Source organism: Anomaloglossus baeobatrachus, chromosome 5 (genome assembly GCF_048569485.1).
Source record: "Anomaloglossus baeobatrachus isolate aAnoBae1 chromosome 5, aAnoBae1.hap1, whole genome shotgun sequence".
In the NCBI taxonomy this organism is placed as follows: domain Eukaryota; kingdom Metazoa; phylum Chordata; class Amphibia; order Anura; family Aromobatidae; genus Anomaloglossus; species Anomaloglossus baeobatrachus.
The window spans coordinates 109,334,364-109,622,721 of record NC_134357.1 but is presented as its reverse complement, the minus strand read 5'-3'; the positions used below and the strand labels follow the sequence as shown (position 1 = coordinate 109,622,721).

General features: G+C 45.6%; 1 protein-coding gene across 1 annotated transcript; it reads right to left on the bottom strand.

The window, feature by feature from the left end:
- Positions 1 to 102,176: 102,176 nt before the first annotated feature.
- Positions 102,177 to 259,033, bottom strand: HECTD2 (HECT domain E3 ubiquitin protein ligase 2). Its single transcript, XM_075348757.1, has 21 exons — positions 258,681 to 259,033; positions 228,740 to 228,869; positions 202,446 to 202,584; positions 175,868 to 175,970; positions 164,668 to 164,757; positions 163,877 to 163,941; positions 163,053 to 163,098; positions 162,856 to 162,965; positions 162,221 to 162,369; positions 153,019 to 153,142; positions 140,593 to 140,689; positions 133,549 to 133,656; positions 130,039 to 130,171; positions 124,061 to 124,149; positions 122,430 to 122,588; positions 115,766 to 115,840; positions 113,554 to 113,641; positions 113,362 to 113,468; positions 110,333 to 110,448; positions 106,641 to 106,784; positions 102,177 to 105,409 (listed from the first exon to the last, which is right to left on the bottom strand). Exons 1-21 carry the CDS (start codon positions 258,819 to 258,821, stop codon positions 105,289 to 105,291), a joined length of 2,334 nt encoding a protein of 777 aa, XP_075204872.1. The 5' UTR covers positions 258,822 to 259,033; the 3' UTR covers positions 102,177 to 105,288.
- Between the last annotated feature and the right edge of the window lie 29,325 nt (positions 259,034 to 288,358).

Here is a 288,358-nt window from a genome sequence, read left to right as displayed (position 1 = left end):
TGTCTGTTTGGCTGCTTATGAGAAGAAAGAGGAAGAGGAAAGGAAGGAACTACATCCTGAACATTTTGACCTCTGTTTTGAAGGTAGTGATCTGAAGAAGGAGGAAAAGCAGTCAGTGATAAATGGTATGATGAAGCGTGCCGGAACCTTCTCATTGGGTGATTGGGACCTGGGCCTTGCAAGAGGAGTGGAGCATCACATCCGGCTGACTGATGAGAAGCCATTTCGAGAAAGATCCCGACGATTGGCTCCCGCCGATGTGGAGGATATTCGAAAGCATTTACGGGGTTTACTGGACACTGGAGTCATAATAGAGTCCAACAGCCCATACGCATCTCCGATAGTGATCGCTCGGAAGAAGAATGGAGCTATTAGGATGTGTGTGGATTATCGCACCCTGAACAAACGCACTGTGCCTGATCAGTATACTGTGCCCAAGATTGACGAAGCTTTAGATTGCCTGCAGGGAAGCCAGTGGTTTTCTGTGTTAGATCTTCGGAGTGGATATTACCAGATACCCATGAGCAAGGAGGATCAGGAGAAGACTGCTTTCATTTGCCCTATCGGTTTCTATGAGTTTCAACGGATGCCGCAAGGAGTGACCGGTGCCCCTGCTACTTTCCAGAGATGTATGGACAAGGTGATGGGAGACATGAACTTTCGTGAGGTCCTGGTTTACCTGGATGATCTGATTGTATTTGGCCGCACCTTGGAAGAGGACAACCTGAGGTTATTTAAGGTGTTGGACCGGCTAGAGGAAGCTGAGTTAAAACTAGCCCTCGACAAGTGCCTGTTCTGCCAGAAATCTGTGAAGTATGTAGGACACATTGTCAGCCGAGAAGGAATCTCCACGGATCCAGCCAAAATAGAAGCTGTGATGGAGTGGCCCAAACCCACCAAATTGGGGGAGCTTAGATCTTTTCTAGGTTTCAGCGGGTACTACAGAAGATTTGTGCCACAATATTCCAAGATCGCAAAGCCATTGACAGCCCTCACTCAAGGGTATCCCCCACCTCAAGGGACAGCTCGCTCCAAGAAACCTGCAACAAAAACCTACTTCAAGGTGAATGAGCCTTTCGGAGAGAGATGGACATCAGAGTGTGATGAAGCCTTTGAGAAACTCAAGTCCTGCTTGACCCAGGCACCTGTACTGGCCTATGCAGACCCCAACAAGCCATACGTACTTCATGTGGATGCTTCTTTTGATGGACTTGGAGCAGTCTTATACCAGGAGCACTATGGCGTCCTGCGGCCAGTCTACTACATCAGTCGTGGATTGTCTCCGAGTGAGCGCAATTACCCAGCACATAAACTGGAGTTCTTGGCCTTGAAATGGGCTGTGGTGGACAAGCTGCATGACCACCTCTATGGAGTGCATTTCCAAGTTCATACTGACAACAATCCACTGACCTATGTGAGGACTACAGCAAAGCTGGATGCTACTGGCCATAGATGGCTCGCCGCGCTAGCTATATATGATTTCAGCCTGAAGTACCGACCTGGTGCCACCAACATCGATGCAGATGCTCTGTCCCGCCTGCCCAGGCAGATGGTGAATGAAGAAGAAGAAGCCTGGATTGAGGTTCCAGCCCCAGAGGTGAAAGCTATGTGTCATCGACATCAAGGAAGGATTGCTCAATCAGGGGGCTGTGCTACCTTCTTAGGGGCTCCAGAGGAAGCTCTTCCACTATTGTTCTGTCAACTGACCAACGTTGATGCCGGCTCCCTGCCTCAACTGACTCAAAACCAGATTGAAAAGGCTCAACAGGAAGATCCTTCTGTGGGAGTTGTTCGATGGTGGGTGAAAAGGGGCCAAAAGCCTGAGAGGAATGCTCTAAAGACACAAGAGTCTGTTCTCTTGACCCGACAGTTAGACTTTCTGGTGGTGAAAAATGGATTGCTGCACCGCGAGGTCAAACGCCAAAATCGAGAAGTTCGTGTCCAGTTGGTGCTTCCTGCTCAGTTCCATGAGATGGTCATAAGGGTACTGCATGATGATCATGGACACCTTGGGGTGGAAAAGACCACCAGCCTCATAGCAGATCGGTTCTATTGGCCAAAGATGGAAGCTGACATTGAACAATACTGTAAATCTTGTAAGCGGTGTATCCTAAGGAAAACCTTACCTTCTTGGTCCGCCCCCCTTGTCAACATAACCAGTGATGGCCCCCTTGATTTAGTGTGTATCGACTTCCTTTCCATTGAGCCTGATGAAGGAAACGTCAGCAACGTTCTAGTGGTCACTGATCATTTCACAAGATATGCTCAAGCTTACACCACTAGAGATCAGAAGGCAACCACTGTGGCTAAAACCTTGTGGGAGAAATTCTTTGTGCATTATGGGCTGCCAGCACGCATCCATTCTGACCAAGGGAGAGATTTTGAGAGTCGGCTAATTAAGGAGTTGTGTGAGGTTTGTGGGATCAAGAAGTCCAGGACCACACCATTTCATCCGCAAGGAGACCCTCAGCCTGAAAGATTCAACCGTACCCTTCTTAACATGCTGGGCACATTGGATTCAAAACAGAAAGGAAGGTGGAGTCGACACATAAGTCAATTAGTTCACGCCTACAACTGCACCAAAAATGAGTCAACAGGGTACTCGCCCTACTTCCTCATGTTTGGAAGGGAACCCAGACTACCAGTGGATATTAGTTTTGGAGTGTCCCCTGGCAATTCATCTGGGAAGAACTACCTGAAGTATGTGTCACAGCTGAAGGAACAATTAAAGGAGGCCTACAAGTTGGCTGATGAGGCCTCTGGTCGATCCGGGAGGCGAAACAAAATGTACTACGACCGCAGAGTCCGGGACCAAGTCCTGCAACCTGGAGATAGGGTCCTCATCCGTCAGTTGGGTCTCCATGGAAAACACAAGCTTTCTGATCGATGGCGTTCAGAACCTTATGTGGTGGTAGAGAAGTTGCATGGCATCCCAGTCTACAGAGTGAAGCCTGAGAAAGGCGGGGGGGGTGTTAAGACCTATTATCGTCAGCATTTGCTACCTATAGGACAGAATGTCCGATTCCAGTCGCCACAATGCATCGAAGCCCATGCAACCACCCGATCTCACCAAAGGAGTCTTCGGCCGCCGCAAGCGACCCATCCTGTGGTCCCTCCTGAAGGTAGTGAGAGTGATTCCAGTGATGAATGTGGACCATGCTTCAGATGGACAAGTGACCCAGGCTCTGTAATTCCAGATCATACAGACCAACCAGCTGAAGAAGTGTCCCAAGACGAGTGTGGTCCGGCACCAAACCCATGTTGCAATCAGTCGGGGGAGAGTTTAGAAAATGCAGAGCTACCAAGTGAAGAGGTTGCTGTCATAGAGCCTGAAAGTCAAGAGCTAGGGGTCGATGAGGGGGTCCCTGTCCCTGCCGTGCACACTCGTCCAAAACGGGACATTAGACCCCCCATGATGCTGACATATGACCAGATGGGGCAAGTCACTGAGGTTCCTAGAGTAGTACACCCCTATTCCAACTATGCGTGGCCCTATTTCCCTCTACAGCTATGTGGCCTGTTAGTGATTTGGGTGTAACTAGTTGTGGTGTTAGTCAGGATGCTTTAACACAAAATTTCCTTCCAGGTGGTGAGTCTTCATTTTGTGCTTGGGAGCCTATAGCGACTCACCAGGGGGAGAGTGTGACACCTGCTTTGGGAGCGATCTATAGTGTTCCACCCACATTCACCTCTACAGATGCTGCTTCTTTGGTTGAATTGGAGAATACTACAATTCCCAAGGTGCCTTGCAAATCTGGGGGAGGAGGAAACAGGACGGAGGGGTGGAAGGGAGCTGAGTCATCTTGGAGGCGGGAAGCTGCAACTCTGGGTGAGGAGAGACTGTCTAAGAAAGTGACAGGAGGCACCATTAGTAGGAGCTGCGGCCTTCCAGGTTTACCACACCGAAGAAGGATTTTGCCTGCTGTACCAACTCTCTCCCAGACATTGAATCCAGACGCCCCAGTGTGGAATAGTCTGAGAGAACAGACCTGCTGCAGACAGAAGTGAGTAGGACATTGCTGTGACTTGTAGTTCTACAGTTTGAGAAGTGTGCTGGAGCAAATTACAAGGCCTTGCTAGAGAGGACTTTTGACTGCACTAACTGGGAGTTTGTATAGGACCAGCCCTGGGGAAATACTGCCTTCATTACTTTGAGTGCACCAACGTACTGCAAGCGCGCCAACGTACTGCAAGCACGCCGACATCCGCGGCAACTGGGGCCCCAATTTGGGACTGTGTCAATTGTGAGGCTGCAGCTGTTAGTTGGTAGATTGTAAGTAGTCAGCAGAGTGTGTGGTGTAGGTTAAAGAGGAAGCATTACCCCTAAACTTCAGGTCTATTACAAAGAGCCCCTCCTGCATTTTTGTAGAATACTGCATAACACTGCCTGTCGTTTCACTGTTATTTGCTTTTTCCCTGCAATTACCATTGTCATCCTCCTGCAAATAAACCTGTTAAGATTTCTAACCTCAGTTATTGTGAGTGTGTATGGAGCGTGGGTAGGGGTTTCCCGAGTCGACCCCTAGCAGAAGACAAAGACCCTTCTGCATTCCACTAGAGCTCCTAGCAAGATTCGGGTGGAGGCACTGCGTCATATCAAGGTGAGAACTACCGAACACCCTGCCCCAGCGGCAAATTAAAGGGGTGTTACATACAACAGCTGGCCGCCACCGCAGCGGGAGGTCGACAGAGGGCGGTGCAGCAAGAGATTCAGGCCTTGATGTACCGGCAGCAAGTGAACTCTGTGGGAGGAGAGATTGGGGGAGTGAGAGTGATGGATGTGGCGGAGCGAAATGATGATCTGGTGTAGGGCAGCGGTAGGTCCCCAGGGACGTGATTACCCAGCCATGGTAGAGCCCATGCCCTCCGAACACTGGCCCACCGTAATGGCCGCCAGGGGAGTGGTAGACGATAAGAAGGGGAGGGTGCCCATGAGAGTGTTAAATTGTGGGGAGGAGGAGGTTAGGCTTCCACGGTACGCCACCCTCACCAAGCTACTAACCCTGGACCCCCACACCATCCAAGAGGCAGTCTCCCCGGCCTCCTCGCCCTCCGCCAGTCGCCACGCGCCCCCTGCACAGTTAGGTGAGTGGTGTCGAGAGCTGCATGTAGGCACTGACGATACCCCCACACATCACAGGGACGGGGTATACCAGGTAGTACAGGAATACGAGCAAGTTTTCAGCAAACATAGACCTATCCCGCCCGCACATTATCAATACGCCAAAGACATGTTGAAAAACATGAAAGAGGCGGGGGTTATTCGGGATAGCTGCAGTCCATGGGCGGCTCCGCTGGTGCTGGTCAAGAAAAAGGATGGCACATTGAGGATGTGTGTGGATTACCGGAAGATCAACCAGATAACGCATAAAGATGCCTATCCTCTGCCCCGTATTGAAGAATCTCTAACCGTGCTGAGGACCGCTAACTACTTCTCTACCCTTGACCTCACCAGCGGATACTGGCAGGTGGCCGTGGCACCCGAAGACCGTGAAAAGACCGCCTTTGCTACCCCCATGGGGCTCTGTGAGTTTAACAGCATGCCGTTTGGGCTGTGCAACGCCCCTGGAACCTTCCAACGGCTAACGGAATGCTGTCTGGGACACCTGAATTTTGAGACTGTCTTGCTGTACCTGGACGATGTAATCGTGTACTCACAGACGTATGAAGCTCACCTGGAGCACCTAGCTGAGGTGTTCGCATCCCTTGCCAAGTATGGGATGAAACTGAAACCCTCCAAGTGTCACCTGTTGAAGCCCAGGGTACAGTACCTCGGACATGTGGTGGGCGTGGAAGGCATCGCCCCAGACCCGGAAAAGATCACTGGCATACAGAACTGGCCGAGGCAGACTACGGTGAGGGAGGTGAGACAGTTCCTGGGCCTGGTGGGCTACTACCGCCGCTTCATAAAAGGGTACACAAAAATGGCTGCCCCCATGCAAGACCTCCTCGTGGGACAGACCAAGGGTGGTAGGCCTACTGGGACTCCGTTAGTGTGGGAGGAAAAGCACAACGAGTCCTTCCGCCAACTGAAGGCGGCGTTGACCGGGGAAGAAATCCTAGCGTACCCCGACTACAGCCTCCCATTCATCCTTTATACCGATGCCAGCAATGTGGGCTTGGGAGCGGTATTGGCCCAGAATCAAGATGGCAGGGAAAGGGTGATCGCTTATGCCAGCCAAAAACTCCGACCTACAGAAAGGAATCCTGAGAATTACAGCTCCTTCAAGCTCGAGCTTCTAGCACTGGTGTGGGCTATCACCGAGCGGTTCCGCCATTACCTAGCATCGGCCAAGTTCACCGCTTACACGGACAATAACCCACTAACCCATCTGGATACAGCCAAGCTGGGTAAATTGGAGCAGCGGTGGGTGGCCAGGCTGGCCAATTACGACTTCACCATCAAATACCGGGCCGGCCGTACAAATGCTAATGCCGATGCCCTCTCCCGGATGCCCCACCTGTCGGAAGAGGGGCTGGATGATGATGACCCCGAAGAGATCGAGTTGCCTGCGTTTCACCGGCCGCCAGTCGAGAAGTTGCGTGTCCATCAACAACAGGTGAACCTGGACCCGCTGCCTAGTAAGGGGTGGCAAGAAGCCCAGGATCAGGCACCCGCTGTCCGTTTGGTCAAAACCTTGATGGAACAGGGCTCGGCTGGAATGGACCCTACTGCCCCTGCCGAGGCCCAACGCTTGTGGCGGGAACGAACCCGGCTATGCCTGCATCAAGGGAAGCTGTATCGGGAGTTAATCAATCCGAAGACCCACGAGAAGATTCGCCAGCTGGTGATTCCTCAAGCTAACGTGCCCACTGTCCTACAGGCATACCATGACGGTGTCGGACACTTCGGGTGGAAAAAGCTGGAAATACTGTTAAGGGAGTGGTTCTATTGGAGTGGGATGCGGGAATCTGTGGAGGCCTGGTGCAGAGAATGCGGCCCCTGCACACTGAGAAGAAGGGATGAGGCCAGCCAGAAGGCCCCGCTACGCCCAATCGTTACGCATCAACCGCTGGAGCTGGTGGTCCAAGACTATATGAAGCTCACCCCTAGCCGAAGTGGGTATACCTTTGCCCTGACCATTGTGGACCACTATTCAAGATTTATGGTGGTTGTCCGAGTCAAGGACCTGACCGGCCGTACCGCCGCTAGAGCATTCCAGGCCTATTTCTGTCAGCCGCATGGATACCCAGAGAAGGTGCTTACCGACCAAGGCCAGGCCTTTGAAGCGGAGGTGTTCCAAGAATTCTGCCAGCTGTACGGTTGCAAGAAAATTCGGACCACGCCTTACCACGCCCAAACCAATGGCATGTGCGAAAAGATGAACCACTTGGTCCTGAACCTCCTCAAGACGTTGCCGCTAGAGGAGCGGAACCCATGGCCAGAGAAACTACCTGACCTGGTCGATATGTACAACAACATTCCTTCCAGCTCTACGAAGTGCACACCGGCGTACCTGATGAGAGCTCGGCCCGGTCGACTGCCAGTGGACCTAGAGATGGGGTTGGAGGCCCCGGAAGCGCTCCCTTCGACAGCGGGGTGGGACATTCAACGAAGAGCACAGTACCAACAGGTTCAGGACTATGTAGAAAAGAATTTGTGCCGGAGTCGGAAGCAGCAGGAGCAGTGCTTCAACAAAAAGGCGGCTGCAGGTCCCTTTCTGCCCGGAGATGTCGTCTTGAAGCGAAAGCGAAGGACCCATAAGCTAGACGACCAATGGGAGGAGGCCCCGTATGTAATACAACCCACCAATTGGGAGAATGGAAAGGCCTACCAGATCAGCCGTGACTAGGGGAAGACTTTGGCCACGGTTTCCCGAGATCACCTGAAGAGGTGTCCCCCACCATTGAGGATGGCAACTGAAGCCCCGGCCACTGAACCGGCTGAGGAGAAGGAGAAAGGGGTAATCCACACCATGATGGGCGATTTCCCGGCCGATTGGCCAACACAGAACGGCGCAGTGATCCTTCCCGTAATACTGTTCCCACAACCCGTGGAGGAAAAAGAGATGGAAGTGGCCGTTAATGCCCCAGCACCCAGGGATGTGCCTGTACCCAGCTCCCCTATGCCTCTGCCTGCCCCACATGATAGCCGGGGGGAGAAACTAGCTGTGTCCTCTGCTCCACTGCCTACCACCACCAACCTTGGCCCCCGTAGGTCCACACGTCCCAACCTAGGTCGACCCCCGCATAGGTACAGGGAGACTAACATTTAGGAGTGTGATGTTCTTGATGTTGTTTAATGTAACCGAATGATAAGAAGAAGTAATCAACCGAACTGTGACCAGATTAGCACCGAGATTGAACCGGCCGTTGCCGGCAACTAGTCCCCGTTGGGACCTCTTGCACCGTGCGTAAGGAACTGCTTACGGACAAGCCCGAGAACTTGCAGGGCAACCACAAACTGGTGGCATGTAAATAAAAATGTTGGCTTGTTACCGTGACTGCCTCCGGAGAGGCTGATTTGGGAGGATGGGCCTGGAGGAAATGGATGGCCCAGGCCCGCCACTACCGTAACCGGTGGCGATCCTCCGGGGGTTCAGGGATCCCCATGGACGCGGGTCCCCTGAAAGAGACCGTACCCGCTCGGGCAATTTGGTTCTGGGCTGGGGCAAGGGGTGCTGCCCACTTCTTAGGGGCAGCATCAGGGCCAGGTTGTTTGGGCCGGGGGAGAGCGGAAGCCGTACCGTTAATAAAAATGTTGGTAACGTTAAAGCACCGTGCCTCCCGTTATGGGAAGTTTATAAAATGTTTGTGTTTTTACATGTTTTCTACTTTTCTACTTTTTCAGTTGTGAAAATAAAAACCGGTGATGTACGAGCAGCCCGCGGATGGTCTGCGTTTAACCAAGGGGAAATGTGGCGCCCTGGACAAGCCAGGATGTCACAGGTATTGCAACAACACACCCCACACCCCGGTTAGGAACATCAAAGTCAGACACAAATCCTTGTTGCCTCCCTCCAGGGGCTGATGTCCAGACCAGGTGGGGCGGAGCCAGGCAGTTGGCTCCTCCCACCGAGGAGTTCACAGTCCTGGAGGCGGGAAAAGGAAGGCAGTTGAGTGTAGAGTGTGAGTTAGGGAAGCGGTAGTCGAGGAACTGACTGGCCGTGTCCGGGTACGTGGCCCGGGCACAGAAACAGCAAGGTTGGCAGACGGTGGTGACCGTCTGCAGAAGAGGCCGATTGACGCACAACCGTAAGGACCGGGGACGGGCGGTGGCCCGCCAGTACCGGATCGGGGAGCGAAGAGAATCCAGCACCATCCGGCAGGGCCTACGGACCCCGACCAGGCTAGGAGTCGCCGTTAAACTGGAACGACTGGAACCTCCGGGGTTTCCCAGCAATAAAGACCCGACTGAAGGCAACCGCTCAACCGTGAAGGGAAATACAGCTACCGCCACAGCTAGAGTTCCCAGGGCCAGCGCCTGCGGGCAAAAGGGGCTCCTCTGGCAAATATACCGCTGGGGAGCGGGTTACCGGTGGAAAGCCATCGGGGCCGAGAACATAACACCGGTGCAGGGAGAGACAGTTACCGCCAACCTACCGGGAGTGACCGTCACAGCCGTCTGTGGTTCTTGTCCATCCAGCCATTTGTTTTACCAGAGACTCCGTGTGCGTTACTGGCTGAGTAAGTACCACCGTGCCTTCTGGCACTGCGCTGCCCCACGACCCTGCACCTGGCCAAGCCCCGCAATCCACCAAACAGACAACAACTCCAGGCCCCGGGACTACCAAAATCCCCCTACCCACGGAGGGGAGAGAAACATCCCAGCTGCTCCCCATCATCGCTCCCGGGATCCCGTACAGAGCAGCGGTGGAGCCCCAACCTCACCACACACTGTGGGTGGCGTCACAAACCGACATCCCAAACACCAACAAAACACCCCTTTCACTCACGGGTGAGGAGCGCCGCTCGAGTCCCCAGATCCGGCCCACCGCTCGAGCCACCGAGCAGCAGCAGCGCCGGATCCGAGCGTGGTGAGCGCAGCGCCCCGCGGCCCACGACATATGCCCAACCCCTCCTGTGATATATACGTCACACACTGGGGTATATACATCACATTGGAGATGCTGGGGCTGTACATATGACAGGAGAGGCTGTGCGCATATACCTCACAGGAGGGGCTGGGCGCATATACATCAAAGGAGAGGCTGAAAGCATATACATCACAGGAGGGGGCAGGGGGCATATACATGTCCCAGCCCCTCGTGTGATGTATGTGCCCCAGTGTCTTCTGTGATGTATGTGTCTCCTGTGATTTATATACACCAGTCCCTGTGTCTGTTGTGTGATGTATATAGTCTACTAATCTTATTATCACAAAGAGTTGCCTGCGCTTCAGACCGTGACAAACCTGGAAAAGAGAGAAGCAACATAAGTATCGCCGAACATCACAGCCGCACAAAAGAGAAGCCGCTCCGGCCACCACAATAGGGGTGAGTTAACTAACTGTTTGACCAAATATAGTTGGTTCATTTTCACATTGATAATATTGTGCGGCCCCCGAAGGTTGGCAGAAATTTCCAAATGGCCCCCGGCAGCAAAAAGGTTCCCCACCCCCGCTGTATACACTAGCACACATAAACAGATCTTCAGAAAAAGTATTTCTAAAGATCCTTTATGATATGCTAATGAGCGCAGGGACTAGTCACAGAGGCATTAGTTCCCTGGTTAGTCCGCCCTCCTAGCATGTTAGTGCGCCCCTGTGGGCGTGTTAACATGCTATGAGAATATCTTCAGATCATGGGTGTCTTTGAACCCAGGGTGCATACATCCAGCATTAGAGGAGCTCAATGCCAACGGGCTTGTATCGCATTGCCATAATGCTGGGCATTGTAAAGCATGTTAGCACGCCCACGTGGGCTAAATTTGCTGACTAGTCACAGCCCTCATTAGCATATCATAAACGATCTTTAGAAATACATTTTCTAAAGATCTCTTATTCTATGCTGCTAGATACAGGGACGGTTAGGCAGGGTTTAGCACCCAGAACTGCTCGTGGTTCTGGATGTACAGAAGACCTGACAGACTTCCTTAAAAAAAAGCCCCTATGAAAATTACAATAAATACTAATTTTGTTTTTTCTAGTAAAGATATATTTTTTTTAAATATAGGTAACACAAAAAACCCGATTTAACCAATAAGTTGTTTTTTTTTTATTATAACATCTTATCTTTAAATAATACTGATCACAACACTTTACAGTACCTCACTGGTTTTTCATACAGCACTGCAGTGGCTCATGGACATAGTGGACTACAGGAAAGCACAAGAACAATGCTGCTTAGGGTTCAATAGGGAACTTGCCCTCTTTTATTATAATATTAATATTTCTTATTTCTATAGCGCCAACATATTCAGCAACGCTTTACAATTTAGAGGGGGCATGTACAGACAATATGAGACATTACATAGTAACACAATTCAAAAGATACCAAGAGGAGTGAGGGCCCTGCTAGCCAGCTTACAATCTATGAGGAAATATTATGCTTAAAACTATTTTCAAGAAAACATATCAAATTAAAGTGTGTGGTCAATTGCACCTTGTGCCTAACTTGTTTCGCATGAACAGGCTTCATCAGGAGCTCCTTTATGAAACCTGTTCAGTCACAAGAAGGAATTGACTACAGATCTTAATTTTATATGCTTTTTTATTGAAATAAATTGGAAGAACACAAAGACTTTATTTAGCTTTTCGTACAGTATATGAAAGTCATCTCGAACTAGTAAAATTACGGGGGGTTTGTAAGTTGCTTATTTCTTACTCTCCATTGAAAACTAAGCCAAGCTAGCTATGTATGTATCTGGGGGAGTAAGTTAGAAAAGCTTTGAAGCAGCAGTTGAACAGGTTTCATAAAGGAGTTCCTGAAGCAGCAGTTGTTTGGTTGTGAGAAAACAAAAATGGGTGGACATATTTATTTAGTCATCTCAAATGTGATGGGGATGGACTGGGGTAAGCGATGACTATCATGCTACAGATCTCTGAAAGATCTACTCAGCAGGGAAAGGTGTGCTTTGGAACATAGAAGAGACTGGGAAGTGTTCCTCTGACACAGTAGATCTACTATAATAGTCATTTGGCACTGGTAAGTGCTGAGCAAGGCTTGGTCTGGCACACAATCAAGGATTATTACTGCGTGCCAGTAAGGTTGCAGGGTGTATGAAAGGAGGGATCCATGATAGTAACACAAGATATGTGTGCGCTGCGTATGAAGATGCCAGAAGTTGGGCGTTAGGTCTATCTTTATATCTAACCTAATATTCACTATTCAGATGGGAGCCAACTTCTCGAAGCTGGAGTCAACTTTTTACTTATAACGTCTAGATTTTATGGTCACTTTTCAACTATTCTTTTTCAATATTAGGTTATTAATATTATAATTAACTTTACACATGCTTTTTCTACATATAATTTGATCAGTATTTCAGTATATGATATCCACAGAGTGGGCGAGCTCGTGATACAGCGTTTAATGATTCCAGCTTCTGCAGGGTTGAATTTCAAATCACTCCCAACTGCACAAATCCATCATGGCCTAAGGGCAAAATTTACAGCTGTTCAAATGAGCTACTCGGCTGAGTGATTATGAGACTCTGCCAGTATACACACTGAAGAACAGCCTCGCTGTGTGCAGTACAAGGTACAGATATCAAGGGAAAGGAGCATATCTTTTCCAATTGAGCTTTTGCCAAAGTCAGTATCATGACAAGTTTGCACAGAGCTGACTTATAACAACTTTTAGAAGCACACTCAGAAAGTAGAAACCAGAACAGAACCTTGTATTTAACATACAAAAGTCTCTATGGGTCATCATGCATTGCTGGCTGCTACTGTGCTGTTACCTGCATAGGAGGTTTCAATATTTCTTAGGACTGATGAGCGAGCACTACCATGCTCAGGTGCTCAGTACACATAACGAGCATTTGGACGCTCGGATGATCACGACTCACATATCCAAGTATAATGGAAGTCCATGGGGAACTTGAGAATTTTTTCAGAAGAGTTCCCGGAAAAATGCTTGAGTTTCTCACTGACTTCAATTATAGTTGGCTACTTTAGTCAGGCTGTCCAAGCATTAACTGCTCATTATGAGTACCAAGCACTTGAGCATGGTAGTGCTCACTCACCACTAGAAATGAGCGAACCTTTCAAAGTTCGGTTTACTGAACCTTGGCGAACATCCTTATGGTCTCCAAAGGTTCAATGACCTGTTCGACGAACCTTTTCAAACCTCATTGGATTCAATGGGAGGACAAACCTAAGGAAGATAAAACACCTTTAGGGAGGTTGAAAGCTTCCAAAAACAGCAAAAAAACAATTAACAGTGCAGACCCACTGTTTTGACATAGCCATTAGGTTCCCAGACAATTGACATAAGAAATATTGAGGTGGATGACAGACCGGTATAGGGCTGGAGCTCCCATACCCCAGCCAGTACAGACAAAACACAACCTGGATACTCATCTTAGAGTCTTGATTTTAAAAATATTTCATTCAGGCAGCAGGACAGTGGCATCAGTTGCCTCCCCCCTTTCCCCATAGTGTCTTTACACAGCAGTGAGGAATGGTCCATGCAACACACAGGATGTGGCCTGGTCTTATAATTTTAAAAATCAAAAAAACAAGAGCCAGATGAGTGACAGGATTAGGCCTCTTGCTCCTACACCCCTGCCAGTACAGACAAGATACAACTTGGAGACCCATCTTGGAGTCTTGATATTGAAAACCATTTCAGGCAGACAACAGGACAGTGGCATCAATTGCTCCCCCCTCTACATTTTCCCATAGTCTCTTTGCAAATCAGTGAAGTATCTCATGGAAAGACATTTTTATGGACACATTAAAAAAACCATATTAAATAAATAGGCTTATAAGTTATACATGTCTACAGCCCATAGTTTTTATATTAAGACATTTGCTGTATTCATTGTAAACTGTAAATTGATTATTATTACACTCAAAACAATCTGTATAAGTTTCTACAGCTTCTACGGAAATTTTTCTTGCATACAGGGCAAAAAAAGTGCCCTATTTTTACAGACTGTCCTGGAATTTCTGATTAGTTAGCAACCATGCTGGGGAAATTTAGCCTCCTGTCTGCACAGCAGAGCTGATGGGGTTCCCAGGAACTCAGCAGCTTCTGCTCCCTCTTTATATACTTGACTGTTGGATCCAGAGGAGAAAGTACTGTTAATGCTTCTTATATGCTTGTTTGATGCTGTGCATACAGTGATTAAGAAGGCAGAGACAGTAATAAACCATCTCTGCCTTTTTTATGGGGAGTCTGGCTGTGTTTTATAGCCTGTCTTACAGCCAGCTCCTCACTCTTGCAGCTACCATATTACCAATTGGAGAATGGCAGTGGTGTCCCAATGGGAGAACACCACTGTTCTTAATCATTAATGGAACCTATGTAAGAAACAAATTAAATCAGAACATTCTAGAAAAATTAAATAAATTCTATATAGACAATACTTATAAATTTAAAGTTCTGGATATCTCAATATTTTGTGCAAATTGTGAGAACTCATCTGGCAACGAAGACCTATTCAGGGTGGAATCTACATTTACAGACTTCCATAATCATTTTCTTACTGTAAAATGACACACATTAGGGGTGAGGTTATCCCTAGCAATACTCAAGAGGCTGCCCATTATTAGAAAGAAGTGTCAAAATAAAGGAGGGCCAAGAAAAGTCACTATGAAACCGAATACAATCGTATGGTGATGGAGGATTTGTTTGAAGAGTTGACAATATCCTTTGGAATAAAACAATATTTTTGCATATATTTCAGTGAGACACTAAGGCCCCCATTCATCAGGACAGGTGTTTTGTATGCTAGGTCTTGATGACGTGGACACTGGAGTAAGATGTTCCAAATTCATTAAGAGGTGTGTACCTCTTAATGAATTTGGCACATTTTTCAGCAATTTTGTGCCACAGGAAGAAACGTACAGCAAATATATTGGGTGTGCTTGGCCACTTTTTAGATGAGTTCTGGCCATTTTTTAAAAAAATGGCAAAGACATCCAAGACTAGTGTAAAAATAGCAAAGTGACCACAGTGATGTAAAGCTAAAACACAAGGCTTTTTCTAAATACCTTCTGTTGTCAACTATGTCTGTGAGCAGTGGGATCGCAGTTCTGCTCATCCCTATCATGTGACCCGGGCTACAGTGACCTCTGATGTCCAGTGATGTCACATCAACTTCCGGAATTGGAAGTTGACCGGGCATCACCAAGGTGGGACCCAGTCTCCGTGAGTGACTGGACTGCAGGTGAAGTTTCACAGCACAGTGATGGCGGGTCAAGTTCCAATTCCAGAAATTGACGTGACATCACTGGATATCAGAGGTCACTGCAGCCCGGGGTCACATGATGGGGATGAGCAGACAGAGATAGCGCCACATACAGGCACAATTGTTCTATGCCTGAACATTATACTATTTCTTTAGTTCTGCTTTCAGCTTTATATTGGGGATGTATTAGACACTGCCAGACATGAGCACATTTCTTTCACCGTCTTCTCTCTGCCTCGGTTTAGATGTTTTCTCAGTTGCACCATTTAGTAAATGACTACAAAACTGCTTGGGAACCAGCCAGTATAAAGTGTTATGTAACAGAAGTTGAAGTGCCCTTTTAGCTCGTCCAGAGATTTATGGCAACTGATGCGGATTTAACATAACTCTGAAATGTTTCATAACATCATCTGCTATAAATAAAAATTTACATTTTCTGAAAGCCGAGCTTTTCTCTGCTGATACTGGCCGTATGTCCTCAAAAACTGTTAACTTTTTATTTCATTCTGCTTCCAGAACAACATTGAAGGTAATCAACGCCTTTATGTTTATTATCCCTATTCATAGGACAGAAGCCAACTTTACAATCGCTAGAACACTGCAAGTAAGAAGGTGCTCTGAGCCACTTTTTGTGCTAAATGCAAAACACTATGTGTTGCAGAAGACTAAAGGTCGCTTTACACGCAACGACATCGCTAATGAGATGTCGTTGGAGTCACGGTATTCGTGACGCACATCCGTTCTCGTTAGTGATGTTGTTGCGTGTGACACGTAAGAGCTACCGCTAACGATCAAAAATACTCACCTTATCGTTGATCGTTGACACGCTGTCCATTTCTCAAATATCGTTGCTGTTGCAGGACGCAGGTTGTTCATCGTTCCTGCGGCAGCACACATCGCTATGTGTGACACCGCAGGAACGAGGAACCTCACCTTACCTGCGGCCGCCCGCAATGAGGAAGGAAGGAGGTGGGCGGGATGTTCGTCCCGCTCATCTCCGCCCCTCCGCTTCTATTGGGTGGCCGCTTAGTGACGTCGCTGTGATGCCGAAGGAACCGCCCCCTTAGAAAGGAGGCAGATAGCTGGTCACAGTGTGTGACGGGTCCGAGCGATGTTGGGCGCCACGGGCAGCGATTTGCCCGTGACGCACAACTGATGGGGGCCGGTACGCTCGCTAGCGATCCCGCTAGCGAGATCGCAGCGTGTAAAGTGGCCTTACGGCCGGGGCCACACGGGGGACTACTGCGATCCTCGCATGACATTTGTCTCACGCTGGCAGCACAGCAGGAGCCGAGTGTCATGCGAGTGTCACTGAGACTGAGGTCCGATCATGCGATCGGACCACAGCTGCGAGATACGGGCCGGCTTTGTAGAGGGGAGGGCCGGTGCTGCAGAGGGGAGGGAGGGATTTATCTCCCTATCTATTCCGTTGCCGGGTATTGCCATTCTCGCTCTGCACTCGCAGTACACTGGTGTACTGTGAGTGCAGTGCGATTTTTTTTCTCTCATCCCATAGACTTGAATGGGTGCGAGAGAAACAAGGATCACATTACACCCCCAGCATGCTGCGATTGTTTTTTTGGTCCGATTAGGGCTGAGAAAATAATTGCTCATGGGTGCTGGCACATAGGCTAATATTGGTCCGAGTGGAATGCGATGTTTTATCGCATTCCACTCGCTCCGATTTTCATGCCGTGTGTCTCAGGCCTAAAGCCTGCTTTACATGTTACGCTTCTGCATACGATATGGTATGCGATCGTAACCGCCCCCATCGTATGTGTGGCACGTTCAATTTTGTTGAATGTGCCGCACAAACGATTAACCCCCGTCACACGTACTTACCCGTCCATACGACTTCGCTGTGGGCGGCGAACGTCCACTTCCTGGAGTGGGAGAGACGTTCGGTGTCACATCGACGTCACGCGGCAGCTTGCCAATAGAAGCGGAGGGGCGGAGCTGAGCGGGACGATTTTTCACGTTTTTGTGCTCGCTGATCGTCGCTCATTGGTGTCACACGCTGCGATGTCGCTAACAGCACCGGATGTGCGTCACTAATGACGTGACGCCGACGATATATTGTTAGCAATGTCACAGCGTGTAAAGCACCCTTAACATGAAAGGAAAAGGTTGTGCATTTGTGGCGCCCTGGAAAAGCCAGGTCGTCACAGGTACTACACCAACACACCCTACACCCCGGCTAGGCACACCGAAGTCAAACACAAATCCTTATTGCCTTCCTCCAGGGGCTGATGTCCACACCAGGGGGTGGGCCAGGCGGTTGGTCCCGCCCACTGAGGAGTTCACAGTCCTGGAGGCGGGAAAAGGGATCAGTTTCGAGTGGAGTTTTAGAGAGTGAAGTGGTAGGAGAGGAGACTTACCGTGTCCGGGTGTGTGGCCCGGGCACCCAGCAAGGTTGGCAGACGGTGGTGACCGTCTGCAGGAGAGGCTGATTGGAGTGAACTGTACGGACCGGGGACGGGCGGTGGCCCACCGTTACCGGATCGGGGAGTGAAGAGAAGCCAGCACCATTCGGCAGGGCCTACGGACCCCGACCAGGCTAGGAGTCGCCGTAAAACTCGTCAAATCCGTCAGCGAAGGGAACCTCCGGGATTTCCCAGCAGCCAAGACCCGATTGAAGGCAACAGCTCACACCGTAGAGGGAAACAGAGTCACCGCCAAGGCTACAGTTCCCAGGGCCAAAGCCTGCGGGCAAAAGGGGCTCCCTCAGCATCAATCCAAGCTGGGGAGCGGGTTACCAGTGGGACGCCATTGGAACTATAAACACAACACAGGTGCAGGGAAAGGCAGTCACCATCAACCTTCCGGGAGGAGAACAACCGCAGCCACCTGTGGGACCCGTCCATCCAGCCGTTTGTTTGACCAGAGACTCTGTGTGGATTACTGGCTGAGTGAGTACCACCGTGCCATGCGGCACAGTGCTGCCCCCGCGACCCTGCACCTCACCAGGCCCCGTAACCCGCCTGTCATCCCTAACCCTCAACCGGGCCCCGGGACAACCAACCCCCCTACCCACGGAGGGGAGAAACAACATCCAAGCTGCTCCCTGTCATCGCTCCCGGGATCCATGTCCAGAGCAGCGGTGGTGTCACAACTTCACCACAACTGTGGGTGGCGTCACAGACAATATCTCCCCAAACCACACAACAACCCCCCCCCCTTTTCACTCATGGGCGAGGAACGCCGCTCGAGTCCCCGGGATCCGGCCCACCGCTTGAGCCACCACCGAGCAGCAGCAGCAGCAGCAGCCGGACCCGAGCAGTGGGTGAGCGCAGCGTCCCCTCCTCCGCCGGCGACACATTTGCGAGGCTTCCATAGAGATGGCAGTGATGCCAGTTCTTGAACATCATGTTATGTAATAACACGGTGAGTGGGATGACTTGTCAGGGGAAACAAACGTCCTAGTGATGTGTCTGTAAATAATTAGCATATTGCAAATGATTTTTATAAATTATTTTTTGCCATAAATTTTAGTCAGATATACACTGACAAACTACTGTTGCAACTTGCAAGGGCTTCAAAGGTGACAGTGACCTACAGAGATATTCAACTTCCCATCATTGTTAATCATTGGAACATTTGGTGTCCCGACCTGTCATCAGATCATTCAGCAGCTAATCTCTGGCAGTTAGCATAACATTCAGGAGCGAGTTCACATTGGACAGAATTGCAATAGATTTGAAAAGTGATGACTTTACACATACCATCCACATGTGGTACTGATTTTGAAATATGTGGAATACCATTATTGCTATGGATTTTCAATGCTCAATTTTTCAGATGCGGATTTTACTGTGGATTTTCTCAAATTTGGGGCAAAAAAAGCATCACATGTGGACATGGACTATACCGTACCTACTTAAAATGTCACATAGGCATTTCTCAAACTCTTTGTCTAGCCCTTAATTATTTTGTGCACCGTGCATGTGTTAATATGTTTACTAATATATGTATATTAATAATAATGTGTGTATATATATATATATATATATATATATATATATGTATGTATTAATAATAATGCATTAATAGTAATGTATATTTACTAATCTATGTCTCTAATCTATCTATTTCTCAAAGTAGTCCTGTGAGAGCCTTGAAGTAAAGGGGGCTTTACACGCTACGATATCGTTAATGTTTTATCGTCGGGGTCACGTTGTTAGTGACACACATCCAGCGTCATTAACGATATCGCAGCGTGTGACACTGACCAGCGACCTTAAGCGACCTCAAAAATGGTGAAAATCGTTCACCATGGAGAGGTCGTCCCAAACTCAAAAATCGGTAAGGGTTGATTATCCATGTTGTTCATTGCTCATTCGGCAGCACACATCGCTATGTGTGACACCGCAGGAGCAAGGAACGTCTCCTTACCTGCCGCCGGCCACAATGCGGAAGGAAGGAGGTGGACGGGATGTTACGTCCCGCTCATCTCCGCCCCTCTGCTTTGATTGGCCGGCCACTAAGTGACGTCGCGGTGACGCTGAACGTCTCTCCCCCTTGAGGGAGGGATTGTTCGACAGTCACAGCAACGACGCCAACCAGGTAAGTGCGTGTGACGCTGCCGTAGCGATAACGTTCGCTGCGGCAGCGATCACACGATATAGCATGTGCGACGGGGGCGGGTACTTACACGCTCAATATCATTAGAAATTGCTAGCGATATCGTAGCGTGTAAAGCCCGCTTAAGTCTCATAGGCTTACAATAAGAGAGTGACTTCTGGTCCATACAGGAGACTTTGGGTCCAATTCATCAAGATCGGCATTGTTCACTCTGGTCTTCATGAGGAGATGTGCTGGAGTCAGATGCCTCTTCATGAATCAGGAGTGTCGGATGACTGGCGTACAGCTCTGTGTGTGCCTTGCCACAAATCATACTTCTGTCCCTGCTGGAGTAAGATTTGTGGCATAGCAAATGCTGCCACTCATCATGAATGTGACGAGCACTGGTTGTCATACATTGTCCCACCCCAGTTCCACCCACTTTATTGGAGCTGGGCAAAAATTGTAAAATTGTGTAGAATATCAAAAGTTAGAAAATTTTATTGCAGTCTTTATTTGCACCAAAATGATGTGCCATAATCACTGTAAAACTACGATGTTTTTAAAAATGCAGCAAATTGTGCATTTTTAGGTTACGATTGAGACAGAAACCTTACAGGTTTAAAGTTACCGTGGCAAAAAAAAAAAAATGCATTGTGGCCACAACATGTGAACACAGACTAATATATCCTCCATGGATATTAGTCTTGCTAAAAAAACTTGTTGAAAAAAAAACTATACTGCAAATTCACAGGACAAGATCTCTTTTGAAAGATGTGATAGATGTGCAATCTGTATATTAAATTATTTAAAAATTATTTTGTTTTGTCTATGAAAAATCATTACATAGTCCCAGCTACTAAGTGGTTCCCTTCTGTCTAAGGGCGGCTTTGCACGTTGCGACATTGCACGTGCGATGTCGATGGGGTCAAATCGAAAGTGACGCACATCCGGCGTCGCAGTCGATATCGCAACGTGCAAATCCTTTTTGATACGATGAACGAGCGCAAAAGCGTCGTTATCGTATTATCGCTGCAGCCTCCGACATTTCCATAATGCCGGTGCAGCGACAGGTGCGATGTTGTTCCTCGCTCCTGCGGCAGCACACATCGCTGTGTGTGAAGCCGCAGGAGCGAGGAACTTCACCTTACCTGCCGCCGGCTGCAATGAGAAGGACGGAGGTGGGCGGGATGTTTACATCCTGCTCATCTCCGCCCCTCCACTTCAATTGGCCGCCTGCCGTGTGACGTCGCTGTGACGCCGCACGACCCGCCCCCTTAGGAAGGAGGCGGGTTGCCGGCCAGAGGGACGTCGCACGGCAGGTATGTGCGTGTGAAACTGCCGTAGCGATAATAATCGCTACGGCAGCTTTCACTAGATATTGCACGTGCGACGGGGGCGGGACTATCGCTGCAGCATCGGTAACACATTGTTACCGATGTCGCAGCGTGCAAAGCCCGCCTATGACCTTTTGCCAAGTGCAATCAGTCTTTAATAGCAGAGATACCAAGACACATTAAAGGAAATAGGGAAGGGTCTTTGTCTTTCTGTCCCTTTTGTTAAACTGAACACTGGCATAACACAGAGGTTAGGAGCAAGAAAGCCATTGGACAATAACATGAGCAATGAAGACTGGAAAGTCAGGATAAAAGGAAGTTCCAGTTTCTATAGTGTGTCTGTGCCTGTACCGGCATCCCTGCACTGTCCTGCCCACCTCTCCCAGCAGGGACAGCTCTCCTTCCCGGCCACCCAGTGGCCACTGCTCCGTCCCAGGTCCCTGCTACTGTTCGCCGAGGCCTGCACATACCGCACAGGCTTCCCGGGAGTGTCTTTAGGGTGCGCGCTTGAACACGTTCCTTTTCTTAAAGGGTCAGTGTGCCCTGACCTAGAAGTGCTTCTCAGCCAATGGCTGAGAGGAATCAGGTATTTAAGGCACCTTCCCCTCAAGGGAGGTGCTTGGGCAACCAGTTCTATATGTTGCTAGTTCTCAGGTCCTTTGTGCTGCCACTGCTGTTACTGTGCTGTTGCTCATTCCTGTCTCTATTTCAGTGCATATCAAGTCTGCTACTGCAACTACCCACACCGGCTGCTCCTACAATATCCATTGCTGCTGCCGGAACTATCCACACCGCCCGCACCTACAATATTCACTTTTTCCGCATCTATCCACACCGGCCGTTCCTATGAGATCCACTACTGGTTCTACAACTAGAGACTGTTTGTGTCCATGGCGCCAGCTGCCGAGGTGTTGTTGATCCCCTGTGGCTGCCCTCTCTCGTTTATCTGCTAACGTGTGTTTATTGCCACCTCCGGTGGCTTTAGTGAAGTCTTGGCAGCTGTTCTAGTTCGCTCCTCGACCCCAGTGATCGGTACCTTTGGTCCAGTGGATCCACTAACTCCTTGCTCACGCTGTGAGCATTACATAGTGTTGGTAGTATGCTGTTGATTTACAGAGTATGAGAATCGGTATCATATTAGATTCATATGTGCATCACAACTAGTTTTCCTTTTTTTTATCAATATTATCATATTCCGCCTGAACTTTTGTTTCATTGTCACAAATGGAAACATCATATTATTTATTGGAATAAAGCTGTCATAGAGGAAACGACCTGTCGGATATGTATATAGAGCTTCTTCGTGAACTTCAAATATCTCATTGTCTACAGGTTGCTAAGTTACTAATACACTGAAGCACCTGAAAAGCCATTAGTTCTGCTCAGCTAAGGAGTAAATTGAACATCACAGTCATTATATTGTATAGGACAAATTGGCGAAACATAAACTGCTTGGATAATGCACCCATAATGGGTCTGGTAAATGTAGTGTCTGACTTCCCGACCAATGACACCTCTGTACTTTGTAATGTCAGTACTACTCTAGAAATAGTAAGTGAAGGTCGTCTAACACATCTCTGGAGTCTGGTGAGCCAACAGGGATGACTCCGGTAGAGCAGTAAATGGACCATGGATTGGAGGTTACCTTTATGCTTCCATGCTCCTCACAGTCATGGACCAATGATGCTAGAAATATATCAAATATTAAACAAGGTAATAAGTCATAAGTCCGACAGACTGTTCCTGGAACTATCTATTCGACTGGTGGCCAAGGTCACTAATGTTTGCTCCTGTCAATCTACACAACACAAAAGGCAGCTTGTATGACAGTGTTACCAGCCTTCACTTCATTTTTGGCTTTGCAATATTGTATGTATTGAAACATTTAATACAGTATTCATGCAGCTCAGATTTAAAACATATTTTATTAGTGATTGTCGCATTTACGTTCCAGCCCAATGATTCTGAATGCGAAATTGAATAAAAGCGGAACGCGTTATACACTTAGTACTGATGAGTACTTTTACCTTTAAATTTTTGACTCCCAATACTTTATGGTCTACTACCATGTTTCCAAATTTGCCCTAGGCATCAATTTGTAGACATGTAAAGTTCATCAACAATTAGCTCATGCAAAGAAGGAAGCGGTGCCTGGGAGAAATGCAATTAGTATATGCTACTGTTAAGTCTGGGTCAGTGAGCTGGAGGCTGGAGAGGTTCTTTCACTAAGGAGTGTTGGTGGGCTGAATGCCAGTATGGCTTGCAAAGAGAGCAAAGAGAGGAGTCAGGCTGGAGACTGATGGAAACCTGAGAAGCTTCAGACAGTGTTGGAAGGCTGGAAGATGGCGTGGCTTGCTCATGGGGTGTCTTGCTAAATTCTACTAAAAAGGGGGCTGAAAGCCCGTACTTACGAAGCGCTCACTGATATCCTAATCAGGCACGAATACTAAGATTCTTTATAGCAAGATACTTATTTATTTTAATAGCACATGAATATATAGTCAATGGTACATAGGCATAAGAACTATTTTTTTAGTCATAGAATCTTATACAATAACAGAAATATGCATCAACATTACCGTTTGTTGTAGCAATCCTTTCACATCGGAGGGAACTCGATTTAATGATAAGGAAACATCAACTCGGCCTCTTGCATCACAGGAACAGTGCGTACGTACACTTCAATGTCCTGGAAGGTTTCCCCTAACATTAAGCGAGTCCGGTGTAATTTTATAGGAAAACTTTGTAGGTTGTGTTTAAATGGTCACCAGCATGTGACAGCTGAGTCATGTTCATGTAACTTAACCACAAGCTGCTGTGGGCACCAGCAGCTTCCTGCACATTTACTTGTACATCCTGCCAGTTGACCATAGTGTTAGTGAAATATTGCAATGAGCCGTAAATTTCATATGCAAGCTTCCTTAAACCTGTCTTTAAGCCAACCACAAGTTTCCGGTAAGTGGAACTGTAAATGTGACTTCCTCATTATCTGTTTGACATGTATTCCTTGGTCATCATATTGGCTACTCAGAGGACATCTCTTTGATACTGAATTATTGATATGTCAAATAATATCTGGGATCACTCCTATCTTTTGATTATGATCTAATCACACATTCTTCAGTCATATCACATTGGTATCACATGGGGAGAGAGAAGAGTAAGGCTAGAAACTTAGGGAAGCATGAGAGGCTTTATCATTAAGGAGTATTGGTGGACTGGTTGCAGTATGGCTTGCTCATGGGGAGAGAGAAGAATTAGGATAGAGACTGATGGAAACCTGAGAGGCTCTATCGTCAAGGAGTGTTGGTGGGCTGGATGACAATATGGCTTGCTCATGGGGGAGAGAGAAGAGTAAGGCTAGAGACTGATGGAAACCTGAGAGGCTTTATCATCAGAAAGTTTTGGTGAGCTGGAGGCTGATATGGCTTGGTCATGGAAAGAGAGAAGAGGTAGGCTGGAGGCTGACAACAGCAAGTGGAAGACAGTATGAAGAGATGCAAACAATAACAAAGAGGAAACCCTGTCTCATTCATTCCAAAGACTGAAAGTGGTGGCTACAGGACGATATAAATTCATTTCAGTAAGGTGACCAGGCAGTATTTAAATTCAAATTATCCTTTAAGTTGTAAGAGTGGTGGACTATTGCTGTCACGTTCCTGCCCCTTTAAAACGCCAATCACGTTATGGTGTAATGTGAACAATGTTTTACGTCTTTTGTATACAATGTTATGTGAACTGTGATGTATTGTAATTTGTTCATGTGTAATGTGCAGTGTAACCTATGATATATAGTGTTAATAATGTGTAATGTAAAGTATGGCATAGCACTTGTGTAGGAAGTTACTAGACCATAGGATAAACAACAGTTAAGCGTTGGGACTAGCCCACAATGGGAGGGATTAGTTGATAATGTACAAGACAGTTCATGTTAGAAATTTCAGTTCAAGATCTAGTGAGCGACAGTTACTGACAGTCTGTAGGTTGTGAAGGTTGTGTACAATGGGTGGCTTGTGGCATTCAAGAAGAGGAAAGGAGACTAGAGATGAGATAGCTTGGATCTTGAGAGTTGACTGAAACATGGAGTGTCTAAAACAAGAGGCCGATCCTTGAATAGAACAGCCCCAGACAATAGGACATTTAGGACAGGACTCTACTGTCTATGCCCATTACCTGTCAAAGTAACAGGTTTATCCTAACTGGCGCGTGACTGATGTCATCTTATCCCAGTAGATTCACTCCAAGTGTCTGAGAGCGCAAGGCTCTACTCTGACCATGGCGATGAGACCCCTGAACCTCACCCTGTAAAGAGATTAGACATGGAGCCACTGTAAGGAAAAGTGACCATCATGAGTTGTACTGTACGCTGAGCTGGGTTGTGCTGGAAGTCACAGGACCAGTAAGATCTGAAGAAACTCAGTGGCAACTAGGACTGTGTTTGAATATGTATGCCTTGACGAATTGTAACATGCTGGAAGTTAGGTGTCCACTAGCTCATGTATAAAGTGGTTGCAGAGTTTGAACCGTTCGATAAAGAGTTGTTGGTCTCCTTGTGAGTATGAGACATCAGGTCCTGGTCAGCTGCAGTTTGTGGCCTACACGGGTTCACAGCCGACATGATACAATCCACACACCCAGTCGGGATCCTGTATTCCATGTAGCATGCTGGGGTGCTCCAAATCAATCCCTCACTTACGTCTACTTCATGACGCAGTACAAAGTCTCGCATCGTAACCCACATTATGACTATATATTTCAAGGAGGTGGTTAATCACTGGTAAAAAATATGTAATTCACTCATTCACACGTGTGGCATAGCTATTTTCTAGCTGATTATCCATCTTTCAAGTAGCTTAGAGTTTATGTAAAGAGCCATGTACTGTAATTCCATTATACCCTTTGGAATAATAGTTTTTGAAGGAGGATTGAAGCTAATTTGGATTATCATTTTCACACATTAGCAAAATCTTCTTACTGGTCTAATGAATAAATGTTAATAGGAAACTTAATGCAATGAGATGAGAGCCACATAAGCTATTTTATATTGAGAAAAAAACTAAATGAAAGACTTACCGCTATTATATCACTGATCGAGGTAATCCCTGCCTCCTAACATCCTCACTAAAGTTGCTCTAGTAATTTGGTCTGAAAGCATTGAAGAATATGTTCTGTTCCATCTACAGTTCTACATATATTATATCACAATAATGAGTACACCACTCAAATTTTTGTAAATATTTTATTTTATCTTTTCATGGGACAACACTGGAGATATGACACTATGAAAAAAGTTAAAGTAGTCAGTGTACAGCTTGTATCACAGTGCAAATTTCATGTGCCCTCTAAATAACTCAACACACAACTATTAATGTCAAAACTGCTGGCAGCAGTTCCAGAAGGAAGCATCTTCCAAACATGATGCACAAGAAAGCCAGCAAACAGTTTGCTGAAGACAAGCAGACTAAGGACATGGACTACTGAAACCACGTCTGATGAGACCAAGATTAACTTATTTGGTGCAGATGGTGTCAAGCTTGTGTGGTGGCAACAAGGAGAGCTGTACAAAGACAAATGTGTCTTGCCTACAGTCAAGCATGGTGGTGAGATTGTCATGGTGTGGGGCTGCATGAGTTCTGCCGGCTGTGAGGAGCTACAGTTCATTGAGGGAACCAAGAATGCAAACGTACTGTGACATACTAAGGCAAAGAATTATACCCTCCCTTCATATTCCAACATTATAACGACCTCAAACACACTACCATCTCCTTGCGGAGGGTAAAAGTGCTACAAGTAAAGGTGCTATGGGTAAAAGTGCTGGACTAGCCAAGCATGTCTCCGTACCTAAACCTTATTGAGCATCTGTGGGACATTCTCAAATGGAGGGTGAAGGAGCGCTAGGTCTCTAACATCCACCAGCTTCATGATTGAAGTGTAATTGGATTCAAGTGGCTCCTGTAAAGCTCTAGTGAACTCCATGCCCAAGAGAGTTAATGCAGTGCTTAAAAAAAATTGTGGCTACACAAAATATTGACATTTTGGGCTCGACTTGGCCATTTTCCCTTAGGGGCATACTCACTTTTGTTGCCAGCGGTTTTGACATTAATGGCTGTGTGTTCAGTTACATAGAGGACACAACAAATTTACATTGTTATACAAGCTTCACACTGACTACTTTACATTGTATGAAAGTGGTATATAATAAATGTTGTCCCATGGAAAGATATAATAAAATATTTGAAAAAAATTTGAGGGATGTTCTCACATCACAGTACAGTGTTATACTGTATGTGAAATAGCAACTGAAGAGATGAACAAATTATTTCAATAGAAATCATATTAGTGTTGCATTTTTAGGAATTCACTAAACTGGACAAATTCAAGTAAATTGATTTACGTAAGTTACATAAAATGTTAGTCGCCTTTTTACAGAAAACTTAATCAACCAGAGAAGGATCAATAACCTCAGGAGATCTTTCTCATAATGCCTTCCACCTATCACATCACATGGTGTAGAGCAGGCAATTAGGAGAAACCATCATAGCCTGTATAAAAGCTAGGGCAGGGAATGCAGCAGCCAAATTATGGTGAATCTGGATTAGGAGAGGATGTCCCAGCCCAAAGCTTAGCCATATACACAAGGAGAAAAAGTCATACAACATAGAAGAAACTATATAGTTTGGGTCCTATAGTTAAAAAGATTAATGTATGAGGAAAAGAGAATAGCGTCATACATGTTTTTCAGCAACTTGTAGGTGTTGAATTATTTTTTATTCACACAAATCAAATTGCCTTGGGAAAATTTGGCAAATATAGTGAATTTAAATGTAAAAAGATTAAAAAGATTGACTCGTCTCTACAATCCATGTGTCTATTATATGATTTTACCAGCAGTGTACAACCTCACAAATGGAAATCTTTAAGATGTAAAATCATTATATAAGTTTGGAGACAAACACTGCTAACCAAAATTATGCAGATTATGACATACATTATACTATACCAATAGTCCTCTATTATAATCTAATAGTTATTACAACAGATTACTAGCATGTTTCCCTGAAAATTCGACCTACCCCGAAAATAAGCCCCAGCAGGGTTTTTCGGCTTTTTTGGAGCATGCTTATAATATACCGTACTGTATACGATCCCGTATAATGTATGGGATCGTGGCTCGAGGTGGTCGTCCGGACCCGGCTTGGCAGACACTTTGATCCGTAAAAGGGGGGATTTACAGGGGAGAAGTTCGTGACGCCACCTGTGGGTTGTGGTAATGAGAGTATCGCCGCTTCTGTAAGGCGTACCGGGGCAGATGGAGTTAAGCAGCCTGATGTTAGTCCCTCCACAGGAAGGGAAGGCCCCAGGCTCAGGGGGTTGGTGGTTATTTGGGAGCACAGAGTGCAGGGGACCAGGGTACTCACTGTGGGTAGTCGTGGTGCTGGATGAGGATTATAAAGGAGACACAAACGCTGCAGGTAAACCAAATTCTCTGTGTGCCGCTGTGGGAAGCCCGGCCAAGTACCCGCTCCCACCGGTGTCACTTGGTAATCCGGAGCCTGCCTCCGTGCACAATTTAGTTGTCTGTTTGTGGCCCCGTGGCTTGAAGATGTTAGGTCCCCACTCACTATGTGTAGTGTAGCTGTGCTCTTGCGGGCTGGCACTTGGGACTTCAGTGGGCTAATTTTTTGGCTGGAAAACCCTGTCCCCCGCGTTGTGCTGATGCCTTCAATCTCTGCGCTCTGTGGTAAGGTCCCTGAAGGTCCCCTTCCTCTGCAGGTTAATTGCCAGGACGTTGAATTGGCTCCTGACCTGGGGTCCTGTACCCCGTCGTGCTCGGTACCAGTCAGTTCTTTTGGGCTTGCTGGTGCCGACAGTCCTCCTACACTATGTCCGTCGCACCCTTATTCAATGTCACTGCCATCGGTCCCCGACTCCTCTGGTCTCGTCTACGACCCAACCTCGGTCTGGCTCCCTGGGAGCTAACACTCAGCTCCTCACTATTTGAGGGCTCTCACTACTCTCTGCTCTTCCTCCCTCCCACCAGTCTGCCTGACCCCTAGGTGGGTGGGCCCTTTTCCAGCTGGACCAAGCCACTGGTGTGTCTGACAGGTCATGATGTGAGGTGTTGATTGGGATTTGTGGTGCTGATGGAGGTGACACCGGTTTCTGGGAACTTGGAATCATGAGGGGTAGGCCCTGCACCCTGGGTAAGGTTGCAGTACCCTGTGGCACCCTGATGTGCTCAGGGGCGCTACAATAAAACTAGCCCAACTCCAAAAATAATCCCTAATTTTGTACTATAATATAATAGTATTTTTGAAATATTTGTGCAGCACTTTCAGAATATGTAACTTTTATTGGCGTACATTGCCCCATCGTGTTGCTAACTGTAAGCCCCGGAAGTTTAAAGCCACATGCTGGCTAGTTAATGGAAAATGAATATGTAGCACCCCTGAACCCATCAGGGCACTACAAGGTACTGCATTCTGTCAAAGATGCAGGGCCTACCCCCAGGAACCTGTAAGACCAGTGCCCGTAACAGCAAAACACATTAAAATCCCAGTTTTTCCCCATCCCCAAGGACTGGTGACAGACTAGAGTTGGACCTAATGGATGGCCACCCAGGGGTGGAGCCGATCCAGTCCACTAGACGACAATCAGGTGGGAGGTGGCGGGCAGTGAGACAGTTAGTAAGTGAGAGGAAATGGACGTAACCGCACTGACAGGAGAGTGTAGCAGTGACCTGAGGGCCCAGGTGTGTGGTTGCCAGTGGAGTACAGTGAAGTACTCTCGGAACCATAGCACTAACGGGGTACAGAGCCTGAGATCAGGCAAACGCTCCAGGCAGACCTGATAAAATCTGCACAGTGAGGGGACCATCCAGGACCTCACTGGCTTTAGAAGTCCGGGGGCACCAGCAGTAACGGGAGAACCAGGGAACGGAACGGAACACCTTCCCTACAGGGTTCACACTGCCCGCCGTACGGACCAGAGACTGAGAGACTACTAGGAGGGGACACCCAGACGCTCCAAGTCATGGGGACGCACCAACCTGATAATGGTGCAGGGGAAAGAAGCCACCAGGTCACCAACCTGGCACTGGGACTAAGGGAACCAGTGGTGAACACCAGCCTTCCTCCGGGTACCAGTTACCAACCTGCTGTGAGTAAAGAACCCAGTTACACTGCAATCTCTTGTGTGGCCTACTTTCTTTCCATGCCTAACTCCATCACCTACCCCCTGGGGCCCCGGCCCTACTTGTGGAGGGCACAGCATCCAGGCTGCCATCAACATTAGCCCCAGCGGAGAGACTATGCAGCGGCGGTTCTATCTTTATAACTGCAACTCACAAGTGGCGTCACGACATAAACTTTCTTAAATATTCCCCTGTACCTAACCCCTTTTAAAGTGACCCCCAGGGTCACGGAACCGGGCAAAGGCCACCCAATGATTTGTCCCGGTAGTACACCGCCCAGGACAGAGTACCCAATAGCCCTGGGGCAGTTGTGTTGGGAATTAGGTTCGTGACACCACCCACGGGTTGTGGTGAATGGATGGACACCACCGCTGCCGTTGACTAGGCTCCCGGGAATAGTGTTGCGCAGCTTGGTGTTGACCCCTCCGTGGGTAGGGGGAATGATGATCCCGTATAGAATTGTAGAAAATGGCACTCACCGATCTCTACCTGTGTGTTTTGGACTGTAAAACAGGTGAATAATTGTGTGAAGCAGTGCCCTGGATCCTCTTCTCATTACTTGAATGATGATCCCGGGGGCCCGAGGGTGCTGAGGAGGGGGATGATGGATGCGTGTTGGCATGTCGGTATGGTGCGCGGCCCGAGGGCACTGTTGTATACACTATTACAGAAACACTGGAGTCTCTGGTAAACCAAACAAGATGGTGGACGGTGCCCACAGGCGGTTGCGCTTCTCCCCTTTCTAGGTTGGTGGTTTCCGCCTTTCTCCTGCACCTCACTTTTGGTAGAATTGTGACTCCTATGCTTGAGCAACGGTAGTCCGCTCCCCAGCTTTGTGTGTGCCGGTAGAGCCCGTTTGCTCGCAGACGCTGGCCCGTGGGATCTCGATGCCTGGGCGGTGGCTTTCTATCCCTATGGTTGGGCTGTTGTCTTCAGTCGTGTCTTGGGTGGGAAAGGACCTAAAGTCCAGACCCCAATGAGTGAATTCGACTCAGTCCAGTGGTTTCTGAGCCTCGTACTGGGTCTGAGTACCCCTCCTGGTGCTCCGGTTTACAATCGGTTCCCCGGTTTGGTACCGGCGGGCCACTACCCAGTCCCGGTCCCTTAGGGTTCCACCGGCTGTAATCCCAGCTCCTGCAAGCGGCCACCACCGTCTGCCTCCTGGCCACAGGGTATCCGGGCTCCGACCCAGATCCCTGACAGATGTCTTCTCCTAACTCTCTCCCTACTCCTCTCCTTCCTCTCCCTTTCACCTCCAAAACAGAACTCTCTGTGTTTAACCGCCTCAGGCCATCCAAACTCCTCAGTGGGCGTGGCCAACCACCTGGATCCGCCCCCCGGGTATGAACGTCAGAACCTGAGAGGGGTGACTTAGGGTTTTAGGGTTGGCTGCTGGTACCTTTTTTAGGGGCAGGTGTTTGTGCAAGGGATTACCTGTGACTACCTGGCTAGTCCAGGGCGTCACACTAGATTATGGAGACATAGATTTCTATGGGTACACAAAACTTTTATGAAATGATATGGCTTGTGCATGAGGCCTAACTCTAGAATGCCGGCGTCAAATAATTTTATGCTTCCAAAAAACTGGCAACTGCTTGGTGTGTTGATTTTATTATTTTATTTTAGATTTTAAAGGCTCTTGTCTATAAAGAAAAAAAGAAAAATCCATACTCTGAAAATAATTAAAAAGATTGTCTGGAACTTTAACATTGATGACCTATCATTGGGATAGGTCTGGCCGCCGGTACGTGAATAGCTAATCGGTGGGGGTGTCGAGTGCTGCACCCCCACCGATCGGGCTTTGATGACATCCTAAAGATAGATCTTCAGTATTAAGGCCCCAGACAACTCCTTTATGGATCCTGATTGGGGGTGAAGGATGTAAAAATAGAATGCTGGGCAAAAAAAATTAAGCCAATAGGGTTGGAAAATCAAGGATAGATCAATTAATTTGCAAATAACAGAGATTTATGAATATACATTTAAAATTTAAATTTAAAAATAGGAAATAATGTAAAGGCAGACGGGATGGACAATGTAGTATTTTTTGTTGAAGCCAGACCAATACTCTAGATTTTGATGCACAAGAACAATAGAGGTGCATGTATTTTCGGTCAAAGTACGGTTTTAATCATGGATACTTCACAGAGGTCAAGATAATGACTGTACCTCAGAAAATTAAACATATGGAGGAATTAAAAAGGATTTTGTAGTGAAAGTCCTTTGGGATCTGCTTTGCGGCTATGTAATGTATTGCTCAGTAATCTCACTAAGCCATACATTGAGGTTGAAATGCTTAAAGGGAACAGTCCAAGTAGGATTTTTGTACTAATTTAAAAGGTAATAAAATGTATTCTGTCTAGTTTTCTTATTGTTCTGTATATCAAAAATCACGATCTACTATGAATGATGGCTCACAGCCGGCGTTCAAAGGAGGAACGTGAGGATAGGCACAGGGATCTTCAGCTGACCTCCAGCTGTCATGATAACCCATGGGCACCCCCCACAATCACGTGATGGAGGCGCCGATGTGCTGGATTAGTGGCACACTTCCTGCCAGTGCATATTAAATGCCATTGTCAGATTGTCAATGGTTTTTAGCGGGTTGACAGCCGCGGGTGGATCAACAATCCACTCATGGCTGTTAAGGTACCGTCACACTAAACAACTTACCAGTGATCTCAACAACTATACAACCTGATAGGGATCGCTGGTAAGTTGCTAGGAGGTTGCTGGTGAGAGGTCACACAGTCAGATGCTCCAGCGATCCCACCAGCAACCTGACCTGGCAGGGATCGCTGGAGCTTCGCTACACGGGTTGCTGGTGAGCTGTCACACAGGCAGATCTCACCAGCAACCAGTGACCAGCCCCCAGCCAGCAGCGACGCACTGAAGCGATGCTGCGCTTGGTAACTAAGGTAAATATCGGGTAACCAACCCGATATTTACCTTGGTTACCAGCGCACGCAGCTACACGTGCATAGAGCAGGGAGCAGCGCACACTGCTTAGCGCTGGCTCCCTGCTCTCCTAGTTACAGCACACATCGGGTTAATTACCCGATGTGTGCTGTAGCTACACGTGCAGAGAGCAGGGAGCAGTGCACATGACTCGCCCACCCCAGGGCTGTGGGACACCCGGTGCCGGCCCGGACTAGTCCGGTGGTAGTCAGTGGTGGCTGGGCCCGGCTCCGTGGCCCTGGTGGGTGTCAGTAAAATATGTGGCTTGGTGAATAAAGTTGGTGTTCGTGACGCCACCTGTGGTCTGCGGCTATTAAGCCGCCGCTGCTGTGTGAGGCCTCCGGGGTGATGTTATAGCAGCAATGGTGGTACTGCTCCCCACAGGTGGAGCGGAGCCCCGGGGACACTGTTAGTGCTCGTAGAAGTCTTTGAGGTTGTGTGGCTAACACGGTGCAGGGCCGACAGGCAATGAAAGAACCAGGCACAAACAACAGTCTCTTTACCTTTTCCTCTTTACTTTGGAAACAGTCCAGTCCTGGGAGACCGTTACAGGTGGTGATGGGGATCCGGTCGGCCTGGAAGTACTTGGGGTGATCTTTCTGGCCAGCTGAGTATGAGGCCTACTCCTGTGCTGTTCTTTGTTATGCTAGGACCCTGCTTCTCTGAATCCAGCAATGGCCCTCTTGCTGCTGGGACTGATGGTACGTCCCTTTCCCTCTGTAGCAGGCTGCGTAGGCCCTCTCTGGTGCTTCTCTGCTGAAGTCCACACCGGGCCTTGATGCTGCAGCTGTGCTTTTGGGATGTTTTTGGGCCAGGTGCTTGCAGCTCTCCTGCCCTTCGGATTCGGCTACCAGGGAGTATGTTTAAGCCCTGGTGGCCACAGACTCTGATGTCCGAGTCTCTCCGCTGCCTCTCAGCTACTCCTGCTTCTCTGGGCCAAGCTACTCTAGCTCTAGGCCCCAGATTCACAGGACAGCTCACTCTGCGTCTGTTCACTTCTACTGCTCTCTACAGACTGACCACTACTTCCTCCCTCAGATCAGACTTAAGGGATGCTCCCTGGAATCCCAGGTTCAGAGCTCCCCCTGCTGGCCGGAGGGAGAACTGTGTTGGATGTTAAACTTGCTGGCCAATGGACCTCCCAATTACCTCCAGGCACAGCATTAACCCTTTGGGAGGGAAATGCTGTTGTGGCGACCAGGTCCTGGGGCGCCACACACACTGCTTAGCGCTGGCTCCCTGCTCTCCTAGTTACAGCACACATGGGGTTAATTACCCGATGTGTACTCTGCTACACATGCAAGGAGCAGGAGCCGGCACTGACAGTGAGAGCGGCAGAGGCTGGTAACGAAGGTAAATATCGGGTAATCAAGGACAGGGCTTCTTGGTTACCCGATGTTTACCGTGGTTACCAGTGTCCGCAGAAGCCGGCTCCCTGCTTACTGCACATTTAAGTCCCCTTTACACACAGACTTTCTAGCGATCATGCTGCACAGCGGGAAACAAAGGACCAAAGAATGGTCCTGAACGATTTGTAGCGATCAGCAACTTCACAGCAGGGGCCAGGTCGCTGATGTGTTTCACACACTGCAATGTCGCTGGGGAGGTCGCTATTACGTCACAAAACCGGTGACGTTACAGCGATGTCGTTTGCGATGTTGCAGTGTGTAAAGCCACCTTTAGAGGCACTTGATGACTGATTAAAGGCTAATTAAATCAGCTGTCAAGTGCTAGGAAAGAAGGAGGCTGAGCGTGTGAGCCCACATCAAAGGCAGGGACACTGCAGATCATGTACATGTACGTCAGCTGTCGTGAAGGGGTTAAAATGCTCCAGATTTATCACAGTGGTTTATGCTGTTTGATAAATTTGTATAATTTTCAAACTCTGTAGTATAAGTTTACATCACTTGTTAGTTGGCTTACTTTGTGCCAGAAATGTGCAATGCAATTTTGGCGCATTGTGTCAATGTTACACCATGCTCTTTTCCTATGTAATCCATGACTATTTTCAGAGGTCACATTTCCTTGTTGAACAAGGTGCAGAAAGTGTTTAAAAGGCATAATAAGAATAGTGCAGGTCGTGAAGGACAGTTTTTTTTTTGGCATATTTAACCTAAATATATTCCCCATTAAAGTTGACCTATTGCATCAAGTGTCACATAGCATCAGGGCTATAGAAAATATTGGTTTATTTGGGAGAACAACATGATCACCTCCTATAGGATCTTACAGATGTGTTGGGTCTAATTCCTTATGTTGCAATATGATTCCATCAAATTGCAAAAGCTTGAAATCCAATATTACTGGTGAAATTTTCCCTACTAATCAATTTCTTAACTTCCAATGCTCTTTTGTGATTTACCTTCTGGAATGTAGTTGTGGACTTCAGTATGTCTGTCGCACTATTCAAGAGACCCACAATAGAATGAATAAACAGAGTACCAGGAATGGGATAGTCAATCATAGTTTGTCCAAACATTTTGTGTTAGGCTATGTACCCACGGTACTTTTTTTTTGTGCTTTTTTTTTCTGCACATAAAGTATGTTTTGGAAGGAAAAACACATTTTTTTATTGAGTTTGCATGTTTTTTTCATATGCGTTTTCTCCTGCTTCATTTTGTGATTTTTTTTTTTCTCACTGCCCAGGGCAGTGCCCGCTTCCGGCAGTTTAACCCCCTAAATGCTGCAATCAGTGCGATGGCAGCATTCAGAAGGCAGGGAGAAGAATCGCTTACCTCTCCCTGGTGATCGGGTCCCTGTACTGCGAACACAGGGACCCGTTCACTGACATGGTAAACCTGGGTCATCACCATGACGACCCTGAGTTACTGAGCTACGGAGAGCCTCACACACCATGCTGCATGTATGGTGTGTGAGACAAAGTGCTGCAATATAATCCACTGTAGTGAAAAAGCAATCTGAGCTGTGCCGCAGTTGTCGAACCGCTCGGATCTGGGGGTTGCTGCTATGGCTCGAGGGTCTCCGGGCCTGGGGGTTCGTGGCCACTTCAAATGAAAAGGGGGTATTTACAGGGGATAAGAGTTCATGATGCCACCCGTGATTCGCGGTAAGAGGAGTACTGCTGCTGCCGATGGGAGTGCCTGGGGGAGATGGAGAGGGGCAGCCAGATGTCGTTCCCTTCACGGGTAGGGGAGGCCCCAGGACTCTGGATGGTGAGGCAGGTTTGAGAGGTTGGGAGGAAGGGAGCAAGGTACTCACTGCTGGTAGCCAAGGTGCCGGATGATGTTTTGTAAAGTCATTACACACACACGCTGCAGGTGAACCAAAAGTCCCAGTGCACCACTGCTGCTTGGCAAGGGGGAGCACGTCCAGGTATCCGCTCCCAATAGTATTGCTTTGCTGTGTCCCAATCTTGTCCGACCTCTCGGGAGCTTAAACTGCCCAGCTCCTCACACTATGAGGGCTACTACCTCACTTTTCCTGGGAGCTCCAACCCCCGGTTCCCTCTCCCTTTGAGAGTTTCTACTCCACTTCCTCTCCCTTTGCTCCCCTGGAGCCGACTGCTCTGCCACCTCCCACCAGTCTGCCTGACCCCTATGTGGGCGGCCCTTTCTCAGCTAGACTTACCCACTGGTTTGTCTGTCCAGTCCTCTTGTGAGTGTGGATTGGGATTTGAATGCGGTTGCTAGCAATACCATAGGGTGGAACCTAGAACCAAGGGAGGGTAGGCCCTGCATCCCTTGGACGGGGTGCAGTTCCCTGTGGCACCCTGACATGCTCAGGGGCGCCACATAGGGGATTATAGAAACGTAGGGAAAAAAAAAGCAGAAACAATTGACAGGCTGCTTCTTTTTTCAGCAACAAAGTCTGCAAGGAAAAAATAAACAGCGTGTGCACAGCAAGTCAAGATTCTCATAGACATTGCTGGGATGCTTTTTCTTTGCTTTTATTGATTAAAATAAGCAAGGAAAAACACATGAAAAAATGCAAAGAAAATGCCACATGTGCACATAGCCTCATACCATTTAAAAAAAAACAACTAATTTTTTAAATTTAAAATCATTGAACAAATATCAGACTATTGGCAGGACTGTTTCCAAAAACTAATTAACAGAGAATCGTATTGGATTTTCAAATTAGCAACCCTAACTCCGGAGGGCCTGAACGAAACTATTGAACGTACAGCCTAGCAGTGCATTAATTGCAGTCTAAAATGAATGATAACTGCATTAAAGACAAATTAATTGTATGGGGATTTAGGGAAATAAAAGAAATATACTGTAATAAAAGGTAAAACGGAAAAAAAAAAAAAAACAACAAAGTACTAATAAACAACATAGAATAATAAGTAATTATAATAAGTAGTAGTAGTAATAACAGTAATAAACAACATAGAATAATAGTCAAAATGTTCTGAATAAGCCTGAGTAAAAAAAAGTAGAAAAATAAAACCAGACTACAGTAACTGAAGTGTAAATAGAATTTATGGATAGATGTAATAACTGAAAATCACCAATTATATATATAGTTTCAGGAGTAATTTTTCTAATTTGTAATATGCTAATTTTTAATGGGAATGTGAGTGTGATTGATTTTATCTCCCAATCATTGTTTTTAATGTGTTTTGATGTTTTTAATGTGCTTGGTCTGTTTTTATCAATTGTGTTTTACTAACATCCTTTCCACCAATCATGACTGGATATGATGTCACAAATGGTCTATAAAACGTCATGTGATTGTATATGTGCCTGATGAGGAGGATGTACTAAACTCGTAGCAAAATGACAAGTTCACCGAACCATGTGCCGGTCCTCCCCCTCCTGTGTAGTGTCTGGACAAGACTGCTAATTTCCACCGATCACTCCTGCACACAGAATGGGGGCACACTTGCTACCTGATTTCTCCACTAATTAGAGATGGTCTTGGGGGATATCCCCATGGTCAGCTTATCCTTTGGTGGCCTTTTTAATAAAATAATGGTCTATATCCATTTTGATGACATGTCAATCAGATATGTTATAAAAGATCCAGAAACTAAAATACTAAGATAACACTCAAATTAACACATTTTTATGACACTTCCTGACTGTAATTGATAGAAATTAGGCAAACGTACAAAGACAATTTGCTGATACTGGTTTTGGCCTTTAACATTCATGCTTTGATATTGGGATATGCTTCCTGTGATTAAATACTCCCGTATGCCTCTTCAACATTTTTTTTTTTTTTTTTTTAATCTTCCTTCTACCTCATACAGATCATAGACAAGATCTTCCTTACTATCAGATTATCTTGTTATTGACCAAGTTATACTTTGTGCTGCGCACCTATCCTGGCTGAGGCAGGCTCCACTTGATTCCCTTATGGTAGCTGCCCTTTGATGTCCTCCACATCAGGTTTTACAAGTTGCCCCATGTGCCTCAATAACATAATTTTTCTAGGTCTTTTAAAGGGAATCTGTCAGCAGGTTTTTAGTACCACATCTGTAATCAGCATAATGTAGGCAAAGAGGCCCTGAAATCAACGATGGTCATTTAGATGACTGGGTGCAGCTGTTCTGACACAAGCAAAGATTTTTTGTTTAGCATGCAGCACAACTGAGTTAGCTGCCCCTGCTCACACCAGGTTCTGTGTATAGACAGTGTGAAGCTACATATCACAGCAGAGTAAATGCAGAACAAGTGCTCCTGTACCTGCTACTCACACAAATCATAGGAGGTAAACAACAACACACTTTGTGATAAGATACACATGGCTGAATTCTCTATATTAACCCCTACAGCATGCTGTCTTCAGATTACATAACAAAAACCTGCTGACAAATTCCCTTCAAGGCCCATTTAGACACACCTAGATCTTAGTATTGAGGTTGCGGCAAGCATCACAAACTGTTGTTGGACTCATTGCTTCATAATGTGCATTCATCCTTGCAAAACTCCTGTGGTTCTTCTGACTTCCTCTGTGTGATGCTTCAGACTTGCCATCGCCCTTTTTGTCTGCCCTCCCAACTCTGTGGTTTTAGGTTTATTCTGTCCTCATTGTTCCCACATTCTCTCCAGCCTGTAGAACCAATGCCCTAGTTCCATGCGTACAGTCTGACCTGCATATTTGTGAATCCACCTCACTAGGTGAGCAACTCTTTAGAAACATTGTAGAAACATATAAAGTACATTAGTTTTTCTAAATTAGCTACTTGTAATACCTAACTTTTGGATTTATTTTTTTGGTCCTAACATTTCCATTTTTAAGCATTGTGTAGTAAGTGTTAAGGGTATGTGCAAACGATCCGAACATGCTGCGTCCTGGACACAGCATACCCCCTCCTGTGGGGCCGTGAGTGCTCTCAGCAGGAGAACGCAGCGGCCTGTGCCCACGATCATGATTAGGACCACTGCAGACTATTTCTCTGTTCTCCCTGGCTAGAACACTCACGCTCCACAGCAATAAATTTACATGCTGTGGGGCTTGGGGAGCCGCACCTCCGGTCAGTTTACGCTGCGGGAAAAACAATCACAGTGGGCATGGGATTTGTAGAAATCCCATCCACTGTGCTTGTACTGTACAATGCAATATTTTGGTTGCAGTGAAAACATGCTGCATCCAAAACGCTGTGAACCCTGATGGAAGAAACATACCCTAACTGTTTACTGCCAACACCCAATGTGTGGAATTTAGCAGCTGCAGGAAAAATGCAAGTTGATTTTCTCCCTGGAGCTACACTTCAAAGTACACTGCTGCAAATGTTATTTGCCTGCAGATTACCTCTATGGCTGATAGCAGGTATTTGCAGCATAAATTAAACACATGTATGTTAGGTCACTGTAAAGGGTGCTTTACACGCTGCAATATCGCTAGCGATAGCTAGCGATGTCGTGCGCGATAGCACCCGCCCCAGTCGTTCGTGCGACATTTGGTGATTGCTGCCGTAGCAAACATTATCGCTATGGCAGCATCACACGCACATACCTTTTCAGCGACATCACTGTGACCGCCGAACAATCCCTCCTTCAAGGGGGGTGCGTTCGGCGTCACACCGACGTCACTGCGGCGTCACTAATAGCAGAGGAGGGGAGGAGATGAGCTGCCAGAACATGCCGCCCACCTCCTTCCTTCCTCATTGCCGGTGGACGCAGGTAAGGAGATGTTCGTCGTTCCTGCGGTGTCACACGTAGTGATGTGTGGTGCCGCAGGAACGACAAACAACCTCGCTACTGACCAGACAACGATTTTTGGTAAATGAACGACGTGTTATAGACCAACGATCTTTAACTCTTTTTAACTCGTTTAAGGTCGCTCCTAGGTGTCACACGCTGCGATGTCGCTAAAGATGCCGGATGTGCGTCACAAACACCTTGACCCCGACGATATATCGTTATCGATGTCGCAGCGTGTAAAGCACCCTTAATACAGATTCAATTTAAACTTTCTTTTTTATAATCTTTGCTTCCATTTCAAAGTAATCGTTTATCCAATTTTTATGTAAATGAGGTGCATGCGCAGGGGGCTTGGCCCTGGACTTAGACCAAGTGCACACATTGAGTATTTGGTGAATTTTTTACTCCAGTATTTATAAGCCAAAACTAGAAGTGGAACAATCAGATAAAAGTATAATAGAAATAGCACTACTTCTGCATCTTTTACCCACTCTTGGTTTTGTCTTACAAATACTGAGGTAATATACTCACCAAATACTCAACGTGTGCACATGGTCTTACATTTCTCCATTCTCTTTCCATCTTTCCCTGCCCGCCGCCGTCCAAAGCTTCCTGACTGACAGGTCACTCTTCTCTGAGCGGTCTGCCTGTTCTGTCCGAAATCTCGCACAGGCGGAGGTGTATGCTCAATTACACCCTGATGACACAACGAGATCAGGAATATGGATCCGCACATGTGCCGTCCTCTCTATGAAGTGAACCGGCATGAGGCGTAACATTTATTACTAGAATGAAGCCCCATTCTGTGCTTTACTGCAGAACATATTGACATTGTAGCTGTAAATTTTGTACCAGTCAGTGATTGTCACTAAGCACTTGATTATTGCAAGAGATCCTCATAATTTCTGTAATCCAGGCATATCCTCCAAACTCTTTCATCATGTATCCAATTAGAGAGAGGAACTACAGTATATTCACAAGTACATAAAAGATGCCCCATACACTAGTAATACAGACAACAACACAATCCATAAAACCCCCATGAGAGAGAGGAGCATCTTCTCTATGTGATCTGTCAACTAAATTTAGCTAAGCTTGATCTGGTCTGCAGATGTCCCTTTTGTCCTTTGTCCCTCGTCAGGATTAAACACGCTTTCTATGTGTAGCAGGCTGCCTGACCTACTTTATATTCTTGGATTTATTTTTAGTTATACAGTAGATATAAAATCACCGTTATCTTGTTTGTTTGAATTTGCAGTAAATAAAACCGAAACACAAAGATATTTCTAATTTGTTGTTCAGAAATGTGATGAGATTTTAAAGAAAAGGACATTTTTTTAGTTGGTTGGTTCTAATTATATCATTATTCCAAGGACGACATCTGCAAGGAGTTTGTATGTTCTCCCAATGTTTGCGTGGGTTTCCTCCGGGTTCTCCGGTTTCCTCCCACACTCCAAAGACCTACAGATAGAGACTTTAGATTGTGAATGTGACGCCCTGGACTAGCCAGGTAGTCACATACATAACAACATGCACACACACCCCCACCCTAGACAGTAACAACGGTCAGACAAAAATCCTTGTTGCCTCCCTCCAGGGCCTGATGTCCACACCAGGTGGGGCGGAGCCAGGCGGTTGGCCCCACCCACTGAGGAGTTCACAGGCCTGGAGACGGGAAAAGGAGACAGATCAGTTTAGGAGGTGAAAGTGAGAGGAGTAAGACGTCTGCGTGTGCCTGGGTAGAGTCCCAGGCACAGACAGCAAGGTTGGCAGACGGTGGTGGCCGCCTGCAGGAGTTGGTGGAACTCTGCAAATCCGTAAGGACCAGGGCTGGGCGGTGGCCCACCGGTACCGAACCGGGGAGCGGAGTGAAGCTAAGCACACACAGGCAGGGCCATCGGACCCCGTCCAGGCTTGGAGCCGCCGTCAACAGTCAAATCCAAGTGTGACAGGAACCCCAGGGGTTCCCCAACAACCAAGTCCCGACAGAAGGCAACCGCTCACACCGTGAGGATATACAGCCACTGCCACAGGCTAGAGATCCAAGGGCCAGCGCCTGCGGGCAAAACGGGCTCCTACGGCACCTATACGCCGGGGAGTGGACTACCGGTGGGCAACCACAGGAGTCAGAAGATTTCTAAAAGGTGCAGGGAAAGACAGCCACCATCAGCCGTCCGGGGAGAGCACAACAACAACACTGCAGCCGGCTGCGGGACCCGTCCATCCGGCCGTTTTGGTTTACCAGAGACTCTGTCAGTGATTGTCTGAGTGAGTACACCAGTGCCATCCGGCACCGCGCCGCGCTGTCCCTGCAACCCTGCACCCCAGCCATCCAGTCTCCCCGTTACACCACCGGGCCCCGGGATCACCAACCCCCTACCCATGGAGGGGACAACATCCTAGCTGCTCCCTACCATCTCTCCCGGGATCCCCGTCATCAGCAGCGGTGGTGTCATCATCACCACGTCCCGTGGGTGGCGTCACGAACACTCTCCCTAACCAAACCATCCCTTTTCACTCACGGGTGAGGAGCACTGCTCGAGTCCCCGGGTCCGGCCCACCACTCGAGCCACCGAGCAGCAGCAGCAGAAGCCCCGGACCCGAGCGTGGCGAGTGCGTCCCCTCCGCCCGCGACATGAGCCCCAATGGGGACAGTGTGACTAATGTATGTAAAGCACTGTGGAATTAATAGCGCTATATAAATATTATTATTATTATAATTATTTCAAGAAGATAAGCACAAATCTATAGGTGCAGCTATTTTTTTTCCTCCACCCCCCTGAACAGGATAACTCTAAAGCCCCCAGACAGAAAGCTGTCGGCTAAATGATAACTTGCCCATACACAAGAGCATTATTTCACTGTTCAAAGGTTGAAGTTTAGCCTAAAATATAACCTTTATTAATTTCTGTTAAAATTATTTCCAGCCCAATCAAGATATTTAGGACATTGATCCAAAACAGTGTCTAACTTGGCTGACCTGCTGCTAAAAAAACGTGCATTTTGTTTACACAATAGGGTACGCACGGCACAACTTTATTGCCAGTGGTGCTCTTTATTGGGCACTATAGGAAATAATAAACAGAAATTAATAAAAGTTATATTTTAGGCTAAACTTCAGCCTTTGAACAGTGAAATAATTATCTATTTTTTCAGTTGGAGATTATTGATAATCACAGACTCTGTGAAACGTCCATACACAAGATCACTTGTTCTGCCCAGTGCTCCTGTGTTCTCTATGAGAAAGACACTGCCAGATACTGTATATCTGGTAGCGCCTTATCTTTTAGAGAACTAGGATCTGCAGTCTGAAATTAGACATGCTGGTTCTTTCTACCCACTGACATCTGATTGCGGCTATATTCGGAGTCTGGAAAGACTTGTTCCCCTAAAATGGAGTAACTACTACCGTATTTTACTATAAAATAAGAGAAACTGTCTTGTATTATTTTTGCCTAGAAAAAAAGCACTAGGGCTTACTTTTGGAGTTGGGCTTTTTTTGGGGACAGGATAGGGGTAAGTTTACCCCCCCAAAAAACAAGGCAAACACCCCCAGGAGAATTGTATGTACTAGACTCTCTCTCAGGTCCTCCTATGATCCATATTGGGTGATCCCAGCAGGTCCTTGTTTGATCTACTTCTACAATGATCCTCCCCTGCTTCCAACCAGCATAGGGAACCTGGAACGCCATGGAACGCATCCCTCCAATCTCATTCACACACACACATCCAATCGCAGTAACACACATCCAGTGATATCGTACTGTTTCCGGCTGTTGTGGAACGTGAGGACCTGTGGTACAATGCATTGATGTGTTCCACCACAGGTCCTCAATGCATTCCACAGCAGGTCCTCAAAGCGTTCCATCGCAGGTCCTCATGTTTCACAGCATCTCAGGTCCCTGGAGCAGTATGGTATTACCAGGTATGTGTGTATGTCCCAGCACCTGCAAGCTGTCGTTGGTCGGGGTCTGATAAGTATGATTGCAAGGTCTGCATTGTCTCTTTTAGGTCTGTTTTCTCTCTTTTGGGGCTGTATTCTCTCATTTGGGGGTATTTGTTTTCTTTAATGAAATGTCCTGCAGTATTCTTGAACTTTTTAACTGCATGGACACCATTATTTAGCCGCAACTAGGGCTTATTTTTGGGGTAGGACTTACATTTAACGTTTACTCCAAAAAGACCGAAAATTCCTGCTAGGGCTTATTTTCGGGGTAGGGCTAATTTTCAGGGAAACATGGTATCTGCCTCATAGGTTTGTAAGGTCTAAAGGGCACAGTTGAGAGGCCACCATCCAAACTTATTTCATGTATATGGAGGCCAGAACTAACCAAAAAGAAGATACAGTCATATGAAAAAGTTTGGGCACCCCTATTAATGTTAACCTTTTTTCTTTATAACAATTTGGGTTTTTGCAACAGCTATTTCAGTTTCATATATCTAATAACTGATGGGCTGAGTAATATTTCTGAATTGAAATGAGGTTTATTGTACTAACTGAAAATGTGCAATCCGCATTTAAACAAAATTTGACAGGTGCAAAAGTATGGGCACCCTTATCAATATCTTGATTTGAACACTCCTAATTACTTTTTACTGACTCACTAAAGCACTAAATTGGTTTTGTAACCTCATTGAGCTTTTAACTTCATAGGCAGGTGTATCCAATCATGAGAAAAGGTATTTAAGGTGGCCACTTGCACGTTGTTCTCCTATTTGAATCTCCTATGAAGAGTGGCATCATGGGCTCCTCAAAACAACTCTCAAATAATCTGAAAACAAAGATTATTCAACATAGGTGTTCAGGGGAAGGATACAAAAAGTTATCTCAGAGATCTAAACTGTCAGTTTCCACTGTGAGGAACGTAGTAAGGAAATGGAAGAACACAGGTACAGTTCTTGTTAAGCCCAGAAGTGGCAGGCCAAGAAAAATATCAGAAAGGCAGAGAAGAAGAATGGTGAGAACAGTCAAAGACAATCCACAGACCACATCCAAAGACCTGCAGCATCATCTTGCTGCAGATGGTGTCAATGTGCATCGGTCAACAATACAGCGCACGTTGCACAAGGAGAAGCTGTATGGGAGAGTGATGCGAAAGAAGCCGTTTCTGCAAGCACGCCACAAACAGAATCGCCTAAGGTATGCAAAAGCACATTTGGACAAGCCAGTTACATTTTGGAAGAAAGTCCTGTGGACTGATGAAACAAAGATTGAGTTGTTTGGTCATACAAAAAGGCGTTATGCATGGAGGCAAAAAAACTCGGCATTTCAAGAAAAGCACTTGCTACATACAGTAAAATTTGGTGGAGGTTCCATCATGCTTTGGGGCTATGTGGCCAATGCTGGCACCGGGAATCTTGGTAAGGTTGAGGGTCACATAGATTCAACTCAGTATCAGCAGATTCTTGACAATAATGTGCAAGAATCAGTGACGAAGTTGAAGTTACACAGGGGATGGATATTTCAGCAAGACAATGATCCAAAACACCGCTCCAAATCTACTCAGGCATTCATGCAGAGGAACAATTACAATGTTCTGGAATGGCCATCCCAGTCCCCAGACCTGAATATCATTGAACATCTGTGGGATGATTTGAAGCGTGCTGTCCATGCTCGACGACCATCAAACTTAACTGAACTGGAATTGTTTTGTAAACAGGAGTGATCAAATATACCTTCATCCAGGATCCAGGAACTCATTAAAAGCTACAGGAAGTGACTAGAGGCTGTTATTTTTGCAAAAGGAGGATCTACAAAATATTAATGTCACTTTTATGTTGAGGTGCCCATTCTTTTGCACCGGTCAAATTTTGTTTAAATGCGGATTGCACATTTTCTGTTAGTACAATAAACCTCATCATTTCAATTCAGAAATATTACTCAGTCCATCAGTTATTAGATATACGAAACTGAAATAGCTGTTGCAAAAACCCAAATTGTTATAAAGAAAAAAGGTTAACATTAATAGGGGTGCCCAAACTTTTTCATATGACTGTATTCTCTCCAAATTTTTTAATACAATGGAGCTATAATACATTTTTAAGAGGTTATCCAATACGTAGACAACCCCTTCTCGTTCCCTATGTTTGCACACATTAAAATAAAAAAGCTTATACTCACTTCTGCTGCCGGTGCCATTCCCTGGCCGATTTTTCCGTTTTCCATTTTTTTTGGGCTCCCCTTCTTCCGAGAGCCGTAACGTTTTTATTCTTCAGTCAATCTTTCCATGTGAAGGCTTGTTTTTTGCGAAACGAGTTGTACTATATAAACACCATATACTGTACTGGAAAATGGCAAAAAAAATTCCAAATGTAGAAAAATTGCACAAAAAGTGCGTTTGCACAATTGTTTTTGCGATATTTTATTCACTGTTTTCATATATGGTAAAACTGATGTGTCGGTGTGATGCCTTTAGTCGGTCATAGATACCAAATATGTATAGGTTTACTTTTATCTAAGGGGTTAACAAAAATTCAGAAGTTTGTGCAAAAGTGGCGCACTTTTTGAGGCATTTTATGCGACTTGTACCGTTCTCAATTTTCAGGATCTATGGCTCATTGATGGCTTATTTTTTGCGTCTCAAGCTGATGTTTTTAATGGTACCATTTTTACGCAGATGCTACGTTTTGATCACCTGTTATTGCATTGCATTTTGCGCTAAATTTGCGGCAATTAAAAAAATGTAATTTTGACGTCTGAAATTTTCTTTCTGCTTCACCGTTTACCGATCATATTAATTGATTTGATATTTTGATAGATCAATCATTTCTGAATGCGGCGATACCAAATGTGTGTATATTTGTTATTTTTTAACCCTGTAATTTTCAAAGGGGGTGATTTGAACTTTTAGGGTTTTTTATTTTTTTAAAATTTTTCAACACTTTTTTTTTTTTTACATTTTTTTTCATTTTATGAGTCCCCCTAGGGGGCTATAAGGATCAACTGTCTGATCGCTGATTCTTTTCTCCCGATCAGAGCATCACCGCTCAGTTCGGTAAAGATGCTCATCTCTTCTAGCCTGCAGTACTCGGCCGCTTGTTACAAGACCTGAGCTCCACGTGATGACATCGTGTGACTTCTAGTGGCGGCCGGTGAGTAAAGTTTTACCGCGACCACAATTTAAATGCTGCTGTCGCATTTTGACAGCACCATTTAAGTGGTTAGCAGGCATGGGCAGATCGCGGATCTACTCGTGCCTACCAGGCACACATGTCAGCTGTACAAATCAGCTGACATGTGCGTGGATCGCCGCAGACTTCCTGCAGCAGCCGGCAGGGATTAACACTATGACCGCTAGTACGTAATATTACTGCCCGCGGTCGTTAAGGGGTTAAGTTTGAAAGAAGACATAAGTCCATCAAGTCCAATTTATAACCTAACATGTTGATCCAGAGGCAGATAGTAATCGCTGTAGAAATTTGGCACTCGTCATAACCTATAATATTGTTTTTTTCAAGAAAGAGCCTTCTTGAACTTATCCACTGAACCCATCATCACAAAATGTTATGACAGAGAGTTCCATAATCTCACTGTTCTTACAGGAAAAAAAAATCACTGTCTGCAATGGTAATTAAGCCTTTTTTACTCTAGACTAGTAGTTTCCAACCTTTCTTACCATTAGGCCCGTTTCACACGTCAGTGAAAAACACTGACGTTTTTCACTGGCGTGTAAAACACGCAGATGTCCCTGCGTGTGCCGTGAATCACGGCACACGTGGGTTGTCTAAGTGCAATCCGGGCTCCGTTCTCCGTGGCCCGTGATTGCACTTAGTAATCAACTCACCTGCGCCCGCTCCCGCTCTCCATGGTGCTGATCGCTCCCGCGGTGCAGCATCCGGCCGGCGCTGACCCCTGCAGCAGCTGCTTCCGGGTCGGCTGTGTCTCGCATCATGAATTTGCGCGACAATAATGAGCCGGCTCAGAAGCAGCAGGGAGGACGGGCTGCAGAGGACATCGCTGGACGCCGGGTGAGTTAAAATGTTTTTTATTTTAAAAGCATGTTTTTTTCTGGCATGTGTTTCACGGACCACACCACTGCGTGGTCCGTGGGACATCAGTGATGCCAGAAAAAAATGGACATGTCTCCGTGCGGCAATCACGCACACGCGGGTATGCCGCACGGAGACACGTGCAGTGAAAAATCACTGACGTGTGAGCAGACCCATTCATTATAATGGGTCTGCGTATGTCAGTGATTCTGGTACGTTTAAAAAAAAGCACAAACGTACCAGAAACACTGACGTGTGAAAGAGGCCTTAGAGGCACATTCAGCTCTGATGGACAGCCACAAGGTACCTCCAGAGCTCCTCTGACACCTGACACCCTTGCCGATCAGCTGTTGTACGTTTCGGCAAAGGAAGCAAGCTCCCAGAAATGCTCCATTCTGGAACTGCCCCATCTTCTAATAGTGGCGGCGGCCCAATGCTGCACATCTGCCTCCTATTCAAATCAATAGGGGGTGGATGTGCACTACCCGACTGAAGCTACTATCAGAATACGGGGCAGCTTCGTAACTTAGCATTTCCATCTGCCTGATGCTGTTGCGAGCACCGAACACAGATGATCGGGAGGAGGGTGTTGGACTCCAAGCCAGTCAGACATTGATGACCTATCCTAAGAATAGTAACAAAAAAGAGACACTTGCACTCTGTAGTGCTAAGATATGTATAACAATCAATATAGGAATATAGACCTGAAAAACTGCTGTAGAAAACATGTAAAAAATTAGATACTTAGCACACAAAAATGGACAGTTTTATATGGGCCCAACAGCCAACGCCAAGGGCCATCAACAAGGCCACCTTTTATTGTTGGGTCCCTGCCTTCTCTAATGCCTCTCTTTGGGTTATAAAAACCTCCAATTTACAAGTGGACAGTAACCTGCAATTGAAGAATTAAAATCGCCTAAGAGTGAAGAGCAGGTGTGCTCAATCAGAAGGCATGACCCAATAATCTAAGAAAAAGACTGATCACAGTTCCTAACTTTCTAATGTGAACAGATGCATAATGAGCATCGAACATAGTAGCAAATGAAGAGACAGTTGCATTCTGTAGTGCTAAGATATCTGTAACAAAGAATATAGGACTATAGACATGCAAAACTGGAAAACATGTAAAAATGAGATACTTAACACAAAAATGGCCAGTTTTATGTGATTCCAATAGCCTTCTGATTGAGCACTCCTGCTCTTCAGCCTTAGGCAATTTAAATTCTCCATTTGCAGGTTCCTGTCTGCCAATAAATTGGAGGGTTTTTTAACCCAAATAGTGGCATAAGAGTAGACAGGGACCCAACAATTAGCGGTCGCCTTGGTCTTTGCTTTTTGTGTGCTAAGTATCTAATTTTTTACCTAGACCGCTACGCCAACTTCCACCTCCTGCTCCACATGGGCTTCCACCTCCTGGTTTAAGATTATAATTTTTTTTATTTATTCTGTCTCCAAACCTGAATCCCATAGAAAATTTAGTCACCATGTAGAGGCGTGTAACTGTGCACCCCAGAATATCAAAGACCTGAGGGCCGCACTTCAAATAGATTGGGATGCCATGCCTCAGCAGACAATAACTCCACTTGTGAACAGCAAGAGACATCGTTTTCAAGCTGTATTTGATGCTAAAGACCACATGACAAGTTCTTGAGACATTGACATTTTTTATGGCATACCCATCACTGTTGTTGGCTTCTTTTCAATAAATTCTGATGAGGAAAACAACATTGCCTGCTTCTACTGAAATGCCCTACTTTCATTTTAAAATATCAATATAGCCTGAACGTTTTACATTTTACATCAATTTCACCCAAAAGACAAATATCCCTAACTTTTTGTGAGTAGTGTATATACAGCCACTAGCCTAAGTCCCCTTTATTAAATGTATGAATCCAGCAGTCTAGGTCCCCTATATTACGTATATGCAGCCTGGGTCCTCTATCTTATATATACACACATCCAGCAGCCTGTATCCTCTTTGTTATAGATACATTCAGACAGCAGTCTGAGTAATCTCTATAATATATATGCAGCCAGTAGCCTTGGTCCACTTACAATTACATCTAGTGTAGAAGTAACACAGTGTTTCAGAAAAGGAATATCATACCAGCAGTAAAATATGGTGGTGGTAGTGTGATGGTCTAGAGTTGTTTTGCTGCTTTAGGACCTGGAAGACTTGCTGTGGTCTATGGAACCATGAATTCTGCTGTGCACCCAAAAATCCTGAAGGCGAATGTCCGGCCATCTGTTAGTGACTTCAAGCTGAAGCACACTTGCATTATGCAACAGGACAATGATCCAAAACACACCAGCAAGTCCACCTCTGAATTGCTTAAAAAAACAAAATTAAGACTTTGCAGTGGCCTTGTCAAAGTCCTGACCTTAATCCAATTGAGATGCTTGGCATCACCTTAAAATGGCAGTTTATAAAAAAACTCCAATGTGACTGAAGTACAACTATTCTGCAAAAATGAGTTGGCCAAAATTCCTCAAGAGTGTTGTAAAAGACTCATTGCCAGTTATCGCAAACGCTTGATCGCAGTTGTTACTGTTAATGATGGCCCAACCAGTTATTAGGTTTAGGGTTTAGTTACTTTATCATACGGGGCCCTGTAAGTTTGGATTTATGTTTTCCTAAATAATAAAAACCTTCATTTATAAACTGCATCTTATGTTTCCTTGTGTTATCTTTGTCTAATATTTAAATTTCTTTGGTGATCTGAAACATTTAAGTGTGACAAATATGCAAAATAATAAGAAATATAAGAATTCAGGAAGGGGGAAAACACTTTTTCATACCATTGTATATGTGCTTTTACTCTGTGTTATTTTGTACATATGAGGGTGTGTTCTTATAAAAAATGAGTGGCTTTAATAAGGGGCATCGCAAATATCTCTAATAAAATGTTTACCATCAGTGAATTTTGGTCCAGTTGTCCAGGTAAAATTGAATATTAGGTTAGCAACCCTGGGTAGAATCTGTAATCCTTGTATATCAGCGGCACTAATTCTTGCCCATAACACGAGTCCCAATCTATGGCTTCGGAGCCACATGTGGCACGCTGGACTATGATGTGTGACTCGTGGCTGTCTGATAGCTTTTTAATAATAATAATAATCTTTCTTTCTATAGCGCCAACATATTCCGCAGCGCTTTACAATTCAGGAGGCTCATATACATATACATATCATATACATAAACATATACAAACAAGTAACAATTATAGAAGATACAATATTTAAAGGGAAAAAAGGCAACCCTGCTCGTGAGAGCTTACAATCTACAATGAGATGGGGGGAGGGGCAAGGTAGAAGTGCTTATTTACAGTGACAATCCAGCCATCTCAAGGAAATGGGGGATAGATAATGGCTTCCTAGACCAAGAGGCCAGAGCCTTGAGATGCATTTGGGTGCCATGGAGTTTGACGTGGGGTTATGTTCTGAGAAGTTGTAGAGGGATTAGGTGAAGTTAGTTTGGCTAGGGAGTGTGGTAGGCCGCCCTAAAAAGATGCGTTTTTAGGGAGCATCTGAAGCTGAGTAAGTTGTGATTTGTCCTAACTTCTTGGGGTAGAGCGTTCCAGAGGTTTGGTGCAGCTCAGAAGAAGTCTTGGATTCGGGAGTGGGAGGTTCGAATTAGTGTGGATGTTAGTCGAAAGTCATTTGCAGAGCGTAGAGAACGTGTGGGATGATAGACAGAGAGGAGGGTGGAGATGTAGGGGGTTGCCGCACTGTGGAGAGCTTTGTGGGTGAGAACAAGCAGTTTGAATTGGATCCTGTGATATATGGGCAGCCAGTGCAATGACTGGCACAGGCATATATTAACAGCAGGTCTAGCAAACAGTCACAAAGAGCGGGTCTCCAGATAGTGACTTTTGTGAATAGCCCTGCGCAGAAGAGCAGCTTTGGATGCACATGGACTGACTGTGGGGATAATAGGGGGATATTTTAAGCTGAAGATATGATGATACCGCCAGTTAGTGTTGTTTAAAGCTGGAAGTGATATAGTGGAGTGCTTGATACAAGGATACCGAATAGGGGTAAAATGATAACACCTAACCCGAAAATAAGCCCTAGCATGATTTTACAGTATTTTTGGAGTATGCTTGAAATATAAGCCTTACTCCAAAAATAAACCCTAGTTAGAGTCAGGGCCAGCATTAGGGGGAGTCAAACTACTCAATTTCTCATGGACTCAACTTTCTTAGAGACCCCAGCAGTTCTATTCAGAGGTTAAGATTGTTTAAGGACCTTTGATGACTTCACAGTCATGTGACCTGATTAATCAAAGGTTTCTTAATTGCAGGAGTCTAAAAGAACTGAACAGGAGATGGGCTGGTATGCAGGACTGGCATTAAGGTAGCTGCTAGAAAGTATTGGCTCCTTCCAGGTATGACTCAATTTGTCACGTGATAGGGGGGGGCGTGTTCAAAATGCAGCCTGATGTTTTCTAGACAGAATAAACATTCTCTTTCTAAGTTCACATGGGCATGGAATTGTTTATAATAGAAGCGGGAGTCTGGGGGTAAGACCCCCAGGTGGAGGGGGAGTGGGTGCGGGCGAAGCCCCCCTTGCATGATTATAGTGGACAGAAGGAAACATCAACCACGACCACTAACCAAGCTGGTAACACCTAAAACCTGGAAGGAGCCTGTACATTCTAGGCTCAACCCTGGCATTAGGGGGAAGGTAGAGAAAATTAGTCAATTTCATAGGACTTTCAGGACCTCTGTGACATCACGTCATGTGACTAGGTTGTCACTGAGAGGTCTCTTAATTACAGGAGTCCAAAGCTGAAGAGAAGACATGCAGGTGTGTATATGCAGTGTATGTGTGTATAGTTACACACAGGGTTTGGAGACTTATATTGATGTTCCAGAATATAATATGATTATATTTGAATAAATGTTGATTTTCATTCAAGAATAAATATGGATTGTTGTTCATGGGAAAGAAATAAGACATCTCCTGAAAATAAGCCCTAGGCTAGTGTTGAGCGAGAAGTTGACTATTCGTACTCGCTATGCTTTTAGAGAGTACTGTCCGCAACTCACATATTCGTTACGAGTAGCAGGCATAATGTAAGTCAATAAGAAATAATTGCTAAGTAGCGAGTAACCCGAAAGCCGTACTATTCGCTACTCACACGAAAAGTACAGCTTTTGGGTTACTCGCTACTTAGCGAGTATTTCCCATTGACTTAAATTGCGTACTCGTAACGAATATGAGAGTAGCGGACAGTACTCGCTAACAGCATAGCGAGTACGAATAGTCAACTACTCGCTCAACATTAGCCCTAGCACATCTTTCAGAGAAAGAAATAATATATGACCCAGTCTTATTTTTGGGGAAACATGGTAGATGTCAGTATACTGCCTATAAGGGAGGACTGCACAAGGTTTCAGTGTGATTTCTGTGGGAAAGCTTTAATGTCAATATACAAATAATGGGGTCACTGGATGTGGCTCAAAACAGTCTCTAAAGGTGGCTTTAGACACTGCAACATCGCAAACGACATCGCTGTAACGTCACCGGTTTTGTGACGTAATAGCGACCTCCCCAGCGACATTGCAGTGTGTGAAACACATCAGCCACCTGGCCCCTGCTGTGAAGTTACTGATCGCTACACATCTCTCAGGACCATTCTTTGGTCCTTTGTTTCCCGCTGTGCAGCATGATCGCTAGAAAGTCTCAGGGTGGCTTTGCACGTTGCGACATTGCATGTGCGATGTCGATGGGGTCAAATCGAAAGTGACGCACATCCGGCGTCGCAGTCGATATCGCAACGTGTAAAACCTTTTTGATACGATGAACGAGCGCAAAAGCGTCGTTATCGTATCATCGCTGCAGCCTCTGACATTTCCATAATGCCGATGGTGCGACAGGTACGATGTTGTTCCTCGCTCCAGCGGCAGCGCACATCGCTGTGTGTGAAGCCGCAGGAGCGAGGAACATCACCTTACCTGCCGCCCGGCTGCAATGAGAAGGACGGAGTTGGGCGGGATGTTTACATCCTGCTCATCTCTGCCCCTCCGCTTCAATTGGCCGCCTGCCGTGTGACGTCGCTGTGACGCAGCACGGCCCGCCCTCCTAAGGAAGGAGGCGGGTCGCCGGCCAGAGGGACTTCGCACGGCAGGTATGTGCGTGTGAAGCTGCCGAAGCGATAATAATCGCTACGGCAGCTTTCACTAGATATCGCACGTGCAACGTGCAAAGCCCGCCTCAGTGTGTAAAGGGGACTTTACAGCGACTTCGTTAGTGACTTCCCTTTCAAAAAGCTGCTTTACAACGTCCCCAATGACTAGCTAGGTCGTTCTGAAGGTCCGGATCGCTGTTGCGTCGTTGGCCAGGTTTGCCTGTTTGACAGCTCACCAGCGACTCACCAGAGACTTTGTAACGATCCCGGCCAGGTTGGGATCGCTGGTGGGATCGCTAGAAAGTCTCAGTGTGTAAAGGGGCCTTTAGAGCTGAATGTGGTACTTAAGATAAGAGAGGTTGGAGACCACTGCCCTCACATATTTCTTTAAAGACATGTGACACTATTGTAGAATAGGGCTGATTTAGATTTACAGCCCATTTGCTAATAGCAACGTTTGCGCTTCGCATAAGTAGATAAAATAGATGTATCTGTCATGAGTTTAGTGCAGGTGTCTGACTCCTCTAAAAGGTAGCACTGCACTTTCAGTAAATCCTATATTTAGCCGCTCACAACTCATTGCATCTTCTTCGCCAGCAGACTTTCCCATTAGGACTAATCTATATCTATATGATCGCTCACCTAAATCCGTTACAATAAGCCAGCCTACTGACGTTAATGGATTATTAGGAGAAAATATAGCAGAGACAATTCCAAGGTCACAGCACTAATTAATCTGACTTTCTTTCACTAAAAGATTATCTTGTCAATTGCTTCCTGATATATTTATTTGCAGATCTAGTACTCTTTCCACCTCTGAGGTTCACAGATAATTGGGAGTCTTACGAAAAAAAGTATTTTATAGTGGTGAGACAAAAAAAGAAGAAATTAAGGAGATAAAAATACTACAGGTTAGAGACTGGATTATTAATTTGCACCCTTTACATAATCACATATGTATCTTTAGTTCTAGAATTGATGCAGCAAGTATATTGGAAAATTGTGTAACATTTCATTATAAAAAGATTAAAGATTACATTTTCTTAAACTATAAAACCATTGTAATTAAAGACCTGACTTTATAATCCAGACATGGAGTTTTGCATTTTGGGGGTACATTATTCTATAACATGACTACTTACTGTAAAGCACCCCTTCCATATTGGTGAGTAAATTGTCTTTAATCCACGTATAATGTAAATGTCCCCAGCTCCTTTGTACAATCCTTGGAAATAAAAAGTGGGACAGTTATTTGTATTGGGACATATATTCAACATGACTTCTAAGCGCTCTTCCACACGTCTATGCGATTTGGCCCGATGTCAGATCGCTATGTACAGACTGGCTGTGGATCTACTGACCTGACAGTGACAGTTTCTTATATTTCTCTGAAGCCATCATGCTCAGGTCAGGAGACATGCGGTCAGTCCATGTATTGCAATCCGTCATCGGACCAATTTGGACGCATGGAAGTGTACCGCCCCAGTGTTGGTCGGGCTTCCCGGATCCGGAATCGTGGTGGCTCAAGAGGACCCGGACCCGGGTTGGCGGACACTTTGATCTTTAAAAAAGGGGGGTATTTACAGGGGATAAGTTTGACGCCACCTGTGGGTTGTGGAGATGGGAGTACCACCGCTGCTGTAAGTAGTACCGGGGCAGATAAAGTTAAGCAGCCTGATGTTAGCCCCTCCACAGGTAGGGATGGCCCCGGGCTCAGGGGTGTTGGTGGTTGTTTGGGAGAGCAGGGTGCAGGGGATCAGAGTACTCACTGTGGGTAGCCTTGGTGTACGATGAGGATTATAAAGTAGACACACACGCTGCAAGTAAACCAAGTCCTCTGTGTGCCACAGTCACTACGGGGGAGCACGTCCAGGTGTCCGCTCCCACCGGTGTTACTTGACGGCCAGAGCCCACCCTTGTGAGGTGTAGCTGTGCTCTTGGGAGCTGGCACTTGGGACTTTAGTGGGCTGCTTCTGGCTCGAAAACCCTGTCCCCCGCATTGTGCTGATGCTCCCAATCTCTGAGCTCTGTGGAAAGGTCCCTTAAGGTCTCCTTTCTCTGCAGGTTAATTGCCAGGATGTTGAATTGGCTCCTGACCTAGGGTCCTGTACCCCGTCTTGCTCGATACCGGTCAGTTTCTTTTGGGCTTGCTGGTGCCGACAGTCCTCCGAGACTATGTCAGTCGCACCCTTTCCAATGTCACTGCCACCGGTCCCTGACTCCTCTGGTTCCAGACCACTGTCTGCGACCCAACCATGGTCTAGCTCCCCGGGAGCTCACTCTCCCCAGCTCCTCACTCTCCCTCTTGTCCTCTACTTGACTGAACTCAAACTGACTCACTTCCCTCCCACCAGTCTGCCTGACCCCTAGATGGGTGGCCCCTTTTCCAGCTAGACCAACCCACTGGTGTGTCTGACAGATCATGATGTGAGGTGTTGATTGGGATTTGTGGTGCTGTTGGTAGTGACAGCAGTTTCTTAGGAACCTGGAACCATGAGGGGGTAGGCCCTGCACCCTGGGTCAGAATGCAGTACCCTGTGGCACCCTGATGTACTCAGGGGCACCACAGAAGTGCCCTAAGGAGTCTTTTTTCTAAAATTGTCAGAGAGCTGTCTGCCTTTGAAGCCACCTGCTCCATATCTTCTATATCCTTTCTATCTTGTGGAGCCCAAGTGAACATGGGTATATTATGCCAGTGGCGCATACCTCTTCCTGGCCCTCAAAATGGTTGACTTAGGTTGCAACCTCCTGTCTACAATAACACTACTTTTTGGGGAAAAAGCTAAAAGCTCATGAGATGGAATAAAAGACTGCTTGTCTTCCCAGAACAACTTATTTTCAGAGTTTTTTAAAGCATACATGTCACCTGTTCTTTTCTTTCGTTTTTATTTTGTTTCTGCTCCTCTCCATTCCTGACATATGGCCTTCTCTTCCTTGTATGTAAATTTAGTCTTGTTAGCCAAGTGGGTGTGTTCCACTACTTTTCTTTGTGGGTGTCATTATGAGGACCTGCCCAGTTGGCTAAAAGACTAGATTTTAATACAGGGAAGAGAGCACCATATCTCAGGAATGGAGAGGAGCAGGATCACAAAATCAGCTATAACAGATTCAGAAAAAACAGTGGCATTTACACCAGGCAAATTACATTACAGCAATTACAAAATTATATATTTACTAGAAGGTGGCCCGATTCTACGCATCGGGTATTCTAGAATTTACGTATTGTGTAGTTCATGTATGATTTTTGTTATATATATATATATATATATATATATATATATATATATAGAGATGTTGTTGTGTGTAGTTACCAAGTGTTTGTGTAGGCGCTGTACATGTTCTGGGTGTTGTCTGGGTGTGAAGGGGGGTGAGAGCGGTGTGGTATGTGTGTTGCGTGTGTTGCGTTGTTTGTGGAGCGCTGTGTGTCTGTAGCGTTGTGTGTGTTTTGCGCGGTTTGTGTGTGTGTGGTGTGTTTTGGGGGGAGGTATGTTTTGTGCAATGTGTGTGTTGTGCGGTATGTGCGTATATTTGTGTGTGCCGCGGTGTTTGTGTGTTGGGTGTTGTGTGTGTGCAGCGTTGTCTGTGTGTGTGGGTGTCTGTGTAGGGCAGTTGTTTGTGGTTCCCAGTGTGTGTGTGTGTGGTGTGTTGTGCAGTGCGCGCGCGTGTGTGTGTGTGTGTGTGTGTGTGTGTGTGTGCATTAGCCTCTCTTCTCTCAGCCTACCTCTCCCAGCCTCCCTCCTCCCAGCCTCCCTCAGCATCAGCCTCCCTCTCCCAGCCTCCCTAAGCATCAGCCTCCACCAGCATCAGCCTCTCTCCTTCCAGCCTCCCCCAGCATCAGCCTCCGCCAGCATCAGCCTCTCACCTTCTAGCCTCCTCCAGCATCAGCCTCCCTCTCCCAGCCTTCCCCAGGATCAGCGTCTCTCCTCCCAGCCTCCGTCCTCCCAGCCTTCCCCAGCATCAGCTTTCCCCTCCCAGCCTCCCTCAGCATCAGCCTTCCCCAGCATCAGCCTCTCTTCTCCCAGCCTCAGCCTCTCTCCTTCCAGCCTCCCCCAGCATTAGCCTCTCTCCTTCCAGCCTCCCTCAGCATCAGCCTCCTCTTCCCAGCCTTCCCCAGGATCAGCCTCTCTCCTCCCAGCCTCCTTCTTCCCAGCCTCATCCTCCCAGCCTCCCTCAGCATCAGCCTTCCGCTCCCAGTCTCCCCCAGCATCAGCCTCCCCAAGCATCAGCCTCCACCAGCATCAGCCTCTCTCCTTCCAGCCTCCCCCAGCATCAGCCTCTCTCCGTCCAGCCTCCCTCAGCATCAGCCTCCCGTTCCCAGCCTTCCCCAGGATCAGCCTCTCTCCTCCCAGCCTCCTTCCTCCCAGCCTCCCCCAGCATCAGCCTCCCCAAGCATCAGCCTCCACCAGCATCAGCCTCCCTCGTCCCAGCCTCCCCCTCCCCCTCCCAGCCCCCCCCAGCATCAGCCTCTCTCCTCCCAGCCTTCCCCATGATCAGCCTCTCTGCTCCCAGCCTCCTCCAGCACGCCGTGCTCCTCTGCCGACACTCACACACCCGATCGCATCCACTCACACACACCCGATCGCATCCACTCACACACACCCGATCGCATCCACTCACGCACACCCGATCGCATCCACTCACACACACCCGATCGCATCCACTCACACACACCCGATCGCATCCACTCACACACACAGACACTGACGATATCGCACATACGCGCTGATACTCACAACATCCGTAGATATCACATGCCTCTGGCCATGTGATCCTCCGTCAGGTCCTGGAAGATCACAACAGCACAGTATCGAGGCCGAGAAGCAAGCGATATCGCCGGATGCTGTGAGTGTGTGGATGCGATGTGAGGTGTGTGTGAGGTGTGTGTGAGTGTGAGAGTGAGTGTGATCTGATGTGTCTGTATGTTTGTGTGTGTGCTGTTATGTGTGTGCGTGTGGATCTTCTGCCGCAGCAGGACCTTGCTGCGTTTGTAACCATGCGAGCATGGTTACCAACGTATCCACACCACTCCCGTGCGAGCGGCGGCCGGGGGGGGGTGGGGGGGAGGGGGGGTGGGAGTACAGTACTCACCTCCGTGACAGCCGTGTCAGTTCGGGGAATGCGTGGGGGGAGGGAGGGGGCGGGGCCAGAGCTAGCGTGCATTGCGTGAGGGGGCGGGGCGTGGCGTGGCCGAATTGCCAATGCCTGCAGGGTGCCGGGGCGAGAGGCCAATCTGTGGGGGGGGGCGGAGCCTGGGCGAGCGGCTGGCCAATCCGTGTGGGGGCGCAGCCTGGGCGAGCGGCCAATCGGTGTGGGGGGGCGGGGCCATGGCGAGCCCAGCGGCCAATCAGCTTTGTGTCACCGTAAGGACACAATTTTGGAGCATGACAGACAGACAGACAGACAGACAGACAGAATAAGGCAATTATATATATAGATAGCAAGCGAAAGGTCTTTTTAACAGAGTAACGGTCGTTTTAAAAGCTTTGGCATGTTAAAGTGCCATGTCAGAAGTTTTGATTTGTGGAGGTCAGGGAGCTGAGATGCCCATTGATCGTTAGGCCACGTGCACACGTTGAGTATTTGGTGAGTCTTTTACCTCAGTATTTGTAGCCAGAACCAGTAACGGGTAAGAAATATAGAAGTGGTGACATGTTTCTATTATACTTTTCGTCTCGTTGTTGCACTGGTTTTGGCTACAAATACTGAGGTACCAAACTCACCAAATACTGAACATGTGCACGTAGCCAAGAAAGCTAAGAAAGAAGGGGTTAGCTGAAAAAAGGCTCAATACATCTACCATGAGATAACCCATAAACCCAAGGTGAGTATCACTCACTTCTGTCCTTATATTCATCAAATAGTGACTGTCTTAGCACCATGGTAGACCATCACCAACCTGTACCTCTGACTTGTTTAAAATGTTTTGAGATGAAAGTTACATTTTATGTGCGCACGTTGCGTAATTACATGCAGTTACGCTGCGCTTTGTAGCGCAGCGTAACTGCATGCGTCCTGCGTCCCCTGCATAATCTATGAAGATTATGCAGGAGCCGTGCGCACGTGGCGTCTTAGAGCGCAGCGCTTCGGCTGCTGCCCGAAGCACGCGTTCTAAGAAGTGACAGGTCACTTCTTCCGTGCGCTTTGCCTGCAGCCCCTGCTCTGTCTATGGGAGGAGCTGCAGGCAGAGCGCATAGAATCGGCTTTTTTTTTTCACTACGGACATTTTCTGCAGCGATTAGAAGCGCACGTGTGCTGTTCAAATCACTGCAGAAATTTCTGCTGTGACTGTACGCAACGTGCGCACATAGCCTTAACTAGAGCTGGTTAGTGTTTTGCCTAAACTAATGCCAGTGGGAGAATGGGTAATATAGAGTGCGCTGTAAAAAAGAACAAGAATGATCATTAGCATGTATAACATTCAATGACTTTGGTGAAGACTTCTACTGATAATGATAGTAATGAACCAATAATGATAATAGTAGTTCTATCATCTTAGATCTAATCCTGACAATGGCAATTATACTCTGTCTGGGGATTCTTAGAGAGCATGATGAATGTGATTCACCCTCTATAAGAACCAGCATCCTATTAAAGTGACCCATTCAAGAAGATTAACTAGGTAAGCTTGTGCAAAATCCGATCTACAGAGATTAGCAGAATATATGTTATATTTATAATAACAAACTTTATGACTGAATGTACTTTATTCAATAAGAGTATATAGACTACAAGTGAACGAGGATTTAAGGAGAGGGGTATATATGATACATAGTCACTGAGTCACTGACAGGTGAACCTTAGCGGACACTGTATTAAGGCTATAAGTGTAATCTGCTTTTCACTTAGAAATGCAGTGTCATGTCTGCTAAGATTGTAAGTGGCTTTCTTTGGCTGTCAGGGAAAAGGGCCAAGCTAAAAGGCAAAATGGAGTGAGCCCACTGCCCATCCCGTAATTTAACTATATATAGAAAAACAACAAAAAGAGGACTAAATATCCTCCACAATTTGAGATACTCATAGCAGGATAAAGCAGTGGTGAACTGCTCAGGCCAAAAAGCTAATGCACTACCAGGATGCAACCAGACCCCCAATAGATTGAGATGTGGCGCCCTGGACAAGCCAGGACGTCACAGGTGCAGCAACACCACACCCCGGTTAGGAACATCTGAGTCACACACAAATCCTTGTTGCCTCCCTCCAGGGGCTGATGTCCACACCAGGTGGGGCGGAGCCAGGAGGTTGGCTCCACCCACCGAGGAGTTCACAGTCCTGGAGGCGGGAAAAAGGAAAAAGAAGAGTGAGGGACAGTGAGAGTGAAGGAGTGAAGTGGTAAAGGAGCAGTCTGACCGTGTCCGGGTACGTGGCCCGGGCACCCACAGCAAGGTTGGCAGACGGTGATGACCGTCTGCAGGCGAGGCCAACCGTAAGGACCGGGGTCGGGCGGTGGCCCGCCGGTACCGGACCGGGGAGCGAAGAGAAGCCAGCATCATTCGGCAGGGCCTACGGACCCCGACCAGGCTTGGAGTCGCCGTTAAACCGGTCAAATCCATCAGCGACTGGAACCTCTGGGGTTTCCCAGCAGAAAAAGACCCGACTGAAGGCAACCGCTCAACCGTGAAGGGAAATACAGCTACCGCCACAGCTAGAGTTCCCAGGGCCAGCGCCTGCGGGCAAAAGGGGCTCCTCTGGCAACTACACCACTGGGGAGCGGGTCACCAGTGGGAAGCCATCGGGGGCCGAAAAACATCAAAGGTGCAGGGAGAGACAGTCACCGCCAACCTACCAAAAGTGACCACCGCAGCCGTCTGTGGGACCCGTCCATCCAGCCGTTTGTTTTACCAGAGACTCTGTGTACGTTACTGGCTGAGTGAGTACCACCGTGCCATCTGGCACTGCGCTGCCCCCACGACCCTGCACTGCCATCCACCCTCCAGTCGCTATCACCAGGCCCCGGGACCACCAAACCCTCCACTACCCACGGAGGGGAGAGAAACACCTCAGCTGCTCCCTGTCATTGCTCCCGGGATCCCCGTCCAGAGCAGCGGTGGTGTCCCATTATCACCACAAACCGTGGGTGGCGTCACGAACTGACTTCCCAAACCCAGAAATCATCCCCTTTCACTCACGGGCGAGGAGCACCGCTCGAGTCCCCGGATCCGGCCCACCGCTCGAGCCACTGAGCAGCAGCAGAAGCCCCGGACCCGAGCGTGGTGAGCGCAGCGCCCCACCGCCCGCGACAGAGACATCACAGGTGCAAGAGGAGCAAATCACTCACACAACTCCCAAACCTGGAGGGGGTGATCGCTAGATGATAAAATTGCACACTAGTGGCTTGCATAGGGCGCCGTTCACACTTAATTTAACTAGTATTATTCAAAACTGTATACTTATAAAAAGACACATTTAAACATGAATGATTATAACGCCATACAATTTACTTTTTATCCTCCTATTTAATATTGACTTAACCAATATAATAGTGAATTTTGGCCTCCAATCAACCAAAGGCCCCATTACAGGCAGCGACATCGCTAACGAGATGTCGTTGGGGTCACGGAATTTGTGACGCACATCCGGCTTCGTTAGCGACGTTGCGTGTGACACGTACGAGCGACCGCTAATGATGCAAAATACTCACCAAATACATCGTCCATTTCCCAAATATCGTTGCTGGTGCTGGACGCAGGTTGTTCTTCGTTCCTGAGGCAGCACACATCGCTACGTGTGACACCCCAGGAACGACGAACAACACCGGAGGAAACCCACGCAAACACGGGGAGAACATACAAACTCCTTGCAGATAGTGTCCTTGATGGGATTTGAACCCAGGACCCCAGCGCTGCAAGACTGCAGTGCTAACCACTGAGCCACCGTGCCGCCCATGTAAATGGGTTAACTACTAGCTAAGTGATAAGAAACAGGGTGATTATTAATGGAACATGTTCCGATTGGGTCACAGTTAACATTGAGCATCACATGAGTCAGTATTGGACCCTCTTCTTTTTAATATATTTAATAATTATTTTGTTTTGTGAATCGAGTATTTTGAGGTTTGCAGATGACGTTAAGCTCTACAAGTTAATATAAACAAAGAAGAATAATTTAATTCTAGAGAGGGATTTAAGAAAGTTGAAGATTTGGGCAAAGAAAGACAATTCAATTTTAACATAAATAAATTAAATGATCTAGTAAAATAAAATGTACAAATATATGCTATTAAATATGTGTAATATGTGTATGCAAACTCTAACCAAAACGGCCACTATAAAAATTATGGTAAACAGTACCAAGCAGTTGCTGCCAAGACAAAATAATAGAAGGCATTAAAAAAGGAAAAAGAGGTAGATAAGAAGCAAAAGAGGTAAATATTCATGACCAAAACATTGACACTGATTCATCAAGACTTTTATGCCAGTTTTGATGAGTGGGCGGGGGTGTGTGCAAGCCTCCTGATTCAGTAAGCAGTGTATGATGTGAAATGCCATTCTAGAGTAACAGCTGTAATGAATTGGGGCCATTGTTTTGCCTCTATACAAGTCAGTGGTACAACAATACTTAGAATACTGTATCCAATTTTGGCTCCAGTATACTGTATAAGGACAAACTTGAACTACAGGTGGTGCACAGAGGACCTACCGAGTTTATTAAGGGAATGGGTAGACTGCAGTACCAAGATAAATTGTCAATTTTGGGGTTATTCAGTTTGTTAAAACGAAAGCTTAGGAGTGATCTTAATAACATGTACAAAGTATAAAGTTGTTTCTAATAATCTATTTACACCTTTACAATTCAGACTAGTGATGTGTGAACCCACGGATATTCGGATTCGCCAAATCAGCATGGACTAAAGAAAATCGGGTTAGGCAGATGAATTTGACCTTGACCCCGGACAACAAACCCCATACAAGATTACAGGATCAGTAATGGGAGGGGGTCTTCCATTACTAATCCAGGGCATGATGGCAGCTGTCATTTTTTGACAAATCACAGCTGTCATTAACCCTTTATATTACCACGATTGCCACTACATCAGGGCAATTAGGATGAGACGGGTAAATCGCCAGGACTGGCATATCTAATGTGTTGTGCCAATTCTGGGTAGCTATGGACAGGTATGTTTAGGATTGTGGGGCCACTATCCATGGCTCTTCCCATTCTGATAATACCAGCCTCTACCAGTCTTCTTTACTGGTTGGTTATCAGAAATGGGGGGACCCTACGTCTTTTTATTTATTTATATAATTTATTTTTGTTTTTTTTTATGTCATAGGATTCCCTCTATTTTGATACCTAGTTATCAGAAATGGGGGGACCCTACGTCTTTTTATTTATTTATATATTTATTTTTTTTTTTAAAGTCATAGGATTCTCTCTATTTTGAAACCCAGCCACGGTAAAGCTCACAGGTGGGGGCTTCAGCCTGCAGTTGTTGTTTTACCTGCACTGGCTATCAAAATATTGAGATAGCTCACATCATTTTTTAAAATTATTTATTTAGTTCTTTTTACACTATCATTCAGTTAACTGACTGCAACCAATAACAGATGCAGACACAGGGTGGGGGATGTGTATGTATAGTAGTCTGCAACAAATCACAGACACTGTCACAGAGTGTGGGCGGGGGAAGCAGTGAATATTGATGACCCTTAATTAGCGGGCCCGGAAGAGTCTGACTGCAATGTGATCCTCTGGGAAAACACGGTATGCATAACTACCATTACTACCATTTAACCTTCCATTTGTAGCCCACATAATTTTTATTCCAGTGATTTCCCTGGCCAAACACAGCTATGCCAATACTTGGCATAGCTGCGATGGCTCCAGAAGTACCCACAGCCTTAAAGCTTGCTCATTGGCTGCTCTGCAACCTTTCAACAAGCTTTATTTGGGTGACAAACCAGTAAAAAGTCTGTGTTCGGTGTTGAGCACCGGATACAAGGTGTCTGGTACGGACCCCGATCTTTACAGTTCAGGTTTGCTCATCACTAGTTATGACAAAAGGGCATCCACTCCTAGAAGACAGGAGGTTGAATCATCATCACAGATTCAGATTATTTACTGTAAGAGCAGTGAGATTATGGAACAAAAAATGTAATGAGCGATTCACTAAATAAGTTCAAGGAGTGTCTGGATGGCTTTCTGTTTCTAGAGAAATTATATTATAGGTTATGGCGGCTGCCCTCTAAAGTTTGTAATGGGACGTTGATCCAAGGAACTAGTCTGATTGCCGTTTGTGGAGGAAGAAAGGAATTTTTCACCTAATATGAGGCAATAGCATCTGTCTGATGAAGTTTTTGACTTCCTCTGGATCAGTATGTTAGGATTAAAGGTTGAATCTTATGTATTTGTGCCTGCTATCAACCTCTATATTATGAAAGTACTGGCATGCTTTGATGGCACTTGTCAATTCTGTTCTAACCATGTTCTCATGTAATATATAGTTTTAATTTGAGTCTTCTCAAATCAGCGCTAGCTCTGCAGAGCTGGACGTTAATCAAGGCAGAGTGGGCGTGCTAACCGTGAGGACACAATGTCTAGTCATCACCTCAGCACCACACAAATGCGTATTGGTCAGCTGTTTTTGGTGGTTCTTTTTCTGTCAAACAGCAAAAGGGAAACTTTGAACGTGTGGCATGACTGTGACAGGGTTCACGAGCTTGTTAGCAACATTAAGTCTAGGAACAGGTTCCCTTTATGTCATGAATTCCACGTTGAGCCCGTCTCATTTTGGATCTACACAAGTGTCTGCAGCATTATTTATCTCTGATTTATTTAGTATTTAACTGTAATTTTGCAAGTTGTTATAAAACGCAATTAATTCTGTCTGGTCTCCCGTTGCAGGCTGATGACTGGCATATTCCTTATCTCTTCTTGATAAGGTGCACGTGCTTACTGAATGAGCTGCAGGTTGGTGTCTTGATGGCTTGGCATTGTTTCACCACAGCCAGATAATTATCTTTCACATCTTAGAGCAAATATGCACCTTATCGGAATTGGTCACAACTAAACAACGTGCTCTAAGTTGCGTGTTAGTAGGATATTAACTCATTTCTATCATAAAACAATACCTTTTACACCTGATGTTTCCACCAAATTGACCATAAATGCCACAATTGCAATCTCTGGGACCCTCTATTAACAGGGGAACGAGGGATCCAGTGGCCCCTGTAGGGAATCAGTTCTGGTAGGAAATGGCAGGGACGCAATAAAGAGGTATACACAGGTTTTCAGTCCAACAATTCAGTTTTTTATTCACACTGATAACAAATGGAAAAACACAGTCTAAAGGCTGCTTTACACGCTGCGACATCGCTCAAGCGATCTCGTTGGGGTCACGGAATTTGTGACGCACAACCGGTCGCTTTAGCGATGTCTTTGCATGTGACACCTATGAGCGATTTTGAATCGTCGCAAAAATGGTCAAAATCGCTCATCGGTGACATGCCCCCCTATTCTCGAATATCGCTGCTGCTCGGTGTACAAAGTTGTTCGTCGCTCCTGCGGCAGCACATATCGCTATGTGTGACACCGCAGGAACGAGGAACCTCACCTTACCTGCGGCCGGCCGCAATGAGGAAGGAGGTGCCGCTCATCTCCGCCCCTCCGCTTCTATTGGGCGGCGGTTCGGTGACACTGCTGTGACGCTGAACGAACCGCCCCCTTAGAAAGGAGGCGGTTCACCAGTCACAGCGACGTCACAGAGCAGGTATGTGCGTGTGACGCTGCCGTAGCGATAATGTTCGCTACGGCAGCAATCACACGATATCGCAAGAACGATGGGGCGAGTGCTTTAGCGCTCGACATCGCTAGCAATTGCTAGCGATGTCGTAGCGTGTAAAGCGGCCTTTACTTCAGAAACGTATACAAAGAAACATTCCAGCTTGTCAAACAGCATAACCTAGGTCCTGGACGTGCCAGTCCATTCAGGAATATTTTTCCTACAAAACCTGCTTCAGCTTTCCAGCCCAACCACCCACACAGTGAGGAGTTATGGCTGCCTATTTATGTTGTGCTAATCCTGCACCTGTGCACCTCAGGCGTTGTCAACAAAAACCTGGACTAGCAGAGAAGGTCCAGACCAGGTGTGACCTCTCTACTTGGTGCTCACCAGTGTGACAGGCACTTGCTGGGAGAAATATACCTTCCATCCAGCACCACACCTTTCACCCCCTATTTTTCAACTTTAAATCACTACACCCTTCATGCAGTTTTATGGGGTGAAGTGGACAACTATTCTGATCAATGGGAGTGACACAGAGAGCCAGGTGTGCCTACTTCTTCAATGAACTACAAGGTTGCCATAAAATAACCTATGGTGTTTGGAGCATTGTGCAGACTGACCCAGTGGACAGAATTGGCTGAAAATTGGTGTGTATGCTATTCAAGGCATGGGAAAACAGAAGGCATCTTACTTTTTTTTTTATACCAAACGTGGCGCTGTACAGTGAGTGTACCTTGCAACTCAGTCTGCAAGATGGCTGTCTCTATGTCAAATCGTGCGCTGTTAGTGCAGTTGTTTTATAATAATGCCAAGAGTACTACAGCTGCACTGAGAGCCTTTTGTAGTTTGAAAGTGCTTCACACATGTAGCGGTCCAATGCATGTCAATTTGCTGAGGCAGATGATGACACGTTTTGAGGCAACAGGGTTACTGAGTGTTTAGCCAGGGCGCAGGCGATGACCGGTAAGCAGAGAGGTTGTGTAGGACATTGCCGCTGCCATCGTGGAAAAGGGCATGAACAACACTGCCGGGAACAGCAGTGCACGCAGTGTTTCCAGGCAATTGGGGCTCCTATAGAGCACAGTGTGGAAAGGTCTTGCGGGCATACCCATACAAAATTAGCCATCATCAACAACTTCTTCCTTGTGACACAGATACCCACAAGACATTTTCATTCATGTTTCTGGCAAGAATGAAAGATGATGGCAATAGGCCACGAAATGTTCTGTGGTGCGATGAAGCACATTTTTACCTGAATGGAAGGTGAACACACAAAACTGTTGCATATGGGCCAATCTGCAGTGGGTTTCGCTGCATTCGCCAAAGGTAACCGTTTGGTGTGGCTTCACCTCATCATGCATCCTCTGGCTGTTCTTTTACGAAGAAATGAGGCCAACTGGGATTGCTACCTGTTTCGTAACAGCAGCGAGATACCAGACAATGCTGAAAACAGTGGTTGTTCCGCAACTCCAACAGCGGCAGTGTCTTCAGATGACCACCTTCATGCATGATGGAGCACCTCCTCACATCCCAAATTCTATGAAGAACGTTCTGCGTGCACATTTTCCCGATGACAGGATATTAAGCTGCTCCTTCCCTATCGCATGGCCAAGCACCTTATGTTATTTTATGGCCACCTTGTATATTGAAAGTGCAGAGTCTAGGATCGAAGAGCTACCCCCAATTCTCATGATTGATTTATGTTGTAGCCACACCTTTGTGGCATAAGGGGGCTTTACACGCTGCGATATCGTTAATGATTTATCGTCGGGGTCACGTTGTTTGTGACGCACATCCGGCATCATTAACGATATTGCAGTGTGTAACACTTATGTGCGACCTTAAACGATTGCAAAAGCAGCCAAAATCATTTGCCATGGAGAGGTCGTCCTAACACAAAAAATAGTTTTCCTCTCATTAGTGATGTTGTTTCTCATTCCTGTGGCAGCACACATCGCTGTGTGTGACACCACAGGAGCTAGGAACATCTCCTTACCTGCGTCCACCGGAATGTGGAAGGAAGGAGGTGGGCGGGATGTTTACGTCCCGCTCATCTCCGCCCCTCCGCTTCTATTTGACACCTTCCGTGTGACGTCTCTGTGACGCCGCACGACCCGCCCCCTTAGGAAGGAGGCGGATCGCCATCCTGAGCGACGTCGCAGGACAGGTAAGTGCATGTGACGGGGGTAAGCAAGGTTGTGTGCGATGGGCAGCGATATTCCCGTGTCGCACACACGACGGGGGCGGGTACGATCGCTTGCAATCTCACTAGCGAGATCGCAGTGTGTAAAGCCCGCTTTATTCTGTAGAATGCTTAACATGAGAATATGCCTTAAAATACATAGTGAATTAATTATACCATTATATCACACCAATTATGTAAAACAGAAAGGTACAAACACCTTTTTATTTTTATTATACTTTCCTATTTTATTTTATTGCACCTTATCTAAATCTTATCTGACACACAACTCGATGTATTTGCCAAATGAGTGTCACAAAATGGCTATAAAAAATTAGAGATGACAATGAGCTTAATGGAAGAAACTACCTGGCCAAGACAAGGGATAGGCAAAATAATCAACTAGACCAAATGACATTAAAGGGGACCTTTCACCAGATTTTACAAGGTAATCTGTATACATTATCAAAGAGATCTCTTGAACCTGATAAGACTGGTGTATTTACTGTAAAAAATGTATTTTAAAATGGCTATTTAATCCTCATATTAATGAGTCCCTCCATAGAATAACATAGCTTGAATATAAATGTATTCAGTTTCCATCCACCCAGCTGCAACTTGTACTGGGCAGAGTGAGATCTCAGTAGCAACAGCAGCAAAGAGGAGGAGCACTGAGGAATTGTAATGGCGACAATGTGCTTGGAGTTTAATTTTCGTAAATAATTATACAGCCTTTAGGACATAGAATTTCAAAGTAAATACACCATCTTCAGCAGGTGTACGAGATATCATTGATAATGCTGTGAAATCTGGTGACAAATCTATTTTAAGGAGGAGCGAGCAAATGTTAACTATAGTAACTAGACTGCCTTAGAATTATGTCTGTATCTTGTATTGATCACTTTACATGTGTGCTGCGATATAAGTATGTAAGAATAAAGTAAACTAAAACGTATAAAATATATATATAAAGCACAAAATCTGTGTGTGGGGTCCGTTGAATACAAAACCACAATTTTCACCCAATTTGAGAGAAATTTTGCACGGCCCGTCTTTAACATCAGAGTAAAAATACTGTGAACATTATAGCTTGAAATCTTCCCCCTTCACGAGATTTTGCCACCTGAATTTAGGCTCTATAGAAATAAAGAAGAAAAAGGTTGTCTATGTGTTGAATGCAAAACACAGTTTTTCCCATCATTGGAAATCATACTGTAACACAGAATAAAGGAAGAGTAAAACCTATACTAACCAAGACAGTGGCAAACACAGACAGACGTGGCCCCTGTGTAAGAACGGGCTCTTTACAGTCCAATAGATCATCATAATGCAGAATCCCCCCTTTGTTTCTTAGATACATGTGAGCCCCCTACCTCTTGGGCCCCTATGTGGCTGCACAGGTTGCACCAACGGTCTCTCCATCCGTGGATCCGTGGTTATGTTTATCATTATAGTGGTTAGTAAGGGGCCCTAGACCTCTAACCCTTTGGTGTTAGATCACTCACAGTCTACCCTTTCTTTATTGATTTTTTTTACTTATAGACAAGCAATTTAAAAAAAAAAATACATTAAAATGTTGTCATTACTTTCGAAACTATAAATTATAACTAAGTATTATACTCCAGGCCCAGTAATTTAGTGACACTTCAAATTCTGAAAGATAGCTGACTAATTACATGCTGTACTTTTCCTATGGTTCAGCCAAGATGAAATAAGAGCTCCTCTATTTGCTAAATTCGGCACCTGAAATCCTCATGGTATTTCACAAAGACTTCCAATGCCAAGTGTGAAACAAGAAGAGGAAGTCTCTATAACAAAACCCTCACTGTGATGAACGGTAGATGGAGCAAAAACCTGCAGGTGGGAAGTTACTGACAAATATAGTATAACATGCACCTGAGAGGTAGAAATGGATACACAGCGGCAGCCAAATGCAACATTCCAACATTTTCTTACTTAAAGTGAACCAACCAGCAGTATTTTTGCAATATAAAGTAAAGGCCGTGCCATACTGGCGCTAGGATGGTGAATCAAATAATACCTTCAGTTTCCAGATTGGATGTTTGACTCCATCAGAAACAACGTCAGTTGTCAGTCGCTATCAATAACTGTACTGTAATCTCTTAGGATATGTGCCCACAATCAGTTTTTGCAGCGTTTTGGATGCAGTATGTTTTTGCTGTGTACAAAACGCTGCGTTGTACAGTACAAGCACAGTGGATGGGATTTATAGAAATCCCGTGCCCACTGTGCATGTACGGCCCGCATTGAAAACTGACCTGCGGTATGGCTTTCCGAGCTGCAGCATGTCAATTCTTTTGCCGCGGAATCACAAGCGTTCTCTGTAGGGAGAACACAAGCGAGAGACTGCAGCGCCCTGAACCCTGATCGTGGGCACGGGCAGCTGCGGTCTCCTGCGGAGGAGACTCGCGGCCCCGCAGGTCAGGACCAGCCGTGTCCAGGACGCAGTGGGTCCTGATCGTGGGAATGTACCCTAATATGTTCTGCAGGTCTGGTATCTACTATATGGTGGAAATATCAGTGTTAATCTTTGTACACAGATTTTCAGTAACAGCATAGTCATTAGCTGAGGTTCCCTTATACCTTTCATTAGGGTGCCACAGCATAGTTGTAATTAGAGTTATCTGCTTATTGACCCTTACTCTGTCCCACATGACATCAGAAGAAAAAAATCCTCTTCTCAACTGACTGAGCATAAATTATATTTTCTCAGCTTAAGTGCACAAAGAGCGGAGGAGAAGATACATTTCTTCTCCTGTCACAGCCATTCTCTGGTTGCTGTGGTATGTGAGCTTAGGAAACATTTTCTCTATAAATTGAGACACAGGTCTTGGGAACTGTGTTTCTTCAGACTGCAACCTGTCCTGACGTGTTTAGGATGTGCTCCCATTTGAATGACATGATGCAGCCATTTTATCACACTTTTGGAGAACCTCTTAAAGGGAATCTGTCAGCAGGTTTTTGCTATGTAATCTGAGATGAACCACTTCACGCCGGAGCCTGTTTTCCCCTTCCTGACTAGGTCAAATTTTACAATTCTGACCAGTGTCACTTTGTCACTTTATAAGTTAATAGCTCTGGGACACTTCAACGGATCCTGGTGATTCTGAGAACTTTTTTCTCCCAGACATATTGTTCATCATATTAATGGTAAATTTTGGTAAATATAATTAGTGTTTATTTATGAAAATATCAAAAATTTTGCAAACAAATTTAGAAAATTTTGCAATTTTTGAATTTTTAATTTCTCCACACTTAAAGCAGATTAGTATATCGCACAAAATCATTAATAAATAACATTTCCCACATGTCTACTTTACATCACCATTATTTTTTAAACATATCTTTTTTGTTAGGAAGTTAGAAGAGTACAAACTTCATCAGCAATTTCTAATTTTTCCAACAAAATTTACAATACAAGTTTTTTTTAGGGGCCACATCACATTTGAATTACTTTGAGAGGCCGAAGTGACAGAAAATACCCAAAAGTGACACCATTTTGAAAACTGCAACTCTCAGACTGCTCAAAACCACATTCAATATGTTTATTAACCCTTTAAATACTTCACAGGAATTAAAGCATTGTGGAAAGAAAAAAATAAATTTTACTTTCTCCCACAAAAATATTACTTTAGCCTTAATCTTTTCATTTTTACAAGGGTAACAGGAGCAAGTGCACCATACAATTTGTTGTGTAATTTCTCTTCAACACAGGAATATGTGGTGCAGACCTACTGTCTGTGTGCAGGGAAGGAGCTATTGAATTTTAGAGCGCAATTTTAGCTAGAATAGATTGCAGACGCCATGTCACATTTGAAGTGAACCCATTCTAGAGATTACGCTTCTCAATGAATTTTTCTGATAGCGCTTTTCAAGAGCCTTTGTGCTACCAGTAACGTGCAAACCCCTGTGGAGTTCTGTTAACAGATGGCAGACCTGAGACAATTGCCTTCAGATGACCCCAAAGATAAAGTCTATGGGGGTCAGATCGGGAGACCTTGGTGGCCATTCATCTGGCCCACAATGACCAATCCACTTCCCAGGACACTGTTTATGTAGGAATGCTCGGACCTGACACCCATAATGTGATGGTTATCTGAAGGCAATTGTCTAGGCTTGTGAAGATACAAGATGTGCAGCATCTGAAACAATGGATACTGGAAGCCTGTGCTAGCATTTCTTCTGCGGTGTTGCTATCAGTGTGTCAAGAGTGGGAGAAGAGGGTTGCATTGACAATCCAACACAATGGGCAGCACTTTGAACACATTTTATAAGTGGTCAAAAAATTGTAAATAATTAATGAACAAATAAAGTTCTAATAAAACCAAGCACACCATTGTTTTTCCTGTGAAATTCCCATTACGTTTGATGTGTTACATGACCCTCTTCCCATTGGAAAAAAATAAAGTTGGATTCAAAATGGCCGACTTTAAAATGGCCGCCATAGTCACCACCCATCTTGAAAAGTCTCCCCCTTCCCATATACTAATTAGCCACAAAGAGGAAGTTGATATCATCAACCATTCCCATTTTATTTAGGTGTATCCATATAAATGGCCCACCCTGTAGTATAAGGTTTCAGAGATATTTACACAGCAAAGCACGCTGGAAAATACGCTGATTTTTGCTAGACTGAGCAAATAATAGATTACACTGTCTATACACTGCTGTTTTGCACCGCTACACAAAGCTGTGGGATGCAACGCAATATTAGGTTTCAGAGATATTCACACAGCAAGATACACTTGAGAATACTGTTTTTTGCTACTTTGAGCTAATAATTATACTGCATGAATACTGCTGTCTATAACCGCTACATAAAGCTGCGTGATGCAGCACTGTATTTGATTTAGAATTACATACATCTAGCACTGTCCCTCACTCCTACAGCGTTCTCTTCCTATTCTAGTCAAGACGAAATGGCGGTGCGAACTGTAATCTGGCCTTTATACAGGCGGAGTCACAGGGTGTGTGAGCCAATCACACCATGCTAATACTTGGTAAGGCTACAGAAGGGCCGACAGCTTAAAAGCTTGCTGATTGGCTGCTCTGCAACCTTTCAACAAGCTTTATTTGGGTGACAAACCTGAACAGGAACCAGACGGACAGTTAGGCTGTGTCTGCACTTTGAGTTTTCACCTACTGTTCACCTGCTTTTTTGCAGCGTTTTGAACTGCAGCGTTTTCATGTCAAAAGGCATGCGTTTTGATTTTCCAGCAAAGTCTATGGGAAAAGTGGATTTCTTGTGCGCACAGTTCAAAACGCTGCGCTTAATTTGCATAATTTGGGGCAAAAACTCTGCGTTCAAAAAAGCAGCATGTCAATTGTTTTTGCCATTTGGGCAGCATTTTGCTAACATTGAAGTCAATGAGAAGTTGCAAAAAGCAAGCAACATCAAAATCCCAGCGTTTTACCTGCTTTTTGGCTGCAGAAAGCATGCGTCTATGACATCAAAATAATGGAATATGTCCCTTTACACACACACATAGTACGACAATTAAATTAATGAAAAATATTAGTTTCTTGGAATTTTAGCGATAAATAGTATGAAACCGCTATAATTACATTAAATCTAACTATTTTCATTATGATTTAAATAAGTATATTTATTTCCTTTTTTTCCCCTTTTTTCATAGCGTTTGTATGTCAAAACTTTATTTAGTAGTGTCTTTGTATTCAAAACGCATCTGACTTTAAGCAATGGAAACGCAGGTAAAAAGCGCTAAAAACGCGGCTAAAACGCGGTAAAAACGCAAGCATATTTACCTCGATTTTGTGGTCAAAAGTAACTTTGGCAAAAGCAATCTGCCAGAGGATGCGTTTAGAACTGCAACTACGACGACGCAAAGTGTGGACACAGCCTAAAAATTCTGTGTGGGGTTCAGCACTGGACACAAGGTGTCTGGTATAGCCCCTGAACTTTACAGTTTTGGTTCGCTCGTTCCTAGTCTACACGTAGAAATCAGTATACATTTTTATCAACATAATTACATTTTAACCCTGAACTATTCAGTTGAGGATTTCCAAGTACAAGGTACCACTTACTCTAAGTTTACCTGTGCAGATGATCAAATTGTCCACCAAAAAAATAAGCTCATCTGGACAATGTGTGTCCTAGCAAAAAGGATGTAATAAATGCCTTTTTGACATTATTAAAATTGGAAAACAATATATAGAATGCACACACATATTAAAGGGTTATTTCCTAACTCAAATTTGGTCTTATAATAACGTACACATATTTACTCATTTGTGCCAATATAACCCATTTTGCACATATTACCCCCTAAAGATGTCCCTTAAGTTTTCACTGTAACTGTGCTGTAGAAGTTTTATTGTTTATGGTGGATGGTTGATCATGCACAGTGCGGTCTCTCAGCTGGTTACCTGCCAGAATTGCTTTGTCTGCCCTGGAAAGTTTCTAGAATTAAATGGTACTGTTATGGGTGATGTCATACAAAGGGAGGAAGCCTACTAAATTACAGGGTGGAGGCTCATACCAGGAAGCAGCAATGTACCTGTGTGCTGGTAACTTAGAGGAGAGATATACTGCATGATGGGACTGAGAGGAGAGATATACTGCAAGATGGGACTGAGAGGAGAGATATACTGCAAGATGGGACTGAGAGGAGAGATATACTGCAAGATGGGACTGAGAGGAGAGATATACTGCAAGATGGGACTGAGAGGAGAGATATACTGCAAAATGAGGCTGTATACAGGGGATGAAAGGAGTGATAACCTGCAGTATAGGCCAGAGGTTTTGAATAACTCTTTAAAGCTTCAATATTTGAATTTCCCTTGCCTTTAGTAGTAATTTACATCAATGTTTTTGTAGGCTTATTGTGCTCTCACTTTGATATCTCATCTGTTGCACTAGGTCAGCTGATCTGTCCTCCTGGGTATTCCTGAATGTCTATATCCTCAGCTAACCTCAGTAGAAAATGTATATACAGTAGCCAGTCTTAAAATACTCTCAGCACCTATAAATCTTCAGCTATTATGTTACTTTCATATTGCACAAACCTTCTCCATGGCCTCCCGTGTTTGGAAGGTAACTTGGATGCCGTCAGAAAGCTTTCTATAAATGAAGATGTATGCCGGTTCTTATATCTGTGGAATGTTAATTCAGCTGACATGCCAAGCATACATTACGGTTACAAAGTGGGCTATTTTTTAATTTTATCGAAATGAAAAGGCAAGTGCAAATAACAGGCAGATTTGTTATAAATCACAAGTCATATGAAGAACATAAGCATTGAGGATCATGTAACCAGACAGGTTGCGAAATAGCTTTTCGCAAATGTCATCCCTAGTTCTGCTGGATTCTCGTTGCTGCTTTCATTTAGGATCCCAGAGCGATAACCTTTTCACAGTCAATTCAAGTTGATGTTCTGCTTGTTTTTTTGTCATAGACTAGTGATGATGGAATCCCTTTACTAACACCTGTTAATTCATAGCAAAATGAGCAGCTGAATATCATTCTTTGGGCACAGGATAGCGGTCCATAATCCCACTTAGAATAATTACCGTATTTTTCGCTTTATAAGACGCATCCCAAACTTAGAGAAAAAAAAAGTTAAAAAAATAAATAATGCTCTGTCGGTGGTGCGGGCTTCAAAGAAATGGCGCCCGGAGTCGGCGCATGCGCGTATTAAGTTTTTGAGTCAATGACAAGCTGAGATCTACTCTGTGCACTCGCCACACCATTTTCCTTAAGTCTGCTGCTGGGAGATCAATGGGCCGGAGCCAGCGCGTGCGCAGATGAGATCTTGATCTGAGAACTCCATCTGCGCACACACTGACACTGGGCGCTATTTCTTTGAAGCCCGTACTACCAACAGAGCATCTGGAACACCCGTCAAACCGCCCTGCTCCACAAGCCAGGTGGGCCCTCGCCTTCAGCACGGTCCCCAGCCACCAACACAGTCCCCGCAGCCAGCACAGTGCCCATTCTCCACTTCCCAGTAAGCTACATTCAGATTGTAAGACTCACCCATCATTTTCCTCCCAAATTTTTGGGAGGAAAAGTGCGTCTTACAATCCAAAAAATATGGTACTTGTTGGAATAGTTAATTCAGTTACAGAGAAAGTCACTTTCTGCATGTTCTCATATGTTATTGTATTAGACTTGCTGTTCTATAGGAGTCCATAAAAGCACTTGGCATGGCTTAAGGGAGCTTTACACGAGGGGGCTAGCGATCGTACCTGTCCCCGTCGTTTGTGCGTCACTGGCAAATTGCTGCCCGTGGCGCACAATATTGTTAGGAGCCATCACACGGACTTACCTGCCTAGCGACGTCGCTGTGGCTGGCAAACCGCCTCCTTTGTAAGGGGATGGTTCGTGCGGCATCACTGCGGCATCACTAAGCGGCTGACCAATAGAAGTGCGGCCATAATATCCCGCCCACCTCCTTCCTTACTCATTGCTGGTGGCCGCAGGTAAGCTGTAGTTCGTCGTTCCCGAGGTGTCACACGTAGCGATGTGTGCTGCCTCGGGAACAACGAACAACCTGCGTCCTCAACAATCAACGATTTTTTGAAAATGAACGACGTGTCAACGATGGACGATTTGGTGAGTATTTTCCATCGGCAACGGGCGCTGGTTGGTGTCACACACAACGACGTCGCTAACGCTGCCGGATGTGCGTCACAGAATCCATAACCCCGGCGATATATCGTTAGATACGTTGTTGCGTGTAACGGGGCCTTTAGTGTGAACCTGTCATCTGATCCATGCTGCCGTAATAACCACCTGCGCGATTGTAGCCAGGCATGTTTTACACTGAAATTCAGAACAAACATACCTTGAAAAGTGAGCAGCTTCTCTTGTCCAACAGGTCTCTCCCCAATATATAGAGAGAGAAAGAGAGACCTGTCAATCTAGGAGAGCAGGGTGAGAGAAAGCTGCCAGCCACCGACCTCAGAGTACACATTTTAGATGGATAGTCCAAAGTATGTTTTTCCTGGCTGCAATACTTTGATGCATGCTGAATGTGTTCAGGCAGCATGAATCAAGTGAAATGTTCACCCTCCAGCCTGTTTTCACCTTCCTGCCCATTTTTTTCAATTGTTACCAAAGTCACTTTATGAGCTGAAAACTCTGGAACACTTCAATGGATTCCAGTGATTCAGAGGTGTTTTTTGTCACATATTGTACTTCATGTTATTTTAATTTTAGGAAAATATTTTTTGTGTTTATTTGTGAACAAAACGGATATTTAGTAAAAAGTTTGAAAATTTTGCAATTTTCAAACTTTTAATTTTTATGCCCTTAAACCAGAGTTATATCACACAAAGTGGTTAATAAATAACATTGTGAGAAAGTTAGAAGGGTTAAATTTATGAGCGATTTCTCATTTTTCCAACAACATTTACAAAACCATTTTAAAGTCACTTTGCACGGCCTATTTGATAGAAAATACCTAAAAATGACACCATTCTAACAACTCCACCCCTCAAACTGCTCAAAACTAGGGATAAGCTGAATCACAAACATGTACTTACGTGTTACTGTTTGGGTTTGCCGGCCAAATAAAGCATGTTGAAAGGCTGCAACACAGCCTACCTTCTCATCTTGTCCCTTATCTGTCGATATCCCCCAAGGTTCAGTTCTTAGACCCCAGTTCTTCTCCAGCTATACCTTCGGCCTGGGACAGCTATAAAATCACATGGATTTTAGTATCATCTCTATGCTGATGACATGCAGATCTTCCTCTCTGTACCTGATATCACCTCCTTACTAACCAGAATCCCACAATGTCTGTTTGCTATTTCATCTTTTTCTCTGCTTGATTTATAAAACTTAATGTAGACAAAACAGAATTCATTATATTTCCCCTATTTCACTCAACCTGTCCAACAGATCTATCCATCATAGTCAATGGCTGCTCACTCTCCCCAGTCCAGCAAGTTTGCTGCCTTGGGGTAACCCTCGACTTTCCTCTCTCCTTGAAGCCACATACCCAAGCCCCCCATCCACCTCCTGCTGACTCCAACTGAAAAATAATTCTCGAATCCATACATTTTATAACCAAGAGTCTGCAAAAACACTCGTGCATGCCTTCATCTCCTGCCTTGACTACTGCAACTTCCAGCTCTGTGGCCTCCTTTCTAAGACTCTTGCACCCCTTAAATTCTGCTGTCCAACTAATAAACATGTCCCCTCACTATTCCCCGGCCTCTCCTCTGTGCCAATCCCTTCACTGGCTTTCCATTGCCCAAAGACTCTACTTCAAAACCCTAGCCATAACATACAAAGCCATCCACAACCTGTCTTCTCCATACATCTATGACCTAGTCTCCCGGAATTTACAGCTTCCAATCCTCACAAGATCTCCTTCTCACCTCCCATCTTTTCTCCTCTTCCCACAATGGCATACAAGATTTCTCAAATGCATCCCCCATACTATGCAACTTTGTACGCCAACATATCAGACTCTGACTTACCGTGAAAACCTTTTAATAGGAACCTGAAGACCTGCAAAAATTATGAAATACAACCAGCGCTAATATCCCTATACTGTTGTTGCTGCTAGATTTGGGCAAATTCCTTAAATTGCCTAAAAACACAAGTTATAACTATAAATAATAGTAATATTAAGGCCAATATTAATATTCTATCTGCGCAAACAGAAGTCCACCTAGGCAGATTTTAAATTGTATTATATTAATCAGAAAATAGCCAACACTTTGAAATAATTCCTTATTCTGTAGTTACACAGTTAAATCTAAAAATAATACCAGGTTCAAAAAAAATCAGTAGATTACTACTTATATATACACTCCTTCTCTACATGCCATAAAATAAATGCATACACAAAAACCATTAGTTCACTGAGAACACTTATTTGTCAGATAAATGTGTCCCAACTAGACATGCACCTAACCAAATCTTCACAATTAATTAGTAAAATCTAAAGGTCGCTCCAGCTGGTAACTACCAGTACCAGTAGATTGGTTAGGTGCATGTCTGTTGTTTGATCAGTGTCCACAGTTCCTCTATGAGGTGGGTTTTGTCCCCCAGACAGATGAGATTCTGAACAGCTTGCTGTTGTTTTCCCCTGGCTGAGGTGAAGTTGGTGGTACAGGTCTTACTTTGACCGGATGAGGAGGTGGTGGAGGAAGTGTCATATGAGGAGGAAGTAAATGGATAGAAAAACGTTCCAGCAATCCTCGGTGGTAGTAGGACATGCGCTAGAACGTCTTTGGCCTGTGGCCCAGCCGCCACTATATTTACCGAGTGGGCAAGTTAAGGGAGATATAACATTCCTGCCCGTGCTTACTGTTCCACGTATCAGTGGTTATGTGGACCTTGCCACTGATGGCATTGCATATCTGTATATGCAGGGCAGTAATGGACTGCCTGTAAAAGTAGTGGCAGCTGAGAACACTAGAGTTTCACCACCAACAGATGATTGGTTGTTGGTTGTGAACCTCTAGCCCAGACTGGTGGTGTGTGATAATGGGCAAAATCTTGTAGCAGTTCTGGGCATAAGCAGTTTGACGCATATCTCCTGCCTGATGCTTATGTTGAATTTGGTGGTGCAGAGATTCCTTAAAAATTACCCACATATGTCAGAGCTGCTGCAGTGTCTGTGCATTTTTTGTCGTTATATCACCCTTCTGCTACTCGCTTGTCTGCGCTGCAGCATCTCTTCAGCCTTCTCACTCACCACCTCATATGCAACCTACCAACAAGATGGAAATCCATGTTGCATATGCTGGATAAACTGTGCGAGCAACAGCAAGCAATAATGGAGTTTCAGCTGCACTATGCATAGGTGAGTCTCTCTGCAGAACACCACTTCACCACCAAGGAGTGGGCCACCATGCGGGACATGTGTGTTGTGTTGCGCTGCTTTGAATACTCCAACATAACCAGCACTGATGGCACCATCATCAACGTTACTATCTCGCTTGTATGCCTGCTTGAAAAAATGTGTTAGGCCATAATGGATCAGGTGGTGGCACTGGAGGAGGAGGAACATGGAACATTAACACCACTATCAGGGCTATCATCCATACAGGGCTCTGAGGGTGTGTTCCTGTAATGACAGTGGGTATGTGCACAAGTTTACAGCCATGGAACTGTTTTGAAGGAGGAGAAGAGACCATCTTCAAAGCAGGGTGGCACTAAAATTTGCTCAGTGGCCTCACTGACGTGTGGCTGGTGGGATACAGATTACCCAGACCACACACCTCCTACCTAGGACAGCTTGTTGTTGCCTCTGGGCAGCTGGGCACATATGAGCTAATACATGCTGCTGTGCCTGCGCAATGATCGCTGAGTTGCCAGGATTGTGACCAGTGCTGATTAGTGTGTGGCCACACCTCTGGATCCATGCTACAAGGACATTGTACTTTTGTTACTTCAATCATTGGAGTGGGATTGGAAAATGTGGACTACAAGTGCACACTGGTAGAGGCACTACTGACCTCGTTCCCACCTGACAGCTATGACTCAATGAAAGAACAAGGCAGAGGAAGAGGAGGAAGTGGCCAACGCAGCTGGTGCACCAACACCACCTCAGATGGGAGGATTCTTACGGCCGAAATGTGTAAAAAATGAATCAGCAGCATGCTACAATATTTGGCACCACCATCTGATACGATCTGTATGAGGAGAGGCAGTGTTTCAACAACATGGTGGAAGAGTACGTGTCTATCCGTACTTTTGGGCCTCCAAATTGGACACATAGCCTGAGTTTGCCCTTTAGGCCTTGGAGGTGCTGGCCTGCCCTGCGGCAAGTGTACTATCAGAATGTGTGTTTACCATGGCAAGTTGTGTGATCACAGACAGACGCATCCACCTATTGCCTATTGGGGAGGCTTAATTGCAAGGGCCCCCACTTTATGTAGATTGTCAGGATGCACCCGTCTTAGACCCATGAGCCTGTTCGGCTCTTTCTGCAACATGGGATCATTTGCATTGGATGACTTGGACTACATTTCAAGCTCGTAATCCATCTTTAAAACCAGAATTATTCTGAGGTTGAACATGATTGTGATCACCATGGCAAAGTGAATAGAGAGCACTAAGCTGAAATAATCATAATTAGTGAGAGTGTCACGGGGTCCTTCTCCCATATCACACAATCAACAGAGCGAGAGATGGCGGTACAATCCAAAGAGCATTTATTCCAAGCAAATCAAAACGGTCTATAAGATAATCCACAAAACAAAGGGTAAAATTAATCCAGTAACACAAATATAGTCCGGTAAGCGATAAATGTCCAGGTCTCTCTCTGAGAAGTCTCAGCTTCTACCAGAGGATCAATCTTCCTGCTTCATTCTTGAAGTTCTCCAACAGACTGCCTAAATCTCCCAGGTAAGCAGAGAGTTTACAGTAGGTGGATCTCACGCCCCCTCCCCGACTTAGGAACAAAGGCTGGCAGGGGAGGAATTAAACCTGCAAATGGGACAATGTAAACAGAAGCAGTACAAATAAGACAGTGAACCACGCCCAAACATTAACCCACACAAAATGGTATACAATGAACAATATTGCACCATCACAACCTCTCCCTCCTTCTGAATAAGTGAGTATGCCATGAGGTCTACACAGACCTTTGGCCATCTCACTTAAGTCCATGTTGCCCAGCTGTGGATAGTCTATGTTTCTTCTTGCCGGGACAGTCCATCAGCATTCTGGTGTTGACTTCCACGTTTGTATTGGATGGAGAAGCTGTAGGGTTGTAAGGACAAGCTTCCCTTTGTGTCCTTCTTCACTCAAACTGTGTTTCCTGACCTACAAATCGACATTGTAGATCTCCCACATCATTTCCAAGGAGAATATGTGCAGGCAGGCCGCTCATCAACCCAACCACACATTGCTTGATCCCAAAGCCAAAGTCGAGATTTAGGCTAGGTTCGCACACTGCGTCTTTTTAACGCTGCGTTTTTGTGCGTTTTTGGCCGTTAAAAACGCACAAAAACGCACCTGCGTCGAAAAAACGCATGCGTTTTTGCCGCGATTTGGTGCGTTTTTGGCTGCGTTTTGCTGCGTTTTTGATCTCTGCGTTTTGCTGCGTTTTTCCAATGCATTGCATGGGGGGAAAACGCAGAAAAATGCAGGAAAGAACTGACATGTCCATTTTTTTTTTTTAAGTCAAAAACGCAGGTAAAAAAAACAGATGTGTGTGGACAGCAAAAATGAAAACTCATAGACTTTGCTGGGGAAGCAAAGTCCTGCAGTTTTGAGGCCAAAAACGCACCCGAAAAACGTGCAAAAACACCGCAAAAAACGCACTGTGCGCACATAGCCATACAGTCACCTTTGGGATATTCCTCCTTTGCCTTCCAGCCAATTCAATAACAATCCCTGGTCCATAATGTATTGCCTCTGGCCGAACCACTCGGGGATTAGCTATTGTGAGAAATGCCCCAGAGTCACAAAATCCAATGACTCTCTGTCCATCCAGCACAACCTCCTTTAAGTGCTTACTTTGATGGTGAGAGGAACTTGGGGCTGTGGCTCGCACCCCATAAACCCCTAGTGGCCGACCATGAGTGTCTGAGTCATTAGGCAAGTCAACTTGAAGGGGTGAGAACTCTTCTCACCTTGTATTCAGCTGTAGAGAACAAGCAGGTTGATATGGTGCAAAGTCATTCCTCAATCGACCAGCAGGGCAAGTGTTTTGCAGATGCCCAGGCTGCCCACATCGATAACATCTCCTCTGTGTCAGACTCCTTCTAATGTGCATTCTGGAGAAGGCAGTAGGAGAACTTGGTGACAAAGGCCGGAGGCCATACACTCTAACAGGGGCATCTATGTTGCAGGGGTCAGCGGTACACTTCTGTGGAGGTGGTGGTAACTCTTGCTCAGGCGGAATGGAATGCACAAAATGCAGCGGACGAGATGGAGGTGCGTGGGGGTCCCTCCAAGTCCTTGCGGGACAACTGGATTGCAGGTGCCCAGTTTGCCCACACCCATAACATCTCCTCTCTGTGATTCCCCCAGGGCGTGGTCGGAACTGTTGGGGCCAAGGATTTTGAGCCGTGGTCGTCATCGGCCTGTGGCTGGTTGGAGGAGCAGATATAACTGGAGAGGGCAGGGGAAAAGGAACAGGCTGTGTCTTATTGTCCAGAAGCCCCCTCCATTGTGGTCGGATAGTAAGGGCCTCATCAGCTAGGGCGACAGCTCCATCCAAGGTGCACGGCGTTTACTCTCTGACCCATTCCCATATTTCTGAGGGACACTTGTACAGAAATTGTTCTATAAGAAATACCTGTATAACGTCTTCCACAGTGAAGGCGTCTTCTGCTTCCAGCCATCTCCGACATGCCTGGGACATCTTATGGGCATACATCCTAAACAATCCCCCCGTGGTGCATGGGAAGTCTCGGAACTGTGCCTTATGTGAGTCTGGGGTGATGGCATGGTAATCCAGGATAGTCTGCTTTACAATGTTATAATCCCGGGTTCCGCTGTGAGTCAATGGTGCGATAAGCCTCTGCCAGGCTTCCGTTCAGGAGTCCCACTAACAAACGCATCTAGTCAGAGTGGGGAACCTCCATCATGACACACTGTTGCTCAAAGTCCTTGAAGAACCCATCCACATCTCCGGAAGCCTCATCAAATGGCTTAAAGTCCGCCCGGGTGATCCGCAATGGCTCCTGGATCGCTGGGTTTACACTCCAACTCACATTACTCCCTCTGTCAGACTCCATTGCTTCTTGTCTCCTCTATGCTTGGCGAGCAGCCTGCTCCTTATATTCCTGAGATACACCGGGGCCAAGAGCTGCCATCTCTTCTTCGAACCACCCCACCCACTGGCTTTTTGGGGCAGGTATCCCCGTCCCCAGTGTTTGTCCGTCAGACATCTGCGAGGAGGTGGACTGGCTTTCACCCACAAGTAGATCAATTGAGGCTTCTTTACTCAGTCCCTGGTAGCTCAGGCCCAGATCCTTGGCTCTCTCCTTTAGACTGGATGCAGTCCAGTTTCTGTACACACTCTGTTGGTGGATCTCCATTAGGCTGCGCTCTGTTGATCCCGCTGCTGCCACCAATTGTCACGGGGTCCTTCTCCCATATCACACGATCAACATAGTGGTACAATCCAAAGAGCATTTATTCCAAGCAAATCAAAACGGTCTATAAGATAATCCACAAAACAAAGGGTAAAATTAATCCAGTAACACAAATATAGTCTGGTAAGCGATAAATGTCCAGGTCTCTCTCTGAGAAGTCTCAGCTTCTACCAGAGAATCAATCTTCCTGCTTCCTTCTTGACGTTCTCCAACAGACTGCCTGAATCTCCCAGGTAAGCAGAGAGTTTACAGTAGGTGGATCTCATGCCCCCTCCCCCGACTTAGGAACAAAAGGCTGGCAGGGGAGGAATTAAACCTGCAAATGGGACAATGTACACAGAAGCAATACAAATAAGACAGTGAACCACGCCCAAACATTAACCCACACAAAATGGTATACAATCCACAATATTCCACTATCACAGAGAGATACTATAGATTGTATATTACTGTGTAGATTGTATAATCATGGCAGAAAGAATCCTTATAAACAATATGCATTCATGACCAAATGAGTGTGAAGGAATAACAGCTGTGAGGAGATGGTGTCCTTAAAAGGTCTTTGAAAGTTCCAGTTGGTGAGAATCTAAATTCTGACCATCTGTCACCACCAGTATCATGATGTACTGCTCTGGAGGATAGGAAGCTTGTTCTCAATACAGTTTTTGTGCATTGGGCCCTTTGCTGTCTTTTTCTACTCTCTGTACAGAGCGAGCTTGAAAAATTAACCCAGCCCTAACTGAAAACTAGTGACTCCATAGGCAAAAAGAAGGCCGAGGTGTGCCGCCCCTGCAGCGGTCGAACCGTTCGGATCTGGGATTTGCTGTGGCACGGGGTCTCCAGACCCGGGGGCTTGCGGCCACTCATATGTAAAGGGAACTATTTACAGGGGATAATAGTTTGTGACGCCACCCGTGGTTCGCGGTAAGGAGAGTACCTCCGCTGCCGATGGGAGTACCCAGGGAGATGGAGTGGGGCAGCCAGATGACGTTCCTCCACGAGTAGAGGAGGCCCCGGGACTCTGGATTGAGGAGTGCAGGGGGAGCGCAGGGCTAGGCGGTAGCAGGGGATGACCAAGTACTCACTCAGACAGCGTCGGTGATGAAAAGCAGACTTTGACAACAAAGTAAACCAAGTCTCTGGATGCCGCTGCCCTCTTGAGGGGAGCCCGACCGGGTATCTGTCCCCTACAGTACTGCCTGATGGTCCGGAGCCTGCCTCCGTGCACAAATTTAAAGTGTTCTGTTGGCCTATTGGCATAAAGCTGTCCGGGCCCCGCTCCCTACTGTTTGTAGTGGAGCTGTGCTCTCAAGGGCTCACGCTTGGGATTTCTGTGGGCTTCATGGGTTGGAAAGCCCTATTCCCCCTCGTTGCACTAGTGTCCCTAATCTCTGAGCTTCGTGGGGAAAGTCCATAAAGTCACTATCCTCCGCAGGTTAATTGCTGGGTTGCTTGAAGCTACTCCCTGACCTAGGGTCCAGTACCCCGCCGTTATTCGGTCCCGGATTGTCCTCCAAGACTAGGTCCAGGCACCCAGTCCCAATATCCCGCGATCGGGTCTCCGACTCCTCCGGGTCCAGACCACCGTCTGCAACCCAACCTTTTACTCCCCGGGAGCCACACACTCCCCCTAGCTCCTCACTGCTCGAGGGCTACTCTGTTCTCTTCCTTACTTACTTTCTCTTTGCTCCCCTGGAGCCGACTACGACTGTCACCTCCCACCAGTCTGTCTGACCCCTAGGTGGGCGGCCCTATTACAGATCAGCAGCCTACTGGTGTGTCTGACAGGGTGTGGTTTAAGGTGTGATTGGAGGCAGTACTATATGGTGGGAACCCAGAGCCATGGGGGGGTTGAGTCCTGCACTAGAGATTAAGAGCGTGCAGTACCCTGTGACGCCCAAACTAGTCCAGGGGCGTTACAAATACAAGGCAGCCAAGTTTAATGCGCCTTGGCTAAGAACACATAAACCAAAGGCCAGGTGCTCCAAAGATATACAGATCAGATAAGGAAGAGGAGACGCTGTCATAGTCAATAATGAAATACAAAAGGAAATTCTCATTAAAGAGGATGATGGAAACTTCAAAATTTCCGTAACCACACCTTAACCAAATACCATTACTTGCATACCAGATAACCCTTGAGCCTTTTCTCCAGTACAGTAGCGGAGGGCGGCTTATATAATGAGTTTTAGTTCTCATACAACCTGGTATTTGCAGTCAGATACTTAATCACCTCTTCTTATTGCCGTAAGTTATGATTCTACTTACAAAACCTTTTAGGTAATAATCATTCCTGAAAACTAAATCTGAAATTCAGCACAAAGGTTTGAAATAAATTTATAAATACCTTTTTGACTCTGCTCCAAAATCAAATACCTCTGTCTAATAAAATTTGACTAAAACTGCAGTGACGGGTGCACTGGCCAAAATGACAGCTGAGAAGATATAGCAGGTTCTCACAAGTCACACCTTTCATACTTTAAATACCGTGCTCATATTCCGTAGTCACACACCCTGCCTGCCCAAGTGGCAATGTTGTATTTGTAGATGACCTTGCCTACCTTCGACGGAGGAAATAGATTGAAAACTTTAAAAGGAGGCATCAATGCAAAAAGACAAAAAAAAATCCATACCCTGCAAATACAGTATCCATTTTTCCTTTTACACTGAACATCCATGGCAGTCGTATGCCTCTGTAAAAAGCTCACTTTTGACTGCTGAAATAAGATGAAGAGTCCTGACATTTTAGGGATTTAAAACTTTATGGAGTCTATCTCCTCTCATTTTACGTCGATGTTTTAAAGGGAACCTGTCACCAGATTTTTTAGGTATAAACCAAAACTAGCATCTTAGGCTTCCTTCACACATCCGGGTCTCCAGTACATGTAACGTCCATTTTTACACGTACTAGAAACATGGACACACGTAGATCCATTAAAATCAATGGGTCTGTGCACAAGTCTGTGTTTTCACAGGGACTGTGTGTCCGTGTGAAGCACATGCATGTCCGTGTGCTCCACATGGCTACATGGCCATTTTTCTGTGGCAGCACGGCTGTCACATAGACTGCAGACTGGTTTTATCTGTGTGACATATACCGGAGAAAACACGTCACATAAAAATAAAGAATTTTTATACTTACCTGTCTCCAGCGCTGCCGTCTCTGCCTCTGCTGTTGATTCCGGGTCCGCTCATTATGCTCATTGCATATTAACAGCACTCACAGTGGACCTAGAAATAACAGCAGCACCGGAGACAGGTAAGAATACCAGCTTATGCTGTCCATGTGTTATCCGGATATACAGAATATGGAACACACACACACACACACACATACGCATCTACTCCACGGACTGTAAAACACGTGTGTGTTTTACGCGTACGGTTGAAAGAGGCCTTGTGCAGCGCCTGTGCTGCATTCCATAAAGGTTATCCCCTGACTCCCCCTGTACACCCGACAAATACTTTTTGCAAATCCCCCGCGCTATATGTACATCTTTGGGTCCGGTTCAACGGGCGTCCTTGGTTGCGGCTCCAGTTCCTCCTCTCCGTGCTGATTGTCATCCTCTTATGACGATTAATGTGGATGACGTGGATAAATCTTACGCCTGTGCAGAGACATTACGGGCATGCGCAGGCACACTTCGCTCTGTCCTACTGCAAGCAGAGATGAATATATAGGTGTGCATGCGCGAATCGGCGAGGTCTCTGTGCAGGCATGAGATTTAGCCCGGGTATGTGGATGACACAGGAGACGTCATCCACATTGCGATAAGCGCAGAGAGGAGGGACTGGAGCCACAACCAAGGACACCTATTGGACTGGACCCACAGATTTACATGCAACATGGGAGATTTTCAAAAGCTATTTATGTGGTGTACAAGGTGAGTCAGAAGATAACATGCACCTTTATGGAATGTAGTAAAGGTGCTGCTTAAGGTGCTAGTTTTGGTTTATACCTCAAAAATCTGGAGACAGGTTCCCTTTAAAACACAAAGTAGGCTAAGTTTCCTCTAGGTTTCTTAAAATGCTCAGTTATCCATATCACATTCACTGGTTCTATACTTTCATACTGTTAGGCTCTGTTCACATCATGCTTGAGCCTAATATTAGACATATATCTCCACCTTATGCTGCTATATAGAAATACAGCATGTAGACCATGTGCCACAAATACTTCTACATAGCAAAGCGTTACACTACTCTATACAGACAAAAATAGTATATTAGCCGAGCAGACGCCAGAAAACATTGCTTGAAAAACTCTAGAATAAAGTTGTAAGAATTCCAAATAAGATTTTGTCTCCTCCATACATGCTATAGGTGATCTAGTCCTTCATTAAGAGGACTTTATTAACTTCTACATGATGGATAGAGCTGTGATGCCAAGCTTTAGATATTTCAGTAATAACACATAATAAAAGAGGTCCAGCAACAATGTTAATGAGCGAATACAAGTGACGACTTGCCCAGATTGGAGGAGCAGTAAACACTGACTTAACACAAATTCTTAAGAGGATTTAATTTCATATGTTTAGAAGCACCGTTATAAACGATGGGAAAAACAACATAGTGGAATTAGTATTTCCCGATTAGACTGGTCAGCCAAAGGAATGGGCTCCAATATCCAGAGGAAAACCTCATTTAGAGCTGACTTTGGACTTTAGAATAATTTCCATTGGGTTTTTTTTTCCTATGGGTGTATTCACAAATAACTTTTTATACCCAAGGTATTCACTAATAATACAAATATAATGTCATATGTAAAAGGACATAAAGAGCCCACAGAATCATTTACTGTAGTGGGACCAAGGAATCCCTGTCCTACACTGGCCGTAGATATTGTTTCAGTCAGTTGCCTGGGGATTCTCATTTTTTACAAACTTCAAGGATATAATTAAAGAGTAATGTTCACCTTAGCCAGTGATTGCCTGAGAAGCACTGACCGCTGTGGACCAGGTAAGCGGACCAGTGAGGATGACGGCTCTTTTCTTCCTTTATAAACAAGTCAGAGCCCTTTTAAAAATAATTTTCATTTCACTTGACAAACACCCATAAAAATGACATTTTATGTGATGAACAACGCCGCAAACACACTGGTGAAAATAATCTAAAAGGTTTGAATTACTGTATATGAAAGTCAACCAACCTGCTGCACAGATGTAATTCATCAGTGTCAGTATTAGGTTGGAGTCACACTTGTGAGGGACTTGTGCGAGTCTCGAATCGGCATCACCCAGCACGGCCGCACACTATACGGATAGGAGCGTTTCAGCTGCACAGAAATACAAACAAAAGACCTGATCTTGCCCGAAGAGTGTTCAACGGTGCTGGGTGAAGCCGATGTAAGACTTGTGAGAGTCACTCACAAGTGTGACTCCAGCCTTAAATGGACTCTGCAGGGACAGAATGTTCAAACAAAGCACAGGAGCAGGGTGCAACCGAACAGTGGTCAAACACTTAAGTACACCTCCCCACCTGCATGTTTACCATCTAGCTCTAGCCTTTATTTAGCTCTATATACCTAGAGTTGTCAATTCAAGAAGAAAGGGGTGGAAATAGAGAGAAATATAGTAGGTGGGAAGGTGAACGATTGGCCTCACCAAGTGTCTGTACTCTGTTTAAACAGTTATTCTGTGCTGATACAGTCCCATTAACAGCTATCGAAAAAGGAGCTAGAGTCTTAGGGCGGCTTTGCACACTACGACATCGCAGGTGCGATGTCGGTGGGGTCAAATTGAAAGTGATGCACATCCGGCATCGCATGCGACATCGTAGTGTGTAAAGCCTAGATGATACGATTAACGAGCGCAAAAGCGTCGTTATCGTATCATCGTTGCAGGCTCCGACATTTCCATAATGCCGGGGCCGCGACAGGTACGATGTAGTTCCTCGCTCCTGCGGCAGCACACATCGCTGTGTGTAAAGCCGCAGGAGCGAGGAAAATCGCCTTACCTGCCGCCGGCGGCTATGGAAGGAAGGAGGTGGGCAGGATGTTTACATCCAGCTCATCTCCGCCCCTCCGCCGCTAGCCGTGTGACGTCGCTATGACGCCGCACGACCCGCCCCCTTAGGAAGGAGGCGGGTCGCCGGCCAGAGCAACGGTCGCAGGGCAGGTGAGTGCATGTGAAGCTGGCGTAGCGATAATTTTCGCTACGCCATCTATCACACGATATCGTACCTGCGACTGGGGCAGGGACTATCGCGTGCGACATCGCAGCATCGGCTTGCGATGTCGCAACGTGCAAAGCCCGCCTTATAGTCATCACAAGAGTTTGTGGGAGTCTGATCCCTCTGCTACTTCACTGAGTGAATCAATGTGGTTGAGTCCTCAGTTGCTACCTTTTGATTCCCTAACAAGACATTGCTTTTTGGGGCAAGGCATCAAATTTATTATTCATAGAATGGTAGAGTTGGAAGGGACCTCAAGAGCCATCAGGTTAAACAACCTGCGAGTGCAGGTTTTCCTAAATCATCCCAGATATAGGTTTATCCAGTTTTCGCTTGAAGATTTCCATTGATGGAGAGCTCACCACCTCCCGTGGTAGCCTGTTCCATTCTCTGACTGCCCTCCATGTCAGAAAGTTTTCCCTAATGTCTAATCTGAATCTCCTTTTTAGTTTCATCCCATTGCTTCTTGTACTTCTTTGTGCTAATGAGAATAGGGTAGTTCCATCTGCACTGCGATAAGCTTTCAAATATTTGTAGGCCGCTATTAAGTTTCCTCTCAGCCTTCATATATTACCAGCTTCCCTTGAAGAAATGTGTGAAATACCTGGAATATCTATTAATACTAATTTCCTATTCTGTCAATTCTGTCATGTGATGTGTGTCTCACCTAATCTTTATATTAGATGCCGAGCTGAGGTTGAGAATTTCTTGCACCCAGTATGGTAATTTCTTCTAAATAGTTTTCTTTATGAAGTGCTCTAATTTATGCAAGAGCAATTAGAATTTTCCAAAACCTCGACTCCCCAAGTCTGTTCCCTTGGCGTTATGGATGGGGGCAAATCAGAATCCTACGACAATCTGTTTAGATGCTTTATACTTTCTTGCATGTTTTTACAGAAAAGTGATTACCATGTCCTGAAAATATGTTCTGATAGAAACGGCACTAACAATGGGCAGTGCACCCAAAAATGTTAAAACATCTGGGGGTGCAATGGTTGGACACTGTGGATACTGCACTCCATAAACACTGTTAGACCTCTATGACATATAGGCTGGTTGCTTATGGACTACTGGAAATATTATTTTGTGCAGGGTGGGGTATGGAGGGCTGAAGTGGCAATATGATTGTGCTGGATAACATTGTATGAATGGCGTTGGCTTAGGCATTCACTGAAGTTGAATTCGATGTGTATAAATGAATCTTCCTGGTATGTTTAGTCTTGAAACAAAATCCATATAGTTTGTCATCTTTTTTGCTGTAGCCAAAACACTGCCTAATTGGCTTTGATTCCCTGGAATTATCACCTATTCATTTACAGCCAGATATATATCGCTTGGCTGAATGAGAAACTCTCTTAATATTGCAATGTCAATATGTTTTATTGATCTTGTATTCTTAGACTGCAGAAATAAAACCTTTAGAAAACAGTCAAATTAAAGGGAGAATAAAGTAATTATGAAATAAGCTAAAGCTGAATGCATATATATCATTTTCAAACAAATTTAATCAATTCAAGGTTAATCCCATAAAGACAGTAATGGATCTCTGTGGTTGCTATTCCTTTAGTTTCTCTACTGGGCTTGGTTTTCACACTGTGGCTGCTTTATGTGGCCAAATTCACAGCAAGTGGTGCCCTACGACTGCACAAATTTAAAGGTAAGATCTCCATTTACCAAAAGAATTCTTTAGCCACCTCATGCAACTATGGTTTTGTCTTTGGAGTAGAGATGAGAGGAACCGATGAAGTTAGAGTTCGGCGGGTTCAGCCGGACTTTATCTATAGCTCTGTTCTGGACCTGAACTTGACCTAAAACTCATTGGAAGTCATTGATTGGGCAGTTCGGCTCTTCACCCACATACAGTCAATCAAAAACAGAGCACTTTCAGAGGAAAGAGGGTTGTTAGAAGAAAAAAAACAAACACACTATATCCGATAATGCTAATTTTTATCCATAGTTAGAGCCATTAAAACACTGCAAGAGGCTCGCACTGGGCCGAGCCCCAATCATAGCCGAGCACAGCAATTCTTGAGTGGTTTGCATACGTAAAGCACATGAACACTGAACTCAAACACTGATTTTTTTTTTTTTATAAAGTCTGCATTTGGTTTTCTAAAGTTCAGTTCCTCTGATCTCTACTTAGGAGCCTCCAGACAGGGTTCTGTCAGTGACTTTATAGTCATTGATGGTAAGAATAGTGCAGCAGTGGGCACTATGTATTCTACAAAATGCTAAAGCTTTCGACTAAACCTAAAGGACCCTATTATAATTCTATGGAGCCTACTTGCCAATGTCCACATCTGTCATCATAATAGATAAAAAATAATGGTTGGGTCAGTGTGGGTTTCACCAGTAGAACCCCATGAATCACCAATCCCGTGTCCTCCTGTACCCGTACAAGATCACATCCAGAAGAGTTAACTGGAGGCCAGGTTGCATTATATGCTGAGGGTAACCACCTTTGTCAGGTCTCCTTCACGTCTGTATTTCAGGTACAGGTGGGCATCCTCCCCCCCCCCCCCATGTACCCATTATAACCTATAGGGCTGCTCACGTGTCCTTTTTCCCCCCAGACGGGCCGTGTGTCCATGTGAACCACGTTGACATGTCTGTTTTTGTCCGGCATCACGGATGCCAACAAAAGCACACAGAAAGCATCTGTGTTCTGTACATGTTTAACTTTAAAAAGTACAGAAGATTTGCAATCTCTTTTTCTTAAGCCATACCGGGAAAAACATATATGACACATTTATGGTATACGGATGTAATTTTATTTCATCAGCGCATGCGCCTCTGCTGCTCATGTTTATTTCCTTAGTGTCCTCAGTAAAATGGCGCCGGAAAATCGCTGATTCCGGTGCCATTTTATTGACAACAGACATCACAATAGCAATGTGCCACCAACAGGGGTAATGGTGGATGTGTTGTGAAATTTAAAAGAAGACAAGGAGGCAAGGCAAGAGGAGGAATCAGAGGACCTGACCGACAAAGTCCCTCCCCGATGCTCAAGCCACTGCACCGATGACGTCATTTCTGAAGGTTTGAACAAAGATTATTCGGCAAACAAGCCTCGGATTTCATAACTAAAGGTATCCTTTTAATCAGCACCCTAGCGCCATTATGGCCCCACCTTTAGTTTATAGGGTATAAAACTGGTGATTGGTTCCCTTTTAAGCATTTTAAAGAAGACCCATCTCATAACAGATTCTGTTTATCTTTTACTCGGTGATTTCAAACACTTGAAAAAATAAAAAAAATAAGAGAATAAAAACGCACGACAGACAAGTGCAAAGTGCAGACAGATTTATTACTTTTGTACAAAGTATAAAACGTGTCCCTAACATTTCGTTGTACGTATAATTTATGCAGACAGCAGGTTTTCTGAGGTATTACTTTTACAGTAAACATATCATCGCTTTAATAAATAAAAGTATCCTAAGGCAATGATTAGATCTCTAAACAAGGTCAACAATAAAGCTTTTCTTCTCAGGATTACAGGAAACAACAGTTGTCTTCCGCGTCGTGAACATCAGCATGAAATATACTAATAGGTTTTTGTACATAAACAGAAGCGCCGTTCTAATAGTCAAAATGCTCAGCAAATTGAAAAGGCAAACGCTAAGCTGGAATATAAAAGGCTTATATTTCTTTGAGGGCAAGTTCAGTCCGTCCCAGAGTAACGAGTCATTGACTTACAAAAGATCTTAAAATGGCTTGCCAAACGTTAGGTTCCCTATAGCTTCCTAAGCTCCTCTACTTTAGTAAATTCCTTTTTGTAAAGAGGATTTCCAGAAAATGAAACAATCATCGTGAAACATACTGCTAGACTCCCAGATATCAGGTGAAAACTGCTGGAAAACCAGGAAAAAAAATGCTCACTTCCCCAGCAGCGCCTCCGCAGGTAAAATTAAGAATTGCACTGTACCCATAGACATTTATAGTGTCTCCATACTAATAGGCAAGCTCTCCATTCTATAGTCTTTTTCCATCCTACATAATTAATGAAGATTTAAAACGAGGTACTCATCTCAAACAACTCAAAGACCAGATCCTTAGGTTTAAAGTAGGGGACAGATGAGCGTATAGCATCGGATGATAGATGCGAGATGCTAATGACACTCAGGTTAAATTCTGCAGTGAGGTGAGTGTCAATCAATGTGATCCGATTCTCTAGCACGTGAGAATCAAGCACAGGTGCGGAGAAGATGGAGAAATTAATTTCTCCATCTTCTTCATTGTCTGTCTCTGCATCTATCGGACTGTACTGATTACATCTGAGGGCTGTCCAATGTTTAACATGCACCCATAGACTTGTATCTGAAACATGCTGACAATCACGGCATACTGCGATTTTTTGCTCATGCTGAATCGGCATGAGAAAAACTAAAAATCGCAGATCTGTTCTGCCTCATTGACTAGCATTGGTCCGAGTGCAATGTGAGATTTTCTCGTATTGTACTTGTCCGATTTAAACTCTAATGTGAGTGAACTCGAACACAAAGAGTTTCAGAGAACATTGACCCCGATTTATCAAAGCTCTTATGCCAGAATTCTGGTGTAAAGAGATTTGAAAGGTTGCAAAGTTTTGGTGCAACATGAGGCTGGGCTAAAATTTTGCAACTTTCAGCATTCTAAAGACATTTTGGCCAGGCTTTAACAAAATGGGTGAAACAAAGACAGGAGATAAAGCTACGGCATAAATCTTAATCCAGTCCCCTTCCCGATTCATGAGTGTCCGACTCTAGCAGACACCCCCTCATTAAGACTGACGTGAAAACCTGAACCACATACTATTAAACTACGACCAGAATGGCTAGACCGTGGCAGGTGCCTAGACTACACATACATAGGAAGAGATCTATCTAGAGGTGCAGGGTGAAATCCCCAGGGATCTGTCTCTTCAAGTATGAAAAATCCAAAAATGTGAGAGAAAAAAAAAGCAGCTCTTCAAAATAAAACCTTCATTTATTCCTGTGGCAAAATCTCAGCTGTATTAGTCTTTTTGAAGCACGACTATCACAGCTGAAATGTTGCATGGGACATTATCGAAGGTTTTATTCTGAAGTACTGGCTCTTTTTACATTTTTGGATTTTTCATAGTACCGGTGAGTCAAGTTCTGGGGATTTGCACAAATTACTTATATATTTTTTTGGGGTGCTGCCTTCGGCTTTATTTTTTGACCCTTGGACTAGGTGTCCTGGACGTATCGTCCACCGGCAAGCACCAAAAAGCATGTTTAAGCCAAAACTGCAGTATTTCAGAGTAAAACATACTTGGCTGCAACAAGGGAGTTGGACTCTGATTTATGCTGCCGTGGTTTGTGCTAAACGTACATCATAAACGTAATGTGGCTAGGGATGTCTAGCGTCATATTTTTTTACATACGGCAGCAACTTAAGGTCATACGGCTCCACAACCTGTCTCCTCCCTACATCTGTGACCTAGTCTCCCAGTACCTACCTGCACGCAACCTTAGATCCTCACAAGATCTCCTTCTCTGCTCCTCTCTTATTTCCTCTTCCCACAATCGTGTACAAGATTTCTCCCGTGCATCCCCCATACTCTGGAACGCTCTACCTCAGCACATCAGACTCTCCCCTACCGTGGATAGCTTCAAGAGGAACCTCAAGACCCACCTCTTCCAACAAGCCTACAACCTACAATAGCCCTCAGCCCAGTAGACCACTGCGCAACCAGCTCTGTCCTCACCTATTGTACCATCACCCATTCCCTGTAGACTGTGAGCCCTCGCGGGCAGGGTCCTCTCTCCTCCTATACCAGTCTGTCTTGTACTGTTAATGATTGTTGTACATATACCCTCTTTCACTTGTAAAGCGCCATGGAATAAATGGCGCTATAATAATAAATAATAATAATAATATTAGAAAGCTAGACTGCCTATGTTGTATCGTACAGGCTCCGAATGCTGCCGTGGGCACATGATCCCTTAGATTGTCCCAACACTTACTTTTTTCTATCATTTTTAGAAGCTGAAATCAAATTCGTATTCTCGTGGTGGGAAAAATATAACATCAAGATGAGCACGTGAAGGCTATGCATAACCGCAGGGAGGTTGTGATGTGTGGTCAATGTTGGTGGCTAATCAATACGGATGCAGTGGCTAGAAACATCACAGGTTTCCATGAACGTACATCAGATGGGACAAAACGCAGAGAGGCTGCGATGACGTCAAGCTCTCATAATCTACTCAATCTGATTTCAGGATAATTTGGCAGCATTGTCCATCTGTGACCCCTGGAGTTAAACTGCAGTAAAGCAGCTTAAACTTAACAGTATGGGAAAGGGGAGTAATGACATTCTATAGCAAAACAAATAATTAAAAATCATAACTAGGCTCAATGTAGTAAGATGATACAGTTTTGTAAGTCTATAATGAGTGTATAATGTAGGATTTATCCCTTAATCAGGGCAGCAATCCCAGAATTGGCATTCCCTTAACATCGCAGTTATGGACAGTGAACACTGCCCAGTATAAAGCAATGCTATATTAAGTGCATGAAAGATGCCAGGGGTTATAAGCTGCTCATTCATAACAGCCTGGCTCAATTCTGGGCATTTTCCCATGAATGTAGCCATGGTGTGTATGAGAAGGGAGCAAAACAGCCAAGACTAATCACCGTCTGCAGCACAAAAAAGAAAGCTGCGTTCTATGGGAAAAAGATGCTCCAAAATATATTATGCATTGAGAGTCAGAATGTCAGTATCCTGTAGAAATAGGGATACCATCATTGAAATATGGTGTTTTCCAGCACAAACGTATTCCATACAGTGCAGAAAAATCTAATCTGTTCCTTGGTATCTGCCTAGTCTACCCTGTTCGGCACCAGTCAATAACTGTGCCAAGGTGCCAATAACGTTACGACTAATGATGGGCAAGTGATCTCAGCACTGCTTGGTACTTGATCGAGCATCAGGGTGCTCGGGTACTCGCGGAGCTTGGTCGAGTATCATGGGTGTTCAGATATTTCTTCCGTGAAACAACGCTCACAAACGTATAGGCTGGCTTCACTGCGGGCAGGCACCCAAGGGAGAGACATTTATAGTCTCTGAATGGCTCTCACTGGGGTTAAAGCAACATTTTGGGATATAGTGTATCAAAAGAAAAAAAACAAAACCGCCCTCCCTTACCCGGAATTGCTCTGGAGAGGTGAACTGCCCAATCATTGACTTCCATTATAATCGTTACTCAAGTTGAGCTCTTTCAGAGCGCCTGACTTGCTCGACTCGAAAACAGAGTACCCGAGCATTTTAGTGCACGCCCATCTCTAGTTGTGACCCTACATACCTGTCGATATGTATTGGCAGTAGAGTTTGTGAAAATTGATTCAATAGGCCGCACCAGAATTCTTTGGCTACTGGACAGGATCCCTGAGAACTGCATCTTAGTAACAAGCATATACGGCTCTTCCTTTTATTAGCCAGCCTGATATGACATCAGATGTGCATCATGCCGCATTGATGACATGGCTCCAGCCCAGGTAATCAATAAAGGAAACACAGAAGTAGGAGACAGTTCTCAGGGATCCCATCCAGCTGTCACAGCTTACGGACATGGATGTTGGACCCAGTCCTGAGAATCAGTTCACACCAGCTCTAATTGGCAGGTGTCTTTATGTTATGAGAATCAGACATGTGCACAATATCTGCCAATCATGCACACTTCTTGGCATCTCAAATGAAGAAATGAAAATTAACAAATAATAACTTTAATACTTTTTTTTCCATTTTTAAATCTCAGTAGGTCTAAAATTTGAAAAATGTATTTCCTAATTAAAGTAATTGAACCCGTCCCATTTTAAACTGTGGATATGCCCGAGTCTGTGTGCAACTGCATGTGCTCCGCATCAAGGATAGGTGCAAGAGCTACCCGTCATTACATGCATTACTCCCACCCGTAAATTAGACCAGAATAATATATGGTATAATAGCCCACGTATTCTCAAAAATAGTTATCCAAACCCAGCCTTATGCACTCACACTTTGTGGTACCTGCAAACCGCAATGATTTTATTATTTTACTCTACATTTCATGCTCTGTAAAGCAGAACTCCAACTACTAAAGAGGTACAAGTGTGTCTCAATAAATTGGAATATCCTCAAAAAGTTAATTTATTTCAGTAAATACAAAAAGGGAAACACATATATAGTGATCTATTTCAAGCATTTATTTCTGTTAATGTTGATTATGGCTTACAGCCAATGACAACCCAAAAGTCATTATCTCAGCAAATTAGAATAAATTACCACAAAACACCTGCAAAGGCTTCCTAAACATTTAAAATGGTCCCTTAGTCTGGTTCAGTAGGCTACACATACATGGGGAAGACTGCTGACTTGACAGATGTCCAGAAGGCAGTAATTGACACACTCCACAGGCAGGGTAAGCCACAAAAGGTCATTGCTAAAGAAGCTTGCTGTTCACATGTTCACAGAGTGCTCTATCCGATCGTATTAATGGAAAGTTGGGTGGAAGGAAAAAGTGTGGTAGAAAAAGGTGCACAAGCAACCGGAATAACAGCAGCCTTGACCGGATTGTTAAGAAAAGGCTATTTAAAAATTTGGAGGAGATTCACAAGGACTGGACGGCTGCTGGAGTCAGTGCTTCAAGAACCGCCACCACACACACACACACACACACACACACACACACACACACGCATCCAGGACATGGGCTACAACTGTCACATTCCTTGTGTCAAGCCACTCATGACCAATAGACAACGCCAGAAGCGTCTTACCTTTGGCCAAGGAGAAAAAGAACTGGACTGTTGCTCAGTGGTTCAAGGTGTTGTTTTCAGATGAAAGTAACTTTTGCATTTCATTTGGAAATCAAGGTCCCAGAGTCTGGAGGAAGAGTAAAGAGGCCACAATCCAAGCTGCTTGAGGTCAAGTGTGAAGTTTCCACAATCAGTGATGGTTTGGGGAGCCATGTCATCTGCTGGTGTAGGTCCACAGTGTTTTATCAAGACCAAAGTCCTCACAGTCATCTACCAGAAAAAGTTAGAGCACTTCATGCTTCCCTCTGCCGACAAGCTTTTTGGAGATAGAAATTAAATTTTCCAGCAGGATTTAGCAGCTGTCCATACTGCCAAAAGTACCAATACCTGGTTTAATAATCACACTATCACTGTGCTTGATTGGCCAGCAAATCCATCTGACCTAAACCCCATAGATATGGGGTATTGTCAAAAGGAAGATGAGAGACACCAGACCCAACAATGCAGACGAGCTGAAGGCTGCTAAGCAACCTGGGCTTCCATAACACCTCAGCAGCCCCGCAGGCTGATCGCCTCCATGCCACGCCACATTTATACAGTAATTTATGCAAAAGGAGCTCTGACCAAGTACTTAGGGCATTTACTGTACATACTCTTCAGTAGGCTTCAACATTTCTGAGTTTAAAATAATTTTTTCAGTTGGTCTTATATAATATTCTAATTTTCTGAAATAATGACTTTTGGGTTTCATTGGCTGTAAGCCGTAATCATCAACATTAACAGAAATAAACACTTGAAATTGATCAGTATGTTTGCAATGACTGTATACAGTGTGTCCACCCATATCCTGTCCACCGCCATTAACTTGAGAACGGCGGCAGCTATAGTCTTAGAAGTGGTGTCTAGGTATAGTAAAGTAGCCATGCGCTACACAATGAAATCACCTATAGCGCCACCTGGTGGAAAACAACGGAGTTAGCATTTTTATGTTGAAAACGAAACGAGATAGATAAAAAAAAGTGAATTACAAAGTTGTAGGACAACATCAATTCAATACGAATCGACACCTTGCATACAGAAATGCTATGATTAGAACGTGTAAAACTCACAAGGCTGCAGACGTGAAGCGATACCTCATGGAGACCTTCCTACAAGTCACTGGGTATGGTGGCTGCGTGGAGTGGCCTCCGCTCACCTGACCTGACCCGATTAGACTTCTTATGTGAGGTCACATCAAACAGCAGGTGTATGCGACCCCTCCACCAACATTGCAGGACCTACGACAACGTATTACAGATGCTTGTGCAAACGTGTCACCTACCATATTGCACAGCGTGCAGCAAGATACAGTATGCTGTCCAGAGTCCAGATGTGCATTGCAGCTGACGGTGGCCACTTTGAGCATCAAAGTTAAATGAGAGCCATATGCGTGACCAGCATTCAGTGTTTTGGGGAGTCATGGCTTTCATATCATAGCATTTCTGTATCCAAGGTGTCGATTCGTATTGAATTGATGATGCCCTACAATTTTTTAATTTACTTTTTTTCTCTATCTCGTTCCATTTTCGAGATAAAAATGCTAACTCCGTTGTTTTCCACCAGGTGGCGCTATAGGTGGTTTCATTGCATAGCACATGGCTATTTTACTATACCTAGACACCACTTCTATGCCTATAGCTGCCGCCGTTCTCAAGTTAATGGCGGTGGACAGGATATGGGTGGACACACTATAATATATGGGTTTCCCTTTTTGTATTGAATTACTGAAACAAATTAACTTCTTGAGGATATTCTAATGTATTGAGATGCACTTGTATATTAAAACATTGTTCAGCGCAGAATGGTGGGCCTAAATTTGACATGGTGACATACCATTGAAGGTACAAAAGTCATCAATGGAGTGAAAAGCACTGCCCTGAGACCCAAAGGATAGTAAATCTTGATGAAAATATATTAATTGAAAATGATTGTATAAAAAAGTTACATCAAAATCAGACAATTGGGTGGCAGCATAAGTCCCCTGGTAACAACGTTAGCGAATACAGGCAAAATACACAATACACCAAGCTAAATCTCATACAAATAATACAGAATATAACGAGAGGACCTGACATTTCAGCAAGATCATAACACTATGTGTTCTCGCTTTTGTCACATACAAAATGACACGAGTTAACGCCATAAACACGTAAACGCCATTTTATGACCAGGAGTGTAATGTATTTCCCAGTCACCGAAATGTTGTCTTCATTATTGTAAATCGTCTTCTTCCAGCATGACTTCCCATGCAACACATTAGCTATTCTAACTGAATAGTTAAATATTTTACTGAAGTCTCGCGACAACTCCAGACGTCTTCAGTGATCAGTATTACCCAGTAAAAAAAAAATCTTCACCAGATACGTTGTCATGAAGTCTTCCTGCAAAAAATAAATCTTTGACTCTGAAGCTCTATTTTACATATTAGATATACAAAAATGGCCATGTCATATCGACAACTTTACTATGCCTAAAGCAAAGTTTTACTAAACATATTGCTCTCTCCCTATTTACTATTTTAGTCTTCCAGTTATATAAATGACAAAATGCAAATGATTTACCTACATTGAAATAGTTACGGATTTAAGTGAACAGGTAATAAGGTGATCCCTTACATAGGACTGCAAGTTGAATTTCAAGAATGAAAGGGCTGAAGTGGCTCTTTGTTTCTTCATGAGATAGAACCATTTGCATCTAGGAAGGGTACTTCAATTTTGGCGAGATTGGCACTGTCTTTGGCATTCTCAATAAGTACATAAAGGAGAACTCCAGCAAAAATAAAAAATAAAGTTGCCTATGTTATGCAGCAAGAGCTATTAAGAAAATAACAAGCAAGCTTTGTGAATACCGTTTAGTTGATGTGTCGTGTGGATTATCTACCTAGTTGAATCCTTCTATAGCTCGGATATAGTTTACCCACTGCAGACTACATCTTCCATGATGCCCCTGGCCTCTCCTATCTAAGGGCAGCAGTGCCAAATCAATGATCTAGAAATGCTTTCCCTTGACTCAGATTACAGTTTAGGTTAAACACATGGGAAGCAACATCAGTCTCTCTGCCCTGCCTCTTGCTTGTGATAGGCTTCACCCAGTCAGCTCTTACAAGCAGGAGGCCGAGGAGACAGGCTGAAGCTGTAAGTCATATAAATACATAAGAACACTCAAAAACAGTATATAGACAGTGATTTAAGCAAGTTTTCTACATGCAGCCGGAGTTTGTAGGTTCTCCTTGTGTTTGCATGCCTTTCCTCCGGTTTCCTCCCATACTCCAAAGACATAGTGATAGGGAATTTAGATTGTGAGCCCCAATGGGGACAGTGTTGCTGATGTATGTAAAGCACTGTGGAATTAATGTCGCTATGTAAGTGATTAAATATTATTATTAATCATTGCATGACTTTCATATAATTTGACTGCGGTCTAATATAAAGCGGATGATATCGTTACCTGAATGGGGGCATACAAATGAATAATAATGGAGGAGCATGTTGAGTAGAGGAGTTGTCCAAGAGCTGCGTTGAGATATTTGATAACTCCTGATGTCATTCTGTTGTTCCCTGCAAGTCAGGGCCTAATTTTCTTTCTATACAGCAGAGCATATACTCAACTAGCGGTCAAACTGATGATTACATGACACAGCTGCCCTGAAAGAAAAAAAATGTATGGTTGCTACTAAGCTGGGATGAATCCTACAGCTAAAATATTGTTAACGAGTATTCAACGTATGTGCAAAAAAGTGCTGGGGTGCTACTTTAACATAATGGTATCCGTTCAATACCTTCTACACATGCAGAACTCCACTACCTAATGTGTACAGCCATTTCAAGTTACCAAACTATCTGTCAATGGCAATACTTTTCAGGTTATATGTACACTTCATATTGTCATAGCAGACTAAAACGGATACGATTGATATACATACATACACCACCCTAAATTATAGTTTGTATCTTTAGTATATATGGATTATTGGTGTCCCTGACACCCCCATATTTTCTCTAAAAAAAAAGATAAAAATTCATTAAAATATCACTGTTCGTTGGCAAACTTGCCTTGATTTTTTTGGTCCCAAATGAATCATGTGGAACACACGTCGTATCTACATTTCAGAAAGTTCTCAAATACCAAAAGTCCCTGCCTTTTTGGCATTCATCGACGACCGTATTAAATATATGTATGCCTCTGCTTATGTCCAACAATATAAAGGCAGAAACAATATCCTTCATATGAAAAGCCGGACACTTTTCCAATGAAAGTGAAATAATTACAGGTAATTATACAAAATGGAAGTTAAGTGAATGATGTCCTTTGATCTAAGTCCATAAATATACATATTAGACAACCTTTTCTGGACTTGTCTATTCCCTAAAATGCCACAAAGTAAAAAAATTGTAAAATTCTATCTACATGACCCTTTTACAGCTCATTATAAACATCTCTCTACATAATAAAGCGCTATTAATACACGGCAGGATTGTAAAGCGGTTTGTCGTCAAGATTTGCTGACCTGCAAGATTTATTACTAAGTAACTGAAAATTGCTACTAAATCCAAGCTAAAGCCTAAGCCTGCTGGTAAAAGGTTGAAACTTGTGTTATGTACAAGATTAATTCTTGCGATTCTCCCATAGTTTTCTCAATGGCGTGGTGCCTCTTAAAGGAAAATGTCCTTTGTTATAGGTCCGGCACAGTAGCGGAGTAGTTCGCACTGCTGCTTTCCCGCCACAACTGGAATTTCCACGTCCCACCGGACATTCTGGTTAAGAAGGTTAGAAATCAAGACCAGAAAGTCTTCTGAGTTCATTGTAGACCGAATCCTTCAGAGTTGGAAATAGCAATGGTCAGCTTTTGTTTTAGATCCTTTTTCGTCTTGTACGGCGGTAAACACAGCTGGTTGAAGCAGGTGTGTGCTGTCGGTAACCTGGAACAAACACATTCGTCTTAATTTTGGTCTACAAAAATAAATTATTTATGGAAGGATCTGTAACAAAAGAATACCTACATGCATAAAGGAGATTAACTTAGAGATCTCAGATCAGTATCCCGGTATCTAAAGTGTAATTATTAAACTTTCTCAGAACGTAAAGGGAACCAGTCATGTCCCCAAACACAATTTACCTGTAGATACGGGATAATCTGCAGGTTAACAGGATTGCAATGCAGTAGGGCCACCTTATTGAAAGTGTGACTACCAGGAGAAAATGATCTTTATTCATCCTGGGAGCCACCGGCTTTCAGTCATAGAGACGTGCCTGAAGCAGAAACAGCCGCCGCTGACAACATTGGGACTGGCGGTTGTAGGTGCACCATGGGATTTTTACAAAGAGATTTCTCTGCACATATACATAATATCTATATAGCCGCTGCTCACAATGTACTGAGCAGTGAGCAAAGCTGCTATGACTGACTGAAAGCTGGCGGCTACCGGCTGGAATAAAGCAGATTTTCTCCTGGAAGTCATGCTTTTGGTAAGGCAGCTGGACACCATTTTAACGCTATTAACTTGCAGATTAAAAGTATTTAGGAACATGATAGGTACCTTTGAAGCCCCCCTCCCTAGACATTGGATGGCTATAAGCTTAAAAATCATTTTGCCTATGATTATCTCATTCATCTGTTCTTTACACAGCACTCTTATTTTCTCTGTGAGATATTTTTGGTGGTGACTTATCTCATATAAAAAAAAAGGATTGTCAGTCTGAATTTAGATATGGTGTGTACTTAACTTTACCAAACAATCAATTGACCAGGGCTCCTATATACATTAGACTGACGTCCGACATTACTATAATATCTATGTGGGTCTTTAGACATTGTGCAGACATGACATCTCAGAAATCTTTAATATGAAACTTCACAAAAGATGCATTTAATTTTGGTCTACAGAAATTATAACTTATTGTTTGGGTGAGATCTGTACGATTAGTGTGCCCCCAATTTTACCCTATTTGCAATACTGTACCCAGTAGAAAGTGCAGGTCACACATGCGCGCTGCCTCCCCATTCAAGTCTATAGCACTGGTGGGAATACCAAGCACAGTACAGAGTAACTAAAGAAATGGTTTGTCAAAACCAATTACAATAAGTTTGGATGTTACAAGTCATATGCCGTCACTGTAAATACGCGGGTATTTCATTAGCTCCATTATTACCAATTAGTTGACGTCTCATTTTTTGATATCTTGAAATTCAAGTCGACCATGCCTCCAACCGGCACTCTGTCACTCCCTGTAGTAAAATGTAGAAACTTCTTTTGAAGGTCAAGAGGAAATCCAAGAACAACATCCCAAAAGTACCTGCAAAATAAATTTTAAATTTTACTCATTTTTATGTTGTTTAATTACATTATATATATATATATATATATATATATATATATATATATATATATATATATATATATATAATCATCTTAAAATTGGAATAAACAAAGTTAAGCACTTTGCAATTTATTATAAATGTGGAACTTTTTTGCTAGTAATTTTCACCCTGCCCCTCTTCATGGTGCAAACATGTTCCACAATTTCTATTAATTAAAAGGAACTAATAAGTGAATAACATTTACTAGGAAGCATGGATAATAAAGAAAAACAAAAAAATTATGAATGTATTAAATATATTCTTTCCTCGTGAGGGTTTCATAATTTTGCTAAACTACAACGCTGGCTAGTGGTCCTAATATTAGAGCACTTTGAAAGATTTGCTTACAAGCCCTTCAGCCAAGGATTTAGGACGTATAAATCACCATCAATAAAGAATATATTTATCCATAATTCCTGATAAATGGAGAACATAACCTAAGTGTTTTATAGTTTCAAGGTTGAAAGAAGGCGCAGATACATTGAGTTCAAATTGTAAAGTGTTGATAAAGAAATGGCCACAATGGTATGAAAAAAACCCTAAAAACACATTTTAACATATATCAGAGTATTATTAAAGGGAATCTGTCAGCAGGTTTTTGTTACCCCATCTAAGAGCAAACAATGTAGACCCTGATTCCAGTGATGTATAAAATTGTATAAAATTGTTGTATCTGCTGCAGTTCTACCAGTTCTCTGAATGCTGAGCTCTGTATAACCCGACCCAAACCACTGATTGGCAGCTTTCTGTGTACACTGTGCATAGGTAGAAAACTGCCAATTAGTGTTGAGGGCGGGTTATACAGAGCACATGAATATGGAGGAATACATGGCTGCATTCTAATGATAATTTTCTGTTGATAAAACTGATTTTAACAAAACTACACCAAGCAGCTCAGTAAGTGACACAGCGCTGGAATAAGGGTCTCTGTCTCTATATTATGCTGCGTAAATTAGATGGCAAAAACCAGCTGACAGATTCCCTTTAACAAATCAGAATAGGAGCGTTCTAAACAAGAATATACTGCATGTCAAAAAAGTCAAAAAGTCTTGATGAACATGTTTTCTTGTAGCACTGATGTCCAAAATGTTAAAATGTCCCTCCACTAAGTAATGCCCACTGTTTATTATAAATTGTTAAAGGCGGTGTTCACACTACCATTGCGGCTTCTGGTTGTCCTTGGTGCTGCAGGAAGCCTCTGATGGCCATGTGACCAGTCTGGACTCCAGCATCCAGTGAAAACGCCAAGTCAAGGTGACTCGCTATATTCTCTACAGTGAGTATTTACCAAACTGGAGGAAAAGTATTGGTAAGAAATGTCTCCAATATCTACCAAACACAACAGGGTGTATAGATCTTGTACAGGATACGTAGTGTATATGGTCTGATGAGAAGGTGCTCAAAACGCAGACCGGTCAGCAGCCAATTCCTACTGCTCGATATCTGACGAGGCTTCCAGAGAAGATCTGACAATCCTGCTTAGATACATTAGTTCTGCTGCCTCTTTGGATATCTCCAAAGTTATTCTGGAATGTGGGATTTTTTTTCCCCCCTGCTATCCCAAAGGAGGAAACTTATCAACTAGAGCAGAGGAAAAGTAAATCCGCTGCTCATTCAAGTCAATCATTTCTAGAGTCCTTTTATATGATTCTTGCAACAAGATCAGCTGCTATAGGCAATGCCATGTTTTTTTCTAGTGGTTTTCATAAATGTCCCTGAATGTTTTTGCACTGGGCTATTTGCAATTTCTGTGCATAGCCAATTTCTGATAAACCTATTGCTCAGAAAGGAGAGCAAGCCCCTTTATAAACAGTTTATTAATGCTAAGGAAAACAAAACAAAACAAAAAGAACCATAATAAAAATTGTCTAAAAAGGTTTATTTTCCCTCCACCAGGCAGAAATTAAACCAGGATCAGAGCTTATATGAGCGAAGGAGAACAAGTCGGCTTCAAACCAAACTAATAGAAATGAAAATTGTGATACAGTCACATGTGATACTTTCCATCAGGCTTCCACATACACATCAAGCTGCTTTCACACATCAGGTTTTTGCCATCAGGCACAATCTGGTTTGTGCCTGATGTGGCGTATCCGTCTCATTCACTTCATTTTTTTGTGACCAGAAGTGAATTTACACAACGACTGGGCATGCCCAGAAACACAAAACAGATCCATCGCCTGATTCAGTCATTTGACGGGTGGCGATGGATCCGGCGCCCATAGGCTTCCATTGTAAAAAAAAGACGGACGGCGCCGGATCCGGCGCCTTCTGTTTTTTCGATGTACACAAAAAACGTTGCATTGTGCGTTGCCTCCGGCGGCCGCACTCACGATTATTGCTGGATCCGGCAGCTGTCGGATGAAACGCGAGGCAATGCGGCACAACCCGGTGCTAATACAAGTCTATGAGGAAAAAAACGGATCCAGCGTCATCAGACAATGGATCTGTTTTATCCACAATTCACCGGATTGTGCCTGATGGCAAAAAACTGATGTGTGAAAGAGGCCTTAGGCTAGGTTCACACTTCCGTTGTTTTAAATCCGTCAGGCCCGTCAGCAACGGATCAGTCGTTTTTTAGTTGTCAACTGATGCAACGGATGTGTTTTTCACAGGATAACTTTTACAGGAATCCTGTGAAAAAACTGATCCTTTGCATCCGCTTTTTGACGGATCAGTCATGATCTGTTTGTGTTTGGGACAGCCCAGTGGGTGTGCCAAACACGCTGGGCATGCTCAGTAGAGCATGACGGAATCCAGCGCTGGATTCCGTCGTAAGACGGATTATGACGGAATCCACAAGCATAGACATACATTACAAGCGTGACGGACTGCGGCGGATTCCTGCGTGGTGCGTCAATTTTGACGGCCAGAAAAATGTTACATTTTGCATTGCTCCCGCCTGGCGGTCAGTCCACAAAAAACGACTGACCGCGATGCAGCGGATGCAACGCAAGGTCATCAGTCGCAATCCGCCACTAATACAAGTCTATGGGACACAACGGAATCCGCTAAACGGATAGCGTTGTTTACCATAGCCGCGGATTGTGACTGATACATTTTAACGGAAGTGTGAACCTAGCCTTAGATGGCTGTCAGTCAAACGATGGTTCAGCCGCCAGTCATCTCGGCCGGTTCTCCCATACACAGGAGTACTTAGGTGTTCTCTCCGAGAAAGATTTGGCGGCAGCTTATCTCTGATGTAAGAACAATCAGCAGGCCAAAATCTGACATGCCGGATCCTTAATTTCCCCGACAAACAATAGTCTGGGGCCCTTATACACAGACTGCTGCCCGAAGCTGTTGACTGTCTAATGTGTATGGGAGGGTTAAATTCAATTCTAATAACAGAGTCCATCGTGACTTCTGTCATCACGGGCACATTTGACTTTGGAGATGTAATTAATTAATATTGGGTGCATTTACTGGCTCGGTAATTGTTTGCAATACACTTCCACATGTTAAACCACTAATCTCCGCTCACCTGACAGTAAGGTCCGTTTTCTGGTATCCATCATAATGCGTGTTCTTCTGCAGCGCGTGCATGTCTAGCTCAGGACTGCCACACACCAGGATCTCCACTTCCTCTGGTCGAAGTAGCTGGAACAAAAAATAAATAAAGGCCCTTTTAATTGAGAGGATAAACTTTTTATGATGAGCATTTTACAACAATAGAAGACTTACCACAGAAAAAACAAACAAAAAATAGTAAAACGAAACATTATCTGGGAACAAAATTTCCCTGGTGGTCTAAAACGGTGAAGGGGTCAACATCACAATTTTTAAGCTCCCTAATAGAGAGGGAGATTAAGGGAATCTGTTAGCAGGTTTCCATTAAGTAATTGGAAGACATCATGATGTGGGGGTTAAAACTGAATTCAGGGATGCTGTTTACTTATAATGAAAGTTTTATCACCTGGAGATAATCATTGCCAGAACTACAGCGCCCCTCCACTGATCAGGAGCGCACTGTCAATATAAAATGTACACAGAAAGCTGTGGTGTTTGTGCGGTTAGCATTCTGAGCTCTGCTACATCTAAGAACTTTGGTTGTGTTACGTGCACATTATACACACACAGCCCTGCAGCGTGCACATTATACACACACAGCCCTGCAGCATGCACATTATACACACACAGCCCTGCAGCGTGCACATTATACACACACAGCCCTGCAGCGTGCACATTATACACACACAGCACTGCAGCGTGCACATTATACACACACAGCCCTGCAGCGTGCACATTATACACACACAGCCCTGCAGCGTGCACATTATACACACACAGCCCTGCAGCATGCACAATATACACACACAGCCCTGCAGCGTGCACATTATACACACACAGCCCTGCAGCGTGCACATTATACACACACAGCCCTGCAGCGTGCACATTATACACACACAGCCCTGCAACGTGCACATTATACACACACAGCCCTGCAGCATGCACATTATATACACACAGCCCTGCAGCGTGCACATTGTACACACACAGCCCTGCAGCGTGCACATTGTACACACACAGCCCTGCAGCGTGCACATTATATACACACAGCCCTGCAGCGTGCACATTATACACACACAGCCCTGCAGCGTGCACATTATACACACACAGCCCTGCAGCGTGCACATTATACACACACAGCCCTGCAGCGTGCACATTATACACACACAGCCCTGTAGCGTGCACATTATACACACACAGCCCTGCAGCGTGCACATTATACACACACAGCCCTGCAGCGTGCACAATATACACACAGCCCTGCAGCGTGCACATTATACACACACAGCCCTGCAGCGTGCACATTATACATACACAGCCCTGCAGCGTGCACATTATACATACACAGCCCTGCAGCGTGCACATTATACACACACAGCTCTGCAGCGTGCACATTATACACACACAGCTCTGCAGCGTGCACATTATACACACACAGCTCTGCAGCGTGCACATTATACACACAAAGCTCTGCAGCGTGCACATTATACACACACAGCTCTGCAGCATGCACATTATACACACACAGCTCTGCAGCGTGCACATTATACACACACAGCTCTTCAGCGTGCACATTATACACACACAGCCCTGCAACGTGCACATTATACACACACAGCTCTGCAGTGTGCACGTTATACACACACAGCCCTGCAGCGTGCACATTATACACACACAGCTCTGCAGTGTGCACATTATACACACACAGCCCTGCAGCGTGCACATTATACACACACAGCTCTGCAGTGTGCACGTTATACACACACAGCCCTGCAGCGTGCACATTATACACACACAGCTCTGCAGTGTGCACATTATACACACACAGCCCTGCAGCGTGCACATTATACACACACAGCCCTGCAGCGTGGACATTATACACACACAGCTCTGCAGTGTGCACGTTATACACACACAGCCCTGCAGCGTGCACATTATACACACACAGCTCTGCAGTGTGCACGTTATACACACACAGCCCTGCAGCGTGGACATTATACACACACAGCTCTGCAGTGTGCACATTATACACACACAGCTCTGCAGTGTGCACATTATACACACACAGCCCTGCAGCGTGGACATTATACACTTATACACACACAGCTCTGCAGTGTGCACATTATACACACACAGCCCTGCAGCGTGCACGTTATACACACACAGCTCTGCAGTGTGCACATTATACACACACAGCCCTGCAGCGTGCACATTATACACACACAGCCCTGCAGCGTGGACATTATACACTTATACACACACAGCTCTGCAGCGTGCACATTATACACACACAGCCCTGCAGCGTGGACATTATACACACACAGCTCTGCAGTGTGCACATTATACACACACAGCCCTGCAGCGTGCACATTATACACACACAGCTCTGCAGTGTGCACATTATACACACACAGCCCTGCAGCGTGCACATTATACACACACAGCCCTGCAGCGTGGACATTATACACACACAGCTCTGCAGTGTGCACGTTATACCGGCCGCCGGGTGATCATCTGATCGTTCAAAATAGCCTGCTCCGGGAAAACAGAAAAAAAAAAACCCAAAAAACAACAGATCGTTGTTTTGCAGCATCAGTCACATCAGTTGTGTCACTATCTGCAATGCATCCGTTGCACCAGTCACACAACTGATTGTGACGGATGCAAAACAACGCAAGTGTGAAAGTAGCCTAACAAACGCCTATCATTTCCTTTCAGGAACTGTAAAAAGTGATATCCAGGTCCCATTAACCTTCTTCTCCTTGACCTGCCTTGATAAAGAAATCAATTTGGGGCTGGGAGAGAGAGAACTGTGCAGTTGCAGAGTAATCAGAAAGGATGCTACATCACCACTCTGGTAGCTCACTAAATAAGCTGATTAACATATATAAACATGGGTGCAAGCAATAATTTATTTATACACACACATACACACACATTATATAACTACACACACAAACAAATATGTGTGGTATATAATAACTGTAGTGAAGTTACACTTACCATCAGTGCATTGGAGGAGCAGACACTGTGAAACCCATAGTAGAACGCAGAGAACTGCTTGTAAATGGATTTATTGAGGAGGAAGTCTACATAAAGTTGCACATATTCTGAAAGAAAGACATCATTTATTATAGAAAGATCTATTTTATTATGGATCATTGCAGATCAGGATCTTAACTCCACATGAATTACCTTTCCGGTTCTGATTGGTGACTGGGATTTTATCCCCACCAGGTTTAAGATTGTACGACTTAATGAGGCCAAATTCTTCTTGAAACACCTTCAAAGTAGAAATAATATTTAAAGTAAGAATTAGGGATTAAATATCCATGAATGCATCTTACTAAAGATTTCTATAGGTTATATCAATAGGAGATATAAGAACACATTTAAGAGGGCACTGTCAGCAGGTTTTTGCTATGTGATGTAGAGAGCCCCTGACTCCAGGGATGTGTCACTTGCTCAGCAGCCTGCTGTAGTTTCAATAAAACCAGTGTTTTACCATAAGGAGATCATCCGTAGAGAACTAGTTGTCCTGTACCAATTAGTCCTCCTGCGCTATTTAACTCAATCCAAACCACTGATCATCAATTTTCTGCCTATACAGAGTGCACACAGAAAGCTGTCAATCAGTGGTGGGGACAGGTTATACAGAGCTCAGCATTCAGAGAACTGATAGATCCGCAACAGAGAAAATAGTGATTATATGAAAATCAGCAGGAACCCAGTAATTCAAGAATATGACTCAGCTCACCGTATGGTGGCTGCTCAGAAGAAAAATGTATAACAATACTCAAAATAACTTCGGCACTCAAATTGTCAATTCTGAAATAAAATACACAAAAAAACTTTGAGACAAATCGAACTTTGAGTGCCGACGTTACTTTGAGTACAGGAACCCAGTAAGTGATAAATCACTGGAATCAGGGTCTCTGCTGCTCTCAGATAAAATAGCAAAAATCTGGTGACAAATTTTTATTTTAGATTACAGGGCCATGCCTCTGACTGAGCACACCTTCATACCCGCTTAAGGAGATTTTTATTTATTCTTCATGTATTTTACTCACTTATAGCGCCATGAGATTACGTAGCAATTTACAGACATCACCACTGCCCCATTGGGGTTCCTAATTTACATTCCCTATCAGTCTGTCTTTGCGGTGTGGGAGGAAATTGGAGAAACTGGAGGAAACTATTGCAAACACAGGGAGAACATACAAACTCCTTGCAGATGTTGTTGTGCCGAGATGTAAACAGAAGACCTTGGTGTTGCAAGGCTACAATGACAGCCTTTGAGCCACTGTGCTAACCACTGAGCCACCGTGCTAACTACTGAGCCACCGTGCTAACTACTGAGCCACCGTGCTAGCCACTGAGCCACTGTATGCCTACAACAAATAGTTGTCACAGGGAACCTACAAATCTTACCACTTATACAGCTCTGAGCAGTAGGATCGCACTCATACAAGTTGAGCCATACCGCTACCCTTTGTAGAGATTATCTTTTTACACTTCCTATGCAAACAAAATACTGTAGCATAAAATATATGCACAACTAAAAACAACAAGGATGTGAACTGCTTATGTGCTTGAAAGACTAGAACAGGTGACCCATTATTCACATAGAACTTATTTTTCATAAGTCGGACTAGGAGCACATTACAGTGGAATCTCGGTTTACGAGTATTTCGCTATACGAGCAGAGCTTGCTGTAAATTTGTAACTCTGTTTACGTGCAATGCTTTGCTGTATGAGCAAATACTCACCGCACACACTTCCGGTTCCGTTCTTTAACTGCGCTCTGACCCGCTCTTGCACTGCGCACAAAAATGCACAAACACTCACGCACACACACACATATTATGATCACCTTACCTTCCGTTCCATCGCCGGCCTCCTGGTTCTTGTAGTTCGCCGGTACAGGATGTGTATCTGGTAACCATCGAGACGATGGAGGGACCTTCTGATGTCAGCTGCTGCTCAAAGGCAGCACGCCGGCCAATCAGAGGCAAGTGTCTCCTGCTTTTGACGTCAGTGCTCTGGCAGCGGACGTTCCTCCATTGTCGCGATGGTTACTCAATACACATCCTATACCGGCGAACTACAAGAACCGGGAGGCCGGCGATGGAACGAAAAACAAGGTGAGCATAATATGTGTTTGTGTGTGTGTGGAATGGCACAATAGGGGACCAGGATGGGACATTGAACAAGTTGTGGAACGAATTGTCTGAGTTTCCATTATTTCCTATGGGAAATCTTGCTTTGCTAGACGAGTAACTTGGTTTACAAGCACAGTCCCAGAACGGATTGTTCTCGTAAACCAAGGTTCCACTGTATATGGTCAGATGAGGTCATTTCAATCCAATAAGACTCAGCATGAAAGGAGAAGGTTGATAATACCGACCTGGAATGTAGAATAGAAATCTTCCTCCACGTTGCCTTCATATGTTAGTAGTTCATTCAATCCATGAGCAAGTTCCTAGACAAATAAAGGCAAAAATGAAATGTTCACTTAACTGATAGTCATATTATTTTTTCAGAAATAAGGAAATGAACAGACAAATCATGGCAGTGGTAAAGATCAAAATTGGTGATCCAAGCTCTTTTTCATGCCTTTCCACACCTAGTTGGAAGAGATGGTGGAATGACTTGTTGGCTTCTTCAAAGTGCTACCCTTGTGTAGGTTCACACGTAACGTGAGATTGGTCCAACACGACCCAGACCAAACCATCTCCAATGAACTTACAACAAAGGCCAGGGCTGCCTCTACCATATCCATATACATGTTGTAGAAATGAAGCATGCTTCATATATAAAAGGCTGTTGCATGCCCAAAGCTCCGGAAGTCCAAAGTGACCATCATGGACAACTAAGTGCAAAACTGGCTGTTTATTGGATGTACTGGCATATAATACTGTTGAGGATAAAGAATTGAGTATCCAAAAATACTTAATTCAGCCATTTCATAGACTCAGTTATATAGTTCAGTAGATGTGAACTAACACACACTTGGTTAAGAGCCAGTCATGGAGATAGATGTAACTGACTTGCTGTCTAGTTATTTAGTCTCTAAGTGCACTCATGACATTTTAATTAGAAACAGCAGCCGGATCCCGAGAGATCCTTTGAGTCTCATCATCATCGTCATTTTGAACCTTGACAGTTGGCGCGCCAAGTGTAGGGCCACCGAGAAGAGTGAGTCAGAGCTTCCACTTTCCGGACGTCTGGGGCTACTCCACAAGTTTCCAGGTGTTGCTCGATACCGAGGATTTGATCGCCCTCCGTTTCACGGTAAGCATCATATACATTGTGTGTGCTGTTTTACCTGTGGATCGAGAGACACCTGGCGAAAGGGGGTGGTCACTAGTCCGGAGAATGGTAGTGCACCGGAGACCTAACGGTGTGACTGTCACTCGCCGGTGAGCTAGAGGACCCAGTCCACATAGGGGCTAGGCGTAGGTTTTAAAGGATCCGGCTGTCTGTATTTCTGAGCTGTAAGTAAGGTAGAAATGGGGGGCTTTTTGAGTAGCTGTTGATTTGTATATAGTGTATGGTTAATCAGGCTTGTGATTACTCTGTTTGGTTCTCGGAGAGTTAATTGTCTGAGCAGACAGCTATAGAAATGGTGGAGAGAAGCCCAGCATGCCTGCAGTCTCTTACACAAAAAGGAGGGGGGTCAGTCCCCCACTGGCTACTTGGGCAGGGACAGACTGCAACTCTACGTCCCTGCATTTCTCCACTAAGAGGAAAGCAAGAAAAAGGTGGGGTCACTCGCTCACGCAGCTACGTTCTTTTGCTAAGAGGGCAGCAGGGAGGAAAGTTTGTGTGTGTTAGAAAGAAGGGTGGTTGATAGAGCCCACACAGACGCAGCTGCTGTCTTTGTTCTGTGGAGGAGAAGGGGGGTCAGTGTGTGTTGGCCATTGCCCACCGGCTGCTTGAGAAAGAGCAGAGATCGAATTACATAGCTACATCCCTGCCGTCTTGTAGCTGAGAGGAAGCAAGGGGGGGGGTTAGTGAATTACCCATCCCTGCTAGGAGTGAAGAGGCAGAGACAGCGCAGCTCTTTGGAGTGAGGAGAAAGGAGGGGTCAGTGGGCTAATATACAGGACGCAACAGCAGCCTTTGTGTAGTACAGCAAACGGAGGAGTTGTAATGATTTGAAAGAAAGACAAGTGTTATTTTGGTTTGGATTAGAGAGAAATTAACGGGTTCATGCATTTTTCAGTCTTTTTAAATTGTTTGTTTTTGAACAGAAGTATGAGAACTAGCGATTCCCCTGTGTTGCGGATGACACAGCCACTGTTTGTTAAATATTAAATATTGAATATTAAATATTAAATATATAATAAACGAGGCGGGAAGGGTTCTGTTAACTTAAAGTGGAATTAGCGTATTCCCCTGCGGTTCAGGCGCATGTCACTGTCTGCGTGGCAGACGAGGCGGGAAAGGATCTCACTTTAGTTAAGGTAAGGGTGCTGGAGTTAGCGGATTCTCCTGCGTATTAGACGCAAGTCACTGTCAGCGCATTACAAACGCGGACGAGGCGAGAAAGGACTCCGTTGGAACGGCCGGTCCAATTAAAGCACTGTATACTCTGTTCAAAAGATAAATATGTTGTTTTTAGTAGGAGCTGAGAACGCTGTCGCCCTAGTTACAAAAAAACGGAAAAAATATAAAAGATTGCAAAAAGTTGTGTAAAATCGTTGGACTACCACTAGATGGCAGGCTGCAACCCATGTATTGAAGTTCAGATTAATCTCCAGTGAGAGTATACTGGAGGACAAAGACCCTATTCACTGTGTGTTGCTGTTTGTAGAATCACTAAATGTTTTTCTCTAGCTGTGCCTCATGGTTTTCCTTTAGAAGTCATCATATCTGGTGTTAATCAAATCTCTACTTTGTATGCTGGAATGCAAATTTACAGGCACTAAAAGTATCCCTGGTTTACTACGTAGTTCCAGCCACTCCCAGTACACCCAGGGAGTCACAACATGGATGCTACACCCGGAAGTCAGGTGCCTGGAACTTCCTGTGGCAGCCGTCTTGCTACACCCACTGATGGCAGTACACCTCATAAGCCACACCCTTCGCAATGGCTCTTTGTTCAAAGCTCTCCACCCATCCCCCGGTGGGAGGTGTTCTGTGGTATAAATGACTAACACATTTGAATAAGTATAAATTGTATATTTGTTTACTCAGCTATCCCATACATGCAAGTCAAAGATAAGTAAGTGAAATTTTTACTGAATTGATGAATAGTCAGAGATAAGAATGGAATGTGTCTTTCCCCAATAGTGACGTAAGTTTGGTTTAACCCTTGGAGTTCAGGATTTCCCATTTTTAGTTTACTGCTTATACCGGAATAGGGAATATTAGATTTCATGGGATGTGCGATTTAATTTCTGTGTTGTTTTGTATTTTAATGGTGATTTATTCGAACAATATATTTTTATTTTGTGACTATCACCTTTTCTGTTTTTATGATTATTTCTAAACAATTTATATATTTTTGCAGGTTAGTCGCCCAGTCACAGCTGTCATTTAATCATGTCTCAGTTATTTCTACTATCAAAGGTTTTTCTTTTCTTTATGGATACAGTGTTGTTTATCGTAAGGTTTTAAAATTCCCCAGCAACGTATATTGTTGTAAGATATACGTTATTTTCAGTGTTTGTTCATTTTAGGTTTTAGTATGTGGCTAATTTATTACCTGCTGTTTTCTCTGTTCTTTTAGGGAATACCAGTATAAAAACGCTGAATTTTGCCATATTGGTAAATAAACAATTAAACAAGGGGGGAATAAGGTATTAATTATATTCTCCAGTTTCTTCGAGGGTGCAGTAGGCATATTAGATAGGTTTTGAAGCTGACCTTTTTCCCACAGGCTATGTTTATTAGATTACTATGAGGTATATCTGTTAACTGAAATGGGAAAAATCTTGTCCTATATGTTTATTTGTTTGTTTATTTATTTAGTATTCTCAGTCATGTGAAGTATAGATGACTACTAACTGTATTATGATCAGAGATAAAGTTATAAGAATGATCTAATGTATATTTCTTTTAGTTTTGTTTTTATAGATGAAACCCGATGGTGGTCGATTCTGCACTGGATATGCTGCTGTTTAAACCACATGAGGTAGCTACATTTAAGCCACTCCCTCCAATCCTATTGATACAGGAGGCAGTGACGTATTAAATGCCTCTCTAGATGGGTAGAACAGGAGTGGGTAAGAGTCTTTAGAGGTGTATGTAGGTTGTAGATTTTTTCCTGTTGTCAAATGAATTAGGTATGCCGAAAAGAAAGTCTAGATCTGAGCTGATGGATTCAGATGGAGATCCTCGCACAGGTGCAGCTGACCAAGAAGCAGTGAACGGGCCTAGAGTTGAGAGTCTTTCACCAATACCGACCATGCCTTGGTGACACCGGTCACGTCAGTGACTTCTGTCACTCCTTGTGTTCTTAAATCCCTACAGGAACAAGCAAATCAACAAGGAATGGAGTGTGACATGAAGGGAGCCAGCTGACTGAGGAAGGTCTGTGGACAAAGGGTGGTAAGCTTTCTCTGCCATGAGAGCTCTTCTTAATGATGGCCCAGGTAACATCTGTGAAAGACAATTGTCAGTGTGTGCTTTGGTGACACCAGGGTTCAGTACCCAGGTGGGCAGACTCACCCAGTCTTGTAAGACAAGTGCCTAGAACGAAGTGAGAAAAAACTGTAAAGAATCCGCAGAAACACCCTGCACCTACTCTACCCATTCTTAGAGACTGCAAACTGATTATAGATGTATATTATGAGCATGTTGTATGCAAGTCTGTGCTGTTGTGTAAATCTCTCTCCAGGTTTGGTCAGAGGCATTCCAGTGCAGAAAACGACATTATTGTTGAGAAGCACATGAAGGTGGTATGTAAAGAAAAATGTGTTTACAAAAAGTGTATATTTTATAGAAAAGTGGAAACTAGTAAATCGTGTATAAAATGTATATGTTTTGTTTACTTTTTGTAATAAACAGGTCTTTATGTAAGATGTTTTTGGTTTAGCACAGACATGTATATTTTTATATAATTGACTGAATAGTGTGATAATCAGGTGTATTTTCCAATTCCAGATCTTAAATCAGAGCTATTAGCATATGGTCTCCAGTCAGGAGACTGATTGATCCTAAACGACAAGCGAGAAAGAGCCATGAGTCAACACTAGAGGAGCTGATCCAACCACAGAAACATTTATGGATCCACACCTCGCATTGCAGAAGGGTTAATCAACCAGAGCTGCACTGAGCGTTCTGCTCATACTTATCCTTTTCGGAAAACCCTGTATAGTCTTAGACCAGCATTGCCAGAACAGTTAGAAGAGAGGACTTAGAGAACCTTGAGACATGGGAAAGTCCAACTACAAAGGGTGAGGACTCGTCTAGGAGTCCTTGGTCTCAAACCGGTGAAGAAAACCCCTTTCCCCTTTCCGCCCATGTTTCAACGTTCAGTTAGGCAGGTTTTTCAACAGATCTTTCTACCTCTCTTCCTAAGGGAACACAGTACCCTTAGAATTTAGAAATGGCAGAAGTAAGTCTTTAGGGGGGGACTGTTGAGGATAAAGAATTGAGTATCCAAAAATACTTAATTCAGCCATTTCATAGACTTAGTTATATAGTTCAGTAGATGTGAACTAACACACACTTGGTTAAGAGCCAGTCATGGAGATAGATGTAACTGACTTGCTGTCTAGTTATTTAGTCTCTAAGTGCACTCATGACATTTTAATTAGAAACAGCAGCCGGATCCCGAGAGATCCTTTGAGTCTCATCATCATTGTCATTTTGAACCTTGACAATACAACAAATTTAGGTGTGGCCTCATTACTCTTCCTGCTGCGAGTTTTCAGGGTACTTTCTTTAAAGGAAATCTGTCAGCAGGTTTTTGCATATAGCAGAGCTCAAAGAGCTGCCCCTACCCACACCAGGCTTTCAGTGTACGTTTCCATAGACAGAAGCTGTAAATCACAGAGGAGGCAGAGTCGGACTACAGCTCAGGAGCTGCTGAGACCCACTAATGATAAAGATAAGAGGCTTAAACGAACATTGCAGGTAAACAAAAACAGACTTTGAGATAACAGATGGCTGGCTGTAAACTGCATGTTAACTCATAAGCCCCCATCACACACAGCGAGATCGCTAGCGAGATAGCTGAAACGTCAAAGGTTTTGTGACGTATCAGCGTCCTCGCCAGCGATATCGCTATGTGTGACAAGCAGCAGCGAGCGGGCCCTTGCTGCGAGGTCGCTGATTGTTACAAAACAATCAGAACCATTTTATGCTCGTTGGTCTCCCACTGTGCAGTATGCATCGGTGTGTTTGACAGCGGGAGACCAATGATCTGAATGTGCAGGGAGCCGGCGTCTGGCAGCCTGTAAGTGGCGGTATGTTGGTAACCATGGTACACATTGGGTAACTATGTAAAGCGCTTTGCTTAGTTACCCGATGTGTACCATGGTTACCAGCGTACGCCGGTTACAGGCTGTCAGATGCCGGCTCCCTGCACACGTAGCCAGGGTACACATCGGGTAACTATGCAAAGCGCTTTGCATAGTAACCCAATGTGTACCCTGGCTACCAAGCACAGCGTCGTTACACGGGTCGCTGGTGGCTGGTCTGATTGCTGTGGAGATCTGCGTGATTGACCGCTCACCAGTGACCATATAGCGACGCTCCAGCGATCCCTGCCAGGTCGGATTGCTGGTGGGATCGCTGGAACGTCGCTGCGTGTGACGGGACCCTTACAGCATGCTGGCTTCAGATTAAACAGCAATAACATCCTGACAGAGTCCCTTCAAGAAATGCTTTTCATTACATACCTTTGCCCACAACCCTCAAAGTCACACTCAAAAGCCCAGGAAGCTGAAATATGAGTTTGATCAAAACTGAACTTTTCCAAAAATTTGTTTAGGGTATGGCAACATTTGCTTATGACCCCCACCCATTGTGAGAGTGTGATATAGATTAGATGGTGATAGACATTCAGCACGGTGCATGAAACGTTAATTTTTGCAACAAACCAAAATGATACTCACTGGCATGATCTGATACAGGTCATCTAGGGTGACGGATGCAATGCCTACAGGTATGTTCTGGTCGCATGGTACTATGGGAGGACTTAAAAGCTTCTTGTAGCAGCAAGGTGGAAAGCGGATATCTAGAGTGATGCTGTTATAGACAGCCAGCCCCATCAACTGGAAATGTTAAGTCTAAACACAAGTCATACAGATCAGAACTCAGCATTATCATCATTACTATACTCGGATTTCCTGACTATCATCCTGGATAACGAATACAACATAGTGCAACGTGCGCTATAAAGACACATTAGGATCCACGTCACATAACAGAACACTAAACCAACAAGAATAATAATCTGAAGTATTCTTGGAGGCCCAGGGTCTCAGGGGATTTCTAATTATAACCAGTGTGGGTATGAAATGCATGAACTGCAGATGTGATAAAAGATACAGGTTGATCTATGAGAGTTCCTAGATTCAATACCATAGAAGGACTTCTTTAAGTCAGCTAAGAAAATAGATATGTAGTTCAATACATTATATTACGGCCAGCCTAAGAGTGAAAAGTAGCCAACAGCAGATGCAAAAGCTAGATTATAACATAATGCATTTATTAAAAAAGAGTTTTCTCACGAACAAAGTTATTCATAATCAATATATCTTGGAATAATTTAAAAATATATTTAAAAAAATGTTCCTGTGCTGAGATAATCTTATATATGTGTCCCTGCTATGTACTGTGTAATGGCTGTGTCTGAACGCAGAGGAACATGGTCTGATCCTACCACAGCTCCTGAACTGGAGGGCAGAAAAGATAGAAACAGACAGGACAGCATGGGATTGCACCTGATATTTTTTGTGAGGTAAAACATTTCACTACCTGTTTAAAACCAATGTTTTACCTCATAGAAAGAATCAGCTGTGAACCCGTGCTGTCCTGTCTTTATACTTTTTGTGTCCTCCTCCCCAGCCGAGGAGCTGTGGTATGATCAGACCATGTCCCTGTACGGTCAGACACAGCTATTACACAGTACATAGCAGGTGTATATAAAAGATTATCTCAGCACAGGAACTTTTTTTTTACCTATCCTATTGAAGAACTTATTATTATTCCAAGATCTATTAATTAAAATAGTTTGTTAGTGAGGAAACTCCTTTATAGGTATATTATAAGAGGACTTTACATTATAATAACTAGAGGATTTATTATCACATCCGTAGGGGTCCGGTATCTGCCACCCCACCGGTCCTGAGACTGAAGCCTGCTTTAGTGGGGTCTCCCCTTCTAAGTTCGGCTATAGCACAGCTGTGAAGAGCAATAAGTTATTCTATTACATATATGACAAAACTTTTAAAAAGATTTTGGGTACCTCTTTACCATACGGTCTTCGGCAAAAATATGGACACTACAATGAGGGCACTCCCCTATTACTGGAGGCTACTGAAAACAGTGGCTTGCGCTCTTGAGTTCTCAGCAGCCCTATCATCTATTTTGGGCTATTTTTTTACAAAATATGTTAAACTATGACTTTTTTCTTTTGCCTTCTAAGCAGCAGCCATTAATTTATCTGATATGTATTGCATTAGCTTGCTCCTACTCGCCAGACATAGAGAAGGCAATGTAATTTGTTCCAATAAAAAGATACAGTTCCAACCAGACGAAATTCGGAATAGTTGTCGCACTTAAAGCTGCTGAACCAGTGGAAGTTGGAGTCTTTATGGTACGTAAACATGCCTGAAAGAAGCACAGAAACAGGATTAATGATCGAGATCAATAACGGGGAGTGAAGCCAAACAATATAAATCCCTGAAAGAGAGGGCTGATCTAGGGCTTACCGAGAAGTATTAAATTGTAAGTTTCCATAATACAAACACTTTACTTCATTCACTGCCCAAACATCATATGGTGGGCAGAAGACACAAGAAGCCTGAGGGCAGGGGTACGTACCACAACTAAACTATTTCTATAATGTTGTCACTCACTACAGCCCCACATTATCCATTAGCATCTATTAGATGCCGAAGAGTTTAGGGGTTCAGTTAGTCATGCCGAGCTGTATCCTATTAAAGCCAAGCAGCCTAATAAAATAATGGGCTCCATTAAAAGAGGCATAGATGCTCATCAGTAGATCATAGTTTTGCCTCTATACAAGTCACCAGTGCAGCCACACTCAAGCGGGCTTTACACGCTGCGACATCGCTAGCATTTGCTGGCGATGTCGAGCGCGATAGTCCCCGCCCCCGTCGTATGCCGATATATGGTGATCGCTGCCGTAGCGACATTATCGCTACGGCAGCGTCACACGCACATACCTGCCCTGCGACGTTGCTCTGACTGGCGATCCGCTTCCTTTATAAGGAGGTGGTTCGTTCGGCGTCACAGAGACGTCACACGGCAGGCGTCCAATAGAAGTGGAGGGGCGGAGATGAGCGGGACGTAACATCCCGTCCACCTTCTTCCTTCCGCATAGCCGGTGGAGGCAAGTAAGGAGATGTTCATCGCTCCTGCGGTGTCACACATAGCGATGTGTACTGCCGCAGGAACGAGGAACAACATCGTACCTGTCGCTGCAGCGAAATTATGGAAATGACCAACACTACACGGATCACCGATTTTCGACGCTTTTGCGATCGTTTATCGGTGCAATAGGTTTTACACGTTGCGACGTCGTTACCGGCGCCGGATGTGCGTCACTTTCGATTTGACCCCGATGATATCACAGTAGCGATGTCGCAACGTGCAAAGTACCCCTAAGGCCTAGTGCCCATGCTGCGGATTTATCGCGGAATTTGCAGCGGGTTATTAGCGGATTTGCCGCGGATTTCTCGAAAATCTGCAGTAGTGAGTCCCCAGCCATTTCTATGGCATTTTTGAAGTCTTGTGTCCATGCTGCGTTTTTTTACCGCTGAGGAAATAGTGCGGATTTCCCTGCGGAAAAATCTGCAGTAGGTTAATTATTCCTGTGGATTTACCTGCGTATTTTGCCCTTGCAAGTGAATGTGAGGTCAAAAATCCGCAGGTCTGTTCCCAGAGGGTGGTTTTCCTGCGTTTTTGGTGCATATTTTCCCACCAAATCCAATGGTTAAAATCCGCAGCAAAATCAGCACCAAATTCCACATTAAAAAAAAAAAAAAAATATCGCACAAAAAAAATGCACCAAAGTATTGGTGCGATTTTTTGGGAGATTGTGCAGATTTTGCTGCAGAAAAATCCGCATAATCTTTTATGTGGGCACATGGCCTTAGAGTATTTTGTACAATTTTGGTCTCTAAAGCGGGCTTTACACGCTACGACATCGCTAATGCGGAGTCGTTGGGGTCACGGAATTCGTGACGCACATCCGGCCGCATTAGCGATGCCGTTGCGTGTGACATCGATTAGCGATTTTGCATCGTTGCAAAACAGTGAAAAATCGCTAATCGGCGACACGGGGGTCCATTCCCAATTATCGTTACTTCAGCAGTAACGAGGTTGTTCCTCGTTCCTGCGGCATCACACATCGCTGCGTGTGACGCCGCAGGAGCGAGGAACGTCTCCCTACCTGCCTCCCGGCCGCTATGCGGAAGGAAGGAGGTGGGCGGGATGTTACGTCCCGCTCATCTCCGCCCCTCCGCTGCGATTGGGCGGCGGTTCAGTGACGTCGCTGTGACGCCGCACGGACCGCCCCCTTAGAAAGGAGGCGGTTCGCCGGTCACAGCGACGTCGCCGGACAGGTAAGTATGTGTGACGGCTCTGGGCGATGTGCGCCACGGGCAGCGATATGCCCGTGTCGCGCAACAGATGGGGGCGGGTACCCACACTAGCGATATCGGGACCGATATCGCAGTGTGTAAAGTAGCCTTAAGAGTATAAGAAGGACATAGCTGAACTAGAGCGGGTGCAGAGAAGAGCAACCTAGGTTATTAAGGGAATGGGTGGCCTGCAATCCCAAGACAGGTTATCAAACGTGGGGTTATTTAGTAGAGGTGATCTTATTACAATGTACAAATATATGAAGGGACAGTACAGTTGATCTTTCTAATAATCTTTTTACATCAATGCTTGCAACAGTGACAAGGACGCATCCTGTACGTGCAGTGAGACTATGGAAGACCAAATGATGTTGTTTCACTAAACAAGTACAAGGAGGGCCTTCTTAAAAATAATGATATTCCAGGTTATGGGGGTACTAGATTCTGTGATGGGACGTTGATCCTGGGAACTTATCTGCTTGCCATCTGTATAGTCGGGAAATAATTTTTCTGTAAATATGGAGCAATTAGCATCTGCTTCATTGGGTTTTTGCCTTCATCATTAGGTTAAAGATTGAACTCAATAGACTTATGTCTACATTTAACTTTAAATCTAGGATGCAACATTTGACTGCAAAAGTGTTATTTCAGGTAGCATGTCTCCTCCAGGAGAGGATCACTGAGTGATTGGACTGCTACATCTTACATATTTTGCCACACAAAGCCAGAGTGGGGAATAGCACCAACTGCCCTGCGATTATATAATAAGTCTACAGTCATATGAAAAAGTTTGGGCACCCCTATTAATGTTAACCTTTTTTCTTTATAACAATTTAGGTTTTTGCAACAGCTAATTCTGTTTCATATATCTAATAACTGATGGACTCAGTAATATTTCTGGATTGAAATGAGGTTTATTGTACTAACAGAAAATGTGCAATCCGCATTTAAACAAAATTTGACCGGTGCAAAAGTATGGGCACCCTTATCAATTTCTTGATTTGAACACTCCTAACTACTTTTTACTGACTTACTAAAGCACTAAATTGGTTTTGTAACCTCATTGAGCTTTGAACTTCATAGGCAGGTGTATCCAATCATGAGAAAAGGTATATAAGGTGGCCACTTGCAAATTGTTCTTCTATTTGAATCTCCTATGAAGAGTGGCATCATGGGCTCCTCAAAACAACTCTCAAATGATCTGAAAACAAAGATTATTCAACATAGTTTAAATCTGAGACAACTTTTTGTATCCTTCCCCTGAACAACTGTCAGTTTCCACTGTGAGGAACATAGTAAGGAAATGGAAGAACACAGGTACAGTTCTTCTTAAGCCCAGAAGTGGCAGGCCAAGAAAAATATCAGAAAGGCAGAGAAGAAGAATGGTGAGAACAGTCAAAAACAATCCACAGACCACCTCCAAAGACCTGCAGCATCATCTTGTTGCAGATGGTGTCAATGTGCATCGGTCAACAATACAGCGCACGTTGCACAAGGAGAAGCTGTATGGGAGAGTGATGCGAAAGAAGCAGTTTCTGCAAGCACGCCACAAACAGAGTCGCCTGAGGTATGCAAAAGCACATTTGGACAAGCCAGTTACATTTTGGAAGAAGGTTCTGTGGACTGATGAAACAAAGATTGAGTTGTTTGGTCATACAAAAAGGCGTTATGCATGGAGGCAAAAAAACACGGCATTCCAAAAAAAGCACTTGCTACCCACAGTAAAATTTGGTGGAGGTTCCATCATGCTTTGGGGCTGTGTGGCCAATGCCGGCACCAGGAATCTTGTTACAGTTGAGGGTCGCATGGATTCAACTCAGTATCAGCAGATTCTTGACAATAATGTGCAAGAATCAGTGACGAAGTTGAAGTTACGCAGGGGATGGATATTTCAGCAAGACAATGATCCAAAACACCGCTCCAAATCTACTCAGGCATTCATGCAGAGGAACAATTACAATGTTCTGGAATGGCCATCCCAGTCCCCAGACCTGAATATCATTGAAAATCTGTGGGATGATTTGAAGCGTGCTGTCCATGCTCGGCGACCATCAAACTTAACTGAACTGGAATTGTTTTGTAAACAGGAATGGTCAAATATACCTTCATCCAGGATCCAGGAACTCATTAAAAGCTACAGGAAGCGACTAAAGGCTGTTATTTTTGCAAAAGGAGGATCTACAAAATAATAATGTCACTTTTTTGTTGAGGTGCCCATACTTTTGCACCGGTCAAATTTTGTTTAAATGCAGATTGAACATTTTCTGTTAGTACAATAAACCTCATTTCAATCCAGAAATATTACTCAGTCCATCAGTTATTAGATATATGAAACTGAAATAGCTGTTGCAAAAACCCAAATTGTTATAAAGAAAAAAGGTTAACATTAATAGGGGTGCCCAAACTTTTTCATATGACTGATGTTTGTCATGTCATTGAGAAAAAAAGGCTTCATTGGTGGGAATCCGATACTGAAACCCCTTAAAATCACTAGAACGTCAGTCTAAACAAACATGCCTCTTTGCCACACAGCTCAGAGCAGCCCTCTTAAAAGATAGACACAAATAGCATTTTACATTATAATCTTCCTTTGGATAAGCACATTGTCTGTTGTACATTATTTCTTTACACAAGCCCCAGGACTCTCATCACTACTTTTAGGCGGGCTTTGCACACTACGACATCGCAAGCCGATGATGCGATGAAGAGCGTGATAGTCCCCACCCCCGTCGCAGCTGCGATATCTTTGTGATAGCTGCCGTAGCGAATATTATCGCTACAGCAGCTTCACATGCACTCACCTACCCTGCGACGTCGCTCTGGCCGGCGAACCGCCTCCTTATTAAGGGGGTGGGTCGTGCGGCGTCACTGCGACGTCACACGGCAGGCGGCCAATAGGAGCGGAGGGGCGGAGATGAGCGGGATTTAAACATCAGGCCCACCTCCTTCCTTCCGCATAGCCGAGAGGAGCCGCGGTGACGCAGGTAGGAGATGTTCCTCGCTCCTGCGACTTCACACACAGCGATGTGTGCTGCCGCAGGAGCGAGGAACAACATCGGACCGTCGCGTCAGCGTAATTATGGAATTCGCCGACGCTACACTGATGATACCATTACGACGATTTTGCGCTCGTTAATCGTATCATCTAGGATTTACACACTACGATGTCGAGAGCGACGCAGGAAGTGCGTCACTTTCGACATGACCCCACCGACATCGCACTTGCGATGTCGTAGTGTGCAAAGTGCCCCTAACTCAGGATTTAGTTTAGGATTGCTACTTCCAATAGGTGCTACTTGAGTTCAAGTCCTCTTCCTCTTTGAAGAGGCATTTCGAATTGTTAATTTCTCAGAGGAGCATCATATGGCTTATAAGCCTCCTTACACTGACATGTCAGGCATGTGACTCTCCATAAGGAGAAACGTTACCATTTAGAACCCAATAAGAAGCCTCTCACCCAGCCAAATCAGATCTCATGCTTTGCACTGATGAGGGGCAACACCCCAAAACACAGTGTCTGCAAATTGAGTTTCTGGGTTTGCTTTTATTTTAAGTCACGTGACAAGACCCGTTAAAGGGTTAATATTGACTCTAAAGGCCCTGTCACACACAGAGATAAATCTGCAGCAGATCTGTGGTTGCAGTGAAATTGTGGACAATCAGTGCCAGGTTTGTGGCTGTGTACAAATGGAACAATATGTCCATGATTTCACTGCAACCACAGATCTGCCAAAGACTTATCTCTGTGTGTGACTGGGCCTTAAGGATTGCTATTTTCAATAAGTGTCACCAGAGTTCAAGTCCTCTTTTCTGAAGAGGCAATATGCATAGTTTTATTGAAGCCTCCATCTCTATTCATTTAGCTTCCCATGTGGTACTGGAGCTAACTTACCATAGTCAGGATGGAAAATCTGTCTTATCAACAAAAGAAACCACTCTTTAGTCAGGCCTCCTAAGTCAAGACCAGCTTCACCTACAAAGGTAACCTTCAACTTTTTCTTTAGGTCAGCTCGTTTTCTTGTAAGCTGTAGAAATAAAAGATTTAATGAGTTTTACAAGTTGCAAGGTATTTAACTACTTCTGGAATGCTCAAGACTATAAACATTCATGCTTTATTGACGTTCAAAATTTTCACTGCAGAATTAGCAGCCTGCATGAGTGGGAAGCTGGCTGTCAGACACAGCCAGACTCCCCACAGAGAAGGCAGACATAGTTTATTACATTTTTGCCTTGTCGATTGATGTATACACAATGCTGAACCAGCGCTTGTGTATAGTGATTAGGAAGCACTAATGGTGCTTCCTCCTTCTGACATAGATTATGTGATTGCTGGGTATAGGGAGGGAAAAGGAGCTGCTGGATTCATGGGGATCCAGTCAGCTATGCTATGCAGGTAAGAGGCTGAATTTCCCCTGTAATCAAGGCTAATAAACCAGCCCCACTTACAGGGTTTAAATAGAGAGGCGCACACACACACACACACACACACACACACACACACACACACACGTTAATCCCCATAAATGATTACCAAACTGTAATTTGAAAGAGCTAAAAATGTAAAGCTCAATACTGACTTTGACCCAAAGCTGTATGTGTATCTAATAAGATAAACCGTACATGTTGATATTGAAGGCTGGCACATCATCAATCTCCAATTGTGCAATATAACACAGAATTACTCAGGAACTATCAGACTTTCGGCATACCATGTGAAAGTGCACAGGTTTTTTTTTTTTTTCATCATTGCCGAAACTTTTTTGAGCAAATGTAGCAGTTTTTCGAAGAATGAGTAGTATTTAAAAATATACAACTTTGGGGTTATTATATTGTATTCAAAATATTTCCTTAAAGTGTAGCCCTCATTTTAATTATTACATAAAGCATTACTACATGCAGTAATTTGTAATATAGCAGAGAAATCTACTTTTCCACCATGACTGATCTTTCATTTCCAAAATTTCAATTCACATCTATAAACTGTATTCAGTGAAGACAGAGTCTTAAGGATGCTTTACACGCTGCAACATCGCTAACGATATTTTTTTTTGTACAGGATACAGCCAGGCCCCTTTTTGTTAGGCCTTGCTATTAGAGTTTCTGTCCCTATGTAGCGCGCAGTGGGAGTACGGCTTGGCAGCCCGCTTGATCTAATAGTATGGGCGTCACCTAATAGGCTGCTGGTTTGTGACTGTTGTGCGTCTGCTAGTGTGAACAGTGCTCTATGCAAGCCACCAGTGTGCAGTTTTACCATCCAGCCATCACCTCCTCCATATTTGGAAGAGAGTGTGATTGGCTCCTCCTGCACCTGTGATGCCTCCACTAGTGGGGGTTTGGCTGTATCCTGCTGGAGTAGTAGTAGGTTTTGGCCTGAGCAATATACAGCTGCAATTCCATCTTGCTGTAAGTAATGATATTCTTTTTTGCTTTTTTTATACAACATCGCTAACGATATATCGTCGGGATGACGATGTTTGTGACGCACATCCGACGTCGTTAGTGACATCGCAGCGTGTGACAGCTAGGAGCGACGATCAACAATCGCAAAAACATCAAAAATCGTTGACACGTTGCTCCTTATCATAATATCGTTGGTGGTGCATGCCGCTGGTTATTCGTCGTTCCTGCGGCAGCACACATCGCTATTTGTGACACCGCAGGAACGACGAACATCTCCTTACTTGCCTCCACCGGCAATGCGGAAAGAAAAGAGGTGGGCGGAATATTCCGCCCGCTGATCTCCGCCCCTCCTCTGCTATTGGACGGCTGCCGTGTGACGTCGCTGTGACGCCGCACGAACCGCCCCCTTAGAAAGGAGGTGGTTCGCCGGCCAGAGCGACGTCGCAGAGAAGGTAAGTCCGTGTGACGGGTGTAAGCGATGTTGTGCGCCACGAGCAGCGATTTGCCCATGACGCACAACCGACGGGGGCGGGTACACTCGCACTAAGGTGCTTGCTGTCATTTTGATAAAATCTATCTGCTGCAGATCTAGCAGTTTTCTAACGCTGAGGCCACACAGGGATTTCTGCAAATCCTCGCATGACACTCGGCTCACGCTCGCAGCACAGCAGGAGCTGAGTGTCTTGTGACTGTGGTCCGATCAGACCACAGGTGCGGAGGGGAGGGATTTATCTCCCTCTCTCCTCCGTAGCTGACTGATGCGATTCTCGCACTGCACTCGTCTAAAGTTGGCTTTACACGCTACGACATCGCTAATGCGGAGTCGTTGGGGTCACGTAATTCGTGACGCACATCCGGCCGCATTAGCGATGCCGTTGCGTGTGACATCGATAAGCGATTTTGCATCGTTGCAAAAACGTGCAAAATCGCTAATCGGCGACACGGGGGTCCATTCTCAAATCTCGTTACTGCAGCAGTAACGAGGTTGTTCCTCGTTCCTGCGGCAGCACACATCGCTGCGTGTGACGCCGCAGGAACGAGGAAGCTCCCCTTACCTGCGTCCCGGCCGCTATGCGGAAGGAAGGAGGTGGGCGGGATGTTACGTCCCGCTCATCTCCGCCCCTCCGCTGCTATTGGGCGGCAGTTCAGTGACGTTTCAGTGACGTCGCTGTGACGCCGCACGGACCGCCCCCTTAGAAAGGAGGCGGTTCGCCGGTCACAGCGACGTCGCCGGACAGGTGAGTATGTCTGACGGCTGTGGGCGATGTTGTGCGGCACGGGCAGCGATATGCCCGTGTCGCGCAACAGATGGGGGCGGGTACCCACACTAGCGATATCGGGACCGATATCGGGACCGATATCGCAGTGTGTAAAGTAGCCTTTACACCGATGTAACGCAAGTGCGATACGATGTTTCTCTCGCCCCCATAAACTTTAATGGGTGCGAGGGAAACAGGATCATATTTCACCCGCAGCATGCTGCGATTGTTTTCTCGGTCCAATTAGGGCTGAGAAAAATAAATAAATAAATCGCTCATGAGAGCTGCCCCATAGAGTAATATTGGTCCGAGTGGAATGCGATTTTTTTATCGCATTCCACTCGCTCCGTATTGCTGGCTGTGTGTGCTGACCCTAAATCCTGAGCTCTGTATAACTCAGCTCATACCACTGATTGGCAGCTTGTGATCTCTGTGCATTAATATGGAGGACTACCTGGCAGCAGGTCAAAATTAAAGAACGCAGCCCAGTAAGTGACATAGTGAGCATTCATGTGTAGGGGAATTTATGGAGAGATGGCTAACTCATGGGCATTTAGATATTTAAGGAGGAAGAAACTTTAATGTAACTGGTTTCCACTTATTGGCCCGAGGGCTGCCTCAGGTATTGGTCCTTCACATTTCAGCATACAAGTAAAATTTTAAAAATAAGTTTCCAAATTATTGATGTACCCTGGAGGGTGTTTTATATATTTTGTGTAGGTGAGCTTTAACCATTTTATTACCTCATCCAGAGAATCGCTAACCAGCTGCAGCCTCCTGACTTTAATATTAAGAAACAGCATGTTCATATCTGGTTTCTGTCTCCGAGAAACTTTATCCACAAGACTTTGCTGAAAAAAAAATTAAATAGTGAAAACTGAACTCAATTCAACAATGTTTAGCAAGTCTGCGATGTTTTAATTTATCAGTGTTTGAACAGATCGACCATCATTGACCCATCCTGGTCTTACATTGACTTAAAATGATGAAACGCGAGTTTAAATAAAGTCATCTACACATCATCGGTGGAATTTGTAATGTGTGCATTGTCAATTGATTACCATTATTGTGCAAGCTCCGAGGCCTTGCATCATATTTGTGTTGTGGGGCCCCGAACTGGCTGATGGATTTCTCATTTACAATTAATGAAAGTCATTACTTATGTTTTGTAATTTCCACAGTATAAAGCTTAGGCAAGAATTTAAACAAAATTGCTATTTTATGTACAGTAAGGTCATGATTGGCTACATTTCTAGATTACATAATAAAAGGTTAATATAAAATTGCTGCTTTATGCACATGACATTGTTACAAGTTGTGTGCCATGCCATAAAAAGCAGCCTGTGGCTGCCTTAGGCGTCAGCCCTGCAGCTTCCCTTGGCTGCCTCAGGCGTCAGCCCTGCAGCTTCCCTCGGCTGCCTCAGGCGTCAGCCCTGCAGCTTCCCTCGGCTGCCTCAGGCGTCAGCCCTGGAGATTCCCTAAGTTGCCTCAGGCATCAGCCCTGCAGCTTCCCTCGGCTGCCTCAGGCATCAGCCCTGCAGCTTCCCTCGGCTGCCTCAGGCATCAGCCCTGCAGCTTCCCTCGGCTGCCTCAGGCGTCAGCCCTGCAGCTTCCCTCGGCTGCCTCAGGCATCAGCCCTGCAGCTTCCCTAAGTTAATACAAAATGGATACAGCCGCACACTAAATGCCATCAATGTATAAGGCAACTCTGGTACTGCATTACTGCTATATGAAAAAATGAGATTTTTAGTTTATGAATTGGCCAATGCACGTAAGCTCCTGGTATAAGGATTATGAACACAGCCTGGTTTATAGGGCGGAGTGCTCAGTCAGAAAAAAAAACTCACTGCAAATATTTAAAAAAACTGACCCGCACATCCTATAAACCAGGATGTGTTCATAATCCGTATACCAGGAGTGCCCAGACATGGAGGTTAGTCCAGATAGTGGCATTTCAAGTTAGATTTTTAGTCTAGCTGCCCAGGCATGGATGTTTTTAACCTAGATAGTGGCATTTTAGTTAGGGACCCGGAATATTGAGATTTATCTTGCCGTTGGTTTCCGGGCTTACATGCATTGGCCAATTCATAAACTAAAAATCTCCTTTTTTCATATAGCAGTAATGCAGTACCAGAGTTCCCTTATACATTGATGGCATTTAGTGTGCGGCTGTATCCATTTTGTATTTGCTAGGTTTTTTCAGCTGGCACCTATACACACTTGTAGGATGTGCGGGTCAGTTTTTTGAAATATTTGCAGCTTCCCTAAGTTGCCTCAAAGAAGCTACATGGCTGATACTTATATATATGATCAGAATACAAATCTCTGCTGTGTTCTGCCACAAATCAGCAGGGAAATGTTGCAGGTCAACAAGTCTGTACAATCCAGGTTTCTTTCCCTTTCATGTTGTAGATCTTAAAATCACTTTGTAATGCCTGCTAATTCAGGAACATAGTAACCACTTAATTTAACAATTGTACAATGATATCTTTTAAGACAAAAGTGCTTTTCATTTCCAATGTAAAATACATATTACGAAATATTTTATCCATAGAAAAGAATGAAAAAAACAAATCACCAAAGATGGATCTCTGCAGACTGAAGGGCAGAGGATGACCAGATAATGGTTCAGAGATTAACTTCACCTTAATTTAAAAAAAGAAACTGTTTACGTGCATTGAACGCGGATTCCGGATGGCTCAATGTTTTGTATTAGAGGTCAGTGCTCCTCCTGGTTCGGCAGTAATACATTATACCTCATGTGCCTTCTGCTCACTTTACAATGCAGCACCACTAAACTGCACATAAATACTAAACGAGCCCAGGCTAAAGCTGCAGAATATGAACAATTTAAGCCATAATGAATACGTTTGGGTGAAATTTAATAATCATTTTAGGCCCACACTATCACTGCCAGTAAAGAGGTATGTTAATGCTTGAAATTTTCGGCCGATAAAAGGAAGGCGGTTTTCTCGGTATTGATACAGGGGCAAGTTGACGTTGGACACTAGTGATTCATTAAAGGGAACTAATCACCAGGATTTTTGTATATAACCTAAATCCACTGCTATACTGGCACTATCAGGCTGATCCTATACATACCTGTAGTGGTCAGCTCAGATGTTTAGATTTTGAAATCCAAGAAGGTAAAGTTTGTAAAATGAGCTGCTTGAGTGACAGCAGCTGAGGATCAGATGATATATTCATAGTTATCCCCTCCCCCTGTTAGAATTAGCATAAGTATTATACAAACGACTCACTTTGTCTAGCAGGACCTGTGTGAGGTCATACCCATGTGACCAGAAGGGGCAGGGCCTCAGCCACCAATGCTGGATACCAGGTCACATGGGTATGACCTCACACAGGTCCTGCTAGACTAAGTGAGTCATTTGTATAATGCTTATGCTAATTCTAACAGAGGGAGGAGATAACTATGAATATATGATCTGCTCCAGTGCAACTGACACTCAACAAGCTGCTTATTTTATAAACTTCACTTTCTTGGATTTCAAAACCTAAACATCCGAGCTGATCACTACAGGTATGTATAGAACCAGCCTGATAGTGCCAGTATAGCACTGGCTTTAGCTTATATACGAAAATCCTGGTGATTGGTTCCCTTTAAGAAGTGCATTCATGAATCCGAAGAGTCTGACAAGTGGTGTTCACCAGAAGTCTTAGTCTGGTCCAGTCAGTAGGAACACCACAGCCCGTCATGAACTAGACAAGCTGTGGCACCAAGCCCCCGCTGTGCTCCACCCGGATCAGCTCTGCCCATTTTTCATGAGAATTCTGGTGCAATTGCTATGTTGAATTGTCCCATAGAGCGCTTGAAAAACAAAACATACATAGACCACACACTCAAATATTATAAATTTATCTACTGCAGCTAAAAGGTTTTTCCAAATATGAACATGAAATTCTTAGTTAACATCTTGATCAAAGTATATAAACCCACCGCAACATCACAGCAACATCTATTTAAGTGGATCCCTACTCTATTAAATGTAATATTTATTTTGTTTATGTTGAGAAATGCTGCCGTAATACTGCAGATGCAGAGACAATCACCCATGTGCCAACTGTACCCGGGGCTCCACCCTGACCTACGGGGCCACACAATACAGCACCTTCTTGCGCTGTTTGTTGTCCAAGACCTCAGGTTTCTTAGATCAGTTGGTGCTGTATGTCGGCCATGGTTGTGACGGGGCACAGGACCCAGGACAGCATTGCCTGGGCACCTTGTTTCTTGGCATCTCCATACAGGTGTGGTGCTGTAGCAGCAGCTATGGTCACCATGCAGCGCACAATTAACAGAGTAAAAACCCACTGTAGAGGTGGCAATGACGGGGCAGTGCGCTTATACACTTTGATCAAATTGCATTGAACCTCATGTTTATGATTAGCTAGGCCGCAGTACATCAACATAAAACAGTATTTGGATGTGGGATCCTTGTCTTTCATTCTATAGTTTTTGTATCATTACAGACGTTTCAGGTCAAAGCTCTTTGAACTTTCTATCATGTCATATCTGTACATACTTCACCCAATGTAGAAGAATATGAAGATGATGTCAATAATTGTAACAGTAAAGGTAAACTGAAATCGGTATGCCTGGGTCATCAGAACAATCAGCAACAGGCAGACACTTGTTCAACCAAGAGTATACTTGCGTTTTTAGCAAAAATAAGATTCTTCTTCACATGGTCTTAAAATCCTGTACCCACAGCATAGCTACACATCATTCTGCAATTCTAGTTTGATTTTGTATGTGGTTTACTGTACTGCACAGAATTATGGTAGGTGTCCTCGATCAGTGTTTTGGGTACAGCATTTTTTCCAAGCATCCAAAATGCTGCGTTGTACAGAAGAAGCACAATGGATGGGACTTATAGAAATCTCATGCGCACTGTGGTTCTTTTTTCCGCAGTGTTAACTGACCTGCGGCGCAATTTTTCAAGCCACAGCAAGTCAATATATGCTTGCAAAGATGATCGTGGGCATGGACGCTGCATTCTCCTGCAGAGAACACTAGAGTTTCCGAAGGAGAAGACACCTTGCGTCTAGAACACAGCATGTGCGGATTGTGCGAACGTACCCTAAAGGTTCTCTCTCCTATTTCCCCCTTTACACATTTTATCTCCTGAATGAATAAAAGGATGAGTTGTAGAAATTTAGCATACCTGATCCATCCTCCCCAACAGATGATGTCAGGAGGTCTGCCAGTACTAAGAATATTTCTTCCATGTATATGCAGACCTCTAAACTAAACTTGCCAATCAAGGCTTTCAGTCATATTGCATTGTCACTGGTACAAAGATGGCATCAGATGGGAGAAAAACATCTAAACAGATGTCTAAGTAAAAAAGCTGCCTGCTTGAATACTGGAGTCAGCCGACCTCACTATGTCAGATTCATTCCCTATATCAAACACATCTGATTGAACAAGTTGTTAATTTCTGTACAATTAAAGGATTATTAAACAAAAAAATAAAATAACCAACAAGTCAGATTGCCGAGCATCTGACTGCTAGAAGCCTCCAGCAATTCCAAGAAAAGGACTTCAGAACCACAAGAACAGCCACTGCTTTATTTGTTGTCTATGGGCCTTCTGGAGAAAGAGGAATACACCCCTCTGCTATTTCTGGAAGTCCCAAAAAGAATGAAGATAGTAGAGGTCAAGCATGGACACTTCCGCGCTATTCAAAAAAGGGGTTTTGCAGAGTCTCGTTCTTGGGGCTTCATAATGGTTGACAAACCCAACAGTCAGACTTTCCGGAATCAGCAAGTTACCGTATTTTTCGCATTATTAGGCTATGTTCACACACTGCGTTTTTTACCTGCGTTTTTTGTCCGTTTTTGCTGCCGAAATTTCTTGAGAAATTCTTGTAACCTTTCTGCAGACATTCCCCAACAAAACCTATGGCAAAAAAAATTAGCTGTGCGCACACTGCGTTTTTTTCTTAAGAAAATTCTTTCAGTAGATTTTCTTAAGAAAAAGAATGAGCATGTCACTTCTTCTCTGCAGCTAACTGCGTTATTTGCCATAGATAATCGGCACAATAACGCAGGGAGCAGCCAGCGGTAAAAACGCACCAAAAATGCACCGAAAACGCACCAAAAACGCAGGTGCGTTTTTGGTGCATTTTTTAACGCAGGTACACTAATCCTTCACTCTTAAGAAATTTCTTAAGAAAAATCATTTTTCTAGTGTGAACATAGCCTAAGACGCACTTTTGTTCCCCCAAATTTTGGGGGAAAGTAGGGGGTGCGTCTTATAATCCGAATATACGGATTATATACTGCAGGGTCCAGGGGAGCTGGGGGCAACTCTGAAGCGGTGCTGGGGGCTGGTGGCGGCAGCGGGAGATCGCCTGCTCCCGGCTCATATAATATGCACTGCCGCTGTCCATCACCGTGGTGCTGAAACCACACTGCGGCGATGGGCTGGGCGAGCGGCGCATATTATATGTGCCTGCACCCCCCTTTGACCACACATGCCCCCCCCATGTTAGATATGGCCCCCATGCTGCTGCCCATCCTAAAATAAAAAAGCTTTACTTACCTCCTTCAGCGTGTCTCCCGGTGTCTCCCCGATCTCACTGCTGCTGCTGTGATCAAGAACGCAGAGATCATGTCACTCTGCGGTGCTGATCACATGACCGGCACCGAAAATCAGGAAGTGCAGGAGCTCAGCAGCACAAAGGTAGACACGAGGGATTACAGCGCTGGAGGAGGTAAAGTGTTTATTTTACTATGGGCAGCAGCATGGGGGCCATATCAAACACAGGGGGATATGTGCCATTCATAAGAGACGTGTGCCATTCATAAGAGACGTGTGCCATTCATAAGAGACGTGTGCCATTCATAAGAGACGTGTGCCATTCATAAAGAGACGTGTGCCATTCATAAGAGACGTGTGCCATTCATAAGAGACGTGTGCCATCACTGGGGGACGTGTGCCATCACTGGGGGACGTGTGCCATCACTGGGGGACGTGTGCCATCACTGGGGGACGTGTGCCATCACTGGGGGACGTGTGCCATCACTGGGGGATGTGTGCCATCACTGGGGGACGTGTGCCATCACTGGGGGACGTGTGCCATCACTGGGGGACGTGTGCCATCACTGGGGGACGTGTGCCATCACTGGGGGACGTGTGCCATCACTGGGGGACGTGTGCCATCACTGGGGGACATGTGGCATCACTGGGGGACATGTGCCAGCACAAGGGGGCTATATTCAATATAAGGGGGCCATATCCAGATTAAGACAGCTAATTTTAGGATGGGGGGGGGCTATAAGGGACATATACTCAATATGATTTGTTAGATGGACATTAAAAAAAATTCTGTTTTCCTTCACCAAATTTGGGGGTGCGTCTTATAAAGCAAAAAATACAGTATCTCCTATCCTATGGTTACAGGTTAAGTTTTTATTTTTGGAAATAAGCATTTAAATTGCACAGAGTGTTTAAGATCACGACACAGGGTTAGATTTTGTTGGGGGTGCAATACAATGATCTAATATTTGAGTTTTCAGAACAATGAACCATTTCCAGCATCCAAAAGGGTGCAATTCTGATTGAGATTTTTTATCACACTAGAAATATAAATGGAGACACATGCACCTTCAGGAGTCTGGAAGAAAGAATCTCTCTGCAGAACACCCTACTATAACCATAGTAATAATAAATGGGCTGAGAAACCGTGGACAAAGTATTAAAAATCAGAATGAAAAAGTAACTGACTAAGCCGCCCCACCATATACATTACATGGAGGCATACCCGTGCAATGCTGATCATCTGCTGCTCAGAGTCCTTCTGAATAATGACTTTTTTGGCTGCAATGGATATGACAAATGGAAACTGACAGAATGAAAATCTAAAAAAAATAAAAGAAATAAACATAAACATTGTTATATTAGAACGTTCATGAACAATCAAGAAAGCATTTTAGTTAACAGAATAAAATGACATGTCCTCCACATAAGAATTCCATAATTTTACACAGCGGGGGGGCTTCTAGGCCGGGGGTATGATAGCATTACTCCTACTGGCGAAGTATAAAAAAAAAAAAGGTAAAATAAAAAAAATAGTAATGCAGAAAAAAGAAAATAAGGAGAGTAAACTATTATATATATATATATATATATATATATATATATATATATAAAAAGAGAGAGAGAGAGAGAGAAAGATTATCATGATTTCCTTGCATGCAAAAAATGGTTGTTCTCTGTAGAAAGTGACAATATACCTCAGAGGTTGTAATTTTGGCAGCTCATCTACATCATCAAATGTCATGAAGAGCAAAACTGACAGCCATTATTTCCAGTCAGACCACCAACTACAGGTTTTGAATAGCAAAAAGGATAAGAATTTGTTTTTGTAACAGGAAAACAACAAATCGAAGAGTTAAAAAAAAAATCAAAAAAAAAATCAGGGAACGTTTAGAAAAACTTCCAAAGAAAATCTCTGTATTTTTAAAATTAGTAAGAACTTTGGGGCTGATCCATTACACCTGGTGCTGTGCACTCCAGTCTTAATGAATTCGGAGTAATGTGCTCCAGGAAACCCTTCATTAAGAGGCACACAGCACTTACTCGGTTTCGCAGTAGCATGTGCCTCACCAGAAATGATAATCCAGTCTGGGACTGGCGCAGCATTTCTGAAGTAAGAAAAGCTGGCATTTTTACAGAATTTGATAGGAGGGTCTAGCTGCGCCCCATTTCCTCCCCTGATCTGCCCATTTTGGCAAAGCTGCTTCAAACTGGTATGAAAACACCAAAAATCGCAACATTTTTCAAAGCGTTTTATCTAGTTTTCTGGTGTAAAAGCTTTGTTGAATCGGGGCCTGTGTTCACATAAAATACCCACTACCAACAACCTCATACTTCTAAATAGACTTACACAATTTGAGAGCTGATTTTTCAGTCCAAAAACAGACACCTGATGTTGATATTTTACACTCACACAAGGCCAGCACGGACAGGAGATCTTTAAAACCCACAGGGCCAATACATGAATCATCACACCACTCCTCCTTCCCAGTCCCAAAACAGAAGAGACGAGAATGTGTCCTCTACTAGTGGAGATCCATGGGAAATACATCCTACAGAAAACAGATTTTATTCCACTTACAAAACATTACAAAGAAATTGCCTATAGAAATAGACTCAGGGTCTCCTGCCTTACTCATAGTATTGGCTCTCGGCTTATTCCTACGATCTCTCACGTCCTCCTATAAAAACTTCCCCATTTGTACAAATGGAGCAACTGGTGAAATGAAAGATTTGGATGATGTGGAAGTTGACAGGATTACATAAAGAGGAGGTGGGATCTCACAGATAATGCCCTAGAGAGAAAAGTCAGGAGGTGAGAGAGTCAGGCCAGTGCCCTGGAGTCTGTTTCTATATTAGAATTTAAAGGAAATTTTATAGACGTAGAATAAAACTCATTGTGAAGAGGACACTGTTCCCAAAGGTCTTCACTATTGGAAGTTGACACTGTTCCCATAGGTCTACACTATTGGAAGAGGACAATGTTCCCATAGGTCTACACTATTGGAAGAGGACACTGTTCCCATAGGTCTACACTATTGGAAGAGGACACTGTTCCCATAGGTCTACACTATTGGAAGAGGACACTGGTCCCAAAGGTCTTCACTATTGGAAGAGGACACTGTTCCCAAAGGTCTACACTATTGGAAGAGGACACTGTTCCTAAAGGTCTTCTCTTCCAATAGTGAAGACCTTTGGGAACAATATCCACTTCCAATAGTTGACATTGTTCCCAAAAGGTCTTCACTATTGGAAGAGGATGTTGTTCCCAAAGGTCTTCACTATTGGAAGACATGTCATCGTCTTTTCTGTTTTTGGACTAGGAAGGAGATGAAAGGTGGTGATCTATGTATTGGCCCAGTGGATTTCACAGAATCATATGAGTGTGAAATAGTATCAAGTGTTCTTTATACTGCATCTCTGGATTGGAAAATCAGCAAAATTCTCATATTGCGTACAATTATTAATACATGTGTATGTTTTATACCGGACCAGTTTCTCAGCAGGATGGAGTTTAATAGCAAATGTGATTTATTGGTAGCCGTATTATCTGTATTTATTAGGTATACTAACTACATATGCTTGATTGACAGGTCTCTCCTTATTTGAGGATTGAATAGACATGTGAATCAAACTGAGGCAGGAGGGATGGAGTCATCTGGATCAGCCCAGCAGACTCCACCACCATACCCAGCTCCAGAAGGTCTATCTCACAGTCCGCAAACAGACAATAGCTAAATCCTACAAGAAAAAGTGTACAAACAGAGAAAATGTAGAAAACTATATTCATCAACAGGTGAAATAAAATACATTAAAAAGTGTGAGACCAGCAGGTGGCGCCACACAAAAAACGGAGGTGGCAGGAGGTAAGTAATGCAATGATTGGAGACTATATGAATAATCAGCATAATGATTTTAGTGTCCTTGAAAGAGGCAAAAACTACAAAGACTGGACCATAGTAGAATAGAGCACTGTTCACATAATGGGGAATAATGAGCATGTGCAGCTGTAGACAGCACGGGTCACCAGAAGAAAGAGGTAACAATTCTGGTAACAAAGTCACATGCTGCTCATGAGGGGTGTGCAGATACATACACAAGATATACACTGTATGTATCAGTATAAAAGTAGGTAGACATCAAGGTAATAGTAAGGAACAACACTATTTACATAGCTATATATGAAAAGTTATATGCACCATGTATAGCAAGAAATCACAGACCTATAAAGTTATATATTATGTGTGTCACAGTAAGAAGTATGTATCCAAGTAATGGTAAAGTACAACACTGTTCACATAGTGCATATCACATAGGCATATACAGCTGTGTATAGGGAAAGATTGCCGTCAGAAGGTATGTAAAAGAGATCAAGATAGGATAATAAGGGTAATGGGGTTTGGCCCTAGGCTCTGCAGGAGGTAATTACCCTTAGGCTATGTGCGCACTAGGCGTTTTTTCACGCTGCGTTTTTTTGTGCGTTTTTATCCGCAAAGAATGCACAAAAACGCACCAGCGGAAAAAAAAAGTGTTGCGTTTTTACCGCATTTTGGTGCGTTTTTTGCTGCTTTTTTGTATATTGAATTCAATGAGTGAAAAACGCTGTGAAAAACACAAATAATTGACATGCTGTGTTTTTGTGGACACCACAAAAACGCAGCTACAAATAAACGCTGTGTGCGGACAGCACTTCTGAAAACCCATAAACATTGCTAGGGAAGTAATGTCACAGCGTTTTCAGCACAAAAACGCGGTAAGGCTAGGTTCGCACACTGCGTCTTTTTGACGCTGCGTTTTTGGCTGCTAAAAACGCACAAAAACGCACCTGCGTCGAAAAAACACATCAAAAAACGCATGCGTTTTTCCCACGATTTGGTGCGTTTTTGGCTGCGTTTTGCTGCGTTTTTTTATCAGTGAACAAAAAAAAAAGGTCTGATGTCATTTCCTTCTTCAATGTGTTCTTCATTCTCCACTAGTGTATGCAGAAGAGCAGACATCTGCAGAACTACAAGGCTCAGCATGCTCCATCCAGGACTGAATGCTTGAGGGAGAGTCAGGGGGAGCAGACCTACAAGGCTCAGCATCCTCCATCCAATAGTGTATGCAGGAGAGCAGACAGCAGCTGTCGAACTACAAGGCTCAGCATCCTCCTCCCAGGACTGTATGCAGGATTTCTTTGCCCCCCCAAACAAAAAAAATGACGTGGGCTTTGCCATATTTTTGTATGCTAGCCGGGTACAGCAGGCAGGTACGGGCTGCCCCCAACCCCCAGCTGCCTATTTGTACCCGGCTGGGAACCAAAAATATAGGGAAGCCCTTTTTTTTTTAAATTATTTCATGAATTTCATGAAATAATTTTAAAAAAAAATGACGTGGGCTTCGCCATATTTTTGTATGCTAGCCGGGTACAGCAGGCAGGTACGGGCTGCCCCCAACCCCCAGCTGTCTATTTGTACCCGGCTGGGAACCAAAAATATAGGGAAGCCCTTTTTTTTTTTAAATTATTTCATGAATTTCATGAAATAATTTAAAAAAAAAAAATGACGTGAGCTTCGCCCAATTTTTGAGTCCAGCCGGGTACAACTAGGCAGCTGGGGATTGGAATCCACAGTGCAGGGTGCCCATGCTTTCTGGGCACCCCCGCTGTGAATTGCAGTCCCGCAGCCACCCCAGAAAATGGCGCTTTCATAGAAGCGCCATCTTCTGGCGCTGTATCCAACTCTTCCAGCTGCCCTGATGCCGGGTGGCTCGCTGGGTAATAATGGGGTTAGGGCTAGCTGTATAGCTGGCCCTAAGCCCGAAATTCATGGTGTCACGCCAATATTAGACATGGCCACCATGAATTTCTAGTAAAGATAAAAAAAAAACACAACACACAGAAAAATATTTTTATTAGAAATAAAACACAACACAATTAGTGACTCCATCTTTATTGAAATAAAAAAAAAAAAACCTCCGCAGTAATCCTGGGTCAGGGTCCCGCGCCGTCCAATCCGGATCCAATATCATCTGATCGGTTTGCTGGAAGGCAAAGCGATCAGATGATGTGTCAGGATCAAGTGCCTGAATCCTATCACACATCAGCTGATTGTATAAAAGCTGATTATACAATCATCTGATGCATCGGTGCAAAAGAAAAAAAAAAAAAAAGAAAAAATAATACTCACTTATGTGCTGATTACCGGCAGCTCCTGCAGCGATGGGGCGGGAGTCTGATCCCGTCCGATCGCTGCAGCAGCTGCTGGTAATCAGGGATGAAGTCTCCTGACGCATCCGCTGATACCGGCCGGGCGCCCGCGTCACCGCGATACTTACGATCAGCTGATGCGTCAGGTGACTGCATCAGGTGATCCATCGCCAAGTCCTGCATCCATTGGAGGCTTCCCGGCCGTCTGCACACAGCCGGAGCGGGGGTGGCGATACCGTGAGAGGAGATGGGAGCGGGCATGGCACCGGGAGTCTGCAGACAGGTGAGTATAACTTTTTTTTTTTTTTTCTACTGTTAACTTTTGTTTTCGCAGCCGCTTCCACCTCCTGCCTGTACATGGCGCCGCACGCCAGCATACATGCACAGGAGTGGAGGTGGAAGTGGCGGTGACGGTATCGGGAGGATTCACGCTTCTGTATATACTGACAGAAGGAATCCTCTTCCTGTACATGTCACTTTACTACCCACCTCCTGCGTTTATAGCTGCGTTTTTGGTCTTAGAAACGCACCAAAACGCAGCTATTTGCGTTTCTCATTGCGTCTTTCAACATCCCATTGAACTCAATGGATGAAAAGCGCAGTGAAAAACGCGGGAATAATTGACATGCTGCGTTTTTGTGGCACCACAAAAACGCATCTGAAAAAAAACATGTGTGCGGACAGCAAAAATGAAAACTCAGACTTTGCTGGGGAAGCAAAGTCATGCAGTTTTGAGGCCAAAAACGCACCCGAAAAACGCGCAAAAACGCCGCGAAAAACGCACTGTGCGCGCATAGCCTAAAAATGCTTCAAAAAAACGCAGCAAAAATGTCTAGTGCGCATAGGGCCTTACTGTGCCATCCTGATCTCTTTTATATACCTTCTGAGACTTTTCCCTATATACAGCTGAATATGCCTAGCTATATGCACTATGTGAACAGTGTTGTACTTTACCATTTCCTGGATACATACTTACCTTCTTACTGTGACACATATATAACTTCTACATGTCTGATTTTTTTGCTATACACCACTAATATATGCTTAATTATGCACTATGTGCACAGTGTTGTACCTTACGATTACCTTGATGTCTACTTACTTTTTACAGTGACAAAGACATATACAAGAAATATATTATACCTTCACCTCACTCTTATGAGCAGTATGTGACTTTTCTCTTACCTCTTTCCTCTGGTGACCCCTGCTGTATACAGCTGCACATGCTCATTATTTACCACTATGTGAACAGTGCTCTATTCTACTATGATATAGTTATTGTAGTTTTTGCCCCTTTCCAAGACACTAAAATCTTTCTACTGATTATTCATATAATCTCCGATCATTGTATTTCTTACCTCCAGTGTTTGTATTATGGCGCCACCTGCTGGTCACCCACTTTTTAATGTATTTCACCTATTGATCAATACATTTTTCTACGTGTGTGTTTGTACAGTTTTCTCTGTAGGATTAATTCATATTACTGTATGCAATCTTAATTTATGGTCCATGACAGTCAGGCACAGACATTTATAGCAAGTTGTTTTAAATCTCATCTACATGTGCCATTTTTTGCCTATACATACAACAGTGCCCATAAGCCTTCATGCTTGAACCTATAGCCCGATAAACTACTATGAAGCTGTAGGTTTGTGTTAAGACACCCACGATCAGCCTGAGCATTGCCATCCGTACGAGGACCGTGAAATAAATATGGCCTAAACCGGTGTGTTCTTGGAAATTCTGCCGTAGATTAGAGTAGGATGGTTCATGGTGAGGGGAGGACCCGGTATTGTTTTTTAGGGCGCACAGATCTGCTGACAGGTTCCCTTTAAAGTCACATTTGCATCCCAGAGTTATAAAGAACAGTTGGAAAAAATGATATGTCGGCGTCATCAGGAAGATTAATTACCCCTCCTGCTGGTCAGGAAGAATTATGCTCTGGCTCATACAATGGGTTTCCATGAGGAGCGCAGCCTGATCTGTGATGGTCATGTGGCTCAATAGGACAAAAAACTTTAATAATTGCCACCATGTAAAAAATAATCGTGACGAGTGACATTCCCTTTCAGAGGATTTTGATCTTTGTCCTAATTCAAGCAGATCTAATTATGTCCCCAAGAGCAGAAACTGAAAATCCTCCATAGTAAGGCTCTATACGATGCCTTTTCCTTTGGTCTATACATTGTAACATAGGGTATATAGTTGGGTGACTGAAAGCGGTTGTCCATCATTCATTTTTATTACATTTTTATTTCCCCCAAATCTTCAGCTGCAGAAAATTAGAAAACACACTATACTTACCCTCCCGGGGTCCAGCTATGTCTGTCTGTCTCTGTCCTGCTCTTTGTTGACAGGCTGTAGTGCTGACATGACTACTGTGCACATTACCACTGCAGCCAATCACTGGGATTAGTGGTGATGCCAATGTAGATGGCACAAGCCGCTTTGCTCAGTGATTGGCTGCAGCGGTAACATGCACTACAGTTGCGAAGTCACCACTCTCAAACAAAACTGAAGCAGCAGGAAAAAAGCGGAGCTGAACCCGGGAGAGTAAGTAAAGCGGAGTTTGCCATTTTATACTCCTTAGCAACACCTATTAGAGTATGGATAACTCCAACATAGATACAGTGAGTTTAAAATGATTTTTTATTGAAAAATACTAAAAACATTTAAATTATTTTTTGAAAATATTATGCAGTGGTGCTTCAACATCGGAGGGACAATATAACAGTCTATAATTTAGCATAAATAGTAATATACTGTAAATACACAAGCACAAGTTATTAAACAAAAAACTATAAATAATTATCTGCTAAAAATGCATATGGTCAATGTTGAACCTATATTATACATATAGCAATAAATAATTAAATAAAAAATGTATTTTCTATTGATCTGGCAATTCAATAGCAATCCATCCACGTGCAATATAAATGTACACAGTCTTAAAGTATACTGATTACTAAAATAGACTTGCAATCCAGATCAGTGTAGTAATGTGGAATTCATGATAAAGGTTCCTAAGAACAAAGTGCGCACTGAACATAAGGTGCTCTTGTGCTTGTTCAGTTATTTTACCTGCTATAGTGTGGCTATATCGTCCCTCCACCCCGACGTATGTTTCAATAAGCTGTTGGTGTTGTTACAACAGGTGTTGTTAAATATTCTATGTATAGTGAGCTACCTAGTCAGACAGATTGTTGATAATCATCTTATACCACCGTTGCATATTTCAAAATTAAAAATTAATCCCAGATAACCCCTTTAATACATATGTTTAGAGTTTTCAAAAGGGATAAACATAGTCCCACCACATTATTAGTTTGGTTCATTCTATCAAGTGGTCAGTTTTATGTTGGGGTGCTGACCCTGTGAATGGGTAAGCATGCTACAACTAAGAGATAGTAATCCCCTGTGTTCTGTGGAAAAGCCAGCGGAGTTGGTGCTCCCCTCTAAACTGTGCAGTTGGACTAATCCTGCACAAAAAGCATAGAAAGCTGAGAAAGAGCGGGAGAAGAGCTTCGAGTAGGAAGAGGAGAAGTTAGAAACTGTACGAGAATAGCTGTTGAGAGCCAGATACGGTGCCAGGCTGCGAGAGAGTCTGGAAGCTGGATCATGACAGAGCCAGGTACCCACCAAGCCAGTACCGGATTGGGAAGCTCCTGACGTCAGCAATCCCGAAGATGAGAGTCAACACCATCCGGAGGAGTCAAGCAACCCCAGGCACGTGGAAGAGGAGATGTTCCCCCTGCCCTGGAAGGAGAGTGCGCATCGACGTGCCACCCAAGCATCAAAGTATCGAGCTCCCAGGAGCGGACCTGGCCTTCCACAGCGGTACCGTGAGTCCATTATCGCTGAGCACACTTGATAAAGGTTTAGAGTAAACAGAGCGGAGTAGCCAAGAGGCCCGGATAGCAGAGGCCAGTTATTTTAGTGTAGTTGTAAACTAATTTGTAAGTTTTTGGCTGTTCCAATATTTGTAATATCTGGGGCTAGACAGTGTTGGTGCGGCCCAGCTAGAACCTGCAGCGTTGTTATCCTTACTTTCTATATCCTATGATTTATCATTAACTTATAGACATATATTATTCCTATTAATAAAGCCGTTCTCTTGTTTCTGCAACCTTGTCTTGTGTACCGTAATTGAACTGTCTGGCGGTGGTTCCTTTTGCCTCCGCTACATTTACATAAAACCATATTCAGCATCTAGGCATTGTGGGGAAACTACTGAGGAGGAAGGAGCTGTAATTTTCTCCGGTATCACTCACGTGGCATGAATGTTGGCTTTAAAGGAGTATTTCTGTAAATTTAGGAAATTGCTTTTAGCCAATTAGAATGTGGCTTTCATTAAAGCTTAGCGGTTTCTCGTCCCACAGGGACCCAAAAAAACTCACTGTTTTTGATATTTCAGAGCAAAAGAACTGCCATATTTCCTAGATTGTTACTCTACTAGACAGGTATTTTAGGGGAAATGCTATTTATGAGCATCACTAATATTTTATGCAAAATGGCTGAAATGTAGCTTCTTTTGTTCGGGGGTGGATGTGCTGAGCGTGCAGATGATACAAGCTGAGGTCCATCCCCTTTGAGATGTGTATTCTGTCCTTTCGCCTTCGGGATACGGGCTCTCCTCCCATGATCTGATGGTGCTCGGTAGATGACTCTATATGTTTAATTATATGTTTTTTTCTTCAAACTGGTCTTATCTAACGCTCAAATTCAGAGCATGTAAGACAGAAACATTGAAACTTCAAGCTGCACTGTCAATGAAAAGGTCATCATTTTCGTAATCTAAAGATCTAAATAGCATTTTTTCCTTTGGAATATTATACTGGCACAAATTATAAAGTAATTCATTATTGGAATATAAAAAAAATAAAAAAAAAAAGATGAAAAAAGTAAAATCCAGATATTTTTCCATAACATAATTAAAAAATAATCATAATGGCACAAACACAAACGTTTGCAACACACGTTTTAATAAACCAGAATATAACAGACAAATTTAGTATCGCCCTAATCATAAAGAGCCTACGATACATTGATTACATGGATGGCAATTTCTTTTTTTCACTAACTTATCCTATAATAAATAGTAATATAAAAGTAAAGCTTTACATAGTTTGCATTTAGATGGATAATAAAAAAAAGACCTAAAAAGTACAACCCGTCTTGCAAAAAAAAAAAAAACCACAAGATCCCGTTTAGTAAAGTTTTCGTAAGAATAAAAAAAAAAGTTCTGGCTGCTTTGAAAATTCTTCTCGTTGTGGGAACAAGTGGATCAACAAAATTTCCTTGAGGATATGCATATATTAAGGGTGCGTGCGTGTATGTGCTACGTATATATTTGTGCAATGTGTGTATGTATTAACATGTGCAACATTTTGTATAAGCAGATGGGGCATGACGGGGCCAGACAAACCTCTCTCAAGGGGCCCTTCACTGTATTTTCTCCTATACCAACATACCCTCTATGTACTGTCCCTTGAGCTAGAATCAGTCTGGCTATTCCCACTATATCATGTGTGTATGACAATACGGTCATACTCTGACACCATGTGGCCAGTTTTATAATACATTGTATTACCTTTTTGCATCATTTTGACATACTGTATATCCTCAGAAATGGTTTCAATAACTACAAAATGGAACTGCATGTAAAATCTATTCAGCCACACAAACCTCCCTCTAAGCTGAGAAACATACCGGCATCACTCTGCCTAGATTGTCCTACTCAATATCTTGCCCTCCTGTATGAGGGATACACGTGGCTACCACACCCTCTCAATGGCTAGCCTTACTGTAGCCCTAGTTGGCCTTTATTCGACTCTCCTTCATTTTTCGCCCTGCCTTTCGGTATTGATTCACCAGTGGAATACTGTAAAGGAGTAACATGGACAGCTGTAATTATATATTAGCTTCTAGTAATACGGCATATATAGAGCTGATATTATATTAATCATAGTGCCATATTTTAATTCCCAGCCAAACTGGTGAACGTAAACAATGATTTGGATTTTTAAAAACAGAGCTACAAAAACCAGTCAAGAGAAGTCTTCCCAGGCATGTATTATCTGTTCCTCTCGAAAACTGCGCTGAAAAGTGATTAGTACTTGTCAAACGATCAACAATAAAACTGTGTGTCACTGTATCTCACAAATAAACAGCTGCACTCTGAGGCGCTAAGGTATATAGTCATTAAATATAGGAACCGGGACATGCATTACTGCTAAGGAAATAAATGTCAAAATTGAGACACTTTATGTATAAAAAGACCAGTTTTGTGAGAGCCCAGCAGCCAGCATCAAGTCATCTCTCATATACTGGGTCCCTACATAATGATACCTCTAGATGGGCTGAATAGCCTAAAATGTAATGGGCGAACAGGAACCTGTGACTGGGAAATTAAAAATTGCATTAAGATGATGGTAAGGAGTGCTCAGTCAGAAGGTAGGACTCCAATTTTGGATTATGGGGCTATGCCCTCCGATTCAGCACTCCTTCCCATCAGCTTAAGGCGATTTTTACTTTCCTAGTAGCAGGTTCCTGCCAGTACATAAAACTGTAGTCTGTTTAGCCCAGGCAGAGGCATTATTAGGTAGGGACCCAGCATGCGAGATGCATCTTGACACTGGCTGCTGGCCTCACATGAAATTGGCCTTTTTTGTACGCTAAGTTTTTACATTTATTTCCTTAGCAGTAATGCTCAAGTTCCTATATTCAGTGTCTGTATATATTAGCATCTCAGAGTGAAGCTGTTTGTTAGTTTATGTAATGTTCAGCATGCACCTGTTCACACTTGTCTGTTAGGACGTGTCATTAGTTTCCTTATTTTATAATAAGAGGTTAAGGGGAAAAAAACGGATACAAATTTTCAATCTCTATCTAAACACTTTGCCTACACAGCGACTTTAGCCATGACCAAGGCTGTGCGGCCAAAGATCGCTGTATGCCGCTGCTATATGGCAACATTGCGACCTGCAAAGTCCAGTGACAAGCAGATCACAAAATAATTCAACTGGTTTCAACTTTTTGCCACTTACGGCTTGTGGTAGTATTTGGGTCACAATGCGATCCCATTTACTAAGCTGGGGTTTATCAGCTGTGATTTCTGCCTTTGGATCCATAGCTAGTCGTAACGTAGGCTTCAAATTAAAAAAAGTGATTGTCTTCAAGAGAGAACCTTACAATCATTACACCCAATCCAACATCATTTTTCTTTGCTATTGGCTAATCTGCACAGAAATACTAAGATTTTCCTTGATTTATTCCAATAATTCATTGCAAGTTTTCATAAAATGTTGGTATTTGTGTGGAATTGTGGATGAATTTTGCCCTTTCCCACCCAACCCCCCACCCCCCCAAAAAAAACTAACTATTTTTTCTTGCATCAAAATTAAAGCTCTCCCATTAGATGTTCTCAACCAACAGAGAAAATAGTAAGAACGGACTAATACTGACCTGTGAGTGTTGCCATAGAATTGCCAGGTTTGATAGTCTTCCATGAGATCAATATGATCCAACGTGGAGTTATAGAAGTCGGTGTAAGGAATTAATGGCGGGTTACAAAGCATATTCGCAGCATCTGCAGGGGGATTCAGTAAAGGGTTGGGGGAAAAAAATAAATGAAAGAAAGACAAGATGATAGTATTGAATAGCAATATACAATTACATAGCTTTAGTTGACATTCTCTCAATCTCTGAAGATTTCACAGATCGGGCTAGAACATGGGAATATTCCCTTTAGCATATTTCACTGTGATGTCTTTTAGGACATATTTACGTTTTTTAGGGTATTAATCTGGTTAAATGCCACATGGTTATCTAGACCTACAAACTGAAAACCTATGATGTTCAAAGGCAAAGTCTCCAGACTGTTTTGGTCTTCGGACACCCCTGGGGGGGGGGGGGGAAATACCCCTACCAATAACTTTTCAAAAATAAAACAAAGTGTCACACTGTGCTCCCTAAATATACACTCTAACCCCTATAAAAACAAACAAAAAAAACACCCCACAACCCTCACATAGAACACTACTGGGATCTTGCCGGCTCTCCTGTTGACTGCCGCTGGGGGAAGAGGGGTACAATATCATTAAGGCACCAGGCATCGCCACTAGGGATGATGGAATACTTCGATTATTCGGCTTTGCGAATATTTTCCGAATACCTCGCCGCTATTCGACTATTCGCGAATATTCAATGCGCAAAGTAAGTCTATGGGAAACCCAAATAACAACTATTCGGAACTATTCGAGCTTCCCATAGACTTACATTGCGCATCGAATAGTTGAATAGCTGCGAGGTATTCGGAAAATATTCGCGAAGCCAAATAATCGAAGTATTCGATCATCCCTAATCGCCACTCCTTTATTTGATTGTATCCACATTTTAAAATCATGGAGCCAATTTATTAATTAGCTGTGCTCCAGGTGCCATTTTTAACCAAAATGTCACCGCAACCCCTGGAAGGGCTTCAACGGCACCCCAGTCGGGAAACACTGTTCTAAATAGACAGGTTTTATTTTTGTGGAAGCTAAATAGTGCACCTGGATTTCTTTCTGCTGCTTTTGAACTGAGTTTTGTTTGCCCCATTCAAAAGTAAATTAGTCTTGGTGTTTGTTGCGGATCACAGCAGAGAATAGATATCAAAGCCCAACGTGTGAACGAACCCTTTATTTGGCTGTAATGCCCGCAGCACCAGAGTTCTGTGCTACATATCCAAATCAGAGTATGAACATTATAAAAAAATAAACTAAGTCTACATAAACACTTTTGTTCATTATTGTTATATTCCATGTGGGTATGATGGATTTTTGTGGTAAAGAAGGACTGTGATCACTAGATTTCAATATGTACTATTCTTTGTTACCACAGTAGATAATTTGCAGTCAAAAATGTCTCCAGTATTTCCCGGAGAGTGTGCTTTTATAGGGTAATCAGAAGTGATCACCATCAATCAAATAACATAATATTAGAAAAACATAATGTGCAGAAAAAAGTTTTTGTAGTCCTGTTTGTTTCACAAAATAGTGGCTCTTGGGGGTTTTATTGTTTATTTACTTGACAAATAGGCCCATGGTGGTCTTTAAAATAAACAAAGATATCGGGTACCATTCCCCAGCAGCGTTGTCCATGTTCCCCGCTCCGTCTCCTCACTTCCTACTTTCTTTTCCAGCAGGAGATAGCAGGTTCCCGCTTCAGCCAATTATTGGAGATAGCATTTTAATATGAAGGAGGAAGCTGGCGGGGCACACGGAGGACATGGTAGGTGAAGATCTGTATTTTTTTTTGCTTGTTTTTATTATTTTATTTCAAGACTTCCATGGACCAATTTAAAAAATAAAATAAAATAGTGGACAACTCAACCAATCTAGTTTTGTGACCATGTCTGACCGTGCAGGAACATTCAACAGCTCCATGGCAGGGGAATAGCAAAAGAGTAAACCGTGTTTTTTCCAAAAAATAAGCCCTCCCCCAAAAATAAGCCCTAGCAGGGATTTTCAGCATTTTCGGAGCAAGGCTTAAATATAAGCCCTACCCCGAAAATAAGCCATAGTCCCGGATCAATAATGAAGTGTCCGTGCAGCTGAAAAAGGTTACAAATACTGTAGTACACTTCATTATAGACAGCGGCACCTGGCAATTACACTCACCCGATGCTGAGCAGCAGGGCCTGCAGTGATCACACAACCGCACACATCAGCTCACACACACACACACACACACACACACACACAAAATCAGATCTCACTCACACACAAACATCGAATCCCACACACAGTCAGATTGCACACATAAACATCGGATCACACGCAAACATCAAATCACACACACACACACAGGATCACATACACACTCACCTCATCCAGCGACACCGATCTCTTCTCGCCGGCAGAATCCTGAGAGGCAGTGCAGTGGAGCGCAACGAACGTGACCTGCGGCGGGACACGTGACTTGCTCTCATCATTCCCTGCAGCCGTAAGTGCTGGATGTGATGTGTGCGGTTGGCTGTGTGTGTGTGTGTGCCTGCGATCCGCTGTGCGTGCCTGCAATCCGCTGTGCGTGCCTGCAATCCGCTGTGCGTGCCTGCAATCCGCTGTGCGTGCCTGCAATCCGCTGTGCGTGCCTGCAATCCGCTGTGCGTGCCTGCAATCCGCTGTGCGTGCCTGCAATCCGCTGTGCGTGCCTGCAATCCGCTGTGCGTGCCTGCAATCCGCTGTGCGTGCCTGCAATCCGCTGTGCGTATCTGCAATCCGCTGTGCGTATCTGCAATCCGCTGTGTGTATCTGCAATCCGCTGTGTGTGATTTGATGTGTGTGTGATTTGCTGTGTGTGTCTGCGATAGGGCCGTGTGTGTCAGTGTGTCAGCCAGCAGCAGGGGAGAACGGCGTGCAGCAACCAGCGGAGATCCCAGGAGGACCTGGCAACCATGCAAACGTCCGGGTCTGGTGAGTATGAGTCTCCTGGGAAGTGGGGGGGTCTGCTTTTTTGGGGGGTAAACTTACCCCCAACCGTGTTTCTCCAAGAACAAGACCTCCTCCAAAAATAAGCCCTAGTGATTTTTTGGGGGGCAAAAAAAAATATAAGACAGTGTCTTATTTTTGGAAAGAAGGGAATTTTGTTTACTTACCGTAAATTCCTTTTCTTCTAGCTCCTATTGGGAGACCCAGACAATTGGGTGTATAGCTTCTGCCTCCGGAGGCCACACAAAGTATTACACTTTAAAAAGTGTAACCCCTCCCCTCTGCCTATACACCCTCCCGTGCATAACGGGCTCATCAGTTTTGGTGCCAAAGCAGGAAGGAGGAAACTTATAAATTGGTCTAAGGTAAATTCAATCCGAAGGATGTTCGGAGAACTGAAACAATGAACCAAAAGAACAATTCAACATGAACAACATGTGTACACAAAGAACAACAGCCCGAAGGGAACAGGGGCGGGTGCTGGGTCTCCCAATAGGAGCTAGAAGAAAAGGAATTTACGGTAAGTAAACAAAATTCCCTTCTTCTTTGTCGCTCCATTGGGAGACCCAGACAATTGGGATTTCCAAAAGCAATCCCTGGGTGGGTAAAAGAATACCTCGATAAAAAGAGCCGAAAACGGCCCCCTCTTATAGGTGGGCAACTGCCGCCTGAAGGAGTCGCCTACCTAGGCTGGCATCTGCCGAAGCAGAGGCATGTACCTGATAGTTTTTCGTGAAAGTGTGCAGACTCGACCAGGTAGCCGCCTGACACACCTGCTGAGCCGTAGCCTGGTGTCGCAATGCCCAGGAAGCATCTACGGCTCTGGTAGAATGGGCTTACAGCCCTGCAGGAATTGGAAGCCCACAAGAACGGTAGGCTTCAAGAATCGGTTCCTTGATCCACCGAGCCAAGGTTGACTTGAAAACCTGAAATCCCTTACTCTGGCCCGCGACAAAGGACAAAGAGCGCATCCGACCGGCGCCGGGGCGCCGTGCGAGAAATGTAGAGCCGGAGTGCTCTCACCAGATCTAATAAATGCAAATCCTTTTCACATTGGTGAACTGGATGAGGGCCCAAGGGTAAGAAGATATCCTGCTTGAGATGAAACGGGGATACCTTAGGGAGAAAGTCCGGGACCGGACGCAGAACCCCTTATCCTGGTGAAACACCAGGAAGGGGGCTCTGCATGATAGCGCTGCTAGCTCAGACACTCTCCTGAGTGATGTGACTGCCACTAGGAAGGCCACCTTCTGCGAAGGGCGAGATAGAGAGACCTCCCGCATCGGCTCGAAAGATGGCTTCTGAAGAGTCGTCAGCACCCTGTTAAGATCCCAGGGTGCGAACGGACGCTCGTAATATGGGACTATGTGGTCAACCCCCCTGCAGGAACGTGCGGACCTGCGGAAGCCTGGCTAGACGCTTTTGAAAAAAAACACTGAAAGCGCCGATACTTGTCCCTTGAGAGGGCCGAGACAAGCCCTTGTCCATTCCGGATTGAAGTGAAAGAAAGAAGGAAAAGTGGACAAGGCAAACGGCCAGGGAGTAAAACCCTGATCAGAGCACCAGGATAAGAAGATCCTCCAAGTCCTGGGCTAAATCTCGGCGGACGTTGGTTTCCTTGGCTGTCTCATGGTGGCGATGACATCTTGAGATAACCCTGATGACGCTAGGGGCCAGGGCTCAATGGCCACACCATCAGGATGAGGGCCGCAGTATTCAGATGGAAAAAAGGCCCTTGAGACAGCAAGTCTGGTCGGTCTGGGAGTGCCCACGGTTGACCCACCGTGAGGTGCCACAGATCCGGGTACCACGATCTCCTCGGCTAGTCTGGAGCGACGAGGATGGTGCGGCGGCAGTCTGACCTGATCTTGCGTAACCCTCTGGGCAGTAGAGCCAGAGGAGGAAATACATAAGTCGAAACTGCGACCAGTCCTGAACTAACGTGTCTGCCGCCAGAGCTCTGTGATCCTTGGACCGAGCCATGAATGCCGGGACTTTGTTGTTGTGCCGAGACGCCATTAGATCGACGTCCGGTGTTCCCCAGCGGCAACAGATCTCTAGAAACACGTCCGGGTGAAGAGACCATTCCCCTGCTTCCATGCCCTGGCGACTGAGAAATCTGCTTCTCAGTTTTCTACGCCCGGGATGTGAACTGCGGAGATGGTGGAGGCTGTGGCTTCCGCCCACAGCAGAGTCCGCCGAACTTCTCGGAAGGCTTGACGACTGCGTGTGCCGCCCTGGTGGTTGATGTACGCAACCGCCGTGGCGTTGTCCGACTGAATTCGGATCTGCCTGCCTTCCAGCCACCGCTGGAACGCCTTTAGGGCTAGAGACACTGCCCTTATCTCCAGAACATTGATCTGAAGGGAGGACTCTGTCGGAGTCCAGGTTCCCTGAGTCCTGTGCCGGAGGAAGACCGCTCCCCACCCTGACAGACTCGCGTCCGTCGTGACCACAGCCCCGGCTGGGGCCGGAAAGATTTGCAAGGGAAATAGAGGCGTTCTTGTTTTGGGACGTCGACCTCCTGTCCCATTTGCGGTGTCCGATAGAAGCGGACGCAGACGAATCTGCGCAAGGGAACTGCCTCCATTGCTGCCACCATCTTCCTTAGGAAGTGTATGAGGCGCCTTAAGGGGTGTGACTGGGTCCGAAGGAGAGAGTGCACCCCTGTCTGTAGTGAGCGCTGTTTATGCAGCGGAAGCTTCACTATCGCTGAGAGAGTATGAAACTCCATCCCGAGGCATGAGAGTGTAGGACCGGCACCATTGTTGCCATGACTTTGGTGAAGACTCGACCTGATGGCGAAACGCAGGAAGCGTTGATGCTCTGGTGCAATCGGCACATGGAGATAAGCATCCCTGATGTCGATTGATGCTAGGAAGTCTCCTTGGGCCATCGAGGCGATGACAAAGCGGAGAGATTCCATCCGGAACCGTCAGGTTCTCTGTCTGTTGAGCAGTGTGAAGTCCAGAACGGGGCGGAGTGATCCGTCCTATCTTGGTACCACGAACAAGCTGGAGTAAAAACCGCGACTACGTTCTTGAAGGGGAACGGGGATCGCAACTCCTCCTGCCGTCAGAGTGTTCACCGCCAGAAAACGTGCATCGGCTCGCTCGGGGGGCGGAGATGCTCTGAAGAAACGAGTCGGAGGACGAGAACTGAGCTCTATCCTGTAACCGTAAGACAGAATGTCTCATCCATCGGTCTTGGACATGTGGGGACCGCTCCCCTGACCTGGACCGCCATGCAGAAGAGGTTCTCTGGCTCTTCTGTGGCCCGTTGGACGATGAGGATTGGGACCTAGCTGAGGGTGCTGAGGTCTCTTTGGTTTGGGCTGGGTAAGCACGAGTCCTTTCCCTTGGACTGCTCAATCGTTTCATCCAATTGTTCGCCAAACAATCGGTCGCCAGAAAAAAGCAAACCGGACAAGAGCTTCTTGGAAGCAGAATCTGCCTTCCATTCGCGTAGCCACATGGCCCTGCGGACTGCCACCGGAGTGGCGGATGCTACCGCTGTACGGCTAGCCGAGTCCAGGACAGCATGCACGGCGGAGGATGAAAATACCGACGCCTGAGACGTCAAAAACGCCAATTGCGGAGCAGAGTATGACCGCATTAATCTCAGACCGAGCAGCTGAGATAGCCTGGAGTGCCCACACTGCTGCAAAGGCTGGGGCAACGGACGCGCCTATGGCTTCATAGATGGATCTCATTAGGAGCTCTGCCTGTCCGTGGCATTCTTGAGCGTTGAACCGTCAGCCACTGCTACTACTGATCTAGCCGCCAGTCAAGAGACTGGAGGGGCACCTTGGGACACTGAGCCCAACCCTTAACAACGTCAGAGGGAAAGGGACAACGTGTGTTATAAGGCGTTTAGTAAAAACGCTTGTCCGGGAAAGCCCTGTGCTTCTGGACAGCATCTCTGAAGCCTTGAGAGCCACGTCCGGACAGGGTCCTGGGTTGCGACCTCCGCCTCATCCTCTATAGAGTCCTCAAGCTGAGACCCTTGATGAAGTCGGGGAAGATTCTAAGCAAGGCCTCTTAGCCGGTCTGGGACTGCGGTTCGTGCCGGAGTCCACCACGTAATAACTAGAGGCCACCCCAGGAGCACGCTTCGTCGCAGACCGAGAGAGGCCTGGGGGCGATCCCGCAGTGCCCGGGGCCTGTGTAAGGGGCCGGTCTGGACTGCAAGCTCCTAGTATCTTAGCAGACCATTTGTCCATAGCCTGAGCCATGGATAGTGAAAATGACTCAGAGTTTCTCAGCAAAAGCTGCAACTCTGTCCCTGCCGCCTGGACAGGGGACGCCGGCGGAGCTCAACCAGTGCCCCCGGCTCCGGCTGAGCGAGTGCCACATGGCCCGAGCAATGCTCACAGTGATCACTGAGGGATACATATGTACAGCCGAACTGTGAAAATGCATACAAACATTATATATCTATATATACAGTTCAGCACTCTAGGGGGCCCAGCACCGAGAAGAAGCCCCCTGGCGTACCGACCGCTCAAGCAGTGTGTGCTGCTTAAAAACATGGCTGTCGGCGTTTACAGTGGAGGGGGGAGCCGTGGGCGTAACCCCAAAAGTGCGGGAATCTGGTGCCCCGAGTGAAACGTGAGGGGGGCGGAGGACAGCCGAGTGTGCTCCAGCCCTCACTGTCGGCCTCAGACTGACCGTCCCGCCCTTCCCCCCGACTGGCAGGGCCGGGGGCGGGAGTTTAAGGCGCTAGGCCGCAAAAGCCGGGGGCTAGAGTTAAAAACCGCGGCCGGCAAGCAGGCGCGGTCGGCGCGGTAGTCTGTACTAACCCCGCAGGCGCTGCCAAGTCTGAGGCCAAGGTGCTCCATGCACGGTCCCCAAGGGGACACTGAGTACCTTGCGGGGATCAGTGTCATAGAGTGATTAGTGAGGGGGGCGGAGGACAGCCAAGTGTGCTCCGGCCCTCACTGTCGGCGTCAGCCCGACCGTCCCGCCCTTCCCCCTGACTGGCAGGTCCGGGGGCGGGAGTTTAAGGCACTAGGCCGCAAAAGCCGGGGGCTAAAGTTAAACACCGCGGCCGGCAGGCAGGCGCGGTCGGCGCGGTAGTCCCGTACCAACCCCGCAGTCGCTGCCAAATCTGAGGCCAAGGTGCTCCATGCACCGTCCCCAAGGGGACACTGAGTACCTGTGCGGGGATCTGTGCCGTAGAGTGCTTAGTGAGGGGAGCGGAGGACAGCCAAGTGTGCTCCAGCTCTCACTGTCGGCGTTAGACCGACCGTCCCGCCCTTCCCCCTGACTGGCAGGGCCGGGGGCGGGAGTGTAAGGCACTAGGCCGCAAAAGCCGGGGACTAAAGTTAAAACCGCGGCCGGCAAGCAGGCGCGGTCGGCGCGGTAGTCCCGGCGTCATACCAATCACCGCAGTCGCTGCAGCGTCTGAGGTCAAGGTGCTCTATGCACCGTCCCCAAGGGGACACAGAGTACCTGTAGATGCAGGGCCCTGTCCCTGATGATACTCCGTCTCCTGTCCGGCAGAATCCCACAGGGGCTGCGGAGGGAGGCCGGTCCCAGTGTCTGGATGACCGGATAGGATCCCACTTCCCCAGAGCCCCTAAGGGATGGGGAAGGAAAACGGCATGTGGCTCCGGCCTGTGTACCCGCAATGGGTACCTCAACCTTAACAACACCGCCGACTTAGTGGGGTGAGAAGGGAGCATGCCGGGGGCCCTGTTAGGGCCCTCTTTTCTTAAATCCGATATAATCAGCAGCTGCTGCTGACTAAAATGTGGAGCATTGTGTGAGTGTCAGCCTCCTTCAACACAAAGCATAAAAACTGATGAGCCCGTGATGCACGGGAGGGTGTATAGCAGAGGGGAGGGGTTACACTTTTTAAAGTGTAATACTTTGTGTGGCCTCCGGAGGCAGAAGCTATACACCCAATTGTCTGGGTCTCCCAATGGAGCGACAAAGAAAACACAGTACATATAGGACAGCAAGGGATCGCAGATGCTGCTTTCTGTGATGTAAAGCATTAGCCTGCGTGTTTATAAATGTTTTATTTCAGAGAAAGAATCCCGTGCTGTCCTGTCTGTATACTCTTTTGTTTCCTCCTCTGCCAGGAGCTGTGGTATGATCAGACCATGCCCCTTTACGGTCAGACACAGCCGTTACACGGTATATTACACAATATTTTACCCAACGACAGAACAGATTAGCTAGGAAACGTACTTAGTAACGCTAACACTTTGGTTGCAGAAGGAATCCACCAAGTACATTTTGCAAGCGGTGGAAATTCTTCAGGCTTGGCAGGAAAGAGGCGCAAAGAGATAAACTGGAGCAGTCGGTCAACTAGTTGTTTAAATCGCTTCTGTGACATCCTGAATAATAGAAATCATGATGAAGACAAAATGGAAAATGCCACTTCATATTCAATAAATAACACAATAGTTATACGGTGTGCACAAACCATATATACATTAACTAGAATACATCAGTGTGAGATGTCATCCCACATTCCTGTATGTGGGGTGCGGACTGGATTTTGGTGTAGTATCCACAGCCAATCTAATGTGTACACAGATTGTCAGAAGAAAAAGAGAATAATCTCTATTAGTGGAAAGAAAACTGTAATATCTCTTTAATAAAGTAAATTATAATTAACTAGAACCTCGCTTACTCATTCGTCATGAAGAAATTAAAATCTGTACAGAACGGTCATGGTCTATCATATGACAATGAAGAGTTGAAAGGTAGAAAATACCAATTTCATGGCCATGAATGGCTGACTTGTGTCAACACTCTACACGGTTTGGTAATGTATACAAAGTTACATCTGACTTTTTGCAGATCAGAACAAGTCTTACTTTTTGAACCAGTGAACTAATAAATTGTGGTCGGCATCGGACAAGGTGGCGATTTGTCTGAGTAGATGAGCGTAGATGACATAAGTAGATGTACTGCTGAACTGTGGATTCTAAAAGAAGGAAAACATGGTCATATATCACGAGATTTTGGTTTTAACGTTTGGACAGTCTCATATCGAAGCTCTTGGAGGTATTACCTGTGTCAGGATAAAGTAGGCTCTAAGGTCATCTTTAGTTCTTGGTCTGAGGAAATAATGGAAAACCAAAAATTAACTAAAAGATTTTAAAAGTAGGCTACAAAAGCTTCATACTAAAAATGAAAGCCTCAAATTAAATAGTCAAAGCAATTAGATTGTGATGTGGACCAAAAAACATCTAACCAGTCTGTCTGCCGATCAGCTGGTCAAAGTGACTCGGACTTAAACAAAAACCTGGTTTCTTTGCCCTTCACTAGGTTTATATCTGTCATAGGAAGCTCAGTGGTCCTGGGTTCAAATCCCACAAAAGGACAACATCTCCAAGGAGTATGTTTTCCCCATGTTTATGTGTGTTTCTACTGGATGCTCAGATTTTTTCCCACATTCCAAAGTCATACTGGGAGTTTAGACTGTGAGCCCAAATGGCGGAGAGATGAGACCATGGCAAAAAATATTAGGCTAATGCAACAAAACCATGTCTCTCATGGTTTTCCATGGATAGTCATGGAAGAATAAGTTGTCAGATCTAGGGCTGATGGGAAAAGGCATTTTATTCCCTTTATTGCGAGAGTCCATAATTCATGATTAAGAGAGAGTCGAAACGCGTAGGTCTGCACCTACAGTTACATTTTCTGCAATGCCTTTGTGATTCATTCCACATTTCCACCATCTTTGTATTTTTCATACTAAATAAATGCTACGTTTTACCATATTGGACTTTGAAGTCAATCTGCGGGATTAAAACCCTTCTTTCTATTTCATTAAATAATAGTACCATTTATACACCAAAGTAGTTTTACTGGATGTACATCAAGAGAACTCACCCTTTCCATTCCCTTAACAGACTGTTAATTATTCCTTTCAGTACTGTTTTCTGGATATCTTGAGTCTGAAAAATAACCACACCAATGATGATTTATTAACATATGGAACAATCCTCACCCCCTCTCCAATGACTGTTCCTTCTCATTAGGCTGAGGCCACACGGAGAGTAGTGCGAGTCCGAGTGTCATGCAACTGAGGTCCGATCGTGTGATCAAACCACAGTTGTAGAGGGGAGGGCCAACACTGCGGAGGAGAGGAAGGGATTCATCTCCCTATCCCCTCTGTTGCCGGCTGATGCGAGAATCGCACTGCACTTGTGGTGCACCGGTGTAATGCGAGTGAAGTACGATGTTTCTCTCGACCTATAGACTTGTATAGGTGCGAGTGAAACAGGATCGCATTGCACCCACAGCATGCTACAACTGTTTTCTCAGTCCGATTAGGGGTGAGAAAACAATCGCTTATGGGAGCGGCCCCATAGAGTAATATTGGTCTGAGTGGAATGCAATTTTTTATCGCAATCCACTAGCTCCGTATTACTCACCGTGTGTGCTGACCCCAAGTCCAACACTATTTTGTAGGCAAATATTACTCATGGGCTGAATGACATCCCTTCCCCATGGAAGGGTAATGGTATAATGTACACCAACGAGACAAGAGTTGACTGAATATAATTAAAATTGGTCTTCCACTGCTATACTGAATCATAACCTGAGCCCCCTGTAGTGGTAGTTAACTACCCCAGTGATAATATGTACTGTACAGTAGAAGTTGGATTTCTGATACTTACAGTAGTTAATAAGGCATCATAGACAATGTTCAAAAACTTTGTATTGATTCTGGAATCTTCAACAGTGTTAAGAGAAGCGTTCACATCTCTCTGCAAACAAATCACAACAATATTCAGCGGTACGGACATGTTATAGTGCTACAATCACACTGTGTGCCTGTTATTGTACAATATTACAACATACATAGGCAACAAACTAGGTTCCCTATGGGTGCAGTTATACATCCATTTGAAGCTCGGTGTGCGGCCTGATTTATTTATTTATTTTTAAAAAATAAATAAAAAAAAAAAAAAAAAAAAAAAAAATTGGACAGCACACAGACTCCCCCACTGAGCACGTCTGATTCTGATCCTTTATACTGGAGCGGAATAAGACATGTTCTGAGATTCACTGGTCTAATTCCCAGATCCTACATTTTCATAGAAGTGTCCCAATGCTGTCTGATAAAAAGTCTGGACAGCTGTCGGAGAGTTCACACTGATGTATGAATGCACCTTTAGGAATCTTTATTCCCGGAGTTGCTTCCAATTATAAGCCAGAAAGCTGTGTCAGATCTGGTGTATAACCGAGACCAATGCTAGTGATGATACCCAGATCCACAATGGGCTCTGTCAGGGTTACGTTGTGATGTCTATTGTTTTGCAGTACTATATTTCTGTCAAACCTAGTTTAATTGCTGACAGACCCTACAACGCAAGTCTCCGACACATTAGGTCTGTATTTTCACAAAGAGTATACGTATATGAAAAAGATTAAGTAATAACTAAGAAATATGGTTGTGCGTATTGGAGAAAAAAAACAACAGCTACAGCCATGGTGGAGGCACGGCACATGGCATTATAAGTCCCTGTTTGACCTCTCAACACTTTTTAGTGTTTGTTTTCCCCTGTAATCTTCATTCTCAATAATTTAGATAATGGATCCTTTATCCAAAGTAAACTGTTCACTCTACCACAAAATCTGAGGGCTGATGATTCTGCTGAAATCTGCAACAATGCTTGTACGGAGGGGCTGTTTTCCCTTTTTATCTTGACTGCCCATTGAAAAGTGTACAACCCACCAATAAAACCTACTACTATGCCATGGAGAAGATTTACAATGTTAAATAATACTTTGCTTTCATTTTCATAGCTAGTCCTTTCCTAACATGCAGCATATCCCGAGACCCTCCCTCACTGATAGCTCAAAAAACCGGAACAGCGCCACATGCTTCTCAGCAGCCAGAGTGCTGATCTCCAGTATCACAGTATCAGTGTGCACAGAGCAAAGTGTGGGCTCAATAGAAAGTTCGCGTTCTGATGTAATGCAAACTTACGTCCGAACACCGAACTTGGACTTTACAGTTATGTGAAGGGGCGGGGGGGGGGGCTGTAAAGAAGGGAATTTTGTTTACTTACCGTAAATTCCTTTTCTTCTAGCTCCAATTGGGAGACCCAGACAATTGGGTGTATAGGCTATGCCTCCGGAGGCCGCACAAAGTATTACACTAAAAGTGTAAAGCCCCTCCCCTTCTGCCTATACACCCCCCGTGCTCCCACGGGCTCCTCAGTTTTGGTGCAAAAGCAAGAAGGAGGAAAACAATTATAAACTGGTTTAAAGTAAATTCAATCCGAAGGAATATCGGAGAACTGAAACCATTCAACATGAACAACATGTGTACACAAAAAAACAGGGGCGGGTGCTGGGTCTCCCAATTGGAGCTAGAAGAAAAGGAATTTACGGTAAGTAAACAAAATTCCCTTCTTCTTTGTCGCTCCATTGGGAGACCCAGACAATTGGGACGTCCAAAAGCAGTCCCTGGGTGGGTAAATAATACCTCAAAATAGAGCCGTAACGGCTCCGTCCTACAGGTGGGCAACCGCCGCCTGAAGGACTCGCCTACCTAGGCTGGCATCTGCCGAAGCATAGGTATGCACCTGATAGTGTTTCGTGAAAGTGTGCAGGCTCGACCAGGTAGCCGCCTGACACACCTGCTGAGCCGTAGCCTGGTGCCTCAAAGCCCAGGACGCACCCACGGCTCTGGTAGAATGGGCCTTCAGCCCTGAGGGAACCGGAAGCCCAGCAGAACGGTAAGCTTCGAGAATTGGTTCCTTGATCCACCGAGCCAGGGTTGATTTGGAAGCCTGTGACCCTTTACGCTGGCCAGCGACAAGGACAAAAAGTGCATCCGAGCGGCGCAGGGGCGCCGTACGAGAAATGTAGAGTCTGAGTGCTCTCACCAGATCTAACAAGTGCAAATCCTTTTCACATTGGTGAACTGGATGAGGACAAAAAGAGGGTAAGGAGATATCCTGATTGAGATGAAAGGGGGATACCACCTTAGGGAGAAATTCCGGAACCGGACGCAGAACCACCTTGTCCTGGTGAAACACCAGGAAGGGGGCTTTGCATGACAGAGCTGCCAGCTCAGACACTCTCCGAAGTGAAGTGACTGCTACTAGGAAAACCACTTTCTGCGAAAGGCGTGCGAGAGAAATATCCCTCATTGGCTCGAACGGTGGTTTCTGAAGAACCATCAGCACCCTGTTCAGATCCCAGGGTTCCAACGGACATTTGTAAGGAGGAACGATGTGACAAACCCCCTGCAGAAACGTGCGTACCTGTGGAAGTCTGGCCAGGCGCTTCTGAAAAAACACAGAGAGCGCAGAGACTTGTCCCTTAAGGGAGCCGAGTGACAAACCCTTTTCCAATCCGGACTGAAGAAAGGACAGGAAAGTGGGCAAGGCAAATGGCCAGGGAGAAAAACCCCGAGCAGAGCACCACGACAGGAATATTTTCCACGTCCTGTGGTAAATCTTGGCGGACGTTGGTTTCCTAGCCTGTCTCATAGTGGCAATGACCTCCTGGGATAATCCTGAAGACGCTAAGATCCAGGACTCAATGGCCACACAGTCAGGTTGAGGGCCGCAGAATTCAGATGGAAAAATGGCCCTTGAGACAGCAAGTCTGGTCGGTCTGGTAGTGCCCACGGTTGGCCGACCGTGAGATGCCACAGATCCGGGTACCACGACCTCCTCGGCCAGTCTGGGGCGACGAGGATGGCGCGGCGGCAGTCGGCCCTGATCTTGCGTAACACTCTGGGCAACAGTGCCAGCGGAGGAAACACATAAGGGAGTTGAAACTGCGACCAATCTTGAACTAAGGCGTCTGCCGCTAGAGCTCTGTGATCGTGAGAACGTGCCATGAATGCCGTGACCTTGTTGTTGTGCCGGGACGCCATTAGGTCGACGTCCGGCATCCCCCAGCGGCAACAGATCTCCTGAAACACGTCCGGGTGAAGGGACCATTCCCCTGCGTCCATGCCCTGGCGACTGAGAAAATCTGCTTCCCAGTTTTCCACGCCTGGGATGTGAACTGCGGAGATGGTGGAGGCCGTGGCTTCCACCCACATCAAAATCCGCCGGACTTCCTGGAAGGCTTGCCGACTGCGTGTTCCTCCTTGGTGGTTGATGTAAGCCACCGCTGTGGAGTTGTCCGACTGAATTCGGATCTGCTTGCCTTCCAGCCACTGCTGGAACGCTTTCAGGGCAAGATACACTGCCCTGATCTCCAGAACATTGATCTGAAGTGAGGACTCTTGCTGGGTCCACGTACCCTGAGCCCTGTGGTGGAGAAAGACTGCTCCCCACCCTGACAGACTCGCGTCCGTCGTGACCACCGCCCAGGATGGGGGTAGGAAGGATTTCCCCTTCGATAATGAAGTGGGAAGAAGCCACCACCGAAGGGAAGCTTTGGTTGCCTGAGAGAGGGAGACGTTCCTGTCGAGGGACGTCGGCTTCCTGTCCCATTTGCGTAGGATGTCCCATTGAAGAGGACGCAGGTGAAACTGCGCGAAAGGGACTGCCTCCATTGCTGCCACCATCTTCCCCAGGAAGTGCATGAGGCGCCTCAAGGGGTGTGACTGACCTTGAAGGAGAGATTGCACCCCCGTCTGTAGTGAACGCTGCTTGTTCAGCGGAAGCTTCACTATCGCTGAGAGGGTATGAAACTCCATGCCAAGATATGTCAGCGATTGGGCCGGTGTCAGATTTGACTTTGGAAAATTGATGATCCACCCGAAACTCTGGAGAGTCTCCAGAGTAGCGGTGAGGCTGTGCTGGCATGCCTCTTGAGAGGGAGCCTTGACCAGCAGATCGTCTAAGTAAGGGATCACTGAGTGTCCCTGAGAGTGGAGGACCGCGACTACTGTAGCCATGACCTTGGTGAAAACCCGTGGGGCTGTCGCCAGGCCGAACGGCAGTGCCACGAACTGAAGGTGTTCGTCTCCTATGGCGAAACGCAGAAAGCGCTGATGCTCTGGAGCAATCGGAACGTGGAGATAAGCATCTTTGATATCGATCGATGCAAGGAAATCTCCTTGAGACATTGAGGCGATGACGGAGCGGAGGGATTCCATCCGGAACCGCCTGGCCTTTACGTGTTTGTTGAGCAGTTTTAGGTCCAGGACAGAACGGAAAGACCCGTCCTTCTTTGGAACCACGAACAAGTTGGAGTAAAAACCGTGACCCTGTTGCTGAAAAGGAACAGGGACCACCACTCCTTCTGTCTTCAGAGTGCCCAGCGCCTGCAGAAGAGCATCGGCTCGCTCGGGAGGCGGAGATGTCCTGAAGAATCGAGTCGGAGGATGAGAGCTGAACTCTATCCTGTAACCGTGAGACAGAATGTCTCTCACCCAACGGTCTTTTACCTGTGGCAGCCAGGTGTCGCAAAAGCGGGAGAGCCTGCCACCGACCGAGGATGCGGTGTGAAGCGGCCGTAAGTCATGAGGAAGCCGCCTTGGTAGCGGCACCTCCGGCGGTCTTTTTAGGGCGTGACTTAGACCGCCATGAATCGGAGTTCCTCTGATCCTTCTGAGGCCTTTTGGACGAGGAGAATTGGGACCTGCCCGCACCCCGAAAGGACCGAAACCTCGACTGTCCCCTCCTCTGTTGGGGTAAGTTTGGTTTGGCCTGGGGTAAGGATGTTTCCTTTCCCTTGGATTGCTTGATGATTTCATCCAATCTCTCACCAAACAAACGGTCGCCAGAAAAAGGCAAACCGGTTAAGCACTTTTTGGAAGCCGAATCTGCCTTCCATTCCCGCAGCCACAAGGCCCTGCGTATTGCAACCGAATTGTCGGCTGCAACCGCCGTACGGCTCGCAGAGTCCAGGACAGCATTAATAGCGTAAGACGCAAATGTCGACGTTTGAGATGTTATGGAAGCCACTTGCGGCGCAGACGTACGTGTGAGTGCGTCAATTTGCGCTTGACCCGCTGAGATAGCTTGGAGTGCCCATATGGCTGCGAATGCTGGAGCAAAAGACGCGCCGATAGCTTCATAGATGGATTTCAACCAGAGCTCCATCTGTCTGTCAGTGGCATCCTTGAGTGAAGCCCCATCTTCAACTGCCACTATGGATCTAGCCGCCAGTCTGGAAATTGGAGGATCCACCTTGGGACACTGAGTCCAGCCCTTGACCACGTCAGGGGGGAAGGGATAACGTGTATCCTTAAGGCGCTTAGAAAAACGCTTATCTGGACAAGCCCGGTGTTTCTGGACTGCCTCTCTGAAGTCAGAGTGGTCCAGAAACATACTCGTTGTACGCTTGGGGAACCTGAAACGGAATTTCTCCTGCTGAGAAGCTGACTCCTCTACTGGAGGAGCTGAGGGAGAAATATCCAACATTTGATTTATGGACGCGATAAGATCATTCACTATGGCGTCCCCATCAGGAGTATGAAGGTTGAGAGCGGCCTCAGGATCAGAATCCTGATCAGCTACCTCCGCTTCATCATACAGAGAGTCCTCCCGCTGAGACCCTGAACAATGTGATGACGTCGAGGGAATTTCCCAGCGAGCTCGCTTAGGCGGTCTGGGACTGCGGTCCGTGTCAGAGACCTCACCCTGGGATCTATGAGACACTCCGGGAGGACATGGTTGTTCCAACTGAGGGGAACCAGGGGGCAATGATTCCACAGTGCCCATGGTCTGAGATACCGGTCTGGACTGCAAAGCTTCTAGTATCTTAGCCATAGTCTCAGACAGCCTTTCAGTAAAAACTGTAAACTCCGTCCCTGTCACCTGGACAGTGTTAGCAGGTGGTTCCCCCTGGGCCACCCTTAGCAGAGGCTCCGGCTGAGTAAGTGCCACCGGGGCCGAGCAGTGCACACAATGAGGGTCAGTGGAACCTGCCGGTAGTGAAGCCGTACATGCCGCGCAGGCAGCATAGTAAGCCTTTGTTTTGGCACCCCTGCTTCTTGTGGGCGCCATGCTGTTGTCTCCCCTGAGCAACCCAGGAGGGTATATAGCCAAAAATCAACCGTGCACTATACAGTGTAAAGTATAGCCTATAATCATATAACCTATAAGTACACTTCTGCACAAGTGGGGCCAGCACCAGAGGTGCTGCTTACCGGCCGCTCAAAGCGGTTGTGTGGCCACCAGAATCCCTGCCTGGGTCTCCCAGAGCTTGTCTCCCCTCTCCAGCGTCAGAAGAGCTGACAGGAATGGCTGCCGGCGTCCTGAGGAGAGGAGGGGGCCGTGGGCGTGCCCTAGAAAGTGCGGGAAACTGGTGCCCCACTGTGCACAGTGAGGGGGGTGGAGTATGCAAAGCATGCTCCAGCCCTCAGTGCTGACATTCTGTACAGCGTCCCGCCCTTCCCCTGACTGGCAGGCCTGGGGGCGGGAAGAGAATGAGACTAGGCCGCAAAAGCCGGGGACTAGAGTTATAAGCGCGGCCGCCGTATAAGCGCGGTCGGCGCGGATGTCCCCGGCGCACTAACAGTCCCAGCCGCGCCGCATGTATAACAATGGCAGCGGCGGTCAGCGCGGTAGTCCCCAATACACTACACACCCAGCCACGCTGCAGCGTGTGATGGCACAATTGCGGTCAGCGCCGCGGTCCCCGGCGCACTAACACACCCAGCAATGCTGGAGTGTTTCTGTGCGCGGTCCCCACGGGGACACAGAGTACCTCAAAGTAGCAGGGCCATGTCCCTGACGATACTCGGCTCCATTATCCAGCAGAGTCCCCAGGGGCTGTGGATGGAGCACGGTCTCAGTGCCTGGAGACCGATTAGGATCCCACTTCACCCAGAGCCCTAAATGGGATGGGGAAGGAAAACAGCATGTGGGCTCCAGCCTCCGTACCCGCAATGGATACCTCAACCTTAACAACACCGCCGACAAGAGTGGGGTGAGAAGGGAGCATGCTGGGGGCCCTGTTATGGGCCCTCTTTTCTTCCATCCGACATAGTCAGCAGCTGCTGCTGACTAATCTGTGGAGCTATGCGTGCATGTCTGCCTCCTTCGCACAAAGCAAAAAACTGAGGAGCCCGTGGGAGCACGGGGGGTGTATAGGCAGAAGGGGAGGGGCTTTACACTTTTAGTGTAATACTTTGTGCGGCCTCCGGAGGCATAGCCTATACACCCAATTGTCTGGGTCTCCCAATGGAGCGACAAAGAAATAAAGAATACAGTTAATAATAAACATTGTCATTATACTTACAGGTCCCGCGATGCGTCCTGCAGCCTCTGTCTACCGCCGCTTCTCCTTCCGATCATCGCTGTGCCCTCCCAGTAACTAGCACTAATGACTGGACCTTCCGTGACGTCATAGCATATGACCAGTCACGTGTGTATTATCTCATTGGCTAAAGACTGGTCACATGGTTATGACGTCATGCTAGGTCCTGTCAGTGCATCTTGCCAGTATGCAGTGCTTGCCCGAGCATCTTAGTACTCAGTATACTCGGCGAGCAGCGTGTACCTCTTGTGCACTCTTTACAGAGTCAGCTCACATGCAGGGACTGGCTGCGACAGCCGGTGAATAGCGGCGCCGGGAGTCAGGTGATCGGAGATCACCGTTGCTATACTAACCTGCCTGTCAGGTGACTAATGCAACGGTGGCAGCGGTGACATCACTGCTTATAACCCGCAGCCTCTGCTCACTCATTGAGTGATTAGACTGCACGGGAGCAGCAGCGTCTTCCTCCCATGCAGTGCTGTCTGATGTAGCAGAGCTGCATGGGTTGAAGGAGAAAAAAGACAGAAGACCAGTATCGTGGAGGGGTGATAGGGAGTAATAAACATGGAGTCGTCTCTAAGATTGTCTGTGTATTTATTCCTAATAAAGTATTTTTTCTCTGTGTGGTGTCTTTTTTAACCCTTTATTGGAGATTCTTAATGGCCGGGTCAAACTTGCCTGACACTAAGAATCTCTGGCTTAATACTAGCTAGTAAAACAAAGCTAGTATTAACCCCTTATTACCCAACTTGCCACCCGTCACCAGGGCCACTGGGGGAGTTGGATACAGCGCCAGAAGATGGCGCTTCTATGAAAGCGCCATTTTCTGGGGCAGCTGCGGACTGCAATTCGCAGTGGAGGGGCCCAGAAAGCTTAGACCAACCTGCGCTGAGGATTCCAATCTCCAGCTGCCTAGCTGTACCTGACTGGACACAAAAATGGGGCGAAGCACATGTCGTTTTTTTTTTTAAATTATTTCATGAAATAATTAAAAAAAGGGCTTCCCTATATTTTTAGTTCCCAGCCGGGTACAAATAGGCAGCTGGTGGTTGGGGGCAGCCCGTATCTGCCTGCTGTATCTGGCTAGCATACAAAAATATGGCGAAGCCCACGTCATTTTTTGTCAAAAAAAAAGAAAGAAGACGAATGGTTCCCTGGATTTTCCATTGCCAGTGAAGGTAACACCAAGTAGTGGGGATTAACAGCCAGTAGTTGCTTGGATTATCCTTAGCTAGCAATACAAAAAATGCAGCGGGAGCCCACGTACATTTTTTTTTCATTATCTATTTAAAGAATTTTAAAAAAAATGGGCTTCCCTGTATTTTGATTGCCTGACATCACAGTATTGTAAAAATAAATTAAAAAAAATTATGACGTAGCGCTCCGCGGTATTATTGATTCTCAGCGCAGATAAAGTGGATGGCTACGGGCTGCCACCCCCATCTGCCTGGCATTACCTTGGCTAGCAATCAAAATACAGGGAAGTCCATAATTTTGTTTATTTAAAAAAAAAAAAAAAGCTTGGGCTTCCGCCATATTTTGATTGCCAGTCAGGTAAAGCCAGGCAGCTGGGGGCTGGGATTCTCTGCAGCCCGCAGCCGCCCCTGGAAATGGCGCATTGTTTCTTAGCGCCATTTCCAGGCGCTTTACCTGGCCCGTCCAGCGGCCGTGATGGCAGTTGCTCGCTGGGTAATAAAGGGGTTAATACCAGCTTTGTATTCTCAGATGGTACTAAGCCAGAAATTCATGGTGTCACGCCAAAATAGACATGGCCACCATGAATTTCTAGTAAACAGTAAAAAAAAAAAACAGAGAATTTTTTTTTATTAGAAATAAAACAAAAAACATTTAGAGACTCCACCTTTATTATAAAAAAAAAAATCCTTAGTCCGATGTAATCCACGGGGACAGCAATGTCAGCTTCATCACTGTGCACAGACAGTCTATACACAGTGAGAAGTAAAGAGCAAAGTCAACTCTGCTTCGACACAGTCTATGCACAGTGAGAAGCACAGAGAGCCATGTCAGCCTGCTACATCGTTCTGGTCAGAGCGATGCAGCAGGCTGACAGTGACAGGATGATTGCACTTGCGTCTCGCAGTGTATCACCCCACTCTCCCGACAGCAGTGCCTCAGCCAGCAGTGCCTCCGCTGTGGAAATATATACAGCTGATCCGCTGTCGTCGGGAGATTGTGCTCCATGATGCGATGACACTTGCATCACGGCGCGCCAGGACCTGTGATGACGTCATACTCACATGATCAGTCTGTAGCCAATGAGGTAATACAACATTCATACGTGACTTGTCACATGGGTATGACGTCACGGTCACGGCAGGTCCTTTTAGCCAGAGGTGGGGGAACTGCAATGATCGGACGGACGCGTTAGCAGAAGCGCCAGGAGACAGAGTCTGCAGGACATCATGGGACCTAAGTATGATAACAATGTTTTTTAAATAACATACTTTTTTTTTTTTTTTTTTTAATAGCTCCAGGACCCGAACGATTCCACGAACCGTAACACGAACGTCCCAGAAAGCTCGTGTTCGTGTGCTCGGTATGGACACTGAACTTTACCGTTCGGGTTCGCCCATTCCTATTAATGAACCTAAAGGAAATCTGTCAGCAGGTTTTTGCTATGTAATTGAGAACAGCCGGATGTAGGGGGCTAAAACACTGAATTCAGCAATGTGGCAGTTATTATACTGTATGCTGCAGAATGAAAGTGTTACCGCAAGGTAAACAGGAGATTGTTACAGCACACCTGACAATATGTTCTGGGTGCGATGCTTGGAAATCCTGGGCTGGTAACCAAGTGGTTAATTAGAATAGAACCATTTTTGGGAGAATCCATCATCATTAAGAGCAATTTTTTGGCTCAAAATGCGTAGACGGACATCTGGACTACATATGCTTTAACATGAATCTGTACCACTATTTTTAATGGTTTTCATTAAAGTTATGTATTAAGCTTCAACAATGTGGATGCAGTATTCTCCCCAAAACGTTTTGTTCTAGTTACTGCAAGGTGAGTATCAGTGCATGGACTACATGGCACGCAGGCAGTTGCCGCCCACACCCCCTCCTCTGATAAGCAGCTCTCTGTCAATAGACAATGCACACAGAAAAGCTGTGGTGTGGGAGGGCTTAGATTTCTGAGCTCTTCTATATGCCATCCTAGTAAACAATGATACATCATTGAAATCAGGGTCTCTTTTCCTATTTTAAACTGCTATCAGATGAGGTTGCAAGAACTTTGTGACAGATTCCCTTTAAAAGATTGTTCACCTAAGTCTAAAAAATCAGAACCTCAGAAAAGAACAGAAAAGCAAGAGAGAAGGAGCAGCAATGTTGTAACAACACACACTATAGACGTCTTACATGTCACTAAGGATTTGGAGAAAGTTTGATGTCAGAGCGAACGGCAATGAAATCGCAGCAATTAGAAGGACATGTAAGAGGCACGCCATAGAGGAAAATAAAGACCTTTGCACATGAGGACAACTCAGGACTTCTATTTCCAGGTATTCTATTTTAAGGACTATGCCCTTTAATTTACGCAAAGCAATGCATTTTTCTATGCTCCTGTATTCTTCATCACACTGGAGTCCCCTTACATACCATTCTAGAATAATGTTTCTAATCCATTATTCCCCATGATAATAAAGGCTTATACAGAATGTTATAGATTACCTTGAATGCAGCATTTAACTCCAGGAATGAATCAAATGTGGTTAAATAGAAATCGTGCACGGCTTTCCATTCTCCTGTGGCTTTTGCTTTGTCCAAGTCGATCCTACAAAAACACAATATACACAAAAATAAGTGTCAGGCAATTATAAATTACTGTTTAATTTCCCATTATTCAGAGAAGAAAGAGAAAACAGTTCCAACAGGTTCGAGATATAAGTGATCAAGATCCTAAGTGACTATTTCATGCCACATTTTGAATATTTTACCAATAAAAGTGTAATAAAATCCAACTTACCTGACCCTGAATCAAATCTAATTGTATATTCTGGAATAGTGTAAGGGTACTGTCCTAAAATGAATAAACTATGTTCTCAAATGGAGTACAAACCTCGCCTAACAGGGCATAAATTATCTGCTCAGAGGCTGTCACCATAGATTTACACCAACCTGAGATGTAGATCGCTTTAAAAGGGAATCTGTCACCAGGTTAATCTGAGAAAGTCTATTGTAGGGGCAGAGACTCTAATTTACCACTGTGCCACTTCCCACAAATAAACAATTCAAACTAGAGGACTAGTAAACCTGCTGCCAGGTAGTCCAACCTCGCCCCTCACCGCTGATTGGCAGCTTTCTTCCTATGCACAGCATAGACCTGGTAGATCTCCAGCCGATGAAACAATTTTTAATCAAAATTGCAGCAGGCAGCCCAGTAAGTGATACATCACAAAAATCAGGGACTTTGCCTTTACATCATGCTGGTGCTAGATAGTGTAGCAAAAAACCTGGTGACAGATTCCCTTTAAATGGGTTGTCCCCTTTAACTTATTTGTGTAAAATAGACTGAGCTTTACTTACCCCCCTTGGGGTCCATGGCTGCCTCTGCCATTGCTCCAATCTTTTTTGATCACCTGCAGCGATGACATGACATTGACAGCACTGCAGCCAGTCAGTGAGATTGTCAGCTCTTTTTGTCTATATCAGCTGAGCCGCTGATTTCAGTGATTAGTGGAAACTGATCAACAAAAACCAGGGCATTAGTGGAGAGGAAGCGCTGGACCATGCCATGGAGTGTAAGTAAAGGTCAGCTTGATATTTTACACATACCTGAGCTAAAAGAGGTGAAAGGGGACAGTCCTTTTAATTTTACCAATTAAAGGGAATCTGTCACCCAGCGGTGGTTTCAGCTTATAAGGGAAAATCCTGGTGACAGGCTCCCTTTAACTCCTTATTTCAGATAGAGGGAAATGTGGATCAATGTTAATGAATGTGAAAAACATATTCCTGGTACACGGTTGTCAGATCTGATAAAAAAAAAAACAAAACATATACCCAATAATAAAATAAGTAAATACAGCCTCTGATTGGCCAGCGCGCTGCCTTTGAGTAGCGGCTGACACAGGGAAAGGTCCACCCTCGTAGCAAGGCTTGCCGATACACATCCTGTAGCGACGAGGAAGACCTTCACCTGTCAGCCATTACTCAAAGGCAGTGCACTGGCCAATCAGAGCCAAGCGGCTCCTGCCTTTGACGTCAGCACGCTGGGAGCGGATGGTCCGGCATCGGTCGCGATTGTTACCCGATACACAGCGTGTACGGGCGAACTACAAGTTCCATGAGGCCGGCAAGGGAATGGAGGGTAAGGTGAGCATAATATGTGTGTTTGTGCGTGTTTGTACATGTGTGGAATGGGAGATTTCACAGGTTGTGGAACGAATTGTCTGCATTGCAATGATTTCCAATGGGAAATCTTGCTTTGCTGAACGAGTAACTTTGTTAACAAGCACAGTCCCAGAACGCATTGTTTTCGTTAACCAAGGTTCCACTGTATTAATATTAATAGTACATTTAAATAAACATAGGGTGCTTGGTTAACACGTTTTGATCAAAAAGCAAAAAAGACGTCCCACTGCACAAGGTACAGCCAGTCGAGACGGTCCTACTCTATATTATAACCTTACCTTGTGTCAGTGACATCAAGGCGAATAAGAGCAGAGAAACAGAGCCCCGATTACAGCACCTGTCCAGGGGAGACCATATAGATGAAGCGCCTACCTCAGAGGGAGGGACAGCGGGATTTAACTAGTTAACAGGCGGGGTGGATTGCTTGCTATAAGGCACGTCAGCTGATCAGATTAGCTGACATGTGCAAGGAAGAATGGAGGCTCGCCGCAAGAGCCCGCATCAAAGGCAGGGACACAACCTATGACGCACCAGTATGTCCAATGTGATGAAGGGTTAAAGCAAATGGGCTAAGTGACAAAGGCAGAAAATATATTTGTTAAAGATTCTTCCACAAAAGACATTGGGCCCAATTCTTAAAGACTGGCATTGCACACACCGGTCTTAATGATGGGTATGCTGGATTAAGAGGCTAATTTAGAAGCCATTTCTTTTCATGAATTAGGTGAATCTTACAACCTACGTGTTCCTCCACCAGAAATGTTATTAGTGTAATTTATGCCACTAGAGCACATTTTGATGTATTTGCTAGTGGGGCATTGTCACAGCCCGTCCCACTCATGCTGTGCCCACTTAAGTGAAGCTGGCAGGGACGGCCCTAAATAAGCCAAAAGTCACAAAATGTTTGTGGAATTTGAAGTTGTGCAAAAATGTTGAGACTTTTCAAAGTATATGCCAGAATCCTGGTGAAAATACTTTGATAATTGCCCCCTTTGTCCCTAATATATGGCGAAATTTGTTTGATAATGAGAAATCAAAATAGTTCCGAGTATGCAGTTTATTTCAGAGCTGGCAGGAGGTGCAGCCAATGTCTTCATCTCCGAGGTAAGATAAAAGGTAGCACACAATTACTGTTATTTGTAGCAATCTTTTCCTCGCTCATGTGCGGCCGCTGACCTCGCTTTTCATCTAATTCTTTTTTTAACTTCTTGTTTATTGTCCCTTTTGATTTGTTAATAGCTTAACTATTAGAACATCGAGTGACACTGAGTGAATTGGCCAATGAAAGATGCAGCTGGAAGACCATGGACACCTCCTATTGATTGAGCATGTAGACAGCTTTAGACCACAAACCACAGGATACCATACCCTGTGTGTGACCAAAAATTAGGTGATGTGAATCAATTAACACTAAATACCAAATATTTCCATCCTTTATCTTGCATAGGATTAACATGTATTGAGATTCTATGGTTAAATGCAATCCCCTTGACTTCTGATCATGCACACTAAATTATTGCCAGGTGTAAGCTTTTCGGCTTCAGTGAGGTATAGTGCGCATGACCGGAAGTCTCCGGTAGTCAGGATCATGCCCAGTGTGCATCCATCCTCCGCCGGCCGCCATCAAGACTGAGGTATGTGCGGCGTCGCTGCGCATTCATTAGCATGTTAGTACGCCCACAGGGGTGTGCCAATATGCTTAGGGGGCTGACTAGCCAAGGGAACTCATGCCCATGTGACTAGTCCCTGCGCTCATTAGCACACAATAAACGATCTTTAGAAATACTTTTTCTAAAGATCCCTTTATCTATGCTAGTGTATACAGGGACGGTTAGGCAGGGGTTAGAAATATGCACCCAGAACTGCTCGTGGTTCTGGGTGCATATTGCACCTGACAGGTTCCTAGATAGATGTGAAAAAGGCTCACTATTAGCCGAAACGTGTAATTTACGCCATGTTGAATAAATTCTAAAAAATACCAGAAGATTTGGAGTGCCGGTCGTTTGTTAAATTTATATTGTGGATGCCTTCCTCAGACACGTGCACCTTGGATTGTGTGCCGCCTGGAACACTTGTTTCTGCATACTGTGCAGACATATAGTTGTGCAGACCATTCCAAAAAACTTCAGATATGTTAGTCAAGTTGAAGTTGTAAACGACCTGTTGTCCTTTTGCGCACCTGGCTCTAATCTTTGCTGTCAAAAGTTCATGATCACTTCCACAATCATCTCCTGGCCTTGTTTTTGCGGCAATGATAGACTACCTCCATCTTTGTCAAAAGACATAAGTAGTCAATCTGATTCTTATAGGTGAGGTTCATGTATAAAATCTCAGTTTGTGATTTTGGAATTAGGTGTTCATGATGGACAGTTGATTTATCGTGCAAAAGTCAATGAATTGTCCCCCAGCCTCATTTAGTTCAAGTCCAAAGTTTCCAATCACTAATCCATGTTTGCTGTGGCCAGCTTTGGCTTCCAAGTCTCCCATGATAATGAGTAAAGGCCGCTTTACACGCTACGATTTATCTGACGATATGTCGTCGGGGTCACGGTTTTCATGACGCACTTCCGTCATCGTTAGCGACGTCGTTCCATGTGACACCTACGTGCGATTCCGAGCGATCGCAAATAGAATGAAAATCGTTGACACGTCGTTCAGTTTCAAAATATTGTTCGTCGTTTGGAACGCAGCAGACATATTGCTACGTTTGACACCCTGCCAACGACAAACAACATACACACGACCGCCTTGGTTAAACAATATATATTGCTGAACGATGTAGCGTCGTTTGTGAGATGTGTACGTGTGACCGCTACAAAACGACCTATGAGCGATCTCGGCAAATCGTAACAACGATCTGGGCATGTCACATCGCTAATGAGATCGCTAGCGGTATCGTTGTGTGTAAAGCAGCCTTAAGGGGTACTTTGCACACTACGACATCGCAGCTGCGATGTCGGTGGGGTCAAATCGAAAGTGACGCACATCTGGCGTCGCTGTCGATATCGGAGTGTGTAAATCGTTTTTGATACGATTAACGAGCGCAAAAGCGTCGAAATTGTATCATCGGTGTAGCGTCCGTCATTTCCATCATTTCGGAAGGACCAATGTTACGATGTTGTTCCTGCGGCAGCACACATCGCTGTGTGTGAAGCCGCAGGAGCGAGGAACATCTACCTGCGTCCTGCGGCTCACGCCGGTTATGCGGAAGGAAGGAGGTGGGCGGGATGTTTACGTCCCGCTCATCTCTGTCCCTCTGCTTCTATTGGCCGCCTGCCGTGTGACATCGCTGTGACGCCGCACGACTCGCCCCCTTAGTAAGGAGGCGGTTCGCCGGCCAGAGCGACGTCGCAGGGCAGGTAAGCGCATGTGAAGCTGCCGTAGCGATAATGTTCGCTACGGCAGCTATAACACAATATCGTATGTGCGACGACGGGGGCGGGGAATATCGCGCTTGGCATCACAAGCATCGGCTTGCGATGTCGTAGTGTGCAAGTGTGCAAAGTATCCCTAAGTCTTCCTAAGTCTTGTTTTGGCGTTCAGAATACTCTAAAAATCAGCAAAGCTAAGTAATAATAAAGTGATCATACAGTTAAAAAACACCTCGTCCCCACATTTTCTGCCCTTAAACCATCAACATACAGTTTTACCCATTTCTAAAGTTGCCCCTGTAAAAAGGGACCATAATAAAATGAAGTTAAAAAACACTGAGCTGAATGTTAATTACTCATGAATAGTCAAAGTCAATTGGACGGTGGTCTCAACCTTCCAGGGAATCATGCAATCCAATCCATGAACATGCCCATCCTTGCTAGATTGACATCCCACGGGATGAGATATGCCATTACAGGTCATATGCCACTGGAACTGGCTGTAATATTGTAACCTGAACGATTAGATGTCCATCATTCCAGGATAGGCGTACTTAGGAACAAAAGGAAAGAAAGAAAAACCATAGCACTACGTGTTATTTAACATACAATATACACTATTCTTTAAAGTGGTTGCCAGTGAGAACAGGTTACTACCCACAGGACAGGTCATATCTTGCTGACTGGGGTTTGACTCAAATGCTGAGACCTGGATGGAACGACCACACAGGGAACATTTATACCCATTACAAAATTGTGCAACAAGTTGGACACCCAACTGCAGCTCCATTCACTCTCTATGGCGCTGTCGGAAAAAGATGAGCGCAATACTTGGCAGCTTAATAGTGAATGAATATAACACGTCGCACAGGTTACCTTATCTTCAAATGCATGTCGGTCCCAGTGTTGGACCCCGACCGATCAACAACTTATAGATGATGTCTAGTGAGAACAAGTTAACCCCTCTTAACGTAATTTTAAACTTTATCCAGATTGTTTGTACAGGGTCAATTTTGGAAAGCCATTACCATCAGATGCACCGTTGACAGTTTAGGGGCCTGAAATGTGGTTAGATTCCTTTAATGAGAGCATATAGTGTTCTATTAAAAACAGTAAAATATGTATGAACTTTTTGTATCTCGTATAAAACGGATTATCTATTTTTTTTTCCTTCTTTTTACATTTTCCAGAAAGTTTTGGCAACGGAGGATATGGATATCGGCATAACCAAAATGGTGAAATATTGAAAAGAGGGTAGCAAGATGGCTGTATACAAGCTTCTCCTATATTAAAAAGGACTTTATGCTCCCAGTATGCAGTAATAAAGCTCCAGTGAATATGCAAAGATGAAAACCTTCAAACACTTTTACATAATCACACATTGGCCACCACAAAAGATTTTGCTGTCTGTAGATGGCTGTCTTATGTAATAAGCTGTTTCCATGAGAAGAACCATGACTAAATCTTTAATCCTTTTTGAGCAAACACTGATGACATTTGAGAAAATTGACCCTCCACGCAGCAAATTATAAAGTCCAGGCGCAACAGTAGAGGAAGATAATAGGGTTTACCAAATTCATGTATATTCCTTGGTTAATAATAATGTTACGTGTGCGACTGGCTACATTTATATGCAGACTAAGAATAAACTGTTCCTGTATAATTTGGAAGTTTTTATGTTATGTAACCCTGATAATGGATCCCCTGAAGAGTTCAGAGCTTGTTCTGTCAAAAGCTGCTGCCTGGGACAAAAGACTTGCTCGAATAATAGTTAGTAGTCTTGGAGTTGGCTCGGGCCCTTTTCCGAGCAGTAGGGACACTTAGCCGGATAATAAAGGACTTGAAGTTTAAACTTCAAGTAACAAGAAACATGACTAAATATTTTAGATAATATAACAGAAGTTTATTTGCTAGGGTCTGCTACCAGTTTTCTAAATAATTTTAGATTCAGCGATGGAGCCCTGTTCTTGAGCTCCTGTCCTGACTATGCCAGACTTTTACACAAGTAACAGCTAAGGCTGCTTTCACACTTGCGTTGAACGGCATCCGTTACTATCCGCCGTCTTGAGGAATTACAGTAACCGTTGCAGGAAAAAGTTTTATTCCTCAGACTTCTAATAGCTACGGATAGCAACAGATGGCCTTGCGTTGCATCCGTCAGCCGACGCTGCGTTGCATCCGCCTGGCGGATGGAACGCTGCTGCATGTAGCGTTTTTCTGCGCTTGGCGGAGTGTCAAAAAAATGCAACCTGCAGGATTCCGTCAGTGTCCGTTGTTTTTATAGTGGATGCCTATGGTGGCGGATTCTGTTAACGCAACAGTCTTTACACAACTGCGCATGCCCAAATGTGTAAAGTCAAGAAAAAATACTATTACGGATTGCGTTATTTTGTACGATCCGTTGCATCCGTTGTGCCACTATATGCAACGCATCCGTTGCATCCGTCACACAACGCAATGCAACGGATGCCGTTCAACGCAAGTGTGAAAGTAGCCTAACTCATTGCTCAGACATAATTTCTTCTTGGAGGGAGAAATTAGATGAAAGGGGTTATTCGTGCCTCAGGTGAAAATCTTCTGTCACTCTATGTGACGGTACACTTCTGAGTCCTTAAGCTCGTGCACTACATGCTGACATGAATGTTCAAAGCAAGAACAACATCAGCAGGTCCCAGAGATCAATCTAATACTATAGATTGTGAAATCTTATGACTTATCCACTTTAACAGCTTTTCACTTACTGCTGGTTTCCACCAAAGTTTAATACAGAGCTCCAACTGGTGCAAAATTACCAAATGTTTACTGCACGTACTTGACTAAGATCAGGTTATTCAAGTATCTCAGATCACTCTCCTTTACGGGTACAAATACGGTTGGGTTCAAACTGTTTCATTCCTAAGAATTTGTGGTGGCTAAACCAATGTTGGGTCCAAAGCATTGGGAGTGTGTTACATGATAGTATATGGGAGTATTTTCTTGCCAATATGGAATTAACGTCTATACTGTCAGTATGAGATGCTATGAAAGCAATAGTACGGATGCTGTATATTTCTTAGACGAGCAAAAGAAAATCCAAAACAAGAAAACATACATGTGGATTACAGGAGAAGGTTAATTTATCATAGTCACCATTTATCTTGATTCCTTCAATTGATACTGCTGAGGATCAAAAGGAAACTCAATAATTGCTGAAAGTTCATTTGTTTGGTTTAGCAACAAAAAAAAAAAAAAAAATAATATTTTTTTCAAAAAATGTTTTACAGAGGGGGAAAGTGCTGGTCACTTGTTGGTAACAGTTGTTAAAGCTGAAAATGGGGTCTCTTACATAACTAGATTGATAGTGTTTATGCTGTGTGGTGGCTATTGTTGCGGTGATTTTGTGTTTGTGGGGTTGTGGGGCCTGGAGTCTTGGGGACTCAGTCTTGCAGTATGGGCGCTGTGAGGCATCAGGTCACCTGCCCTGCTGGTGCATTGTGGCTGCGGCGGTGGTTGGCGCCTTTAAGGTATAAGTTAGGTACCCACTCAGAGGTTCGCTGTGACGTGACAATGGGCTAAATACAGTCTGATCAGAATGTTAAACCAAGAACCTCATGTTCAGGTATTTAAATTTATTGCCTAGCGGCTTTATCAACTACTGATTTTTGGATGTGACCATGTCTTTTTCTACTACTATGTTGATATCAGGCAATGGTGAAATAGCTGAAGATGATGTAAGCATTCTCCAAACTTTTAATAATTACTATTCTTCCATGTTCTCCTCAAACGTAAGGCCAAAATAGTGAAATTGAGGAATATCTTGATTGCATCCCTTTAACACAATTGTTGATGGCTGATAGGGACGCAATAGATAAACCACTCAGAGAAACTGGAGGAAGAGAGTCAAACTATTCAAAAAGAGAAGGCCCCAGGCTCTGAAGGGTTATCGGGGAAGGTCTTTAAGACCTATTGAGAGATTTTGCTTCCAAAATTACTATCTGTCTTTGAAGAATCTATCAGGGTAATTTATTTACCAAACTCAGTGAAGGAGGTGGTGGTGGTACTACTTTTAAAACCTGGGAAGGATCCATGCTTACTTGATTCTTATAGGCCAATGTCTCTATTCTAATTGATGTTAAGTTATTAGTAGAAGTGTGCAAGTACTAAAATGCTCGGGTACTCGGTCCTTGAATCAAGCAGGTCAGATGCGCTGAAAGATCTCAACTCGAGTAACGAGTATAATGGAAGTCAAGATTAGGCAATTAGTCTCTGTGCCCTCATACAGCCAGCCATAAACAGAGCATTTCCAGGGGGATGGAGGGCAGGGTTTTTTCTTTTGACACACTACATCTGGAAACTTTACTTTACTGCTTTACTCCCAGTAAGAGCCATTCAGAGACTAATTGCTTTACTGGTGGCGCCTGCACACATAATGCAGGGAAGCAAGCGTGTGCATTGTGGTCGCTTGACGGACCTAACATCCGAGCTCCACGAGCATCCGAGAACCTCGATGCTTGATTAAGTAACGAGCAGTGCTAAACATGCTCGCTCACTATTAGTTATTAGCCAAAATACTAGCTAATAGGTTATCCAAAGTGATCACTGGGATAATCCATGAAGATCAAACCGGATTTATGCCAAACAAATCAACTTATAAATTCATATTCCACTGGGATCAGGGTATTCTCTCTTTCTTTTGACAGTTTGGAGTGGAAATTTCTTTGGGCTTTATTGAAAAGTATGGAATTTGGTGGATAATGTATTTCAATGGTAAGTTGCTATATGGGTCTCCTAGAGCAAAGCTTTGGGTGGATGGTCTCAAAAACATTTGAGATTCAAATGGTTAAGAGGAAAGGGTGGAAATTCGCTACTAAACAGGAAGTGACGCTGCAGCTGCCTCTCACTTCCTGTTGATTTCTCATTTGGTCTGAAGGCGTGGAGAAAGAAGCCATCGGTGGTTGAATGCTGGGCTTGTGAGACATCATAATGTCATGTGAGCATTGAACCACGGTTACTGACAGCGTTGAAATGGCGCCAAAACAGGAGAGGAGTACAGGATCTTATATTTTAACTGGGTGAAACAAGTGGAACCAGAAGGGGTTGTCCTGTGAGTGGAGAAGCCCTTTAAAGATAACGATCCTTTATATCCCACATTAAACATGATCTATAAAGTTTGGGACAGAGAAATACATATTCTGGGTATCAGTGCCTTCATGGAATATACTCCACTAATCTATCTGAAATGTATACGTTGGAAGGTTTAATAAATGGGAAGAAAATGGAATTTGTTGATCACAAATGGTAAGTGATGGTGCACTTCAGAGCTTTAAACAAATTCACTTAGAGTTTAACCTTCCTCAAAAATCCTATCATTATTTACAATTTTGTCATGCATATAAGGCATACCGTAATTTAAAGGTGTTGCCATTAATATTGGTAACTATCCTGTAATAAACTTAATTGCCACTGCTATTGACACAAATATATAAACTGCTGTTATCCAGATATCTGGATAAATTTCCTTTGAAGGCCAAAATGGGAGAATGATGTGGGTTTCATCTCGGCAGAACAATGGAACAAGATATTGGAATTAATGTCTATACTAGTATCAGAATCGCAGAGGATGTCTCAGATTCTTCTTCTTCATAGAGGTTATAAAACACCAAATATTTCGGTTTAAAATTGGAGCGTGAAATACAGATACTTGCCCAAGATGTGGAATAGAGGAGCTCATCTAATGCATGTGATGTGATACTGGATTGTCGTTACTTCCTTGGTGGCGCAGGGTTTTGAGATACATGTACAACTAGATACAAGAATATGTACAACCGACCTCTTGGGACAATGTTTATTTAAGCTCTCTGAGGGCAATTGATGTCTCTAAGGCTATGTGCCCACGCTACAGGATTTACCGCGGATTTACCGCGGATTTTGCCGCGGATTTACCGCGGATTTGCCGAAAATCTGCAGCAGCAGCACTTCCAAGCCATTTCAATGGCATTTTGGAAATGCTGTGCCCATGCTGCGGATTTTTCCGCGGCGGATTTGCCGCGGATTTTGATCCGGAAAAATCTGCAGCATGTCAATTGTTTGGTGCAGATTTGGTGCGGATTTTTGGCTTTGAATGGGGAAAAAAAAAAAAAAAAATCCGCATCAAAATCCGCGGTAAATCCGCGGCAAATCCGCGGGTGCGGATTTGCCGCGAAAGTCGCGGATTTTCAGGCAAAAAAATCCGCAGGGACATTCTAGCGTGGGCACATAGCCTAAGGCCTCTTTCACACATCAGTTTTTGCCATCAGTCGCAATCCGTCATTTTGTGAAAAAAAAAAAAACGGAACCAGGACTGGATCCGTTTTTTTCTCATTGACTTGTATTAGTGATGGATTGCGATGGATAGCCTCACCTTACATCTGTCGTGCGATGGATCCATTGTAAAATGTTTGTCCGGCCAATGGAGCTGACATCCACATGAAATTTTTTTGTGTGCGTCGAAAAAATTGACAGCGACGGATCCGTCAGGATCCGTCGTTTGTTATATTTGAAGCCTATAAGTGTGGATTCCAGCGACGGATGTTTTTTCAACCAAGCATGCTTGTTAAATGTAAATTCATTTTTGGTCAGAAAAAAAGTGGTACGACGGATCTGTTCTTTTACAGGATCCATCACATCAGTTTTACCACAATCTGCGACGGATCCATTGCATCAGTCACAAAATGGATTATGACTGATGGCAAAAAACTGATGAGTGAAAGAAGCCTAAGGTTCTGTTCCAAGCTACAAGATTATTGGATTTACATTGAGTTAACTATTCCTCTCCAATGCTAAAAGGAACCAAAGTCCAAAATAAATTAATTTGGTTCAAAAGGGGTACATACAATAAAAGAAATGCAATTATTAAGATATTTGTTAGCATTTGGGGATGCTGGTTATTGGCTCCAGGAGTTCCTTCTGTGGATTTACTTAGGAAGACCATCACAGATCGACTATTGATATCCGGAAAATAATATATAAGTGCAGAATTGTGGCTGATATCAACTATACGGTACTTATCTAGAGGTGGGGATACAGGGGTCATTGTGTCAATGCCTTCTTGTTTCCATTTTGGATACCTTCTTCTTGGATATCCGACTGTTTTTCTTTGGACTCAAAATATCTTGTGCATATAATTAAAGACATTTTGGTGAGTACAACTGTAATTATGTATAAATCAGGGTTTATTTGTTAATGTAATATTTTGTAACTTTGTTTTATAATAAAAATATTTTTATGTGATTGATATTTTGCTGTTCACAATAAAAAATCTGTTTAAAAAAACAAAACAAAACAAAAATAAACTTACAGATTAAAGGGAACCTGTCACTGGATGTTTATAATACCTAACGGTCGGCATGGAGCAGATGGGTCGGATGGGTGTCTCCGGTTTCTGGGTCCCGCGCCTCCAAGATGGCAGAAAGAGGAGGCGCAGGACCTGGAGAACGTAGACGACCATCCGACCAGTTTGCTCCGCACCGACCGTTAGTTAAGTATTATAAACATTCGGTGACAGGTTCCCTTTAAACTCATATCCACAGGTTAATAGTGTTTGGGGACAGGACAGGTTCCCATTACGCTGACCATATACATTAGTTACCTGTTGGCCAAACTGTTGTTCCGCTGACAGCGATCACCCCAAAAACTCCTCTCTCCAGCAAATAAGCTAGAGGCAGCTTTTCACTATCTAGCACTTGAAACAAAGGATCCAACAATTGCATTGTAACGTCTTCTAACCGCCCCCTAACAACAGCTGTGATCAGGAGACACCCATCGAAATGAGAAATTACCAACTGTTATCTAAGGTGTATTGGAGCTTTTATACTTTGAGTTGTCCCACCTGACTTGCTTTGATCCATACAGTCACACAGTAGTTGATTCTTGACCCGATCACTATAGTAGGCCCACTAATACTTGTATGAGGACAGATCCCAGCACATACATACATATTATATATATATATATATATATATATATATATATATATATATATATATATATATATATATATATATATATATATTATATATTATATATATATATATTTCAATTTCTAAATCCTTTTCTCTGCATTGTATCAATGTAAATGTTAAGTAAAGCAACATGGGTAATGTGATATAATCTGTGCTGCACTCTTCCACTTAAGACTTGTAAAACATTGCATAGGACACAGTAAATGCGCTAACAACATAGTCCATGAAACTTGGAAAATCTGCCAAAGTAAAAGGTGCCCAAAAGTAAAAATTATGATATATATACCAATGATGAAAGAAATATTGGAAGTAATTTGACTTTACTGAGGGAGTTAGGTGTGTACCTCCACAATGAACCACTACTGGGTTACACACATTACAACCCCTAGGTGGCAGCACAGTTTTATTTTTTATCACATTACCAGCTACATAGCGTTCCCTGGATCTCCCACAGTGCCAAATCTGAGCTATAGTGCAGCAACCACAGACCACTGCGTGAATAATCTATAGTCTTGTGTTTTGCCTAATCCTCTGGTTGTCCAATCGCATGGCGGGCTAATACCTTTTCTCTGTTATTTTATATAACCCACAAATTCTGTGTTGTATCATTTCTGCATCAAATCAGACAGGATGCTATTAGCTGGAATGGAGGGTCAGAGAATTGTCCAGCAGGTGCTCATACATTTGAGTGTACAAATAAATATATATAAAAATATACCATATTATATATATATATATATATATATATATATATATATATATATATATATATAATGAATATAAACGCTGCTGTAAATAAATAAGTGAAAAGCAATAGTGCATATAAATAAACATAGGATCTTTGGTAAACACAGTTTTTGATATAAAAAAAAAAAAAGAAACAAACACATCCCACCACGACAAGGTGTACCCAATCAGGATGGTCCTACACTCTCGAATATTAAAACTTTACTATGTGTCACAACAGTGTTTACCAAGTACCCGGTTATTTATTTATATGCACTATTGTTTTTTTACTGATTTATTTATAGCAGGGTGTATGCTCAGATTTTTAGCTTCGCTTTTGTTTAATGGTAAGAGTGTGAACATGCTCCTATACTTTGCATGTGTACCAACTAATACTAATTTTTTCACTTTTGCCTACACTTTGTCCATTTTTGTTGAATTGAACACATCGTGATGGACACAACATCACTGCCTGTCACACAGTACCACCGACTGTCAAGGAAAAAATACAGTGGCCTTATAAATTTTACCACACTGAGCTCTGATTGGTTGCAGACCCAAGGAAAAAAAAAAAAAAAAAGTCCTCTAATTTTATGTACTTTTGTTGCCAACGTTTTAGAGCTCAGTGGAAATATAACTTCTGGCCTCCTTTGATATACCATTCACTGGTGGCAAACTAGAGTATACTGTGGGATCAGGGACGGATGCGCAGCCTATCATTATGTGTATACCCATCTTCCGGAAAATAATTCTTCAAAAAAAAAAAAAAAAATAAGACACTATTTAAAGGGGGACCTATGTTTTTTATTCTTTCCTATAATAAATTTCACTGTTCTCCTGGATCTGACATTGTCCTACAGTTCAAGCACCTTTCCATTCCAGTGATATCACCGCATCTTTCCTGTATATAAATCTGGGCTTTTAAACCAAAGGGACGTGACCCCCAAATCTTCTCTACAAGAGCCTTCTTGAGGTCAATGACCAGTTGGCTAAAAGGACTACATTTATATACAGGCAAGTAGTGGCCACATCTCACCAACAGATAGGCACAGCCCCAGGTTTTTTTTGTTTTTTTTTACAGATTAAGGATGGGTGAAGCGTTCTCGCCACTGATCGTTACCCGGTCCAGCATTGGGGTGCTCGGGTACTCTGTCGAGTATTGGGGGTGCTCGGATGTTTCGTTCATGAAACGACCACAATACACAGGCTTCGTTCACCACATGATGTGAGCAGCCACCCCAGGAAGAGCCATTCGCAGTCTCTGAATGGCTCTCACTGGGGGTTAAAAGAAGGCTTTTTAAATGTAGTGTCAAACACCCCCCTCCCTTCCAAAAAAACCTCCATCTCCCAGGGAAATGCTCTCTTTATGGCTGGCGGTAAGTGGGCGGAGACCTGAACTTCCCAATCAGTGACTCCCGTTATACTCGTTTCTCGAGTTAAGCACTATCAGAGCGTCTGACCTGCTCAACTCGAGGACTGAGCATTTTAGTGCGCGCCCATCACTAATGTTGATATGAAGTGTCAAATCTTTTCTAAGGTGTGAAGAGTAAAGTAAGTGCCTGAATATAACTAGGAACCTTTCTACTCAAGCTTCTCCTTGGCTGGACTTTTATATTTTGGACTATTTAGACTAAGGCCGCTTTCACACTGCATTCCTCTCCCCATTCAGTGATCCTGTTGGGGCTTCTACCCGAGTTCCTCACAAAACGGGTTTCAGACAAATGCGGGCGTCACACGATACGATCTATAGTGCGATCGCACGAGCGATCGTACCCGCCCCCGTCGTTTGTGTGTCACGGGCTATTAGTTGCCCGTGGCGCACAAAGTCGTTAAACCGCCGTCACACATACTTACCTGCTGAGCGACATCGCTGTGGGCGGCAAACATCCACTTCCTGAAGGGGGTGGGACGTTTGGCGTCACAGCGACGTCACACAGCGACTGGCCAATAGAAGCGGAGGGGCGGAGATGAGCGGGACGTAAACATCCCGCCCACCTCCTTCCTTCCGCATAGCCGGCGGGAGCCGCGGGATGCAGGTAAGCTGTGCTCATCGTTCCCGGGGTGTCACACGGAGCGATATTTGCTGCCCCGGGTACGATGAACAACCGGCGCAAAGAAAAATAAACAACTTTTTAAAAATGAGCGACGTGTCAACGATACACGATTTACGAATGTTCTGCGTCGCACGTAGGTGTCACACGGGACGACGTCGTAAACGATGCCGGATGTGCGTCACGAAAACCGTGACCCCGACGACATATCGCACGATAGATCGTCTCGTGTGACGCCTGCAAAATGCCCTTACAGTACCATTGACTATAATGATGCAGACGGAGTCACCGTGTGGTCTGTCGTGCATCATTTTCAGGAGTATTCGTTTACTGTAGGTGGACACCCAGAAGTTGTAGGCTGCATCTGGGTGTCTCTCTCCAGTAAGCGTATACTCCCAAAAATGGTGCACGACAAAGCACATGGTGACTGTCTGCATCATTATAGTCAATGGCAACGTCGGCGCATATGTCCAAAACCCGTTTTGTGGGGGGTTCCTGACGGGACCACTGAACGGGGAGAGTAACACAAGGTGAAAGCGGGCTAAGGCCATTTGTATATAGTCATCAATGCAATCAAGAGTCTGGAAAATGGAGCTCAAAGTCAATCAGTACATTCTGTACTTTTTGGGTTTTGCACATGGGGGCGGGGGAGCACAGATTCTTTATTACACATTACATTAAAAACTTTCTTGACATACAGCAATTGATGCCATGTATTATGGAGGCATCACCAGAAACCCAGTATGATGGTAAACCGGCCCAGCTCTGCGTCGCCTCATATACAGGGGCTAGAAAAAGTGAGAGAAACATGATTTCACTTAGAATAATTTGTGGTGTTAGATCCAATATTTGAGTTTTCCATCGTAAACCTCTTTTCTGTACACAGTCTGTTAATTTCTAAAAATTATCATCGCTTTTCCAGCCATCGCCAAAGCAAATTACCACTGAGTATAAAACATTCCACCGGCACTTCTTTATTCCTAGAATATAGATTGTCACACAGGGAAAAGTATACAGCAACCGTTCTCCTGCGGCCGAGTCGTGTCTGTCCTCTGAACTGATCACAATTATCTGTAATTTGTGTCCCTAATGTCTGAGAAAGAAAATGGCTTTTCTAAAGAGGAAAGTAACACGGAACATGAACCCTATGGATAAATGCTTGAGTCGTGATTTTCCGCTTTCCATCATAAAATGTGATGAGACCTTAGTGCCAAACTACAGCAGATCGGTCATTTTACCAAGAGGGATTTATTTTGTCACACGAATTGTAAAAAAAAAAAAAAAAACCAAAACATTAAGGTTTATTAAGTCCATCCCCCCATACATATAAAAACCTACTACCAAAAGTGTTACTCACAGGCCCATTGCTAATGTGAGAATGTAAAAATAAAGAGGGGGGGGGTGTGTGATTTTTTTTTTCCCATATTAACTCGTTAAAGAAGTGTTCTGATCTCCAAGACCTTATCCCAATATGTAGTAGGTGTAATAATATTATTATTAGCAAACACCTCCAATTACAAATGTAGTATAGATCTCCTGATTCACTATGTCGCTTACCTCATGTTCAGGGCATTGCAGCACCTTAGGTATCCATGGTTATGTCCACTAGCAACTAACTGTGACTATGTGCCTGGTCGTAACCATAGATACCTAAGGTGCTGCAATGCCCTGCACATGAGGCAAGAACTATACTACATGTCTAATTGGAGGTTTTTGCTAATAATATTACACCCACTATATACACTACAGTTCAAAAGTTTGGGGTCACCCAGAAAATTTGTCTTTTCCAAGAAAAATAATAATCAAATGAGTTGCATAATGAATAGAAAATATAGTCCAGACATTGACTAGGTTAGAAATAATGATATTTACTTGAAATAATAATTTTTTCCTTCAAACTTTGCTTGCGGCACAGAATGCTCCCTTGCAGCAATTCCAGCTTTGCAGACCTTTGGCATTCTAGCTGTTAATTTGCTGAGGTAATCTGGAGATATTTCAGCCCATGCTTCCAGAAGCCTCTCCCACAAGTTGGATTGGCTTGATGGGCACTTTTTGCGTACCATACGGTCAAGCTGCTCCCACAACAGCTCAATAGGGTTGAGATCTGGTGACTGGGCTGGTCACTTCATTACAGATAGAATACCAGCTACTGATTCTTCCCTAAATAGTTCATGCATAATTTGGAGGTGTGTTTTGGGTCATTGTCCTGTTGTAGGATGAAATGGTCTCCAAACAAGCGCTGTCCACTGGGTATGGCATGGCGTTGCAAAATGGAGCGATAGCCTTCCTTATTCAAAATCCATTTTACCTTGTACAAATAACCCATTTTACCAGCACCAAAGCAACCCCAGACTATCACATTACCTCCACCATGCTTGACAGATGGCATCAGGCACTCTTCCAGCTTCTTTTCAGTAGTTCTGCATCTCACAAATGTTCTTCTGTGTGATCCAAACACCTCAAACGTTCATTTGTCTGTCCATAACACTTTTTTCCAATCTTCCTCTATCCAATGTCTGTGTTCTTTAGCCCATATTATTTTTTTTTTTTTTTTAGCCAGTCTCAGATATGGCTTTTTCTTTGCCACTCTGCCCTCAAGGCCAGTAACCCGGCATCGCCTCATCACTGTGGACGTTGACACTGGTGTGTTGCGAGTACTATTTAATGAAGCTGCCAGTTGAGGACCTGTGAGGCGTTGATTTCTCAATCTAGAGACTCTAATGTACTTGTCTTGTTGCTCAGTTGTGCAGCGGGGGCTCCCACTTCTCTTTCTACTCTGGTTAGAGCCTGTTTGTGCTCTCTTCTGAAGGGAGTAGTACACGCACCGTTGTAGGAAATCTTCTGGCCATTTTGAGAGTTTAATGGAACCAACAAATGTAATGCTCCAGATTCTCAGTTAGCTCAAAGGAAGGTCAGTTTTATAGCTTCTCTAAATCAGCAAAACTGTTTTCAGCTGTGCTAACATACTTGCACAAGGGTCTTCAAGGGATTTCTAAACATCCATTAGCCTTCTAACACAGTTAGCAAACAGAATGTACCATTAGAACACTGGAGTGGTGGTTGATGGAAATGGGCCTCCATACACCTATGTAGATATTGCAATCAAAATCAGACGTTTGCAGCTAGAATAGTCATTCACCACATTTAGAATGTATAGAGTGTATTTCTGTTTAATTTAATGTTAGCTTCAATGAAAAAAAAAAAAGTGCTTTTCTTTCAAAAATAAGGAAACATCTAAGTGACCCTAAACTTTTGAACTGTAGTGTATTAGGATAGGATCTTGAAGATGGGAATACCTCTTTAAGTTACAGACACAAAGAATCCTAAATTATAATGTCCTCATGACAAACCTCGATCTACCGTATATCCCAGTGGTCCTCATCGGGTCAATATGCTTTGCATTTTTATTTGGACACCGAACAAAGTGAAGGTCAGGCCTTAAAGAGATAGTCTGTCCACTTCCATTGAAAAGATTGAAAAGCTCTCCTTGTGGAATCATTAGGTAACAGCAGATACACCACTCAATCTACTCAGTAACAGACCCTTTAAAATAAGTTGGCAAACAAAAATTAAGAATAATGATAGTTATTACTCTTCCACTCATATGAATGCAACCAATATTTTCCAGATATGTGGAAAATCCCTCTGAGGCCCTGTGCGCACAGTGAAGTTTTTGATGCGTTTTTTGGTGCAGTTTTGGGTGCAGTTTGTTGCCCTAAACTGCATGCATTAGCTTCCCCAGCAAAGTCTGTGAGAATTCAGAAAGACTGTGCGCATGTTGCTTCTTTTTTCCTTGCAGTTTTGGTTACAGAAAAAAGAAGCAGCATATCAATTCTTTATGCGTTTGTGACCTGCGTTTCTCCATTGAATATAGTGAAAAAAACGCATAGACAAAAATGCATGTGTTTTTTTAATGTGTTTTTTCGGCCAGAGGGTGCGCTTTTCGCTCAAGAAACAAAACTGCAGTGTGCGCACATGGCCTAAAAGAGTGAAGACAAAAAATATGTTGTTGTGGTGAAAATAAAGGGAAACATAGAAGTAACCACAAATTTATGATTATTAAAGGTATCTGTACATATCAGATTATTGCCAAACCCATTAATATCAATGGAACCAGCTAATAACTATGGGGGTGAGGGGGATAACACAGTTTGGGCTGTTAGATTTCAAAGCTCCTTATCTTTTTGTACGGATTGAAGATCCCCTGTCCGGAGAATCCCTTTCTCCTACTCAGAATATATGCACTCTTCTTCAAGCCGAGTGTGTAAGATTACTTAAAAGGAGGAAAGTGAGGGAAGGACAAACGAGAGTTTAGCCGATGGCTATGTAATGTGTATGACAAGGTTAAGAAGGGATTCCTGTGCTGCATGACATCCATGGATTGGGTGGGATATACGCAGTCCATCAGGCTGGCAGTGTCTCTAAGATTCTGGCATGGGATATTACATTTTGCCATGAGGAGCATCATTTTAGGCTGTAGCAGAAAAAAGCCATTTATGAACGTATCTGATACTACAGCCTGGACCATTGCTGTAATGCCTAAGCCACATGGTATGAAAATCGGTGCGAGTGGAGTGCGATAAAAAAAACTAAATTAAAAAAAAAACGCATTACACTCGGACCAATATTAGCCCGTGTGTCAGCGCAGCACGAGTGATTTTCTCAGCCCTAATCGGACCATCGCAGCATGCTGCGGGTGTAATGCGAGACTCTTTCTCTCGCACCCATTCAAGTGTATGGGGAGAGAGAAAGATCGCACTGCACTCGCAGTACACCGGTATACCACGAGTGCAGAGCGAGAATGGCAATAGCCGGCTACGGAGGAGAGAGGGAGATAAATCCCTCTCGCCCCTCCGCAGCACCAGCCCGCCCCCCGCAGCCGAGGTCCGCTCGCACAGTCGGACCTCAGTCGCAGGGACACTTGCATGACACTCGGCTCTGCTGTACTGTCAGCGTTAACCTAGTGTCATGCAATGGGATCGCAGTAATCCCTGTGTGGCTCCAGCCCAATTTTATATATGGGGCACTGTAAGGTCGGCTGACTAACAAAGTATTTACATTGAGGTGGAAATGTCAAACCTTTCCAATCCACAGGTGGACATTTGTGGCAAATTCCCATCACAGTCCACAACTAAGGGTGAACAAACCATTGGTGCAACATGGGCATCCGCCCAAGAGGGCCACTTCAGTAAGAGTCCGCTCCTGGAATAGTCCCTGCTCGACATTTTGCAATAGTAGGATCCATGGTGTCAGCTTTGAACCACACATTAAGGCATTTTTTTGTACTTTTTTTCTGCATTTTTTTAAGCTAAAGTCAGGAATGGATTGGAAAGAATTGGGAAATATAAGGGAAAAATCTAATACTTTTTTCCTGGATCCAGCCTGATACAGCATTTCCTTGACCTTCATCATGTTCCTTTACTTCTGAGCACAAGTGTAGTAAATTAATAAGTAGGGACTTTATAGCTGTAAGTAAATGTCAAATAGTCTGTTAGCTCTTGGCCACTTACGTATAAAGTCTACAGAGAGCTATTCACTTCTTCTATAATTGCATTGCATGTCCCTGCTGCCAACAAAATTACCAATACTTAAACTTCAAAGTCGTCCTTTTACTTGAAGGCCAAGATTCAGTTTAACCGGTTTGCTGCAATTACTGTCAAAACCATTTGTGATAATCTTTAAATCTGAGCAGTGAACAGATATGTTTGGACTGCGGCTTACTATCGATTGGCACAACTGCTGGCCGGGAGCGCTGACTCTGGATCCAGGAGGCTGATAAAAAAGGCTTTTCCTGAAGATTTTACTCATGAATCATTCAGTACAGATGATGTCCAGGACACTACATTGTAGGCCTGTGCTTAGGACCATCAAAGGATGATCGAAGACGTCCCACCGATCAGCAGAATGGAGACCAGGCACAGTGACACAAAGGTGGCTTTGCCTGATACTACAATTTGGTCAGTTCAAGTGAATGGGAAGAATGCGGGTGAGCCGGTAACAGTACCACTGACAAGATCAGGCACTGCTGTGAGGGACCATGGATCGTGACCAAGCACCATTGCCCTTTGGTTCTATTGATCATGTATGGAGAGATATCAGTAGATCCCCACAGATCATATAATAATGAGATGTTATCAGAATAACTTGGAAAGACCCTTTAGATGTTTTGTGCAGATATTCTTTAGACATATGCAAATGTTACTTCTTTTTAGCTTTTTAATGGTTTTCTTAATTAAGATTTCAGGCATACCGTAATTGACTGAAAAGGACATTGTCTGCACATACCCTAAAGGGGTTTTCTGGTTTTAGAATACCACCGTCACCAGGCACAAAAAAATATCTGAGCTTTATTCACCTTCTCTGGATCCAGCAGAGAGTCTACACCATGCTGCAGGCAATCAGTGGCTCTGCCTTAGTTGATGGCACAAGATCCTGAGCTCACTGATTGGCTTCAGCACTGCCCACATTCCATTACAACTTAAGTCAGTAAGAAATGCAGCAAGCAGTGGCAGAGACTCAGCGATGGACCTGGGGAAAGCGAATGAAGAACTCAATGCAACCTGCAGCTGCGAACAAGATTTCCAAAACTAAAAAACCCTTTACGTAATAATACTAATAGCTATAAAAAAAAATGTAAAGCAAAGCACGGGACACCAAATCACAGGGGTAACAGATTACTACATAAAGTCAAAGCTTCGGAGGAAATCGTCATATGATGCACTATGCTTTAAGGGTGCTTTACACGAGACGATGGATCGTGCGATGCAGCGTCGGGGTCATGGTTTTCGTGACGCACATCCGGCATCATACACGACGTCGTCTCGTGTGAAACCTCTGAGCGACGGAGTAACGCTCACTAATCGTGAGTCGTTTCATAATATCGTTTATTTTTACTTGTGCCGGTTGTTCATCGTTCCCGAGGCAACACACGTCGCTCCGTGTGACACCACGGGAGCGATGAACTCTGCTAACCTGCGTCCCACGGCTCCCGCCGGCTATGCGGAAGGAAGGAGGTGGGCGAGATGTTTACATCCCGCTCATCTCCGCCCCTCCGCTTCTATTGGCCGGCGACTGTGTGACGTCGCTGTGACGCCGAACGTCCCTCCCCATTCAGGATGTGGATGTTTGCCGCCCACAGCGAGGTCGCTCAGCAGGTAAGTATGTGTGATGGGGGTTTCACGACTTTGTGCGACACGGGCAGCGATTTGCCCGTGACGCACAAACGACGGGGGCGGGTACGATCGATTGTGAAATCGCACAATTGGTCGTCCCGTGTAAAGCAGGCTTTACCCACACGTATACACCCTCCGTACAGCCGAGATGACAAAAATACATCCCGGAGAGTGACTGACTCAAGAAGACGAGCACATTGCTGCACACAAGCCTGCATGTCGAGTGATGGCAGACAGAACCATATATTCCACTTCTCGCTTAATAAACCTACGTCATGCCTGACATTTTATATAATCGTTGAAGGCATCAGACATGTAAAACAAAAAATGGAACTTGGCATATGGAGAATTCATTGCGAACAAAGGCAAATTAGAATGGACACATGATTATGACAGCACAGTCATACTTGCCAAGTGATGCATTGGGCATGACAAAGTGTTTGTGTGAGTCTAATTCAAGACCTTAGAGGTGCAGGATGCAAAGAATAAACCAGGGTAAAGGGAACAAATGGCATAAAATTACAGCTTGACAACGACGCCTCCTGCTGTTCACAAGTGAAGTTAATGTCTGCCGAGACATGGCATCCCATCTTGAATGGTGGCCCTCAGGTCATTGAGGTTCTGGTGTACAGAGTTACGAGCCTTTACACGGCGATTTAGCTGATCCCATAGGTATCTATGGGATTCAAGTCTGGAGAAAGTGCAGACCACTATTTGAGAAATCTCAGTCTTCATCATTCGTTCCCTGATGATGCGACCTCGATGAGCTGAAGCATTGTCACCCATGAAAATGAAATTAGGCCGGTGTTATTCATGCAGTGGCACAATGACTGGATTAATGATATTATTCAAGTAGCTGGGGCTTGTCCCTGCACCATTCACACAGTGTAGAGCAGTTATTCAGTTATTAGAGTATTGACTAGACACCTGTCCACACTAACACCACCAAAGCCTCATCTGGTTTCAACAGTTGCTAAAGTATAGTGCTCTCAACGTCCCCAACATTCTTGGTTGCCATCGTTTCTGAATCAACTTTCATCTGTAAACAGCACTGAGGTTCATTGGTCCCTCATCCAGCAAGATGAAGATGTCTGTGCCAGGTGGTGTGGTTAGGTACCCTTGCAGGTCGTCTAGCAAGCAGAGCACGCTGATGTAAACTGTTTCAAATGGTCTGACATGACTTCACCTTTAAAATGTGCCTGGATTTATGTGGCATTGATCATCCGATTCCAAGGGTATTGGTTCACAATAAAGCAATCACCACCAGTGTCGGATGTGGCCAAAAGACCACCACTTCAATGCTTTTCTGTGACTCTTCCAGTCTCTCAGTTTCAACCAGCTGATGACACTCTGTGACACTAAGCTCAGTGGCCACTTACGTCCAAGATAATCCTGCTTGGTCTCATGATGTCAAAATGTTAAACAGCATGAACTGTTTAAATAGCAATTCTAATTGAAGCCTGAAATTTATTGGGAGATTCAAAAATGAAAACACCTGTTGTGAATTTTGCCATTAAGTTCCTTGTTAGAGAACAGCAAAAAGTACAGAAATATTGAACAGTTGGACATGTGGATTCATAAGTTTACATGTAGGTCATATTAACTTCACCTGACAAAATTAATGTGCATTTTGGAATCATCCTAAATTTCACCCGAAAGCCAAATATCTCTAACTTTGTGAGTAGTGTATGTCACCCATCCTGGGCCCCTTCTGGCACACATGTCCCTTATCCTCGTATGCATGTCCCCCATCCTGCACCTCTAACTGGCATATATGTCCCACATTTTGGGCCTCTTCTTGGTATATGTCCCCCGTCCTTGGCTACTTCCTGGTATATGTCCCCCATCCTAGTATATATGTTCCCCATTCTAGGCCCCTTCCTGGAATATATGTCCTCAATCCTGGCATATATGTCCCACATCTTGGGCCCCTTCTTCGTATGTCTCCCATCCAGAGCTTCTTCCTGGTATATGTCTCCCATCCTGGTATATATGTTCCCCATTCTAGGCCCCTTCCTGGAATATATGTCCTCCACCATGGGCCCCTTCCTGGTATATATTACCTTCGTGCTGCCACTGTTCTTGAACGCATAAAAGAAACAAAAAAAAAAATAAACAAAAAAACCCACATTTCTCACCTTCCTTCACTTCATGATGCAAACTCTTCTGTAGCCGGTGCAGAGACTGGCAGCTGACAGCGTGTCTGCTATAGGCAACACCTCACCTCACTACCATACAATGCCAATGCTTCTAATGGGCCGAAGCACGGGGGGGCCCGGTCACTTGGGAGCACCCTTTAAGATCATGATTATTACCTCCTTGGTTGTGAGGTTGCTAGAGATTTTTTAAAACCTTATTCTTGTGCAACTGAATAAACAAGCCATCAGTCAGGAGGACCTCTGTACCAACACTTTCTCTCTGGACAATCCCAGCTCAATGAAATCATGACCCAATTAAAATAAAAACAATGGATTCTCACCTAAGGGAGCCATTCCAGCTATGTTGATGCAGAATTACCAGAGGATGACGTTACATTATTGCATCACATGTTGGCTGCAGCCAATGAAAGTCTGCTGTCTTTACTATTACAACAAAGCAGACATCTGTCCGGATTGGATATGGATGAGCTGTAGCCAAACAGCAGCCACTTATCGGCTGCAGTCGGCACATGATACAATAAAGGTCACCCCACGGAAATAGCATCGCCAACATAGCTGGAATGTGAGAGTCCGTTGTTGTCATTTTATTTGGGATCCTGAATTGATTAGGCTGGGGTTATCCAGTATTAAGGCCGCTTTACACACTGTGATTTCGCTAGCGAGATCGCTACCGTGCATGCCCACCCCCATCGGTTGTGCGTCACGGGAAAATCGCTGCCCGTGGCGCACAACATCACTCGGACCCATCACACTACTTACCTGCCTAGCGACGTCCCTGTGACCGGCGAACCGCCTCCTTTCTAAGGGGGCGGTTTGTTCGGCGTCACAGCAACGTCACTAAGCGGCAGTCCAATAGAAACGGAGGGGCGGAGATGGGCGGGGCGAACAACCCACCTCCTTCATTCCTCATTGCGTGCAGCCGCAGGTATGATGTGGTTCCTCGTTCCTGTGGTGTCACACATAGCGATGTGTGCTGCCGCAGGAACAACAAACAACATCGTACTTGCAGCAGCAACGATATTTGGGAATACAGCAGCATGTCAACGAGCAACGATATGGTGAGTATTATCGCTCGTTAATGGTCGCTCCTGCGCGTCACACGCAACGACGTCGCTAACGGGGCCGGATGTGCGTCACGAATTCCGTGACCCCAACGACATCTCTTTAGCGATGTCGTTGCGTGTAAAGCGTCCTTTAGATAACCCCTTTCAGTGTAGTCAGGAATGTCAGGCTTCAAACTTGAACATTTTGTGGAGTTTTAGATAACTTTCATTTTATAACCTGTGCTCAACAATTAATGGTGAAATGTTAGAGTGTTCACATATGAGGCCAGCTTTCCATAACAACGTAGGATAGTGTCTCCTAACTTAGGAATACTCAAGAATACAACAAGACTATTTGGCAAAATAAGATTTGGTTGTGGAATCGTAGTGAACTCACTGGAAATCCTTTAGAGTTTTGTTCCGTACTGGGATGAAAGGTTCAGGCAGGATTGGGGCTCTCATCTCGGCAGGTAGCGTATCAATGGAGATTCGCTGCTTTTGTCGAACATCAAGGCATATGGGTGGAAGGTCTCTTACTGAAAGAAAAGAAGGTTCCTTTAGACATTTAAGCTTAAATAATGTTGTAGATTATGATCTTACATTTAGGAAAACTGTAAAATATCAATTACACCAATTTATTTTCCTAACTGGCCACGAGTGACTGTTGTCGATGGCAGAACCAGCCGGTCAAACTTAATTCTGCTCAACATTAAGTGATGAAATTAAGTCTCCGCACTGATACCGATAATACTAGAAGCTCCAACGTAACATGTAGCAGCCAATCAACACAATATAATTTACTACTTTTTATAAAGGTTATAAGAAGCTGTAAATCACACAGCAGCTAGTAACTATAGTATACATAGATGTACAATGATCAGCACTTATAAAGATCTCTCCTAGGCCGCGTTCTCAAGTCCAGTATTTGGTCAGCTTTTTACCACAGTATTTGTAACCAAGCAAAAACCAGGAGTGGGTAAAAATACAGAAGTGGAGCCCGTGTTTCTATTATACTTTTCCTCTGTTCCATTCTGGATTTTGGTATACATATACTGAGGTAAAATACTGACCAAATACTGAACACATGAACGCGGCCCTAAAGCCTCTATCCGTGTTGTGATTTCTTTCTCAAGCACAATCCCGCTCATTGTTTGTCCTAATCCTGCTTTTTCCTTCTCATTCATCTACTCTTTTGTCTTGTTCTCTCTTCTTTCTTGCTCACCTTCTTTCTGCCTTTCCCTACATTCTTCTTGACATCCGTGGAACTAACCTGCGTCTAGGAATCAGGTTTACGCATCTACACAAGTCCAGTGCACACTGCGCCCAAGCAGACAGCCATGATTCATACACGGAGTTGCCGGTTAGTTTCATTTGGTTTCTAGACCTCTTGCTGTCTCAGTCTGCGGGCTGGACATGAACAGCTAAATGGCCAGTTGTGGCCCGCAGACTGGGATTTGCTCTGGTCTAATCCATACTATATATCACGGTTGGACAACTTCTAAGAGACAGAAAGGCAAAGCACCAAGAAATCTACTGCTGGCATCCAAGGGTCAAAGGCAGTTTTCCCCATGTACGTTTGTAGATACACAGGGCTTAGGGGTACTTTGCACGCTGCTACATCGCTAGCCGATGCTTGCGATGCCGAGTGCGATAGTACCCACCCCCGTCGCACATGCGCTATCTTGTGATAGCTGCCGTAGCATTATCGCTACCGAACATTATCGCTACGGCAGCTTTACACACACATACCTGCCCTGCGACGTCGCCGGCGACCCGCCTTCTTCCTAAGGGGCGGGTCGTGCCCCGCGTCACAGCGACGTCACACGGCCAATAGAAGCGGAGGGGCGGAGATGAGCGGAACGTAAACATCCCGCCCACCTCCTTCTTCCGCATAGCCGGTGGAGGCAGGTAAGGAGATGTTCCTCGCTCCTGCGGCTTTACACACAGCGATGTGTGCTGCCGCAGGAACGAGGAACAAGATCGTGTCTCCTATTGGTGTGACATTATGAAAATGTCCGACACTACACAGATCACTGATTTACAACGCTTTTGCGAATGTTTATCGGCGCATCTAGGCTTTACACGTTGCGACGTCGTTACCGGCGCCGGATGTGCGTCACTTTCAATGTGACCCTGACGATATCGCAGTAGCGATGTCACAGCGTGCAAAGTACCCCTTAGAACTACCATGCAAGACAAATTTCATAGAAAATCACCAGTTTCATTGAGAATTAGTTTTGTTGTAGTTGTACTGGGTTTTCCTTTGTCTTCCTGGCCACCATATCCAATAGGACCACTTCCTTTAATTCAGTGCTACTTAAAGACAAGCCCTCAAGGCCCACCAACAGATCTGGTTTTCAGGATTTCCTTAGTATTGCAAAGGTGATATAAGTATTCCTTGTGCAATACTGTGAAAATCCTGAAAACATGATCTGTTAGTGGGCCTTGAGGACTGGAGTTGAGAAACACTGCTAATTTATACAGACCATCGCACAGCGGCCCATAAAGAGCATGGTCCATAAACTACTCTGAAGCAATAGGATTTTGGGCTTTTAAAAAAGCTGACAGGCCATAAAAATACTCTGATAACCACTTAGAATATCATATATTAAAGAAGAAAAAAAATAAAATGAAATAAAAAAAAAAGCCACGTTTGCCTTAATCCCTCGCCACTCCAATTCTGACACTTTTCTGTCCCCTGCGATCTCTCTACTTCCATGGACCTATTCAACAAAGTATGATTTAGCCGTCACAAAACTAGATGGCACATGATCAGCTATGGAGACGTACAGAGACAGGCAAAGGACTGCAGAGGTGGGGAGTTACTGACAATAAGTAGAACTTACTTTTTTAAAAATCTTATAAAAAATGTTTTTAGATCATTCAAAGCAATTATGTTTTTATGGCCGGACAACCCCACAAAGGAGGCTGCACATTCCCTGCTCTAGCTTATTCCTCAGAACAAGGTCAGCCTAGTTCACGAATTGTGAATTATTTCTATGATCCACCAGCGAAGTAATAATATGGAATTAATTTGCATACAAATAGATGGATTCATTATTAAAAGTGCTTAAAAAAGCCAAAATGAGAGCCCCATACTGGGTAGATTATGCTAACTCAACCACAATTTATTTTGTCATGAAAGCGTGGCTATAATTAAAGACAGTACAATGCCTAATTAACTTCTAAAATTGGATTTAAAACAACTAAAATAGTTGAATGAATTTAAACGTGCAAAGACCATAACCCAGCCCAGAATGAATGAATGAATGAATGAATGAATGAGATTCTTTAAAAGCCAGTATAAAGGATTAACAGATTAGTGGCGATCGACATACATGAGATCCTAGAGGACATCAGAATGCCACAATTTTTGTGACTGGGAAGAAATGGGGATAATATAGACATATGTCGCGGGCGGGGAGGGAGCCGTCGCTGCTGCGCTCTCGCTGGCGCTCGGGTCCGGCACTGCGGCTGCTGCTGCTCGGTGGCTCGAGCGGTGGGCCGGATCCGGGAACTCGAGCGGCGCTCCTCGCCTGTGAGTGAAAGGGGTGGTTTGGTTTGGGGATTTGGTCCGTGACGCCACCCACGGGTTGTGGTGAGGTTGGACACCACCGCTGCTGTTGACGGGGATCCCGGGAGCGATGGCAGGGAGCAGCTGGGATGTTGTTTTCTCCTACGTGGGTAGGGGGTTGGTGGTCCCGGGGCCCGCTTGGACTGCGCAGTGCGGTGCCGGACGGCACGGTAGTACTCACTCAGCCACAAATGGATGCAAGTCTCCGGTAAAATAAACGGCTGGATGGACAGGTCCCGCAGCCAGCTGCTGTGGTTTCTCCCGGACGGGTGGTGGTGGCTGCCTTTCCCTGCACCTTTTGTGTATCTTCGGTCCCGATTGCTTCCCACCGGTAACCTGCTCCCCAGCGTGGATATGTGCCGGAGGAGCCCTTTTGCCCGCAGGCTATGGCCCTGGGAACTCTAGCTGTGGCGGTAGCTGTATTTCCCTTGTGCTGTTTGGACGGTTGCCTTCAAATCGGGTCTTGGCTGTTTGGAAACCCCTGGGGTTCCGGTCACGAACGGATTTGACCTGTTTAACGGCAACTCCAAGCCTGGTCGGGGTCCGCAGGCCCTGCCGGTTTGTGCTGGCTTCACTTCGCTCCCCGGTTCGGTACCGGCGGGCCACCGCCCATCCCCGGTCCTACGGTTCCGCGTTGATCTGCCTCTCCTGCAGACGGCCACCACCGTCTGCCAACCTTGCTCTAGGTGCCCGGGCCATGTACCCGAACACGGTCAGTTTGCTCCTCCACTGCTACTTCACTCCTTCTCACTTTCACTTCCCTAACTGCACTGACTTCCTTTCCCGCCTCCAGGCCTGTGAACTCCTCGGTGGGTGGGGCCAACCGCCTGGCTCCACCCCACCTGGTGTGGACATCAGCCCCTGGAGGGAGGCAACAAGGATTTGTGTCTGACTGATGTGCCTATATCGGGGTGGGGATGTTGTGTTGTAGTCCCTGTGACGACCTGGCTAGTCCAGGGCGCCACACATACAATAACCGTCTAGTGAACCTTACAATGCCATCTCTGACAGTTTCTATACTTGTTGCGATTTTTGTTTCCCCAATCATCCTGTTCACTGCCTGTTGTTGAGTGTAATCCGTCTCTGGATATTTGTCCCTCTGCTTTCCATTATGTTTAGCTGCATACAGGCATAACAGCAAGGACGTTTATTTCAAGGCATGCAAGCCATTGGGCAACGACATGCCAAAGCTATTGAACAGCACCCAAAGAATTTGGTATATTCATATTATTCCATTTCCCAGCATGCTCGGACATTGCATGTGGAAAGGTAATGGATGCATGATGGACAGTACAAATGCAAACGTAATCATACAATGTCCAGACTGGCATGAGTGTCCATTTTATTCAAACAAGAGGATCCATACATAAGAGACGTTGGTCGTCATTTGGTTGGGTCAGCAAATGTACCACTAGGGATATACCATATTTCTCCCATTCAAATATCCCTGCAAATAAGGCAGACAAATTGATTTTTTGTTTTCTGCCTTAGTTATTCCTACTTTTCACATAAAAAAAAAAATCTACACACACACACTATATAGATTATAATATTTTATACACACTAATATATATATATATATATATATATCATAAATTTAGACTCATCTAATGGTCAAGGTAATGACTAAAAATTGCAAAGTGTTCTATGTATCCAAAATTAAGCCAGGAATCACTCCAAGGGTCTGCCAATTAGAAATGCCCCTGCTTGCTATCCACTGCCTGTTGCTCAGTGTAATCCATCTGTATCTGCAGAAACAGAATATCAAGTTACAGGAATTAAGGGAACATCGGATATTTGTCTCTATGAATTGTTTGTTCCAGCTCCTATCATACTGGCAAGCTGATACAGTGCACAGATCAGGATTCCCAGCTGATTCTGGACATTATTAGAGACTATGTGCACCAAAAGCAGTTTCCCCTTGTTGGGGTGATGATGGCAGAATGACTATGCCTTTATTCTGGCACACTTGACTATGAATGGTTTCCTTCTAATTGGTACACATTAGTATTTATTAATCCCCAGTACAGATGGTCACAAGCATTTTTCACGTACTGAGCGTGGAGCTGTGAGGCCGAGTGGGAGATCATGATGGTGAATATAGACTGTTCCGAATTTGTGAATGAAAACAGTATATGAAAACGGGAAGCCGACAGCCACCGAGTATAAAGAATGAATCACGCAAACCCACACACTCCCAGCCATCAGAGCCATTGATTTCACAGAAAGCCTCCCCTCTGTTTTCACAGCAAGAAATTGGAAAAACATCACATGGACATGGATTAAACTAAAAGTTATAAAAAGATTTTGGAGTAAACACCGGATTTTTTTTAACCTTGTCCAACTTGCCTCTTTTGTAACAAGAAAGGCTAATGTGGAGAAGATGGAAATGTTAAAAATACAAGTGGCGAAGCTGCACTTACGTATATGTTCTATGTGAGTCTAATAAAAGTCCTGTATTTTCCCCTCGATGCTTCGGAGCTGCTGAGTCAGGACTTATATAACAGAGATGAAAGAGATTACCCAGCAGAGTCGCATATTACGGCCATCTGCAAACAGCACTATCCACAATGCTTTCCTGCGTCCCAGATCTACAATTAGATTTGTGACCTTTAGAAAACATTAGCAATGCAGGTTTTGCTAACAGACGGCAATAATTGCAGTCACAGATTTCCTATTAAAATATCCAGTGAAAGATTCTTTTTAAATTTACTTGCACCACCTCCAGTTTGGTGTTGACCCACTGATTGTGGAACAGTTTTTCTTTTTTTTTTGTGCCCCACCGTTCCAAAGTTATGCCCCCGGAACTAAAGGTGCAAAATTGTCCCTGCAGTCAACTGGGCGTGTACCACAGGACTACTCTTTCTCCAGTGACCAATCAAAACATGGCCGCACCCACAGAAAAGTTCTGTGGTACACGCCCACATAGTTGAAGGGAAACTCTACAACATTATTTCCAGGGGCCATAACATTGGAACAGAGAAACAAAGAAGAAAAAGAAAAACTGTATCAGAATCAGTGGATCAGCGCCAACAAACTAGAGACAATACTCAGCTTAAATTAAAAACTCAGTAAAACGTCCTGTTTAAAGGGTTCTGTTTGACCACTAAAATTGAGGATCAGAGTAAAGAGCTGATTACACTGTGCACATATCGTACTCATCAGTATTGGAAAGATCATAAGAATAAAAGTAGAATTAATCAACAATTTTTGTGGGATTTGTAAATGTTGCTGGCAGTAGTATTCCATGGGACATCAACAATAAAGCTCTATACCCATCCACGATTTATATATATATAAATATATAAATATATATATAAAATGAAAAAGTAGCAAAAATAGACAGTAAAAAAAAAATTTGAATTGTAAAGCGCTGCGGAATATGTTGGCGCTATAGAAATAAAGATTATTATTATTATAAAAAGGTTTCAGGTAAATTAGATTCTGTCATGCTGGGTGTGAGGAGAGAAATCCAGCAAGTGGACTCCTGGGAATAAAGGAGGCTGAAACACAGAGAGGGGGGGTAACCAAGGGGCTCCTGCGCTGACCCTGACACTGGGGGGCCCTGCGTTAGCCGTCAAAGCACAGGTACCTCTAAGGTTAGGAGATGTGGCCGCCAATGTGCCCCTGTCTCCTAGCCAGACCCTAGGACTAAATCCCACCACCCACCAATCCACGGAGAGAAAAACAAACACAAAAATAAACAGCAAAAGGGGAAAAAGGAAAAACAACAACTTATCTTGAGAGGGAATCTTCAGAATATACAGCAACAGTAGTCTGAAGCCATATGCACTCCCGAGCAAGCAACTTCTCCAAGTGAAGAGTGTAACCCGCACTGGAGGAGTTAGAGGCCCCACGTTATAAAGGCCCTTAATTACCAGCTGGAGGAAAGGCTCCTCCAATCCGGCAATGAAACAGAAAAAAACCTAAATCAAGCCCTTAAAAAGGGACAGCGTCCATTAATGTCTGGACGATCCCCGGGCCCTTCTGCACCTGGTCCCAGCAGCAGCACCTGAAGGTCCAGACACATCCGTGACAGATTCCATGCGGAAACATTTTATTGTATTATACTTAAAGGGAATCTGTGACCAGGTTTTTACCACCCAATCTTAGAGCAGCATAATGTAGGGGCAGAAACCCCGATTCCAGTGATGTGTCACTTACTGGGCTGCTCAGTGTATCTTTGATAAAATCACTGTTTAATCAGCAGTAGATCATCATTAGCGGACTACTTGGCGTGTTGCAGGTAGTCCAGCATATTTACGAGCTCCATATAACTGCTAATTTGCAGCAGACAAAACAGTGATTTTATCAAAATGACAGCAAACAGCCCAGTAAGTGACACATTGCTGGAATCAGGATCTCTGCCCTTACGTTGTGCTACTCTTAAGATTAGGTGACAAAAACCTGGTGACAGATTCCCTTTAAGTGGATCAATAAGAGTCAGACCCATTCAGAAACCCTGCAGAAAAGCAAATTATTGGGAATGACCTGCAGTACCAAGCATAGCCACATTTAGAGAGCTAGCGCTGTGCCGGAATAAAAGACTGCTGCCCTCCAGGCTCTGCTGATCATTGGAGATCGAGGGTGTCTTGAACAGCAGGGAGCAATGCGTTTTGGAGATGGATTAATTACCTAGTCACTTAGGCCTATAGATCTGTATTAAGGATTTCTTTACAAATTATATTTGTCACCTATTCACAAGATACTATAGATTCTGAATGTTCGATCAAAGGGGTACCACCATGCATCCTTTACTGGTAAGTATAACTGGGGCCATGAGTTTACAGCTCCTTTTCACTGTAGCAGAGGATGAACATGCACACAGCTACTCCATGTAAAGAAGCGGTCCTTTTTTAATTTTTCCTTCTCTACTGGCTTCAGAGATGGAAGAAAAAAAAAAATAAAAGAAAAAAAAAGTACTGCCTTTCCATCAATGCTACAGTATTTGTTGCTGAGCTGCAGCGGTGACATCACATCAACATTGCTGCAGCAAATTTAAAAGCTCATCAGCAATTCTGATTGGCTGCAGTAATTAGGATTACTGTTGATGTGATATCACCACTGTAGTCAAAAAAGAAAGACGTCTCTGAGCCTAAAGGCCATTTCACACATAACGAGATCGCTAACGACATCGTTGCTACATCAGTTTCTGTGACGAAACAACGACTTCACCAGCGATGTCATTATGTTTGACACGTACCAACGATCCGCCCCCTGCTGTGAGGTCGCTGCTGAATGTCCTGGGCCATTTTTGGCTCGTTGGAGTCCTGTGGGCAGGATGGATCTGTATGTTTAACACCTACCAACGATCTCGTTAACGACCTAGATGAGAACTTAAAGTGTGAAACGTAGGTGTGTAGTTGCGTCACCTTTTCCGTGCCCCCTCTGCACCGATTGGTTGGCGCTGAGAACAGTACTGCGTTCTGATTGGGTATCACTTCATGCTTTGTTCCTTTTTGAGCCTTTCTTTGAGGATAGAACCTGCGACTACACCCGGATTAATTCGTACTTTGTTCCCGATTGCTTGCTCGCTTTTCGGATCGAAGCTGAAGTCGCAGGTTCTATCCTCAAAGCAAGGCTCAAAAAGGGACAAAGGATGAAGCGATACAAAGTTGCCTTCTAGGCCGGCCGCCTAATCAGAACGCAGTAGTAGCCACCAATCGGAGCAGAGGGGTGTGGAAAAGGCGACGCATATGCACGCCTACGTGGCTTACAGCGTCAAACACTACGCCCCTATTTGAGGTGGGAATCGTTACATAGCTGCTGTGTGACAGGGTCCCAACGACCAACGAGATCGTTATACAGGTCACTGCATCGTTACTAAAGTCATTGGGAAAAGGACTGTGTGACATCTCGCCAACGACTTAACAACGATCCGGAAACTGTGATGTAGTAACGATCTCGTTATGTGTGACTGGACCTTAAGTGATAATAAAAGGATAAAAGAACAAACTTCTTTAAAAAGTCTATTGTGCTGATGGGAACTGTATGTAAAATGTCCATCTCAAGAATATTGTCACATATGCCATATGGTGTCATCTTTTCTGTGAAAAGTGGTGCAAAAAAAATTAGCCACTTTTGGTATTTTTCAAGTCAGATTCGGCTATCAGAAATGCTACTCCCACTTCAAACGGAGTCAAAAAATTTTGGGGAAGCACATGCCACTGAAAAAGTGCCCAATTTATTTAGTGGCGTACACTTCTTAATGATTTTGGCGCATCGTACTCAAGTGAGCCCTTCAATAACAGTGAAGTGCGCAACACCAGACCTAATGAATCGGCCCCTATCTCTCTAATTTGCAAACGAGTCTGAGGTAGAAGATGACTGCCAGAATGTGTACCATGCACTAAACACACAAAAATGGCTTCTTGCTCATTTCACATTTATTAGCACAGAAAAAAGCAGGAGGAGGAAATTATACAGCAGTACTGAGTAGTGTAGATGTGTATCCAGCCCTGGGCTAAGCTATCTACAATCTGCATGAATGGTTTCTCTTGTCCTTCTCCCTGCCCTCTGCAGAGTATATTAGGAGGTGTAACCTGCCACCTTACTTTGCTGGTATACCACCTTGTCTTGAGTGAGACAGATTGAGGTGGATTTTTTCTTAGACTGAATGACTACTCCGGGAAGCAGGTTAGAAGGGGCTCATAAGTGTATTATATCCTCTTGTACTATTAAAGAGATTGTCCACTACTTTGACACTAAGTGCATCAGTGTAGGCCATGCTTAGGTCATCAATGTCTGATCGGCCAGGGTCAGACACCCGCCACCTCTGCCGATCAGCTGTTCTTGATGCCGACGGCGGCAGTTCTGGAGCTGCTCAGTCTTCTGACAATGGCCGCAGCCAGTTACTGAAGTACACGGCCGTGGCCGTTATCAGAAGATAGAGCAGCTCCAGAACTGAGCATTTCCTGAAGTCGGCACCGGTAGGGTGCCGGTGTCGGATCCCGGCCTATCAGACAATAATGACCTATCTGGCTAAGCCATCAATGTTGAAGTGTGGACAACCTCTTTAATTTATGCAGAGTTTATTGGAAGTACAATTCCAATTTAAAGAGAACCGACCAGCAGAGTTTTTATATATAAAGTAAAGCCAGTGCTATACTGGTGCTAGGATGCTGAACGTAAGCATAGCTTTTGTTCAGAGATTGGATGTTTTATTTCAGAAAAATGTTCAAGTAAAGTTCCAGCAATGCACTGCTATTTGATTGACAGGTGCAACAGGAAGGGAATATGTGGGTCGGGTCTTGCTATATATTCCCATCCCTGTCTGCTTGCACCGAAATTAACGTCTATGACGGCGACAAGGGGAGGAAGACCAGGCATGGAGACCTGGATGGGAATCGATAGCAAGACCTGACCCACATATTCCTGTTGCAGCTGTCAATCAAACAGCAGGGCATTGCTTTACTTTACTTGCACATATTTGTGAAAAAAAAACCCATCCAATCTCAGTACAAAAGCTATGCTTACATTCAGTATCCTAGCCCCAGTACAGCACTGCCTTTACTTTATATATGAAAATCCTGATGGTTGGTTCCCTTTAAAAGATGACTCTTCACAAGTACAAGTTCTGCACCAAAAAGCTAAGTGTCCATACAGAAAAAAGATGGTGCCTCTCAGCAAGTGTGAAAATACACTAATGGACATCCGTGTCATCGCCTCTCCCTGCAGTGATCTCTTTCAGTCAGTAGTTCATTAGTTGGTGCCTAAATTCTTTCTTCTAGTAAATCTCTCATCAAGTCATTAAAGCCCTGTAAGTGCTGCAAACTGGCAGACATGACACACTAGCATCTGCTGTACACTCTATACCAGCACCTGAGAAATCTCACAACATGTCTAGATCAAATTGCTAATCACGATACAGTTCGGTCCAGAAATATTTGGGCGGTGACTAGATCTTCGTATTTTGGGCTCTACAGGCCACTATTTTTTTTTTTATTTAAAATGAAACAACCGAGATGCACCTGAAGTGTACACTTTCAGGTTTAATTAAAAGGGTTATACAAAAATATCCTATAAAACATTTAGGAATTGCAGCCATTTTCCTACAAAGCCTCATTTTCAGGGGCTCGCAAGTAATTGGACAAATTTATTCTAACATAAATAAAATGTTCATTTTTAATTCTCCGTAGAGAATCCTCTGCAGGCAATGACTGCTCAAAGTCTGAAAGACAGACATTACCAAACACTGGGTTTCGCCCTTTGTCATGCTTTGCCGGCCTTTATGCAGCTGACTTCAGTTGTTGCTTGTTAGTGGGCCTTTCTGAGTTAAGTTTTGTCTTAAGCATGTAAAATGCAGCTAGATGGGGGTTCAGATCTTGTGACTTGACTCAGCCATTCAAGAATATTCCTCTTTGCCTTAAAAAAGTCCTGTGTTGCTTTTGCAGTATATTTTGGATCACTGTCCATCTGGACTGTGAAGCGCCATCCAATCAACCTTGCTGCATTTGGTGGAATCTGAGCAGAACATATTGCCCTGTACTCTTCAGAATTAATCCAGCTGCTTCTGTCTTCAGTCACATCAATAAGCACTAGCAACCCAAGGCCATTGGAAGCCATGCATGCCCGGCCAATCACACTGCCTCCACCATGTTTTACAGTGAATGTGGTGTGGTGTGGTGTGCTTCGGATCAGAAGCGGTTACAAGATTTCTCCATACCTTCTTCTTCCATTACTCTGTTGAGAGCTCCTTTGACCGCATGTTATGGGTTCACAACAGCTTCTAAATGCAAATGTCACACCTGGAATCAGCTCCAGACCAACTGCTTAATTGATGGAGTAATGAGGGAATAGCCTATGCAGACCATTAAGGAGCTTTTGAGAGAAATGTTCAATTACTTTTGGTCCCCTGAAAAAGAAGCAGCTACATTAAAGAGCTGTAATTCCTAAACCCTTACTCCAATTAGGATGTGAATACCTTCAAATTAAAAGCTGGGAGCATGAACTTAAAAACGCATATTGAACTGTATAACTATATATGGAATATGTTTAAAACTGATAAAATGTCAAAATTAGCGTCACCGCCCAAATATTTCTGGACCTAACTGTAGAGCTTGGAACAGGTGCCGCTAGCGTAGGACCAGACATGACAGGCGTTTGGAAGTAGGAGACTAGGTAAGGGTTAACTGGTGGTTTTGCGTATCCACTAGAGGGTTTGTTAGAGGGCACGGGTTAGAGCAGACCTGGGCAAGGGGCGGTCCGCGGGCCACATCTGGTCCGCCTACTCTCTGTGACCGGCCCGCCTGGCTCAGGGCGTCCTTGCTGGCTGATCAGTGATGAGGGTAATCTGACCTATTGTCCGGAGCTCCAGGCTCCGGGAGACCCGTGGTTAGAATGCCCTCATCACACGCTGCGTGCCGGGCAGGGAACAGAGGACAGATCCTGCAGCACCTCACAGTGCAGGCAGCGTAACGCAGGAATCTGTCCTCTGTTCCCTGCCCGGCAAATTTCTCTGTGACACACACGCGCGCCCTGATGTCGTCGGTACGGCGCGCATGTGTGTCATTTGAAAAGTTCCCGCCCGGCAGGAGAAGAAGCTGCAGAAGCCAGGGCCCGTACGGAGAGAAGCAGCGGCGGGACCCCTCCAAGAATACTAGCGGCGGGGGCCCGTACAAGAGAAGAAGCATCTCAGCCGGGGCCCCTCCAAGAACAGCAGCAGCGGGGCCCGTACAAGAACAGCAGCGTCAGGGGCCCGTAAAAGAACAGCAGCGGCGGGGGCCCGTACAAGAACAGCAGCGGTGGGGGCCCCTACAAGAGAAGAAGCATCTCGGCGGGGGCCCGTACGGAGGTACCTGAGGAGGGAGAGGTGAGTAATAACCTGAGGGGACAATGGGGGGAGGGGGGGTTTAACTGGTGAGTAATATTTGGGTGTAGTGATGTAGTATATGGGAATGTAGTTTTACAGGTGTAGTATATAGGGGCCTAGCGATGTATATGGGGATGTAGTGATGTATATTACATGTGCAGTATATAGGAGTGTAGTGATGTATATTACATGTGCAGTATATAGGAGTGTAGTGATGTATATTACAGGTGTAGTATATAGGAGTGTAGTGATGTATATTACAGGTGTAGTATATAGGAGTGTAGTGATGTATATTACAGTTGTAGTATATAGGAGTGTAGTGATGTATATTACAGGTGTAGTATATAGGAGTGTAGTGATGTACCGTATTTTTCAGACCATAAGACGCACTTTTTTTCCCCCAGCGTGCAGTGACCACGTGGACCCACTCATTTAATATGCATGCCCATTCCCCGCCCATCATCCCTCAGCGCTGAAGCAGGCAATGACAGGTAGGCGGGATGATGGGCGGGGGATAAACAGCCGGCCCACATGATCACCCCTGGCAACTACGGCCTGGAGTGATCATGTGCGGCTGTCCTGCGCATCATCATCAGTGCGGGGGGCAGTGAATCAGTGTACAGTACTCACTGTTCCCCTGCAGCATCGCTTGTCCTCCCGTCTGTGTCAGCGGCAGCGACGCTGAGTGGAGCCGTCCCCGTTACCCTGCTGCATCGCGATCATCTCCTGTGTCTGTGCCGCCGGCTGGGTGGAGACTAGCGGTGCGCACAGCGATGACGTCATTGCTGTGTGCATGTGTCCACACGCAGCCACCGGCACAGACACAGGAGATGATCGCAATGCTGCAAGGGAACGGCGACGGCTCCACTCAGCGGCGCTGCCGCTGACACAGACGGGAGGACGAGCGATGCTGCAGGGAGTGAGGTAAGGAGAGTATGAACATTTATTTTTTTTTATGTGCCACAGGATGCGGCCATACACCAGGATGGGGGTATATTATGAGCAGGATGGGGTCATATGAGCAGGATGGGGGTCATATGAGCAGGATGGGGGTCATATGAGCAGGATGGGGGTCATATGAGCAGGATGGGGGTCATATGAGCAGGATGGGGGTCATATGAGCAGGATGGGGGTCATATGAGCAGGATGGGGGTCATATGAGCAGGATGGGGGTCATATGAGCAGGATGGGGGTCATATGAGCAGGATGGGGGTCATATGAGCAGGATGGGGGTCATATGAGCAGGATGGGGGTCATATGAGCAGGATGGGGGTCATATGAGCAGGATGGGGGTCATATGAGCAGGATGGGGGTCATATGAGCAGGATGGGGTCATATGAGCAGGATGGGGTCATATGAGCAGGATGGGGTCATATGAGCAGGATGGGGTCATATGAGCAGGATGGGGTCATATGAGCAGGATGGGGTCATATGAGCAGGATGGGGTCATATGAGCAGAATGGGGTCATATGAGCAGGATGGGGTCATATGAGCAGGATGGGGTCATATGAGCAGGATGGGGTCATATGAGCAGGATGGGGTCATATGAGCAGGATGGGGTCATATGAGCAGGATGGGGTCATATGAGCAGGATGGGGTCATATGAGCAGGATGGGGTCATATGAGCAGGATGGGGTCATATGGGCAGGATGGGGGCATATCGGCAGGATGGGGGCATATGGGCAGGATGGGGGCATATCGGCAGGATGGGGGCATATCGGCAGGATGGGGGCATATCGGCAGGATGGGGGCATATCGGCAGGATGGGGGCATATCGGCAGGATGGGGGCATATCGGCAGGATGGGGGCATATCGGCAGGATGGGGTCATATCGGCAGGATGGGGTCATATCGGCAGGATGGGGGCATATCGGCAGGATGGGGGCATATCGGCAGGATGGGGGCATATCGGCAGGATGGGGGCATATCGGCAGGATGGGGGCATATCGGCAGGATGGGGGCATATCGGCAGGATGGGGGCATATCGGCAGGATGGGGGCATATCGGCAGGATGGGGGCATATCGGCAGGATGGGGGCATATCGGCAGGATGGGGTCATATCGGCAGGATGGGGTCATATCAGCAGGATGGGGGCATATCAGCAGGATGGGGGCATATCAGCAGGATGGGGGCATATCAGCAGGATGGGGGCATATCAGCAGGATGGGGCATATCAGCAGGATGGGGGCATATCAGCAGGATGGGGGCATATCAGCAGGATGGGGGCATATCAGCAGGATGGGGGTATATTATGAGCAGGATGGGGGTATATTATGAGCAGGATGGGGGTATATTATGAGCAGGATGGGGGTATATGAGCAGGATGGGGGTATATTATGAGCAGGATGGGGGTATATGAGCAGGATGGGGGTATTTGAGCAGGATGGGGGTATATGAGCAGGATGGGGGTATATGAGCAGGATGGGGGTATATGAGCAGGATGGGGGTATATGAGCAGGATGGGGGTATATGAGCAGGATGGGGGTATATGAGCAGGATGGGGGTATATGAGCAGGATGGGGGTATATGAGCAGGATGGGGGTATATGAGCAGGATGGGGGTATATGAGCAGGATGGGGGTATATGAGCAGGATGGGGGTATATGAGCAGGATGGGGGTATATGAGCAGGATGGAGCCATATGCCATGATGGGTTATATAGCAGGATGCGGCTATATGCCAGTATATAGCAGGATGCAGCCATATGGCAGGATGACGGTATATAGCAGGATGAGGGACATATACTGTATATACAAGGCAGGAGGATCATTACCAGGATGCGGCACCTTAGTAGAGAATTTGGTGACATTACCCCCATAACAGTGTCAGCAGCAGATCCTCGCCCCATAACAGTGTGTCATGACCACATTTTTTGCTTAAAATTTTATTTTCCCATTTTCCTCCTCTAAAACCAGGGTGCGTCTTATGGTCCGCTGCGTCTTATAGTCCGAAAAATACGGTATATTACAGGTGCAGTATATAGGAGTGTAGTGATGTATATTACAGGTGCAGTATATAGGAGTGTAGTGATGTATATTACAGGTGCAGTATATAGGAGTGTAGTGATGTATATTACAGGTGTAGTATATAGGAGTGTAGTGATGTATATTACAGGTGTAGTATATAGGAGTGTAGTGATGTATATTACAGGTGCAGTATATAGGAGTGTAGTGATGTATATTACAGGTGCAGTATATAGGAGTGTAGTGATGTATATTACAGGTGCAGTATATAGGAGTGTAGTGATGTATATTACAGGTGCAGTATATAGGAGTGTAGTGATGTATATTACAGGAGTAGTATATAGGAGTGTAGTGATGTACCGTATTTTTCGGACCATAAGACGCACTTTTTTCCCCCCAAATGTTGGGGGAAAGTGGGGGGTGTGTCTTATGGTCTGAATGTGGCTGCGGGGAATGAGGGTGCTGCGGTGGAGCGGGTCATCGGGGGCACGAGCAGGATGTAACAGCCTGCCGTGACCACGTGGACCCGCTCATTTAATATGCACGCCCATTCCCCGCCCATCATCCCTCAGCGCCGAAGCAGGCAATGACAGGTAGGCGGGATGATGGGCGGGGGATAAACAGCCGGCCCATATGATCACCCCTGGCAACTACAGCCTGGAGTGATCATGTGCGGCTGTATTCACTGCCCCCCGCGCATCATCATCAGTGCGGGGGGCAGTGAATCAGTGTACAGTACTCACCGTTCCCCTGCAGCATCGCTTGTCCTCCCGTCTGTGTCATCGGCAGCGACGCTGAGTGGAGCCGTCCCCGTTACCCTGCTGCATCGCGATCATCTCCTGTGTCTGTGCCGCCGGCTGGGTGGAGACTAGCGGTGCGCACAGCAATGACGTCATTGCTGTACGAATGTGTCCACACGCAGCCACCGGCACAGACACAGGAGATGATCGCAATGCTGCAAGGGAACGGGGACGGCTCCACTCAGCGGCGCTGCCGCTGACACAGACGGGAGGACGAGCGATGCTGCAGGGAGTGAGGTACGGAGAGTATGAACATTTATTTTTTTTATGTGCCACAGGATGCGGCCATACACCAGGATGGGGGTATATTATGAGCAGGATGGGGTCATATGAGCAGGATGGGGTCATATGAGCAGGATGGGGTCATATGAGCAGGATGGAGTCATATGAGCAGGATGGGGTCATATGAGCAGGATGGGGTCATATGAGCAGGATGGAGTCATATGAGCAGGATGGGGGCATATGAGCAGGATGGGGGCATATGAGCAGGATGGGGGCATATGAGCAGGATGGGGGCATATGAGCAGGATGGGGGCATATGAGCAGGATGGGGGCATATGAGCAGGATGGGGGCATATCAGCAGGATGGGGGCATATCAGCAGGATGGGGGCATATCAGCAGGATGGGGGCATATCAACAGGATGGGGGCATATCAGCAGGATGGGGGCATATGAGCAGGATGGGGGCATATGAGCAGGATGGGGGCATATGAGCAGGATGGGGGCATATGAGCAGGATGGGGGCATATGAGCAGGATGGGGGCATATGAGCAGGATGGGGCATATGAGCAGGATGGGGGCATATGAGCAGGATGGGGGCATATTATGAGCAGGATGGGGGCATATTATGAGCAGGATGGGGGTATATTATGAGCACGATGGGGGTATATTATGAGCAGGATGGGGGTATATGAGCAGGATGGGGCCATATGCCATGATGGGTTATATAGCAGGATGCGGCCATATGCCAGTATATAGCAGGATGCAGCCATATGGCAGGATGACGGTATATAGCAGGATGAGGGACATATACTGTATATACAAGGTAGGAGGATCATTACCAGGATGCGGCACCTTAGTAGAGAATTTGGGGACATTATCCCCATAACAGTGTCAGCAGCAGATCCTCACCCCATAACAGTGTGTCATGACCACATTTTTTGCTTAAAATTTTATTTTCCTATTTTCCTCCTCTAAAACCAGGGTGCGTCTTATGGTCCGCTGCGTCTTATAGTCCGAAAAATACGGTATATTACAGGTGCAGTATATAGGAGTGTAGTGATGTATATTACAGGTGCAGTATATAGGAGTGTAGTGATGTATATTACAGGTGCCGTATATAGGAGTGTAGTGATGTATATTACAGGTGCAGTATATAGGAGTGTAGTGATGTATATTACAGGTGTAGTATATAGGAGTGTAGTGATGTATATTACAGGTGTAGTATATAGGAGTGTAGTGATGTATATTACAGGTGTAGTATATAGGAGTGTAGTGATGTATATTACAGGTGCAGTATATACTGCAGTGAATATTCAGTGAGTATAATTACTGGCGATAAGGAGCGGGAGGCAGCAGAGCCAGAGACAGCAGCACTGGAGAGAGGTAAATATAGAAAATCTTTTTATTAAAAAGACCCGTGTTTTCTCTGGTATTTGTCACACTAATGTCACAAAGATCACATCAGTGTGCAATCCGTGTGACACCCGTGCTGCTGGAGAAAAAAATGGACATGTCTGCGTGTGCATGCAGGGCCACGAGGGGTCACACAGTCCGTAACTTACTGTTTGTTTATGAAGGGATAGTATATATACTGTATACAGTATTGGGTAAAACTGAGTTAATTATATTAGTCCGGCCCTCTAAAACCATCCCGATTTCTCATGCGGCCCCATGGGAAAATGAATTGCCCACCCCTGGGTTAGAGGATAAATCACCTGCGGATGTAGTAGGTTAGAATTGGGTAGTTTGTTATAGGGAGGTGGAGTTTCTTAGGGTACTTTAATAGAGTAAGACCTGTGGACCAACGTCTGCCATTCAGGAGCGATGAAGATCCAGAACCAAGAACATCCTCAAACAGGAACATTCTCCAAACGTAGCAAATGATGTCATGGATGCAGCCTTGATGTCTTCCTTAGGTGATGCTGTGGAGAAGAACGGCCATCAGTGATTGTTCATAGCAGCTGAACTCTTCTGGGTGCACACGATATCCCAGCACGTCCTCCTGCCCAACATCGGCACACTCGAGAGCAGGGCAGAGCTTCCAGCCCCTGCTTCTTCTCATGTGACATCAGTAGCTGGATGAGAAGCAACCATTTTACAGGAGTCTTCTGGGGATATGGCAGACATTTTCCTGGAGCTTTCAGGTGATGCAGAAGCCATTATCTCAGAGCCTTCTAAATGTGGCAGCAGTCATCTTGCCTGAACCTCTTGATGATAGGGTCCTGCCGCGAGACAGGATGGCGAAGAGGCCACGGTTAAAGCTATCCAAGCATGGACGTCAGGGTGCTGCAAAGGCACATGAGGAGCTGGTGGTTCTGTCCCCTATTGCGAGGGCAAGAAGAGAGCTACTAGTTCCAGTTCCAGGCCGAGGGGCTGAAGAAGCATCAGACTTCTTGCACTGCAGCCAATTGTCTGCATCCAAAGAATATGCCGACAACCAGGACAGCAATGGTGTTCTAGACTGAGTTGAACACATGGGTTACACGGTGACAGCTATTCCGGCTTATGCCCAGAGTCAGCCTGGTGAGAACCCCCTTTATATTTGTCTTTGTTACGTACATCTCCTAATGGTGCAAGCGCTTGTAGATTAGAGGAGCATATGCCGACCTTTGGTAATTCGTGAAATTCGATTAGTGTACAGGGTTTGGGAAAATTTATCAGTTGATTTTAGAGGGTTTTTGGGGTGTAATGTCTCAGTTTTCACATTCGGCCGGTCAGGTTAATCCACTTGGTACCTGGCTAGCTGACAGGGAGGTAGAAATAAAGTGGTAAGCTTATCTCATACTTTTTCAAACTGGCCACAAGCTATTTGCTATTTCGGCCTGTGCGACGGGGAAACGGCCCTGCAGAATTGACCTCAAATATTTTGCTATATGGACTCTGTAGGTGAAGCCTATCGAGTCTTGGGCAGAACTGCTTGGCTTACTTACAATGAGCAGTTCTGACAATGAAAGGCTGACAGACCAGGTTTAAAGATGGGACCATAAGGATATTGCATTACAGATGCGCCTTATGGCTTCATTCCATTCATTTAGAGGGAGGGGGGTTGATTTCACGGTAGACACCTTGGCCAACCAAAAGCCAGGGTGTCACTAGCAGTTTAACAATGCCCAATGCAGATATGGTCTATGGCAGACTTGGGCAAGGGGCAGCCCGCGGGCCACATCCAGCCCGCCTACTCTCTGTGACCGGCCCGCCCGTCTTCAGCCGGTGCAGTGGAGCCGGGCTGCAGCGTGCCGAGCAGGGAGAGATCCTGTGCAGGTCTGCACAGTCAGTGCAGGCAGCGGAACGCAGGAGTCTTTCCTCTGTTTCCTGCCGGCACTAATTGTCAGTGACACACGCGCGCGCTCTGACGTTGTCAGTACTGCGCTGCGTGTGTCATTTCAAAAGTTCCCGCCGGGCAGGAGAAGGAGCAGCACAGCAGACGGAATAATTCATCCTGCAGGACCTGCGATGATGTCATGCCCATGTGACTGTGTGGGAGGAGACACAGAATGCAGGGCAGAAAGCAAAGATACTGAATCCTGAAGGAGATGTGGACACATGATGACTGGTAATAAGAAAAGAGGGGACATGAGGGGGAGGGGGGCTGCAGGGTGAGTGGCATATGAGGGAAGATGGAGTTGCAGGGTGAGTGGCATATGAGGGAAGATGGAGTTGCAGGGTGAGTGGCATATGAGGGAAGATGGAGTTGCAGGGTGAGTGGCATATGTGGGAAGATGGAGCTTCAGGGTGAGTGGTATATGAGGGAAGATGGAGCTGCAGGGTGAGTGGTATATGAGGGAAGATGGAGTTGTAGGGTGAGTGGCATATGAGGGAAGATGGAGTTGCAGGGTGAGTGGCATATGAGGACTGCAGACTGACAGAAGGATGTGAAGGGGTGCAGAGTTTTTGAGAGGGGTAAGTTGGGGTACAGGCAGGGTGAGATATGTGGGCAGGGTGTGTGACATATGTGGGTGTAGTGTGTGTGATCTGGGGGGTGCAGGCTGTATGGGGAGCAGGGTGTGTGAGATATGGGGGTGCAGGCTGTATGGGGAGCAGGGTGTGTGAGATATGGGGGTGCAGGTTGTATGGGGAGCAGGGTGTGTGAGATATGGGGGTGCAGGTTGTATGGGGAGCAGGGTGTGTGAGATATGGGGGTGTGGTGTGTGTGATATGGGGGTGCAGGCTGTATGGGGAGCAGGGTGTGTGACATATGGGGGTGCAGGCTGTATGGGGAGCAGGGTGTGTGACATATGGGGGTGTAGTGTGTGTGATATGGGGGTGCAGGCTGTATGGGGAGCAGGGTGTGTGACATATGGGGGTGTAGTATATTACAGGTGTGCTATATGGAGGTGTATATAGTGGTGTAGTATATGGGGGTATAGTGATGTAGTATATTACAGGTGTACCATATGGAGGCGTAGTATATTACAGGTGTGCTCTATGGAGGTGTAGTATATTACAGCTGTGCTCTATGGAGGTGTAGTATATTACAGGTGTGCTCTATGGAGGTGTAGTATATTACAGGTGTGCTATATGGAGGTGTAGTATATTACAGGTGTGCTATATGGAGGTGTAGTATATTACAGGTGTGCTATATGGAGGTGTAGTATATTACAGGTGTACTATATCGGGGTGTACTATATTACAGGTGTAGTATATGGGGTGTAGTGATGTAGTATATTACAGGTGTATATAGGGGTGTAGTGATGTAGTATATTACAGGTGTATATAGGGGTGTAGTGATGTAGTATATTACAGGTGTATATAGGGGTGTAGTGATGTAGTATATTACAGGTGTATAGGGGTGTAGTGATGTAGTATATTACAGGTGTACTATATGGAGTTGTAGTATATTACAGGTGTACTATATGGGGGTGTACTATATTACAGGTGTAGTATATGGGGTGTAGTGATGTAGTATATTACAGGTGTACTATATGGAGTTGTAGTATATTACAGGTGTACTATATGGGGGTGTACTATATTACAGGTGTAGTGATGTAGTATATTACAGGTGTATATAGGGGTGTAGTGATGTAGTATATTACAGGTGTATATAGGGGTGTAGTGATGTAGTATATTACAGGTGTATATAGGGGTGTAGTGATGTAGTATATTACAGGTGTATAGGGGTGTAGTGATGTAGTATATTACAGGTGTACTATATGGAGTTGTAGTATATTACAGGTGTACTATATGGGGGTGTACTATATTACAGGTGTAGTATATGGGGTGTAGTGATGTAGTATATTACAGGTGTGCTATATGGAGGTGTAGTATATTACAGGTGTGCTATATGGAGGTGTAGTATATTACAGGTGTGCTATATGGAGGTGTAGTATATTACAGGTGTAGTATATGGGGTGTAGTGATGTAGTATATTGCAGGTGTAGTATATAGAGGTGTAATGATGTAGTATATCGGAGGTGTATTATATAGGGGTGTAGTATAATACAGGTGTATATGGGGGTGTAGTATATTACAGGTATATGGAGGGAGTGTAGTATAATACAGGTGTAGTATATAGAGGTGTAATGATGTAGTATATCGGAGGTGTATTATATAGTGGTGTAGTATAATACAGGTGTATATGGGGGTGTATTATATTACAGGTATATGGAGGGAGTGTAGTATATTACAGGTGTAGTATATAGGGGTGTAGTGGTGTAGTTTATTACAGGTGTAGTATATGGAGGGGGTGTAGTGATGTAGTATATTGGGTAGAACTGAGGTAATTATATTAGTCCGGCCCTCTAAACCAATCTCAATTTCTCATGCGGCCCCATGGGAAAATTAATTGCCCACCCCTGGTCTATGGTGTGGTTTCAAAAATGAAAGCTCCTTTTGTGGTGGGAATAATGCCCAATCACAATGTTTGAAGAAGGAAAAAGGTCGTTCCGGTGACATTAACTAAAAAGGGGTTGACATCAATGAAAACTGAGGCAATGCTCCAGTTTCTAAGGGAATATCCGGATAAAACCACTGTTTTTGTTCTTTTAATGCTTTAATTTTGTTTTTAAAATACCTTTTTTGTCGGATGCACTGGTTTTTCGCCTGAATAATTTTGAAGGCTGCACGTCTGCAACCTACGGTGGTGACAAACCTGTTAAGGAGGTGACCCTGGAGCACATGGCAGGCCCCTATAAGGAGTCACTGTGGCCTCACCTCTCTTGTTGGGTTAGTTCCAAAAAAAAAGGAGCTGACCAAAGTTTACATGATCCACCATTTATCATACAGAGCGGATCAATCAGTATCAGTATCAATGATGGAATCAGCAATTATATGGATTGGCTGTGTACATGTGGCAGTGGTGCTCCTATGGCTCAGACAGACACTGAGGCTACTTTTTCCTTTTACCAGTGCATATGGATTGGTTTCACCTTTTGGGTTGAATGTGGAACAAGACCTTTTACGTGGATTACTCCTGATGGGTTAGTCCATCTAGTGTTCATACTTTGAGACTTTTCGTATGTTCGTGGAATGGGCAGTCAGGAAGGAAACGGCCTGCAGTTAGTAGTAATAGTAGAAATAAAACAATGCATCCAGTATATTGGCTCCTTTACTATCCCATCCAGCAGCACAGAGATAACCACATTACTCTGGAATTCCTGCCCAACGCCTGTTGATCGTTGATCCGTGGTTTCTGCAGCAGCTTGGATCTACCACTGAGGTTTCCTTCGAGGTTGCGGGAGAGACAACAGCAAAAAAAGGTGAGCGATCACGCCACATTCATTCTTTGATTATTGTTATAGAAGACCCTATTGTGCTGTTCTAACCACAGTTTTTTGCTCTCTAAAGCCGGGAAGCATACACCCGGCTTCAGAGGCGCAATGATGTGAGTGAAGAAAGCCACGTGCATGCGTGAAATTTGCAGAGAGCTGGCTGTTTGCAGACAATTGTTGTTATCATGCGGACAGGATAGAAGGCCAACTAATCTGGGGGAATGTGACATCTTTACCTTTATGCCTTTTATAGATCATTGCCCAACTGTTCATAATAACAGTAATTGTGATCAGGGGTGCCAAAACTTTTACATGCCACCGTACAGGGAAGTTGATAACAATGGCTACCAAACAAATGAAAAGCTGACCACTCCTTAAAGCAGGGGTCGGGAACCTATGGCTCGCGAGCCAGATATGGCTCTTTTGATGGCCGTATCTGGCTCGCAGACAGGGCTCCTACCTGTCTATGGGAAGGATCAGGGCCGGCGCCAGCACCCGGCAAACCCGGTCAGCTGCCGGGGGGGCCCACTCGCGGTGGCAGGAGTGGCGCACCGCTACTCAGGGGGGCCCGGTGGCCGCGCTGTCACCGCCCCCCGCCGAGGATCGAGCTTTCAATTGCATCGGCATCGCAGGTGCCGATACAATTGAGAGCAATGATGAGAGAGTGAGCGGCGCTCTCTCTCTCTTATCATTCTCCCCGCTGTGACTGTCGGCGTTCTTCTGACAGCTCTGCAGCGAGCGCAGTGACGTCATCACTGCGCGCCTGCTGAGAGGTCAGCGAGCGACAGCAATGGACGATGCGCCGAGGAGACCGGATCAGCGGGGGAACGAGAAGTGAGCCGCCCCTCTACTGACACTGGGCTCCCCTGACTCACAGGCCGGCCACTACACAGCGGCACTAGTACACATAGGGGCCCGGCAGCCGCTCTGCGTCTATGTGTAGTGCTGCTGTGTAGTGGCCGAACTGTGAGTCAGGGGAGCCCAGTGTCAGTAGAGGGGCCCCTGACCTGGAGAGGCCACCAGCCGTGTCTGAGCTGCAGGAGTGCTAGTCCTGACCTGCACAGAAGACGGAATCTCCATCCTGCAGGACCTGCGATGATGTCACGCCCATGTGACTGTGTGGGAGGAGACACAGGATGCCGGGCAGAAAGCAAGAGAACTGAATCCTGAAGGAGATTTGGACACATGACTGGTAATAAGAAAAGAGGGGACATGAGGGGAAGGGGGCTGCAGGGTGAGGGGCATATGAGGGCTGCAGACTGTGACAGAAGCATGTGAAGGGGTGCAGAGTGTTTGAGAGGGGTAAGTTGGGGTACAGGCAGGGTGAGATATGTGAGCAGGGTGTGTGAGATATGGGAGTGTATTGTGTGTGATATGAGGGTGCAGGCTGTATGGGAAGCAGGGTATGTGACATATGGGGGTGTAGTGTGTGAGATCTGGGGGTGCAGGCTGTATGGGAAGCAGTGTGTGTGTGATATGGGGGGTGCAGGCTGTATGGGAAGCAGTGTGTGTGTGTGTGGGATATGGGGGGTGCAGGCCGTATGGGGAGCAGTGTGTGTGTGATAGGGGGGGTGCAGGCTGTATGGGAAGCAGGGTGTGAGAGATATGGGGGTGTAGGCTGTATGGGAAGCAGGGTGTGTGAGATATGGGGGTGTAGTGTGTGTGATATGGGGGTGCAGGCTGTATGGGGAGCAGGGTATGCGACATATGGGGGTGTAGTGTGTGGGATATGGGGGGTGCAGGCTGTATGGGGAGCAGTGTGTGTGTGTGATATGCGGGGTGCAGGCTGTATGGGAAGCAGGGTGTCTGGGCCACTGACAGATACAATTGCTCCAGCGGTCACTTAGTACACAAAGGAGTGTTCCTCTCTGCTGCACTAAGCCACCGCTGGACCTAAACAATAATTCGCTGTAAAATAATAAAATAGATAATTGACATAACTGACAATGCGTTGTGTGACATGTCCAATATTCCAGCTTCTTTCTTCTGCGAATGCCTCAAAGCTGGCATTCTCTCAACATCAGGTGGGAAGAATGCCAGCTTCCAGTCATGCGCAGGAAAAAGAAGAAGCCAGACTGCTGGACTGATGTCATGCATCGCAAGTTCACAATGTAAGTTATTTATTTGATTTTTTTACTGCTAATTACCATTGTTTCAGTCCAGTTGTGGCTTTATACAGCAGGGAGGAGCATTCCTTGCTGTACTAAGTGAACATTGGAGCGATTGATCTGTCAATGGCCCTTTAAACATATTGTACGGCTCTCGCGGAATTATATTTCAAAATATGTGGCGTTTACGGCTCTCTTAGCCAAAAAGGTTCCTGACCCCTGCCTTAAAGTGTATGACCATTCCCGCACAGGCCAGGTTTACACTGCAGTGATCTTTGGCAAATTTCCTTGGAGAGTAAAATCCTCGAATATATCAGACCAATATGTGAACTGGTCACAATGCAATTGTCATTTAGGATAAATTAAGGGAATCAAAATCAAATAAAACAATCCCAATCTGCTTGTATTTGACTTTATCGCAGCTCTATTCATTCGGCTCCGCTCTCCCCACCACGGTGTATGCCGTTGTTTCTGTGGAAGCAGCTGCGTACATAAGACTTTTATTTACCATGCTTGTTGTTGGGTATAACCAGCTGCGTAGGTGAGCATCTGTTCCCAGCGGCTTCTTTCTTTTGGTTGATAGTTGAAATGAAACTGCTGAATGTGGAGAACTGGCCCTTCGCTGATCTCTCCATCCCCTGTAATTACAGAAAGCAATTATTACAGAATAAACTTGTACAGCAAGTGTCCCCCCATGAATTGTTGGGAGATGTCTTTAGAACAAATTGGAGCATGGAGGATCATTATGAAAAAACTGACGTTTTCACTTTGCATAATTTTGAAGTGTGATGTAATCCATATGGGTTATACAACTTATACAACACGGCATTATAGGGATGGTCTCAGGTATCCTCTTCAGGAGCGCACTGATCCTCTACCTCATGGATTCCTGGCTGCCAGTGCGCTCCTGAAGACTGACGGTCCATGTCAGCGGCATACCTGAGCTTATAGCCATCTCCAATGGTGCTAGCAGAGGGAGGTGGTCTCTGCAGCATCAGAAGAGCATGAAATCTGAAGCTACCGATACCCGCTCTCTGCCTGGTGCCTAGTAACTGAGGCAACAAGCTGGAAACTTGGAAACTACAAAATTACATTTTTTTTTTTAAGAGTAATTTGTAAAGTTGCTAGTCTTTACAAGCATTTTCGAATTTTGACCCTTTCCAAACACACGATAACTTAATTAACAATGAGCCTCTTGACGCTAAAGCCGGCATACACGCTAGATGATCGCCAACCGAACGAAGCTTCAGTGAATCATTCGACTGGCAGCCATCTCTGCCGGCTCCACCATACACAAGAACACTAGTTCAACTTGTAAAGCGCCATGGAATAAATGGCGCTATAATAATAAATAATAATAATAATAATAACAATAATAACCCCAAATGTCTGGCAACTGCTAATCTCTGGGAGAAGAAGCGATCGGCTTACCAAAATCAGACATCTCCATCAACCATCAGTGTCCGGGGCCCGTTACACATTAAGGTACCGTCACACTAAGCGAAGCTCCAGCGATCCCACCAGCGATCTGACCTGGCAGGGATCGCTGGAGCGTCTCTACATGGTCGCTGGTGAGCTGTCAAACAGGCAGATCTCCACAGTGATTAGAGATCAGCCACCAGTAACCGGTGTAACGACATTATGCTTCGTAACCATGGTACACATCGGGTTACTAAGCAAAGCGCTTTGCTTATAGTTACCCGATGTGTACCTTGGCTATGTGTGCAGGGAGCCGGCTTCTAGAAGCTGTGGACGCTGGTAACCAAGGTAAATATCGGGTAACCAAGCAAAGCCTTTGCTTGGTTACTCGATGTGTACCTTGGTTACCAGCGTCCACAGAAGACGGCTCCCTGCACATTCAGATCGTTGGTATCTCGCTGTCACACACAGCGATGTGTGCTTCACAGCGGGAGAGCAACAACCAAAAAATGGTCCAGGACATTCAGCAACGACCGGCGACCTCACAGCAGGGGCCAGGTCGTTGCTGGATGTCACACACAGTGACATCGCTAGCAAGATCGCTGTTGCGTCACAAAAACCGCGACTCAGCAGCGATGACGCTAGCGATGTCGCTTAGTGAGACATGGCCTTTAGGATTGTCAGCTGAAGCCGTCAATATCTGCAGATTCGGCCAACATTAGTCTAAAGTGTATGGGGGCTTCAGGCTGATAGAGCAATGGTCTAGTGACAGTATCAGACATAAGGTGGTAAAAGAACACAACAAAGTATTTTTCTCTTGAATTAATATTTAATATTATAATTTATTACATTTAGCAATGTGGTGTAGTCAGGTTGTCATACTGACTGGCTTTTGCACTTGGGGAGTCTTGCTGTGACTATCTGCTGGGTAGATAGGGTCTCGGAGAGAGTAATAGAATATTAGAGCGACAGGGGAGACAAATAGTGCAAGAATAGGATCTTATCTGTGATTGGAAAAGTGAAAAAAAATCAGGAAATGAGCACGCATGAAAAAAATTGGGAAAGTCACAACTACTGAAGAAATATAAAACGGCTGCAGCAGCCCTACGGTGAAATGAATGCGGAACTGGAGATAAGGGGCTAATCCGCGCTGCCAACGCAATGAAGACCAAGAAGAACAGATCTAGTGATTTATTGACAAATTATTGGCAAATTGAAGAATGAACTAGATGGACCGAGGTCTTTTTTTCATCCTATGTAACTATGTCAACGCATTTCGGAGAACAAAAAAAAACCCTCCTTTCTGATTGTCCTGATGGAGTTGTTACTCCAAAACAGGTTGACAAAATACATCCAGGATCTGATCTCCTTGGTCTCCATTCCTATGTGAGCGCAGATTAACCCCTTCTGTCCAGGTGATCTGCACTATTGGAAGGTGACAGCTGTAACTACTAGGAAAGTGGGAGGATGCACAGAGATGACTAGGAATAAGGCAAAAGAAAATGAATGAGGACTGACATTTTTGATACTACCCTTTTGTAGACATAATAGGATGGGGCTCTACTGACACCACTGAAGAGGTCAAAGCTTACATGGATGTAATTGCAACGGTACTGTACCCACCTTTTTACTTGTTTCTGCTTATGGACCTGGCCCCAAAGTCAGGGACAAAAAGAAAGATTGGTATCCGCTCACCTGTAGCCAAAAGGAGGGGTCACCGTATCCAGGACTCGTGCAAGGGAAAGGGTATACTGGCAATCCAGATTGTAGACAGACAGAGGGTAATCCAGCAACAAAGTCCAAGGGATATTAAAATCCAAAAATTTTATTAAATCAAATTAAAATCCATATAAAAAAAAAAAAAAAAAGGTCCAAACAGGGTATAAACAACTGTCAGAGAGGATGCATTTCGAACCCAATGGCTCTTAGTCAGTCTGACTGACTAAGAGCCATTGGGTTTGAAATGCATCCTCTCTGACAGTTGTTTATACCCTGTTTGGACCTTTTTTTTTATATGGATTTTAATTTAATTTAATAAAATTTTTGGATTTTAATATCACTTGGACTTTGTTGCTGGATTACCCTCTGTCTACAACCTGGCCCCAAAGTGTATGATTGCTGACAAACTGCTAATTTTTTTATCACATATACTATATATAGCCCTAATTTAATTGTTTTGAAATGTGTTTTTCACAAAGTAATCACCTTGCAGTGTATACATGAATGTTATCAATGATTCTAATATGATCTGCATACAGGAGAATAAGCAAACTAAGGATTAAAGCCAAAAACATCAAAAGATTTTTTTTTCTCTACAATGAGATCAACCGATCTTAAAACAAAAGAGAAAGCCATGGGAAATAAACCTCATGTAGATAATGTTAGCGAGGAAAGCAATGTTTATCTCTTCTACTTCCACTTCAATGTGGGAAAATATGAAAGAAAAAAAAAAAAAAGAATTTGCAAACGACTTCCTTTCCTCCAAGTCTCTATTTTACGTGGCTTGTTGCTGGGAAATAATGCGTCATTCTCTCATTTGTGAAGACACCAGATGTAGCGTCTGTAACTTGACAGTTTGGCCCCGGCTCCAGGATTTGGAAGAGTATGCTGCAATCTGGATTCATCATGGGGGGAAAAAAAACACAAAAAAAAACCCACAAACAATAAAAATCTTCCTCTATAAGTTCATGAACAGATCCTACTTTAAAAGAAAAAAGGGACAGACATCTTCACACAGTGTTTTTTCTGCCATTTTTTTTCCCCAGGAAAAACATTCCGTGCGTTTTTTTAATAAATCTTTGGTGCATTTTCCACCATGAAACAACAACACAGCAAAAATGGGGAAAGAATTGATGTTGCGATTTTATGAAAAACGTAACACTGCTTAAACAAAAACACTGAATGAGATCTTAGAAATGTCCTTCATTTTTACTGCTACTATAAAATGATGCTTTTCTACAATGAAAAAACACTAGCTGTGAACAAGGACTTAATGTATCTAACATCAGTAATTCTGTATAACAAGCATTTCGCACCTTCACTCCCTGTTATGTGTTTTCTTGGTATGAGATGACGTTGGCCGGTCATTTCAATAGAGGAACATTCGAAGCTTCAGAGATTAAGGCTGCGTGGCCACGATCAGTGTTTGCAGCGTTTTGGACACCATGTGTTTTCGCTGCGTCCAAAACACTGCATTGTACAGTACAAGCACAGTGGATGGGATTTATAGCAATCTTATGCCCACTGTGCATGTACGGCCCACAGCAAAAACTGATCTGCAGTACAGCTTCCCGAGCCGCAGCATGTCAATTCTTTGCTGCAGAATTGCTAGTGTTCTCCATAGGGAGAACACCGCGAGAAACTGCAGCGCTCAGAACTCTGATCATGGGCACGGGCCGCTGCAGCATCCTGCGTTGTCCTGCGGAGGAGACTCGTGGCCCCACAGGCCAGGACACAGCGGGTCCTGATCATGGGCACATACCCTTTAAGTCACATATGCACGATCCTTGGTGTATGGACATTTTTTTCATTTCACAAAGCGAGCAGACATGGTCCTAAAGTTATTACTGGTGGTAAGAAAGTCTGGGGACAGCGGCGGCTCTTATCATTTACAAGGTCAGCAACGTCAGAGCACTTCAGCCCACTGGCCACTAACCAGTAGCTATTCTGGGGAGTCCGACGAGGAGAGACAACAGTCTTTGTTGTATCAGGATAAATGACAACGGCTTGGCTGAGTGTACAGTTAGGTCCAGAGCTATTTGGACAGTGACCGAATCTTCACAATTTGGGTTCTATGTGCCACTATTTATTTAAAATGAAACAACCGAGATGCAATTGAAGTGGAGACTTTCGGGTTTAAATTAAAGGGGTTGAATAAAAATATCCTGTGAAATGTTTAGGAATTGCAGCCATTTTTCTACAAAGCCCCCTCATCTCTGAGGCGCAAAAGTAATTAGACAAATGTACTTTACCATATTTAAAATGTTCATTTTTAATACTTTGTAGAGAATCCTTTGCAGGCAATGACTGTCTGAAGTCTGGAAGCCATGGACGTCACCAAACGCTGGGTATACTCCTTTGTGATGCTTTGCCAGCGTTTACTGCAGCTGACTTCAGTTGTTGCTTGTTTGTGGGTCATTCTGCCTTAAAGGGTTATTCCCATCTCCAAGATCCTGTCCCAATATGTAATAGATGTAATAATATTAGCAAATACCTCCAATTAGAAGTGTAGTACTGTTCTCCTGAAATAGCCATGTGTCTTACCTCATGTGCAGGGCATTGCAGCTTAAGTATCCCTGGTTACATCCACTCATATGAGTTCGTTGCTCGTGGTAATAATCATGGATACATAAGCTGCAATGCTCTGCACATGAGGTAAGAGACATAGCTAATCAAAAGAACTATGCTACATTTCTAATTGGAGGTATTTGCGATTATTATTATTAATAATACACCTACTACATATTGGGATGGACTCAGAGATTTGAATACCCCTTTAAGTTTCGCCATTTTGTCTTAAAGAGAACTTGTAAGGTCCAATATGCACGCAGAGCCATGAGCAGTTCTGGGTGTATATTGCTAATCCCTGCCTAACCGTCCCTGTATACACTAGCATAGATAAAGAGATCTTTAGAAAACGTATTTCTAAAGATCTTTTATCGTATGCTAATGAGCACGGGGACTGCCCGGAACTCCGGTGTCATGCACACAGACGAAATCTAGTGTCTGGCAGCGGAGAGGTGAGTGAGATCATCCTCTGACGCTGCACATTCATTAGCATGTTAGCACGTCCACAGGGACGTACTAACATGCTAAGAGGGCGGCTAGTCGAGGAACTAACGCACAGGGGACTAGTCCCCTCGCTCATTAGCATACAGTATAAGATCTTTAGATATACATTTTCTAAAGATCTCTTTATCTATGCTAGTGTATACAGGGACGGTTAGGCAGGAGTCAACAATATACACCCAGAACTGCTCGTGGTTCTGGGTGCATATTTCACCTGACAGGTTCGCTTTAAGCATGTGATGCAGCTCAATATGGTTGCAACTTTGTGATTAACTTGGCCATTGCAGAATATTCCACTTTTTTGCATTAACCTCCTGAGTTGCTTTTGCAGTATATTTTGGGTCATCGTCCATCTGTATTGTCAAGCACCGTCCAGTCAACCTTGCTGCATTTGGTTGATCCTGAGCATAAAGTATAGCCCCATACACTTCAGAATTCATCCGGCTGCTTCTGTCTTCAGTCACTTCATCAATAATCACGAGTGACCCAGGGCCATTGGAAGCCATGCATGCCCGGCCATCACACTGCCTCCACCATGTGTTACTGAGGCTGTGGTGTTCTTTGGATCATGATCCGTTCCAAGCCTTCTCCATACTTTCTTCTTCCCATCATTCTGGTGCAGGTTGATCCTTGTTTCATCCGTCCAAATAAAGGTTTTCTGAAACTGGGTGGCTTAAATTTACCAATGTACCTCTTTAACAAATCAAAAAGTCGGGATGTACGCTGCCACACACACAAGACGCTGGTACTCCACTGGAAGTTTTCCTTAAAGTGCAGAATATAAAATTGGTGCTTTATTCAAAATTTCTGATAAGGTTCTTAGATAAAAGTCAAAAAAGTGACTTTTTCTGACTTTATTGGATTTTTTAGTCTTATTAACAGACGGCTTATATCTAGGTGTAATAGTAAGAATGGAAAATCGGTAAACAAGAAAAAAAAAAAGCGCCACATTAGTCGCATTAAAAACCAAACACCCGTGGTGAGAAATCAATTTTTCCTGAATACTGCAGTTTCCAGCAACAATAACGGAGCGGGCCTTTTATTTGCCAGAGTTTCTCTAGCTGTATGGCATATTGTGGTGACGATCGCGTGCTATATCGCCTGCAGAGTAGTGAAGAACACGAAGGGCGACACAAAAAGCTGCGGCTGCACATGTTACCGATGAAGAAAACTAATCACGTAGGAATTCCAGGAACACGTCCCCATACATTACAGAGGAGGCAATGAAATCCATACTGTGCAGAGCTGCAATGAAAGTTTGGATTGTGAAGCCTCAATAAAGGGAAACAGCACGTTTCCACTTCAGCCCAGCAGGGGACGCTGTGTTCATATAATGCAGCGCTAACCGGTAACAACACAAGGAAACCTGGAATTCTGAGAATACGCAAGTGTCATTCACAAAAGGCTTTGCTGGCTTCAAGTGAAATTTAACATTGGCCATGTGATTTGCTCCATGGACGGATTTGTACTGGGAATTTCATGGTGCAATACACTACTTTGCAGAACTTTTCCATACTAGAAAGGCCTCGCCTATGTATACCCATAAGTGTTTAAATGGTTATATCATAATCAAGCATATCACCTTCCACAAGATAATTCTCAGAGCCAAATTGCTGTGTCCAACCAATAGCACCCCAACAATCACGAGAAAAGGGTATCCTTGTTTAATAGGAATCTGTCAGCAGGTTTTTGCTTTCAAATGAGCGTAGCCTAATGTATTGGCAATAACCTGATCCCACAGATTTGTCACTTATTAGGGGTACTTTGTACGTTGTGACATCGCTACTGAGATATCGTCGGGGTCAAATCGAAAGTGACGCACATCCGGCGGCGGTAACGATGTGGCAACGTGTAAAGCCTAGAAGCACCAATAAAGGACCGCAAAAGCGTAGAAAAATCGGTGATCTGTGTAGTGTCGGTCATTTTCATAATTTCGCTGCAGCGACAGGTACGATGTTGTTCCTCGTTCCTGCGGCAGCACACATCGCTGTGTATGAAGCCGCAGGAGCGAGGAACATCTCCTTACCTGCCTCCACCGGCTATGCGGAAGGAAGGAGGTGGGCGGGATGTTACGTCCCACTCATGTCCACCCCTCTGCTTCTATTGGCCGCCTGCCGTGTGACGTCGCTGTGACGCCGCATGACCCACCCCCTTAGGAAGGAGGCATCAAGAAGAATTTCCAGCGCGGTCCAAATTGTCATATAAAAAATCATTTTTATTCATAAATCCATAAAATAGGAGTTTACAGGCGGTCAGCAGGATATTGCATAGATATTATTCAGACCCCACAAAGCTACGCGTTTCGACGTGAGTCTTAATCATGCTCAGAGCATGATTAAGACTCACGTCGAAACGCGTAGCTTTGTGGGGTCTGAATAATATCTATGCAATATCCTGCTGACCGCCTGTAAACTCCTATTTTATGGATTTATGAATAAAGATGATTTTTTACATGACAATTTGGACCGCGCTGGAAATTCTTCTTCCTTGATTCCTCTATGGCAGCCTAGCCCTCCGTGCGCAGCCCTGGATATACAGCGGATCATAGCAACTCGGTGAGCTGATTTTTTTCTTCTGTTCTTAGGAAGGAGGCGGGTCGCTGGCCACAGCGACGTCGCAGGGTAGGTAAGTGCGTGTGAAGCTGCCGTAGCGATAATGTTCGCTACGGCAGCTATCACAAGATATCGCATCTGCGACGGGGGCGGGGACTATCGCGCTCGGCATCGCTACAATCGGATAGCGATGTCTCAGCGTGCAAAGTACCCCTTAGGCTGCTTGCTTTACTTTCAATACAATCAGTGTTTTATCAACAGGAGGTATCACTGCTAGACTGGGTGTCACAAGCAAGCCAGTGCAGCTAATCTGAGTAACCCTGCCCCCTCCCACTAATTGGCAGCTTTCTGTATACCATGTACTTTGATCAAAAAAACTGTCAATGATCACCATACATGAGCTTAAAAATCAAAAATTCTTAGGAGGTGAAAACAAAAACACCAGAAGGAAAACAGTGACAAAGAAAAGATATAGAGATAAATTCTAAGAAATATTTGAGATTTTATGTTAAATCCAAATCATGCAAAAATATAAAATCACAACAGGGATGTTTCAAATAGCAGCAGATTGAAAAGTGACAATACAGATAAGACCATATATACCACTATAGATGATCAGTATGGCTTGCAATAGAATGCATGCAGTAGTGCATGGGATTGCAGAGGATGTACTATATGGAGTTATAACTCCTAAATAAAATATGCCAATGCATAAATATCTAAAATATGTCCATCAATGTGGTAGCAAACTAGTTAGATACTTTAGTGGATGGTCAGATTTAGCTGTCTGCTGCTAACCCCAACGCGCGTTTCGTCTGCTAGAAATTTCCTCAGGGGGCGCTGGTTTCAACATAAATTCCAATAAATATTTAATATTTTATCTATATATCTTGTCTCTGTCATTATTTTCCTTCTGGTGGTTTTATTTCCACCCCCAGCAAGCTGACAATCAATGGTGTTGGCAAGGTTATACACAGCTCAGTATTCTGAGCACTGCTACTTCTACAACAGAGATTTTATTAAAACTACACCAAGTAGTCCAGTAGGTGATATATTGCTGGAATCAGGCTCTCTGCCCTTACACGTGGCTCTCAATTTTCATGACAAAAACCTGCTGACATATTCCATTTAAATAGAGCAGCAGACATTTGCACTTCTGCAATGCACATGCTTAACAGTTCACAATCAGTGGAGGTCCCTATTGTGGGCCTCTCAGTGATCCAAAAATAATCATCCATCCGCATTATTGTATATATAAAAAAACAAAAAACAAAAAAAAACAACAAAAAAACAAACAACATTCAATAAGTTCCCACCTAGAAGTCACAGGATCACCATTTCAACAATTCAAGAAGGTGTGGAGGGGAGAGGTGGGAGACGATGCTTGGGTTTAAGACAGGGGTTACCGGTTTTCATTGAAAATAACACTGCTTATACTCGCACCAGTCATTTCCATGAGAGCCGGTGCCCACACCCGTTACCTTCTGCCAGAAAATTTTCTGCAAAACGCATGATGGCTAAAATGTGGACTAGAGCATATATTATGATGAGGGTTGGAAGCCAAGATTTTAAGAACTCATCAATTCTAGCACAACACATCCACATCAAGCATACAAGCATATTAATATTACGGCTTTGTACAAACTGAGTGTTTTGGCAATGTAATATGGCACCCATTAAGCTCCACGGGGCCCTACTGTTCCTCCATATGTCTCCAATGTCGTATACTTCATGTGAATGTGACAGAAAAATAAATGCTAGTTATAAATGCTGGACGCTGTATTACGGAGCTATTCCAATAGTAGTATAGTGCCACATGTAGCACCATATGGCAGTGTAGGAAGGCAGACGGGACGAATTGAGCCTTTCTACATACAGCTCTGCCATGTTCATTAGGCTTTACTCCCAAAAAAAACTGATTTTATTGCCCATATCTATACAAAAATTGTTTAAAAGAACAGAGTCCTCAGTGGTTGATATTTTACCTGTATATATATATATATATATATATATATATATATATATATATATTTATATATATATATATATATATATATATATTATATTATATTATATTATATTATATATATATATATACATACATACATATATATATATATATACATACATATATACACACACATATATATACATATACACATATATATATATATACATATATACATATATATACACATATATATATATATATATATATATATATATATATATATATATATATATATATATATATATATATATATATACATATACACACATGCATACACACACTTTCAATTTTTTTGTATACAGTGTGTCCACCCATATCCTGTCCACTGCCATTAACGTGAGAACAGCGGCAGCTATAGGCATAGAAGTGGTGTCTAGGGATAGTAAAGTAGCCATGTGCTACGCAATGAAACCACCTATAGCGCCACCTGGTGGAAAACAATGGAGTTAGCATTTTTATTTCGAAAATGGAACGAGATAGAGGAAAAAAAGTGAATTAACCATACCCAATGACTTGTAGGAAGGTCTCCATGAGGTATCGCTTCACGTCCGCAGCCTTGTGAGTTTTACACGTTCCAATCATTGCATTTCTGTATGCAAGGTATTGATTTGTATTGAATTGATGATGCCCTACAACTTTGTAATTCACTTTTTTCTTTATCTCGTTCCGTTTTTGAGATAAAAATGCTAACTCTGTTGTTTTCCACCAGGTGGCGCTATAGGTGGTTTCATTGCATAGCGCATGGCTACTTTACTATACCTAGACACCACTTCTATGCCTATAGTTGCCACCGTTCTCAAGTTAATGGCGGAGGGCAGGATATGGGTGGACACACTGTATACTGTATAACTGCACGTTTCCAATACAGGCTCTGAAGGCACAACACAAGCTGAGTTTTTCTGGGTCCGTGCGCTAATAACGCTGTGACTGGATAGTGTTTTTTTCCAGTATTGCAGCCCCACATTTTCACGTGCGGGTGATGAGCTAACACTATTAATCAAGCACTGACTGCGGGAGAATTCCTTCACCACGGCTCATAGCAACTCACCAAAACGTTCCTGCTCTACACGGCCGGCAGAAAGAAAGCACAAACAACTGTCTAGCTTCAACCTGTGTGCCAGCCACTGGTAACAGCAGGAGAAAGCCATTCTAAATGATTCTCAGGTTAATTAACATGAAAATGTTCTTAGAAACCTTCAACATTTTGCCTTCTGCAGGCATGTACATTGCGATGTGTGACATAGGGCTAACAATTCACATATACGACTTACATCTACATCAGGTGTCACCAAACTGTGGCTCGTGGACCCAGGATGTGTGGTTCATGGCTGCCTGCTTGCTTGTTGCATTAGCATGGCTTGTGAACCCATGATGTGCAGCTCATGGCGATCTGTCAGCTTGTTGCATTAGTGCGGCTCGTGGACCCATGATGTGCAGCTCGTGGCTATCTACCAGCCTGGTGCATTAGTGCAGCTAATGGACTTAGGATGTGTGGCTCGTGGCTGCCTGCCAGCTTGTTGCATTAGTGCGGCTCGTGGACCCACGATTTGCAGCTCGTGGCTATCTACCAGCCTGGTGCATTATAGTGCAGCTCATGGACCCAGGATGTGCGGCACATGGCTATCTGTCAGCTTGGTGCATTAGCGTGGCTCATGGACCCAGGATGTGCGGCACATGGCTATCTGTCAGCTTGGTGCATTAGCGTGGCTCATAGACCCAGGATGTGTGGCTCGCGGCAGCCTGCCAGCTCGTCGCATTAGTGCGGCTCATGGACCCATGATGTGCAGCTCGTGGCTATCTCTTAGCTTGGTACATTAGTTCGGCTCGTGGACCCAGGATGTGCAGCTCATGGCTATCTGTCAGCTTGATGCATTAGTGTGGCTCGTAGACTCAGGATATGCGGCTTGTGGCTGCCTGCCAGCTTGTCGCATTAGTGCGGCTCGTGGACCCATGATGTGCAGCTCGTGGCTATCTACCAGCCTGGTGCATTAGTGCAGCTCATGGACCCAGGATGTGCGGCTCGTGGTTGCCTGCCAGCTTGTCGCATTAGTGCGGCTCATGGACCCATGATGTGCAGCTCGTGGCTCTCAGCTTGGTACATTAGTGCGGCTCGTGGCTGCCTGCCAGCTTGTCGCAATAGCACCATATCTAGCAAACAGTTATGAAGAGAAGGTCTCCAGACGGTGATTTTTGTAAGTGGCCCCATAGAGTAGAGCAAATCTGGACGTGCAGTTACTAGCAGGGTGTAGGGATAGAGATAAATATTTTAAGCAGGAGATAGGCATTTACTCGAAGCTGGATGGCAATAGTCTAGTGAGTGTGCCTGATAAAAAATAACAGGGTGGGGAAGTGGGAACCCTTGGAAGTAAGTAAACTGCATATGGGGGGAGAGGGCACAAAGTTTCAGTTTGCTTTCTGAGGGGAAGATTTAGCTACTGTCGCACCCAGGGATATGGGGTACTCTGTCCCGGGCAGTGTCTCTATTGGGGATGTCATGGTGGTGGCCGTTACCCGGTTCCGTGCCCTTGGCCCTTTGTGTAATGGGGATATTTAGAGGGGAGAGTAAGATAATGTTCACATGTGACACCACTTGCGGTGTTGCGGCTAAGTGTAGGGAGCTGCCGCTGCAGAATGTCACCACTGGGGCTGATGGTAGTAGCAGCTAGAATGCTAGACCCTCCACAAGTAGGGTACCTTCTTCCCCTGCACCTGTCTCTGGTAAGTGGGTCCCCGTGGTATGGAACACTGGGGGTCCCCATTCTGTGGTTTGTCCACTTCTGTCCACCTGACGGTAGCATGAACCCTGTGGGGTTGAAGTCTCTGGTCCTGTCCCCGATTCTCCCGTTGCTACCGAGCCTTCACATTATTTAGGGTCAGCAAGGTCCTTGATGATCCCCTTGCTGTGCAGGTGTTAACAGGTTGGCTTGGAGCTCTTTCCTGTCCTAGGGTCCTGTACCCAGTCTGTGCGTAGTTCCGGGAGTACTTCACCGGCAACTACTTCTCCTGGGTACCAGGTCACCGTTAACCTGAGTCAGGACGTGGCGACACTTCCACCTTCACTCCTCGTCTGTCTGACACTTGTCTCTCTACAGTCACTGCAGTTCTGACTACTGACTTCCTGTGTTTTCTCTGTCCACAGTCTGCCCCTCCCACCTGGTCAACTAGTGGACTGGAGTGGCTCCACCTCTAGGCGGCCATCCATGGTCTCACCCTAGCTGGGTAACATTGTATGGGGGATTGTTGGGGAAAACTGGGATTACCTGGATTTTTGTTGGGTTCTGGGTCCCTAAGGGGGTAGGCCCTGCATCCTTGTGGGGATGCAGAACCTTGTAGCACCCTGATTGTTTCAGGGGCGCTACACTACCATCACACCGACAATGGTGGGTTCTGGGTGTCACTACTGTAGGGGAGGGGGGCACTGGATGTGGCTCACGAACATCTCTCATAGCTGAATGTAGCTCTCAAGGAAAAAGTTGAATACCCCGGATCTACATCATATTTCATTGATTGTAAGTCTGCACCACTCCCAAATACAATTTTAATGGGTTTTCTGGGAATTTAACATTGACGATCAATCCTTAGGATAGGTCATCAATGTCTGATCAGTGAGGGTGCAACATCCGACACCGGCCGTTCCCAGTGCCGCCACCACCAGGACCTGCTCAGTTTCAGAGGTGCACAGCTCCATCCACTGTATACTGGCCACGGCTGGGTACTGCACATCCACCCTGTATTTGACTCAATAGGGGGCAGATATGCAGTACCCAACCGCGGCCACTATTCTGTCCACAGAGCTGTGCAGCTTCACAATGGAGTAGTTTCGGTCAGCTGCCGAGTCGGGAACAGCCCATCAGACATGGATTACAAATCCCAAGGTAAAAAGGAGGGGAGTAATAGCACATCCACGATGAAAGAAATCTTAAAACTTTATTTTATATTCATCAGATAGAAATCCACATGGTGGTTGTGTATAAAAACACACTTGCGCACTTCTGGCGCTAGCTGCACCCTTGATCGTACTGTATTTTTTATTTACCGTGGATGTGCCATTCCTCCCGTCCTTTTTTCATTCTATGTATTTCTGTCAGTCCGCAGTATAGGAACAGCAAGCATCAAGACACAGACAGCTCTTATTTCCTATGTATGGGGAGCAATCTTTTTTCTCTGCCTATTCTAAGGGAAGGTCCCGGACATCCTCTTTGAAGAGTTTTCTAATTTTATGTAAATAGAGATAATCATACAATAGTAAGAAATATTATGCAGTCTTCTGAATCGTCTAAGTGTGCGCATTGCACACTGTCAGGATTCTCCACAGCCGGCAGTGAGACCAGGCAGTCATCACGTGCCGATTAAACATTCAGCTTTGCTGAATTCACTTGTATTGAGCTAGGCCACGCACGTCAAGTCAGAATATGTCTGGAAGTATGCAAATGGCCAAGTGATCGTCCGTTCTCACCTCAAAATCTTGACAGCATGAAATGTGCACACAGAGGATTCAGAAGTCTGCAGTCTCACATACTGTATACTACAAACTTTTATCCCAAACCTGGGCAACCAGTTTAAAGCACCACTCCAGTATTGTTTGTTTTGCTCACTGCGTGGTGCCCCTGGTTTATACTTGCCCTCCGGCATCCTTACCTTTTAATGGCACCGGTCCCATATGTATAAGGCAGTTTGTGACCTACTAGATCGCTTCAGTGTGTTAGGCCTGTTTCAGACGTCAGTGATTCTGGTACATCTGAGCTTTTTTTTTTTTATACATACCAGAATCACTGACATACGCAGACCCATTGTAATCAATGTGTCTGCGCACACATCAGTGGTCTTTCACTGACCGTGTCTCCATGCGGTGTACACGCGTGTCCGGGATTGCCGCACAAAGACAAGTCCGTTTTTTTCTGTCATCACTGATGTCCCATGGACCACACTATGGTGTGATCTGTGAAACACGTACCAAAAAAAAACAAAAAAACGTACATATAAAATAAAAAGCATTTTCAACTCACCATTCCAGCGACGCTCTGTGCAGCCTGTGCTCTCTGCAGCTTCCTGCCCGACTCATGAATATTCATGAATGCAGCAAGAGCCGACCCGGAAGTAGCTGCAGAGAGCGGTGGATGGACGCTGCAGCGCCGAGTTCAGCACCATGGAGAGAGCAGGAGTGTGACAGGTGAGTAATGTCCATGTGCAATCACCGAGTACGGATCACGTATCATGGATTGAACCTGAACAACCACTGTGTGCCGTGAATCACGGCACACGAAGGGACATAGGCTTTTTTTTTTTTTTACACATCAGTAAAGAACATCTGTGTTTTTTTACTGACGTGTGAAACAGGCCTTATGGAATCCACCGGAGGTTACAAATCAATACAAGTCTATGAGAGCCACGTTCTGGCTCTCATAGACTTGCATTGAGTGCTTGAGAAGTAATTTTTGACATCCAGTCAGTCAAAAGTAGCAGTCACAAGATAGGGCCGCAGGACAGGAGCGGCGCCAGTAAGAAGCGAAGATGCCAGGGGCCGGGATCTTAGATTAAAAGCACCACTCCAGCAGAAAGGGAGAAAAAAAAAAAAACATGATATGCCGGAGTGGTGCTTTAAGGAGACTGCCATACTGGCGTAGGGAAACTTGTAGGCTATGCAATAGGAAGTAATATATGCAAATAGCTCACAGTCATGTGATGGAAACCCTGTGGCCGCACCACACCCGATACGCACCGCAGCCAACGCTGCTCCCATACACAGCTAGGTGCAGTTTTCAAATATTATGCAAAGGCAATTTCCTTTGCAGTGGTCAAGTGCAAAACTGCTCTATAGCTATACAACTGTACAGTCATTAGAGACCAGTTTTTGCCACCTAATCTGAAAGCAGCATAATGTAGAGACAGAGACCCTGATTCCAGGGATATGTCACTTATTGGGCTGTTTGCTGTAGTTTTGAAAAAAAAACATCTGTGTTATTAGCAGGAGATTATCGCAAGAGCACTAGCAAACTTTCTGCCAGGTACCGTAGGTAATACAGTCATGAGCTCTGTTTATCCCCACCCACACCACTGATTGGCAGCTTTCTGTGTACACTGTGCATAGGTAGAAAGCTGACAATCAGTGGTGTGGATGGAGTTAATCAGAGCTCAGAATTCAGAGAACTGCTAGATCTGCAACAGAAAAGAATGAGGTTATCAAAACTGCAGAAAGCAGCCCAGTAACTGATACATGGTTGGCATCAAAATGTGGAAGCTCGGCCTCCTAGTACAGATATCAGGGGTGTCTTACAAGATGTGCACCTTAGTATCTATCACATGATGACAAATGTATTTATTTTTTTATCCCTTGGAAGAATGAAACAAAATTTATATAGAACATTTATCAGAGGAATCCAGAATGTCTCATCATACAAAGGCTAACAAACTGTAATATGCCTTTCTGTAATAATGCCCTTGTAATAGCGGTGTACACAGTGCCATGCCGAACACTTCCTCCAGGATTTTGGTAGCAATCTGTTCTAGTTAATCTCAGAGGTGTTGGACGGAGTTGAGGACCGGGCTCTGTTCGGTTGGTCATGCTCTTCCAGACCAAACTCCTCCAACCATGCCTTTATGGACCTTGCTAAGGTCTTCCCCAAACTGTTACCACAAAATTGGGAACCATAAACACCAAAATATCTTGGTATACTGAAGAGAGATTTCTCTTCACCAAGGGGTCAAAAGCCGACCCCTGAAGCTCTCGGCGAGGGCGCAGTTTTTGTGCTGATGTGAATACCAAAAAGATATTTGAACTCTTCCACTAAAGAGTCTTTGCACCTCAGCACTCGGTGAGCGGCTCGGTAACGTTATGTGTTCTCCACTTGGTCATGACCTGACTTGTTACACCGGGGACGTATTATTACTACAGGACCGCGCTAGTATCGGGCATCTCTTAACAAGCCACTCTCTCACTATTAGTAATGGCAGACGGCAGGGCGAGGGGCCGGATGGTACACACTTGTGGTAGTGGGACAGAATGACTTGAATTTAGCGATTAATACACACGTGTTAATACTTTGAAGTGAAGAAGTCAAATACATTTAGGGTCTACAAAAATAGTGTTATCAGGCTCATCTCTCCAAGAAACTCCTAATACAGCAAATAAATTGTCCTACTACTCCAGCGCTCCTGGCATTTAGGGCATGATAAAGCTAAAAATGTCATACCAAGTCCACGTGATCAGACAAAACCGTGAAATCAAAGCACATCTCCTATGTAACAATGCCAGGCACGGATCTGCAGCTCAGATGTCCAATAAGAAACATATAGGCCCAGATTCATCAAGACCGGTGATGGTCAAACTGGCCTGAATCAGGAGCGTCTGAGCACTGGTGTGCGCCTCCCACAAATCTTACTCTACACCAGTGGTCCCCACCTTACTGACCTTGAGAGCCACAGTCAGCTCAGACGTTTGAGAGCCACATTTAGCTCTGAGAGAGGGTCGCGAGCCCCATCCAGCTCCCGCCCCCATAGTAGTGACATCCAAACCCCCATTACTAGTATAATGACAGCCAAAGCTTTTCCACAGAAAAAAAGCACATTGAGGCAGTATACAATATCCTGGGGTTCCTACCTCCATTCAAATCTGCTCCTGTGTGTGGAGTTACTTATATTTGTCACCATCTGGAGACCCCCTTCTTCACAGCAGTTTGCAAAAACTGGTCCAAATGCACCTAGTTGGCAGTCGTCAGCCACACATCATGAGGCCGCGAGCCAAGTGTGGTTCCAGAGCGACAGGTTGGGGACCCCTGCTCTAGTCATTGACAGGAGAAAGATTTCTGGTATAAGGAACCCCATAGTATGTCATGAATTAGACTAACTGTGGCATGAAAAGTCTAAAAATCATAACATTTTCTCCACTTTGTGCACAAATTTTGTGTCGTTTGAAAGCAATTTATGCAGAATTCTGATGTAATCGTATTCATGAGGCCGTAATTCCAAGCCACTGTTTCTCCATCCAGGAGCCTGCACATTCAGATGGAGGAGTGGTATCCCCAAATCTCAGGGGGCTGGTCTCCTTAGTGATCAAAGTGATTTCACTAGTGAAAACCGCCGGTAAGCAGAGGCCTACCGGATCTGATCCCACACTTAAAGGGACATGGACCAAGGGTATTTATGGTGTATAGACTGGATACGCCATGTCTTATAGGAGGGAGCCTTACGTCTAATATGGATCATTTATGTCCAATGACACAGCTATAACGAAGGAAGATGCTTAGTTATCACCTCCTGGAACCTGAATCCCATTAACACCATTTTACACATTTTTACAACATAGATTTTTGTGTGCACTCAATTTAGGCTGCTTTCACACTACGTTTTTTTTTTTAACACAAAAACGGATCCAGTGCAAATGCATTTTCATTTCAATGCATTTGCAATGGACTCGCATCAACATGCGTTCACCTGCGTTATAGTGAGGATCCAGCGACTTGCAGTTTTTTAACTTTTTTTCAAAAACGCTACTGGTAGCGTTTTTGAGCTGCGTCCAAATACTGCAAATTGCTGGATCCTAACTATACTGCATGCAAACGTATGTGAAAGCTGGCATGCTGATAGACAGGATCCTGCTTGCTCTACTGAGCATGCCCAGAAACCAGCCTGGTGTGATCAGTCTCTCTCTCCCCCTCCCTCTCTCTCCCCCGCCTGAGAGCTGCAGAGGCTCGTAACCAAGGTAAACATCGGGTAACTTGCTTGGATACCCGATGTTTACCTTGATTACGTGTGCAGGGAGCCCGGCTCCTAGCATCTGCAGACACTCGTAACCAAGGTAAATATCGGGTATCCAAGCAAGTTACCCGATGTTTACCTTGGTTACGAGCCTCCGAAGCTGTCAGATGCCGGCTCCCAGTCTCACGTTCAGTTCCCCTCACTCCCGATCACCTGACTCTAATGCCTGCCCATAAACTTCAAGTGACAGGATCCTGCAAAATAACATGCGTTTGCATGCGTTTTTCTCTGCAAAAACAGGATCCGCTTTTGCAGCAAAAAAACGTTCATGACGCATGTTAAAAAAACGTAGTGTGAAAGCAGCCTTAAAGAGTTTGTTTTATGTCCCCGAGATTTCCTCCATGTGACTTACGAGGAGCTGCCACGTTCTCAGCATGTGTTCTCAATAACCAAGTGGCAGATTGTTGTCTGAGATTGTTTTAAATAACTTATTTTCACATAACTGGGAAAAAAAATAAGCAAAATCTTGTCTAACAGAGACGGGAAAAGAGGAAGGTAATGATGGCTGAGATCCCAACGACACTTCACACACTGGTACATGCTTAGGCGCCATCCAACCCTGGTGCGGGCATATGATGTAAAGAGGTCATCAGTATATTCAATGGGGCGCCATCTGTGATAATGGTATCTAAGTTTCTCTATTTGTTCAAAAGTGATCTATAGAATAAAGCATTAAAAATATGCTCTCCATGGAAATTGGCAATCATCATGGATTTTAAATCTACAGCTTCTCAATTTGCTGATGGTTTCATACTTTGTGATGGATCTGATTATTTCAGCTGCAAAAATCAGCAAATAAAACAGTTGGATTTTAGGGTATGTGCGCACGTTGCTTTTTACCTGCTTTTTTGCTGCTTTTTCTTCTGCGCTGTTTAATGCCAAAATGGATGTGTTCTTCTATTCAAGCAAAGTCTATGGGAATTTGGGTTTCTTGTTCACATTATGTTGTTCAAAATGCTGCCTTTCTGTGGCAGAACTTTGGTCAAAAACTCAGCTTTTCAAAGAAGCAACATGTCAATTGTTTTTGCCATTTGGGTTTTGCACTGCAAAGCTGAGTTTTTGACCAAAGTTCTGCAACAAAAAGGCAGCATTTTGAACTACATAGTGTGAACAAGAAACCCAAATTCCCATAGACTTTGCTTGAATAGAAGAACACATCCATTTTGGCATTAAACAGCGCAGAAGAAAAAGCAGCAAAAAAGCAGGTAAAAAGCAGGTAAAAAGCAACGTGCGCACATACCCTTACACAGGAAATACTGCAGGATCACAGGGGAAAATTCCCTGCAATTTCCCGAGCGTGGATGTATCTTTGGATATCACAGGATAGTCTCCCAAATGTTTTCCAGTTTTATGTCACTAAAGCACAATGGGATTATTCCAACACTGAGGTGGATAAAGATCGAGTTCTGCCGCCGCTACTACACAAGTGGATGGAGTCACATTGTGAGCCACAAGTTGCCATAACTGCGAAAAGCAAATTGCAAAAAAAAAAAAATCCAGAAGGTTCTGGACTTTGCAACCTGCCTGTTATTGTGATGTGCAATGCAGCAGAAACATAGTGTGGACATGCAACCGGTGATACAGCCTCAAAGAAAAGGACATTTGCAGTCCAGCAATGGTCTGACCACAGGGATGTAGACTGGTCCCACGTATGGCACAGCCACCACTTCACTCTGTTGGTGCATTGCAGAGCTCGCTCTCCATTTGAATCCAGGACCCCAGCGTTGCAAGACCGCAGTGCTAACCACTGAGCCACCGTGCCTCTGGTGGGATTTATAGAAATCTCCTGCCCACTGTGATTCATTTTTACTCACTGTAAACTGACCTGAGATTCGTGTTTCAAATCCGCAACAAGTCAGTTTATCTTATGGGTATGATGAGTTTTATGAGCAGATTTTCCCCATAGACTTTCATCAGATGCAGAAAATCAGCAGGTAAATAACACACATGTGCGTTTTCAGTGTGAAAACTCATCAAGAATGCAGATAATCTGCACACAAGTACATCGTTAAGGACAAATAGCAGAAAGTATCAAAAACAAAGTAGCTTTATTTAAAGCATGACATTGCAAAAAGAAAACCAAACAAAAAAAACCCAAAACATTAAAAATACAAGTTACTTTAAATAACAGATGCGGAAATTCTACATCAAAAACTCATGGTGTGAACGGAGGTCGAGCCCTGCTATAATGTATGTGGAAGTAGCAATCATCAGATTAGATGGCAAGACGGTATAAACCCATACCCCGCCATCTGCACTTCCCTTTGGGTATATAGTGCTACCATATTTCAAAACAATAGGCTAAAAAAAAAAAAAAAATATTATAAAATTATATATATATATATATATATATATATATATATATATATATATATATATATATATATATACTAGAAGGTGGCCCGATTCTACGCATCGGGTATTCTAGAATTTACGTATTGTGTAGTTCATGTATGATTTTTGTTGTATATATATAATGTTGTTGTGTGTAGTTACCAAGTGTTTGTGTAGGGGCTGTACATGTTCTGGGTGTTGTCTGGGTGTGGCGGGGGGTGAGAGCGGTGTTGTATGTGTGTTGCGTGTGTTGTGTTGTTTGTGGAGCGCTGTGTGTCTGTAGCGTTGTGTGTGTGTTGCGCGGTTTGTGTGTGTGTGGTGTGTTTTGGGGGAGGTATGTTTTGTGCAATGTGTGTGTTGTGCGGTATGAGAGTATATTTGTGTGTGCCGCGGTGTTTGTGTGTTGGGTGTTGTGTGTATGCAGCGTTGTCTGTGTGTGTGGGTGTCTGTGTAGGGCAGTTGTTTGTGGTTCCCAGTGTGTGTGTGTGTGTGTGGTGTGTGGTGTGTGGTGTGTGGTGTGTGGTGTGTGGTGTGTGGTGTGTGGTGTGTGGTGTGTGGTGTGTGGTGTGCGGTGCGCGGTGCGCGGTGCGTGTGCGTGTGCGTGTGTGTTGGGGGGAGGTGCGCACTCCCAAACGTGCTCCATCCCCCATGCAGCGCACTCCCCATCGTGCTCCATCCCCCATGCAGCGCACTCCCCATCGTGCTCCATCCCCCATGCAGCGCACTCCCCATCGTGCTCCATCCCCTATGCTGCGCACCCCCCATCGTGCTCCATCTCCCATGCTGCGCACTCCCAAACGTGCTCCATCCGCCATGCTGCGCACTCCCAAACGTGCTCCATCCGCCATGCTGCGCACTCCCAAATGTGCTCCATCCGCCATACTCCGCACTCCCCATCGTGCTCCATCCCCCATGCAGCGCACTCCCTATCGTGCTCCATCCCCTATGCTGCGCACCCCCCATCGTGCTCCATCTCCCATGCTGCGCACTCCCAAACGTGCTCCATCCGCCATGCTGCGCACTCCCAAACGTGCTCCATCCCCCATGCTGTGAACTCCCCATCGTGCTCCATCCCCGATGCTGCGCACCCCCCCATCATGCTCCATCCCCGATGCTGCGCACCCCCCCATCGTGCTCCATCCCCCATGCTGCACCAGCATCAGCCTCTCTGCCCCCAGCATCAGCTTCTCTGCCCCCAGCATCAGCTTCTCTGCCCCCAGCATCAGCCTCTCTCCTCCCAGCATCAGCCTCTCTCATCCTAGCATCAGCCTCTCTCCTCCCAGCATCAGCCTCTCTCTTCCCAGCCTTCCCCAGCATCAGCCTCTCTCCTCCCAGCCTCCCTCCTCCCACCCTCCCCCAGCATCAGCCTCCCTCTACCAGCCTCCCCCAGCATCAGCCTCTCTTCTCTCAGCCTACCTCCCCCAGCCTCCCTCCTCCCAGCCTCCCACAGCATCAGCCTCCCTCTCCCAGCCTCCCCAAGCATCAGCCTCCACCAGCATCAGACTCTCTCCTTCCAGCCTCCCCCAGCATCAGCCTCCGCCAGCATCAGCCTCTCTCCTTCCAGCCTCCTCCAGCATCAGCCTCCCTCTCCCAGCCTTCCCCAGGATCAGCCTCTCTCCTCCCAGCCTCCGTCCTCCCAGCCTTCCCCAGCATCAGCTTTCCCCTCCCAGCCTCCCTCAGCATCAGCCTTCCCCAGCATCAGCCTCTCTCCTCCCAGCCTCAGCCTCTCTCCTTCCAGCCTCCCCCAGCATCAGCCTCTCTCCTTCCAGCCTCCCTCAGCATCAGCCTCCCTTTCCCAGCCTTCCCCAGGATCAGCCTCTCTCCTCCCAGCCTCCTTCCTCCCAGCCTCCCCCTCCCAGCCTCCCTCAGCATCAGCCTTCCGCTCCCAGTCTCCCCCAGCATCAGCCTCCCCAAGCATCAGCCTCCACCAGCATCAGCCTCTCTCCTTCCAGCCTCCCCCATGATCAGCCTCTCTGCTCCCAGCCTCCTCCAGCACGCCGTGCTCCTCTGCCGACACTCACACACCCGATCGCATCCACTCACACACACCCGATCGCATCCACTCACACACACCCGATCGCATCCACTCACACACACCCGATCGCATCCACTCACACACACCCGATCGCATACACTCACACACACAGACACTGACGATATCGCACATACGCGCTCACAGTCACAACATCCGGGAGATATCACATGCTTCTGGCCATGTGATCCTCCGGCAGGTCCTGGAAGCTCACAGCACAGTATCGAGGCCGAGAAGCAAGCGATATCGCCGGATGCTGTGAGTGTGTGGATGCGATGTGTGTGTGAGGTGTGTGTGAGGTGTGTGTGAGGTGTTTGTGAGAGTGAGTGCGATCTGATGTGAGTGATGATCTGATGATGCGTGTGTGTGTGCTGTTATGTTTGTGCGTGTGGAAGTCCCGCCGCTGCAGGACCTTGATTTACTGGTAACTATGCAAGCATGGTTACCAGCGCAACACGTCCCCCGCTCGCACGGGAGCCCACACCAGCATACGGCGGCGTACGCTGATGTGGGCTCCCGTTGGTGAGGGGGGAAAGGGGGGGGGGTGTGAGTACAGTACTCACCTGGGATTCGTGGCTCCGTGACCGTGTCAGTTTGGGCAATGCGGGGGGGGAGCTAACGTCTATTGCGTGAGGGGGCGGGGCATGGCGTGGGCGAGTTGCCAATGCCTGCAGGGTGCCGGGGCGAGAGGCCAATCTGTGGAGGGGGCAGAGCCTGGGCGAGCGGCTGGCCAATCCGTGTGGGGGCGCAGCCGGGGCGAGAGGCCAATCCGTGTGGGGGGGCGGGGCCATGGCGAACCCAGCGGCCAATCAGCTTTGTGTCACCGTAAGGACATGTCACGGTGACACAATGTCACCGTGACACAATTTTGGAGCATGACAGACAGACAGACAGAATAAGGCAATTATATATATAGATATATATACACACACACATACACACTAGCTGTACTACCCGGCTTCGCCCCGGGTTAATAACTGTTGTTAACAAAATAGAATGTATTAACAAAAATTTATTCTGCACACAAAAAAAAAAAAAAAAAACACAGAACAAATAGATATAAATGTAATTATTAAAAGGCAAAAACTAAGCTAATAGAAGCATTTCACAACATATATTTCAACACCACAGATATTCCACACAGATTTAACAAAAATTGGCCAAGTAATGTGCTCCGTCTGCCTCTTTCCCCGTCTGCCTCTTTCCCCCACCGACATCTTATTACCTCACATATAAGCTTCTTATACTATGAATGTCTTGTGTTCCTATAGCAACCACTCACAGCTCCTACTAATAACCTGTAGTTCCAGGCTCCATTTACTTTACTGGAGCCATGTTTTTTGGAGAGTAACTGAAAAGCGCGGGGTTAAATTTTCCTGTCAAAACATAGTCTATGACGTTCCCTGGGTCACATGAGGTGTCTGTGCAAAATTTCGTGATTGTAAATGCGACGGTGCGGATACACTTTTCGTTTCACTTTTTCCCCATTATGTAGATAGGGGCAAAATTGATTGGCAAATTGGAACGCGCAGGGTTAAAGTTTCCCCTCAAAACATAGCCTATGACGCTCTCGGGGTCCAGACGTGTGAGTGTGCAAAATTTTGTGGCTATAGCTGCAACGGTGCAGATGCCAATCCCGGACAGACATACAGACATACATACATTCAGCTTTATATATTAGAATATATAAAATAACAATAGTTCCAATTCCCAGATCAACAGACTACGAAAATAAACACAAATGTGTCCAAAGACAACGAGCAGATATATAACATGATGCCGCACATCATACAGCAGCGGCACTCTTCATCAATGATTAAAGCAATGTCTAACTCTGCATTTCTCTATCTTTATTGTTTCAACAAACCAAAACTTTGAAAGTAATCTCAACAAACACGAAGACATTAAATAATAAAGCCATTGTTTTGTGCCCGTCTTCTGTACAGACACACGTGTCTCCATGGTAACAGACTACACACAAACCCCGCGGATTGTGTCTCCTGCTAACTGAATGTAAGGGAAGAGACAGAAGGGGGAGCGCACTGCACAGGGTTTGTTTGTGGTCTGTAACCATGGAGACACATACGTTTACATTAGAACTGAGGAGGACACTCACTTATAGCAGACATATAGTGCCAGCACATAGCGAGGGCCTCTGTAAGCCCGGTATATATTTACCAACGCTGTATTATCCTGAATGACTTATTCGTCTTGTAGCTTTGCCAATGTGTATACTACATGGAAGATTTTACTTAGACACATTGTGAAAGATACAAGATTTCACACAAAAAAAAAGATTTATTTTTATATTGGGGTTTTTTTATTAGTGCATTTTATTTTTAGGTCTATGGATTTTTTTTCTTTTATCACACTTAACCTTTTGGTATAACATTTGTATGGGCTTTTTCAGGGTATGTGCACACCGGGTCTTTTTGTTTAGCTTTTGGAGCTGAAATTCCACGTTTTTGAGGATAATTTACGCTCAGTTTCTGCTCCAATACGACAAACACTGCACATTCCCTACACAGGGTTGCCTGCAGAACAGCATGGTAAGGCCTCTTTTACACGTCCGTGTCTCCGGTACGTGTTTGGTCCGTTTCCTCACGTACCGGAGACACGGGCACACGTAGACCCATTTCAATCAATGTGTCTGCGCTCACATGCGTATTCTGCCATGGACTGTGTGTATGTGTGGAGCATACATGTGTCCGTGTGCTCCACATGTAGACATGTCCGTTTTTCTCCGGCATCACACGGAACGCAAATGGACCACACGGAGGTGTTCCGTGTGACACGCACCGGAGAAAACACACGTGTCTGAGAAAATAATAATAATAAAAAAAAACAACTTTACTCACCTTCTCCAGCCCTGCTGTCTCTGCCGCTGCTGTCACTTGCTTCTGACCGCTGCTCATTATGCTCATTGCATATTCACTTCACTGCGGCCGGAAGCTGCAGCAGCGGGGAATCGAAGATCAGCACCACGGACAGCGACGCCAGGGACAGGTGAGTAGAAAGTTCCCATTCTCCGTGTGTTATCACGGATAACACATGGAGAACACACGTGTGCCATAAACACGGCTCACGGAGGGCAAAGCGCACCTCTGACACTTCCGTGAAAAACGTGCGTGGTTTTTCAAGGACATGTGAAAGAGGCCTAATATGGTATATAAAAGACAGTGCGACCCAAAAATAATGCAGCAAATTACTTATTACAATATGATCAGTAGGTAAATAGTTAAATGGTGAATTATACATAACAATGACGTCTTTTAGAAGCCAAAAAAACCCCAACTCAATAACAAGTTCACATGTCCTGTAATCGTCTGTTAGAACGGATCCTGCAGAGATCCACTGGGAAACAGATTTCTGCTGGATCCGTTATTTTAACATTGGAGCCTATGGAGAACAGATCTAGCTTTTTACCTTTCATTTAAAACAGATCCAGTAAGAAAAAATGGATCCGTTACAAATGCAAGAAACAGGGATGACTAAATAGCAATCTGTTAACTGATCCGTCCTCCATAGATTCCCATGATAACAAATGGATCTGGCAGAAATCAATTACTTAACAGACAAAAAGTTGAACTCTTTTCCCAGCGGATCTCTGCAGGATCCCTTTTACCATTTTACCAGAGGATTACAAGACGTGTGAGCTCAGCCGTATGTAGATTTCTGAGATCTCACACATGAAATGCAGGTGACTGGGTATCAGAGCTGGAGATGAAGTAATAAATGATGGGGCAGGGATTCTGGGAACACTACAGCCAGGCTAAGTGACTGATAACAGAAAGCAATAGGCTGTTCACATGGATTTATGATAGAGATAAATCCTATTTATCAGAAATCCATTAGCTGAACAGATTATCGCACTTTATTGCTCTCTGTTATCAGTCACTTAGCCTGACTGTAGTATTCCAGTAAAGATCACAAGAATATAACATAGATATATATCACATCACACACACATTGCACCAAATGTGAAGCTCCCCGAACCCTGTAGTACGATGCTGTCCATCACCCAAAATTTCCCGCGGAAAAGAAAAGTCCTCACTCTCTGGACCCTGTTGTGCAGCGCTGTGCATTACCAGTCACCCAGCTCTCCCCGGACCCTGTAGTGAGGTGCTGTCAGTCACCCAGCTCTCCCCGGACAGTGTAGTGCGGGGCTGTCAGTCACCCAGCTCTCCCCGGACCCTGTAGTGCGGGGCTGTCAGTCACCCAGCTCTGCCCGGACCCTGTAGTGAGGTGCTGTCAGTCACCCAGCTCTACCCGGACCCTGTAGTAAGGTGCTGTCAGTCACCCAGCTCTGCCCGGACCCTGTAGTGAGGTGCTGTCAGTCACCCAGCTCTCTCCGGACCCTGTAGTGAGGTGCTGTCAGTCACCCAGCTCTTCCCCGGACCTTGCAGTGAGGTGCTGTCAGTCACCCAGCTCTGCCCGGACCCTGTAGTGAGGTGCTGTCAGTCACTCAGCTCTCCCCGGACCCTGTAGTGAGGTGCTGTCAGTCACCCAGCTCTGCCCGGACCCTGTAGTGAGGTGCTGTCAGTCACCCAGCTCTGCCCGGACCCTGTAGTGAGGTGCTGTCAGTCACCCAGCTCTGCCCGGACCCTGTAGTGAGGTGCTGTCAGTCACCCAGCTCTCCCCGGACAGTGTAGTGCGGGGCTGTCAGTCACCCAGCTCTCCCCGGACCCTGTAGTGCGGGGCTGTCAGTCACCCAGCTCTCCCCGGACCCTGTAGTGCGGGGCTGTCAGTCACCCAGCTCTCCCCGGACCCTGTAGTGCGGGGCTGTCAGTCACTCAGCTCTCCCCGGACCCTGTAGTGAGGTGCTGTCAGTCACCCAGCTCTGCCCGGACCCTGTAGTGAGGTGCTGTCAGTCACCCAGCTCTGCCCGGACCCTGTAGTGAGGTGCTGTCAGTCACCCAGCTCTGCCCGGACCCTGTAGTGAGGTGCTGTCAGTCACTCAGCTCTCCCCGGACCCTGTAGTGAGGTGCTGTCAGTCACCCAGCTCTCCCCGAACCCTGTAGTGAGGTGCTGTCAGTCACCCAGCTCTGCCCGGACCCTGTAGTGAGGTGCTGTCAGTCACCCAGCTCTGCCCGGACCCTGTAGTGAGGTGCTGTCAGTCACCCAGCTCTGCCCGGACCCTGTAGTGAGGTGCTGTCAGTCACCCAGCTCTGCCCGGACCCTGTAGTGAGGTGCTGTCAGTCACCCAGCTCTGCCCGGACCCTGTAGTGAGGTGCTGTCAGTCACCCAGCTCTGCCCGGACCCTGTAGTGAGGTGCTGTCAGTCACTCAGCTCTCCCCGGACCCTGTAGTGCGGGGCTGTCAGTCACCCAGCTCTCCCCGAACCCTGTAGTGAGGTGCTGTCAGTCACCCAGCTCTGCCCGGACCCTGTAGTGAGGTGCTGTCAGTCACCCAGCTCTGCCCGGACCCTGTAGTGAGGTGCTGTCAGTCACCCAGCTCTGCCCGGACCCTGTAGTGAGGTGCTGTCAGTCACCCAGCTCTGCCCGGACCCTGTAGTGAGGTGCTGTCAGTCACTCAGCTCTCCCCGGACCCTGTAGTGAGGTGCTGTCAGTCACCCAGCTCTGCCCGGACCCTGTAGTGAGGTGCTGTCAGTCACCCAGCTCTGCCCGGACCCTGTAGTGAGGTGCTGTCAGTCACCCAGCTCTGCCCGGACCCTGTAGTGAGGTGCTGTCAGTCACCCAGCTCTGCCCGGACCCTGTAGTGAGGTGCTGTCAGTCACTCAGCTCTCCCCGGACCCTGTAGTGAGGTGCTGTCAGTCACCCAGCTCTGCCCGGACCCTGTAGTGAGGTGCTGTCAGTCACCCAGCTCTGCCCGGACCCTGTAGTGAGGTGCTGTCAGTCACCCAGCTCTGCCCGGACCCTGTAGTGAGGTGCTGTCAGTCACCCAGCTCTGCCCGGACCCTGTAGTGAGGTGCTGTCAGTCACTCAGCTCTCCCCGGACCCTGTAGTGAGGTGCTGTCAGTCACCCAGCTCTGCCCGGACCCTGTAGTGAGGTGCTGTCAGTCACCCAGCTCTGCCCGGACCCTGTAGTGAGGTGCTGTCAGTCACCCAGCTCTGCCCGGACCCTGTAGTGAGGTGCTGTCAGTCACCCAGCTCTGCCCGGACCCTGTAGTGAGTTGCTGTCAGTCACTCAGCTCTCCCCGGACCCTGTAGTGAGGTGCTGTCAGTCACCCAGCTCTCCCCGGACCCTGTAGTGAGGTGCTGTCAGTCACCCAGCTCTCCCCGGACCCTGTAGTGAGGTGCTGTCAGTCACCCAGCTCTCCCCGGACCCTGTAGTGAGGTGCTGTCAGTCACCCAGCTCTCCCCGAACCCTGTAGTGAGGGGCTGTCAGTCACCCAGCTCTCCCCGGACCCTGTAGTGAGGTGCTGTCAGTCACCCAGCTCTCCCCGAACCCTGTAGTGAGGGGCTGTCAGTCACCCAGCTCTCCCCGGACCCTGTAGTGAGGGGCTGTCAGTCACCCAGCTCTCCCCGGGGCAGGGTACAGGACCCCCGGGAGCGCACTCCTGTGAGCTGCACTCTGGAGCTGTCTGAGCCGATAGTTACCCCGGCAGTGGCTGCGCTGGCCGCGCACAGGATGGGGGGCAGCCTGTCCCTGGGCTTCTCCTCCGGGGCTCCCGGCGGCTCCTCTTCCGTCTGGCTCTCCACAGATCCCGCAGACAGGGAGCTCTGCAGGGACATCCTCATCACAGCGGACCTCACACACAGGAGCTCACACTCCGGGCGCCCGGTGCAGGAGGAGCCCTCCCGGCAGCCGGTCCTGCAGTGGACATGTCAGCACGGGCGGCAGGTGGAGGGCAGCTCCCCGCGGGCTCGTCCGGCGCTCTCCTCCTCACTAGCACGAAGTTGCCCATGAAAGGCGCTCCGCGCTGACTACACACACTGGATGCTGGTCCCAGCCAGCGAGAGCTCCGGGTGACGTCATTGGTCACTTGATCAGTCACATGACTATATGGGCGGAGTCACGCGCTGCTGTTGTGGTTCCATGTGTTTAGGTGATGATGGTCTGTGTACAGCGGGAGACACTACAAAGCCCAGGATGCCCCGGCACTGCCCGCACAGCACAGCCACAGCCACAGAGAAACCCCAAAGCTTCACATTTTAGGTGTGCACTGTATCTGTTTATAATGTTATAAACGGTGTGTAGCAGGGCTGAGTGTGTGTATATCAGAGCTGAGTGTGTGTGTATATCAGAGCTGAGTGTGTGTGTATATCAGAGCTGAGTGTGTGCATGTTGCTAATAGAGCTGTGTGTTATTAGTTGTGCTGTATGTGTAGCAGAGCTGACTGTGTGTAGTATAGAGCTGAGTGTGTGTAGCAGAGCTGACTGTTTGTGTGTAGTATAGAGCTGAGTGTGTGTAGCAAAGCTGATCGTGTATGTGTCCAGCAGAGCTCAGTGTGTGTGTGCAGCAAAGCTGTGTGTGTGTATCACAGCTGAGTGTGTGTGTGCAGCAAAGCTGACTGTGTGCGCAGCAAAGCTGTGTGTGTATCACAGCTGAGTGTGTGTATGTGTCCAGCAGAGCTGAGTGTGTGTGTGTGTGTGTGTGTATCACAGCTGAGTGTGTGTATGTGTCCAGCAGAGCTGAGTGTGTGTGTGTGTGTGCAGCAGAGCTGACTGTGTGTGTGTGTATCACAGCTGAGTGTGTGTATGTGTCCAGCAGAGCTGAGTGTGTGTGTGTGTGTGTGTGCAGCAGAGCTGACTGTGTGTGTGTGTATCACAGCTGAGTGTGTGTATGTGTCCAGCAGAGCTGTGTGTGTGTATATGTGTTAACATAGCTGTGTGTGTATAACAGCTGACTGTGTGTAGCAGAGCTGACTGTGTGTGTAGTGGAGCTGAATGCATGCTCGCTCTGAATATACGTGTATAGTTCTGTGTGTAGATCTGCTGCACAGTAAAAATGATTTCACAAACAAGTGGGGTTTTTTTATCAATTTTCAAACTACAAAGTGAATGAACAGAAAATAAATCAAATCGCCATGTGGTGTGATCGCCCATTGTCTTCAAAACTGCATCAAGTCCTCTGCAGCCTGTACAAAGTCAGGGGTCGTGTAGGATATCAGGTGTTACAGGACCACTTACACCGAGCAAGTGCAGCAGCAAGGAGGACTTCATACAGCAGAGCTGAGCTGTGCTGGTCTGCACCATCCTCTGATGTGAGGTAAAACGCTTGTTCCAGAGCTCTGCGCCATACTTTTCTGTCTTTTGCTTTCCTTGCTCCTCACTCCTTCTTTCTCCTTCCCTCTCCATAGAAGATAAAGGAATCAAGTGTCACATACCGCCTGCAGTCGTCTCCTCTGAGCAAAAAGGACTTGAGCTTTTCCATAGAGGATGGTGATTTCAGGAGGGAGGGGAACAAATGTCTAAAGGCCCCTTTACACACTGAGACTTTCTAGCGATCCTGACCTGGCCAGGGTCGCTGGTGAGCTGTCAAACAGGCAGATCTGGCCAACGACGCAGGAGCGATACGGAGCTGCAGAACCACCTCGCTGGTTGTTGGGGATGTGTCACACAGCAGGGGACGTTATAGCACGTTGGGTTCTAAGTCGCTAACGATGTCCTTGTAACGGTGTCAAACAGACCCATGCATGCTGCACAGCGGGAAACACAGGACCAAAAAATGTTCCTGAGAGATGTGTAGCGATCACGACCTCACAGCGGGGGCCAGGTCGCTGATGCGTGTCACACACTGCAATGTCGCTGGGGAGGTCGCTATTACATCACAAAACCGGTGACGTTACACCGATATCGCTAGCGATGTTGCAGTGTGTAAAGGGGCCTTAAGTGGAGAAGGAAGTTGATGTCTCTGATAAGATGCATTAGAAAGATTCTTACAATCGCCCATGCTAGTGAATTATATGAAGTTTGCTGAAGATACAGTTCCATTTTATAGACATGAGGGATTACATTGCCGTCATTCAGGACACTGTTAGGCCTCCGACACACCCACGTGAAAATCACGCACATGCCGCGAGACACGTATTTTCCCTGCGTGTTGCGTGCAGGTAAGTACGTGTCTCTGGTACGTGCGGGCCACGTGTGTTCTCCGTGTGCTATCCGTGATAACATACGGAGAACAGGTAATTTCCATACTCACGTGGTCCTTCCTGGTACTGATCTTCGGTCTCCGGCCCTGCCGACTCCCCGCTGCTGCTGGCCGCAGTGAAGTGAATATTAAATGAGCGGCGGTCGGCAGCAAGTGACAGCAGCGGCAGAGACAGGAGGGCAGGAGAAGGTGAGTTAAGCTTTTTTTTTTTTCTCTGACACGTGTGTTTTCTCCGGCGCGTGTCAGACGGGACCGCACGCACACTACATCCGTGTGGTACGTGTGCGGCCCGTGTGACACCCGTAATGCCGGAGAAAAACATGTCAGCGTGTGGAAAAACGTACAAACGGACACGGACACACGTTCCGTGTGGTTTTACGTGTGTGTGCCTTCTACAATAGGGTAGCATTGCTGAATGTGTCTCCGTGCCGCCGGTACGTGTAAAAAATGGCAAACGTACCGGCGGCACGGATGTGTGTCGGAGGCCTTAAACTGCGGCCCTTTGTGCCCTGTTAGTTGCTGATTTTGTGGTGACGAACAAAATCGGGGGTAGAAGAGGCAAGTAATAGGGAGGTGATCACTGGGAGTCCCCCACACCCAATTGGTCATGAAATGAGGTCCTGTCCCCTGGGGTTAATGGATCAGCAGATCAGTAGTCTATATGACTGATGGAGATAGTGGAGAAAAGTTCTGGATATCTCTGTCAGTCCATACTCGACCCGAATAGGATAAAGAGTAAGGGTGGCTTTACATGCTGCGATATCCGGCCCGATATCGCTAGCATGCGACCCACCCCCATCATCTGTGCGAAACGGGCATATCGCTGCCCATCACGCACAAAATCCGGCACCCCCGTCACACATACTTACCTGCATAGCGACGTCGCTGTGACCGGCGTACCACCTCCTTTCGAAGGGGGCGGTCCGTCCGGCGTCACAGCGACGTCACTAAGAGACCGCCCAATGAAAGCGGAGGGGCGGAGATGAGCGGGACGTAATATCCCGCCCACCTCCTTCCTTCCGCATTGTGGCTGGAGGCAGGTAAGGAGATGATCCTGGTTCCTGCGGCGTCACACACAGCGATGTGCACTACTGCAGGAACGAGGAACAACATCGCCCCTGCGACAGCAGCGATAATTGGGAGTGGACCCCCATGTCAACGAGGAGCGATTTTGGACGTTTTTGCAACGATCCAAAATCGCTCCTTGGAGTCACACGCTACGACATCGCTACAGCGGCCGGATGTGCGTCACAAAATCCGTGACCCCAACGAGATCGCTGTAGCGAAATCGTAGCGTGTAAAGCCCGCTTAAGTTGCATTTTTCAAGGGGTACCAACAAACTTTTGAAGAAAAGGGATATGTTTTGACCACGCCCGTAGCCACACCTATTTGTAATTTTCTTCTACCCTGGAAAGAGGAGATGTCAGAGGGGCGGTGGAAGTGAGGGTCATTCAGCAGATGCCCAAGACTGACCCAAATCCAAGACAGATGGGACTAGAGATGAGCGGATTGCTTCACGAGACACCGGTCCAGCGTCCAGGTCAGTGGATGGGAGGCCGAGAATCTCTTATCCCCCGGAGTCCCCAACGCGGCTTTTGATCATCCAGGGCTGGTGTGACCTCACCTGTGCGTCATGTGGGTTTATTTTTTGTTCATTTATACTCTTAACAACCAGAACTTTCTCAGCTTCTCAAGTTTCACTATATGTCACGTTGCTTTTTTATGTCTGTAAGGTCGTGTTCACACGTTGCATAAGTACTGTGTTTTTTGTTTTCTGCACCAAATTACACAATAACGATTTTCTCTTGTTATTGCATATTTTGCTGCATTTTTTAATGCCTTTTCCGCCCTATTTGATGCCTTTTTGGTGCAGATGTGAAGCCGCATTTTTAATGTGTTTTTATAGTACAGAAAAGCTCTGATTCTGCACTTAAAAAAGTAACTGCAGTTTTTTTTTCCATGCAATTTATTTCAACTGCACATAGAATCCTGTACAGAAAAAAAGCAACAAAACCGCACAGCTCAGCCATGTCTATGAACGCACAGTTGGTGAAGTTTTCATGAAATCACATCCACTTTGCTTGGACAGGTAAACACTAAAATTTTTCTGCAAAAGAAGCAGCAGAAAAAAAGCAGCATTTGTGCTAAATGTGAACATGTCCTAAATGTCCGAGCAAAGTGGATACGATTTAATTAATTTTCCGCCCTCTATTTGCTTTGGCAGTTTTGGTGCTTTTTTTTCCCTCTATAAACTTGTATGTAGAGCCTGAAAAAAAAATTGCAAGTAAAAAATAAAAAAATACTGTTGAATTTTTAAACGCAGAATTAAATCTTTTCTGTAGTATTAATAAAAAAAAAACAACAATAAAAACCAGGATCACATCTGCACCAAAAATTAGTAAACTAATGGCAAAAACACATAAAAGAAATGCAGCAAAAACGTAATAATCATAGCAAATTGTTATTGTGTTGCGGACATCTGCAGAAAAGAAAAAAAAAATTACACTATGTGTGAACATGGCCTCAGCGTTATATTTTTATTACATTTTATGGGTTTACTAGTTAAATAATTAATCATGGGCATTTACCGATCACCATAAAAATTCTGATATCTGTGTTGTGCTGGTCATTACGATTACAGAGGCACTAAATATGTCCATATTATTTGCTGTTTGTTTGTTTTTTGTTTTTTTAAAAAGCCCATTAAAAATGTCATTTTTTTTATTATTTGTTGTTATTTTATAGGAAGGAAAAAAAAAATCTCTTTTATACTCCCTCTAGAATACAGGTACATAAAAATACCTTGCTCCGTTCAAGGGATCTTTATATACCAGTATAAGTATAAAGATTTATATACCAGCTTCAAGTACACAAAATTCTCCCTCCAACATCATCAGATTCTGTAGCTCAAATGTTTGGCTGCTGCCTTCAATGTTAAAAGTTGTCGGTTTGAGTTTGAGGAAGAAATAAAAAAACATGACATTTTTCTAATTGTTTTTCTTTACTATTTGCAATTTTATAGGAACAAAAAAACCTGACTTTTTCTTCACCACTAGAATACAGGTACATAAAAATACACTGCAATGTACAGATGCATCTTTATGTACCTGTATAAGCTTCTTATTTAATTTATGCACGTGCAGAGATGCTGGCTCCGCTTCCAAGGAGGAGGAGTTACGAGGCTGGTGAGGAGAGGTGAGAGGAAGTCGGGACAAAAGCCCTGACTGCCGGGACAGAGGGACTGAGCCCTAAATTGGGAAAGTCTTGCTAAATCTGGGACGGGTGGGAGATATAGCATTTGTAAGCCAAAACCAGGAGTAGCTAAAAAATGCAGAAGTGGTACACGTGACTCTATTAAACTACCATATGTTCTTTCGATTAGCTTTTGTTGACTTTTTGATGCTGCAGAAGTTCTTCATTTTAGTTTACTTGCATTTTTCATTGCGTTTTTGTATGCTTTTTTTTACGTGCGTTTTTATTGTGTTTTTAACACAGCGGTTTTTACCTATGTTTGGTGTGTCATGCTTTAAATAAAGCAGTTTTGTTTTTTTACACTTCCTGGTGTTGACATTCTTTGGTGCGGATTACGTGCGTTTTTGATGCGTTTCTGCCAATGGAAACATACTAATGCACGTGCGTTATTTCACTTGCGGATTTTCAACATTTAATGCAAATCTACGGGGAAATTCCACACAGAAAAACTGACGTGTATTGAAAAAACACCCCACAGATCAGTTTACACAGCGTAAAAAAGAAGCACAGTGGCCATTAGATTTCTGTACATCCCATCCGCTTTGCTGGAACTGTAAAATGCTGCATTTTGGACCCAGCGAAAATACGTTATAAAAATTCATCCGTACCCTTATACTTTTCCTCTTTATTGTCCCACTCCTGGTTTTCACTTACAAATACTGAGGTAAAAAAGTCACCAAATACTCAAAGTGTGCCCATGGCCTCAGTATATTATTATTATTATTAATAATAATAATAATAATTATTATTATTATAGCGCCATTTATTCCATGGCGCTTTACAGTGAAAGAGGGTATACGTACAACAATCATTAACAGTACAAAACAGACTGGTATAGGAGGAGAGAGGACCCTGCCCGCGAGGGCTCACAGTCTACAGGCAATGGGTGATGGTACAATAGGTGAGGACAGAGCTGGTTGTGTATATATTATATATGTACTAGCTGCAGTACCCGGACGTTGCCCGGGATAGTAACTGTCTCTCTGTCTGTCTCTTCCCATGTCTGTCTCTTCCCATGTCTGTCTCTTCCCATGTCTGTCTCTTCCCATGTCTGTCTCTTCCCATGTCTGTCTTTGTGTGTCTGTCTCTATCCATGTCTGTCTGTTTGTCTGTGTCTATTTCTGTCTGTCTGTGTCTATCTCGGTCTCTGTAGCAGTCTCTGTCTGTCTCTATCTTTGTGTCTGTCTATCTCTCTTTATCTCTGTGTCTGTCTCTTTCCCTGTCTGTCTCTTTCCCTGTCTGTCTCTTTCCCTGTCTGTCTCTTTCCCTGTCTGTCTCTTTCCCTGTCTGTCTCTTTCCCTGTCTGTCTCTTTCCCTGTCTGTCTCTTTCCCTGTCTGTCTCTTTCCCTGTCTGTCTCTTTCCCTGTCTGTCTCTTTCCCTTTCTCTTTCAATTTTTTTTTGTTCCTATAGCAACCTTTCACAGATGCTATTAATAACCTATAGCTCGCAGCTCCATTGACTTTAATGGAAGCAGGTTTTTTGGAGAGTAATTGTAAAGCGTGGGGTTAAATTTTCCCATCAAAATATAGTCTATGATGTTCCCTGAGTCACATAGGGGGTCTGTGCAAAATATCGTGATTGTAAATGCGACGGTGCGAATTCCTTTAGCGGACACACACACGCATACACACACACATACACTCAGCTTTATATATTAGATATAGGACTTTAGGTATTGATGGTTACAACCATGCGCAACTAATTAACTGTGACTATATGTGTGGTCATAACCATGGATAACTAAGCTAAAATGCCCTGAACCTGAGGTAAGTGAGGTAGAAATGTAGTATAGTTCTCCCGATTCACTATATCACCTACCTCATGTTCAGGGCAACTAACTACTATAACTGTGACTATATAATTGGTCGTAACCGTGGATACCTAAGGTCCTACAATGCCCTCAACGTGAGGTAATTGACAGTTAATCAGGAGAACTATACTACATTTCTACCTCACTTACCTCATGTTCAGGGCATTGCAGGACCTAAAGGGGGCTTTACACGCTGTGACATCGCTAATGCGGAGTCGTTGGGGTCACGGAATTTGTGACGCACATCCGGCCGCATTAGCGATGTTGCTGCGTGTGACACCGATGAGCGATTTTGCATCGTTGCATAAACGTGCAAAATCGCTCATCGGTGACATGGGGGTCCATTCTCGATTATCGTTACTGCAGCAGTAACGATGTAGTTCGTCGCTCCTGCAGCAGCACACATCGCTGTGTGTGATGCCGCAGGAACGAGGAACCTCTCCTTACCTGCCTCCCGGCCACAATGCGGAAGGAAGGAGGTGGGCAGGATGTTCCGGCCACTCATCTCCGCCCCTCCGCTTCTATTGGGCGGCCGCTCAGTGGTGACGCCGCACGGACCGCCCCCTTAGAAAGGAGGCGGTTCGCCGGTCACAGCGACGTCGCCGGGCAGGTAAGTATGTGTGACGGGTCTGCGCGATGTTGTGCGGCACGGGCAGCAATTTGCCCGTGTCGCACAACAGATGGGGCGGGTACCCACACTAGCGATATCGGGACCGATATCGCAGCGTGTAAAGTAGCCTTTAGGTATCTATGGTTGCGACCACGCATATAGTCACAGTTAGTTAGTTAGTTAGTTGCTCATGGTCATAACCATGGATACCTAAGGCCCTGCAATACCCTGAACATGAGGTATGAGACATAGTGAATCAGGAGATCTATACTACATTTGTAATTGGAGGTATTTGCTAATATTATTATTATTACACCTACTACATATTGGGATAGGATCTTGGAGATGGGAATACCCCTTTAATGATGATTAATGGGTTGATTATTGCACACGGTCCCCACCACACATGGCTGTACATTTCAGGACTGAGATATTTCTCCGAGTTACTGTTTGTCCTACATTTCCTTGCGTAGACTCCATTAGTGAATAGGAATAGTGCGTAACGTGAGCCGGAGGCTGCTGTGCAAATCCCTTTCCTGCAGATGTGGCTGCCAGCAAGTGATGATAGCTCAGCCGGCTCATCCTGGGGCCGGGCCAGAAGCCCTCACCCTTTCCATACCACGTCTCTATATGCCCTCGGAGAACGTACACACTAATTGCTGTGAGCTTCTCCCTGGTGAGGATGAGGGGTGGTAGATTGGCACCGGCCAGGAGATGACATAGTTTCAGCCTGTGCTCATATCCTGACCAGCCAAAGGCAATATAACCACTTATTCTCCACAGTAGTGGGAGAGTCAAGTCATCCCGTGTGACTAAGATCTTATTTATAACCAGCGCTTCTACTGAGGGTGTGTGGGACCCAATATAGTCAGTAAACACATTGTATATACTATATATGTAGAAGTGTGGGATGTACACAGTATTCACCCTGGCGTGTAACCTCAGGACAGGTATTCCTGGAGTTTTAGTATCTGGAAGGCTTTGTCACCACAAGTGGAAAGTACATTTTCAGATCCTCTCCATAGCCAGGCCATGCATGAAGAGAAATAGCTGTATTTTCCCTATGGAAAGTGTTATTCAGACGTCCTACTGTGCACACGGAAGTTAAAAAAAAAAACATTTCCACTCCTTTCTTTTTTAACTTGGGCCACTATACAGAAGCGTCACATTTTCGGATGAATTTATCCTGGCACGGAAAGACAAAAAGTGAGATCATTCCCCTGGAAGGAGTCCTGATTATCTGCGGACACATAAAGGGACAGCTGCCCTAGTCTCACAAAACATGTGCGGCCAGCGATTGACGGATCTTTACAGAGGCAGTTTATGTTCCATGTTTAGAACAGGACAATAGAGACAGAAAACAGGGGGCGTCGTGTTATATTCGCCAGGATGATGCATTGTTTTAGTTATTGCTAGGGATAGACAGTTATATAATGCAGGGCTGTCCACACAATCAGCTCTCACCACTCCTAACATGTCCGTCTCAGTATAAACACGAATTCCCTATGAAATTCTAATTCTGGAGTGTGTTTTCTTAGAACTCTGCATTGTTTTGTTCCTCTATAGTCTGACATTGTCTGCACCAACTCACCCCATTGAAAAGAAGAAAGACCACATCCAGGTTTTTTTTTTTTTATATACAGTGTCTTGCAAAAGTATTCACCCCCTTGGCATTTTTCATGATTTGCTACCTCACAACCTGAAATTTCAGGGTTTTTTTTGAGGGTTTGTATCAGTTCACGTAAAGAACATGCCTAAAACTGTGAACATTTAGGGATACTTTCCACACTACGACATCGCAGGTGCGATGTCGGTGGGGTCAAATTGAAAGTGACGCACATCCGGCATCGCAGGCGACATCGTAGTGTGTAAAGCCTAGATGATACGATTAACGAGCTCAAAAGCGTCGTAATCGTATCATCAGTGAAGCGTCGGCGTAATCCATAATTATGCTGACGCGATGGTCTGATGTTGTTCCTCGCTCCAGCAGCAGCACACATCGCTGTGTGTGAAGCCGCAGGAGCGAGGAACATCTCCTACAGGCGTCACCGCGGCTCCCGTAGGACATGTGGAAGGGAAAAGGTGGGCGGGATGTTTACATCCCGCTCATCTCCGCCCCTCTGCTCCTATTGGCCGTGTGACGTCGCAGTGACGCCGTACGACCCGCCCCCTTAATAAGGAGGCGGGTCGCCGGCCAGAGCGACGTCCCAGGACAGGTGAGTCCATGTGAAGCTGCCGTACCGATAATGTTCACTATGGCAGGTTACAAGGATATCGCAGCTGCGACGGGGGCGGGGACTATCGCGCTTGGCATCGCAGCATCGGCTTGCGATGTCGCAGCGTGCAAAACCCTCCTAAGTTTCCATTTTATTGTGAATCAAATAACAAGTAGGACAAAATAACTGAAAACTTCAGTGTGCATAACTATTCACCCCCCTAAACTCAGTACTTTGTAGAGATTCCTTTTGCAGCAATTACAGCTGCAAGTCACTTTGGATCAGTCTCTATGAGATTTCTACATCTTGGCCATGGGGATTTTTGCCCATTCCTCAAGGCAAAACTGCTCCAGCTCCTTCAAGTTAGATGTTATCCTATGGGGATTAGCAATCTTCAAGTTTGATCATAGATTCGCAATTGGATTAAGGTTTGGGCTTTGACTAGGCAACTCCAATACATTTACAGATTTCCTCTTCAACCACTCAAGTGTTGTTTTGGCTGTATGCTTTGGATCATTGTTGGAAGGTGAACCTCCACCCCAGTCTCAAATCACTGACAAGCTGAAACAGGTTTTGCTCAAGAGTATCCCTGTATTTCACACCATCCATCTTTCCCTCAACTTGGACCATTTTCCTTGTCTCTGATGCCAAAAAACATCCCCACAGCATGATGTTGCCACCACATTTCACTGTGGGGATGATGTTCTTGGGTTGATGAGCTGTGTTTGTTTGGTGCCAGACTAAATGTTTACCTTTGTGGCCAAAAAGTTACATTTTGGTCTCATGTGACAAAAGAACCTTCGGTCATACATTTGGGGAGTCTCCCAGGTGTCTTTTGGCAAATCAAAACTTTACAATTTTTGTCTGTAAGTATAATCATTTTTTTTCTGGCCACTCTTCCAAAAAGGCCAGGTCTATGAAGTGCTTATTGTGGTCATACGTACAGATGCTCCAGTCTCTTCTTGGGAACTCTGCAGCTCCTTCCTCTGTCCTCTCTCTCTCTGATTAATGACCACCTTGCCCGGACTGAGAATTTGGTGGGAGGCCTTTTTTGGCAGGTTTGTTGTAGTACTATGTTCTTTCCATTTGATAATGGATTTGATGGTGCTCCAGTGGATCATCAGAGATTTAAATATTTTTTTAGAACCCAGCCCTGACTTGCACTTCTTAACAACTTTTGTCTCTGACTTGTTTAGAGATCTCTTTGGTCTTCATGGTGTGGTTTGGTTAGGCTACTTTCACACATCCGGTTTGAGCACTGCGGCTCAATCCGGCTGTGAAAACTATGCAACGGATGCGGCGAAAACACTGCATCCTTTGCATAAGTTTTTACATGCGGCCCGTCCGTTTTTTTCCGGTTGCGGCATGCTACTGAGCATGCGCAGTGGAAAAAAACGCATGCGGCGAGCGGATGCGTTTTTTTCCGCATCGCGCCGCATCCGGCCTCCATAGGTATGCATTGAAAAATGTGCCGCAGCGGCCGGATGTGGCGCGATGCGGTGTTTTTTGCCGGAGCAAAAAACGTTGCAGGGAACGTTCGATCCGGCCGCGGCATCGGCTAAATCTGCCGCATGCGGCAAAAACCGGACCGAACGCAAGCCCCTGCGGCACAATACGGCACTAATGTAAGTCTATGCAAAAAAAAACGCAACCGGCGTTACAAAAGCCGGTTGTGGTTTTTCTGCAGAACGCCGTATTGTGCCGCAGAGCAAAAATCCGGATGTGTGAAAGTAGCCTTCGTGGTGCTTAATGGTGTTGCAGTATCTGTGGCCTTTCAGAAAAGGTGTGTATATACTGACAGACCATGTGACACAGATTGCACACAGGTGGACTTCCTTTCACTAAGCATGTGAGATATGAAGGTAATTGCTTGCACCAGAAATTTTTTGGGTCTTCATATAAAAGGGGTGAATGAACATGCATATGGCAATTTTTATTTTTTATCTCAGAAATTTAAATTTTGCTTAGATTTTTCTCACCTTACTTCCCCATCGTAGACTATTAAGTGCTGATATATCACACACAAATCGGATTACAAAAGTATTTAAACACAGCTTGTAGTGTAACAAAATAGGTAAACAATAAAGGGGGGTGAATACTTTCACAAGGCACTGGATTGCCAAGAGAAAAAAAACATGGAATGGCACAACACAGATTTGTAAGAACTGTGGTCAAGCCTTGTTATTTCATGATTGAGATAAAATGAGTGCAGAGTTGTTCTTGTGCCCTCGGTCATGATAGGATCCAACAGCCCAATAAAGGACAACTAGTGAGTATTTTCTGTGCCATAATACGACCAGGTATTATCTCTATACCCTAAGGCCATGTGCCCATGAGAGAAAATACCTGCGGATTTTGCAGCGGAAAACCTGCGGATTTTCGGGTTTTTCCAGACAAATCCGTAGGTTTATGTAAGTACAGACACTCCCCATGTTATCCTATGGGATTTGGAGAGTGCTGTCAATGCTGCAGTTTTTGCGGCTGTGGAAAATGCTGCGAATTTCCCACAGCCGCACGTAACTGCATGTCAATTATTCCTGCGGATTGTTCTGCGCTATCTCTATACTTACCTGCCTTGATTGGAGACACCAGAAACTCTTCCTTCGCTGTAGAAGAGCGGGACGGAGCCAGGAGCGGGCTGCAAGAGGTGGGCGGGGCCTGCACGAGCTGCAGTCATGTGACAGCCTGAGCTCTGGTCATGTGACAGCCGGAGCTCATCCAGGCCCTGCCCGTCTTCTCCAGGTGCCGGAAACCAAGTTGCTGTGCGATACAGGTAAGTATGAACTCCCGATCACTCCAGCACTTGTTCTGCATTGAGGATGCAGTGCCCAAGCCATAGTACTGTATCCTTAATGCAGAATGCCCGCACCATATCCGCAGGACATTCCGCTGGACCCCCGCACCAAAAACGCAGCACAACTCAGACAAGGTTGTGCTGCGGATTTTTGGGAGCTCCTGCGGATATATCTGCAGGACACTTTCCCCGTGGGCACATGGCCTAACTGTGTTATTGCACAAACTTCGCCGACTGTCATGGCGGCATTCGACTCTATTCAGGTTGCAGATTCTGACACTCTGCACGATGGATTCTCAGGTGTCTGGGAAGAACGCAAGCAGACTCCGGTGTCGCTCTGCTGTGTGCTGATTCACAGGCAGACTAGCAAGAGTTAATCTTGGCTAGTCTGCTTGCTCCTTTAATTCCATGTTGTGGGGAGACTTACCACACCTGCTCTCCTCCTATTTGTACAGTTGGAATCCTTCTACCCATGCCAGCTATAGTTTATTCTGTATTGGTCAGTGAGGTGTGGTGTCCCAGACTTACTCTGGTGAAAGTTATGTTTAGTTTTGCTTTTCGCTTGATGCAGCTGTAGAGTTTACCCCTCTTGTTTTGTACTTCCTTCCTGCTCTTGTTTTCTTCCCGAATCTCATATTGTCTTATCCTGTGTGTGTGCATACTGTGTGACAGAGTTTTGGTTTTTCCCTTGCATGTCTTTCTGTAGTTTCAATACACTCCTAGGAGCGGGAATTAGATCAGGACTGGTCAGGAGCAGGGCATAAAGGAATCTCAGGCCTCTCCACCAGTAGGAGTATCCCTGAGAATAGGGATAGCATAGTGCCCTGTAGTTGAGGGACAGCTTAGGAGCCCCGGTTCCCCGCCATTCCAAAGACATCATGACAGTTATTCTGTAGTCTTGTGACTGTGATATGACAATGTACAATGTTGTAATGTGATTGTGTTTCCTACCATCCCTGAACTGTATGTGACATCACTGATTATTATCCCTGTTCTTTGATTTTTGTCTCTGTTCACGATTTCTATATCACTGTGAGCAGTACCCTTACCTATGACTGCACGGTGTGTAGTGTCCATGACCTGTGATATTACTGTGTTTGTCCTGTTTTGCTCCTTTACATCTTGCATTAACTCCCCCTGAGGGTTTAAGCTCAGGGAGGGTGAAACATCTGAGTGGGCCCTTAACCAGGTCGCCATGTTTACAAGTTTGGTGGCAAACACTAATCATGGGTAAAGGGGAACCTCAGCAGACCGTGCTGTCTATATAAAGACCACCACCGATATTACCGCCATATAATGGTAGATACTAGTCCTGAAGAGCATATAAGAGATCACAGTACATGATAGTCCCCACACAATATGATGGACCTACACTGTAAAAACATGATATACTTACCTATCCCCTCATTCTGTTAAGTCTGCTGGCAGACAGCAGCAAGGCCCGAGGAGATCAACGCCGAAGTACTCAGGACATCAGTGTCACGATGCAATAACATTGTCACATCCCTCCTGAGTGCCACCCTGCCATTATAGATGCTGAAGACCTAAAGCGCCCTGCGGACTACAGAATGAAGAGCGATGGTGCAGGGAGCTTGCCGATATGGTTGAGAGTGTCTGTCACTCCAGGTGGTCCCCTGCGAGTGCAGAGCCTGGGAAAACCCCCATCCCCATCTGCTCCTCTAACAGCTATGCTACTACTTGTGATATATTGTGACCACAATATTTCTTGTACATCATCTATGCACTATAATGTAATATCACTTGAATATTATTCCTGTGCTGTTGCTTTCTTTTCATCATTACCCCTGTGCTCTGACATCATCCATATTGTTATTATGCAGAGATTTCTCTAGTTATTTCTGTATTCAGACATCACTAAGCTTAATATCCCCGCAGTGGCATAACTGTGGGCATTATTCATGTTATGTTACCTATGATTTTTTTCAAAAAGAAACAAAAATTGAGGCTGATTTACTAAAGCTTTGTGTGAACTTAGTCTATAGCTTTAAAGAGAACCTGTCAGGTCCCCTATGCCCTCCAACCCAGCAGTATTCCCATATGTATGTGTACCGCCCCGCGGGCTCGGCTGCGACCGCCGAGCCGCTCGGATCTGTGCTCGTACTGCGGGTGGTGGCTCAAGCCTCTCACGGACCCGGGGGTCACGTCGCTCTGCAAGGGAGTTGGTGCTAGACGCGGGGACTTGGGTGAGGAGTTCCACGGCCGGGGGCCGCGGTGGTTTGATTTGGATTGTAAGTTTGTGACGCCACCCACAGGTTGTGGTGAATGGATGGACACCACCGCTGCCGTTAACTAGGCCTCCCGGGGACGGTGTTGCGCAGCTTAGTGTTGACCCCTCCGTGGGTAGGGGAGCGATGGTGTCGGGGGCCCAAGGGAGGTGCTGAGGCAAGGGAGTGAGGTGGATGCTGGTGCAGTGCGGCACGGTGCGCGGCCCGAAGGCACTGGTGTACTCACTCTTACACAATACACTGGAGTCTCTGGTAAACCAAACGGAGTGATGAACGGGACCCGCAGCCGACTGCAGCTTCTCCCGGTATAGGTTGGTGGTTTCCACCTTTCTCCTGCACCTCTGTGTGTAAATGTTTGACTCCTATGCCTAGAAACCGGTAGTCCGCTCCATGACTTGTATATGCCGTAGGAGCCCGTTTGCCCGCAGACACTGGCCCTTTGGGTCTCTATGCCTTGGCGGTGGCTTTACCCTGTATGGATGGGCTGTTGTCTTCTAACGGGTCTTGTGTGGGATAGGTCCTCAAGTCCAGTCCGCAATGAGTTGATTTGACTCGGTCCTGTCGGTTCAGGGCTTTGTACTGGGTCTGAGTATGTCGCAGGCGGAAGGGACGCGCTCGCCACGCTCTGGTCCGGGGCTTCTGCTGCTGCTCGTCGGTGGCTCGAGCGGTGGGCCGGAGGCGGGGACTCGAGCAGCGCTCCTCACCCGTGAGTGAAAAGGGATGGTTTGGTTGGGGAGATTGCTCGTGACGCCACCCACGGGACGTGGTGATGATGGCACCACCGCTGCTGGTAACGGGGATCCCGGGAGAGATGGTAGGGAGCAGCTAGGATGTTGTTCCCTCCGTGGGTAGGGGGGTTGGTGATCCCGGGGCCCGGTGGTGTAACGGGGAGGCTGGATGGCTGGCGGTGCAGGGTTGCAGGGACAGCGCGGCGCGGTGCCGGATGGCACTGGTGTACTCACTCAGACAATCACTGACAGAGTCTCTGGTAAACCAAAACGGCCGGATGGACGGGTCCCGCAGCCGGCTGCAGTGTTCTTGTGCTCTCCCCGGACGGTTGATGGTGGCTATCTTTCCCTGCACCTGTTAGAAATGTTCTGACTCCTGTGGTTGCCCACCGGTAGTCCGCTCCCCGGCGTATAGGTGCCGTAGGAGCCCGTTTTGCCCGGAGGCGGTGGCCCTTGGATCTCTAGCCTGTGGCGGTGGCTGTATATCCTCACAGTGTGGACTGTTGCCTTCTGTCGGGACTTGGTTGTTGGGGAACCCCTGGGGTTCCTGTCACACTCAGATTTGACTATTGACGGCGGCTCCAAGCCTGGTCGGGGTCTGATGGCTCTGCCTGTGTGCTTAGCTTCACTCCGCTCCCCGGTTCGGTACCGGCGAGCCAACGCCCTACCCCGGTCCTTACGGCTCTGCAGAGTTCCACCAACTCCTGCAGACGGCCACCACCGTCTGCCAACCTTCCTGTCAGTGCCTGGGCTCCTACCCAGGCACACGCAGACGTTTTACTCCTCTCACTTTCACCTCCTAAACTGAACTGACTGTTTTCCCGCCTCCAGGCCTGTGAAATCCTCGGTGGGTGGGGCCAACCGCCTGGCTCCGCCCCACCTGGTGTGGACATCAGACCCTGAAGGGAGGCAACAAGGGTTTTTGTCTGACTGTTGTAACTGTCTAGGGTGGGGTGTGTGTATGTTATGTATGTGACTACCTGGCTAGTCCAGGGCGTCACAAGTACCCCTCCTGGTGCTCCGGTTCCCCGGTTCAGTACCGGCGGGCCACTGCCCGACCCCGGTCCCTACGGTTCCACCGGCTGTAATCCCAGCTCCTGCAGGCGGCCACCACAGTCTGCCTCCTTGCCAAGGGTGACTGGGCTCCGACCCAGCCACCGGAGTAGTCTATATCAGGCCTGGGCGCAGGTCTGCCTCTGGACTCAACCTCCCTCCTTCACTGTCAAAACTACACTGCACTGTCAACTTGAACTTGTGTCTGTGTGTCCCCGCCTCCAGGCCTGTGAACTCCTCGGTGGGCGGAGCCAACCGCCTGGCTCCGCCCCCCCTGGTGTGGACATCAAACCTGGAGGGTGGTGACAAGGTTTTTAGTTTGACTGATGTCACCTAATCGGGAGGGGGTGTGCTGTTGTGTGTGACTACCTGGGACGACCTGACTAGTCCAGGGCGTCATATATGCCAAAATTCCCTGCCTAACCAGCCCATTATAATGCTATTTATTAAAATCAAGGTTTAAAAAATCATTATAAAGAGCGCTGTCCCTATACTAATTAGGCCTTTGACTAGATGATGGGGCATTGTTTCCCCAGACTAATCGGCACTCTTTCCATGTTATGACGCCCACAGCACCGCAGTTCCAGGAAATCCTGCGCATGCGCACAGCTCATATCAGCAGCGTTAATGCGCCTCTAAGTCGGGTGTGCGCATCCCTGCTTCAGAGAGGGGCACTGATCGGAAGTGCAGAAGCTGTTCTTCCAATCATGCACAGTATGCATTTCTGAGGCCATCAAGTGTACATCCGACTTCTGAGGTGCACTGACACTGCTGAAATGAGCTGTGCACATGCGCAAGATTTCCATGAGCTGTGGTGACACCAGCTAGTGGAAATCATGTTATCAAGCCGGCAGGGGCGTTATAACATGGAAAGAGGGCAGAGTAGTCTGGGGAAAAAACGCCCCATCGACTAGTTAAAGGCCTAATTAACATAGGAAAATCACATTTTCTAAGTGCTTCTTTTTAAACCTTGATTTTAGTAAATAGCATAATACAGGGCTGGTTAGGCAAGGAATTTTGACATACACATGTGAATACTTCTGGGTTTGAGGGCATACGGGGGCCTGACAGATTCCCTTTAAGCCCACAATTCACAATGCATAGCCGTCAGTCTTCTCTGCCATCTCCCCTATTCCTCTGCCTTGCCATCCTATGTTATCTCTAAGAGAGTTACAGTCAGATTCCATTATACCTTGCTGCAAAAGTAATAACAGTCCGAAATCGGACATGACAGATACTTTTTGTCCCTCATCATCTTTTTGGGGAGAGTTGGGAGGTCCCCATACACATTTCGATGGTTGTCCAGTTCCACTAATATCTACATTATTTGTATTAATGGATGCTGCATACATTTTAAAAAGTTTTCCAAATTGATATTGCTTCTCCAGTCTTAAGGCCCCTTCACACGCTGCGACATCATTAGCGATCTCGTTAACGCGTTAACGGTGTGACACGCCCAGAACGTTGTTACGATTTGCCGAGATCGCTCATAGGTCGTTTTGTAGTGGTCACATGTACCCATCTCACAAACGACGCTACATCGTTCAGCGATATATTGTTTGACCAAGGCGATCGTCTGGATGTTGTTTGTCGTTGGCAGGGTGTCAAAAGTAGCAATATGTCTGCTGCGTGCCAAACGACAAACAATATTTTGAAACTGAACGACGTGTCAACGATCAACGATTCAGAGTCGCACGTAGGTGTCAGACGCAACGACGTCGCTAACAATGACGGAAGTGTCGCGGGCGGAGGAGGGGACGCCGCGCTCTCCCACTGCTCGGGTCCGGCTGCCGCTGCTGCTGCGGCCTGCTGCTGCTCTGTGGCTCGAACGATGGGCCGGATCCCGGGGACTCGAGCGGCGCTCCTCGCCCGTGAGTGAAAGGGGATTGGTTTTTGGGATGGTTTATTGTCCGTGACACCACTCACGGTTGTGGTGCTTATGTGGACACCACCGCTGCTCTGTATGGGGATCCCGGGAGCGATGACAGGGAGCAGCAAAGTTGTTGGTTCTCCCCTCCGTGGGTAGGGGGTAGTTGTCCCGGGGCCCAGTGATGAGGTGGGTGATGAGGGATGGCGGGGCCGGTGCAGGGCTTGGTGGGGTGCAGGGACGCGGGGGCAGCGCTGTGCCTCACGGCACTGTGGTACTCACTCAGCCTGAGACGGTGACACAGTTCTCGGTAAAACACACGGCTGGAAAGACGGTTCCCACGGACGGCTGCAGTTGCTTTTCCCCAGTAGTTGACGGTGACGGTCCCTTTTCCTGCACCTAAGATGTTGATGGTAGCGATGGGTTCCCACCGGTAACCCGCTCCCCGACTTGGTTATGGGCCGGAGGAGCCCTACTTTGCCCGCAGGCGCTGGCCCTGAGAAACTGGTGCCGTGGCGGTGTCTCTCTCCAACGGTTGGACTGTTGCCTTCAATCGGGACTTGGTTGTTGGGAGACCCAGAGGTCCCCTTCACTGATGGATTTGGCAAATTCACGGCGACTCCTAGCCTTGCTGGGATCCGAAAGGCCCCTGCCAATGGTGCTGACTGCTCTTTGTATACCGCTCCGGTACCGCCGGGCCACCACCCGTCCACGGTCCTTCCGGCAACCTCCAAGCAGCCTCTCCTGCAGACAGTCATCGCCGTCTGCGGACCTTGCTGTCTCAGTCCGGGGCACACACCCGGACCAACTTCAGGCTTTCTTAACTGTTCCTTTTTCTGTCACTACTCTCACTTGCTCCTCTACCACTTCCTTTCACTTTGAACTCACAAACTAATCTCTCACTACTTCCACTTCCTCCTCCAAACTCTCCCTAAACTCATCTGCCTGGTTCTCCCGCCTCCAGGGCTGTGTACTCCTCGGTGGACGGAGCCAACCGCCTGGCCCACCCCCTGGTGTGGACAACAGCCCCTGGAGGAAGGCAACAAGGATTTTTGGTTAGCTTTGGTGTACCTATCTGGAGTGAAAGGTGTAGTGGTGTTGTGACCTGTGACCCCTGGCTTGCCCAGGGCGTCACATTCCCCATTAGCAAAATGCAGACCATCCGCGGGCTGCCCGTCCAACACCGGTTTTATTTTCTGAAAAGATATAAAAAGAATAACACACATACAAATAGAAAAACATCATCCCACATCGGGAGGTTCATTTCTTAAACGTTACCAACATTTTCAACGGTTGCGGCTGCCGCTCTCTCCCACCCAAGTAACCTGGCCCTGATGCTGCCCCTAAAACCCAGGCAGCACCCCTTGACCCCAGTCCTGAACCAGTTACCCGAGCGGGATCTGTCCTTCCCCTCCAGAGGGTAGCCACCGGTTCCTGTGGTGGCTGGGCCCCAGCCTGCTCCACTGCGGGCCCTCCCTCCAACCTGCCTCTCCGGAGGCGGTAACGGTTAGCTGCAACAACAAATTTTTATTTACAAGCCACCAATGTTTGTGGTTGCCCTGCAAGTTCACGGACTTGTCCATAGGAGTTCCTATGCAGCTAGATGGTCCCCACGGGGACAACGGTGCCGGCAACGACCGGTTTCAATCACATGGCTAATCAGGTCAATCTTCGGTTATTATTCTCATTTTCACAACTTTTCAAACTTTAAACACACATTCTGGTGGTCCCAACGGGGACGACTGCAGCGGGCCTCCGCTGACCTTGAGACGGCTACCACCGCAGGGGATCGGCCCACTCAGGGACCGAACGGTACATGGGGTTCTCCCTCCATCGGCAGTTCAACCCCGAACCACTGACAGCCGTTAGGAACGGCGGCGGAGGCGGCACACTCGGGACCTCTTCTTCCATCAACGGCATTCTCTCCGGACCCCCGGCCGCGGCGCTGATGTCCGTCTCTCACTCAATCAGGGCTGGTTCTGGGGTTTGGGTGGACTGATCGCGACGCGGCACGGCCGCAGCGGCCCCTTGCTCACGGGCCCCCACTACGGCAACCATTCTGCGCATCTCCGCCTTCCAGTCCATCAACTGCTGCAGGCTCTGCGCCCTCACCTTCAAGCAGAACCGACCCAATTCCCACTCCAGCCACTCAGCGGTCCCGGCGGGGAGCTCACCCGGGCCGCAGTCTTCAAAGGCTACTCCTCTTTTTCCCCAGAGCTTGGATGCCCCGGTAGCGGGTATTCCCGCGCTCCAATTCGAGGACGCCGCCATTCCTCCATCCGCATCCCCCTTAGCCTCTTTCCGGCCCCTCCTCTATAGGGGCGGGGTTTTGGCCTTCGCGCCTCCGCTACTCGAGAAGACGCTTGAGCGGGAACTTTTCGCGCCAAAGATGGCGGCTTCTGGGATTTTTCGGCCGGATACCTCTGGCGGTCACAAGGCGCACCTCTACCCAACGGCAGAGCGGTAAGATCCTGTTCGTGACGCCAAGTTGTCGCAGGCGGAGGAGGGGACGCCGCGCTCTCCCACTGCTCGGGTCCGGCTGCCGCTGCTTGGTGGCTCGAGCGATGGGCCGGATCCCGGGGACTCGAGCAGCGCTCCTCGCCCGTGAGTGAAAGGGGATTGGTTTTTGGGATGGTTTATTGTCCGTGACGCCACCCACGGTTGTGGTGCTTATGTGGACACCACCGCTGCTCTGTATGGGGATCCCGGGAGCGATGACAGGGAGCAGCAAAGTTGTTGGTTCTCCCCTCCGTGGGTAGGGGGTAGTTGTCCCGGGGCCCAGTGATGAGGTGGGTGATGAAGGATGGCGGGGCCGGTGCAGGGCTTGGTGGGGTGCAGGGACGCGGGGGCAGCGCTGTGCCTCACGGCACTCTGGTACTCACTCAGCCTGAGACGATGACACAGTTCTCGGTAAAACACACGGCTGGAAAGACGGTTCCCACGGACGGCTGCAGTTGCTTTTCCCCAGTAGTTGACGGTGACGGTCCCTTTTCCTGCACCTAAGATGTTGATGGTAGCGATGGGTTCCCACCGGTAACCCGCTCCCCGACTTGGTTATGGGCCGGAGGAGCCCTACTTTGCCCGCAGGCGCTGGCCCTGAGAAACTGGTGCCCTGGCGGTGGCGGTGTCTCCAACGGTTGGACTGTTGCCTTCAATCGGGACTTGGTTGTTGGGAGACCCAGAGGTCCACTTCACTGACGGATTTGGCAAATTCACGGTGACTCCTAGCCTTGCCGGGATCCGAAAGGCCCCTGCCAATGGTGCTGACTGCTCTTCGTATACCGCTCTGGTACCGCCGGGCCACCACCCGTCCACGGTCCTTCCGGCAACCTCCAAGCAGCCTCTCCTGCAGACAGTCACCGCTGTCTGCTGACCTTGCTGTCTCAGTCCGGGGCACACACCCGGACCAACTTCAGGCTTTCTTAACTGTTCCTTTTTCTGTCACTACTCTCACTTGCTCCTCTACCACTTCCTTTCACTTTGAACTCACAAACTAATCTCTCACTACTTCCACTTCCTCCTCCAAACTCTCCCTAAACTCATCTGCCTGGTTCTCCCGCCTCCAGGGCTGTGTACTCCTCGGTGGGTGGAGCCAACCGCCTGGCCCACCCCCTGGTGTGGACAACAGCCCCTGGAGGAAGGCAACAAGGATTTTTGGTTAGCTTTGGTGTACCTATCTGGGGTGAAAGGTGTGGTGGTGTTGTGACCTGTGACCCCTGGCTTGCCCAGAGCGTCACAGAAGTGCATCACGAAAACCGTGACCCTGACGACATATCGTCAGATAAATCGTAGCGTGTAAAGCAGCCTTTACACCTGTGTCCCTGCCGGTCTCCAGTCCTTTCTAACATAAACAACATTACATGACTGCTGCAGTCAATCCACGACCCCTGATCGTCTGCAGCCTTCACTGTTTATGCATAGACCAAGCACATAAGAATTTTCTATTGGTAGCCTTGGAATCATCTTCAGAGGCATAAAAACACAGGGGCCGGAATTATGTAAAAATAAAAGCGTATTGGAGGTCATTTATGGGGTAACTTATGGTGTCCACATGTTCAGAAATTGTTTAAACAGAAATTCTGTTCAATACAGTTTTTATTACAGTTTGTGTTAACTTGCTGGAATGATTCACTTTTAAAGGCGTTTTCCAGATATCCATTAATAAAGCTTAGAGTAACTAATGATTCATTTATTTTTCCATAAATCAATAGCATAAGTGAAGATAAGAAATCTCAAGTTCTCCACTTATGAGACTCCTCTCTTCCTCCCCCACCTGCACTCTTCACTATGGCCAGTTTTGCACATCTGTGTTTCATGGTCTGTACTCAGACTGTGATCCATGGATTCGCTGCACTTCTTTTGACCCAAACTTTGGGTTAGGAGACTTGCGGCCAATGTGTGCATTGCGGTCTGAATAAGGACTGCAAAACATGGACATGGGAATCCGGTCTTATTCTAAATCCAATGATAAAATCAGGTTTCAGCTGCTGGTGATAGAAGTCTATGGAGAATGCAGGATAGAGCAGATACAGAGAGAAAAGAAGATAAGAACATTGTTCTAGTAAAAAAACAAAAAAAAAAACAAAAGAGGCAATAAAGTGCCGCTGAGTGGAGATCCTGGGCATGAATGGATTTGAATGAATAACTGGTATCTGCTCATTCATTCTCCACTTACAGTGGGTAATGACAGTGCACTGTGTTGCCGGCACATGACTTCCAGGTGTCACGCTAGGTTCGGGGAAGTATTAAGCAAGCAGCGAAAGGTAAGGGAAGGGGACCCTGCATCTAGGTGAGGGGGAGATAGTGACCCCCATGACCAAGCATACAGCTGGTCTCAGGGGTCCCTCTCCACCCTCAATAGGTTTCGCACCTATGCACCAAGCCGGATACCTGACCCTAGGTTATCCCTAGTGCTGGGCCCTAAATAGGATGAGCTCTTCATCAACCCCACTAAACGCTAAAGGGGGACACAAGGGGGAAAAAGCATGAACTACTTATCCACAGATGACACAGGCAGGAGTTCATCAAGCTTCAGCAACGATACTACAGAGGAGGACAAGCCACCTGCTTGCAACCAGAGCTAGAATTAACTGAATAATATCACCAGCACCAGTCCAGGGAAAATGGTAGTATGTAAGCACCAAGAGAATACTGATGATCAGCAGCTAGGTGGGAGGCGAGCTCCTGCTGGGTCCAATAGGGGCTAGATGAAAGTCCAGCAGGAAAGCTAAATATACATATTGACAGCAGGAACAACAGAAAGGGAGCATTTTGAGACCTTCTATTGCCAGAAATCACATAACTGTCTGTCTCTCATGACAAACCCGTGACATTAGGGTTGCCAACTTGACTTTTTTCATTTGTTTCTGGACAGGTTATCAAAAATTCACAGACAAATTATGTTTTTTACGGAAATATTGGAAAATCATGATAAATCATAATGATAAATGATATATATCAGCAGCCCATAGTTCTGACATCAGTACATCAGCTGCATTCATTATGAACTGTAAAATGATAGCAGTCTGAATAATCTGTATAAGTTTTTTTAGCTTCAAAAAAATCAGACTCCTTACATTTTTTTTACAGACAGGGCAAAAAAAGTGTCCTGGAATTTTTGGCCGGTTGGCAACCCAAGTCACTTTTGATCACAGCCACTGAAAGAGCGCATTGTCAGTGTGCACCAAGAAGAACCGTGCACAGGGAAAAGATCAACTGCCGCATGAGGAGTAGAGGAGGGATGAGCCCAGGCCCTGAAATGGACGTCTCCGCATACACTTCGTTTCAGGGTGCGATCAGAAGTTGCGGCAGTGACCACAAGCTCTGCCCCTGATTACGACTCGATAACAGAGAGCACAAGAGAGTGGTGTTTAAAGCATTTGGCTTTGAAATGTCTAAAGTGGAACACACATATTACAACGAGGGTTCTCATCCCTCCCTTGGGTAATCGCTGACTTGTCCGGCGTATAAGACAAGTTTAATTTCCATGGGCATACACGTATTTATTTCACGCACTATTGCGGATGAATGGTTTTACACACTTTTCTTTATTTGTCTTTTTTCACGCACATATATATATATATATTTATTCTTTTGACAAATATGTAAAATAATATGGATCCCTGTATAAGGAAATATATGTTAATACATGTCAAATAGGGGAGATTGGATGTTATCTGTTTCTTTGGTGGTCCTGATGAAGGGGGCAGATGCCCCAGAAACGCGTTGACCTGGAAAACAATAAAGTAACACTGGTCTGAACATCATCTGAAGTGATCTATTGGCGCGGCATTAAACACCACTCTCTTGTGCTCTCTGTTATCTACCGTTTTGGTGGCTGCAGCCTTGGATTGTGTGATACATGCGATTACAGTAGTTGTGGCTTCTCACAACTACATCTGGTGAGTAGTTTTACTCCCCCACCCCCACCCCTCACATATTGGGGTAAGACCCTATGCGCTTGTTTTTCCACAGTTTTTTCCGTGTTCCTGATTACGACTCGTGTGAGTATCTCAGCATGCAAATGGCGTTCTCAAACGAAGTGTCATCACAAAGGAAGCAGTAAAATTAAAACGAGAGTAGTAAGGAAAGGATAGGGAATTTTTAATTAAATTATATTAGAAAAACAGATTAAATTATGACAATAAATAGTGATTTAGTATTAAAATAAAATTTACTTTTATACCACTCCTCTAAGGAGTGGGCTTAGCAGAGAGATATGCCACAACTGATTATTAAGGAGGGGGAAGCAATGACATGATGACATGGTAAGAAGTGACGTGTTTCAGCCATTTTGAACCATAAGCTGTCCTCCTACCCTATGTAAGTAATGCGCCCATGGGGTCTTGGGGAGGGGTTACTCATCACCGGGCCGGTTTGGGATGTCACAGTGGCCTGGCCCCGGAGAGGATGTGGGGAATAGTAGTCCACTCTAATGAAGGGGTGCGGGAAGGATTGGACGACGCAGCGGTTGCAGTTTAAGTTCTTTATTCACTGAGACGTCACCGCCTTTGGACTGCCGGATTCTGCTGTCATGGGCTCTAGCCGATACTGGATAGTTTGGAGGTCAGAACCGGTGTTTCTTTCAGTGAGTCCTTCCTCCCTGCGTTGTGTTGTGTGAGTCCCTGCAGCTTGATGTTACGCTATGACCCAAGTCCTGGGAATGGTTTCTTTTCTCCATCCCATATAACAGGCAGCGCGAGTCCGTAGAGGGGGCCACCCTATGGTAATGACCCCTGGCTCTTTATGCTGCTGTGTCCCGGGCACTGTGTGTGGGTCAGAAGACTTGAAATCCTCTGCCCTGCGGATTCTGCTGGCGTGACTTGCAGTGCCTACCAGCCTAGGGCTCCGCACCCTGAAGTGTGCGCTCGGTCCTGAGGGAGCTATGGCGCAGCTCTCCCATCAGCGACCATGTCCTCCTGCGTCTCTCTTGTTGCCTGGTTGCTGACTAACTGTGACTCCCTGAATGTCTGAGTGTGTCGCCTTGCTCTCCTGTGTCAAGCTCCTCCTCCCGGGTTCTTGAACTGGTGAGCAGAGGGTCCACTACATTAGTGATGACCACCCTCCAATGTCTCTACCTAGGTCCAATTCCTTGTCCACGTTGGTGTCAATAAAAAGGGGAGATGGGGATGATGGGAGTAGTTATTCATGACACTACCTGTGGTGTGCGGCCAGGTATTAGTCGCCGCTGCGGGAATTTTTCTCCGGGACCGAGGATGACGCAGCTCAGATGGTACAGCTCTCCACTGGCAGAGCTTAGGCCCCGGGGAGGATGTGGGGAGTAGTAGTCCACTCTAATGAAGGTGCGCGGGGTGCGGGAAGGATTACGACACAGTGGTTGCAGTTTTAGTTCTTCACTCACTGAGATGTCACCGCTTTTGGACTGACGGACTCCGCTGTCATGGGCTCTAGCCGATCCCGGATAGTTCGGAGATCAGAACCGGTGTTTCTTTCAGTGAGTCCTTCCTCCCTGCGCCGTGTTGTTTGAGTCCCTACGGCTTGAAGCTACGCTAAGACCCAAGTCCTGGGAATGTCTCACTTGTTTCCTGGTTGACTCCCTGAATGTCTGAGTGTGTCGCCTTGCTCCTGTGTCAAGCTCCTCCCCCCGGATTCCTGAACTAGTGAGCAGAGGGTCCACTACATTAGTGATGGCCACCTTCCAATGTCTTTATCCTAGCCCAGTCCTAATGAGAGGGCATTTAACTGTGTATGGTGGTGGATTGTGGTTGTTTACCGGCAATAACTTCCTTCCAACACGGGATGAATACCGCACCTGTGGTGAGGTGCAGTACCCTGTGGCGACTGAAGCCTCAGGGGTGCCACATAAGCACCTGGTTGTAGGCTGTGAGTTGCTTCTCAGGAGTTGTCATCTGTCATGGCGGTGAGTGAGAAGAGGCATATGAGAAGTATTTTTATTTTGAAAGGCAGGGGTGTTTAAACAGATATGGACATAGTGTTCAACCACTAGAGACAAAATCTGCAAACCATGTGTTGCAAAGTCTGTTAATGGCACCTTCATCTAACTATCTGTTTTTTGCCACTGTCAGAGAACAGCTGGCTGTATGTGTCTTTCAATTAATTTCTATAGAATCAAATACATTGTGATAGATTTACTCTCATTGATTGAGTAGGAGTAGGTGTCTCAATGACTATGGGATAGCAGAGAACCGGGGCTGTCCCTCAAGCTAGGGGATTCTATGCTATCCCTAATCTCAGGGATACCGCTAATGGTGGGAATGCTGGAGTCCCCTTCCTGGTACCTTCTCCTAACCAGCCCTGATCTGATTTCACCAATGTGAAAATAGGTCAGTATATTGAGATATGTATTACCATGATTCTCGTAGCAGGACACACAAAAAATTTTTTTTAAAAAAAAGGTAGTTTTACAAGATTGATGTCTACAATGGAAGAAGCAGCATAATTGCTTTGGGGTTTTAGATCTAGAAAGGTTTGCCCAATGAAGGCAAGTAATCACTTATGCACAAGATACATGAAGATTTATAAATCAGTGTGGGGTCTGACCACTGGGACCTGTAGCGATCAGTAAAACACGGAACTGTTATCCCCGACAGAATGGAGTGCAGCGCATATGCTGAACCACAGTTCCAGCTTAATCAATTCAGTAGCCAAATTAAAATAAAAAGTCTATATTCACCTCTTGTGGCCACTGCTCTTCAGCTTTTACTATTTCATCAGAATGGACATCTGTCCTGAATAGTGTTCAACTGCTGACAAAGAGCAGGCACTCATTGGCAGCAGCGTGCACATGACACTATTCATGAGACAGCACAACCGATGTAGCTGCTATGACACTGCTGTGGGAGGTGAGCATGGACTGTTTTCATTTTAAATCAGGCCCCATATTGAATAAAACACCACTACAGCGGGGTTTTTTTGGTGTTTTTTTTTGTGTTTTTTTTATTGCACCGCTGCAGTGGTGCATTAAATCTTAAGTCCCCTCACCCCTCTCTTATACTCACCTTCTGACGGCTTCATCTTCTATAGACACCGCTCCGGACAGTCTCCTTCCATTTCTGACCTGCCAGCAGTTCCAGAGTTTCATGAGGCGTGCTGGCGATCACAACTCAATACAAGTCTATGAGAGCCTCATTCTAGCCCTTATACAGTTGCATTGAGCTCTTCTGAAGTTACTTCTGACCAGTCAGATGTTACAGGCACAAGATGGCGCTGCGGCATTGGTAGAAGATGAAGCTATTGGAAGGTAATTACATGACAGGAGGCCTAGATTTAAAGCGCCGCTTGAGTGGTGCTTTATGCTGGACAAACTCTTTAACCCATTAATGCAATATCATGTACATGTTCATGATTGCGTGTGGAATGGGCTCAAGAGCTGAACTCTCTCCATACGTTACTGATACCGGCTATATTAAGTAGCCGGCATCTGACTCTCAGGCCACGTTCACACATTCAATATTTGGTCAGTATTTTCCATTAGTATTGGTAAGGGTACTTTCACATTTGCGTTGTTGTTTTTTTGGCGCAATCCGCTATCTTGGGAAACAGCTGAATCCGTTAACGGATTCCGTTGTTTCCCATAGACTTGCATTGATGACGGATTGTGCCAAAAGTACCTGCGTTGCTTCCGTTGGCCGATGCTCCGTTGCTTCCGCCAAGCGGAAGCAACGCAGAATGTAACGTTAAATGCTTGTGTCAAAATGACGCCAACCAACGGATTCCGTTGGTTCCGTTAAAATTTATAATGGTTCCCTATGGTAGCGGATTCCGTTGCTAAGTGCTTAACAATGGAATCCGCTGCTGGATTCCGCTAATTTATTCTGAGCATGCCCAGAATGAAAAAAAATAAAAAAAGAAATAAAACAGAGCCGACGGATTCCGTTAGACGGACGCCTAACGGACACCAAACGGATGCAACGGTCAGTTATTTCACAGGAATCAGCTAACTGATTCCTGTGAAATAACGGACCCGTTGCATCCGTTGACACCACAAAAATAACGGATGCGTCAAAACGACGCAGCAACGGACCCAGCGGATTCAACCCAACGCAAGTGTGAAAGTACCCTAAGCCAAAGTCAGGACTGGGTAATAAATGCAGAAGTGGTGCACATGTTTATATTATACTATT

Coding starts and splice junctions, on each gene's coding strand:
- HECTD2 (XM_075348757.1), bottom strand. CDS start 258,821: ATGAGGATGTCCCTGCAGAGCTCCCTGTCTGCGGGATCTGTGGAGAGC. Junction 115,841..122,429: donor ACCTGTATCAGATCATGCCA/GTGAGTATCATT, acceptor TTATTTGTCTAG/GAACTTGCTCATGGATTGAA. Junction 113,642..115,765: donor ATTTCTATTCTACATTCCAG/GTCGGTATTATC, acceptor TCTACTTTGAAG/GTGTTTCAAGAAGAATTTGG.